Source organism: Mytilus californianus, unplaced genomic scaffold, assembly GCF_021869535.1.
Source record: "Mytilus californianus isolate M0D057914Y unplaced genomic scaffold, xbMytCali1.0.p SCAF_8, whole genome shotgun sequence".
Taxonomy (NCBI): Eukaryota; Metazoa; Mollusca; class Bivalvia; order Mytilida; family Mytilidae; genus Mytilus; species Mytilus californianus.
Window position 1 is genome coordinate 69,390,080 of NW_026262734.1, and position 246,514 is coordinate 69,636,593.

A 246,514-nucleotide genomic window follows, 5' to 3' on the forward strand; every position below is an offset into this window, starting at 1 on the left:
GAGATATAAGCCAAAATCTACATTTTACCCCTATGTTCTATTTTTAGCCATGGCGGCCATCTTGGTTGGTTGGCCGGGTCACCGGACACATTTTTTAAACTAGATACCCCAATGATGATTGTGGCCAAGTTTGGTTAAATTTAGCCAAGTAGTTTCAGAGGAGAAGATTTTTGTAAAAGTTAACGGACGACGGACGACGACGGACGACGGACGCCAAGTGATGAGAAAAGCTCACTTGGCCCTTTGGGCCAGGTGAGCTAAAAAGAGTACTCATAATTACTGAAAGCCAATTACAACTAATAAATAAATACTGCTTTCAAAGACTACAGTATCAACCAGTACACATCCAACGGATTTAATGTAAAGACGTTATAAACAGTTAAAACCAACAACAGACACGAGCATAGCGAGCAGGTTGTGAAATATATTATAACACCGTCAGAAGGGGCTAAAGGAATATACCTGTTATGGTCTCATTAACATTTACCACAATTTCATTCAATTTCAGCACATTGTTTATAAATATATATCCTTTATCAAAAAAAGTTGGTAAACTAACTTTAGATAAAAATACATCCCTGGAAAGAGATGTTGAAACTTAAGATTTGAATCTTAACAATTGAGTCGAGCGAAGCGAGGCGGAAAAAAATGATCTTTCGTGCCAAAAACTTATATTGTTTTATTGCATGGGTAATGGTTTTTTTTTCGAGCCCCACACCCACCCCCACCCCCATCCCCCTCCTATCTGAAGTATTGAAAAATTGGACAGCCCCCTTTTCCAATCCCCAAAATTTTCAAGGCTACCTTATTCCCTCCTTTTTTCAGGTTAAAAATGACCCGTTCCTAGGTGGTAATAAATCTTTTATGAGTGCTTGTGTTTACGCTTTTATTTGAAGAAAAATATAACGAACATGTAAATATGATGAAATGAAGTTCTGGGTATACGTCAACGATACAGCAACCCATCGACGTAAAAAACAAGAATATTTAGAGATCAACATACAGTTTTTAACAATAGACTGGGTCTGTATAAAATGTCGGGCTCGAAATCTTTATCTCGCTAAAAGTCGTAAATCGTTTGTTTCTCCTAAAATTTATCTGTAAATTGTCATTCGCAACAGTACAGGAAAATATTTTCAATTTGACTTCCATCTGAGAACCAATCACAAAGTTTGGCAAGACAGTATATTAAGAAAAATATTATAATCATGATAGACTTGATTTTCACCAAATACAATTATTTTTTTCATTTTTTTCCATCAAATCCTACAACCGTAACTGTGTCAAATTTGATTTTTAAGAACACAATTATGAATTTTGTAATGGGTTTGCAATTGATATACCAACCTTTTTTGTTATAATCAATCAGAATTAAATTTCGGGAAATCTTGCAAGCAGGAAAATTCCGAATACAAAACAAAGAACAAAGTCTAATTCCCGTAATTTTTGCACATACATTGACTTTTAACACCATAAATGTTCAAACAACCAAACTAAAACAGATATGAAGCAAGTTTGTCAACATTTTAGAAGGCGCCAATCCACCCCCTAACCTTGGACAATGGTGCAACGGCACAACACAAGAACAAGATATACAAAACAATAAACGAAAAAATAATACGAGAAACAGTTATAAACGGCAACCACTCAATTACAGGCTCCTGATTTGGGACAGGCACATATAGAATGTGGCGGGGTTCGACATGTTTGATGGCGCCAATCCCCCTTTTTTCCCCTAACCATGCTACCAAATAAAGAACCGTCCATTTATCTTTTGCTGAGACATGTTTTTATTCATAAACAAATTGTTTGATTCTAACTTTCTTGAAAAAAATATTTCAGAAGGGAAGTGAAAAAAATATACTATTTCACCCATGGAATTTTGGTAAAAAAAAATACATAAAACTACATGGACTTTTTTAAAATTCTTGTTTCTAGACAGACGTTCTCCATCGGGTAACCTGTGGTTATACAGGACCAACACCATAATTTATATATACTTCGTCTCAAATTTAGCCGAACAATGTTAGATCTGCAAATTTGCGTTAGCTTTCGTTAGCCGAGTATTTGCCTTTCCTTGTCAGCGTTATCCAGGGTTGTAACTCAGTACATATTGTATAGTGGCAAGTAGATGGTATACCTTGCAGATCCGATGTTGTTTTTGTATGTCGCAAAGGATGATAATTTTACTTACCATGCCGTCACATCAAATTTAAATTTTATTTAATACGTCTTACTATGTGACAGACGTTCTCCATCGGATAACCTGTGGTTATACAGGGCTGACACCATAATTTTATATATACTTCGTGTCAAAGTTAGCCCGACTAAAACAGATATGACGCAAATTTGTGCTTGAAACAATGTCAGCTTTATATAATTTCATTCATTATTAGGATTTAAAATATATTAAAATATTTGCCCTGAATGTTTTGTATTCTTTTTTTGTAAACAATGAGCAAAACCCATACCGCATAGTGGTCAACACACAGTCTGCGAAAAAGTCAAGCCTCGATTTGTAACTCTAAATGCTATGAGTCTAAGAAGTAGACTAAGAGGAGGTATATAAAAGTACACATACAATAAAAACCGGTAAAAATGATTTCTCTATACTACCGGGAAAATAGATAATAAATACAGAAGTACAAACATAACCATAGTTAACTATTAAAGAATGCTCGAAGTTATTGAAAGCAAACTCAAAGTACTTAACCCGCTGATATGAAATAATGCCGTTCTATAATCTAATGTCGGTGGCTGTACGGCGCCGTATATTTTATACAGCAACGTCATAAATGGTGTTTCATCGCCGTAAAAAGTTGTGTGTGAAATACTTTTTATGAAATAATTTAAGTGGAATGATTCTTCCAAAATAAATCTCTGTGAAAATTTTTACCAAAGTTTTGACCTATTTATGGAATATCAAAATCCCTAGTATAAAATATATTTTTAATAATACAAAGTAAAATATGACACGTCACTGCAAAGATGCGCAACTGAGAAATATATATATACTCCTCTCTCGAAGAAAATTGGGAACAAGATCAAGATAATAAAAAAAGAAAAGAGGAAAAAAAACCGGCCTACTTATAAATAATTTTGGTAGGACGATTATCATGAGAAATTATAATGTTCATATCTAAAAACAACATCCGCTCCAACTAACATGGTTGAGTTTGTGATACTTTGTCTTCAGAAGACAAATTGTACTATGCTATACGTGTAGTTCAAAACAAATGTGTATATTACTGTAAATCTGTCCTAAGACTGAAAAAACTGCATTGAATATTTAAGCCAAAACAGAGCTAGGCAAGGTTTCTATACTACATTTATTAAACCCCAAGTCATGTTATATTTTTGTAGATTAATATCCATGATGTTACAAAAAGCGTCTGATTTAAATAAGTTTCATATATATATATATATATATATATCTATAATTATGTTTAATACATTTGGTATATCAGTTTTGCTTTAAATATATGGAGATACGGGATTAGACGCTTCAGATTTGATGTCTATGATCGATAAACAACATAGCAAAGTTATATAGTCCTTTTAGATGACATCGAAACAGGTAATATGCGATGTATATACTTAAAAGGCCTATAATAAACTAAACTACTAGTATTACCCAACTAGTAAGCAGTAATTGTTAAATCAAATAGGAGATCAAGTTCAAATCTCTATCGTCATTTAAACTCATTCAGTTTTGAACATTTTTTAAAAACACAATACTACCGATATTCATTTGAAATAATATCATTTATATAAAATAAGGAGATGTGGTATGATTGCCAATGAGACAACTATCCATCAGAGTCCAAATGATGTGGATTTAAGCAAATATAATAGTTCACCGTACGGCTTTCAACAATGAGAAAACCCCATATCGTATAGTCAGTTATAAAAGGCCCCGCCATGACAAAAAGTGAAACAATTAAAACGAAAAACCCATTGGTTTTGATTACTTTTGGAAAACAATCTAAATCCCAACCTTATCCCGCGTAAAACTCTCAGATTTGGCTAACGATACTAATAAGTTCTGTCTTTAATTATTCAAAGGGTAAAGACATCGTGTCAAAAGTTTCATTTGGCCTTCAGAGGTAATCGCTATCCCATGTCAATGTAGAATAGACATACATTCAACTGTATGTGAACTATTATGATCAGATATGTGATTTTTAATGTTTGTTTAGCATTTGCATATATTTCAATTAAAGTATTTAATTCACAAGATCATTATAAATTATTATGAGTTGATTTCTCTATTTACATCTTGTGACAATGTTGTTATCGATCCTCTTTACTTGGCAGAAAATCTTATCTCAATCACATATCTATAAAAATAAAATTTACCTGAGTAGTTATGTTCTTGCGTTGTCACCAATTCTATGACATTTTCGAAAATTTTTCAATCATCCCATTGTTCAATCTTCGTTTCTATAAATTTTACCCAACCTTACATATACATTGCCATCTAAATATATTTCTACAACGTCTGTGGAAGCGATATGGAGAGTTTTACCTGGAATGAATTAATCAACAGGTGACATAGCCGAAGTGTAATAGATGCCATGCGCTGATAATAAAACGTCACAGCGGTCGCCTTTATACATATGTTCAGATAAACAACCATTGGTTTTAGTAATAATCAAATAAGTAAAATGTGCTTGATTATTGAATGTAGATAAGCAATCAATAAAAGATAAAGATATTTTATTGGTTGAAAATCGAAATTTACAGGATTGTTACCAAATTTGACATTAAACGTTAGCTATCTATAAACATACAAACACATATCTCATCGACATTTATATAAATCTCCTCAAAAAGAAAATATTGTTGTGTGTGTATAATCTGATCTCCGCTGAGTATCAATAATTATATATAAATATAGAGAAAACTGTGATTGGTTTCACATTGCTTATTTACTCTTTTTCCGAATTTTTCTGATTATTGATATAAAATCTGTCGAAACAATGCAAGCAAAGTAATAATAAAAGATTTAACCGGGAAAAATTTAGGATAACAAAATTCGTCTATTTTATTTTATGTTTTTTTTTTAATGGGAATGGAAACGAATTAAAAGACTTTATCACCGAGTGTAATCCAAATTCAAAATGTATTACCTTAATAGTAGTTGCCTTACATAACTTTCAAAGTAAATTTCAGCTTACATTTTTTATACACATATCTTTTATATATCTACTACATGGAATGACAGTTGTTTTTCATTCGTTTGATGTGTTTGAGCTTTTAGTTTTGCCATATGATAAGGGACTTTTAATTATGAATTTTCTCTGGAGTTCGGTATTTTTGTTATTTGACTTTTTACATACTGTAAAGCCCCTACATCGATAATTGATACTTGTATTTGGATGTATTTTTTAACTTATTTTCGCCATTAGTTTTTTATACATGTGTACGTAATCATTACGTCTTTTCCAGGGAACTATAATTGTACAAAATAAAAATTGTGCGAGTAGCATACCAAAGAAGAGATTTAAATATTCCGCCTCGGTTGGACACTTATATAATTTGTGTAAGACAAACTTGGATATAAGATTTCAGGTTTGTCAAAAGAGAATATAAAATAGTTCCAACACATTTATTCTTTATTCTGTAATATTGTATAATCGAACTGTGTTTTGTTAATACTCGACCTATATGGATGAAATAAGCAAATAAAGATATTATTATTAATTCACCCAGTTTAGAAAGTGTATCTGTAATGTAGATGTTCTGAACATCGCGAAACTATTAATGTGTAATATAACTGAAACGACATTTTTTGATGAAATTTTATAAGTAATTGCATATATAACCTGAAGTATCTTCAAAATGAATTAAAATTCCGTCATTGTGTTGAAAATGTTAAAACTTTAGCAATCAGTTTATCATCACAGAAAGGCAAAAAAGGGAAACATAAAAAACGTTGCTTTAGAATACATATTTGATCACATCTGTTGAATTTATTAACATCTTTGTCTAAACTCGAGCGATTTAGAGTTTGTCTATGGTGTGAGCGCTTGTCCATTTCTGACGTCAGTTAACTGAGCTCTATAATTGTCTGGTTTGATTGTCTGCCAGTGGTTGAGTAGCTGTCTTATTGAGGTTTTCAGTTACGTCTCATTTTTTTCAGATTGTTTAATTCAAATCCATTTTATGTTTATATCCTTTAGCATGTTTAGTAATGCGTGTGGTATTTTAGTGAATAATTAGCACAAAATGATTATGTTAGAAGGACAAATGCTAAAAACTAGGCCATCAAATCATCTCTTATACCGTAATTTAAAAAAAACAGACTCTTAGACTGAGTGCCAATTCAGATGTGTGCAAAATTTACATGGAGCACAAAAAAAATTTCAATCATAATTCCTAAAGTGCAAAATAGTTAAACGTTAACGTAAAATTTACACACCTGAAGCCTTAAATAATTCAATACCATTAAGTTTCTTTGTGCTATCCATAAAACCTTTTTTTTATGCCAGTATAAACAGACATAGAATTATTACAATATTGACTTCTCCAATCCAGAAATGATATGCATTCTGAATGATGTTATTAGTTTGACGGTGTGAAACATAAATACATCAAATCCGGTTTGTATGAGGAGGTTAATTCAATACTTTAAAAGGTTCACACTTTCTGGCCGTAAACTAATATGTCAGCATGTAAATAAAACTTTTGGAATATAATGACTGACTAACCATTTGATCGACTTGCCAATATATGGTATTATACATGGTCCAACCAACTTGACCTTTCCCATATATCCTCTTTCTTGACATTTTTTTTTCTGAACGAACATAATTTTATAGTTGAGGACCGATCAGGACCAAAATTGGTGTTTTTTTGTATAAATAATATATATATATATTATATGTAAAAATAAGGATATGTAGTATGATTACCAATGAGACAACTATCCACAAAGTGAAGCGACGTTCAACAATGAGAAAAACCCATATCGTATAGTCGATTATAAAACGCCCCAACATGAAAAATATGAAACAATTCAATTGAGAAAACTAACGGCCTAATTTATCACAAAACAGTTTACGGAAAACAAATATGACAGACATGAACCAACGACAACCACTAAACTACATGGTCCTTACTTCGGACAGGCACATAATGAATGTGGCGGGGTTAAACATGTTTGCTGGTGCCAAACACTCCCCCTAACATGGGACAGTGGTGTAACAGTACAACATAAGAACAAACTATAAAAACAGTTCAAAAGGACTTTACTCATCAGATCGATACAAAGCAGTAAAACATCTAACAAAAACACAGACCGGACGTGACAGGGAATTTATAATCCCTCACAACAATCTAAGGGTATTCGTAGTTACTGACAGTTAGTTCAAAGTCAATAGCAACTAATAAAAAAAAATATATCATGCATCTAAGACTAAAATGTCAATCAGTACACAACCAATGGATTTAGTGTAAAAACGTCATTATCAGTCAGAGAAACTATGACCTTGTGCAATGCCAAAATATAGGTATCTAAATAAATAAATAAATAAATAAATAAATAAATAAATAAAAAAAATAAATAAATAAATAAATAAATAAATAAATAAATAAATAAATAAATAAATAAATAAATAAATAAATAAATAAATAATCTTTATTTCAAGAGGATAATTCCATAAGTTAAAACTAATCTTCCTGAGAGTCCTCAAAATAATAATAACTTATTTATAAAGTACATACAATATTATAATGACAACAAGTCTAAATTGAAAACAACGTTCAAACCTATGATTGCGTTGGATAAAAACTGCAATTTTTATACGTGTGCATGCAAAACTAATCTTTTGGTTGAGGGGTCTAAATACAGCACAAACAACATTTTCCAAAAGACCAAATGAGTGAAAAGGTATATTTTAACAAAACGCATTTGACTAGCAGGTCGAACAACTGATGTTCTTAAACCCTGCTGACTGCCATTGGCGATTGCCAAATAAACGGATCACAAGATGTAACAAAACAGATCTTATTATTAAATTATTACCAACCAGAAAACAATAAACTATTGAAAAGATGGTATACTGCAAACATGAGGTGCAAAAATTTGTACACCATATCCGGATTTTGACAATTAATGTCTCTTCAATGATGTTAGGAATCGAAACGGTATTTGGAAGGCCATATAATTTACCTCAATTTAGGATAGACTCTGGAATTTTGAAAGAGTCGAAATAGGATGAACGGATCATATAAACCCGAAGGCAAATATAATACAATCCCAAACGAAAAAATATAAACAAGTCTAAATTGAAAACAACGTTCAAACCTATGATTGCGTTGGATAAAAACCGCAATTTTTATACGTGTGCATGCAAAACAAATTTCTTGGTAGAGGGGCAAACAACATTTTCCAAAAGACCAAAAAAGTGAAAAAGTATATTTTAACAAAACGCATTGACAATATTATAATGATATATACACACTATATAATTTTATATAGATATTAATGAAAAGCATATTTATTTGCACAATTTATGAAAAATTTGTAATATTTTGGTTTAAAATATACAAGTGTATTACTCATCTTTATTTCATTTGGTAAACTGTTCCATTATTGAGAACCCGAATATATAAATGTTTTCTTCAAAACATTTGTTTTTGGATTCTGAAGATTTAATAGTTTTTCATCAGCTGAACGTAAATTATAATTTTTATCAGTAAAATGAAAGTTTTCTTCGAACCATATTCTTTAATGATTTAAATACAAGTATTGCCCTTTGATATTGAATTCGTTTTTCCACATTTACAGCAGAATGCATTGAGTGTGTAGGTAAAGGTAGAATCTTTGGTTAGCTTGCTTGTTAGCTGAACCGTGAAGTCATTATTAGGTTAGGTATACTACCCTCCTTTCGGAGTAGTAAAGTCCTACAGACGGATAAATTGGTTATCGGTCGGACTAGTCTACTCTTAAAGGAGGGTAGTTTACCTAACCTAATAATGACTTTACGGTTCAGCTAACAAGCAAGCTAACCAAAGATATTACATTTACCTACACACTCAATGCATTCTGCTGTAACCAGTTTTAACTATTAAACAATAAACTGGAGGATTTCATTATGTCAGCTTCTACTATAACCCTAGCAGATTTCTTAAAAACTTATTAAGTTTATTTATTCCACTTTCATAACAACTACCCCATATATTGCAACAATAACCAAACAATGGCATAATATAAACATTAAAATAAATAATACGTATATGCATAGGTAAATACTTTCTTATCTTTTGTAATACTAATAAAATTGGGAATGGAAATGGGGAATGTGTCAAAAAGACAACAACCCGACCATAGAGCAGACAACAGCCGAAGGCCACCAATGGGTCTTCAATGCAGCGAGAAACTCCCGCACCCGGAGGCGTCCTTCAGCTGGACCCAAAACAAATATGTGTACTAGTTCAGTGATAATGGACGTCATACTAAACTCTAAATTATACACAAGAAACTAAAATTAAAAATGATACAAGACTAACAAAGGCCAGAGGCTCCTGACTTGGGACAGGCGCAAAAATGCGGCGGGGTTAAACATGTTTTTTGAGATCTCAACCCTCCCCCTATACCTCTAGCCAATGTAGAAAAAACAAACGTACAACAGTACGCACAGTAAAACTCAGTTTAAGAGAAGTCCGAGTCCGATGTCAGAATAGGAAACAAAAGAAAATAAACAAAATGACAATAATACATAAATAACAACAGACTACTAGCAGTTACTGACATGCCAGCTCCAGACCTCAATTAAACTGATTGAAAGATTATGTCTTCATCATATGAATATCAGGCACAATCCCTCCTGTTAGGGGTTTAGTATTATACCATCATAAAATATACGAGAAGAACATAACCCGTGTCATGCCAACAACTGGTCTTAGAATAAATATGTTTAATTCCGATGCAAAGACCCTGTAAGTGAATCAATATTAAAGCCAAAATATGCAATCTTTAATGACCTGACAACAGTATCGTAACTATATCCCTTCTTAATAAGTCTGTTTAAAGGTTTTGTTAGCTTTTGAGGTGAATACGCGACATTGCTGGTCCGTGACTGAATTAAAGAACCTACGCCTTATTTTTAGCCTGGATTTTTAGAATTCGTTTTGTCATTTGGTAAAGTCACGCTGATTATAACATGTATAAGGTGCACAGTTATTCCCTGTATAATGACGAAGTTCAGGTGTGATTATTATCCGTGTTTACAGCAAATCCTGTATACACCATTTGGTTGTGCGCCTGACAGAGGCGGAATGTACAGATTAGGTAACAGGGATCAGGTAATTTTGTGACATATACTATTGGAATCGGTATCGGATTCGACCCGGAACTTATTAATTATTGGTAATATTATGTAATATTGTGTGGAAAACAAAAGGGCCTGGAATGGTGTAATTTTTAATCTGCACCATTGTCTATATTATTTATATATAAAGTTAAATTCTGCAGGCAGTACGTCGACTGAGCATGCGCGTAAGCGTATAAGACACGGATCGATAACGGTCTCCGAATTTGGATATTTTCTCATAAATTGGCGTTTTCTGTGGAAAAAAGATTGTTTCAAAGACAAATTTAGGAAGTACAAAAAACACTAATATTTATACGTCATATCACAAATATTTCCAACTTTGTATGGAGTTACGGCTCAATGAAATCGGTCTCTTCTTTAGTAGTATAGAAGTTGATTCTATTTGATATTGTACATGACATTTTATCTATTTGCTCATTCCAATTTAGGTTTTTGTTGATATATAAACCAAGAAGTTTTTCACAATCTACATTCTCTATTTGTTCATCTGAAATATTGATATCTAAACTGTTCACAGTTGAATAAAGCCTCTGTTTTGAACCAATAATCATCGATTTACATTTTTTGGCATTTAGTTTCATACAATTTTGCGAACACCAGTTATCGACAGATTGTAGAACCGTGAATGTGCATTTATGTATAACAATAGTTCTAGTATGATTTTAATCTAGTAATAACAAAATTAATATTTATACCAATAAAAACAATATTCAAAGATCTAATTACAGTGTTGAATTGGTAACCTTTAAGAATAAATTTATTTGAATGAATAATAAGTTTTCCCGGGTTTTCAGGGCTCGATTAACAACATCACCGTAAGATTAGAATGTATTTTCCGTTTGAAATAAGTTTTTTACAGGTACAGCAAAACTTCCAAACAAATCTTTGTATCTATGGAAGAATTTTGTAAAGGTCTTAAGTTATTTGTGGTTACAAAATCCCTGACTTAATAATTTACCAGTAATACATAGATTACGCTCATTAAAATCCAAACTTCACTACAGACACGGGCATAGCGAACGTAGCATAGTTTGGTATATAAACACCGTACGACGGTCTCGAAGGGAAAATCACCGATCAACAAAGGAAAATTAACGATAGAGAAGGAAAAATCGTCCTTTTTTTGTAAATTTTTGTGTAGAGTTTATCATGTAAAAAAAACAGAAATATCTATGAAAAGGCAGTTATTGTTGTTAATATTTGATTTATTTAAAGTAAGTTCCCTTTGATAAACTCCGGCAGTATATTTAAAGAATTCTTGATTATTTAACGGAAACATATCATCAAGATAACGGTAAGTGTTGTTAAACTTATCAATTAAATGGAGTTCAAACGGGTTTTTACTGAGTTTGGCCATACACAGTGATTCATAACAGTACAGAAACTGCGATTTTTAACAGTACAGGAACAATTTTGCTATTAGAGTGGCACAATTGGTGCCCATATGAATACCTACAACATGTCGAAACGTACATAAATATTGTTTAGGAGAAAATTTACAGCTTTAATCATCTCATCACACCAACTTTACATTAAGACAAGGTTTGTATTTTCACTTAGAAAGTTTTATGGTCGCCATCATGACTTAGATCATTCACATTAGATGTAATTTCTTGTTTAGATGTTAAATGTGAGTCAAAACAATTAACTAACAAAAATCTAGTGGTATATAGAATTTTCTATTTTTGTCTAAACCCATTTCAGGCTTTCATGAAATAGTTCATAATCATTACTTAACTTGTTCGTTTTCTTACATGTGTAGGACTATGTAATGTTCCAAACCCTATTTGTTTTTGTATTTTTTCACTAATCAGGGTGAATATAATGTCATAGTGTGCTGTTTTTTGTTGTTGTTTTTGCTAAGTAATCTTTGCGAAAATCTGTGTGAAATAATAAACTAATTTGCGATGGCTACCATGAACTCTTTTATCTCGACTGAATTGTTTCGGAAACAATTCGGAGCAATTTTGCGATGTCTAGAAGTTCTCCCAAATCAAAGTTTCGGCCTTAATGCGTCAATTTTGACCTGATGTGGTTGTATTTACATACATGTTCATTAAACACAACAAAATGACAGACAAGAAAATACTTCTTAATGATAATGCATATACCAAATATAGTTTAGCCGTAGCATATGGTAACTAAGACACCAAATAATTGTTTAGCCATGTCATATTGTTGCTTAGACACGAAATAATAGTGTAGTCATTGTATATTGTAGCTCAGACGCCAAATAACTGTTTATCCATGACATATTGTAGCAGAGACACCACCAAATTTTACTCAAAACACGAGTAACTGAGCCATGAATAAGACGTTAAGGTATAAGACGGGCAAGTACACCTACCGATGATTTTTCTAGCAGAATTTAGTTATTATTGTTTTTGTAAGTGCGGCCAATAATTACTACCAGACTGAAACTTTACAACAAAAGTTATATGTATACAGGATAAGAATTAAGAGCGAATATTAAAAAGGGCTTGTTACAACTCAGAACAGAGTGTTACAACTCAGAACAGAGTGTTACAACTTAGAACAGAGTGTTACAACACAGAACAGAGTGTATCAACTCAGAACAGAGCAAGAATCCTTAATAAAACAACAATCAACATTGAAAAAAAACCCTTAAAAAAGCTGAAATTGATACAAGTTGCTCAGGAATGTTGAATAAGTGTCTTTGCTTTTGAAAATAATTAACGAGTAACAACTAAAACCAAAGTCATCAAAAGTAATTACTATTTTCTAGACCTAGGGTAAAACAGACAACATGAAGATACTGCTACTCAAGCGTTCCTTTGAAATCTGAATTATCTCCTAATCACTTTCTTGGCTTTCTCTTTCAATATTTCGTTTGACCAATTTCGAACCATATTAAGACAATGCTGTTTAATTCAAAAATCTATGCTATCAGATAAGTTCTCACTGGACATCGATTACTTATTTAACCTGAGCCACTGGTCCAGCTAAAAAGTCATTCTCTTTATCTTGCACCAACACCGTTCGAAAAGCAGGTGACTGCCAACACAAATGTTTAGGGACCTTTGTTTTACCAATGAATATTGCATTGACTGCTCTTTGGTCGGGTTGTTGTCTCTTTGACATATTCCCCATTTCCATTCTCAATTTTATTGTATACACGCAATCTATTTCAGGTAGGTTTCTATAGTTATTTATTGTTTGTTGCATGCAAATATATCAATACATACACAGTTCACTGTTGAAATGATCGTACAACGAAATGATGGATTTCGTGGAGATCAGAAATCCAATACAGTATGCACTATGTAAACCTAATATTTAAACTGAATTAAAACATGATTTTGTCATTTTCATGAAAGTGTTTCAGAGCTTACATTAGTATTATGCTTCCATTACCAGCCATTATATAAAAATAAGGAGATGTGGTATGATTGCAAATGACGTGGCTATAAGCATTTATCTGTCATCGTACGGCCTTTTACATTGTCCATCATCTTAATTATAGATGTTAGGAACCCAAAACAACTTGATTTAACAACTGAATTAGTAAAATAAAACATACGAAAGCCTACCCTAACGTGTCTTAAAGGAGAAGGTCCGGTAAGGGCTAGTTTTCAGTGGCCTAAAATTCGAAGTACATCTGATGAAAGATTTTTGACATTTTTTAAACACTTACAAAATGTATGTGTCTACTTCAGTCGATTCAATTAGTTTATGTAAAATATTTTAACTGATTTAGTCATTAAAGACGTTCAAATTCAAGCTTAAATATGAAAAATCTATGAAATATACCATAAAACGTCACTTTTCAGATAGTTTTTGTCTAAAATGAAACTGGCCGCATTCGTGTTCAGTCTCAACCTTTATATATATTATGTATTATCATCAAATACAACATATTTTCAAATATTAGGACTGAACACAAATGCGGCCACCTCCATTTTAGACAACCGTCAAAATATCAGCACGAATTCTAAAATTGTGAAAATTTCATAATTTTGCATGAGTTTATGATGCTAGTACCTGATGCAAGTGCATTGTACTGTCAAAAACAGTACAATATTTATGGAACAAAAGTATTTTACTTTCCAATAAATAGCTAAAAGTTTACATTTCAACAAATTTGTAAAAATGCTATATTTTTTGGGGGCCAACAAGGGGTCTTACACGGCCTACTACTTTATATAATTCATAAATAAGGGAGAAAAAAGAAGAAAGAATAAAGAAAGACCAAGGAATCTCATCAAACTTTGTTTTAATAAGTAAATCAGCAAAACTGTATTCCAATCTGGTTTAAGTCTCCAATCTGGTTTAAGTCTCCAATAAAAGTGTCCAAGCTTTTCTGGTAGCCAAACGTGTACTTGCCCTCATTGTTAGTACGTTCAGGACCTTTGTTATACCTTTTCTGTAAAAGATAAAATATGTGTTCAAAAGAAAGACCTCTTAAAACCTATCTATTATTATTTGTTGAAATTTCGCAACGGTAGTTTGGTTTTACATGTAGAATTTTAATCAAAAACGGGATATCACATTCTAATTTTTACGGTAATGTTGATTATAAAATCCGTTACTGCGATCCATATAAACTCGTTAATCTTTTGAAATAAACTCATTCTTAAAGGTTATCAATTTAACGCTGTAGTAAAATCCTTAGATATTGTTTTTATCGGTACTAACACTGATTTTTTGATTTTTTTTTTATAAATTAAAACACAACTAAATATGTATTGATATATAAGTATAGTTATGAGTACTGATGATCCTACATCCTCAGGATACTGTTTACTTATATTTTGGCATTGCACAAAGTCATACGTTTCTCAACCAATAGGGTCCTCCTATCCTCGTGTAATCACCAACTTAACTTTAAATGCAGATATATTGTTGGGACCAGTTCTAATATATCTTTAGAACTGTCAAAATAACCAGTCATAGAACTGTCAAAATCTCTGCTTGGGTAGAAAAGTGCAAAAGCAATCTAGAGTGGAATTAATCTAGGGTATAACTGTCCATTTCTGTTCTATGGTATAACTGCATAACCTGATTTAGGATAGAACAAGTTAAATTGTCACAATCTCTTTTAGGATAGAACTGTCCAAACTTTCTAGGGTAGAACTGTCATATGTTTGCATAATTTGTAAAGGGTAGAACCATTAGAATGTTTTCTTGGTTGGAACTGTCAGAATTTGTTATTGGGCAGTACTGTCCAAAACTGATGAAGGCAAGCTATATAGACCTGTCATAATCTGTTTTCAGATAGAAATGTCACAGTCTTAAATTGTTCTAAGGTAAACCTGTCAAAATATGTTCTAGGGTAAAATATTTCAAACGGTTCTTGGGTAGAACTGTCTAAAACTATTCTAGGGCGTAAATGTCAGAATAATTTTTGGGGTTAAACTGTTAAAAACTGTTCTAGGTAAGAAGGTGTCAAGAAATCTTTTCTAGAGACTGTACTAGAACAGTTCTCATGAAAGTTCCTGAGAGATTGTAAGCGGTTAGAACTGATCCCAGTTGCAGGGGTAGATTATCGTGGAAAGATGGTGACCTTAATCCTGGGCATCAGTTTAACGTTTGACCTTGACACTGAAAAGTAATAGAACATTCCATCATCATGGTAAAATATTCACCAAGTTTAGATAAATTATATAATTTTAGAACAATTTGGTTTGCATCGCATTGACAAGGTTTTGACCTGTTAATTTTAGATGAATTCAATCTCTGGCATTTAATCCTTTTCCAGATGATTCTATGTTCAAGGCTTTCATAAAGTTTTGTTTTGTTTTTTAAATGTCTGTATTGACTATGACCTTTCTCAGGTTTGATTTTTCTAACGCCATCAACAAACTAACAAACAAATAGACAGAGAAACTGACGGCCAATCTCAAAAGACGTGTTGAAGGCCTTACTGTGAGTTTGAGATGAAGAACAGCAATAAAAGCTCTGTTCCTTTAGCTTTTTGTGTGTTTTTGCTGTGCATGTACTGATTTTGTGTCATGGATGGATACCCTATATCCTTAGTTTTTCTATTAGATTTAGTCTTTTGGGATTTTTATTTACTGCTTTTTATTTTCATTGCGACGCTGCAATTCTGTTATCTGCTGTTGTGTTTGCTTTCCTGAACCATGACAGTGTTAATGTCAGATGCTCAAATGATGTTCAGTATACGATAAACAAATCAGTCCTTTTGTCGTCATTTTAAATGCACAGTTCGTGAATATTCGTAGGTAATAGGTCATTTTATAAAGAAACAAATTATGTCAGTCCCCTGAAATGAAAAAAACAAATTCTCGTATTTATTTGATATCCTTATTTGTTAAACCTAGAAAAGGTAACCCCGTACTTGTAAAAAGAATAATTTGCTTATTATAACGCAGATAAAACAACACTACTTTTTCCCTTTGATTTGAGTTACATTCAGTGAATTGTTTTTTTACAACAACAATTACCGTCAACTTATACAACCTTGTTGAAAAACACTAGCGTCAAAACTGCTGCGGAACTAGGAGGAAGTTATGGTAGTGAACTAGATGAACCAATGAGCCTTAATCGCTCACCATGCAAAATTATGCAACATAAAAATCATTGGCAGCAGTGGAAGCCATCTTTCATACGCGAAGTAAGATTGTGACCTAGTTTAATTCAGATCAAATTGGTGATCATTCTTATGAAAATGTTCTCGTTATTTAAGGAAAATAACCAACAAAAAGGAGTCGATTGACGATTTCCATTACTGTATCATTTAGTAAATAGAATTGAGAATGGAAATTGGGAATGTGTTAAAGAGACAACAACCCGACCAAAGAGCAGAAAAGAGTAAAGCTTGTATTGCTGCTGCAAATTATCTCTCTATATATTATATAATTTGTGAGATAATTACCAAAAAAAAAAAAACAACGCTAAAATGGTATAATTATTTTGAGGGCAATAACTTATAGGAAGTCGATCTATCTAATTCGAGTTTGTTTTCCGAATTGTATACGTGTATTCAATATTGCTGATTATTTTTACTGTTAGAAGTTTCTTTGTATTTATTATAGTTTTCAGAATGATAGGGGCCTCGGTGGCCAAATGGTCTAAGTAGTTCTACTAATGTAATCACTAGCCAGTCAACACTGAGGTTGTGAGTTCGAACCCCGCTCGTGCGGGTGCACTCGACTCCAATCTTAATTGACTAGGATTGTCAGTTTTCCTATCGAAGGTCGGTGGTTTTCTCCGGGCACTCCGGCTTCCTCCACCAATAAAAACTGGCCGCCACGAAATAGCCCAAAAGTGTCGCTTAAAAGTGGCGTTAAAACACCAACAATCAAGAATGATAGTTGAACTCGATGAAAAAAACATAGGTACCGTAAAATTATCATTTATGGACAATAACTGCTTCGATGAATTATCGGTCAAGTATATTTATTTGTAAAAAAATGTTTATTAATATTTTGTTATTTAATGATATGTTCTCTATTTCTGTATAGTTTTAAGTTAATTACCATAAGATGTCAAAATGGGTGAATTACTCAATTCTCAATTTCGGTCACGTTTGCTTATTTGTAAATTTTATTTTGATAAACATATTTCCTGCTAACATAATCTCTTTATCTTCCTTAGTTTTCGCCCAAAACACAAAAATGGTAAAATTCATCATTGAAGGAAATTACTCCATTCAGGAATTGCCTGTAGATTTCAATCATCTTGACTTATTCGTAAATCATGCTTATAAGCTAATCATTTCTGAAGGTTTTTCTATCTGAAATAGTTTTCAAGATTATAGCCAATTACACAAAAAAACAACACCGGATAACGGTGTACCATAATAGGTTCCGTAAACGGGCGTATAAAAATATTTCAAGATAATTCTCTTCACTATTTCTATATGCACTTTGTATAAAAGCATACTTTAAGAATTTCGATTAGTCGTCATGTTTTGAGAATGAAAGAAATAAACACGTTATATTTAGATTCTCCATAAAATTGAACATGTCCGATTTACAAGAACTGATAAGTCTTTTGTAGACGAAACGTGCGTATGGCGTACACAATTTTAATTCTGGCAACTATGATGAGTTGAATTATAACGAAATGTTTACATCGTCCATCTTATGTTTCAATAATATGTAACATAACATATTTAAGAGGACAAATTAAGACCATATAACTTACGAATAAACTAAAATAGGCCAGTTGTCACAATATTTCTCGCGAAATAATCATTTGTTTTTTCCTGTAAACATTTAAAAGCGCTTAAATTTACTATCAGTCCATGAGGGTATCATCAGCTCGGTACGACAGTAGTCAGAACTTCGGTACTTCGGTACTGACATACATATTGAATTTTATCAGTTGAAGAAATTATTAAGAAACTAAGGTTTTTAACCACCTCTGCTGGTGGACTATCAGTCCCCGAGGGTATCATCACCCCCAGTAGTCAGTACTTCGGTACTGACATGATTCATAAAAGACTTTTCTAAAATGGTCCGTTACTAGATTTTAAAATTGTTAGAAACTAAGGTTTCATCTCCCTCAGGCAAAGTTAACCTTAGATTGATTTGGCTATTTTGTAGGTCATTTTTGGTTATATAACTCTTCAACTGTTTGGGTTCTTATACATGCTTTCAAATATTCGGCATTGAGCGTTTCTGATGAAGGTAAAACCATAAAAGCTCCTCAGACGCATGACATTTATAACGTGTTGTTTTCATTTTTACCAACTCATTTGATATATATTATATGGATTTGGCTATATTTTAGGTCGTTATTGGTCATATTGCTCCTCAACTGTTTCTGTACAACCCTGGCTTTCAACTGTTCGGTTTTGAGCTCTCCTGGTGAAGGTAAACCTAGAAAAGCCCTTAGGACGCATATAATTGATAAAATGTTGTTTTCATCTTTTATACCAATGAAATAATCGGGGAAACTAAACGGCTAGTTACACACAATATGTCATTCTCGCGAAATCATCATTTAAGTTTTTTCTGTAAATATTTAAAAGCACTAAAGCCTACTATCAGTCCCCGAAGGTTTCATCAGCTCAGTAGTCAGTACTTTGGTACTTCGTTACTGACATGCATTACACCAAATCTTTCTTAAATGTGATAAATCTAGAAATTATTAAGAAACTAAGGTTTCAACTCATTCAGGAAAAGCTGACCTTAAATGGATTTGGCTACTTTTAGGTCCCTTTTGGTCATATCGCTCCTCAACCGTTTCTGTTCTTATACATCCTTGGCTTTCAAGTGTTCGACCTTGAACTTTCCTGATGAAGGTAAATCCAGAAAAGCCCTTCGAACGCATGCAATTTAAGAAGTGTTATTTTCATCTTTTTATATCAATGAAATAATAGGTTAATTATCCTTGATTTATCTCATAAAAAACTATATTCGTACGATGTTAGACAATAATACCCCATGTATTTAAAATAAGGTTATCCATATGAGACTGTAAATTTCATTTATATTCTTTATTCTCAAAACAATGCTTAATAGAGTTAAACATAAAACACGACAAAATATGCTCTTATGGATACACTTTACCTTAGAAAATTTCACTATCTGTTTAACATCTACAGCATTCATTTGTAGAACACACCGCCATGAAACAACAGCAATTGGCTAAGAAAATAGAAAAATAACAAAGTATGGTTAAGAGGTGCCGTTGGTTGATGAAGATTTTTAAATTTGTATGCTGGTTTTCTTTTTGCGTCCCCAGATGCCAATACCTTGGACGTGTTGGACGCATACATCAAATTGACTTTTATCTGGTAGTGATTGTGATTATTTAGAAATCTTGCAAAAATGTGACAATGTATATTTTAGCACTATTCGCCATAGCATTTGAAAATTATGAATTTAATTTCTGATCAAATTTGATTGGAATATGTATACAAAATACATGAAATATTTCACTTACCATGTCTCTGGGTAAGGAATAAGGTGTCATAACATACTTCTTTACTTTGGCTTTCTGTGCTGCTTTTCTCAGTAGTTTAATTTGCCTACTCTCCAGGCATGGATTATACAAGTAAATTATACCTCCGTGCTGAAATGGATCAAACATATATAACATATTAATAAAATTGTCATTTACAAGCGTAAGGAAATCAGTTACATATACATTGATATACAACTAGCAGAGTTAATCAATATTGATTTGTATACATGACACACACATATTTTAAAATTATTGGGAATCACAAATATATCAAAGGAACAGAGTTTTTAACGATATTCTTCATCTTGATAGTTGCTGAAACTACAGTTCAGCGTATGGCCATCAACAATGAACAAAAACAATACCGTACTGTAAGCTATACAAGTTTTGGAAAAACCAAATGAAACAAAAACGGCATGATTTAATTTTTCAATACCGACGCAAGTGTCGCTGCTCCTTCAACAAAGGACACTCTAGATTGTAGACTAGAATAGAATTCATGACAAAATTTCTTTTTCGTTAATCTTGTTTCCTCAAAAAACACAAAAAGGGTAAAACATCGTCGTTTAAAAGGCAATCACTCATATAATGAGTCGAGTATACTAACAATTTCGGCAAAATTTGATTTATTTATAGATCTTGTCTTACTTATCACTTTAACTAATTGATATATCTATCTATCTATTTAAAGTTTTCAAGATAATAGGCTAAAACGCCAAAAAAAAAAGAAGTAAAAATCGTCAATACAGAGCAATAACTCCAACAAGTCGACTGACGATTTTTGCAATGTTGCCTTATTTTTAGGTGTTGTCTTGCTAATCATTTTTGTTATTCTAATTTTTTTTTCATCTATTATAGTTTTAAGATATTTAACAATAACGCAAAAATTGGTAAAAATCGTCATTAAAGTGCGATACATCATATTAGAAGACGTCTGACAGTTTTGATGTAATGAACAGTAGGTAGATCTCATCATTATGAACATTTCTGCAATGTCCGATTTTATCCATTTATAGCGGTTTTCAAGATAACAGACAAAACTTGCATTTTTAACCCTATGTTCTATTTTTAGCCATGTCTGCAATGTTGGTTAGCTAGCTAGGTCATGGGACACAATACCGTACTTTTTAAATTGGATACCCTAATGATGATTGTGGGCAAGTTTGGTTAAGTTTTGCCCTGTAGTTATCAGAGGAGAAGATTTTTGTAAAAGTTAACGGACGATGACAAACAACGACGGACGCAAAGTAATGAAATAAGCTCACTTGGACCTTTGGGCCAGGTGAGCTACAAATGATGTAAAGTCAACCACGGGACTACAGGTTCGTGACTTCGAACAGATACGAAGATAGTGTTTTCTGGTTAAACATGTTTGTTACTGCTCAAACATGTTCAGTTGTGTAACAGCATAACATTTAGACAAACCATAAAAATCATTAGTGAGAGACAATTCATCCGATATACAACTCAATCTCGACCTGTAACTCACCATTATACACAAAGGAATAAAGTAATAATTAAAATATGCACAAGCAAAACGAAAAATGTCTTTACAACTGTTGGATATAGGAAGGATGGAATTGATTAAAACTATATTGGAATATAATCATAAAGATGGTAGGTAATAAAATCAGGTTAATACTATCTTCAGTTAGGACGGACTTGACTCTTTCAGATCGAAATTTTAACAAATTCTAACAAAATGACAAAAACACATCACACCAATCTACGAGTTCTGAGTTACTGAAATCTAGTCTAAAGTATATTTTTGAATGATAAGTTAACAATGTTTTCTCATACTTAAATATCAATCTGTATACATCGAACGGATTAATTAAAAAGACGTCATAAGCAGTCTGGGGAAAGAATGACCTTGTGCAATGACGAAATAAGTATCAAGTACAAACGTCACAATGAGTCTGAGTAAAATATGACTTTATGCAGTGATGAAATAAGTATCGATTACAAGTACATTGCTTTTAGATTTACATGTCGAAGGGCTGTAATTTAGTGAGAGACAATTCATCCGATATACTCAATCTCGACCTTAACTCACCACTATACACAAACGAATAAAGTAATAATTCAATATGCACAAGCAAAACGAAAGATGTCTTTACAACTGTTGGATATAAGAAGGATGGAATTGATTAAAACTATATTGGGATATAATCATAAAGATGGTAGGTAATAAAATCAGGTTAATACTATCTTCAGTTAGGACGGACTTGACTCTTTCAGATCGAAATTTTAACAAATTCTAACAAAATGACAAAAACACATCACACCAATCTACGAGTTCTGAGTTACTGAAATCTAGTCTAAAGTATATTTTTGAATGATAAGTTAACAACGTTTTTTCATACTTAAATATCAATCTGTATACATCGAACGGATTAATTAAAAAGACGTCATAAGCAGTCTGGGGAAAGAATGACCTTGTGCAATGACGAAATAAGTATCAAGTACAAACGTCACAATGAGTCTGAGTAAAATATGACTTTATGCAGTGATGAAATAAGTATCGATTACAAGTACATTGCTTTTAGATTTACATGTCGAAGGGCTGTAATTTAGTGAGAGACAATTCATCCGATATACTCAATCTCGACCTTAACTCACCACTATACACAAACGAATAAAGTAATAATTCAATATGCACAAGCAAAACGAAAGATGTCTTTACAACTGTTGGATATAAGAAGGATGGAATTGATTAAAACTATATTGGGATATAATCATAAAGATGGTAGGTAATAAAATCAGGTTAATACTATCTTCAGTTATCTGTTTACTTCTTTCCCATCACGGTTTCCCCTTCAGACTTCTTATCGATTGTTTTACGAGAGATTACTGCATACGTCAAAGCTATCGGCAAATGTGAGTACGAGAAGACACTAGCAGCTCATTTTTGTTAAATTTGAAGGATCATTAAAATATGTCTTTAAGTAAGTGAATAAAAAGGAATAACCCTTTATCTTTTACCTCAGGGGATCATTTTCTATAAATATTTAACTCTGTTCTAGAATTCCCTTTAACGCTCATGTATGTGCTTAATTTCAAGAAACGACACCTTTAAATAATACATATATGATCACATATTAGTTTGATTATGGACAATATCCAAAATTAATTGCAAAATGATACGAAACAAAAACCAAAATTCTATTAAAAGAAAAACTATGTTATGTGTTAAACGAATTAATTCCTATTGGCTGCAGATTTATCTTTCAAAAATACAGATACAATTCACAAAATGTTTCTCAAATTGCCTTTATTAACAAAAAAAACTCAACATAGATACCAGGATTAAAATTTTGTACGTTAGATGCGAGTTTCGTCTACAAAATACTCATCTGTGCCCCTAGAGCAAAAAGTTAATAAAAAGGCCCAATAAATTACAAAGTTAAAACGCGTTGGGAAAACAGATTTCTAAAAGGTTTTGCCAAACACAGCTAAGGTAATCTATTCCTGTGATAGGAATATTAGGGGATCTTTATCAATTTGATGAATAAATATTCACCAACATGATCTGAGGTGCTCCGAAAGGGTAAGCTGATATTGCTGCACATATTGCACCCATCGTGTTGCATATTCGATGAGTAATCCAGTACGTTGATGTCACAATTGAGGAAAAGAGAACTGGATTGTGGTTGCTATAATTGGAACATATATGTCGTCATCTGTGAAACAGATATTCCATAACGGTCAACCGAATCGTAATGATCGACGTCCGTAAAATTTTCGAAATGATGACAAATGCACATTTCGGTTGTTTATTATTTCAAATGAATGTAAAAAAGGGATACATTTCGATTATTTATCCAACTATTGTATGATTATGTAGATTTACACTCACCTCAGCATTATGTAGCCATCTTTCCGGCGGACAATATGCATATTCCCCATACTTTGCCCATAGAGGACGGTGATTGCCACTGAAATGACAAAAGACACAAAATACGAATGAACATTAGTATTACGAATCTGTCGCACGTCTTTCTATTTACACTAAGCGAAGTACTAACCAACTAAACCTATACAATTAGTACTGGCATGTAAATACGGTTATTGGTTTTTCGTGAAATTTACAAAGATATAACGTAGATATCTTTGAAATAAAGGAATGAACATCCATCGTGCATAACTCTGATACATTTTCGCTGTTAACCTTTAGTCGTTTTCGGTTATATCATTATCAGGTTTTCTAAATGTGTCATAAATTATGGATTTTCAAATTTGTGGCCTCGATCAACAATAAAACAACAGTAAAATTGGTATAGTTAATGTTATTAAACAGTAAAGTGCAGAAAAGAAAGAAACGAATGTCAAAGGATTTCTCTATGTAAGACTACTCCAGTGTTTGATATATTTGCTCTTCTAAATATTCAAGATTTTGATTGGCCTAAAAATATTAAAATTTTTAAAATAAGCAAGAAAAAATTTAAAACAATAAAAAATCATTATTAGCGTTTAAAATTAATTTCAAAATCAAAAATAATGTAATAAAGATAAGAAAAAAGACACTATGTTTTTTATTTGATTTTTAGTCTTTTGTAGACGAAACGACCGTCTGGCGTACACAATTTTATTCCTGGTATCTACGAAGAGTTTATTTACAACCAATGGGTCGATGTCACTGCTGGTGGAAGTTTCCTCCCCGAGGGTATCACCAGCTCAGTAATCAGCACTTCTGTGTTGGCATGAATTATCATTGATATGGTCACAATTATAAATCAGCTGTTTACAAAACTTTGATTTTTTTCAAAATACTAAGGATTTTCTACCCAAGGAGTATTTCGCAAAACCTTTCGGAATTTTGGGTCATCAATGCTCTTCAACTTCATGCTTTAATTGGCCTTGTAACTGTTTTATTAATCTAGCGTCACTGATGAGTCTTTTGTAGACGAAACGCGCGTCAAAATTTTAGTCCTGGTATCTATGAGGCGTTTTTACAACCAATGAATCGATACCCTTACTTGAGGGGTTCTTATCTCCCAAGTGTATAGTATACCAAAAGTAGTTATTGTTTTGTAGTTAATATATTGTTCGTGTCTTGTCATTTAATAATACTCATTTCTTCGAGTGCTTACACCCCATATATCCTTGTGAAATTGAGATTAAGGATTATACCGGAGCTGGATGGTCTGCTTCATATCTTGATATTTTCCTCAATATTGATACAGATGGACGATTTCAAATTAGAATCTTTGACAAACGTGATAATTTTCAATTTTAAATTGTCAACGTCCCATTTCTCAGCAGTAACATACCCTCTGCCACAGTATATGCCACAGAATATGTCGTGTATGTATCTCAGTTGGTACATTACGCTCGTGTATGTTCAAAGTATACGGACTCCATTCACAGACCTAGCGGGTGTGATCTTTACATTAAAACTACAGAGTTATGAGAAAGAACGACTGAAATCGGCACTACAGAAGTTTTCGAATTACATGTAATTGATACGATGTATCGGTGTTTCAAGTCACTAGCGACATATCTTGGATCTTTAGATACGAGTAAAGTCGTCTAATCTGTAATTTACGGATTGTGCCCTATTCACGATTATGACATTTTGTCTGAGTGTAGATTCAGATGGCGGGTGATGCGTGTATAGCAACCTGTCGACGCATCTGGTCTCGCTCTTTTTGGAGTTCATGTGATTCCCTCAGTTTTTGTTTGTTACCTTCATCTGTCTCTTCTTAATCGATTTACGAGATTGCACATCGGTAAACTAATGTTGCCTTAACTTAGCATTAACCATTAGAATTGATTAAATTTTGATAATTTTTGCAATTAATAGATGTTAAAAAAATTTCAAAAACGAAGATAGTAAACTTTTAGGTAACACAAACCTCAGATGGTTTTCGATATTCGTTTATGCTTTTTTAATACATCTTTGGTTACACATGCCATGCAAAACCCAGGAGGAAGAAAAATCTTGGAAGTGTTCTCGACACCTCATAAACGGTATGGTTTTCATCATTGGAAAAACACGACATTTAAGTACGAGAATCGATTTTTTTACGCATATGCACTTTGTGGAGAAGGAATTATGATTTTTTTTAAATGTATATAAACGAATTGTTTATGAGTTATGTTATCGTTGTGAACTAAGTTTTTGATACGATTGTCATTTTTCTATCCTTAGAAAAATGTAACCTTTCTTAGTTTTAGATCTAGGCTTAGAAATGTATTTATCGTTATAACTAGTATCAGATTACAATGTAAAATGGAAGCGTTGACAAAAGATCTGTATTTTAATTAGATTGCGTTAAAATTTTGTCTATGCATTTAATCAGCAAGGCAATAAGGAATCATCTAAAGATGAAACATCAAATGCATCTTGTTGATGAACAGACGTTTCTGGAAATAACAGGATATAGTTAATACAAGTAATGCCAATCATGCTGTATCAGCCAGCCGTGATGATATCAATATCAGTCAAGGTTTTAAAGCCTTTATCAATCCCCTATTCTGAATGACGTCACATCATCGATATCAATCACGGTTACAAAGTCTTTATAAAACCCCCTAATCTGTATTATGTCAAGTCACGTGAAAACATCTACATGAGGTTTACTATAAAGTGTATATGATACGTTTTTTTTCAATATCAAACATCGTATCAAACACTCAACCAATATAATTTCTCGAGGAGAGCTCTTGGGATTATATTGGTGTTTCGGGTTTATACGGATGTAAATTATAAAAAGGAAGGTTTCTTTGTCGTAACGATTGTAATAAAACAGAAAATCATATCCTAGTAACGATAAAAGTGAATACCTAAAATAATTAGAACCAATAGATAGTGTTTGAGTATGACATTCAATGTAATTGCCAAAGATTCAATTACTAAATCATGTAAATCAATGAAAAATAGGCGATTTATTACCTTATCGTCACTATGAAATAACGTACCTGGATGGTATAGTTCTGTTGTAAACAATTCTCTTATCCATGCACATATGCATTGCCTGCAAGATAAAACTGTTCTAATGATGAGAGAAACCAAAGGATTTACTCAAGACTGTGAAACTTTGTAATATTGCAAAGTCAGATTAATTACACAATGCTTTGATTTATTACCATTTCATTTCATACAAGTATTTTTTATTTTCCCATACACTTGCGTGTCGTTTTTAATATGCCTTGTCATTTTCAAGTCTAACTACTTATTTTACTTTTATTACCACACGATTTGAGATCCACTACCAGCTGTATGCAAAATTAAGAACAAATATAGGCAATATTGGATATCATATATAACACATCTAGTGTAAGTGTACTAGTATTTGTCACAACTTTTGGGAATTTCTTCAACTTCGTGTTTTTTATTTGCCCTGCCAACATTGATCGATTACCTCTGGCGCAACAAATTCTAAGCATGGTATAATTGATGAGTTTTGACACATAAAATTGGATAAATTCTTAATTTCAAAATGTTTTACTTATTGAATGCAAGCAAACATATCTAAAAGTGCATAAGTTAAAAATCAAATGCTGGAATTTTTGGTTTAGAACTTTTCCAGGGGTGGTGTTCTCGAAAGTATCCTAAGATTCGTCCTCAGACACATCCTAAGACCAATTTAAGGATGGACTTAGGATCATCTTAAGACACTCTTAAGTTGTGTCTCGAAGCTATCTCAGACGCATTTTATGTTAGGACGTCCCAAACATAACCTAAGTGCGAAATTTTAAATCTTTAAAGTAATTTTTTGATAAAACATTTATTAATGACGAAACCAATTAATAAAATTGTTTACGAATTTTATAATTACATGTATATAATTAAATAGATGTAAGAAGATGTGGTATGAGTGCCAATGAGACAACTCTCAATCCTAGTCAAAATTTATAAAAGTAAACCATTATAGGTCAAAGTACGGTCTTCAACATGGAGCCTTGGCTCACACCGCACAGCAAGCTATAAAGGGTCCCAAAAATTACTAGTGTAAAACCATTCAAACGGGAAAACCAATGGTCTAATCTATATAAAAAAAAAATGCATGATTTCAAATGTAATTATAAAATAATGTCAAAAAGGATTGTAACTTAAACTGGAAAACATTTTTTTTTTAAATGAGAATTGAATTTGTAGTGTCATCGTATCGTGAAACACGAAGTTCAAAGTTTAAAAGCATGCACACTTTCTTTATATACGATTAAATAACCGATGGTGTGTTTCATTTCATGTTCATCTTCACGTACACATCTTGAAACATTCGATCGAGATATGTTATGAACATCACCATTTACAAGCTGAAAACTCCCTGTGGCAAAAAATCGAAGTGCTGCCATTATCTGCAAAGAAACAGGCAGTGCACGGGACCTCATTGTTGGTCTGTGTAAATCATTGTCAAATCTTCTACACAAATCAAGAATCATTTGACTCGACAATCTGTACCTACGTATGATATCAAAGTCATCTAAGTAGTCCAAAGGGTTGTCGTAGTCTCTAAGCAGTCTATTTCTACGAATATTCTGGTGCCTTCTTCTCATGTACACAAAAGCCGCAGCCATATTTGTTTACAAATTATTGTATGAGACGTGCCTTAAAGTTAGGATGAAGATATGATGATCTTAAGACACCTAATTAGGTGTCCTAATGTTAGGACGAAAAATGCGATATATTCTTAGTTAAGATAGCTTAAGAACACCACCCCAGATACTTAATGATTTAACATTCGACTAGTAATTCCAAATTTCCACGGAATCTTTCTTATAATCTATTTAGAATAAAACATTGTTCCTTCCCAAAAGTTATTGCCGTTTATATTTTTGATCGTACCTTTAAAATGTTCACCTAAATTCAAGACTCATATTCGTTTAACACAGTAAATTAATAACCTATTCAAAAGATTATATTCCAAATCAGTCATTTTACCCTATTTGGGTAATTTGTCCTATCCTGAAATGTATCAATTCAGCATTTTTGTCTTGATGTTACACTAACGACAGTTCTATGAAATTTACCCTTTTTCCATATCTTCTCAAAGAACAAAAATAAATAATGAATAAAATGCTAGTTTATATAGATATCAATATCAAACAAAGATAGTTCATATATAAAACACGACAGTATTGTTTCTGTGTTCACAATGTAACTCCTCTGCTACAAAAATATTTTGTAAAATGTCATGAACAGCTGTGATATGTGTGTGTGTTCGATACACTAAACATCCACAGATCGAAAACATATTTATGTGCGAAAACCGTTAGGAAACTTTATTTGAAATGTTCAAAATGCAGAAATGTAAATACTGATTAATGATCTGATAGGTCGAATCTAATTCATTCCGGAAGCGGTTCGCGTGCCTTGTCGAACAGTGTTTACATGAACTATGAGAATTATTTAGATAAATAGACGAAAGCTTTCCTCTTTTTCTTACAAAGTACTCAAATTCAGTAAGAATAGACTCTCACGAAAATAGTCAACCAAGAGTAAACAGAGATATGTCTCGCCTGTCTGCATAAAATTCTGAAAAATACAATCTGATGGACAGCAACATTGCAAATTAATAGAAAGTCGCTTGACCACGAACTAGTGGGCAGTGGCTCGAAATGGCCAACAAACTGAGATTTACAGACAGATTTGTAACTTTATATAAAATATTGGTGTCTATTGTAAGTAGTTCCCATCAAACTAACTTAAGCAGAAAACTGAAACATTGAAAATTGCTAATGAATTCAAAGTCACTGGACCATGACTTAGGGGGAAGGGCTTAAAAAAAGCCGTAAAACTGATATGTACTGATAGTAATGCAACTTCATACAAAATATCATTGATCTATCACAAGTATCTCTTATCAAACTAACTAAAGCATTAAACATTTTTTACGCCTAAATCGTCGTCGTCGTCGCCGGAAAAGCAATACCTATGTCTAGCCTTCCTCGATTTTCGTCGCAGGCGAGACAAAAACCCTAAGCTCATTAATTAGATCAAGCTTTTTTCAAATAAACCACTCACTTAAATTACAACATGGAGCAGATACTTAAACTTTGACAGTCTATATAAGTTTTTATTAATGTTACACGCGCTTCATTCTTCGTTTACAAGAGTGTGCTCCTTACGCAGAAACTGCTCCAACAGAGTTATGAGGAGGAAAGATTAAAAATGACACTCCGTAAATTTTATGGACACCATCACAAATTGGTTGATCTATACGATGTGTCTGTGTCTAAACTAACTAATGACATTTTTACCACGTCTTAGATTGTGGTTTAACATCTATGTCGTCTGTCTGCTAAGTGCCAAACGTGACCTATTCCCGAATATGACTGTTATACCGAGAGTGTATTTACATTGCTATACGACGTTTTTCGGTATTTTGTACATCCAACATTCATGTATTTATTTTTGATGTTTTTGTTATGGTTTCGGTTGAATAATGTGTAATGTCGTATCGTTTGTTGTACAAATAATTATAAAATTGCCTTTCAATACCATCATTGTTATATTCCTGAATATGACTGTTTTACTGAATGTGAATTTGCATTGCTGTGCGGCGTGTCTCGGTGTTTTGTACATCCAACATTAATGGATTTATTTTGATGTTTCTGTTATGGTTTCGCTTGGATAATATGTTATGTCTTATCGTTTGTAGTCCAAATAATTATAAAATTGCCTTTCCATACCATCATTGTCATGAAAATTGTTTGGACGAATATTGTGAAAATAATTGTATAAAGTTCGAGATTGCATGTTTGTTACGTAAGCACGTCACTGTTTTTGATATCCTGTGGTGTTTTTCGTTGATGGAATATGTTCGTTGTTGTTCTGTGGTTTGCATGTTGTGTCGCCAATTATATTATTTGTTTGTGCGTTTCTCTGTTATGAATGTTCTTGCGTGTGTTTGTGCTGTATTTCTGTCAGTAGTGTTTTAGCGAAAATTTTAACATTGTCATAAAGCGGGAGGTTTGGCATGCCATGAAACCAGGTTCAACCCACCATTTGTTCTTAAAATGTCCTGTTCCAAGTCGGGAATATGGCAGTTGTTATCAAATAGTTCGTTTCTATGTGTATTGGCGTTTGTTTTTGTTGCACTTCGGTGTTCCTGTTGTTCCTTTGTTTTCCTCTTATAGTTGATGTGTTCCCTCGGTTTTGGTTTGTAACCCGGATTTGTTTTCTGTCAATCGATTTATGACTTTTAAACACCGGTATACTACTGTTGCCTTTGTTTACCTTTGCTTAGCTTCATTAGAAACATGTTAACTTGTTATTGAATTATGAAAATGAAGTGAATATAAAATTGTTAACTTACTCCATAGTCAGGTTGAGAATAATCACTAATAACTGTATATTTCTAAAATACATAGAATGCTTTATTTTCAAAATGATAAAAAAAATAACATGTACTTCATGTGAAACAGCAGAATTTGATAAGTTCTCTCCATATCATCATTTGTAAAATACCAAATCAACAAAAAGACTGTTAAATTTCACCTTACAAATGGCAATAAAGACATGCACTTTGTGCCTTTTTTTTGTATAGTTTCACATCTTTAATACCATTTAATATATAGATTATAGATATACAAGTGGTACAGGTCAATGAAGAGATATGGAAAAAAGTTAACTCAACACCAAATATGCGTCTCACAATGGTTCTATTTGGTGTCATAATTTTTCCAGACGGGCACATATAATGTTAGTAACGAAAGAAAGTCATGATAGTTTTGTAGAGTCAGCGGTCGGAATTTTTTGAAACGAGATAAAATGAAAAGAGAGAAATGTCATTTTTTATAATTCATATCTATTTATTGTCTTCTATTGTTTTAAATTACACTAAGAAAATAACAGTAAAAACGAGCTTTACTATCGATAAAATGATTTTAAAAACAACAGTTGTTTGCCAAAGGACCTAGATAATTTGACAAATATCATACCCTGCCACATATATATATGCTTGTTCAAAGTTTGAAACCTCGTAAGTGGTTGTTATTAGCTACATCTTAATGTTTTGTCCTGTAAGAAGTTTGATGTTGATGGCAGATCTTTCGTAGTGTCTATCATATAAATTTAACATTTTGTCTAGACACAGAGCTTTACATATGGTAAAGACACGTCTATTGTTTAGGACCGTATGTTGACTCAAGATGTCTCTTGGGTTTTTTTTTTTTTTTGGCGTTGTTTGATCCTCGTCTCATTTGTGTTTATCCATTATCTCATTTGATGCACATAAATCTACCTACACTAGCTCCTTTAATTGGTAGTCCAGAACAAATGAAATCATTACAGTCGATGTCTTTGTAAATATTCCACTGAAAAATACAAACAAAGTCAATGTATTTTCATTATCAAGCAGTCTCCGGTGCATTCTCTTACCTGGAAGAGGAAACGAATTGTCATTACTTATTAACAATATCAAAAGACAAAGAACAATGTCAATGCGGTTCCCAAGTACATTTCCTGTTATTTGAGTTTGAAGATTTTTAATGACACTCATGGGTCCTATTTTTTTGCTGATCTCAGAATATGACGATTGGATAGTTTGGTTTTTTTTTAATTTTCGGTCTTTTTATTTCATCCATTTTGTCTTGTGATAATACATGTATATATATATATACAACTCGTCTATACATCAGCCCAACAATGTTAGATCTGTAAATTTGCTTTCGCAAATTTTTTGTTCTTCCCTCGCCGGGATTCGAACTCATGCTCCTGAGATATTGTGACACCAAATCCCCTGCACTGTATCCGACGCGCTAGACCACTCGACCACCTAGGCTACACAAATAATAAAGCTTTCGGTGGCCGGGTGTTACCTTTCCTCGTCAGTTTTAATCTAGCGTCGTAATACAGTACATGATATATAAGGCATGAAGATGGAATTGTTACAGATCAGCTGAAATATATATATATATATATATAATTCGTCTAAACAACAGCCCAACAATGTTAGATTTGTAAATTTGCGGAAGCAAATTTTTGTTCTTCCCTGGCCGGGATTCGAACTCATATATATATATATATATATATATATATATATACATCGATTATGAATGAAAGTGGACTTGAGACTTTATTCAGCTCGAAAAGTATGGATGGACTTATAGTACCAAGTTTATCAGTAACTTTGCAAAGGACATGTTCATGCAAAAGTACCAGATCACATTGGAAAAAGCCGTAGAAGCTATGCCAAAACTCCGCACGTATAGAGACTTGAACACCACATATAGTGTTCAGCCGTTCCTAAAATCGAACATTTCACGTCAAGAAAGGTCAGCAATCGCAAGACTGAGATGTGGTGTTTTCCCCCTTGAAATCGATAAAGGGCGGTACCGGGGCATCTCGGCCGATAGACGACTTTGTAAAGTTTGCGGAACTGGGACCGTACAAGAAGAAAGACACTTTATATTACATTGCCCTGCTTATTCATTACAGAGAAAGTGTATGTTTATGGACTGTCAACAGAGATATAACTGTAATTTTGATAACATGTCTGATCTGGATAAATTCAAATTTTTACTCAGTGCCGGTGTTAGAATAGTGTCAAAATTTATCACTAACATTTCTAATATTAGAACACAAACATTAATGAGAAAAAATTAACAACATGTTTATTGTACAATTAAATTGATATTTGATATTTAGAACTTTAGAAGTACAGTGCATCATAAGCCTATGAAGGCTGACTGACATTATAAAATATGTTTCATATTTGTATTAATATGTTATATCAGGTTGCACTTTAATAAAAGAATCTATATATATATATATATATATATATATATTATATGGCCTTCCAAATACTTTTCGATTACTAACATCACTGAAGAGACATTAATTGTCGAAATTCGGATATGGTGTACAAATTTTTGCACCTCATCTTTGTGGTTTACCATCTTTGCCGCAAGTTTATTGTTTTCTATTTAGTATTAAATTAATATAAAGATCCACTTTGTTACATCTTGTGATCAACTTATTTGGCAATCGTCAATGGCAGTCAGCAGGGTTTAAGAACATCAGTTGTTCGACCTGTTAGTCAAATACGTTTTGTTAAAATATACTTTTTCACTTTTTTGGTCTTTTGGAAAATGTTGTTTGTGCTATATTCAGACCCCTCTACAACGAAATTTGTTTTACATGCACACGTATAAAAATTACAGTTTTTATCCAACGCAATCATAGGTTTGAACGTTGTTTTCAATTTAGACTTGTTTATATTTATTTCGTTTGGGATTGTATTATATTTTCCCGCCGGTTTATATAATCCGTTCATCCTATTTCTACTCTTTAAAATTCAAGAGTCTATCCTAAATTGTGGTAAATTATATGGCCTTCCAAATACTTTTCGATCCCTTAATATCACTGAAGAGACATTAATTGTCGAAATCCGGATATGGTGTACAAATTTCAGCACCTCATCTTTGTGGTTTACCATCTTTGCCGCAAGTTTATTGTTTTCTATTTGGAATTAAATTAATATAAAGATCCACTTTGTTACATCTTGTGATCAATTTATTGCAGGGTTTAAGAACATCAGTTGTTCGACCTGTTAGTCAAATGCGTTTTGTTAAGATATACTTTTTCACTTTTTTGGTCTTTTGGAAAATGTTGTTTGTGCTGTATTTAGACCCCTCTACAACGAAATTTGTTATACATGCACACGTATAAAAATTGCAGTTTTTATCCAACGCAATCATAGGTTTGAACGTTGTTTTCAATTTAGACTTGTATAAACATGTATATATATATATATTATACATTCGTACTGAACGTAATCATTGCATCACTAGTAAATTACTAAGTCTGGGATTTCGTTACCATAAATTACTTAAAACTTTTACTAAATTCTTTCATAGATACAAAGATTTGATTAGTAAATTTGGCTGTACCTGTAGAAAACTTATTAAAAACGGTATTTCACATCCTAAATTTTATGTACTAAAAGCGCGGAAATCACTATGTGATCCGTGTAAACCCATCGAACCTTTAAACAAACTTTTTAGTAAAGGTTACCTTGCCAATGTTGCAATTAGATCTTTGAATATAGTTTACATTGGCACAAATATCGATTTTGTTATCAGCAAATTAAAACATAACTAAATTTGTATTCTTTTCGAACGTTTTTTGTGGGATGTATAAATACACATCCACGATGATTTTCTATATAGAGATTACTCTATCTATATATATATAACATTACACATATTTATTAAAAGGTTAACTCCTAACTATCTTACTGCCTGTCGATAATTTTATTTTGGCATTGCACAAGTCATGTCTTCTTTGACTGTCCATGACGTTAAAACACTTAATTCCTGGAATGTGTTGTAGTTGATTTTAGTCTCTGATGCATGATTTTTATTATTAATTGTTTTTGGCTTTTAACATGTTTTCAGTAACTGCGAGTACTCTCAAATCGTACTTTCGTGTTAATTTTACCTGTTTATACAACTTGTAATGCATTTTTTTTTATTTAATATTATTTATTTAGTGTTATATCTCGTCTCAGCATTTTTAATCTATATCACCTTCGATAAGTGTTTGGTATGACGATAAATGTTCACTTCTGTTCTCGTACTTTGAACAACAATTTTTTTTATTTTGTATAAAATATTTCCGTACTCCATGTATACCTTGCAACAAAATTATTTTTATTTACCTGTGTACGTTATTTTATTTGGCGGCATTTTGTCGAAGGTTATGGTTGTCTTTTTGATATTGTTTTACAGCTAACCCCCTTGTTTTATTGATTTTGTATTAACATTGTGTCATAGATCAAATTTATTCGTTCAGTGTATGTTCACTTGTTTTTGTTAATATGTCTTTTGATTGCGTTAATCCATTTCAATTGATATTTTATAGTGTGTCTTTCTCTGTTGCGATGTTACACTATTGTTTCAGGTTAGGGTGAAGGTTGGCGCCTATTAAAACATTTAAACCCGCTGCATTTGTTTGCACCTGTCCTAAGTCAGGAACCTGATGTTTAGTGGTTGTCGTTTGTTGGTGTGGTTCATAAGTTTTTCTCGTTTCTCGTTTTTTATATAGATTAGACCGTTGGTTTTCCTGTTTGAATGGTTTTACACTAATCATTTTTGGGCTTGCTGTTCGGTGTGAGCCAAGGCTCCGTGTTGAAGGCTGTACTTTGATCTATAATGGTTTACTTTTACAAATTGTGACTTGGATGGAGAGTTGTCTCATTGGCACTCATACCACATCTTATATCTATATTCTTTATGTCAAATATCAAATATATTACATATTGTAATGACATTGGTCTATTCAGAGCTTGACATAATACACAAACCTTGTCTATTATTCAATATTATATTGTTTATTTTCGTGCTTACTGTATCATTGATGTATACCACACATTCATTTTAGATCATCCTATTGGATTCATGCTAAAGTAACAAACATTAATCTTCATTATATCAAATATATCCCGTTTGTAAATCATCTGTTCTATTCTCTCTTGATAGTTAATTATCTTTGATTTTATATCACGTTGATGAGTGTTTATTGATTGTATTTTTTTTATCTCTTCAGAACTAACACCTGATGTTCATTCTTTATTGTCCTACGTATTTGATCGGGTGCGTCACTTGAAAGAAATATATTTTCCAGGACATTTTTTTCAAATTCTATCAATCCCAAGGTTGACTTGGGTTTTAAATATGGTCACCTATATGTTGGGCAGAAAAATACATGCTGCAAAGGAGTTTTCATGTAGCAGTGTGGGATGTGTAATCACGCAGTCACTTCCAATAGAAATAAGGATGTTTAAATCCGATGCACCGTGTAGGGAGAGTGTCAATCTATCTAAACGTTAAACTCTTTGATCGGTCCGTAAGTGGCCTGTTGCAATCAAATATGTGCCCTATCCCAACAAACTTTTTCCAATGGTATTCTTAACTTTTGCCCTTCATCCTGAATGACTGACTGTGCATATCCTACTGATATGATATATTTTCAAAATTATCAACGTGTTATCAGATATATAAAGCGTATATATAGCATCAAACATTAATGTAAATAATCTTGTATAATATGTACCTTTGCATCATCACATTTCTGATTTGGTTCGCCCATCTTTATCCTCCCTTTACTGTCATGGTTTAGACGCATACTTAAAGCCGATGTTAATGTCATCCATACCAAATACTTGAACATTGTGATCAAGAAGAAGGTTAACAAATCTAAAATGCCAGAAATTCAAAATATGAATATTTGATATTCTGGAGGGGCACACGGATCTTCGAAATGAATATTCTGGCCTGTTAATGACTATTGCGAAAAGTTGCACAATACAGGATATAAAATGCAGGAATGTGCAGGAAATAGTTGTATAGGTAAGTGAAAATAAAAACCCCGTTCTTATAACAACAGGTGAAAATAAATCATACGTCCGAAAACAATATATGCTGTCCCTCCCCCCACTGAAAATCAAATGACCATCATGGCCATTCCCTAAGCTACTTCAGTTGCGACCTCACTATCAGTGCAAGTGAAGTTATCTGAATGGTTTTTGCTTTAATAAAGTGTAATTACAAATTTGATCTCGCACCCTGAAAACCCAGTTGAAACACGATGATTCAATGGAATGGATTCCTTACCCATGTTTTATCAATAGTATCATCGTCATTGAATGAGAAGGTATATGTGAACGTTAGAAAATATACGTAAAATAACTAAGGAACAATAAACTTGTATGTTTTAAAAAAGACAAAACATTACTTGTATCCTATTCCTATTGGGTATAGAACTATCTAATACTTACCTATTTTTACATTATCGAGAAAGTGTATATACCTAATAACATTTTTATTTTACTACACAAACCGTTAGACAGCATTAAGTTTTCAATGTATGCTTTCTTTACCATAATTCCATTATTCATAGTAACAAAATGAAACCAGAAATTTATTGTATTTTTAAGAGCTTACATTGATAGCGGGAATTTTCTTAATGCTATTATTGACGACGCCTTTATTAACAACCAATTCAAAAATTCCTCATTCCACACAGTTTTTTTATAGTAAGTATGACTTTGTGAATGCAACATTTGCTGAAAGGGAAGACAGCTTTTCCAATAGGGTATTAGCAATATAGTTTTACGTCTGGGTGCAGGAGTCGAAAGATTATATTGGACATCAAATTTTCGCCAAGATATAAGTATCATAAAATTATGTAGATTTCTTTTAAGAACCTTTATTAACAAATGCTTTAAAGAATTTATATCAAATGGCTAAAAACATATCATCCGGATCTCAAAAATATGCAGCCACTGTGCTTGTACGACAGAGTATTGAATTGAATAATAGTAAAATTAATTTGAATACATAATGAATATATATAAAGTAAGCAACTAAAAAGCTCACGTGAAAACTTATGGAGTGCAATAGAACTAAGGGCAACAGATAAAAGACAATATGGAAACATAGAGGTTCAAAACAAGGCAAAGTTACACAAATGTTATGAGATAGACAGCACAGAATTCATTGCATAATAAGGCATGATCAGAGTTCGCACAACAAAGGATCAGACAAAGAGGTTTAATTTGACCTAAAAAAGAGGAACCTTTCCATAGACTGTTAACTTAGGAATAAGACACAATGAAACATACATTAACATGATAAACGAAGGTAAGGATACACCATCCTATAGTCAATACTGGGAGACGAAACTAATGAAAAGCTAAGGTCCAAGGACATGTATACACATTTAATAATGTAAAAGTCAAAAACACAACCGGTGAAAAGTGGAGGCAGCAATAACTATAAACAAATATAGAAAAGACAAGACAAGACAAATCATATTGTTCATAGGAATATACACCAGATCTTTTGAGACAAATCTGTGCAGAAATACCCTTATAGCACAGTTTTATGAAAAACGCAATATGAAATTCAAATAAGCAGACACAAATACTTTCATCAATTCACCAGACAAGATAAGATAAGACCAAACAAACAAATAAAATAAAACACAACTGTACAACTAGCAGCATCCGCCATGAACATGGATAGAAAGGGACAACAACCGGTAACTATAAAAAATGGGAAATTCTCGCGTTGCAGCTATTGTAGATATGACAAAATAAATTGAAAAGGACACAAACACTAAAGGTTGTAATTTGACCTCAGCAATGAGAACAAAGAACCAGACAAATGCACAACTGTAAATCGGTGTGACACGAATAGGATAAAACAGGTCCAAACAAAGAATAAAGCAATTACTTTCAAAACCTCACAAGGCAAGAAAAATTCAGAATGAACAAGGACTTCAACAGACATCAATTGACATCAATGGACCTCTAATACGCATATACTGTTTTTAAGCAGAACAGTTATTAAGTCAAAATTCAAGCGACTCTTTTCCATTGTAACTAATGCATTTATACACATTGCATTTCCAAGGATATACATTGGAGGTACGGTTTTGTTACACGACGAGAAAAATTAATAGTTCATACTTATATTCAACGCACACTTCGGATTGCTAAAAACAAAGCAAGGTGTACATGTATGTGCATGCTAAAAAACTAACATTATAATCATACAGAACTTCCTTTCAACCTTTGTCATATATATAATATGATACAATAGATTTATAAAAAATATATATATTTTTGTAATTAATTTCGCTATGCGAACCGTAAAATGATATTAGCCTTACATGGTTTTACAGGTGAAATCAATAATTGTATAGGCATATGTTAAAGTAACAGGTGGTTTGTTCATTTCATTAATGCTGTAAACCAATTCATTTGTAAACATATTTACAATAATTTTACGTCGTTAGATTTGTGTGAGTTCAAACATACGTGTAATCTTTTTTCCGATTATAAGCAAGCAACATGATTGTACATAATGTTCATGTTAATGTAACAGTTTTACGTGATTTTACTTACAAAAAAGGATAAATCAGCTTAAACTCTGTAACTATACTTGTAAATATGAACAAAATCATTAATTTAAAACAGTGATCAGTAATATTATTCATACAAGTATGACTGTAGGAATTGATAATGTACATATTGAATTAAATGTTTGATTTAATATTCAAGCACTTAGTATAGAAAGTAATAGAATATTTCAAGTTAAACATTTATATGTGTAAAACATTTAAAAAACAGTTAATAGGAGTCAAATTATAATTCGAATTCTGTGTTATTTTAGTGGGCTGTAAAATGTTTCCATTGCTTTGTTCTTGTAAAATTTTATAAAAAGTATTTATGTATAAAAAAGCTACTCACGAAAAAAACCGACTGAAAACTAATTCCCAATGGCAACCGTAGACTGGTCCTGTAGTTATATAAGAGGGTCAGGACCGGGTCTTCATTTCTATATTTTTTATCGATTTTTTCTAGATTTTTTCTTTTGCCAATTCTTATCCATTTTTTTTATATTTTAGCACCCCATTAATCTCTATTCTTTATGTTTTGCCAATTTCCTCTAGTCTTCATTTAGGGCCATTTCAGTCCCTCGTATAAGTTCGGACTGAATTTATCCCAGACTTGGAAATGTGTGCGACATTGAATAAAAGACAGATGATAACACATCAACTCTATTGAAAGGGAAATTTAAAAACATTGAAATCCTTATGAGGAAACCACCGATGTAGTGGAGAAGCGTCTCGGGAGGCGAACATTCTTTAGTATGCACTTACCATGAATATGCATTGGATATTCGTCGCTAATAATAGGAGAAAAGTTCACAATTTGGAAACTATATAATCATATAACAATTCTCATATTCTTCAATTCAAAATATCAATAAAAATTGTCTTTTTTGATCGACAATTATCCTAAATCCACTATATCACATAAGAATCAAAATATATTTACCTATCTAGTAAAATATCCTTGTATGTATATCGTCTGACGTTTCTACTTGGACTACTTGACATATTCGAATAAATTATAATACATATGTTGTCTTGTCATTAATTATATTGCATTATTCAGCAAGTTTTAATGAAGATACTAATTATAAAAACAAATTTTAATCTGGTTTAACTAAATGATAATTGAATAGATGCATCACTGATGAAAGAGGGTCTTGGTGGAGTTTACAAAGTAGATTATAATGGACAAAAGCGAAGAATAAAGGGCAAAAGAATAAAGAAAAATAGCAAAAAAATAAAGAATAGAGAATAAAGGGGTGTTAAATATAAAGAAAAGAGAATAATGACCTAAAAATTAAAGAATACATAAATGAAGGTCCCCCATCAAAACCCTCAAATAAGGACACCAAGAATAATAAGCAATTCTGTAACAAAACAATCTAGTAAATCCTTATCTTAATTTGCACATGTTCAGTAGTGCAAATAATCTCGTCATAGATACTATGCTTACAATTTGGTATGCCTTTATTTATAAGCCAAATAAATGAACTTTTTCATTTATATATTGAATAAAAGGAAACTCCGGAAGTAAGGCAAATCATTACCAAAATAAAATAGACCTATTCAAAATTTTGATCTACATATTCTCTCAACGCCAAAGACACTATCCATATAGCGTGGTTTAATTTGTTGTGAGATATATATTACTATTCAACACGTCTTTGTTTTTGAAGTATATTGGATTTTTTCTTTATAGGTAAAACCTGTTTTGAACAGACAAATTTATTCGAATTGAATACAATCATAATAAAAAATTTATTTTCATTATTAAACTTCATCAGGAATGTTTAAACCAAAACATTGAAAGCAAACGATGTTTAACTATGTGATGTTTGAGTAGATAGTGACTAAAAGCGACATAAAACAATAGTCAAATTCAGTTCAGGTCAACTAAACCTGAGGAAGTCGGAACCATAGTTTCTCAACAAAAAATTCAAATATATCAAAGCGGAATTTTAGAAAAAAAAATCAAAAATCATGAAAATACCGAAGCACTGGCGTAATGAGCTTATGCTATGCTCAGGGAACAGCAGTCCATCCGCAGTGGTATCGAGTGTAGGTAAATACAACAATATAGATATTTTAAGGTAAAACCTTTCTAGTTTTTTAGAAACATTTAATTTTATGACTTGTATATGAAAAAAAAATAATGACATTGTCTTGAACTGTGTCATCATAATCATCAATCACACCAAAAACGCGGTGACCAGCTTTCAAATATAAATTCAGTGCCAAACAATCGTCTGATTCAAATGTTTTTCGCTTATTATCATCCAGTGGTAATTGTTTCGTGCGTATATGAAAACTCATGGCGATATCAAATTAAACAATGCATCACAAAGAGGGAGAAGATAGCAAAGTGGCAATAAAAAATCATAACCCCGATCAAACAGACGACATTGATAAAAAGAAAACCATCGAAAAGATAAGACGAGAACAAAACACTGCAAACAAATTTTAAGATTAAGCCACACGAATCCTATAAAAAAACAATGTGATAACTTAGGTGATACAGAATGTTAAACAGGAACTTAGGTGATACAGGAACTTAGGTGATACAGGAACTTAGGTGATACAGAATGTTAAACAGGAACTTAGGTGATACAGAATGTTAAACAGGAACTTAGGTGATACAGGAACTTAGGTGATACATAATGTTAAACAGGAACTTAGGTGATACAGAATGTTAAACAGGAACTTAGGTGATACAGAATGTTAAACAGGAACTTAGGTGATACAGAATGTTAAACAGGAACTTAGGTGATACAGAATGTTAAACAGTTCCTGTTCCGTCGTGTAACCCATTGCAAGTAAAAATACGGCGGTTAGACTCAATCGGTTTTGTGGGTTTTGTGACAATCAAGAAAAAGAGGACGAGTTTGTGGTTACGACAAGTGAACATACCCATGGTCATCTATGTATCATAGCTATTTAATGACGATCAACAAAAGCAAGATGAAGTCTGAGAAACTTGCGATGGGATTGCTAAACCATTTGGAACACTTTATGCAATAGCTTTCTTGTAAGCAGTAACCCTCAATAAAGGAAATCAACATAGAAAACGTAAGCCCTTAAATAACTCTCGCATATATTCTTCAAATGTAGACACAGCTGGACTGTTGCTAAACATAAATAATAAGTTCATAGTGGGAAAATTGAAACTATCTCTTTTGTCGCAAAGGTCTTTTCTCAGCTGATGTGTAGGTAAAGATATAATGCAGGCAGGTTTAACTGTAACTGTGATGTCAATTGTTTCACGTCCATAAAATATGCCGTCAGCATAGTCAAAAACTTTGAATTATTCAGTGAAAGGCTTGATTTATTATTAGTTGCTTAACGTACAGTGGCAAATAACTCATGCATGTTCAGGACGATAACAAATTATCAATAAATAGAAAGGTCCTGTAATAGAGGCCGTCCGAGATGATGGTCGGGGAAATTTAGACTGCCACTGGAAAATAAGCGTATATTGGACAGGTACAGAAATTTTGCCTTGCAAATCTATGGACCCCTCAAAGAGTCGTTGCAAGGGTTTTAAGTGTGCAGAGAGCTTGGCATTCTCTCATTAAAAGGCATTGAATTTAACGTCCCCATTATGAATGGACGTGACTGTGTACTTGTACGTACTGCACAGCCAAATGAATTTCCCACTTTGGCCAGGGTTTAACTTTTACGGGAAAAGACCAAGTGACCATATGTTATTCCTTCGTCGCCCTTGTGATAAAGCATGTCAGTACCAAAGCAATGACTATTGAGCTGATGTTACCGTAGGGGATTAGCAGTCAACCAGCATTTTTTTTGGCTTTGTCTGCGGAGAGTGCTTAGAAACATTTGGGTATTTAAAAATAGATGTAGCACGAGTTTTAATAACCCATAAAGTTGTTTCTCAGTTTGTACCACCGACCTCACAGATACAATCCACACATAACTTGTACAGAGAAGGGGTAGTTTTGTTCGGATGTGATGCATATATAACCAGGAAGATTTGGACAATTGGGAATTATAAATAAATCCAGTTCAGACAATATATTTTAAGTGCTAAAGTTACAATTTGTTAATCCGTTTATCTAACCTTTTACGTTTCTTTGTGTTTAATTAATTCTATTGTTAAATATATGTTTGTCGTGATGGAAATCACTCTGACCATGACAAATTAATCCGTTGGACACTAATCCTTTTCTATAGTAACTGTTTTTTATATATGCTTTTGTATGTTATTTTGTAGTCAGTTTAGGTCGTAGGTCTGGAACTGTCCGGACCTTGCTAATAAAGTTTAAAGTATTGGTATTCCGTCTTTGAATTACTATAACACGGAAAACGCCCGGTTATATATTGGTTGAGGTACCCGCGGCACGATCTTGAGCTAGTTCCCCCAAACTAGTAATGAATACCTCTAGAAGCAACAGAATGGAAGGACCTTGGAATTACCAGCCTTGCAGAAATGGACATCCGTTTCCGATGAGAAAAGCAGATACCTGTTTGGACTTTCTGTGCAAATATTGCGGTAAGACATTGAATGTTTTCACATACCATCGGTGTTATGCAGTTAACGCTTATTGTTACAAGTGCAGACATCATGGACATTTTGCCCGTATGTGTAGTTTTCACATTAAGTCGTGTGAAAACCCAAAACCGAAGAAGAAATCAAAGTCAAAAATTCAAAGAGACAGCGACCGAATGAGAACGTTTATTGAGAAGAAACAAATGTCTCAATTTCCGTTTCAAGGACTTGAGGACAAGGAACTCTCCGTTTTTACGTGCTCCATACAGGACGAATTCGCGAAACAGCACATTAACAAGTTGAAAGTGTCTAACCGAAACTTCATCAAAGAAATCGCTGTGCTGAAGTGTGAAAATTCTAAATTGGATACCGTTATGAAAGAAAACGTGATGTTAAGGAACAGTTTGGACAAATTAAATTCCGATCGTGTACAACATGGCCGGGTAATTCAGAAGATCGAACAGGAGTTAGCTGAGTATACACGTAGAACTCAAAATTTTGAAAAAGAAATAGTGCGGTTGAAAGAGGAAAACCTAAGTTTAACCAACACCAGATACAGCTTAACAATGGATTTGAAAAATGCTGAGATGCAAGACTGTCATTTAATCAAAACACTTAAAGACGAAATTCAGCGACTAAAAGCACAACATTCCGACGATATACGTGAATGTCAAGATTTACTTCATGAACTTTCAGTCGCCGAGAATCAAATTAAAAGTTTACGTTCAAACTATCCCAAAAACTCGCATCAACACCCACAACGAGGAGGTTACCCACGAAGATAACCGAGTCAAATAGTTTCAATTCGGCAAACTCGGAGACCGAGTTTAGGTGGAGTAGTGGCGATTATAACCAGGAAGATTTGGACAATTGGGAATTATAAATAAATCCAGTTCAGACAATATATTTTAAGTGCTAAAGTTACAATTTGTTAATCCGTTTATCTAACCTTTTACGTTTCTTTGTGTTTAATTAATTCTATTGTTAAATATATGTTTGTCGTGATGGAAATCACTCTGACCATGACAAATTAATCCGTTGGACACTAATCCTTTTCTATAGTAACTGTTTTTTATATATGCTTTTGTATGTTATTTTGTAGTCAGTTTTAGGTCTTAGGTCTGGTACTGTCCGGACCTTGCTAATAAAGTTTAAAGTATTGGTATTCCGTCTTTGAATTACTATAACACGGAAAACGCCCGGTTATACATACTCGATCAGCGGTTTTTGTATGAATGCTAGGTCATGTAGAGAGACACCATGAAGAATAGGTGAAGTATAATGACGATGACAATGACTCGGTCTACGCCGAGGGGCAGAGATGAAAATATTCCTCATATTAAGCGTTCTATAGGTTGGACTAGAATAAAATCATCAAGGGTCATAAAATTGAAAAAATGTCACGGAAGGCTGGACTGACCGAGATGAAGGGCAGAAAATTTGGAATACTAGTACTACTATATGCAAATGAAATTACCCGCTATGTTCCCTGTTGTTATAAAAATAAGAAGATGTGGTATAATTGCCAATGAGACAACAACTCTACACCAGAGACCAAAATGACATAGAATTTAACAATTGTTCATATATAAAAAGTTCCAAACGGATAAAAATATACTTGTCGTAAATGTAGTTTCATCAGATTTTTTTTTTCAATCAAAATACAAAATCAAAATGTCCGGAGCTCTTGAAACGAAAACCAGGTGCGTAGCTAGACTTGTAATTAAGTGTAGGCACCATTCGCCGAGCGTAGCGAGGATAAACAATTTTTGACCATTTTATAAAGAAAATAATTTACGATGTGTACGCAACTGAGTTTTTGCGTACGGGTTCCCAATAATAAATCAACGTAATTACCTTGAGCAACTACCATTTTCTTGTGGAAAACTGAAAGTGTGTCACTCAGAAGGCGTACATTTGTAGATCACTCTTTTATTGTATATATAGCATATCAGTGACCGCTAGTAAAGTTCGATAACTAATGCAAGACAAGTAATTAGCCAGTTAAAGGTACGGGGCGTAATTAACACATCGCCCGAAACAGAGATGGCATATCTGAACACAATTATTCTTACCATTGGTTACAATGCATTTCTTTGTAAAAGTCAAATTGAATTAAAAATTTGCACCAGTCCAAACAAGAAATACATTTAACTGTAAATAGACCATTATTATTCTGATAAAATATAATTGTCCCAGGACAAACCATCTGTGCTTTTTTTTCTTTTGAGAGCTCTATTTATTATTTAACATGCCAATGATAGGACTTGAATCTTGAATAAATGATGAAGCTTATTTCTACCCTACTTTCATTCAGGCCAAATCATACTTTCACTTTCAACAATATTTTTCCCACAGGTTTTACTCATTTCAATATATATGCAACTGATTGGACCACTTAAATAGTAAACTTTTCAAAGAAAACAGTAGCCAGAATACTCCGGAAGAAATACCCCATATATGATACTCGGAAACTCTATTCCTAGAACAGAGGGAATTAATTGTGGTCTGGAGCCAGATGCACCATACAATTCTCTTTTAAATCGGTTGCGTTTCCATTCCTTTTAAATATACAATTCCTTGGTTATATGTATTCCCGACATTAAATAAATCTTTAATTATTTATTATTAATTAATTTTGACAGGTATATATGTAGAATATGGCGGGGTTTAACAAGTTTTGTATACGTTAAATAGACTACATGCATACTGTGTGCAGGTCAGATTCTGTGACCAGTCAGTTTAATCAAATATGATGAATGCTTATTGTTGAGAAACAAATGCCCATCAAATTGAAAACCTAGCACCTGTCTTCTGTGTAGAATGTTAAAGTGTTAGATCGGGAACCTCTAATTGAAAAAATTATGTATAGGCACGTACGTGACTAGTAGAGCCTTAGGTAGCAATCTATAGTCGTGACAATCTATGGCTTTTTTTAAGCCATAGATTGTCACGACGGTAGATTTTTCTAGTAAATAGCGTTAAAGGATAATATAAAAGAACGTTAACTTACGGAGAGTATGTTTAATATCACCTTTGCTACATTATTCCATTTTAAACTTAGTGACACAGAATGTAATCAATGACTTTCATACCAAACATTAACGATGGAATAATTTGTGATCATTTGTTATATTGACTAATAAACCATGATAAGGCTGTAACATACGTCAATTTTCAACATTTTCCCAATCATCCACGATACTGGTTTGTGTTGAGATTGTGTCCCTTTGAGAATTGTCTAATAAAATTCTGTGTATTTGTTTATTCATAATTCCTATTTCCTTTAAGTATTAGATTTCAAAGTTGATATTTGTTGAAATGTCATAGTACTAAAATCGTTACAAAAACGTTCTATTTATAACTAAAGTATACATGAGTTTCAGCGTTTTATAGATTAATGATAGTAATTTATACTGCATATGCCATGTAATTGTCAACAATCAGCCATATTTACTGAGAGAGGGTCGTGATCAGTAACCCGAATAATTCAGTCGTTATATTCCACTGCTCTACGATGGCTACATTAACGCGAGTGGGAGAGTCGATCACGGGGAGGGACTGAATTATTCGGGTTACGTGATCAGTAGAATTCAAAAAAGGGTCAATTGGGAATTAGGGGCGATTTCACTGATTCTGTGGGGATAAACAGTTACATGTGACAAGATCTATAGCACCACTGTTTATGATTTTTTTTACTAAATAGGAAAATTATATTTTACGACAGACACGTGCACCCTCCATTGAATAACCTAAGGTTATTTGGGGCTGGCACCACAAACTACACATACTTCGTGTTATATTCAGCCTAACAATGTTAGATCTGCAAATATGTGGTAGGAATTTTTTTTTTCTTTTTCCCTCAGCAGGATTTTAGGTTTATGACCCCTTCTGTAGGTCTGTGTATTACGAAATTTTCAAAGTGCACTAAATCATGACCAAAACAGCAGAAATATTGAATATTATATTAAAAGAGACCTGCCATTTTGTACATTAAGTAAAAGGAAAACGTCGTTCACAGCAATATTTTTTATTGTTCCGTTGCATTTAATACAAAATATGGATTTTGTGGCAAATCATGCCAAGATTTTTAAAGAAATTTCCACAGACTTTATTGTAGAGATGTTCGTAATAATATTTCAAACATAGATAACTCACTTGCTTGTCCATGTTTATTGTTTACAAAAAGTCCTTAACAACCTTTACTACAATAAAAAAAAAAAAACACGAGCTAAGTAACTAAAGTGAAGCGCACACTAGAAGGTGTTCTTCGAAAGGTCCATATTTGTTCTTGTTCTAATATATAATATCTTTATTTAAAAACTTGTTTTTGGTAAATTATTGCTTGCACTGCAATGTATATTAAGTACAGAATTGTCAATATAAGATTACAAAGGGAAAGGCTGTGAATTTTCTATAAAATTTCCATATGTTTAGCATTGTAACAACAAAAGGGTACATGATCTTTAAAGCCATGCTTCTGTGACACAGTGGTCACACTGCCGGCACTGTGTCAGCAACCTAGACCACTCGCCCAACTAGGATCTATAAGAATAAGGCTTGTGTTAGTCGAGTAATGCCTTTTCTTCTCTGTTTTATCTAAAACTGTACATGATGTAATGTTCCGTGTAGACGGACTACTTTGTCGATAAGTTATTCCATCAACTTTATGAACATTTGGTACTTTTAAATGTCTCTGGTCATGGTTTATGTTTCCTTTACTTATTTTCTTTTATTCTTCTATCCTTTTTATCAATATATGGTTGTCTTAACAGACATGCATGAAAGAAAGGCAATACATGTGTGGCTATTGTCTGAACTACAGCCTTAAATGAATATGCAACTTCACATGATTCTACATTGTACAGAACTCGATACGCCGTTTAACTTTGATGTAAACTAAACAGCAGCTTTTCTACATTTTTGTTGATTTTCATTTTATTATTTTCTTTTTTGTGTTTGTGTGCGAGTGTTTTTTTTTTCAAGTTTTTTTCTTTGTGGTTTTTTTTTGTTGGATTTTTTGGGGTGGAGTTGGGAGGGGTGTATCTTTTATTCATCACCATCGTCGTAAACGATTAATATGAACTTTTATAACAAATGGAGTAACAGCATTATTTTCAAATATGTACGTGCAATATAATACAATTCATCTTATCGAATCTTCAAATGACCCTAAACGAAGGTCAACATTGCTTATCGTTGTAAAAGAGGGACGAAAGATACCAGAGGGACAGTCAAACTCATAGATCGAAAACAAACTGACAACGCCATGGCCAAAAATAAAAAGACAAATAATAGTACAGATGTAAGTGTTAGCTAAGAGGGGTCATATTTTATGTCTGTTTGTTTTGCTCATACATTGTTGTCAATATAATGGAATTATTTGAGACTGTCATACAAGTGAGAGGTTTAGCTAGCTCTAAGGATATGCCTGTAGCAAGTCAGGAATATGACATTTGTTTTCCATTCGTTTCATGTGTTTGAGATTTTGATTTTACCATTTGATAAAGGACTTTCCGTTTTGAATATAACTTGGAGTTCGGTATTTTTGTTATTTTACTTTCAAGTTATGTTTCAATTTTTAAGAATATTTGCATTTTTGTAAATGAACATTAATGATTTATATGTCAATATACAAGAATACACAACTATATGTAGTCATTTATTATAATTTTTCAGATGAAAGCCATTGTAACTAACACAGCAGTAATTTGTTGCTATCCCGTTACCATAATTCGGTCACATTTGTCATTGTTCCAATTATTGTCCTTATAGTGAGAGGTTTTGCTGATCACTTTTAAGACACCAAAGACGAATATACGGATGGAACCAAATACATTTTTTCAGGTTGACTATTTTCTTTCATTTGTATTTTTCACTGGTGCAAGATCCGCGTGACCTTAAATAACTCAACTGGTAAATGACCATGTAACAATTTGCCAAGTTTTCAGTCCTACACATACGTTTCAATTAAAAAGTGTGTGTATGTTAGTGTTAAAAAAGCATTATGTAAAACATACATATGTCTTATAAATCCTACAGAATGAGATTTATTTTGTATAGTAAAGGACTAGTTACTATACAAATCTAAGATGCAAAACATTATATAAAGTTGACAAATTTTATCACCGAGGTGGGTGTCCGCTGTACTAGTTTCGTTCTTTTTTAAATGCATATTACCAGAAGTCCATAACACTAGTAATGGACTTCTGATATTTCTGATATTACTCAATTTTAGCAATTAATCATTTATTTAATAGTTCGTTGTGAAAGCCAATCTGAATAGCAAAGTGAACGAAGTGCGCTAGTATGATAAGCTTTAAATGTCGTATATCTTATAAAAAAAGGTGTCGGTAAAGCTTATTACTTTTCCATTTTCCCGCCAATAATGACTAGCTTAAAAGTGGAAAATATATGGGTTTTTTTCTAGTCTACCATATATGGAATTCCATAGAAGTTTGTTCAAATGAATATAAACAAACGTACTAAGCATTACTCAAGTTCCTGCATTTTGTTAACATGGTTAAGCAGAACACGCGTTTTCATCCTAGTTTTTTTTTCTTCAGTTGTAACCAGGCCAAAATATTCATTTTTAAAATCCTCCTGATCCTTGTTGGATTGAGTATATCGTAGTTCTTTTTTGTTAGTGAAACTCATAAAGACAATATTTTAAGAAACAATTACAGCGGCAGAGAAGTAACTGTTTCTTACATTTTCATTTCTTTCGCAATGAAAGAAGAGATGAAATTCATCATCTATATTTGTAATAGTGCAAAAAATACAGATTTTTGAGGTACTGTTTCATGTCGAGCTCAGTGTTCGAGTTCCAGATTATGCCGATCACATATTGCAATTTTCGTAATAAGTTTATGTGTCATGCAATAAAAGTTCCTTTATAACACAAGTTCTAAATTGAAGAAATGTTATGAACTATTATTCCACTAGAAGAAATAATACAGCCTTAATTATTTGTTCTTAACGGAATAAAGTACGGAAACCTTTTAGGGCCATGCTAATTTACCTTTTCCAATTTGATATATATAGATTATAACATGGCATTTTTCATATCAGACCCCTTATCAGCCCTAGGTCATGATATCAGCCCGAGAGCCGACATGTTATGTTCTTTTTATCATATACTTCAGCAGAAGACATACAGACAAGAACTTTTTTTTAAACTTTGAAAAATGCATTAATTTAATTTTTATTGTTTTATTTGTTTTGCATTTTTTAATAATATATTTTCCTGGTTCCTAATATTTTTTTTTTACAACTTAGTTATGTTTTTTCACTAAAAACGTACCATTGAGGTCTATTTTCCGGAATTTGCCGAATGACGTCGAAATGCCATGCGATAACGTTACAGAAAGGCATGCGATAATAACCGGAAGCAGTTGATATAAACCGGAAGCAGTTGATAACAAAAATCACACGGCTAAGACAATTATTCAAATTTAATGAATAAATATATGTACAAATTAGTTTTATCATGGGGTACAATTATACCATTATTTTCTATAAGTATGTGATGAAACAAATTATTAATTTGATATAACAAATTATTATTTTAATATAACAAATTATAAATTTGATCAAGGATATAATCTTACTGTACAAATCCTTGATTTGATATAACAAATTATAAATTTGCTATAACAATTTATGATAATTTGATATAAGAATTCACATCATAATTTGATATAACAAATTATTAATTTGATATAACAATTCATCATAATTTGATATAACAATTCATCATAATTTGATATAACAATTCATCATAATTTGATAGAACAAATTATTAATTTGAAATATCAAATTTTTGATGTCAAGTGCATTTTGGCGATAGTCTCGAAGAAAGCAAGAGGATTAGTTATTGTGTTAGAAGAAATGGAACCCAGGAATAATTTGAATGAAATGTACTATACTCTACGCCTTACTTTCGACGAAATCAAGTTATTTTGGCCAAAAAACATAAGATAATTATTTCCACAAGACAGTTAGGGAGCTACCGTTTGATTTTTATGGGGGGCTAGGATGAAAAATTTTGTCCTGCATTTTTTTTAGTTGTAATCTCTGTCCTGCCTTTTTATTTTTCACTCTATTCGGTCCTGCCTTTTTTTTATTAGTCATCCTGCCTTTTTTTATTTTGCCAAGTTGCTCATCCTGCCTTTTTTTTTACTCAAAACTCCTGTCCTGCCTTTTTTTCAAATTTCATCCTAGCCCCCCACCCCATAAAAATCAAATGGTAACTCCCTTAAAACGAATTGCTGCATCACTAGGATTATACTGACTTGTTTAATGTTACTATATTTATATCTAAAGAGTTAAAGGAATCTGGACAACTGCATGGGTACCGATGGATGTACACTAAATGTTTAGAGAGAGACCTTGATCATGTTGATATAGACATAGATATAATAGACATGGCTATTATATCTATGATATAGACAAAGAATCTGTCCGACTCATAATCAAATGTCTTGACCCACATGGTGCATATGAAATGTCGAAATGCAAGAAAATTGATTAGACGAACATATGTGAATAATGGTCCTAACTACATATGGCACATGGACGAGTATGACAAGCTTAACTGTGAAACTGTTGAATATTCATTCATGAATGAGTATAGCCTATAGAATATTTGTTTCAATTAAAGCATTGTTTAAATTATAACAAAGTTTACAGAGGAACTTCTGTTAGGAGGAGCAAATATACGTTGACATACGAAATTCAAAGTTCGAATCAATGTGATAAGTAAAATTATCTCCTAGTATCAATTTGTTATATTTAGTGTAGAGAAAAAAGTTTATTTTGTTCACATATTATATCTTTGTAGAGAAAATGTTGATTTTGTTCGCACGAGGATAAAAGCTTATGTGAACGGTTACTGCCAGTCACCACTTATAAAAAAAGTAGTGCTGCATATATCTACGCGTATGATCATATACAATTTTATAGGTGCCTGCAGGTCACACCATATTTTATCTGTATCAAATGTGCCTGCAGGTCTCACCAAAAATGTATCTGGACAATAGGTGCCTGCAGATCACATCACTTAAGATCTGTAACATAGCTTATCATTTGAGTCTGCAGGTCAGACTGCTTATTATCTGTACCATAGCCTATTATATATGCCTGCGTGTCACACTTTGATTTATATATCTGTATGGTAGGTGCCTGCAGGGCACATCATTTTAGATTTGCACCATATATATAAAAGGAAGATGTGGTATGATTGCCAATGAGACAACTCTCCACAATAGACGGCCTAATTTAAGTACAAAATAATAAACGAAAAACAAATATGAAACACAGCAACAAAAAGTAAAATCACAAAAATACTGAACTCCGAGGAAAATTCCAAAAACGGAAAGTCCCTAATCAAATTGCAAAATCAAATGCTCAAACATATCAAACGAATGGATAACAACTGTCATATTCCTGACTTGGTACAGACATTTTCTTACGTAGAAAATGGTGGATTGAACCTGGTTTTATAGCTAGCTAAACCTCTCACTTGTATGACAGTCGCATATAATTCCATTATGTTGCCAACGATGCGTAAACAAAACAAACAGACATAATAGGTAAACATGTCAAAAATACAGCAGTCAACATTGTGTTAAAATCTTAATCACTAAAAAAAAACAAACAAATATGTAACAAAGAAGCACAAAATGGCATATAGACCGATCACATTAGCATAAATTAAAGACAAGAATACACAAATTTACCATAGTACAATAACACGATGACGGGATGTATAAGTACAGAGCTACGTCATATATGTAACAAAGAAACATAAAAAGGCATATATATAGACAAAGCACATTAGCAAAAATGAAAGACAATAATACGAGAATAATTGTATCATAAACAATAATGACAGAATGTACAAGTACCACAAGTATCTTAATCACAATAAAAACAAACAAACATTTAACAAAGAAGCACAAAAAAGGCACACATCAAATTTAACAACCTCATTCATTGCTCCCTTATATTTGAATTTTATTTAAGTATGTCAAATCCACCAATTAACGATTGAAAGATCTTAATTACTAGGAGCAAATGGCCAGATTAACACTGACTCTAACGTAGAATCGCGCGTTTGACGTCAGAATGTAAACGTCACACAGGTAGAGATATAAAATAATATTGTCGTTCAAAGTATGAAAATAATATAGTCTATACTTCTTTAGGCATATCCTCTGCAGAATGTAAATTAGAAGTTACCTTTCCTTCTTGCAACTGACAAATGACAACCACTGAATTACCGGTTCCTGAATTGGGACAGGCACTTACAGAATGTGGCGGGGTTAAACTACTTGAAGGCGCCAACCCTCTCATAACATGGTATCGTGGTGTAACAGTAGAACACAATAACAAACTATAAAAACAGTTGAAAAAGGCAGGTCACATCAAATAAATAGAAATAGAAAAACATCTTACAAAACACAAAGTGGACATTGATGGTTACCTGTTCATGCGAATAACAAAAATACACTAAGTACAGATCTGAGAGTACTCGCCTATCACAGGAGCCTGAGGGTCAAACTGCTATGCATTAGTACCATAAATGCATGCAGGTCACATCACCATAGATCAAAGCCTATATTGGGTGTCTGCAGGTTTTACAGCTTTTTGACTGTACCTTAGCCCATCAGAGGTGCCTGAAGGTCACATCACCATAAATCTTCACTATAGTCTAGCATGGGTGACTGCATGTCACATTGCTTATTTATCTGTACCAAAGACTATAATAGGTACATGCAGGTCACATCACCATAGATCTGCACCATAGTCTATAATAGGTGCCTGTCGGTCTCTTCACTACAGATCTGCACTATAGCCTATCATAGGTTCCTGTAGGTCATACGACTGTTCATCTGCACTATAGCCTTTCATAGGTTCCTGTAGGTCATACGACTTTTTATTTGCACTAAAGCCTATCATAGGTTCCTGTATGTCACACGACTTTTATTTGCACTATTGCCTATCATAGGTTCCTATAGGTCACACGACTTTTTATCTGCACTATAGGCTATCATAGGTTCCTGTAGGTCACACGACTTTTTATCTGCACTATAGCCTATCATAGGTTCCTGTAGGTCACACGACTTTTTATCTGCACTATAGCCTATCATAGGTTCCTGTAGGTCACACGACTTTTTATCTGCACTATAGCCTATCATAGGTTCCTGTAGGTCACACGACTTTTTATCTGCACTATAGCCTATCATAGGTTCCTGTAGGTCATACGATTGTTTATCTGCACTATAACCTATCATAGGTTCCTGTAGGTCATACGACTGTTCATCTGCACTATAGCCTATCATAGGTTCCTGTAGGTCACACGACATTTTATCTGCACTTTAGCCTATCATAGGTTCCTGTAGGTCATACGACTGTTCATCTGCACTATAGCCTATCATAGGTTCCAGTAAGTCATACGACTTTTTATTTGCACCATAGCCTATCAAAGGATCCTGTAGGTCACACGACTTTTTATTTGCACTAAAGCCTATCATAGGTTCCTGTAGGTCACACGACTTTTTATCTGCACTATAGCCTATCATAGGTTCCTGTAGGTCACACGACTTTTTATCTGCACTATAGCCTATCATAGGTTCCTGTAGGTCACACGACTTTTTATCTGCCCTATAGTCTATCATAGGTTCCTGTAGATCACACGACTTTTTATCTGCACTATAGCCTATCATAGGTTCCTGTAGGTCACACTGCTATTTAACTGTATCTTATCCTATCATAGGTGCCTGCTGGTCACATCACATATATCTGCACCAAATGCTATCATAGGTGTTGGCAGATCCCATAGCGTTTCATCTGTACCATAGTCTATAGGTGACTGCAGGTCATACAACTTTTTATGTGTACCATAGACTATCATAGATGCCTGCAGTTCATACTGATATCTATCTGTTTATAGTCTTTCTTAGGTGTCTGCAGGTCACATTTCTTTAGATCTGTACCATAGTCTATCATAGTTGCATGCAGGTCAAACCACCATAGACTGCATATAGCCATTCATAGGTGCCTGCAGGCCATACAACATTTTATCTGTACCATACCGTATAGCGGGTTATTTTCGCGGGGTGTAAATTTTCACTTATTTTCGCGGATAGAACAAAATCGCCAAAATAAATTCCGTCTATTTAAAAGTGTACATGCAATTGTATTGATAAAAGTTTTGAATCCGCCAAAATAATACCCGCAAAAATATTTCATATACCTTATTCAATGAAAATCGCGAAATTTTACACCCGCGAAAATAACCCGCTATACGGTAGCCTAACATATGTGCCTTCAGGTCACATAACCACAGATCTGCACCATAGCCAATCATGGGTCTATAATAGGTGATTGTAGGTCACTTCACTATAGATCTGCACCATGCATAGCCAATCATAAGTGCCTACAGGTTACATCACCATATATGTGTACCTAAGCCTTTCATAGTAGCCTGCAGGTCACACTGCTATTTATTTATACCATAACCTATCATAGGTGCATGTAGGTCACACAGCTTTTTCTATCATATTCCATCATAGATGACTGCCAGTTATTATAGGTTCCTGTAGGTCACACGACTTTTTATCTGCACTATAGCCTATCATAGGTTCCTGTAGGTCACACGACTTTTTATCTGCACTATAGCCTATCATAGGTTCCTGTAGGTCATACAGCTTTTTTTTATCATATTCCATCATAGATGACTGCCAGTTATCATAAGTGCCTGTAGGTCACACAGTCTTTTGTATGTACTATATCCAATCATGGGTGCATGTAAGTCACACCACTATTTGTGTACTGTATCCTTTTATAGTGCTTGCAGGTTTATTATAGGTGCATGTAGGTTTCACCGCTTTTTTATGTTCCATATCCTAGCATAGGTGCCTGCAGGTTAAACCAAAAATTATCTGTACCATCATTGCCTTCAGGTCATACTTTTATTCCTATGTAACATTAGCCTTTTGTAACTACCTGCAGGTCACACTGATATGTATCTGTACCAGAGCACATCATATGAGACTGCAGGTCACGTCACATAGATCTGTATCATAGGTGCATGCAGGTCTTATTCTCATAGATCCTTACCAGAGCCCATCATAGGAGCCTGCAGGTCACATGATTGTTATGTAAATGTTACATAGCCTATACTCGGTGTCTGCAGGTCACACAACTTTTATCTTTAACATAGCCTATCATATGTGACTGCAGGTTACACTGATATTTATCTACACTTTTGCATATTACAGGAGCCTTCAGATCCAATCCCAATATAGATCTGTATCATAGGTGCATGAAGGTTGAATCCTATAATACAATATGGATAAATACCATGGTGTCTTACATGCACCTATGATAGGAAAAAGAAAATAACAGAACTATAATATGATGTTGAAATGACATGGTGACCTATAGGCACATATGAAAGAATATGTAAAATAACAGGGTGATTTACAGCCCCCTATATTATGATATTATGGATAAATACCATGGTGATCTACAGGCACCTATGATAGGATATGTAAAATAACAGGGTGACCTACAGACACATGTGATAAGATACTATAAATAACAGCGTGACCTACAGGCACCTGTGATGAGATTTTGTAAATAACATGGTGACCTACAGGCACCTGTGATAAGATTTTGTAATTAACAGGGTGACCTACAGGCACATATAATGTGATATGGAAAATAACGAGGGGACAAACATGCATTTATAATATGACATGGTAAACAACAGGGTGAGGTACAAGTACCGTTGAAATTATTGGCAAAGATCAAAAGCAGTGTGATATACAGGCACCTAGGATATGATATGGTACAGATCAATAACAGGGTGGCCTACAGGCAATTTTGATAATTAAATAGGATATGGTAAAAATTAACAGACATATAATCTTCAGCAACTTTGATAGGATATGAGAGAGACTAAAATAAGATTATCTACAAGCACTTTTCATTGGAAATGGTACTGATCAAAAACAAGGTGACCTACATGCGCTTTTGAAAGGGTATGATACAGACCAATAGCAATGTGACCTCTTGCACCTTTGATATGATATGGTACAGATCAATAGCAAGCTGACCAATAGGCACATTTGAAATAATATGGTACAGATCAATATCAGGGTGACCTACAGGCACCGCAGATGATTATGGTACAGATCAATAGCAGGGTGACCTACAGGCACCTAAGATAACTATGGTACAGATCAATAGCAGCGTGCCCTACACGCACCTCGAATAATTATGGTACATATCAATTACAGGGTGACCTACATGCAATTTTGATAATTAAATAGGATATGGTAAAAATGAACAGACATATAATCTTCAGTAACTTTGATATGATATGGGAGAGACTAAAATAAGATTACATACAAGCACTTTTCTTTGGAAATGGTACAGAACAAAAACAAGGTGACCTACATGCGCTTTTGAAAGGGTATGATACAGATCAATAGCAATGTGACCTCTTGCACTTTTCATATGATATGGTACAGATCAATACAAGGGCCGCCTATGGGCACATTTGAAATAATATGGTACATATCAATATCAGGGTGACCTACAGGCACCGCAGATGCTTTTGGTACAAATCAACAACAGGGTGAACTACATGCACCTCATATAATTATAGTACAGATCAATAGCAGGGTGAACTACAGGCACCGCAGATGATTATGGTACAGATCAATAGCAGGGTGACCTATAGGCACCGCAGATTATAATGGTACAGATCAATAGCAGGGCGACCTACAGGCACCTCAGATGATTATGGGACAGATCAATAGCAAGGTGACTCACAGGCACCGCAGATGATTATAGTTCATATCAATAACAGGGAAACCTCCAGGTACTGCAGATAATTATGGTACAGATCAATAGCAGGGTGTCCTACAGGCACCTCAGATAACTATGGTACAGATCAATATCTGTAAGCAGCGTGTCCTAAACGCACCTCGAATAATTATGGTACATATCAATATTAGGATGGCCTACAGGCACCGCAGATGATTATGGTACAGATCAACAACAGGGTGAACTACATGCACCTCATATAATTATAGTACAAATCAATAGCAGGGTGACCTACAGAAAACTCAGATAATTATAATACTGATCAATAGCAGGGTGACCTAAGGCACCGCAGATGATTATGATACAGATCAATAGCAGAGTGTCCTACAGGCACCGCAGATGATTATGGGACAGGTCAATAGCAGGGTGACCTACAGGCACCGCAGATTATAATGGTACATATCAATAGCAGGGTGACCTACAGGCACCGCAGATTATAATGGTACAGATCAATAGCAGGGTGACCTACAGGCACCGCAGATTATAATGGTACAGATCAATAGCAGGGTGACCTACAGTCACCGCAGATAATTATGTTACAGATCAATAACAGGGTGACCTACAGGCACCGCAGATAATCATGTTACAGATCAATAACAGGGCTACCTACATGCACCTCAAAATTATGGTACATATCTTAGTAAGGTGACCTACAGGCCCTTCAGAAATGGTACAGAACGATAATCAGTAAACTGTCATTTGACGAGCAGAAAGACATCTGCATTTTATGCAATGAAGAAAGTTTTATAGTATTTAGTGTCAACTGCATTATACCTGGACCGATGTTACAAAAGTAAACATGTTCCACATTTATGAAGATGTTGGTACTGCATGTGATGCTGTTATCTGGTTGATTCATCAATGTGCCTGGAAGTAACTCCGGTGGTACATGTTAACCCGACATGTTTACCATTATACAGCTCAGAACAGAACAGTTGTTTGAATCGGGCTATACAAGAGCCTTGATATAATGTAATTATACAAATGCAAATGTAGTTAAAAACATATTGATGTAAAATTGTAGAAAATTAGATTGGCAGAAAAACAAAACCTAATTATAATTATTAATTAAAAATATAAAAGATCTGCCACCTAACCATACTAGTCATGACACGAACAGTTCAATCTTCCGACCGTGGGAGAGCTGTATAGCCAGTCAATGTCGTTTAAAACTTCCATCATCATCATCATCATCATCATCAGTTCAATCAAAACCTTCGTGGACCTCCAATGACACCCATTAGTAGTTAGATATTCAACAAATTAATGTATGACTTGCATGTGCGTGTCGCTAAGACCCCTGCCATGTACGAAAAAGTAAAATAGCAAAAGTCCGGGGAAAATTCTAAACGGAAGGCCCTAAGCAGATGTCAAAATCAAAAGTTCGAACACATCAAACGAACAAAAAACAACTATCATATTCCTGTCAGACTTGATACAGGCATTTCTTAAATAGAAAACGGTGGATTAAACCTGGTTCTATAGCTAGCTAAACCTCTCACGTGTATGACAGTCGCATAAAATTGTATTATATTGAAAACGATGTATGAACAAAACAAACTGACAAAATAGTTACAAATGTCACAAATAGGAGTACAGCAGTCAACATTGTGTTATAACCTTAATCAAATTTCAAACATAATTTATATGTCAACAAAGAAAAACAAAAAGGCATATTGACAAAGCACATAAGCAAAAACGGAAGACAAGAATACAAAAAGTTACCATAGCACACTAACACAATGACGGGATGTATAAGTACCGAGTCACGTCAAATGATTATTACCAAAAATAGATTAAAATGTAAAAGTACTAATTTACAAAGATAAATAAAAGAATACTATTACACGTTATTATTAATAAGATGATAAACAACGCCAGTACCTAGAATCTATATTTCAAAACCATCGTGTATTATTTGTGAAGTTGATACGGAATATTTATTAACAATGTCTTGGTATCTTCCGATGAACATTTTTAGAAAAAGGACGAGACGTTCTTTGACATACCCCCAGTGCGTTCATCAACTTTCTGCTCACACACTGGTGACTTTTAACAAAGTCTGAGTAGCATCTGTGTAATTTGCTCCATGGGATGTTTTCAAAATTGCAACGAAAGAAACTTCTTGTCATGAATAATTATCTACCTGAAACATGTGAAAGAATAATGACGCCACCAATGACTTTCACACCTGAAAACACACGTGTCCCCCTTTTCATTGAAACTACTACGGGTTAGAAAAAGATCTGTAATGTGGAGTAAAACGATCAGAAGTTACATCGAATTCAATTTAAAAGTCCTTTTACACGACGCCACTCTTTGACATCATGGATTACCCTAAAAAAAGGGGGAAAACACTGCAACTTTCAAGGAAGGAAAAGGAAACTAAAAAAACCTTTGAACTCAGTTCACCTGTTGATTTAGTTAACTTAAAAATATGCCCCTGTAGATTTTTTCTGGATTCCAAATTCGGTTGCTGTACAGTAAACAAATACCTATTTTCCCGAAATAAATAAGTACACACATTTGATTTTGTTTATTTTTTTTAACAGTCCACGAGCTTGATTTCGATTTGTCTTGAGTTAATTTTATGACCATCTTATGACTATCATATGATATGTCATAGAATGTAAATCATAGCTGTCAAAAGATAGTCATACCTATGATGCTTTAATGATAGTCAAAAGTGAAAATATGTTACTATGAAAATTATAACTAATACTATTCTTATCTTATACGAATATTTCATATTTTTTCCAGTATAATGAACGCGATGAACATAAAAATTATATATGAATAGGAGTTAAAATCTGAGTTGATAATTTGTTTAAATTTAATGGTTAGAACTTCGTGTTCATGTATTATTATAATGAAGTGTTATCTAATTAGGAATGCTTTTAATATTTGGTATACATAGAATGCCTGTGCAAATACGTCAATGAACTACTATACAAAGAAAAATATCATAAATATTTATTAAAAATAATCATTACAAAGAAAAGGATTCCAAATTGTACGTCGCAGGACATTCAAATTTTAAATGACGAAGTGAAGAAGAAATAAATTTTTACTATTTAGTAGATTAAGCGACAGAATAAACAGTGCCAAAAAGAGAGCAAGAGAGGCTGCATGCAGAAACGGATGTTAAAAGAGAGGTCAGGGCCTCGCCCCCTATGAAGCTACACATATAGTTTATGTATAGACTTTTAGCATATATCACTCCAAACGATGCCTAGTTTGGGCCCCCTTTTTTCACAATCCTAGATCTCATTCTGCATGTTGCATGAGCAAATAAGAAAATGTGTGATGTCGTAACATTTATGACAATCATAAGACCATCATAAGTAATGTCCCGAGGTGTCTTAAGTGTACGATCAAAGTTATGAATATCATGACTTGAGACGCCTTCAGATACATATCTTATGACATGTCCTTAAACCATTGTAAGACATGTCTTAATCATAAGATACTTTTGAAAACCATGCTTCATGGCTTGTTTTTCAATTTCCTCCGTGTCCCTCATATAAATAATTGCAAATTCATGATACCCTACGTGAACAGATCTACAACATTTTAAAAGTTGCAATTGGTGCTATGTAAATGTGACCTACAGTCACTTTTCATTTTGTCTGCTACGACTGTAAATGGTATTTAAATATTTCCAATAAACAGTAATTTTCAAAGTATTACAAAGAGGATAATAAAAAAAACATAGCACTTTTTTATTTTACCGCACATATATGCTCAAATAGTTTTCCTTTTAGATATTTAGATCTATCATTTTTGTTGGGACTACATTAACTTGCGTATACACTTTTCGTAGTGCAACGGTTTTGACGTTGGGTGACTGGCAGTAACCCTTCACATAAGCTTTTATCCTCGTGCATTTTGTTCACGCATGTTTTCAATATTAGTTTTATATAAATTTAATTTTATTATGATTAGAAATTCCTACTTTAATTTTGGGACTATTATATTATATTAGTACAATTATAACAGTCCCAGTTTAATTACATGTTTCCGTCAATCATGACAATCCGGATTGATTGAACATACCGTTATTGTTAGGAACCAAGTCACGTGTGTAAACAAGAAAGAAGATCGAACACGTCTGAGTCGCGTGGCAGTTTCTAACAAAATGGCAGGAATTTCATCAAGTTATAGACTATTTACGTTTTGCAGGATGTTGAATCTACATATGAAACATGGTAAAAATAAATTATGTTTTTTTAATTTCAAACAAAATGTTTAGAATCGTGTTAGCACGCACACGCAAGGTGCTTGAACTGGTTCTTTTCGTATGAAATACCGGTAATTGTAAGTAGGCGACAGGTAACATTCAGAAGTAAACCAGTTCGACAAAAGTTTGACCAGAGCACCGAAAATCTATTGACAGCTATTTTTGAGGAAAGTGTTTCTGAAGGATTAAATAACATACTGATATTAAAGTACTATTTGCACTTGTGTAAAACACCCAAATAAGTTACCTGATTTTTTTTCAGCTGCTACCAAAGACAGCTCTTTTTGTCCACTTTGTCTTTGGCTTGGAAATTTTCTAATATTAAAAAATACAGTATTTTTTAATAGTAGTAAATGTATTCTTAATATTAGAAAATCATTTCTTACAAGGTCAGTGTTTTGTTTCATTTCAATAATAGTTAATGGAAAATAATAAACTTTCCCTGATAATATATTGTTAAACTAGTCCAAATAATTATGACATCTTGGAAGGCTATTTTAAATTTTTGCTTTGACGCCTTCCTGCGATGTAAGGCGTCAAAGAAAAAAATATAATAGCCTTTCAAGATGTCATAATTATTTGGACTAATTGTTAAACTAACATTTGGTACATGAAGATGTCAACTTTCTATACCAATACACAAGACACTTATAACACTAACTGCCTTAATTTTACCTTCCATCTTTCCTGTCAATTGTCTACTATCTCAACATAAAATAGCACTGTAAAAAACATCCAATTAGAAAAGTCATTGTGTGTCTGAATAAAAATAAGTTTTAAAAAAAAAGACTTAAACCTGAGAAGGAAGCATTGCTTTACCTTTTTGCAATCTTGTTAGCAAATTCATATGCCCCAGAACCAAACCCTGGTCCTAGAGCACTAAAATACCCTTGTGGAACTTGCAGTAAGGCAGTCACCTGGAAAACTGCAGGTGTGTGCTGCGATTCTTGGGACAAATATTACTGGTACCACAAAAACTGCTTAGGCATGGACACTCATATCTATCAGGGTCTACAAAATATTAAATGGGAATGTAATCTTTGCGGAATGCCTAATTTCTCATCATGCATCCTTAACTCAACACCATTTGAATGCACAAACACGTATGAACCATTAAGTTACCAAATTTGCACTGACAATCAGTTACATGTAAAACACACAGACAGACCTACAAACGATGAAAGTCCTAAAGTCTCGTCTGACACAAATATAACCATGATAACTGTTAACAAGTTAAACACTAAATCAGTCAAGAAGGTATATTCTAAACCATCAAAATATCCATGTGGATCATGCAATGGAGTAGTTACTTGTAAAACAGACGCTCATGGCAGGGTATTTATACTTCTATCTGACAAATATCTCAGCTCAGAACCACCTGATTTAAAATCTGATGATACTTAAGTGAACACCTGTGGGTCAAGGTGCAAATTATAGGGTCACCTGATTTATACATAGGTAGTTTTTATAAACCTCCAAATAAAACTGATGAGGACTATTTAACACACTTAGGAAAATCTATTTCCAGAATAAGGCATAGTGAAAATTGTCACCTTTGGTAGGTGGTGATTTTAATTTAGGTGGAATCGATTGGAATAATTACTCCATAAAACAAAAGGCATACAATTCAAAACAATGTCAGCAATTAATAGACATGTGCCAAGACAACTATCTAGAACAAGTTGTAACAACACCAACACACTATACAGAAACATCAGAGTCTATACTTGATCTCTTTTTTACTAATAACAGCTCTATAGTAAATAAAACTGAAGTTGTTCCTGGAATATCAGATCACGAAATTATATACATCGAATCCAACTTAAAACCTACAAATGTATAAAAGCGAAAAAACACCTAGAAAAGTATTTCTATACAACAAAGTAAATACTGAGCAAATTAAAGAAAAGATAAATAATATAAATCTTGACAATATTGCAAATATAGAAGAACTTACAATCGATCAACTTTGGGTTTAAATTTCAAAACAATGGTATTGAAAACCATGGAAGAGTCAATTCCAACTAAAATGATAAATAACACAAAACAGAAACTACCATGGGTTAATAAAGAGATAAAATCACTTATTAGAAAAAGGAATAAATTGTTCAAAAAAATGAAAACAGACTCACACAATAAAATTAGTAAACAGTACAGGGAATTCTAATATGACGTCCTTCTTTCGCTTTGGAAACAAAGCCATGTTCTAATTACAATAAAACATGGGCTGCACGTGATTGACGTCACAATTGATATTGCAACGTCAGTTGTATTTTGAACAATGCCAGAGGTCGAAATGGACAGTTTTGTTGGTGTTGCTCGCTAGGAAATTAAATAAAATCATTCTAAAATTAAGTTTACGTATATATATGTTAATTTTTTTATCGTTCAACTGTTGATTTTCTATAACATTTTTGGTTCATCAAATCAAAATTGCTGCCTTTTGAATGTGTACTATATAGGTCCGCTGCGAAGTACAAAAGCTCTAAATATTCTTATCAGCATCGAAATAATTCTATCCTGCCATGCTTTATGCTAATTTTAACATGGGAAGGCATTATCTTTGTCAATATTTAACACCTCGCTAACTCTCGGTATACAGATATTGACAAATATAATGCTTACCCATGCTAAAATGAGCATAAAGCATGGCATAAAAGATTTCTTAAACAAAGAAACTCGCAGATGACTGTATTTTATACAGAACAATTAAAAATCAGCAAGATTGTACCATCCTACAAAATGACTTAGACTGCCTAGCCAAATGGGAACAAACTTAGGGTATGAAATTCCACCGAGAAAAATGCAACTCCCTCACTGTAACAAGATCACAGTCACCATACAATCATAACTATGTACTTAAAGGCCACATTTTAGAATCCGTAAGCACAGCAAAATATCTTGGTATCACCTTATCCAACAAAATGTCATGGGATAAAATTGAGAATGGAAATGGGGAATGTTTCAAAGAGACAACAACCCGACCATAGAGCAGACAACAGCCGAAGGCCACCAATGGGTCTTCAATGCAGCGAGAAACTCCCGCACCCGGAGGCGTCCTTCAGCTGGCCCCTAAACAAATATGTATACTAGTTCAGTGATAATGGACATCATACTAAACTCCAAATTATACACATGAAACTAAAATTAAAAATGATACAAGACTAACAAAGGCCAGAGGCTCCTGACTTGGGACAGGCGCAAAAATGTGGCGGGGTTAAACTTGTTTTTTGAGATCTCAACCCTCCCCATATACCTCTAGCCAATGTAGAAAAAACAGACACACAACAGTACGCACAGTAAAACTCAGTTTAAGAGAAGTCCGAGTCCGATGTCAGAATAGGAAACAAAAGAAAATAAACAAAATGACAATAATATATAAATAACAACAGACTACTAGCAGTTACTGACATGCCAGCTCAAGACCTCAATTAAACTGATTGAAAGATTATGTCTTCATCATATGAATATCAGGCACAATCCCTCCTGTTAGGGGTTTAGTATTATACCGTCATAAAATATATGAGAAGAACATAACCCGTGTCATGCCAACAACTGGTTTTAGAATAAATGTGTTTAATTCTGATGCAAAGACCCTATAAGTGAATCAATAATAAAGCCAAAATATGCAATCTTTAATGACCTGACAACAGTATCGTAACTATATCCCTTCTTAATAAGTCTGTTTAAAGGTTTTGTTAGCTTTTGAGGTGAATACTGACATTTTTGTGCTTTGTAAAGAATATTACCATAAAAGAATGGATGTGAGATACCCGAACGTATAAGATGTCTGCATGTTATATTTAGGAATGATGTCCTTATACCGATGATAAAATTTAGTAAATGTTTTGACTAGTTTATGATATCGAAAAACCCTGGTGTAATAATTTTTCAGTAATACATAAATTTCTCTCGCTAAAATCTAATACGTTGTTACATACACGAGCGAATCGTACAAGTTGAGATATATAAACACCATAAGATGGTGGCAAGGGAACGTCACCATCTAAAAATGGATAATTAACGATAGGAAATGAAAAATTATCTCTTTTATCATAAATTTTTGTATTAAGCTTCCCGTTAATGATATAGATATCAAGATCGAGGAAAGGACAGTGGTCATTGTTAGTATTAGCTTTATTTAAAGTAAGTTCAACAGGATAAATTTCTTTAGTATACATACTGAAGTCGTCATTATTGAGAGCCAACATATCATCCAAATATCTAAAAGTATTGTTAAATTTTTGTATCAGATGTTGTTTCGATGGGTCTTTGCTGATTTTAGTCATAAATTGTAACTCATAACAATACAAAAACAGGTCCGCAATAAGTGGTGCACAGTTAGTCCCCATTGGAATTCCGATAACTTGACGATATACGGAATCTCCAAAGCGAACAAAAATGTTATCAAGTAAAAATTCAAGGGCAGATATAGTTTCAAAGCATGTCCAATTGACATAGTTCTTTTGTTTGTTGCTACTAAAAAATGACCTAAAACTGAGTAAAAGAGTATGAACATATGTATTCGCATTCTGACTTTTTAAATGCCCATTTAATTAGGTGTGTGAATTTTTTCTTAATAAGAATATGAGGCAAAGTGGTATATAGGGTAGAAAAATCAAAATCACCAATATATGCATGCAATTTATCAAGTACTTCCAACGAGTTTTTGAAACTCCAAAAGTAATTAATTCCACTATTTTCAAAGGCCTTATTTGAACAATTTATTATCAGGTTTTTGATTGTACCAAGTGTACTTGTAAGTAGAATAGACAATTTAGTAGTGGAACAATGACTTGAAGACGAAATAAATCTATATTTGTAGGGTGATTTGTGTAGCTTCGGAAGCCAGTACATAGTTGGGACTTTCATTGTATTTGGTTCTGCTTGTAAAGAAGTAGCTACATGTAATACTTTATGTTTGTTACAGATATCGTTTTCTGAAAATGAAGTCAGTTGGAATGTTGGTGAATTAGTGATTTCCTTTTGCAGAACCTCAATGTAAAATTTACGTCAAACTATAATGATATTATTAGCAGCTTTATCAGCCGGGACAAAAACAAATTCCTTGGCTAGTTCTTTTAGTTTATGTTTGATACGAGAAATAGGATTTTTATGGTTGTTGTTAAGAGTAAAATGTTCTTTAAAATGTTGTATACGTATATCAACTATCTTCATTCATGTCATTACTGAATTAAAAAAAGAGTCCATAGATTTTTTGTCAGCTTTTTCCCGTTTTATCCATTTCAAACAGTAAGCACGAAGTGAGTCGTGGATGATATTACGACACTCATTCCAATTAATAATTGACGGGGGGGGGGGGGGGGGATATTTAGATCCTTTACTGAGGAATGATTTTAACTCTTGGTCGTGAACAATGTTAAGGTCTCCTGTTATAACATTGGAAATGGGGCCATAAGTGTATTCGGAATTACTACAATTACATGACGTAGGTGTATTTTCACTGATATTTACATCTTTACAGACTTGGCTGTAATTAAACACAAATTTCCGGGTAGATTTCTTGTAAATATAACAAATAAGAGGGAGTTCAGTATTATCAAAATATCCAGGAATTTGTTCTTTAACAGAATGGTCGTTAAAAATACCTGCAATATTTACAAAATCAAAACCTTTATTGACATACTTTATTTTAATCAAATGTTTTTTATGATCTTCAGGGCGATCAATTTTGGGAAACAGTTTAGAATAACAATATGCCATTATAATTTGAACGATTTCATACTTAGGACTGCAATATGAAATTGTGTTGCAATCCTCTAAAATTTTATTTAATTTATTTATAGGTAAAGAACAGAGCTTGGTTAATAGATAATGTCTGCCGTTGTTTTTTGAAATAGAAATTAGGTCTGAAATATTTGTATGGTTGGTCCGAAATTTTCTTTGATTGCGATTTTTTCTACGCCCATTAGAACGGTTTTCACGAACAGTTTTAGAAACTATATCTAAAATGTTAACAGAATCGGTTCTTGATATATTACCAATTCCCATGATATTATCATTAAGACCGAGAGGATACCCATATTAACAACATCACTGCTAACATGGCTAAAGCAAATAAGATATTAGAAGAAACTTAAAAATAAATCAGGAAGAAACAAAAAGTTTGGCTTACAAATCGATGGTACGATCAAACCTAGAATATTGCTCTTCAGTTTGGTCTAACACCCAAAAACAAAAAAATAATATTGAAAAAGTACAAAGAAGGGCAGCAAGTTACATCACCAACAGGTTCCATAACACCAGTAGTGCCATGATTGACCATCTTAAATGGAAGTCACTAGAAACTCGCAATCACACACTAACTTATAGCAGCAGATCCAAACCTTTACCTTTCACCATAGCCAGTCAAAAACACAAGATTCACCAATTCACTACAATATCAAACATTCAGCACCAGAACAGATTATTTAAGTACAGCTTTTTCCCATTCACAGTTGTACTCTGGAATTCACTTCCACAAAACATCATCAACGTTAACTCTTTGGATTAGTTTAAATACTGATCCAAAGTCAGTATATTTAGGTATCTACCCTGTTTGTAAATATATGTAAATGTGTTTATTTTTAATTTTTGCACAAAATTATTTTTGATTATTGCACTCATAAAATTGTTATCTTTTAATAAGTGTCTGTTTGCGATGCGCCGACGTATAGTCATCAATGTGCTGATGGATCGTTGTATGATGTAGATGTAGAAATAATATTGCATTGATTTCACCCTCCTACACCCATCTCTGGTACCTAGACTGGAGTTTATTTGAGTGTTAAAGTTTTGACCAAAACATATTTTGTATGAAGCTTGGAAGCGCTTCATACTAAAAATTGTGTACACTCCCAACGCTTTTACACATCATAACTTATTTAAAGGTTGTAAAAGAGAGCATGTGCAGTCATAAATGTTGTATTTAAAAGGGAAATACATGTAAGATATATTCAGCAGTTTTAGCTCACAGTTTGTATCATTATGCAGATATCCTCTCACAAATGTAATATTATTACAGAGATTGGAAATGGACAAGTTATCAAGAGGAGCATGTCAAATAAAGTCAAGGTAATGTGTTACAGAACATAGGAGGGCTGGGTGGGGATGGATGATAATATGTAAGTTACAATACTTTGGGTAACAAAGATTTTAGATTTCGAACCTTGCCTTTTATTCTTGAAATAAGGTATGTTGTTATAAACATAACTATACAATGTAGTATGCTGCATCAGAAATCCTTGGGAGAGAAACTTGCTCTCTAAAATAGTCCATTTTTTGTCTGGTGTGGTGAGCCCTGCATGAAATATTTTGTAATTTACACAATTTTCACACCAGAAATACTTAACTCTGAACAATTGAGACACTTTGAAACTGTTTGGGGACATTCATTCCAAGGCAGAAGAACCATTCCATAAGTAAGTAAGTAAGTAAGTAAACTTAATTTATAGAGTCAGACAAGATATGTACAGTTTAACATAGTAGCATGAGCTCTGTCATATCTGTAGGGCTCTTTAACTGATATAATAATGATGAAACACCTTTAATGTTTTCCACTGACAGTAGAATTGATCACCCCTTTGATTTTCAAATGCAATGTTTTACATCAATATTCTATTAATTACCAGATGTTGGAATTTGTATAAACTCTATAAAGTTATTTTCATACTGCATTTTATAATAAACAAAGAAAAACATGAGGGATGTTAAGAGCTTAAATCTGACCTTTCATTTATAATCCAGCTTTCAACTGAAAATTCAGTTTTAGTAAGTCATTTTTTGTAAGTTGACAGTAAGAGTAAGATATATATGCATGCACATAATCTTTCAATCATGTTAATTGAGGCCTGGAGCTGGCATGTCAGTAACTGCTAGTAGTCCTTTGTTAATTTATTTTGATCATTGTCATGTTGCTTATTTTCTTCTGTTACCTATTCTAACATCGAGACTCAGACTTCTTTTAAACGAGTTTTACTGTGTGTATTGCTGCATGTTAGTTTATTCTACATTGGCTAGAGGTATATGGGGAGGGTTGAGATCTCACAAAACATGTTTGGACCCGCCGCATTTTTTCGCCTGTCCCAGGTCAGGAACCTCTTGTCTGTTAGTCTTGCATGTTTTTTTAATTTTGGTTCATTTATATGTTTCGGAGTTGAGTGTGACGTCCATTTTCGCTGAACTAGTATACATTTTTTGTTTAGTGGTCAGCTGAAGCCTGTCCTCGGGTGCTGGATTTTCTCGCTGTGTTGAAGACCCAATGGTGGCCTTGGGCTGTTTTCTGCTCTTTGGTCGGGTTGTTGTCTCTTTGACACATTCCCAATTTCCATTCTCAATTTTACATTAAGTATCCTGGATGCAGAGCACAAGATCAGACAAGGCTATAATGTCTAAATTACCAGCATTGACTTAACCGTCCTTTGCATAGTATGATAGACACTATTGATATAAATCTGTAGAGGGGTAACAGTGACAGGATTTTTATCAAAGTTCAGGACTTACATTATTATCACTTCGCATGTTTCCTGTATCACCAGTTTCCTTAACTACCATTAAGGGGATAATAAAGAAATATTAGGAGAATGATTGAAAAAAGGCTCCCTAGAGTATTTGTAAATAAGGAAAGATTTGTTTTCATTAGCTTCCAGAAGGGTTAAATGCAGTAAAAATAAATGGTTTTTTTCAGCTATCTTAATCATATGATTGCCACCCCCTCAAAACCTGACACTCCATTTTATATTTTGTTACATTTGATTATTACAGCTTCTAAATTAAAACAAAAGCTTCTCCTTTGAAACAGTAATTCAATTGAAACCAAACAAGCTTGATAAATTTGAAGTCACTCACAGTAATTCTAAACTGGATGATTGACAGATGGGCTATATGCATGTACTCTTTTTATCCTTTATTTATCATCCCACTTTGATTTGAAATATAAATCTGAAAATTTTATAGTTTTACTTTTACATGTTCTACATGTTTCCAAACTAAACTTATTAAACATGTTACACTAAATGGAGATTGTTTAAAATTTACATCATTATTAATTTATAGTGATCATGATGATCAGATAAATGAATTCTACACCAACAGTGTAATCATTGATTTTGGACACATGTATAAAATTTGATCTTAAGCTGATAACATAGAATCAATAAATAATGCTGTGGACATATTAGACTAAGTGACTGATGAATAAGTACTTCATCTCACCATGTCAACACAGACATTTCTATACAAAATTTTATGAGATGGATAACATTAAGTTGTATGGATTTATCAATTAAAACTTTCATATCAGTCTTCATTATACAAGTTTTAGGAAATATATATATACATTGAGTAAAAAAAGTATAGCAACATATGTTTTAATTATAGAAATTAGAATTTTAAAATTTTCAAAGTTTAAAATATTCAAATATTCTATGAACAAAGAAATACAGGTTGAATTCAATTTTAGTTGATTTCACTATTATCATAACAAGGGTTATAGGACTTGATTGTCAGGAAAAAATGTGTGATTGCGATTGACAATATTCTGGTCAAATGCAATCTCAGACTGACAAGCAGATATTTTGCTGAAAATTTTGTTCATACTGTAATTCTGCAAATATATGAAGTCATCATGAACATTTGCAAAATGTGTTTGAACAACTGCTATATATATCTTCAAGACTACATGTATCTAAATTTTAGGTACAAAGTAGTATCTGTATGAGGTTCTTGAAATACTCAAATGGTTACAGATAAGGTTTTTAATTTCTTGTTGCATGCTCCAGAAATTGCTGTATATAGGAAACTCAGCCCAATTTGGCAAAGCTGTGTTTTTTTATGTGTTTCTAAATGACCCTATGCCATTTGCATCTCATATGCTTGCAAATGACTACTACATTTAAATTGAATAATATGGAGAGTGTGTCCCAGACTTTCTGGGTTAGGCTAGGTTGTGGAAATTACTTTGAACTATTTACCTTTTTCAATAGAATGCATAACTTTGTCATGTTTGTGGCTATGGGGTTCAGGTTATGCAGATGGATAAAATCAAAAGTTGTAAGTTGAAATATTTTTTCCAGAAAACTACTCAGTTGAAACAGATGCTGAATTCCAAAGATTTAGAATTTATAATGGAGGCTCATAATGGTCTGAGTGCCAGAATAGTTCAGGAAGCAGGTAACTAAAGTGCTATTGATTCATCTAAAATATTTTGCTGCTTAAAACGAAAAAAATAATACTAAAAAACATTGTTTAGACTTTTCAGATGACCATTTAAGATTAAAATTCATTTACTAGTGAAATATGTGATACAGTATATATAGATTTTTAAAAATTAATTTTCTGTGTATATAGAAAAAGAAGATGTTGTATAATTGCCAATGAGAAAACTATCTATAAATGACCAAAGGACATAGATGTTAGCAGCTATAGGTCCCTGTAGGGTATTCTACAATAAGCATTACCCACACTGCATAAGTATTTGCATGATGTAGATTTTTAAATAAACTCATCATAGATACCAGGTTTGAAATCTTATATTTGCACCAGACAGGCGTTTTGTCTACAAAAGACTCATCAGTGACGCTTAAATCAAAAAATGTTAAAAAGGCCAAATTTGAATAACTATATCAAATATGGTGTTCTTGATGTACATATATACAACACTCTTTGTTCAGCAAAAGTTTTTAGCTCACTGGGCCCAAAGGGCCCCATGTGAGCTTATGCCATCACTTGGCATCCGTCGTCGTCTGTTGTTTTCATGGTTGTCGTAAACTATTTCAAGAATCTTTTTCTCTGAAACTGCTGGGCCAAATACCTTCAAATTTTAACTGAATGTTCCTTAGGGTAACTGATTTATAAATTGTATTGAAGTTTTGATTTATTAACAAACTTGGCCGCCATGGCTAAAAATAGAACATAGGGGTCAAATGCAGTTTTTGGCTTTTATCTCAAAAACTATAGCAGTTAGAGCAAAAATATTCAAGATAATGATAAACTGTAAACAGCAAAAATGTTCAGCAAAGTAAGATCTACAAAAAATTATATATGACCAAAATTGTCAATTGAGACCCCTTAAGGAGTTATTGCCCTTTAAGACAATTTTACACTATTTGTTTTAACATGTTTGTTAACATTTAAAAATCTTCTCCTCTGAAACTGCTGGGCCTAATACTTTTAAACTTTAAATGAATGTTCCTTAGGGTAACTGGTTTATAAATTGTATCCGAAGTTTTGATCCATTAACAAACATGGCCGCCATGGCTAAAAATAGAACATGGGGGTCAAATGCAGTTTTTGGCTTTTATCTCAAAAGCTATAGCAGTTAGAGCAAAAATGACATGGAGTTAAAGTGATGAATAAGTCAAGATCTATCTGCTATGAAATTTTCAGACAAATTGGACCACCCATTGTAGGGTTACTGTCCAAAATAATTAATTTTTATTAAATTTTACTGTTTTTGGTTATTTTCTTTAATATTATAATAGATAGAGAGAAAGTATAAATGGCAATAAATATTCAGTAAAAATCAACAAATAAATCAACATGATCAGTATAGTCAATTGACCCCTTGAAGAGTTATTGCCCTTAAAACTTTTTTTTTTTTTACATTTTTTGTGAAAGTCTTATTACTTTTTCAAAAATCTTCCTCTCGGAAACTACTTGGCCAAATACTTAAAAACTTTAATGGAATGTTCCTTAGGGTATCTTGTTGTTTGTATTCGGGGATTTGATTCATTCAAAAATATGGCGGTAGTTTCTAAAAATAGAACATAGAGGTCAAATGAAGTTTTTGGCTTTCATCTCAAAAACTAAAGCAGTAAGAGCAAAACTGACATAGGTGAAAGTGTTAAACAGGTTTAGATCTACCTTTCAAATAATCTTCAGACCAATAGGACAACTTATTGTTGGGTTACTGTCCAGAAATAGTTAATTTTTAGGAAATTTTAGTTTTGGGTTATGTATTATCTATAATATAATTATAGAAAGAGAGAAAGTGTAAATGACAAAATTGTGCAGCAAATTAAGATCTACAAATAAGTCAAATGCCTGAAACTGAAATTACATAAGCGATATCAGGCTCTCATGAACCTCTTGTTTAGATATACTTTCAAGGCTTTGATTTAGAGCGATTGCATATTGTTGATTCATTTATTTTCGTAGGTACTAATTTTCGTGGATTGAAGAAAAAAAAGTATTTTCATGTATATCTGATTTCGTTTTTTGCCAAATTTTGCATACAAGCTTATATAAAAAAAAATTGTTCATTGAACATTTAAATTTGTGGTTCAGGTGTACCCATGAAACCACAGAAAACTGGTATCCCACATATATAACAATAAATCCACAGTACCTACATGACACTAGACAAAAAGTGTAAATTAAATTTAGACATATTTGCTAGTATATAAAATTAAAAATGGAAACAGGGAATGCGTCAAAGAGACAACAACCCGACCAAAGAGCAGAAACAGCCCAAGGCCACCAATGGGTCTTCAACACAGCGAGAAAATCTGCACCCTGATGCATTAACAGGAATCACATTAAATTCCCTGGCTCAATTGTTGTTTGTTCAAGATTTGTATTTACTGTACATATTTAACATTAAATTGATTGGTCTTGTGTCTATTGCAATAAAATTGAAGGACAAGAACTTTTAAACACTTCATCAGATTTACCATAGTTACTGTTGTTCAGTTGTCTTTTGTGTATTAAACATTATTTCTGTGGATATTTCACTAAATTGTACTTTATAGGATTTAAGGGTATTTGGGGAAGTGGATTGTCAGTATCTGCTCAGCTAGGAGTGAGAGATAGTAACGAAGCATCGTGGACACAAGTTGTAGAAGTGTTAGAGTTTATGAGTGATGCTTCAGATGTACCCATCCTGCTGGATGCTGATACTGGATATGGGAATTTCAATAACGCCAGACGACTAGTCAGGAAACTTGAAGACAGAGGAGTAGCAGGTATATTGTTGTGAACTTCAGAAACACAATTAAAAATGCCAGTTCAGGACCAAAGAATAACACTTATTCTTGGTTGAAATAACTTGATAATTTGGTTTATTCTTTAAATGAATTTAAGAAACATAAAACATGTCTACTTTCATAGAAAAGATTAAATTAGGCTGGGATTGATTTGTACAAATTGGCCATGCTGGAAAAATTTGTTGATTTGGCAAATAGAAGACAATGTACATGATATATAAATGTATTGCCCGATATCTTTTTAGTGTTTTTAAATGTAGATTTCAAATGCTAAAAATCTGATTTTGATTGCATTCAGATATTAGTGGCATTCTATTAAGCTTATATTTTAAAAACCTAAAAAGATGAAAATGTATGTGCTGTCTCCATAAGCTTGAAATAATTTATTTTTGAAAATTTGTTGAAGGTGCCTGTTTAGAAGACAAATTGTTCCCTAAAACAAACTCTCTACATGATGGAAGAGCACAACCATTGGCTGATATTGAAGAATTTGCTTTGAAAATCAAGGTAATAAAAATTAATATTTTCATACGGTTTCATTTTAGAAGTGTTGTCATTAGTTAAATTAAAACCTGTGTTGTATCCTATTCTGATCGAAATAATTTTCACTGCAAAAAGATTGTGAACAAGTTCTCTTCTGTTACTTTGTATAAAACAAATTTGATGTAGAATAAGATGTTATAACATAATTTTCAATAATTTAACAGAAATCAGCTAGTTTTCATGTGAAGGATATAAAAATAGTATAAGTTTATTCCTGTTAATGTTTCTCATCATATCACAAAATGGAAATCAATGTGGATGCAGCAAATTTTCTGTTTTCAAATTGTCCCATTTTTCGGAGGTGAAGACAGGAAGCAAACAGCATACAATACTCAAAAGCAAGATTTCTTCTTCAATTGTATGCTTTCATTATCTAAAGCAAACCAAAACTTTCAGCTTATGCTGATTTTAGATATAGGATTCACCAATTGTGTGTCTCTTTCCATAAAAAAAAGGTTTTAAAATATTTAAATTATACTGAGTAAGTAACTGATAAGTTACATATATAAAGGAAATCATCAAAGATTACTTGAAGTGTCTTTTTAGCATGAACAAACAGTACTTTTATATTTTTAGTGGCAGTTTCTATACTACATTTACTAGTAGTGGCATGCCATTTAAAAACACAAGAATATTTTGTTTAGTCACTTCCACAATATTTAGTACCACACTTAATTTCAGGCTTGTAAAGACACACAGACAGATCCTGATTTTTGTATTGTAGCTAGAGTGGAAGCCTTTATAGCAGGCTGGGGTTTGGATGAAGCTCTGAAAAGGGCAGAGGCATACAGAAATGCAGGTAAACAAATCACAGCTGTTATATTTAATATTACAAAAACAACGTGTCTTTAAACATATATGTTAAACTTCAATCAAGCCTTAGTACATTGTGTATACTGAGCACATAGAATATTGATACTTTACTTTAACCAGCTTCAATTTTGACAAATCAGCTATTTTCATCTTGTTGTTTTGAACAAAAAAATGTTATATCCCTGCTCCAAAGGTGGGAGGGTATACTGTTTAACACCCGCCTTATTATGAAAGTCTTGTCCAAAGGAGTGGAGTATACTAGTATACATCTAGATCTGTCCATCCCATGAAGTTTTTATAGCAATTATCTCAGGAAAAACAAATCATAGCTTCCTGAAATTTGGAAGCAAGCTTCATGTGAATACTGTCTACAAAGTGATGCATTTCTGATCTATTGCTTAACAACTTCATGACCAAAAACTTATTATGCTCCCGCCGTAGTCAACGAGGGCATTAAGTGTTAACCTTGACCGTCTGTCTTTCCTTCCGTCCTTCCGTCTGTCCCATTTTCTTTATTGCACTCTAACTTAAGTTTTCCTCATCAAAATTTTATTTTAAAATCAACCAAAACATGCAGATAGAGTTCAAATTAGGGCAGTGAGTTACTTACCGTTCTAAAGTTATGCACCTTTATAACTAGGAAATTGCAATTTTTTACATTTCTGCACTTTAACTTAAGTTTTCCTCATCCAAATTTTATGAAACTCATACACAATGCTAAGACCCATAACTTGCAGAGTTGTTCGAATTTGGGCAGTGAGTCACTTATCGTTCTAGAGTTATGCCCCTTTATGACTTTAAAATTGCAAAGCTGTGTAGGGGCATTGTGTCCTTAGACACATTTTTTTTTTATTTTCCATTTTTAAAAACTCTCACACATAAAAGCCATGTATGAACTTTTGAAAGTTGATGTAAAGCTTCAAGGGATCATATTATACAGTGTGATGCATTTGAACATTCATTACTCATCAACTTCCTGTGAGCATATTAAACAGTATGATACATTTTCTCATTCATCGCTCATCGTCCTCCTGTTCACAGAATACTGATACACATGTATATTCTTACACTTTTAGGCAATGTATGAAAATTTCTGTCACATTTTTCTCAGGAACTACAAATTGGAGTACCCTTAAATTTGGTATTTGGCTTCATGCAAGCATGTTATATTTTGTAATGCTTTTCACAGCCATTGCTCATCAGCTTCCTGTCTACCAAATACAGCATTAGCTCACAGTTCAGTTTTTTGTTCCTATTTTACTTCAACTTTTAGTGATTTTAGAAATGATCTTATTTTTATGAATATCCTCATATCATGCATTAGCAGTACTAGTGCAATAGAAAAAAAAGAATTCTGTTTACCTTATGTGCATACATTGATGTGCTTATTGTAAATTTATGTTCTTCAATTTGATCTTTATTTATAGGTGCAGATGCCATTTTAATGCACAGTAAAAAGGGTGATCCATCTGACATAGAGGCTTTTATGAAGGCTTGGAACAATCAGGTTTGTATTTCGATCTATAAGATTTTCTGTTTTATGAACATATGTTATTGATTTCAGAGGGCTTAATAAATTAATAAATTTTTATAGAGAGGATACTTGGATATTATCTTAACCTGATACCCAAAAATAAAATAAAATTTTTTGTTAAAGCTGGTAGTTATTTCTACCTTTCAGAATACTCTAGAAAGGTATATCTTGATTATTTGTGTCATTAGGTGCTGTCTTTATTTTACAATACCCAACAGCTCCTTTTATCCATCTGTAAATAATAAAATCATTTTTGGAACAAAGAAAAAGAGAAGAATCATATGAGACTTCAAATTTAACTTCTGGAACCTTATTAGTAGTTTTTATGATGGATCTGGAAACTGTCAAATTTGTTGGACATGACCTTAAACTGAAACCTGCTTGACTGAAATGGTAGATTGGGATATAGGTCAAGAACTGTATTTTTTTTACAGAAATAATTTTGGTCATTTCATTGAGATTGGTGTTTTTATCACCAGTTTTCACTAATTTTGTTTTGCAATGCTTTTCTGGTAATAAAATTGCCACTCAGGTATAGTTTGGCCTACTAATTACCTTATTAATGCCTCCAAGAGATACTGACCACTGGAAACTAATTACTTTTTAACCGTGTTCTCATACCTTACAGTAGTGATCAAGCTCAGAACTAATAAAAAGAAATTCTATTCTATGGCAAGTTACTTCATTATCTAATAACTTTTCAGCAAATACAATTACTAAATTTTTAAAATATAATGGTTTCCTGCCATTTTAAAAAAACCAGAAAGAACTGTATTTGGAATCACCCTTAAGGTTGCATTTCTGTAAATATAGACAATGCAATTTCCCATAGGAACTCCCTTTGCGGCTAAAACTGTGCCACTTTTACTATGAAGTTTCGTAAAAAATTATATCCTAGAATGGAAAGCTGATATGCACTGCTATTTTATTCAAAGGTCAAAACCTAGGGCTGTGCGGCATATTTTCAACATTTATATGCCCTGAACTTGTTAGAGTTTAAACTTATACTAAAATTCTGTACTATCCCTACCTCCACTTTTTACCTACTTCAGAATTCAATTTTCACCAAAACAATAGGTTTTTATACTGGTAACAGTCCCAAGTTATGTCTCTATGAGATGAAACATAGAGATCATATCCGGGAACCAGTACGTAAACAAGTCAAGTTATCTATGAATATTATATATCTCCCCAAAAGAGGCGTGGTTTGAGAAACAGCTGTATTTACAAAGTGCAACCTTAATTTATGATTATCTTTAAACTTCTGGTTTTTATTTCATCTCTCAAAATCAAAAGAAGGGGGACTGATTCCTGAGAAATTTAAAGCTTTGAGTCATTTAAATCATTTCAATTTTAAACCGTTGCATATCATTCATATCAAAATGACCAAATTGTGTGAAAAATTTCTTGATCCTTGGTTGTGATTATATTTCATTTGGTTTGTTTGTTTGTTTTGTTGGTACTAACACCACTTTCAATGACTTTGGTTGAATCATAGTGGCCAGTTTTTATTATAACACCTGTGACAAAAGGAATTGGAAGCAGAACACCTGACCGGTTGTTTGTTACCATGGACTATAATACTTACAGATCAATAATTTTTCAGTTTATTGCTTTACTATCAAACTATTCTTGTGTTTCAGGGACCTGTAGTGATTGTACCAACAAAATACTACAAAACACCAACAGACCATTTTCGTGATATGGGTGTTTCTATGGTGATATGGGCCAATCATAACCTTAGAACTTCTGTCAGGGCTATGCAACAAACAACCAAACAGATCTTTGATGACCAATCATTAGTTAATGTAGAAGATAAGGTAATTATTGTTCATTGTGAGATTTTGCTGAAATACATTGTTGGTTTGTAGCTGGATTTATTGATTATTGTTTGCTTAGCATCCATTTTGTTTGCAGCATAAAAGATGAATTTTCATATACTTACAGAGAATGGGCAGTCTTTCAACCATGTTAATATCATATAAGATATGAACTTCTAGACAGACCCACCATATTAAACTTTTTATCTTGTTAGTTCACAAGCTAAAAATCCACAGTACTAAGAAATGTTACCCAAAGTACATATTCAAATTTCAATGACTCAATTTGATGTCTTTGTGCATATTTTATAAGGCTGCTGCTTAGTAAACAAGAAGTTAATACTGATTTAAAGGCTTTGTTCCTGAGTTAAACCCTCACTACAACTTTTCACACTTGAGGTCAGAATGCTTTCTTGAGACTGAGCTGAGGTAGGTTGAGCACAAATGACTTTTCATGTCATAAATGCTTTCTTCATCTAAAGATTTTAGACATATCCACAACCATGACAACTTGTTTAAACTACAGACAGAATAGAGCTTGTCATTTTATATAGACACATGTATATCATTTAAGACTGTGTCTTGACCTCTATGTTTTGTGGTGTCAGGTTGCTGTCTCATTGCTACTTGTCTCTTAAAGTCCCAGCTAAGCCGAAGGGAACTAAATTGATTAAATATTTGGTGTATACCATTAGTTGTGTAGCTATATATATATAGGTTAAAAATATAAATTGCAAAAATGATCAGCAACACAAAGAATAACTAGTACAGTCGAACCTCGTTGTATCGAAAACTGAGATGAGTTGAAGTAATTTCTCGGTCCCCGTAAAATTCCCGTTTGATCAATGCTTTTTTACTTCTGATGAGTCGAACTCAGTTGATTCAAATACTTGGTTAAGTCAAGTAAATTTTATAGTCCCGTCGATGTAAAATTAATGTAAATTGACCCCGATGTCTCGAAGTTCGAAGGATGCAGACTAAATGATAAATTTCAAATCAGATGTATTTCTTATGTAACCTAATCATTTCCTAAAAAAATCACAGCTGTGTAAACATACTTGTTTGTATAGCAGTTAATACGACATGTTTATGGTGACCGGTAATTAACACCTTTGTTGATCGTCCAAGCGGAACTTTATTGTGTTGAACATATACACACATGACATAAAAACGAAATGTATTTAGATGACCCAAGCTGAGATTAAATGAATCGTTAGAATTAATTTGTTTTAATTACAATAAATAAAAGGATAAAGACAATCAATTATTAGTATGACACATTAATTTAAAATGATTGAATGCAAAGCAGACGACCCTCGTCAGAGATTTTTCAGAACTTGTTTCGATCCGTGAGTGATTTCATAATTTATAGTGACTGACCTTTGTAAATATTTGTGTGTGTGTATTGATTTTATTTGTGAATGTTTTGTATCTCTAGTGTACTTGTGTTTAATTATAACAAGGGACCAACAATTATGGAGATTGAAAACACAATCATAAAGTGTCATATCGAAAAAAAGACACACCGTTTAGAATATCTAGTTTACACGCACAAAGCTTATGCAGTATTACGTGCATCCAAAATTTATGACGTCACACTCGACCTCGGATGAGTCGAACCTCAGATAAGTTGAATAGTTTTGACCAGTCCCTTCAACTTCGACATAAAGAGGTTCGACTGCATGTGTGATTAAAGGTTCTCATTAGCAGACTTGTTTTTTTAACCAGGTGAGTCTCTTGTCCTTTGATCATTATGTAAAGTTGTCTCATTGGGAATTAAACCACATTTCATTAAATTTATAATGATAATTCAAGATAAAATATTATTAGCTGTTTGGCAACCTTAAATTTTTGTTTAAAAGTTGCTGAATCTTGAATTTCAATCATAACAGTAGAATTCTGTGTAGTTAATATGACAGTACATTAAAGAAATATTTTCTAATTTTAGATTGTTAGTGTGAAAGAAATATTCAGGTTACAAAGAGATGACGAATTAGTCAAAGCTGAAGACAAATATCTGCCAAAAAATTAAACTTTAAATCATGGTGCTGAAAAAAATGTGTTCTTTAAATATTTCACTTGCAAGTGAATTAGCCTTTAAGGTATTACTAAGCAGCAAAGTATCTGCACCGGTGATTTTTCTGGTATTAATTGTTAATAATCAGTGTACATTCATGTGGTAAATTTTTTATTTTAAACTTCAGTGTTTGTTAGATTTGTTAAAGGGATATATATGGTCTAGAATATACATTTTTTATTACTTGTACTCAAAGCAATATAAGATATTGTAATAATTATAAATAAGGACTTTATATTAGTTTAATGGCTATAATATATGAATAATTGTATATGACAAATTAGGGTTTTCATCCAGAGGTCACAGTTCACTGAATGTTATCGTAATGTAAATCAGGTATAAGGTTTTAGATGAAGTAGTTTACCATGAAGTTATGGTTACATCAACTTTGTAATCATTATAGATGTTTATCATGGTGTGGACTTTTTAAAATTTTGCAAAATTTGGTTTTTGACCCAGATTTCATGCTTTCTCTAAAGATGGAAATTTGATATTACGAGTATATACTAAACTATACTGTATATATATATTACATTTATTGTAAATCAAAGAAACAAATGATTTTATTTTTTTGAAATTTTGATAAGAATGTGATTTTGGTAGACCATATCTATCCTCTTTTAAGTTTTGTGGGATGTTATGTTTATAGTATTAAGATGATTTTATCTTATTAATGATATATAGTTCTTGATATAAATATTGTCAAGAAACCAATTTTTGTGGGGAAATTGTGAAAGTGTAGAATAATTTGTGAAATGGGGATGATTCAGAAATGACTTTGTTAAGGTAAACAATTATACACCTTTACATTTGTTTTGGAAGTTGCTTACAATGTGATCTTGTAGCAAAACAGTTTTTTTTCACCATATAACATTTAGATTTTAACAGGCAAGGCTTCTTATTATGCCATTTTTTGTGAAAGAAGTAAAGGTATTAAATTGTGGGCAATATGTTGTAAAGGAGTAATTTAGAAAAAAAAATAGTTGTTTTGATATGGGATGTATGAAGATAGAATATGAATTATGCATTATGCATTAGGGAAAATTGTAGTGTAGCTGTGAATTGTATTTTTAACTGACACTGATGGGTTATTTGGAAAAAGTTGATAAAAATGTGGTTTTGGTATTTTGGTACCCATATATATTATTAGAATTGTTGTCTGAACGTATTATCAACTGACTGACCAAACTTGTCATTATGACAACAGTGGCTGAGTGGTCTAAGTAGTTCAACTACTGTATCACTAGTTTGTCAACACTGAGGGTGTGAATTTGAACCCTGCATGTGGCAGGTGTGTTTGACTCCAATCTATCTTAATTGTCTGGGATTGTCAGTTTTCCTGTCAAAGTCTGGTGCTTCTCTACAGGCACTTTTGATTCCTCCACCAATAAAAACTGACTGCCACGAAAAGCCAATAGTGCTGAAAGTGGCGTTAAACACCAATCAATCAATCATTATGATCATCTATTGACAATCAAAAATAATTACCATAAAGTCAAAGAAAGTATCTTCTTATAAAGTAATAAACAGTGAAAATGATCAATCTTCCTGATGTATAATTACTTTTTAAAAGAAAAGTAATAGTTGTGCCAATTCTTATAGGTTAAAACGTTTCACCTATAGTTTCAATGAAAACAAAAATCAAATGTTCTATTGTTCTTCTCATTAAAGTTAGAAAGGTTTTTCCAAAGGTAAATGATGAGAGAGAAAACCTTTATTAATTTTTTTTTTATCTCATATGCATAAATTGACTTTGTATGAAGGAAAAACAAGATCTTTTGAAACAGGACAATACATGGAACTTGGTGCAAATAATTAAAACATGATTTTTCTGCTGTAACTTTTTGGAGGCTAGACACAGTAACTTTAAGTTGCATATTTTAAACTATTTTTTAAATGTATTGGGTTTGTTATTCCCTGAAATGTTGGAAAATATATGTTTTGATTTTGATTCCTATAGGTGAGGAAATTTACGTGACTAGAATATTATAAATGCTATGTATTATGAGAAAATTTTCTTGTAATCAATAACTAAATTTTTTGTATTACAATATGTTTAGAATAAAACTCAATGTTTATGATGTATGAGAGTTTTGACCAAGTTTATGGCAGCTTAAAATGTCAGTTTTGAACATTTTCAGAGGGAAACATTGTACATGTTGACCTAGTATCTAATTATAAATGCATTTTCCTATTTTGTTCACCAGTTTTCATTTCATGATCACTTTCCTTTGTGACGTATTATAAGTTCAGTATTTTGTACATGTATGTCTGTATTGAATAACATGTATATGTATGAATGCATTCCTTTTTTACCTTCTTTGATAGACATTTACTGATACAGATTTATTATATATAAAACATGTATTTGGATACTAAGTTGTTTTGGAAAAGTTTAAATTTCATTGCTTTATTTTGCATATATACATATATATATAAAAGTATTAATCTCAGGAAAAGGTGATTTTTGTTCTAACAGAAAGTTGATGGGTTTATGTTTTTATCAAATGAAAACTGAAGCAAAGCAAAGCAAAGCTAACGTATATGGCTATTGGAAGATTATTGAAAAGGCCAATAAACTGCCATTTTACATGAAGTGACATGAACTATTTGTGACATTATACTGAAATGTAAAAGTGTTCAAAGAAAACTAATCATTTAATTTTTAGCTCAACTGTCCCAAAGGGTAAAAATGTTTAAAATTTTTTTTATCGTCTTAAAGAAAGTGTACATTTTATTGTCATGCACCAAAAATTACCGTTAACGTCATTTGGCAAGATTTTTTACCGTTATTCGTCATGAAGGTACCCCCATTACGACCCTCTTAGAAGTTTACAGCTACATAGTCTAACTTTCTATTAAACCTGTATTTTCTCATAATCTGTTGAAAGCTGTATTTAAATTTTTTTAATTGTAATTAGTTTTTTATGTTTAGCTTACTGTTATATTGATTTCATTTAGTTGATATTTTTATTGAAAGATCTGCCCATACTTTAGGTCTGTAAATGTCTACTCATTTCTTTTTCACAATGTCTGTTTTTATAATAAAAACGAGAACAAAATGAAATCTCATAGATTTATATTATACACTGAGTGTATTTTTGGCTTGATTAACAGGTTAATAACTTAGTAAGTATTGTGTGTGAATCTGTTTAAATTATTAAGAACTTTTTCATACATTAATGCTCAAAACATAAAAGATCTGGTTATATTTTTGTTTAAAAGTGGTCAACTTACTTTATATTAAAAATTCTAAGAATTTTATCTATGCAGAATTACTTTTTGGTTGGAATGAATATTATAAGATATTGTGATTGCAATTTTTTTTTATTAGAACCAATGCTGATTCATACAGTTAAATTTACTTCATCAGACACCTCTGTAAAGCAAGTTTCTAATATAGGTCGCAAAGTGAATTTCAATTTGCTGTTATGGAGACTCACACATACACAACTTTACTTTAGCTTTATTCAATTTAATTTATTTCTTTTTGTTTTCTTTGATGCATTTCTATTTTAGATCATTTTAATTCATCTATATTATAAATCCCTGAATCATGATTTTTTTCAATCGTGGTCTTAACTTTTTAAAGTGAATTGATAAAAAATCGCAATAAGTTCCAGTATGTATAAAACAAAAACTAATAAAGACAGTAATTATGCTAGAAATGCATAAATGTAGGTACTGGTATTTACTTAGAACATGTATCTACAAATTGGTTTTCAAAAATGTAATAAATTTAGTACCTTATAAAATTGTAGGTATTAAAGTAGCAAATAGAAGTATTTGCAAGTACAGCTAAATCACAGAAGAATTTTAACAAATAAATGATTTATTTTTGATAGTATAGAGAATGGAAACGGGACGTGTCAAAGAGACAACAATGGGTCTTCAAAGCAGTGAGAAAATCCCGCAACCGAAGGTAGGCTTCAAAAGGCCTAAACAATGATGTTTACTATTTCAGGTAAATAGATGCCTCATTAAACTCTTAAACATACAAATGAACCAAAATTTTAAAAAAACACCCAAAGACTCAGGACTCAGGAACCTCTAGCCTTTGTTAGTCTCGTTTGTAATTTTTAATTTTGGTTCATTTGTATGTTTCAGAGTTTAGTGTGCTGTCTATTTGGTTGAACTAGTATACATTATTGTTTAGGAGCCAATTGAAGCCATCTCAGGGTGTTGGCAGGAAATGATTCTCTCTAGATTTTTCATTCATTTAACATGGGCACCTTTTTCTTTCAAAACCATCTGGGTGCAGGATTGGTGGCCTTGAGCTATTTTCTGCTCTTAATTACCAATGCTTAGAAGTTTACAGCTACATAGTCTAACTTTATGTTCAACCAGTATTTTCTCATAATCTGTTGTCTCTTTGACACATTCCCTGTTTCCAATCTCTATTCTAATCCTTTATCATGGTTTTATTCTGGAAATCTTATTAGTGCATATTATCAGGAGCTTAATTCTTATTTTAAAATTACATAGAAAATGATAGGTAGTTGAAATTATTCATTCTTTCATCTATTTAGAATAATTTTAAAATGTAATTGTGATCAAATATTTAATGAAATCCAAATAAATTGAGGGATAAATAAACAGCAGGTTTAATTTCTTTATTATCGAAACATGTTGTTTTTTGTCACTGTAGTTTCTGTTGGTATTAGTTAATAAGTTCAGAAAGTTCTACTTTGCTAGAAATTTGTGGGTAAGGCCCAGCAGTCCTTGAAGTTATACTTGAGCAACAGTCTGAAGGTATCAAGTAAAGGTATTACATGTTTCTGTTGCCTTCCACTAAAGTTATTTATGGTCAGAGAGATATAAGTATTACTTTTCCAATGGTGTAGCAATGATTAAAGAATTCAAAATAACTTCAAGCTGGTTTGCACATAAGTCATTTAAATATATGCTAAACATCATTTTAAATTAATTGACTGTTATGTTGCACAAAGATTTGTTAAGGAATTTCACTCCTCTTTTTCAAAATAACAAGATTTAAAAAAAAAGACAATTATAAATTGATAGTATATAAATAATGGAACTTAAAAAGTAGAAAAAAAATGACAGGGATGTGTCCTTGTTTTTAAGATACAATCAATTAAAAAGTTGGCGGGAAATGATTCTCTCTTGAGTTTTCATTCATTTAACATAGGCACCTTTTTCTTTCAAAAACTATGAAAAAATAACAATAAGGATTTTATAAAATTTTCAAATATGGCTTTTTAAACTATATGCAATTGAATTATGAAAGTAAAGTAGAGGTTAGCGAGCAACATTTTTATTGGCATTACATGGATAAAACTAGAGGATTCCGAATACATGTATCTGACAAAAAGTCAAAAACATGCCAGAAAAGGAGCTTCGTTCCAGGTATAGATATAGATTTTGGAAGACAGTTCATCTAAAGAATAGCAACTATTGTCCGTAATGACATGATGATTTTAAAAAATTTTTTGTCACTTCTTGGTTATTGCTTCAAAAATTATAGAAGCTAGCTTAATATTGTAAATAGCAAAAATATTCAACAAGGCAAGTTCTACCTACTCGAAAATTTCGGAAAAAAACAACACTATATGGAGTTATTGGCTATGAAATATAAGTTCATACCAATTTCTACAGTTTTGACTGTTATCGTTAAAACTAGGAGCTAGTAGGCAAAAAAGGATAAATTTCAAAAATGATCATCACAACAATATGTATCTGCCCTGATCCAACAACCATTTTTTGAAGTAATTTCCCCTGAAATAACTGATTTTTTTCATTTTTTGGCTTTTGGAATATGACAGGAGCTAGAATAAAAGTTTAAATTATAAAACTGAACAGCAAAGCAAGAAGATATCTAGTTACTCTGAAAATTTCGAAATGAATTTAAAACTGGTTCTGGAGTTACTGCCACTGAAATATCGATTTTTACTGGGATGTTTTGCAGTTTTTGTCTGTTATCTCAAAAAACTGTAAGTGGCCGAGTAGTTGAAGTAGTTCATCTGATACTGTAACACTAGCCAGTCAACATTGAGGTGAGTATGAACCCTTACATGGCAGGTGCGTTTGACTCCAATCTTTGTTGATAATGACCGTTATCCTGCAGGAGGTGGTGGTTCTCTCAGGGCACTACTTTTCCTCCACCAATAAAAACTGGCCGTACGAAATAGCCGATAGTACTGAAAATGGTATTAAACACCAAATATCAATATCAATTAATCATTCAATCAATCAATCAATCAATTCAAATCTGTAGGAGCTAGGTTTAAAGTGTAAAATGTAAAAGTAATCAGCAACACAAAAATAACTAGTACTGGGTATATGCAACTATTTTCAAGCCGAAGAAGTGTCTTCAGAAACAGGTGTGTGTCATAGTAACTATTATAAAAGCCGAAAGTTCCACAATATATTTGGGTGGATTGGTTGCTAAAGCATGCCTGTCTGGCATATGACATTGATCTCATTTCACACACCTGTGTTAAAGTAAGTAGACGTAGATAAAAAATTACGCTATGTCATTCTGCCATTGATTTCAATTTAGTTACTCAAGCAGTCAAAAGAAGTTTTGTATTCTGTAAATATGAATTTTAGGTCAAATATTTTTGTCATGGTGATTGGATTTGAGGGTTCACCCTGCTTGCACATTTTCTGATCTGTCGCTTGTCTAATTTTCCTACTAATTTGCCGAGGTTTCCAACAAAAGCTATGGTGTCATACGAAACACCGCAAAAATTTAAAAAAAATATGAAAATTCTATAACATAATTCTTAAATGCTCGTTTCGTTATTCTCAGTCGTAGATTCCATTTTCCATAGTAAGTAACATTCCATTCTCCATAGTAAGTAACATTGCTCGGACAACTTTTGACAAAGACCGCAAAGAAACTACGACGTAGTGAGTCAATAATAAGAGAGAGGCAGAAGATATCAAACGAATATTCAAACTCACAATTCGAAGACAAACTAACAATGCCATGGCAAAGACCCCAAAAAAACACACCATAGAAAACCAAGGACCGAGCAACTCGAATCCCATCAAAACCGGGGGTGATCTCAGTGCTCCGGAAGGGTATCATTATCTATCTCACAGTTTTTTTGAAGCAGTATACCTTTTAATGTTTGAAGTCATATTTTGGTTCAGTAGAATTATCTTACTTAGACGCGTACGTGGGTGAGGACCTTTTTCGTTTCTATATTCTTTTGATTTGAATATAAACTATTATATTGTGATATCAGTGACTTCATACAAAACAAAAATCCTTCAAAAACAGCAGTTCCCAATTCTTGTAGAATCCCCCCACAAATCTTTTTTATAAGCTTTAACAAATGTTTACAACAGTTGTTTACCTTGCATCATATGACTGTTCTATTAATGTCCTTTTTGGTTATGGTGCTCTCAATATGTATTTACATGTCTTCCTATATTTTGTTCTCAAATCTCGTACATTGAAATGAGTGTTTTTTATTTATATATATATATATATATATATATGTAGGACTCAAATCTATGGTGGGTTCAAGATCTATGGCAGATTTCAAATCTATGGCAAATATGACGTCACAAACACCATACAAATCACAAATCTAGGGCAGTTTTATGTTTTCTCCAAATCTATGGCAGATTTTGAAATTGCGTAATTGTCCATGGAAGAGTTAACTATAGCGTCACAATTTAAATAACGTCACATTACCCGGGACTCACAGAATTTTACAAACAAATACACAGCTAGGGAAACACTTTCCGTTTCCCCTCTTGATGGTTTACAGGAAGATGTGGCATTTTAACCAGAGGAGAGACATTATGTGCTGTACCGTCCTAATCCCGCGATGAATAAAGGCAACACTATTTTTAGAAGCGAATATTTCAGGAAAGAAATTATATAGTTAATAGTTTAGCATCTACGGCTTGCAAAGTACATAAAGTGAAGGATGAAATAACAGGATACCACTTTGACTTAAATTGTTATCAGTTAAAAAAGATTTATTAAAACCAAAATAAATATTATATAAAAAGGCAAATTGTTTAATTCTTTTTATTCAAACTGCATTTTGGTTTGTTAATGGACTTCATTTTGACTAGTTGGTTAAATGACTGGGTAAAACAAGTGCCGTGTACAGAGTAGGGAATGCTTATCTTCCCGGGGCACATCATTTCACTTCTAAAGTTTGTTTCAGTGTATATCACTTCCTCACGTAGGAAATATTATGGTCGCCATCACAATTTGTTTGACCGTTATGGAAGGTCCAATTCACAGAATGAGATGGTTATGAATATGCTCCCGTTGTCGTACTCCTAATCCGTTTTTCTAATACTGACTAATAATTACTAAAGGCTTTTTCGTTACCTTTGGACATTGCGACGGGTGCCGCATTATCATGCTATAGATTTGGAAACTAGAAAATCCACCATAGATTAGGTCACTACAAAATTTCCCATAGATTTGCATTTAAAAAAAAAAATCTGCCATAGATTTGGAATGGCATGACGTCATATTTACCATAGATTGGGAATCTGCCATAGATCTGGAACCCGCCATGGATGTGAGTCCTACATATATACTAGTATGTGATACTCAAATAAAGGCTTATGAGTTGTAGTTTCCTGGCTGACCTTCAATCTTCCTTTTTTTTATTTTGTTGTTGATATGTATAAAAGGGAAACTACAACTTGAAGCAGTATACCTTTTTTAATGTGTGAAGTCATATTTTGGTTCAGTCGAATTTTCTTACTTAGACGCGTACGCTGGTGAGGACCTTTTTCGTTTCTATATTCTTTTGATTTGAATATAAACTATTATATTGTGATATCAGTGACTTCATACAAAACAAAAATCCTTCAAAAACAGCAGTTCCCAATTCTTGTAGAATCCCCCCACAAATCTTTTTTATAAGCTTTAACAAATGTTTACAACAGTTGTTTACCTTACATCATATGACTGTTCTATTAATGTCCTTTTTGGTTATGGTGCTCTCAATATGTATTTACATGTCTTCCTATATTTTGTTCTCAAATCTCGTACATTGAAATGAGTGTTTTTTATTTATATATATATATATATATATATATGTAGGACTCAAATCTATGGTGGGTTCAAGATCTATGGCAGATTTCAAATCTATGGCAAATATGACGTCACAAACACCATACAAATCACAAATCTAGGGCAGTTTTATGTTTTCTCCAAATCTATGGCAGATTTTGAAATTGCGTAATTGTCCATGGAAGAGTTAACTATAGCGTCACAATTTAAATAACGTCACATTTAATACCCGGGACTCACAGAATTTTACAAACAAATACACAGCTAGGGAAACACTTTCCGTTTCCCCTCTTGATGGTTTACAGGAAGATGTGGCATTTTAACCAGAGGAGAGACATTATGTGCTGTACCGTCCTAATCCCGCGATGAATAAAGGCAACACTATTTTTAGAAGCGAATATTTCAGGAAAGAAATTATATAGTTAATAGTTTAGCATCTACGGCTTGCAAAGTACATAAAGTGAAGGATGAAATAACAGGATACCACTTTGACTTAAATTGTTATCAGTTAAAAAAGATTTATTAAAACCAAAATAAATATTATATAAAAAGGCAAATTGTTTAATTCTTTTTATTCAAACTGCATTTTGGTTTGTTAATGGACTTCATTTTGACTAGTTGGTTAAATGACTGGGTAAAACAAGTGCCGTGTACAGAGTAGGGAATGCTTATCTTCCCGGGGCACATCATTTCACTTCTAAAGTTTGTTTCAGTGTATATCACTTCCTCACTTAGGAAATATTATGGTCGCCATCACAATTTGTTTGACCGTTATGGAAGGTCCAATTCACAGAATGAGATGGTTATGAATATGCTCCCGTTGTCGTACTCCTAATCCGTTTTTCTAATACTGACTAATAATTACTAAAGGCTTTTTCGTTACCTTTGGACATTGCGACGGGTGCCGCATTATCATGCTATAGATTTGGAAACTAGAAAATCCACCATAGATTAGGTCACTACAAAATTTCCCATAGATTTGCATTTAAAAAAAAAAATCTGCCATAGATTTGGAATGGCATGACGTCATATTTACCATAGATTGGGAATCTGCCATAGATCTGGAACCCGCCATGGATGTGAGTCCTACATATATACTAGTATGTGATACTCAAATAAAGGCTTATGAGTTGTAGTTTCCTGGCTGACCTTCAATCTTCCTTTTTTTTATTTTGTTGTTGATATGTATAAAAGGGAAACTACAACTTGAAGCAGTATACCTTTTTTAATGTGTGAAGTCATATTTTGGTTCAGTCGAATTTTCTTACTTAGACGCGTACGCTGGTGAGGACCTTTTTCGTTTCTATATTCTTTTGATTCGAATATAAACTATTATATTGCGATATCCGCAGTGACTTCATACAAAACAAAAATCCTTCAAAAACAGTAATTCCCAATAAGGAATATGTGTAATCGTTATCAAACGCTACAGCCTAAAAGTTACTTGTCGGTTTCAGACCTTAAGGTTTATGACCCCTTCTGTGGGCTGTGGTCCTGTGTTTTCAAAGTGCTACAATATCAAAACAGTCAAAATTCAGAAAAAAGTGACATGCCATTTTGTGTGTATACCAAAGGGAAACGTTGCTAAAAGCAATATTGTTAAATGTTTCATTGCATTTAATAGAAAATGGAGATTTAATGGCAAATAAAACCAATACTTTTGAAAAAAAAACACCGACTTTATTACAGATATTTTCGTTATAAAATTTTAAACATTACTCACTTGTTTGTCCATGATGTGGTAGCGTTTATTGTTTACATAAAGTTCTTAACAACCTTTACAATAAAAAAAAATCGTGATAAGTCACTATAAAGTCGAGCGCATCCCAGAAAGTGTACTTGAATAAGTCCTGATATAAGTCCATTTTTATACTTGTTTTAACCAATATCTTTATTTATGTACTTGTTTTAGAGAAATCATTGCTAGCTCTGCATGCTATAATCCTCTATCTATTAAACACCGAATTGTCAAATATAGGAGTACTAAGGGGAAGGCAACGGCCTTTTTTCTTCATAAAATTTCCATATGTTTAGCATTGAAACAATAAAAGGGTACATCATCCTTAATTGTCAGTATACTTATATAAGATCCGATCTCAATTTACAATTTGGTGATAAACCAAGACAAGCCTTTTACAAAAGTAAAACTTGTTTTTATATTAGCGTTCGCACATACAATTTCTATACTATGCAAAATTGAAAAAATGTGAATTGTATATTTCGAAAAATGCCGATTGTATGATAAAATTCGATCTAACCGTTTGATCGTAACGGAAAGTTACGTAAATAATACCAGTAACGTGATGCTTTACACAGTTTCGTATAAAATACTAGTGGTGTTTTCCAGGGTTAAAAATAGAAAAAGCTGGGGGTTCCAACGGTTCTCGTCCGATCACCGAAGTTAAGCAGCGTCGAGCTCGGTTAGTACTTGGATGGGTGACCGCCTGGGAATACCGGGTGTTGTAGACATTCCTTTTTGTAATTATTTAGTCTGTTCATATCTTCTTTCTCCTAAACTTGTCATCCATTTTTTTCTATTTTTTTCTTCGTATTATCTTGTCCTTGTTCGTTTCCCTTGATGAAAACTGTTTTAAAAAGGGCGACAGACGAATTCCTAAGTCACTACAGTTCTTATAACAACTATACCGGTAGATTTATCAAATTAGAAAAAAACACGAATTGTTTATAATCGTTGCGCTTTGACTGCAATATGAGTTAAAAAAGGATGTACGTCCTCTCCATTGTCGAATATTGTCATAGCGACGTTATGCGAAATCGAGAACACAGAAAGCTCGTGGCTGGTTTGGTAAGTCTTTAGAACGTGAGCACAAAACTAATTTCAAATGCTGTTATGTAGCTACAATAACAGCTTTTTTTTCAACGAATCTTTGAGAAAAAGTGCGATTGGGCAGAATATGTTGTAAGGCTAGTAAAAATTGTCTACCTCCGACGGGACTCGAACCCGCAATCCCCGGCTTAGGAGGCCGGTGCCTTATCCATTGGGCCACGGAGGCGTATGTAGTTGTGCATTTTAATACCCATGCAATTCGTGGACGTCGTTTCTGTAAATTCGCACATATCCTTGAAATCAACTTTCTAGTGAACTTGAAAAATAATAATAAGGAGGGCAGAAACTACAAAAAGAAAACTGCATTTTAAGTTTAATTGACTTAGACCACCATAGATCGATCTCATATGAATATAAACTTCAGCAGTTTTTTTTAAGTTTTCTGTATAAAAATCCTATGTCGAAATTATTTCTATTTTCAATATTAAAGCGATAAGTCTCCGGCGTTTCTTAGCTTTATATACCTTTATTTTAGACACAATTGTGTCTACGACCATATCACGCTGAAAACACCGGTTCTCGTCCGATCACCGAAGTTAAGCAGCGTCGAGCTCGGTTAGTACTTGGATGGGTGACCGCCTGGGAATACCGGGTGTTGTAGACATTCCTTTTTGTAATTATTTAGTCTGTTCATATCTTCTTTCTCCTAAACTTGTCATCCATTTTTTTCTATTTTTTTCTTCGTATTATCTTGTCCTTGTTCGTTTCCCTTGATGAAAACTGTTTTAAAAAGGGCGACAGACGAATTCCTAAGTCACTACAGTTCTTATAACAACTATACCGGTAGATTTATCAAATTAGAAAAAAACACGAATTGTTTATAATCGTTGCGCTTTGACTGCAATATGAGTTAAAAAAGGATGTACGTCCTCTCCATTGTCGAATATTGTCATAGCGACGTTATGCGAAATCGAGAACACAGAAAGCTCGTGGCTGGTTTGGTAAGTCTTTAGAACGTGAGCACAAAACTAATTTCAAATGCTGTTATGTAGCTACAATAACAGCTTTTTTTTCAACGAATCTTTGAGAAAAAGTGCGATTGGGCAGAATATGTTGTAAGGCTAGTAAAAATTGTCTACCTCCGACGGGACTCGAACCCGCAATCCCCGGCTTAGGAGGCCGGTGCCTTATCCATTGGGCCACGGAGGCGTATGTAGTTGTGCATTTTAATACCCATGCAATTCGTGGACGTCGTTTCTGTAAATTCGCACATATCCTTGAAATCAACTTTCTAGTGAACTTGAAAAATAATAATAAGGAGGGCAGAAACTACAAAAAGAAAACTGCATTTTAAGTTTAATTGACTTAGACCACCATAGATCGATCTCATATGAATATAAACTTCAGCAGTTTTTTTTAAGTTTTCTGTATAAAAATCCTATGTCGAAATTATTTCTATTTTCAATATTAAAGCGATAAGTCTCCGGCGTTTCTTAGCTTTATATACCTTTATTTTAGACACAATTGTGTCTACGACCATATCACGCTGAAAACACCGGTTCTCGTCCGATCACCGAAGTTAAGCAGCGTCGAGCTCGGTTAGTACTTGGATGGGTGACCGCCTGGGAATACCGGGTGTTGTAGACATTCCTTTTTGTAATTATTTAGTCTGTTCATATCTTCTTTCTCCTAAACTTGTCATCCATTTTTTTCTATTTTTTTCTTCGTATTATCTTGTCCTTGTTCGTTTCCCTTGATGAAAACTGTTTTAAAAAGGGCGACAGACGAATTCCTAAGTCACTACAGTTCTTATAACAACTATACCGGTAGATTTATCAAATTAGAAAAAAACACGAATTGTTTATAATCGTTGCGCTTTGACTGCAATATGAGTTAAAAAAGGATGTACGTCCTCTCCATTGTCGAATATTGTCATAGCGACGTTATGCGAAATCGAGAACACAGAAAGCTCGTGGCTGGTTTGGTAAGTCTTTAGAACGTGAGCACAAAACTAATTTCAAATGCTGTTATGTAGCTACAATAACAGCTTTTTTTTCAACGAATCTTTGAGAAAAAGTGCGATTGGGCAGAATATGTTGTAAGGCTAGTAAAAATTGTCTACCTCCGACGGGACTCGAACCCGCAATCCCCGGCTTAGGAGGCCGGTGCCTTATCCATTGGGCCACGGAGGCGTATGTAGTTGTGCATTTTAATACCCATGCAATTCGTGGACGTCGTTTCTGTAAATTCGCACATATCCTTGAAATCAACTTTCTAGTGAACTTGAAAAATAATAATAAGGAGGGCAGAAACTACAAAAAGAAAACTGCATTTTAAGTTTAATTGACTTAGACCACCATAGATCGATCTCATATGAATATAAACTTCAGCAGTTTTTTTTAAGTTTTCTGTATAAAAATCCTATGTCGAAATTATTTCTATTTTCAATATTAAAGCGATAAGTCTCCGGCGTTTCTTAGCTTTATATACCTTTATTTTAGACACAATTGTGTCTACGACCATATCACGCTGAAAACACCGGTTCTCGTCCGATCACCGAAGTTAAGCAGCGTCGAGCTCGGTTAGTACTTGGATGGGTGACCGCCTGGGAATACCGGGTGTTGTAGACATTCCTTTTTGTAATTATTTAGTCTGTTCATATCTTCTTTCTCCTAAACTTGTCATCCATTTTTTTCTATTTTTTTCTTCGTATTATCTTGTCCTTGTTCGTTTCCCTTGATGAAAACTGTTTTAAAAAGGGCGACAGACGAATTCCTAAGTCACTACAGTTCTTATAACAACTATACCGGTAGATTTATCAAATTAGAAAAAAACACGAATTGTTTATAATCGTTGCGCTTTGACTGCAATATGAGTTAAAAAAGGATGTACGTCCTCTCCATTGTCGAATATTGTCATAGCGACGTTATGCGAAATCGAGAACACAGAAAGCTCGTGGCTGGTTTGGTAAGTCTTTAGAACGTGAGCACAAAACTAATTTCAAATGCTGTTATGTAGCTACAATAACAGCTTTTTTTTCAACGAATCTTTGAGAAAAAGTGCGATTGGGCAGAATATGTTGTAAGGCTAGTAAAAATTGTCTACCTCCGACGGGACTCGAACCCGCAATCCCCGGCTTAGGAGGCCGGTGCCTTATCCATTGGGCCACGGAGGCGTATGTAGTTGTGCATTTTAATACCCATGCAATTCGTGGACGTCGTTTCTGTAAATTCGCACATATCCTTGAAATCAACTTTCTAGTGAACTTGAAAAATAATAATAAGGAGGGCAGAAACTACAAAAAGAAAACTGCATTTTAAGTTTAATTGACTTAGACCACCATAGATCGATCTCATATGAATATAAACTTCAGCAGTTTTTTTTAAGTTTTCTGTATAAAAATCCTATGTCGAAATTATTTCTATTTTCAATATTAAAGCGATAAGTCTCCGGCGTTTCTTAGCTTTATATACCTTTATTTTAGACACAATTGTGTCTACGACCATATCACGCTGAAAACACCGGTTCTCGTCCGATCACCGAAGTTAAGCAGCGTCGAGCTCGGTTAGTACTTGGATGGGTGACCGCCTGGGAATACCGGGTGTTGTAGACATTCCTTTTTGTAATTATTTAGTCTGTTCATATCTTCTTTCTCCTAAACTTGTCATCCATTTTTTTCTATTTTTTTCTTCGTATTATCTTGTCCTTGTTCGTTTCCCTTGATGAAAACTGTTTTAAAAAGGGCGACAGACGAATTCCTAAGTCACTACAGTTCTTATAACAACTATACCGGTAGATTTATCAAATTAGAAAAAAACACGAATTGTTTATAATCGTTGCGCTTTGACTGCAATATGAGTTAAAAAAGGATGTACGTCCTCTCCATTGTCGAATATTGTCATAGCGACGTTATGCGAAATCGAGAACACAGAAAGCTCGTGGCTGGTTTGGTAAGTCTTTAGAACGTGAGCACAAAACTAATTTCAAATGCTGTTATGTAGCTACAATAACAGCTTTTTTTTCAACGAATCTTTGAGAAAAAGTGCGATTGGGCAGAATATGTTGTAAGGCTAGTAAAAATTGTCTACCTCCGACGGGACTCGAACCCGCAATCCCCGGCTTAGGAGGCCGGTGCCTTATCCATTGGGCCACGGAGGCGTATGTAGTTGTGCATTTTAATACCCATGCAATTCGTGGACGTCGTTTCTGTAAATTCGCACATATCCTTGAAATCAACTTTCTAGTGAACTTGAAAAATAATAATAAGGAGGGCAGAAACTACAAAAAGAAAACTGCATTTTAAGTTTAATTGACTTAGACCACCATAGATCGATCTCATATGAATATAAACTTCAGCAGTTTTTTTTAAGTTTTCTGTATAAAAATCCTATGTCGAAATTATTTCTATTTTCAATATTAAAGCGATAAGTCTCCGGCGTTTCTTAGCTTTATATACCTTTATTTTAGACACAATTGTGTCTACGACCATATCACGCTGAAAACACCGGTTCTCGTCCGATCACCGAAGTTAAGCAGCGTCGAGCTCGGTTAGTACTTGGATGGGTGACCGCCTGGGAATACCGGGTGTTGTAGACATTCCTTTTTGTAATTATTTAGTCTGTTCATATCTTCTTTCTCCTAAACTTGTCATCCATTTTTTTCTATTTTTTTCTTCGTATTATCTTGTCCTTGTTCGTTTCCCTTGATGAAAACTGTTTTAAAAAGGGCGACAGACGAATTCCTAAGTCACTACAGTTCTTATAACAACTATACCGGTAGATTTATCAAATTAGAAAAAAACACGAATTGTTTATAATCGTTGCGCTTTGACTGCAATATGAGTTAAAAAAGGATGTACGTCCTCTCCATTGTCGAATATTGTCATAGCGACGTTATGCGAAATCGAGAACACAGAAAGCTCGTGGCTGGTTTGGTAAGTCTTTAGAACGTGAGCACAAAACTAATTTCAAATGCTGTTATGTAGCTACAATAACAGCTTTTTTTTCAACGAATCTTTGAGAAAAAGTGCGATTGGGCAGAATATGTTGTAAGGCTAGTAAAAATTGTCTACCTCCGACGGGACTCGAACCCGCAATCCCCGGCTTAGGAGGCCGGTGCCTTATCCATTGGGCCACGGAGGCGTATGTAGTTGTGCATTTTAATACCCATGCAATTCGTGGACGTCGTTTCTGTAAATTCGCACATATCCTTGAAATCAACTTTCTAGTGAACTTGAAAAATAATAATAAGGAGGGCAGAAACTACAAAAAGAAAACTGCATTTTAAGTTTAATTGACTTAGACCACCATAGATCGATCTCATATGAATATAAACTTCAGCAGTTTTTTTTAAGTTTTCTGTATAAAAATCCTATGTCGAAATTATTTCTATTTTCAATATTAAAGCGATAAGTCTCCGGCGTTTCTTAGCTTTATATACCTTTATTTTAGACACAATTGTGTCTACGACCATATCACGCTGAAAACACCGGTTCTCGTCCGATCACCGAAGTTAAGCAGCGTCGAGCTCGGTTAGTACTTGGATGGGTGACCGCCTGGGAATACCGGGTGTTGTAGACATTCCTTTTTGTAATTATTTAGTCTGTTCATATCTTCTTTCTCCTAAACTTGTCATCCATTTTTTTCTATTTTTTTCTTCGTATTATCTTGTCCTTGTTCGTTTCCCTTGATGAAAACTGTTTTAAAAAGGGCGACAGACGAATTCCTAAGTCACTACAGTTCTTATAACAACTATACCGGTAGATTTATCAAATTAGAAAAAAACACGAATTGTTTATAATCGTTGCGCTTTGACTGCAATATGAGTTAAAAAAGGATGTACGTCCTCTCCATTGTCGAATATTGTCATAGCGACGTTATGCGAAATCGAGAACACAGAAAGCTCGTGGCTGGTTTGGTAAGTCTTTAGAACGTGAGCACAAAACTAATTTCAAATGCTGTTATGTAGCTACAATAACAGCTTTTTTTTCAACGAATCTTTGAGAAAAAGTGCGATTGGGCAGAATATGTTGTAAGGCTAGTAAAAATTGTCTACCTCCGACGGGACTCGAACCCGCAATCCCCGGCTTAGGAGGCCGGTGCCTTATCCATTGGGCCACGGAGGCGTATGTAGTTGTGCATTTTAATACCCATGCAATTCGTGGACGTCGTTTCTGTAAATTCGCACATATCCTTGAAATCAACTTTCTAGTGAACTTGAAAAATAATAATAAGGAGGGCAGAAACTACAAAAAGAAAACTGCATTTTAAGTTTAATTGACTTAGACCACCATAGATCGATCTCATATGAATATAAACTTCAGCAGTTTTTTTTAAGTTTTCTGTATAAAAATCCTATGTCGAAATTATTTCTATTTTCAATATTAAAGCGATAAGTCTCCGGCGTTTCTTAGCTTTATATACCTTTATTTTAGACACAATTGTGTCTACGACCATATCACGCTGAAAACACCGGTTCTCGTCCGATCACCGAAGTTAAGCAGCGTCGAGCTCGGTTAGTACTTGGATGGGTGACCGCCTGGGAATACCGGGTGTTGTAGACATTCCTTTTTGTAATTATTTAGTCTGTTCATATCTTCTTTCTCCTAAACTTGTCATCCATTTTTTTCTATTTTTTTCTTCGTATTATCTTGTCCTTGTTCGTTTCCCTTGATGAAAACTGTTTTAAAAAGGGCGACAGACGAATTCCTAAGTCACTACAGTTCTTATAACAACTATACCGGTAGATTTATCAAATTAGAAAAAAACACGAATTGTTTATAATCGTTGCGCTTTGACTGCAATATGAGTTAAAAAAGGATGTACGTCCTCTCCATTGTCGAATATTGTCATAGCGACGTTATGCGAAATCGAGAACACAGAAAGCTCGTGGCTGGTTTGGTAAGTCTTTAGAACGTGAGCACAAAACTAATTTCAAATGCTGTTATGTAGCTACAATAACAGCTTTTTTTTCAACGAATCTTTGAGAAAAAGTGCGATTGGGCAGAATATGTTGTAAGGCTAGTAAAAATTGTCTACCTCCGACGGGACTCGAACCCGCAATCCCCGGCTTAGGAGGCCGGTGCCTTATCCATTGGGCCACGGAGGCGTATGTAGTTGTGCATTTTAATACCCATGCAATTCGTGGACGTCGTTTCTGTAAATTCGCACATATCCTTGAAATCAACTTTCTAGTGAACTTGAAAAATAATAATAAGGAGGGCAGAAACTACAAAAAGAAAACTGCATTTTAAGTTTAATTGACTTAGACCACCATAGATCGATCTCATATGAATATAAACTTCAGCAGTTTTTTTTAAGTTTTCTGTATAAAAATCCTATGTCGAAATTATTTCTATTTTCAATATTAAAGCGATAAGTCTCCGGCGTTTCTTAGCTTTATATACCTTTATTTTAGACACAATTGTGTCTACGACCATATCACGCTGAAAACACCGGTTCTCGTCCGATCACCGAAGTTAAGCAGCGTCGAGCTCGGTTAGTACTTGGATGGGTGACCGCCTGGGAATACCGGGTGTTGTAGACATTCCTTTTTGTAATTATTTAGTCTGTTCATATCTTCTTTCTCCTAAACTTGTCATCCATTTTTTTCTATTTTTTTCTTCGTATTATCTTGTCCTTGTTCGTTTCCCTTGATGAAAACTGTTTTAAAAAGGGCGACAGACGAATTCCTAAGTCACTACAGTTCTTATAACAACTATACCGGTAGATTTATCAAATTAGAAAAAAACACGAATTGTTTATAATCGTTGCGCTTTGACTGCAATATGAGTTAAAAAAGGATGTACGTCCTCTCCATTGTCGAATATTGTCATAGCGACGTTATGCGAAATCGAGAACACAGAAAGCTCGTGGCTGGTTTGGTAAGTCTTTAGAACGTGAGCACAAAACTAATTTCAAATGCTGTTATGTAGCTACAATAACAGCTTTTTTTTCAACGAATCTTTGAGAAAAAGTGCGATTGGGCAGAATATGTTGTAAGGCTAGTAAAAATTGTCTACCTCCGACGGGACTCGAACCCGCAATCCCCGGCTTAGGAGGCCGGTGCCTTATCCATTGGGCCACGGAGGCGTATGTAGTTGTGCATTTTAATACCCATGCAATTCGTGGACGTCGTTTCTGTAAATTCGCACATATCCTTGAAATCAACTTTCTAGTGAACTTGAAAAATAATAATAAGGAGGGCAGAAACTACAAAAAGAAAACTGCATTTTAAGTTTAATTGACTAAGACCACCATAGATCGATCTCATATGAATATAAACTTCAGCAGTTTTTTTTAAGTTTTCTGTATAAAAATCCTATGTCGAAATTATTTCTATTTTCAATATTAAAGCGATAAGTCTCCGGCGTTTCTTAGCTTTATATACCTTTATTTTAGACACAATTGTGTCTACGACCATATCACGCTGAAAACACCGGTTCTCGTCCGATCACCGAAGTTAAGCAGCGTCGAGCTCGGTTAGTACTTGGATGGGTGACCGCCTGGGAATACCGGGTGTTGTAGACATTCCTTTTTGTAATTATTTAGTCTGTTCATATCTTCTTTCTCCTAAACTTGTCATCCATTTTTTTCTATTTTTTTCTTCGTATTATCTTGTCCTTGTTCGTTTCCCTTGATGAAAACTGTTTTAAAAAGGGCGACAGACGAATTCCTAAGTCACTACAGTTCTTATAACAACTATACCGGTAGATTTATCAAATTAGAAAAAAACACGAATTGTTTATAATCGTTGCGCTTTGACTGCAATATGAGTTAAAAAAGGATGTACGTCCTCTCCATTGTCGAATATTGTCATAGCGACGTTATGCGAAATCGAGAACACAGAAAGCTCGTGGCTGGTTTGGTAAGTCTTTAGAACGTGAGCACAAAACTAATTTCAAATGCTGTTATGTAGCTACAATAACAGCTTTTTTTTCAACGAATCTTTGAGAAAAAGTGCGATTGGGCAGAATATGTTGTAAGGCTAGTAAAAATTGTCTACCTCCGACGGGACTCGAACCCGCAATCCCCGGCTTAGGAGGCCGGTGCCTTATCCATTGGGCCACGGAGGCGTATGTAGTTGTGCATTTTAATACCCATGCAATTCGTGGACGTCGTTTCTGTAAATTCGCACATATCCTTGAAATCAACTTTCTAGTGAACTTGAAAAATAATAATAAGGAGGGCAGAAACTACAAAAAGAAAACTGCATTTTAAGTTTAATTGACTTAGACCACCATAGATCGATCTCATATGAATATAAACTTCAGCAGTTTTTTTTAAGTTTTCTGTATAAAAATCCTATGTCGAAATTATTTCTATTTTCAATATTAAAGCGATAAGTCTCCGGCGTTTCTTAGCTTTATATACCTTTATTTTAGACACAATTGTGTCTACGACCATATCACGCTGAAAACACCGGTTCTCGTCCGATCACCGAAGTTAAGCAGCGTCGAGCTCGGTTAGTACTTGGATGGGTGACCGCCTGGGAATACCGGGTGTTGTAGACATTCCTTTTTGTAATTATTTAGTCTGTTCATATCTTCTTTCTCCTAAACTTGTCATCCATTTTTTTCTATTTTTTTCTTCGTATTATCTTGTCCTTGTTCGTTTCCCTTGATGAAAACTGTTTTAAAAAGGGCGACAGACGAATTCCTAAGTCACTACAGTTCTTATAACAACTATACCGGTAGATTTATCAAATTAGAAAAAAACACGAATTGTTTATAATCGTTGCGCTTTGACTGCAATATGAGTTAAAAAAGGATGTACGTCCTCTCCATTGTCGAATATTGTCATAGCGACGTTATGCGAAATCGAGAACACAGAAAGCTCGTGGCTGGTTTGGTAAGTCTTTAGAACGTGAGCACAAAACTAATTTCAAATGCTGTTATGTAGCTACAATAACAGCTTTTTTTTCAACGAATCTTTGAGAAAAAGTGCGATTGGGCAGAATATGTTGTAAGGCTAGTAAAAATTGTCTACCTCCGACGGGACTCGAACCCGCAATCCCCGGCTTAGGAGGCCGGTGCCTTATCCATTGGGCCACGGAGGCGTATGTAGTTGTGCATTTTAATACCCATGCAATTCGTGGACGTCGTTTCTGTAAATTCGCACATATCCTTGAAATCAACTTTCTAGTGAACTTGAAAAATAATAATAAGGAGGGCAGAAACTACAAAAAGAAAACTGCATTTTAAGTTTAATTGACTTAGACCACCATAGATCGATCTCATATGAATATAAACTTCAGCAGTTTTTTTTAAGTTTTCTGTATAAAAATCCTATGTCGAAATTATTTCTATTTTCAATATTAAAGCGATAAGTCTCCGGCGTTTCTTAGCTTTATATACCTTTATTTTAGACACAATTGTGTCTACGACCATATCACGCTGAAAACACCGGTTCTCGTCCGATCACCGAAGTTAAGCAGCGTCGAGCTCGGTTAGTACTTGGATGGGTGACCGCCTGGGAATACCGGGTGTTGTAGACATTCCTTTTTGTAATTATTTAGTCTGTTCATATCTTCTTTCTCCTAAACTTGTCATCCATTTTTTTCTATTTTTTTCTTCGTATTATCTTGTCCTTGTTCGTTTCCCTTGATGAAAACTGTTTTAAAAAGGGCGACAGACGAATTCCTAAGTCACTACAGTTCTTATAACAACTATACCGGTAGATTTATCAAATTAGAAAAAAACACGAATTGTTTATAATCGTTGCGCTTTGACTGCAATATGAGTTAAAAAAGGATGTACGTCCTCTCCATTGTCGAATATTGTCATAGCGACGTTATGCGAAATCGAGAACACAGAAAGCTCGTGGCTGGTTTGGTAAGTCTTTAGAACGTGAGCACAAAACTAATTTCAAATGCTGTTATGTAGCTACAATAACAGCTTTTTTTTCAACGAATCTTTGAGAAAAAGTGCGATTGGGCAGAATATGTTGTAAGGCTAGTAAAAATTGTCTACCTCCGACGGGACTCGAACCCGCAATCCCCGGCTTAGGAGGCCGGTGCCTTATCCATTGGGCCACGGAGGCGTATGTAGTTGTGCATTTTAATACCCATGCAATTCGTGGACGTCGTTTCTGTAAATTCGCACATATCCTTGAAATCAACTTTCTAGTGAACTTGAAAAATAATAATAAGGAGGGCAGAAACTACAAAAAGAAAACTGCATTTTAAGTTTAATTGACTTAGACCACCATAGATCGATCTCATATGAATATAAACTTCAGCAGTTTTTTTTAAGTTTTCTGTATAAAAATCCTATGTCGAAATTATTTCTATTTTCAATATTAAAGCGATAAGTCTCCGGCGTTTCTTAGCTTTATATACCTTTATTTTAGACACAATTGTGTCTACGACCATATCACGCTGAAAACACCGGTTCTCGTCCGATCACCGAAGTTAAGCAGCGTCGAGCTCGGTTAGTACTTGGATGGGTGACCGCCTGGGAATACCGGGTGTTGTAGACATTCCTTTTTGTAATTATTTAGTCTGTTCATATCTTCTTTCTCCTAAACTTGTCATCCATTTTTTTCTATTTTTTTCTTCGTATTATCTTGTCCTTGTTCGTTTCCCTTGATGAAAACTGTTTTAAAAAGGGCGACAGACGAATTCCTAAGTCACTACAGTTCTTATAACAACTATACCGGTAGATTTATCAAATTAGAAAAAAACACGAATTGTTTATAATCGTTGCGCTTTGACTGCAATATGAGTTAAAAAAGGATGTACGTCCTCTCCATTGTCGAATATTGTCATAGCGACGTTATGCGAAATCGAGAACACAGAAAGCTCGTGGCTGGTTTGGTAAGTCTTTAGAACGTGAGCACAAAACTAATTTCAAATGCTGTTATGTAGCTACAATAACAGCTTTTTTTTCAACGAATCTTTGAGAAAAAGTGCGATTGGGCAGAATATGTTGTAAGGCTAGTAAAAATTGTCTACCTCCGACGGGACTCGAACCCGCAATCCCCGGCTTAGGAGGCCGGTGCCTTATCCATTGGGCCACGGAGGCGTATGTAGTTGTGCATTTTAATACCCATGCAATTCGTGGACGTCGTTTCTGTAAATTCGCACATATCCTTGAAATCAACTTTCTAGTGAACTTGAAAAATAATAATAAGGAGGGCAGAAACTACAAAAAGAAAACTGCATTTTAAGTTTAATTGACTTAGACCACCATAGATCGATCTCATATGAATATAAACTTCAGCAGTTTTTTTTAAGTTTTCTGTATAAAAATCCTATGTCGAAATTATTTCTATTTTCAATATTAAAGCGATAAGTCTCCGGCGTTTCTTAGCTTTATATACCTTTATTTTAGACACAATTGTGTCTACGACCATATCACGCTGAAAACACCGGTTCTCGTCCGATCACCGAAGTTAAGCAGCGTCGAGCTCGGTTAGTACTTGGATGGGTGACCGCCTGGGAATACCGGGTGTTGTAGACATTCCTTTTTGTAATTATTTAGTCTGTTCATATCTTCTTTCTCCTAAACTTGTCATCCATTTTTTTCTATTTTTTTCTTCGTATTATCTTGTCCTTGTTCGTTTCCCTTGATGAAAACTGTTTTAAAAAGGGTGACAGACGAATTCCTAAGTCACTACAGTTCTTATAACAACTATACCGGTAGATTTATCAAATTAGAAAAAAACACGAATTGTTTATAATCGTTGCGCTTTGACTGCAATATGAGTTAAAAAAGGATGTACGTCCTCTCCATTGTCGAATATTGTCATAGCGACGTTATGCGAAATCGAGAACACAGAAAGCTCGTGGCTGGTTTGGTAAGTCTTTAGAACGTGAGCACAAAACTAATTTCAAATGCTGTTATGTAGCTACAATAACAGCTTTTTTTTCAACGAATCTTTGAGAAAAAGTGCGATTGGGCAGAATATGTTGTAAGGCTAGTAAAAATTGTCTACCTCCGACGGGACTCGAACCCGCAATCCCCGGCTTAGGAGGCCGGTGCCTTATCCATTGGGCCACGGAGGCGTATGTAGTTGTGCATTTTAATACCCATGCAATTCGTGGACGTCGTTTCTGTAAATTCGCACATATCCTTGAAATCAACTTTCTAGTGAACTTGAAAAATAATAATAAGGAGGGCAGAAACTACAAAAAGAAAACTGCATTTTAAGTTTAATTGACTTAGACCACCATAGATCGATCTCATATGAATATAAACTTCAGCAGTTTTTTTTAAGTTTTCTGTATAAAAATCCTATGTCGAAATTATTTCTATTTTCAATATTAAAGCGATAAGTCTCCGGCGTTTCTTAGCTTTATATACCTTTATTTTAGACACAATTGTGTCTACGACCATATCACGCTGAAAACACCGGTTCTCGTCCGATCACCGAAGTTAAGCAGCGTCGAGCTCGGTTAGTACTTGGATGGGTGACCGCCTGGGAATACCGGGTGTTGTAGACATTCCTTTTTGTAATTATTTAGTCTGTTCATATCTTCTTTCTCCTAAACTTGTCATCCATTTTTTTCTATTTTTTTCTTCGTATTATCTTGTCCTTGTTCGTTTCCCTTGATGAAAACTGTTTTAAAAAGGGCGACAGACGAATTCCTAAGTCACTACAGTTCTTATAACAACTATACCGGTAGATTTATCAAATTAGAAAAAAACACGAATTGTTTATAATCGTTGCGCTTTGACTGCAATATGAGTTAAAAAAGGATGTACGTCCTCTCCATTGTCGAATATTGTCATAGCGACGTTATGCGAAATCGAGAACACAGAAAGCTCGTGGCTGGTTTGGTAAGTCTTTAGAACGTGAGCACAAAACTAATTTCAAATGCTGTTATGTAGCTACAATAACAGCTTTTTTTTCAACGAATCTTTGAGAAAAAGTGCGATTGGGCAGAATATGTTGTAAGGCTAGTAAAAATTGTCTACCTCCGACGGGACTCGAACCCGCAATCCCCGGCTTAGGAGGCCGGTGCCTTATCCATTGGGCCACGGAGGCGTATGTAGTTGTGCATTTTAATACCCATGCAATTCGTGGACGTCGTTTCTGTAAATTCGCACATATCCTTGAAATCAACTTTCTAGTGAACTTGAAAAATAATAATAAGGAGGGCAGAAACTACAAAAAGAAAACTGCATTTTAAGTTTAATTGACTTAGACCACCATAGATCGATCTCATATGAATATAAACTTCAGCAGTTTTTTTTAAGTTTTCTGTATAAAAATCCTATGTCGAAATTATTTCTATTTTCAATATTAAAGCGATAAGTCTCCGGCGTTTCTTAGCTTTATATACCTTTATTTTAGACACAATTGTGTCTACGACCATATCACGCTGAAAACACCGGTTCTCGTCCGATCACCGAAGTTAAGCAGCGTCGAGCTCGGTTAGTACTTGGATGGGTGACCGCCTGGGAATACCGGGTGTTGTAGACATTCCTTTTTGTAATTATTTAGTCTGTTCATATCTTCTTTCTCCTAAACTTGTCATCCATTTTTTTCTATTTTTTTCTTCGTATTATCTTGTCCTTGTTCGTTTCCCTTGATGAAAACTGTTTTAAAAAGGGCGACAGACGAATTCCTAAGTCACTACAGTTCTTATAACAACTATACCGGTAGATTTATCAAATTAGAAAAAAACACGAATTGTTTATAATCGTTGCGCTTTGACTGCAATATGAGTTAAAAAAGGATGTACGTCCTCTCCATTGTCGAATATTGTCATAGCGACGTTATGCGAAATCGAGAACACAGAAAGCTCGTGGCTGGTTTGGTAAGTCTTTAGAACGTGAGCACAAAACTAATTTCAAATGCTGTTATGTAGCTACAATAACAGCTTTTTTTTCAACGAATCTTTGAGAAAAAGTGCGATTGGGCAGAATATGTTGTAAGGCTAGTAAAAATTGTCTACCTCCGACGGGACTCGAACCCGCAATCCCCGGCTTAGGAGGCCGGTGCCTTATCCATTGGGCCACGGAGGCGTATGTAGTTGTGCATTTTAATACCCATGCAATTCGTGGACGTCGTTTCTGTAAATTCGCACATATCCTTGAAATCAACTTTCTAGTGAACTTGAAAAATAATAATAAGGAGGGCAGAAACTACAAAAAGAAAACTGCATTTTAAGTTTAATTGACTTAGACCACCATAGATCGATCTCATATGAATATAAACTTCAGCAGTTTTTTTTAAGTTTTCTGTATAAAAATCCTATGTCGAAATTATTTCTATTTTCAATATTAAAGCGATAAGTCTCCGGCGTTTCTTAGCTTTATATACCTTTATTTTAGACACAATTGTGTCTACGACCATATCACGCTGAAAACACCGGTTCTCGTCCGATCACCGAAGTTAAGCAGCGTCGAGCTCGGTTAGTACTTGGATGGGTGACCGCCTGGGAATACCGGGTGTTGTAGACATTCCTTTTTGTAATTATTTAGTCTGTTCATATCTTCTTTCTCCTAAACTTGTCATCCATTTTTTTCTATTTTTTTCTTCGTATTATCTTGTCCTTGTTCGTTTCCCTTGATGAAAACTGTTTTAAAAAGGGCGACAGACGAATTCCTAAGTCACTACAGTTCTTATAACAACTATACCGGTAGATTTATCAAATTAGAAAAAAACACGAATTGTTTATAATCGTTGCGCTTTGACTGCAATATGAGTTAAAAAAGGATGTACGTCCTCTCCATTGTCGAATATTGTCATAGCGACGTTATGCGAAATCGAGAACACAGAAAGCTCGTGGCTGGTTTGGTAAGTCTTTAGAACGTGAGCACAAAACTAATTTCAAATGCTGTTATGTAGCTACAATAACAGCTTTTTTTTCAACGAATCTTTGAGAAAAAGTGCGATTGGGCAGAATATGTTGTAAGGCTAGTAAAAATTGTCTACCTCCGACGGGACTCGAACCCGCAATCCCCGGCTTAGGAGGCCGGTGCCTTATCCATTGGGCCACGGAGGCGTATGTAGTTGTGCATTTTAATACCCATGCAATTCGTGGACGTCGTTTCTGTAAATTCGCACATATCCTTGAAATCAACTTTCTAGTGAACTTGAAAAATAATAATAAGGAGGGCAGAAACTACAAAAAGAAAACTGCATTTTAAGTTTAATTGACTTAGACCACCATAGATCGATCTCATATGAATATAAACTTCAGCAGTTTTTTTTAAGTTTTCTGTATAAAAATCCTATGTCGAAATTATTTCTATTTTCAATATTAAAGCGATAAGTCTCCGGCGTTTCTTAGCTTTATATACCTTTATTTTAGACACAATTGTGTCTACGACCATATCACGCTGAAAACACCGGTTCTCGTCCGATCACCGAAGTTAAGCAGCGTCGAGCTCGGTTAGTACTTGGATGGGTGACCGCCTGGGAATACCGGGTGTTGTAGACATTCCTTTTTGTAATTATTTAGTCTGTTCATATCTTCTTTCTCCTAAACTTGTCATCCATTTTTTTCTATTTTTTTCTTCGTATTATCTTGTCCTTGTTCGTTTCCCTTGATGAAAACTGTTTTAAAAAGGGCGACAGACGAATTCCTAAGTCACTACAGTTCTTATAACAACTATACCGGTAGATTTATCAAATTAGAAAAAAACACGAATTGTTTATAATCGTTGCGCTTTGACTGCAATATGAGTTAAAAAAGGATGTACGTCCTCTCCATTGTCGAATATTGTCATAGCGACGTTATGCGAAATCGAGAACACAGAAAGCTCGTGGCTGGTTTGGTAAGTCTTTAGAACGTGAGCACAAAACTAATTTCAAATGCTGTTATGTAGCTACAATAACAGCTTTTTTTTCAACGAATCTTTGAGAAAAAGTGCGATTGGGCAGAATATGTTGTAAGGCTAGTAAAAATTGTCTACCTCCGACGGGACTCGAACCCGCAATCCCCGGCTTAGGAGGCCGGTGCCTTATCCATTGGGCCACGGAGGCGTATGTAGTTGTGCATTTTAATACCCATGCAATTCGTGGACGTCGTTTCTGTAAATTCGCACATATCCTTGAAATCAACTTTCTAGTGAACTTGAAAAATAATAATAAGGAGGGCAGAAACTACAAAAAGAAAACTGCATTTTAAGTTTAATTGACTTAGACCACCATAGATCGATCTCATATGAATATAAACTTCAGCAGTTTTTTTTAAGTTTTCTGTATAAAAATCCTATGTCGAAATTATTTCTATTTTCAATATTAAAGCGATAAGTCTCCGGCGTTTCTTAGCTTTATATACCTTTATTTTAGACACAATTGTGTCTACGACCATATCACGCTGAAAACACCGGTTCTCGTCCGATCACCGAAGTTAAGCAGCGTCGAGCTCGGTTAGTACTTGGATGGGTGACCGCCTGGGAATACCGGGTGTTGTAGACATTCCTTTTTGTAATTATTTAGTCTGTTCATATCTTCTTTCTCCTAAACTTGTCATCCATTTTTTTCTATTTTTTTCTTCGTATTATCTTGTCCTTGTTCGTTTCCCTTGATGAAAACTGTTTTAAAAAGGGCGACAGACGAATTCCTAAGTCACTACAGTTCTTATAACAACTATACCGGTAGATTTATCAAATTAGAAAAAAACACGAATTGTTTATAATCGTTGCGCTTTGACTGCAATATGAGTTAAAAAAGGATGTACGTCCTCTCCATTGTCGAATATTGTCATAGCGACGTTATGCGAAATCGAGAACACAGAAAGCTCGTGGCTGGTTTGGTAAGTCTTTAGAACGTGAGCACAAAACTAATTTCAAATGCTGTTATGTAGCTACAATAACAGCTTTTTTTTCAACGAATCTTTGAGAAAAAGTGCGATTGGGCAGAATATGTTGTAAGGCTAGTAAAAATTGTCTACCTCCGACGGGACTCGAACCCGCAATCCCCGGCTTAGGAGGCCGGTGCCTTATCCATTGGGCCACGGAGGCGTATGTAGTTGTGCATTTTAATACCCATGCAATTCGTGGACGTCGTTTCTGTAAATTCGCACATATCCTTGAAATCAACTTTCTAGTGAACTTGAAAAATAATAATAAGGAGGGCAGAAACTACAAAAAGAAAACTGCATTTTAAGTTTAATTGACTTAGACCACCATAGATCGATCTCATATGAATATAAACTTCAGCAGTTTTTTTTAAGTTTTCTGTATAAAAATCCTATGTCGAAATTATTTCTATTTTCAATATTAAAGCGATAAGTCTCCGGCGTTTCTTAGCTTTATATACCTTTATTTTAGACACAATTGTGTCTACGACCATATCACGCTGAAAACACCGGTTCTCGTCCGATCACCGAAGTTAAGCAGCGTCGAGCTCGGTTAGTACTTGGATGGGTGACCGCCTGGGAATACCGGGTGTTGTAGACATTCCTTTTTGTAATTATTTAGTCTGTTCATATCTTCTTTCTCCTAAACTTGTCATCCATTTTTTTCTATTTTTTTCTTCGTATTATCTTGTCCTTGTTCGTTTCCCTTGATGAAAACTGTTTTAAAAAGGGCGACAGACGAATTCCTAAGTCACTACAGTTCTTATAACAACTATACCGGTAGATTTATCAAATTAGAAAAAAACACGAATTGTTTATAATCGTTGCGCTTTGACTGCAATATGAGTTAAAAAAGGATGTACGTCCTCTCCATTGTCGAATATTGTCATAGCGACGTTATGCGAAATCGAGAACACAGAAAGCTCGTGGCTGGTTTGGTAAGTCTTTAGAACGTGAGCACAAAACTAATTTCAAATGCTGTTATGTAGCTACAATAACAGCTTTTTTTTCAACGAATCTTTGAGAAAAAGTGCGATTGGGCAGAATATGTTGTAAGGCTAGTAAAAATTGTCTACCTCCGACGGGACTCGAACCCGCAATCCCCGGCTTAGGAGGCCGGTGCCTTATCCATTGGGCCACGGAGGCGTATGTAGTTGTGCATTTTAATACCCATGCAATTCGTGGACGTCGTTTCTGTAAATTCGCACATATCCTTGAAATCAACTTTCTAGTGAACTTGAAAAATAATAATAAGGAGGGCAGAAACTATAAAAAGAAAACTGCATTTTAAGTTTAATTGACTTAGACCACCATAGATCGATCTCATATGAATATAAACTTCAGCAGTTTTTTTAAGTTTTCTGTATAAAAATCCTATGTCGAAATTATTTCTATTTTCAATATTAAAGCGATAAGTCTCCGGCGTTTCTTAGCTTTATATACCTTTATTTTAGACACAATTGTGTCTACGACCATATCACGCTGAAAACACCGGTTCTCGTCCGATCACCGAAGTTAAGCAGCGTCGAGCTCGGTTAGTACTTGGATGGGTGACCGCCTGGGAATACCGGGTGTTGTAGACATTCCTTTTTGTAATTATTTAGTCTGTTCATATCTTCTTTCTCCTAAACTTGTCCTTCATTTTTTTCTATTTTTTTCTGCGTATTATCTTGTCCTTGTTCGTTTCCCTTGATGAAAACTGTTTTAAAAAGGGCGACAGACGAATTCCTAAGTCACTACAGTTCTTATAACAACTATACTGGTAGATTTGTCAAATTAGAAAAAAACACGAATTGTTTATAATCGTTGCGCTTTGACTGCAATATGAGTTAAAAAAAGGATGTACGTCCTCTCCATTGTCGAATATTGTCATAGCGACGTTATGCGAAATCGAGAACACAGAAAGCTCGTGGCTGGTTTGGTAAGTCTTTAGAACGTGAGCACAAAACTAATTTCAAATGCTGTTATGTAGCTACAATAACAGCTTTTTTTTCAACGAATCTTTGAGAAAAAGTGCGATTGGGCAGAATATGTTGTAAGGCTAGTAAAAATTGTCTACCTCCGACGGGACTCGAACCCGCAATCCCCGGCTTAGGAGGCCGGTGCCTTATCCATTGGGCCACGGAGGCGTATGTAGTTGTGCATTTTAATACCCATGCAATTCGTGGACGTCGTTTCTGTAAATTCGCACATATCCTTGAAATCAACTTTCTAGTGAACTTGAAAAATAATAATAAGGAGGGCAGAAACTACAAAAAGAAAACTATATTTTAAGTTTAATTGACTTAGACCACCATAGATCGATCTCATATGAATATAAACTTCAGCAGTTTTATAAGTTTTCTGTATAAAAATCCTATGTCGAAATTATTTCTATTTTCAATATTAAAGCGATAAGTCTCCGGCGTTTCTTAGCTTTATATACCTTTATTTTAGACACATTTGTGTCTACGACCATATCACGCTGAAAACACCGGTTCTCGTCCGATCACCGAAGTTAAGCAGCGTCGAGCTCGGTTAGTACTTGGATGGGTGACCGCCTGGGAATACCGGGTGTTGTAGACATTCCTTTTTGTAATTATTTAGTCTGTTCATATCTTCTTTCTCCTAAACTTGTCCTTCATTTTTTTCTATTTTTTTCTGCGTATTATCTTGTCCTTGTTCGTTTCCCTTGATGAAAACTGTTTTAAAAAGGGCGACAGACGAATTCCTAAGTCACTACAGTTCTTATAACAACTATACTGGTAGATTTGTCAAATTAGAAAAAAACACGAATTGTTTATAATCGTTGCGCTTTGACTGCAATATGAGTTAAAAAAAGGATGTACGTCCTCTCCATTGTCGAATATTGTCATAGCGACGTTATGCGAAATCGAGAACACAGAAAGCTCGTGGCTGGTTTGGTAAGTCTTTAGAACGTGAGCACAAAACTAATTTCAAATGCTGTTATGTAGCTACAATAACAGCTTTTTTTTCAACGAATCTTTGAGAAAAAGTGCGATTGGGCAGAATATGTTGTAAGGCTAGTAAAAATTGTCTACCTCCGACGGGACTCGAACCCGCAATCCCCGGCTTAGGAGGCCGGTGCCTTATCCATTGGGCCACGGAGGCGTATGTAGTTGTGCATTTTAATACCCATGCAATTCGTGGACGTCGTTTCTGTAAATTCGCACATATCCTTGAAATCAACTTTCTAGTGAACTTGAAAAATAATAATAAGGAGGGCAGAAACTACAAAAAGAAAACTATATTTTAAGTTTAATTGACTTAGACCACCATAGATCGATCTCATATGAATATAAACTTCAGCAGTTTTATAAGTTTTCTGTATAAAAATCCTATGTCGAAATTATTTCTATTTTCAATATTAAAGCGATAAGTCTCCGGCGTTTCTTAGCTTTATATACCTTTATTTTAGACACATTTGTGTCTACGACCATATCACGCTGAAAACACCGGTTCTCGTCCGATCACCGAAGTTAAGCAGCGTCGAGCTCGGTTAGTACTTGGATGGGTGACCGCCTGGGAATACCGGGTGTTGTAGACATTCCTTTTTGTAATTATTTAGTCTGTTCATATCTTCTTTCTCCTAAACTTGTCCTTCATTTTTTTCTATTTTTTTCTGCGTATTATCTTGTCCTTGTTCGTTTCCCTTGATGAAAACTGTTTTAAAAAGGGCGACAGACGAATTCCTAAGTCACTACAGTTCTTATAACAACTATACCGGTAGATTTGTCAAATTAGAAAAAAACACGAATTGTTTATAATCGTTGCGCTTTGACTGCAATATGAGTTAAAAAAAGGATGTACGTCCTCTCCATTGTCGAATATTGTCATAGCGACGTTATGCGAAATCGAGAACACAGAAAGCTCGTGGCTGGTTTGGTAAGTCTTTAGAACGTGAGCACAAAACTAATTTCAAATGCTGTTATGTAGCTACAATAACAGCTTTTTTTTCAACGAATCTTTGAGAAAAAGTGCGATTGGGCAGAATATGTTGTAAGGCTAGTAAAAATTGTCTACCTCCGACGGGACTCGAACCCGCAATCCCCGGCTTAGGAGGCCGGTGCCTTATCCATTGGGCCACGGAGGCGTATGTAGTTGTGCATTTGAATACCCATGCAATTCGTGGACGTCGTTTCTGTAAATTCGCACATATCCTTGAAATCAACTTTCTAGTGAACTTGAAAAATAATAATAAGGAGGGCAGAAACTACAAAAAGAAAACTATATTTTAAGTTTAATTGACTTAGACCACCATAGATCGATCTCATATGAATATAAACTTCAGCAGTTTTATAAGTTTTCTGTATAAAAATCCTATGTCGAAATTATTTCTATTTTCAATATTAAAGCGATAAGTCTCCGGCGTTTCTTAGCTTTATATACCTTTATTTTAGACACATTTGTGTCTACGACCATATCACGCTGAAAACACCGGTTCTCGTCCGATCACCGAAGTTAAGCAGCGTCGAGCTCGGTTAGTACTTGGATGGGTGACCGCCTGGGAATACCGGGTGTTGTAGACATTCCTTTTTGTAATTATTTAGTCTGTTCATATCTTCTTTCTCCTAAACTTGTCCTTCATTTTTTTCTATTTTTTTCTGCGTATTATCTTGTCCTTGTTCGTTTCCCTTGATGAAAACTGTTTTAAAAAGGGCGACAGACGAATTCCTAAGTCACTACAGTTCTTATAACAACTATACCGGTAGATTTGTCAAATTAGAAAAAAACGCGAATTGTTTATAATCGTTGCGCTTTGACTGCAATATGAGTTAAAAAAAGGATGTACGTCCTCTCCATTGTCGAATATTGTCATAGCGACGTTATGCGAAATCGAGAACACAGAAAGCTCGTGGCTGGTTTGGTAAGTCTTTAGAACGTGAGCACAAAACTAATTTCAAATGCTGTTATGTAGCTACAATAACAGCTTTTTTTTCAACGAATCTTTGAGAAAAAGTGCGATTGGGCAGAATATGTTGTAAGGCTAGTAAAAATTGTCTACCTCCGACGGGACTCGAACCCGCAATCCCCGGCTTAGGAGGCCGGTGCCTTATCCATTGGGACATGGAGGCATATGTAGTTGTGCATTTTCAATGAATACCCATGCAATTCGTGGACGTCGTTTCTGTAAATTCGCACATATCCTTGAAATCAACTTTCTAGTGAACTTGAAAAATAATAATAAGGAGGGCAGAAACTACAAAAAGAAAACTGTATTTTAAGTTTAATTGACTTAGACCACCATAGATCGATCTCATATGAATATAAACTTCAGCAGTTTTTTAAGTTTTCTGTATAAAAATCCTATGTCGAAATTATTTTTATTTTCAATATTAAAGCGATAAGTCTCCGGCGTTTCTTAGCTTTATATACCTTTATTTTAGACACATTTGTGTCTACGACCATATCACGCTGAAAACACCGGTTCTCGTCCGATCACCGAAGTTAAGCAGCGTCGAGCTCGGTTAGTACTTGGATGGGTGGCCGCCTGGGAATACCGGGTGTTGTAGACATTCCTTTTTGTAATTATTTAGTCTGTTCATATCTTCTTTCTCCTAAACTTGTCCTTCATTTTTTTCTATTTTTTTCTTCTTATTATCTTGTCCTTGTTCGTTTCACTTGATGAAAACTGTTTTAAAAAGGACGGAAAACGAATTCCGCAAATGGTCAAAAGATGAAATACGCAGATAGAAATAACAATCAAGAAAACACTAAACAGAAATCAACATTGTTAAAAGATCAAATACTAGTACGCAGACACAAACAACAATTTACAGAACACTAAACAGAAAACAAAATCGTGAAAAGATAAGATGCGCAGATACAAATAACAATCCACAAAATCCTACACAGAAAACAACATTGGCAAACGACAAAATACACAGATACAAAGAACAAGCAAGAGAACACTAAACAGAAAACAACATGGTCAAAGATAAAATACGCAGACAAAAACAACAATCCACAGAACACTACACAGAAAACAAAATGGTGAAACGACAAAATACGCAAACATAAACAACTATTATGCAGACCACAAACAACAATCCAAAGAACACTAAGCAAAAAACAGAATACAAAACGATCAAAAGAGAAAATACGCAGACAAAAACAACAAGCCACAAAACACTAAGCAGAAAACGAAATGGTTAAAAGAGAAAATACGCAGACAAAAACAAAAGCCACAACATGCCAAACAGAAAACAAATAGGCCAAAAGATAAAATAAGCAGACACAAACAACATGCCACAAAACACTAAATAGTAAACGAAATAGTCAAAGTTAAAATACGCAGACGCAAACAAAAGCCGCAAAACACTGAACAGACAACAAATGGTCAAATGATAAGATATGCAGACACAAACAAAAATCTATAGAACACTAAACCGAAAACAACATGTCAAGAGAAAATACGCAGATACGAACAACAATCTAAAGAACACTAATCAGAAAACAGAAAACAAAAAGAGAAAAGGATAAGATACGCAGATACAAACAACAGTCAACAGAACACTAAACACAAAACAAAATGGTCAAACGACAAAATACGCAGATACAAACAACAATCCACAGAGTCAGAACATTTAACAGACAACAACATGGTCAATCGACAAAATACGCAGACACAAACAACAATCCACAAAACACTACACAGAAAACTACATGGTCAATCGACAAAATACGCAGACACAAACAACAATCCACAGAACACTAAACAGAAAACAACATGGTCAAACGACAAAATACGCAGATACAAACATTAATCAACAGAACACTAAACAGAAAACAAAATAGTCAAAGATAAAATACGCAGCCACAAACAACAATCCACAAAACACTACAATAAAAACTAGAAACTGAGCAACACAAACCCCACTTATAATCAACTCTGAAAGGATATGTAGTTCCTGCTTATCATATGGCCTTTAGTCGGAGTATTCATGACATTCAAAACCAGGTGGTATTTGATGACCAATTCTTAAACGAGTTAAGAAGCTCAGTGGGTGGCCACGACAAAGGGAACAATTACGTGATGCAAAAATTCGTTGACAGTCAACCAAGTCATTGTGGCGTCTTTCAATCATTTGAAGATATTACTTCAACTTTACCGTTAAGAATCCAAGGTGTCCTGTCAGCAGCAACCCACATTTTATAGCTGGTCACAGCATTATATGCAGTCGTGAAAGCATTATATGCAGTGATCAAAACGTTATATGCAGCATGGTCACAACATTATATGCAGTGGTCACAACATTATATGTAGTGGTCACAACATTATATGCAGTCGTGACAACATTATATGCAGTTGTCGGAACATTATATGTAGTGGTTACAACTGTGGCAGACAGCATTATTATGTAATTATTATCTCCCTTGTTTAAACTTTAAATTTCATATTTTATTATAAAATAATTTACATGAATAAAATTGAGAATAGAAATTGGGAATGTGTCAAAGAGACAACAACCCGACCATAGAGCAGACAACAGCCGAAGGCCACCAATGGTCTTCAATGCAGCGAGAAACTCCCGCACCCGGAGGCGTCCTTCAGCTGGCCCCTAAACAAATATGTATACTAGTTCAGTGATAATGGACGTCATACTAAACTCCAAATTATACACAAGAAACTAAAATTAAAAATGATACAAGAATAACAAAGGCCAGAGGCTCCTGACTTGGGACAGGCGCAAAAATGCGGCTGGGTTAAACATGTTTTTTGATATCTCAACCCTCCCCCTATACCTCTAGCCAATGTAGAAAAAACAAACGTACAACAGTACGCACAGTAAAACTCAGTTCAAGAGAAGTCCGAGTCCGATGTCAGAATAGGAAACAAAAGAAAATAAACAAAATGACAATAATACATAAATAACAACAGACTACTAGCAGTTACTGACATGCCAGCTCCAGACCTCAATTAAACTGATTGAAAGATTATGTCTTCATCATATGAAGCTTATTAAGTATATATTTGTTAAATTGAATAGCTTTTGCTATTTGAATTCATTGGTTAAAGATATTTATTTACATTCTAAAGTTTAATATTTGCATCGTCGCAGAACCTGTAATTACCTTCTTCGGAAAACTTATATATTTTAGATAATTGATTTGAAATTATTATGTTGAGGGGCTTGAGGACTGACGTTCAGTCCAACCTAGGAAAGCCGTGCTTTCCAACCACCCTTTACAAGGTTAGTGCATCTGCCATATGCCTTCTTAATACGGGTATAATATTGAAGTGATTGACTGCTCCATTACTACTTTGGTTCTACATAATAAAAGTTGTAATTGTTGATTAAATTATATATTGTTTCACTGTTTTTGGTTTTCATTTACATAGATATTATATAGCGCTTTTACATTTGGCATCCATCGTCTCCGTATAAATCAGTTCACAAACTAGAATAAGCTGTGGTCCGCATCCCCGAATCTCCAGCAGAATTGTTCCTACTACACAATATTATATGCAGTGGTCACAGCATTATATGCAGTCGTGGTAACATTATATGCAGTTGTCGGAATATTATATTCAGTGGTCACAACATTATACGTGTTTTGTCGGTGAAGGTGATGATCAGTGATAGTGATGGTAGTGTTTCAAATTCGGAAAACTTCGTAAATTTTTTATCGGAAATTGCCGAATCCAGTCATAATTGATAATGCCCCGCAAACAAAACGAAACAGTCATATAATTTAGGCAATTCGATTGAAATCTTTATCTGAGAAAAAATAACGCCTGCTTACGTATATGATGCAGACTGTGTGTGTCGACCAGAGTAAGTGTCTCCTGTTATGCATGCATCTCATGCCATTCGAATTCAACTCAGTCAAAATGTAACAATCTGGAATAGGACACAAATAAAACACGTACACAATTCAAATTAAGTTTAGTTACTCTGAGACTTATGTTACTATAATGTAATAGTAGTCTCATTGATTTTTTAGCCCCTAAATTACCGCATCGGTTGTCTAGTGATAGTGTGCTCACTGGTTTGATCCCCGGCCTGGTTAAACCAAAAACATGAAAATTGGTATTTGCTGCTAATTAGCTAAGCACTTGGTATTAATGAACAAAGCTTGGTATGAATAATATGTTCAGGTAGAGTGATGTGTCTTCCTGTGGACTGTCACCTCGTGAATTATGATGTGTCTTGAAACATTCGGCTCAGTGTATCGATGTAGTACAAAGAAGTCAGTTCAAATTCATATCGTATTGACATTTTGTAGTCCTGATATGTATATAATATTTGCCAGTTGACGTTAAAAACAAATCTACCCATCCATAAAGTGTATGCAGGAAAAGCATTTTTGGAAATAAGTTTTCCATTTACGACCGATTCCGAATTGTTTGGAATAACATGTAGCATAAAATCATGTTATTTTCCTGTCATTCAACAGTCAAGTTTTAGTAATATCCATTTTGGGATCCCATGACAGAGAACAAAATGACTGCCGATAAAATGTGTCAAAACAGTGGCCATTTCTTCAATAAAACTACAGCAAATATAATCGGAGTATGGAATTTCGTAATTGTATAATTTGAGTCCCTAATAATTCTTTAAGCAAAGCTAGACTAATAAATCTCATGCTCGATCTGTTACTTTGCTTATATAACAAATTTACATGCCAAAACATGCATCTTATATATCTGCTAAGGACAGTGAAAAAACACAAATCTGACAGTTCTTTTTTGATATATCTAATAAGTCCATTAATCAACAGTAAGACAAAACTGCAACACTTTTCCATGTTGAATATTCATATATTAATTCATTTGAAAGCAATTGAAAAAAAGGATGCAAGAAGGAAAAGCTGAAAATGGTCAAATCTACATGGGTTTATCTTAATCCAGACCCTTTTCAGAAGGTCCTTTAACTTTTTAAAATTTACAGTATTTCAACTTCATTGGTTTCTTTGGGGTTGTAGGGACATTACGTCGTTTTTTTCTAAACATGAAATTACAAACGCTTAAAGATTTAAATTTTGGAAAATTAGAGCAAAGTTTTGAGTTTAAAAAAAAATAAGGACATCAATTCTTAACAAAAACCAAAATTCAACAGCAGTATAATAGGCATGTATTGTCTTTCAGATGCAAATTAATTTACTCTTAACTCTTGGGTTTTTGATCCCGGTGTAAAAAGTCAAGGTAATTCGGCCCTTAGGCTAGATCTTTTAACCTTTAGAGCAAGAAAATTGGTACCGTTATGTTATTAAATAAGAATTCCGCTGCAGATGCACATCGCTGATTCCGAATTCCGAGTTAAATTATATTGCCATTTTGATTTTTCAATACACTGGCTCTGCTATATTTTGTCTATGTATTATTTTTTCTGGCATAGTTGTTCGATTCTATAAAATTGCATCTGAATTTTGCGTTACAAGGCATATTATTAGGAAATTTTCTATGCACGTTGAATCTGTTGAACAATGTTTGCTTATCGGCGGATATAGTTTTAACTGAGTACATATCTTCGACACCGATATTCTTTGACCCGCTCTCCTGAAAAACGATATCCAACCAATGTAGTTAGTGGAGAAACAAATCCGGGAACTCAATATTTCTGTATAGCTTTTACAATTAGTATGAACAGAAGTTCATTACTGGGAACATAGACTCCTGGTATGCATTATACGACCAGCTGCAGGTCTGCTGCATCAGGTTGAAACTGTTTAAAAATTTATAAAGGTGAATATCACCCTTTTTTTTGTATAATATTTCTTACCGGAGCAGTGCCTCGGTTGATTCAATGGAAGCTACAACTTGCTCTCAGGATCAAACATGTTTAACGTCCGTCACATATTCTTTCTGTGCCTATCCCAAGTAATACAACAGAGTGGTTAGGTGATTGGTGGTTTCTGTCGGCAACATTTGTTTATCATTTACACCTTTTTGAAACAATTTGACTGTTGGTTTTCTCATTTGACTTGTTTTAAATTTTGTCATGCTGGGGACTTTTTGCAAAACTTAACCATCGCTGAAAGCCGTACGTTGGTCTATATATAGTTGTAAACTTCCTCGACCTTAGTCTATTGGGGGATGGTTGTCTCATTCATTTGTGTCAGTGGTAATCATACCACGTCTCCTTATTTTTATGTTTTATCATAAATACATAATTTCTTTACATTTCGGAAAAATTGTTATAACAGTCATTCTAAACGCGGAATGTGGTTAACCTGAGACTATTATAATAGAATAGAATAGAATATATAATAGAATATTTTTATTTCCCAAATTACAGGGCCCATGAAGGGCATAAAATCAGTTACAATTGATTGACATAATTGATAATTACAACAATAAACATCCCAGTGTACATGTAAATGTATATTAGCATTGGTCAGAATCAGAGCCAACAACAATATATATATATTGTGAATAAAAGAATAAAATTACATTATATGCATTCATTCTCAAATTGTTTACTAGACTTAGTGTCAATATTCATACCTGATCTCCTTAATTCAAAACAGTCTCCAATATAACAACCCATTTTTTCCATAAGAGATACATTTTCTTGGGTCAAGAGCCATAAAAATGTGGAAGATTTATATTTTTTTTTTAAATTATAACAAATGTTAGAAATGTATTAAAAAAAATTCTCTTTTGATATCATAAAGAGGGCATTCTAATAAAAAATGAAGCTCATCCTCAACTTTACCAAGTGAGCAATTTAAACAAAGACGCTCAGATCTATCTATATGTTGTTTTGAATATCTTTCTGTCTCAATTTTTAAAGAGTGAGCGCTTATTCTTAATTTACAAATTGACTGTCTTTTTCAAAAATCCTGTTGTTCTGAATATTTTCTTTTTTAAAACAATCTTTTATAGAAAAATAAGTACCAAGCTTCCCTTTTTCTGAGTTAATTGTTTGATACTTCAGTCTATTCCAAAATGTTAAATAACTTTCACATAGTTTGTTTTTAACATACTTACATAAAGAACCAATTGATTGGTCAAAATTTGGTAATTTAATCTCTCTCTGAATATAATCTATACTAGAGTACCATGTATTAACATTAGAAATATGTAATTGTTTACAACACATATGGATGCATCAAATAATAATCCTTCTGTCAAACCTTCCAGTCTATGACAATATTTTAACATTGATAAAATTATAGTAAAATAAATAGGAAATCTACCAAGCTCTGACATCACAGCTATGTTACTGGACTTTCTGTTTACACCAAGAATTTATTTCGTAAATTTATTATGAGCTTTTTCAGAAGAATCCTGACCAAGAACTTTTTCTAATATAGAATCATTATTTTTTTTACATGCAGCTGAATCAGTACGAAACATTTCCCATATTTCACTGCCATATAATGTTTATTTTGAAGAATGTTTGATTTGTAACAGTATATATGTTGTGTTTGTCACAGATCATGTTTTTGATTTATATGGCAATAAAGTATTTGATTTGAATAATATGGGTTTAATTCATAAAGATGTAAAAATGTGGCAATAACTATATTAGTATAATAGTCCCAGGGTTAACCAACCCGAATACATACATTTCATCAGACCGATGGGTAATTTTTTTCAGTAAATGATAAGAAAAGACACGTAAGCTTTACATATTTTTGTGAAAAATAGGAAGAGTTATTGTTCTTATGTTAACGCAACGTGTAGCGTGTGTCATTTTCTCTGGTTAACCAACGATAAACTTTTGTCACAAACTTAACCAATTCAAAAATCAATATTTTGAAACAATGTATATTCAAATGTATGTGTCTTTATCTCAACACCTTTCTTAGCTTGGCGGGGAAATGTTTTAGAGGTATAATTGGAAAATCAAAATTTATATCGTGATGCTACCTATTTAAGCCAAGTACTAATAAATGATTTTCAAAATTTCGACCATTTTTTTCTGTGTTGAACTAGTTCCAGACTGAAACTGTATATGTCCTGAACCAGCTTTTAGTAAATGACAGCATTATTTCATACCTATTGTATTGCCGTTTATTATTTTTCAGTTTAATGTTTACTTGTAGATGTGTTTTTATCTGCCATAGCATCTAAATTAATTAGAAACGAAGCACCACGAACTAAGCTCACGAAACGGTACTCCATCCATTCATTATATATGCATATAAGAAAGCATTTAAAAAAACATTATATATAATGCTATGTTTTTTTATTAAAAGCAAATAGGTGTAAACCAGCTATATGGGTAAAGCTATATGGGTAAGATTGTGAGAAAATTTCAATAGATTGTAGTAAAGGTTTTAGGAGGCTGAGTTGTGGATACATCATGTTATCCCAAAGAAAACCCCATAAATTATTCAGATGAAGAATGAAATAAGAAATGCAAAAGCAAAAGCAAAAGCAAAAGCAAGTACATCGATATCATGAGATTGAGATTCTGTGAAAACTTTTGAATTCTGTCTTGCGGCGCAGGAGCAATTGTGGATACACAAGTTGGACAGAAGGACCCTCGGATCATACGGACTATCACTTTATATATATATCGTTCGCCTAAAAATTGGGATATAATATTAATTAGGTTTTTTTCATGAATTGATGAAAATTTTTGGTTTCTTCTGTATATTATTCCACTTATCAATAACGAAGTATAAATGTGCTCGTCCCTGCTAAATTACATCATTTTGTGAGTATTGGATGTAAGCTTCTCAGGGCAGAAGATATGAGACGATTACATCTGATTTGCATAGAAGTAATAAATAAATATGTAATCTTTTCTCTTGTTCTAAAAAGAGCAATTAGTTTTGATAAAACAGGAAAAGTGTCTTTATCTCAAATTTTCCAGATGCAGTAACGCTTTCAGAAGATGATTTGTAGTTATGGATTTCAATGAAATCTTATTTGCGTCTATTTTTCTGTCATCAAATTGATACCTTATCACTGCTTTTGTGTGGTAATATGAATCGCTGTTCGTCTTGTCTTTTACTGGTTTTATTGCCAAAATCTGAACTTTTTGCTGATAAATGATAACACTTCTATGTAAGTATTAGATACACCTTGAGGGCGTTAGCCCGAATGGGTGTATTTAATTTACACCAAGATAGTATTGTCAATGCAGAATGATAGTTTTCAATAATTTAGGAGGGGGTCTTTCATCGGTTTGACCATATATTATCGAAAAGCATGATAAATCAGGCCCGTATCCAAGAATTTTCAAAAGGGGGGGTTACATAGACTCGAGACAAACAAAATCTCAATTTTATTAGTCATAATTCAAACAGAACGTATACTTGAATTGAGTTGCACCCCACCTTTTTTTTACAATCAATGTATTTGAATGGGGACATATAGTTGCCCCCCCCCCTTTTTTATAAATGGCTGGATCCGCCCCTGAGGCCAATTTCATTTAACGACATCTGTAAATAGGGATCATGTCCTTATACCACGGTATTTTGAAAAAAATCAACCTTTTAAATCAGTGGTATTAATCAGCGTAATGTGTGCAAGGATTTGTATAGTAAGTACTCGCAGAGAAAGCACTATACAACTCCTTGATGTGTGCACTGTCATCAGTAACAATGCTTAACTAAAGAAACAAATATATGTATACAAGTTTAATAACTTCAGGAAAATTTGAGATATAAATAGTATAGCACAAACGGAGGGTGACCTTTGACACATTTGCCGTCATAAATATCAGCCAATCAAACATCACCACATCTGGTTTCGGTCATTTATAAACAGTGGAATATTCCATTACAGTCATATTTTTTAATCATAATTTGCATAAAAGAACCAATGCAAAAATATAAAAATCAAATTAATAAATTTGTATTGGTTTAGATATTGGAAAGTATACAAAAAAATACATATTCACTCCGAAAAATGTTTACGCAGTTAACTCCCCCTTTTTGATGACGTAGATTCTTCCTTTACCTAACACGGCAGCGATTCTGCGATACCAGTTGTACGGTGCTCCACTGTTCTACATCGAAAACTCAAGCCAGAAATTATAAAATTTCTCGCTTGAATTTTCAATAAGCTTCCATAACACTAAGACTGCGTCAAAGGGTACACCAAAGTAACAAATTCTATGATTTGAAAGGATTTTCGTGAATGTTCTGACTTGTCTTTCGTAAAAACTGATTTACATTTCACCGAAGTATGGAAGCTTCTCATACAAAATCCGTGGAGGAAGTGTTGGATTATTTTAATGTTGGGGAAGAAACTGGATATACAGATGACCAAGTGAAAGCTGGAATTGAAAAATATGGCCCAAACGGTAAGTATTTAGTGAGACGTCATTCACATGTGTTTGTAAAAATTCTCCATTATTCGAGTCCAAAGTAAATACACGAGTTTTTTATGACACGTTGTCGTGAATACTATTTAAATATGTTCATGTTTTTTACGGGTTAGATTTTCATATTTAACAAAATGAATTTTAATTTCTCTTTCAGAATTACCAGCAGAGGAAGGTATGTATTGTCATATGTTATCTTTTAGTTTGTGTTGAAATAAATCAACTTCCTATTTATTAAATTGTGTGTCAACATTTCAGTGCACATGTTCACAACTATATGTCCTGTAGCTTGGGAGTAAAAAGTAGATTATTAGTGTAGTTTTCCCTATTGTAAACTATCAAAACTGGCATGAAATTCAAGTTAAGATGTAATAAACTTATCTAAAGTGTTCTTGCTGTTGTATGTAGAGGGGGCTTGCTTTTAAATGCACAAGATAGGACTAAAAATATGGAGAGGGTACACAGATTTTGTGTATACAGAAAAAAATGTTTTTTTCATGATATTTGTTTGTTTTTGTTTTAACAAAATTTAACAAAAAATTGCATACAAGTCTGTGTATTTTGATATGTTCACCAAGGGGTTAACCCAAGAAATCTGTGAAAATAGGTAATTAATACCCCCATGAATAATTATGAATCCACATATTTTGAATTGTAGAAATTTGTTGCTTCACTGAATCAAATAATGTACCAAACACAGTACTACTATTATGAAATATTTTATGTGAATGAAATGAGAAGGTATACATGTACTTGATTTTATTACATTTATTATAATTTACACAACCAAATTATATGTACATTGTACATTCAAATTGTGAAAACTGTTTACCTAAAAGAAGTTTGATACATGCACAAACCCAGCTGCTTCCTTACATCTTTAAACTGGAATGAACGTCAATAAGATATTTAGAATAATTACCTTTGCTTTAGAGTACCTTGAAATGGCTCATTCATCAAGATAAATTTATGTAATGTCTTTTGCAGGTAAACCTCTATGGGAATTAATTCTAGAACAGTTTGATGATTTATTAGTCAAAATTCTTTTATTAGCAGCTGTAATATCTTTTGTAAGTATATCTTGTTAATTAAGCTAGAACAGGAATCAGCATTTCCAAAACTAAGTCTGTTAACCGTTCGGCCAAACTCAAACAAAATGTTGCGTGTCTGGTGATACAATTCTTTATCTGAATAGACTGGTAGGTACATTGTAGGAACCTCAATGGTAACTGGGGAAAAGAAATATGGTCACTTTAGTGTTCTGACTGGCATTAAAACCCTCCCAAAGTTGGGTATCTGTTGGGCTGTGAGGGATGTATAAGTACACAGCCACGTCTGGAAAAATAGGGACGTTAAATCTGATGCATTGTGTAAAGAGAGTGCAACACACACTGCATGTTAAGGGCACATTTCAACAACTCTTTTAAGTGGTCTGTAGGTGGCCTGTTGTAAGTCTGAATTTCTGTCCCTATCAAATGTACTCTCATTGACAGTCTAAATTTCCTGCCTTTCAGCCTTGTTGTCCCCTAATTCAGGACCTAACCATTGTATGTATTGTATATTTGTTCATGTCCTGAACATGCACAAAATATTTGCCACTGGAGGATAAGCAATCACCATTGTAGGACCATTATTAGAATTTCAGTATCCATTGTTAATAACTTAGTCCCTAGATTAGTTGCAATAACATTGTTATTTTCAAGGTCATTCATTTTTATTATTTTTCTACTTTTCTACTTTTTTGGAAGCAGTGTACCATGTGTACATAAGCCCACCATAAAGTTTCACATTTTATTATTGGCAATGGCAACATTACAATGCAATTCAGATTACTATCATATGAGGATTCCTTGAAAAGATGGTTTTTTGCCATGGTATGTCTGACAGAAATCATACTAACTATTATAATATAAAAGATCAATGGTTTAATAAAAAGAAATGGAGTAGTCATAAATGACAGCTGATCCCGATGGTCATTATTATTATTTATTTATTCAAATCAGTAACTGTGGCTTAATTTTGTTGTAGACCTTTGTCACTGAACACGAGGCATCAACTGAGAAAAGATCATTGCTCTATGATTTTAAGTTGCTTAGATCTGAATTTTAAGGCTAAACTTACATGTTGGATGAAGAGTAAACACTACATTGTATTATGTTTTTAACTGCCTTAGACAAGGGGATAATTATGTCTATTAATGGTAAAAACAGAGCAACGACGAGGGGGGGTTTTAGCAACCTTGACTTCCCATAAGGGTCTTGCACGGTCAATTACTAGCAAGAATGAAGTATTTATTATTAATTTTTATTATGAAATGGCCACAGTGGTTAAATATTCAAACACAATTTATACAAAAAAATGAAAAAAGAATGCATAGATAGAGGTTGAAGTAAACTTTCTAATATTTCAGGTATTAGCTTGGTTTGAAGAAAGTGAGGAACAAGTAACAGCATTCGTAGAACCATTTGTGATATTGACAATTTTAATTTGTAATGCTGTAGTAGGAGTTTGGCAGGTATGAGAAATCTTTAATCATATACATGTTTTCTATTCCTAAAGTGGTGCATGTGCACGTTTTGCTTCTGTTCACCCCCTGTTAATTTGTTTAACAACTCTGGTAAAACCCTTAACAATGAGAGGGAATAGCATTAAGATGTCTGACACATGCTTGCTCCATGGAGTTGAAAGAAATTTTGTGAATAAAAAAATTGCCACATTGCTCATTCCTACAATGGGGGGGGGGGGGGGGGGGATTAAAATTTAATAAAAAAGATGCAACCTAGAACACATTTGGGAAGATAGAATTTTGCATAAATGACATATCAGTGTCACTGACAAGTCATTCTGTTGGAGGACTCTGTATATCAATCCATTCTTTTCAAGGAAGTTCTTAAGTTGCATAGAAGAGCTTTCATGAAAAATGAAAAGTAAAAAAGTTGACATTTGATATTTTGATTTGGTTATACATTTGATATTATGATTTGGTTAGAACAATAAAAGTCTATCTGTCAGAGAATAAACAACATTTACTGAAAGGAGCTATATACATGTACATGTATGTATAGACAGAGGTACAGTCTTCCACAGTGAACAAGTCTTCCTTGTGGCAAGCTGTGAAATGCATTTAGTCTAGAATGTTATGATTGATTACAGGGTTCTTTTTAAAAATCAGTTCAACAATATCATAAGGTGCTTGCTGTGGAATATGCACGTAAACATTTAGTGGAGAGTTAAACTTGTTAAGCAACTATTTACAGTGCACACAAGGTGTTCACTTACAAATCACTTGCCTTTTTCCTTCATGCAAAGCTTTGATTCCTTGTCTGGTTTTGGCTATATTCTGGGTTTTTTGGTTTGATCAGCTCTAACAGATCCCAGGTTAGGCGGGGGGGGGGTTGACTCGCCTTCAAACTTGTTTAACCGCGCCACATTCTGTATGTGCCCGTCCCAAGTCAGGAGCCTGTAATTCAGTGGTTGTCATTTGTTGCTGTATATCATATTTGTTTTTCGTTCATTATTTTGTACATAAATCATGCCGTTAGTTTTCTTCTTTGAATTGTTTTACATTTGTCATTACGGGGCCTTTTATAACTGACTATGCTGTATGGGTTTTACTCATTGTTGAAGGCCGTACATTGACCTATAGTTGTTAATTTCTGTGTCATTTGGTCTCTTGTGGAATGTTGTCTCATTGGCAATCATACCACATCTTATTATTATATTTTATTGTTAAAATGTGCATCTTTTGAAGTAAAATTGGTACCATCTATATTATTGCTGGTTTTGAATGAACCACTGTGTAGTGGATTGTACCCATTTTCACCAGCTTTCACTCTTTCAAGATTTCATTTCTACCAAGCCATTTTGAAACCCTCATTTCTCCTTCTTGCTTACTAGAAGAACAAATGATATATCCGGTGAAAAACAGAATGTAACTTAAATTAGAAATGAACTTGTTGACATTGATACAGGGATCTCCTTGACCTGTTTTATGATTGCGCACTGTCATCGTTAAATTATCTTCTGCCATGTTCAAATGATCCCCGTCATTGTTAAATAACTGCACTGTGATTGAAAGGTTTAGTCAAAATCTGTTTTTGTTTTGCTACCTGCCACCATTTGTTAGCAATTACAAAAAATGTAATACATCGCGGTAAGAACAATACCACCACGGTAAAAAAATATACATCGCGGGCCCACGGTCCTTTAAGGCCCTGTGGAGAACACTGCTGAATGAAAAATAGTATTTTAGCGGAGTCACACACAGTGTGTTAATTCATTACATTGATATATATATATACATGTATATAAAAATAAAAGACCAAAGGATTTAACATTATAAGACATAATGGATAAATGTATCATTTGTGTGTTGTGTTTGTGATGTACTTAGCCAAATAGATTAAAAGGACATTATGTAAACTTGTTAACTTTATAAATGACATTAACATAAGAAGTCGTGTGAAAACTTTTTTATTGGTGTTTTTTATGAATATTCCAGAAAAATTATGCCAATAGATTTGATAACCTATTGTTGTTAAATGTCAATTTAAATTTCAACACATGTATATTCTTATGTCTTTTGGAGATTTATATCTACTAGTGTAACATGCATTGTATTAAAGGGTTCAACAAAATAATGAACAGCAGTTTGAAAAGAATTTAAATTATTGTCAAAATAACATAGTTTTATTATCCAAAAGCTTTGATGTATTTTGTTTATACATGTATATATTTTAACAATAAGGTTATTGTTCAACACTGAAAAAGTATTATTTATATTTATGGTTTATAATTATTTACAAAATGAGTGTTTACCAAAAATGACAAAGAAACTAGTACATTTTAGTTAATTAAATTTAATTATCTTAGAAGTGTATACAATTTTATGCAAAAGTTATAAGAAAATACATGTACATGTACATCAGACTGATTAAAATGAAATAATTGAAAGAGACCAGGCAATGTCATCATTCAATTTGTGCCTCTTTCTACTAGTAGTTTGGTCAGGTTTTCACTGTAAAGGCATGGCTTTTCCTTAATTCCTATACACGCATGATTTAAATTTGGTAATTATTTTTTTTTTTTTGTAATTGATGTCTCGTGATTAGTGATAAATTTATTGTAAAGAATCCTTTTCCTTTTCCCCCTTTTGCAAATAAATAATTGGAAATCATTACAACCCAACAGTAACAGACAGAAATTGAAATATGTAATTTATCCACAATTACCCTGCAGTATAGAGATTTTTCACATTAAAAATCCTATTTTCAGTTTACATATATAGGTTTATGTACATGTACAGTTAAACAGGCACATTGTAGATATATTGTCTTGAATGTCTTCAATAGTTTTAAATACCAAGATAAATAAGTGTTGTATTTACAATCTTTAAGTTGTAACAATATTTTGTGTTTATTTTGTGATTTAAAAAAAGGATAAAACATTCATGTTTATACATGTATACACAAAAATGCAGCCTGTATGTCTTTCTTAACCTAGTTCCTGAGGCTACACAAGTTGTACAAAAATATTAATTATAAATAAGTGAATTAACAAATTTATATCTACAAATGTACACAATTTGTTTTTAAGAATTTGTTCAGACATTTTTGTTGTTTTAAATAACAAAATCAGAAAAAGTGCTGAGCAATTGCAGCAAATTTTCTTCTGAGGTTTATGCTTCTTTCCTTATCTTCTTCAAGAAGATGGAAAGTTCATTAGGGGGACAAATACAAATGTATATGTGCTTACACATGACCAGGATGGTATCATAGCAACCTAAATCTAAACAACATTTTTCTCACCTAACCAATTGGCAAAGTTAATTTGCTCATCACTTACAATTGCAAACAATGCACCAGAAAGAATATGGAGCAAGGATCATAGAATAACAGACGACAAAAGTCTGGGAAAGTCATTTGATTATAAAGCAAGATGGAATTAATGGAGTAATGATTGTATGCCACATACAGATTTTGAGTCATAATTAATTTGTAAATTTTAAGCTGGACTTTTCTTATTTTCTTATGATTTTAATAGTTTTCCTATCACCAGATGATTATGTTGTGTAGTTTTGAAAAAGGTACAACTACCTTGTGATTAAGCTAAATAGCTAGTTTGCCAGTAGCTTTTGAAATCCCCACAAGAAGACATGAATGTTACACAAAATGCTAGTAGACCCCTTGTTAGTGTTTTAACATCATCATTTCTGCGTAGAGCTTATGTTGAAAAGTAAGAAAGAAGTAATGTATATTCACCACACCCATTGAAATGTACACAAATCTGATCAATTCAAAATGTATTTGTGAGCTCAATGATCACTTAGCAACAATCAATTTTGGCAAGTAGGGCCAGTTGAAATGAATATTTTCAGGTCCTCCTAAAATTATCCTGCTGCTCTAAATGGAAATCTGCAAAATATTATCCTAAGTTTCCTGGTCCATATATTTGGCCAGTCAGAAATTCCTTTTACTGGCCCACCTTAGATTTCAATGGCCTAGTGCCAGTGTTTACGTCCAACCCTGATCAACTATGCTTTATCAAAAGTTACAAACATAAGGGAAACTTGCAATCTAAATGTATTACATCATAACAGATATTTGGATGCTAATACAGTCTTTTGAAAATGTGCAGACTTCAGAAAGTGAACTTTACATGTGTTACTTGTTACATAAATAAACATTTTCTGACAGATAGTTATAGACAGTATAACAGATGTTCATTATGACTTCATATTAATGAGTTTGATAAATAGGACTAATGGATAACGATATAGATGTTCAATATATCATGTATATTGGGTGGATTTTCCCTTCTCACTTTTTCACAGTTTGGGCCCCAATGTTATCTGCATTACCGTTACTAAAAGCTCCTCACATTTTTAGGTATTTATACATCCTTGGTTCCAAATTTTGGGTTTGAGCTTCTTGATGAATATAATTCCAGAAAAGCGCATCAGGAACACAATTCATAAAGTGCTATTTCCATTTATTTGTACATTAGGATTACATATAAACTTTTTGTATCTTAATGATGCCATGTGTTTTTAGTTAAAACCATCAGTGTCCCTTGTTGAATAACAACCTGCACATTCCTGTGTTTCTTGCTCTTTTGACTTGATGCATGGTGCAACATTCATTAAAACTAGATTTGGAAATTAAAATCATTATGAAAAGGATACCAATGTTTATTCAATGCTCTATTTGTGTGCATTTCAAAACTTTGAGACATCTTTTTCATCAGTGGGCTTTAAACCCAACATAAATATAAGAAAGCTCAAAGTAGGTATAACTATAGAAACATGAACCTAAAAATTTCAACAAAAAGAGTTGCTAGAACCAGGGAAGGGTCATTGAATAAAAACAATATTACTTTTTTTATTACCTGAAAATTTCTCAATTATCATAATCAATTTATTAATATGATGTACCTGTGAGTATAAATCAGTTGGTAAACAACCGTCTGGTACTCTTAAGGAACTTGCAGTCCAGCAGCAGAGGTATAGACCCAGTGTTTACAGGGTTTTCATTGGCTGCACCTAATTATACATGGCTCGGAACATGGTGCATCAGAAGATTAAATGTTTAATCAATGGACATGTACAGAAATGTTTGAAGCCAATTATCTTTGATAATATCAATTTTATCTTTTATCCAGCTGAGACAAACTTCTGTGGATAATTGAATGACTAGATATTATCAGATTATTGGTCTTTTATTGATGAGTTAAGGTCATCTTAGAAAGAAGTATTAGACATTATTCTTTACCAACAAGTTAAAAAAAATATGTAAAGTACCTTTATCCAAGAGAATGAAAATGACAGTTCTACACTTTACTAAATTTACTGTGTTTGAAGCCATTTAAGGTCATGTTGGACAAAGTCTAAAAGCAGCTAATTACAGAAATGTGATTGGCAGACAGGGAAAGTGGGTACTTTATTTGTGTACAACTCCTACAGTTTTTAAACCAGATCCCAGAAACTTCACTGGGAGATGTTTCACATACATGTATTTTGAAATTGGCACCTGCTATTATGGAATTGTTTGAGGATTTTTTTCTCTCATTTTTCCAGACTTGGAAACTTTGTCATTTTTCTACATTGTTTAGTCACTCACAAATATTGCAAGGCCAGCAATTTGAGGCTTTAGCCCATTTTCCGGATTTATCTGCATCAGGAACACTTAAAGGATGAAGGGATGAATTTGGTTTGATTTGGTTATTTTTTTAGGAGAGAAATGTAATTGGTTTAATGAATGAAATTTGAATTGAAAGACAAATAAAAAGTAATTATTTTTAGGTTGTTCACTACTATTTAGGCTAATTATTTCAAATATATACAGGTGCTGTTGAGTTTTGACTCCTGAGCGATATTTTCAGACACTAAAGAAATATATTTTGATACATTTTTGATGGTATTTCTGATTGACTTTGAAATGAACCATCAAGGTTGCAGAAATTATTGCTGATTACATGTGCTTTCTCTGTATGTTTTTCATGCTTTTGTATGATGCGTTTTCTGACATTTCAAGGTGATCAGAATACATCAGTATACACACAAGCCACTGTTACAGAAATAGTACACCTGATAAGATTACTGTCTTAATTTGTTGCATTCTTTGCTGTGCAATTTGACGTCATTGTTCTTAGTGTAATTGATAAAGATATAAGAAATTATGACCCAAGCAGGGAAATTTTTACAATTTTGACGTCAACTCTGTTAAGTATAGTCATAAATATTCATGAATTGTATTTGTTTAAAACCTATATAGTTAAGATTATCCTGTGCAGGGATTTAATTTTATACCCTGTTGTTTATTTTCATCAATAGTTTTTATTTATTAGTCTATTCATCTTTATTTATAGTACATAATTACATGCTCTAAATGTAGGCTGCAGTCATCCTGAACTTTAAAGTCAGGTCTTCAATTAGTGGGTGTGGTCATTTAAACATGTTTAATATTCAATTTTGTATTGCTGATCTGTTGAACCATTAATTATTTTGGTACATTTCTAGTTAATTCATATTAGTAAATTGTACATGAATAACCTAGATTAAGCTTTAAAAAAAAGTATATACATTGTACAAGTTATTGGGACTTATCTCCAAGTTGTACAAGTATTTGGATAACAATGTTATAGTCCGTCTGTTCGTCCTTCTGTCTTTAGTCTACCTCATGCAAATTTTATGAAACTCATACACAATGCCAAGAACCACATGTACAACTCACAGACTCGAATTTGGGTTGTGAGTCATTTACTGTTCTAGAGTTATGCCCCTTTTTAACTTGGGAAAATTGCAAAGCTTGAACGGGGCATTCGTGTCCTCAGACACATGGATCTTTTATTTTCTGAAAATCAGAAAAATTGGGTAGGCGGATCTGTAAACCAAAAAACTCCTACTGTTCAAAAGCTAGAACTATTTTTTCACAAATGACAGAATCTTGATCTTAATCATTTTTAGTAAAAATTATACATGCAGGATGCATTGTTGCTCTGGCACTGTTCTGGCTAAATCATCCTACAGTATTTAAGCTATTGCTTTAGATAATGCATGGTATTATAACATATATTTAGAGAGTTTATATTATTAAGATTTTGATTTTCTTTAAATTGTGCACTAATGACAGAATGCTTAACCTTTTTTTTGGCAGGGGCTGCAAATGTGTTTTTAAGATGCAACTATTTCCTTTAAATTGTACTTCAACATGACTGTTTACTAAACCTGATGTTTGTGGCACTAGATTTATGCATGCAACAGGGGCAATATTTTTGTCTAGTTCTGCAGCGCCTTGCATCTTATTGGAAACCATTTTGTTTCAATATTTTCCCCACTTTCAAAGTAATTAAAATATTTCAGAAAAATCAAATGAATGTTTAACATTTTTGTCATCCCAGATTTGTATGACTGTTTAATACTAACGAACATATATTTTATTATACCCCGGCTTTAAAAAAGTGGGGGTATACTGTTTTACCTCTGTCTGTCCGTCAGTCCGTCCATCCCATGAATATTTTTCGTCGCATCTTTCTCAGGAACTACAATACAATTGCAAGGATTTCTGAAATTTGGTTTCAGTGTTTATATAAGTCAGCTATACCGTGTGATGAGTTTTCAGATTCATCACTCAACAACTTCCTGTTTGCCGTCAAGTATTTGGGCTGGGGGTACCATCAGTGAGCAGTAGCTCACAGTTTCACTTGTTTTGGTCTAATTATAATGATGATTAGCATGAACAGTTTATATTCTCATCAGATATATAATTGTTGGCAGCAGTATATATTGGCCAGGTTATTACTGTCCAGTAATATATTGTCTAAACATACAAAAGTTTACTTTATTTATCCAGGGCATTGTAATTTGTTCAAACACATTGACCTACAATGTAAAATGTGTATAGCATAATTGTAAAGATTAGACTTGCATTTATATTTTTTTGTTTCAAAACAGAGGAAAATCTGTCATGATTTATATTATCGGGTCTTTTCTTCAAGTTCAATTAAGCTGTACAGAGCAAATTTCCAATACGCCAGTTCCAAGATACGGTAGTTAGTTGAATCTGTCATGTGACTTCCATCACCACATGTAAAAATGTAGGCATCATCACTTCCAACACATGTTGAGCATGCGGGTGAAAAACTCCGATGCAATACTTTCTACATAGATTCTATCTGGTAAATGAGGTCATAAGGGCGTGCGTAATTGACGATCTTTTGCTGGTGAAAGACATGATTGGATTCGAGAAATTTCCAATTTTATATAAAACTCTTCTGAATTGTTTCATATGAAATTTATACCTCTGAATGACATATAAGATGACTACTGCAGATAACAGGCAGATTTCTGCTTTGTTAAAATGTCAACTCATCAAAATATTGATTATTATTATTAATAAGAAAAATGTAGCCACTGTAGAGAAGATGTGCTGTCATGTCAGAACTCCTGAAAATCATTACTTTTATTCACATTGTTGCATTAAGTATCTCTAATTGAATGTCAAATTAATGTCTTTATCATTTTATGCCTTAAAATATTCTTTATACATACTTAAAGTATTGTTGTATTGGTTGCCAAGGTGAAACAGCTCTAGTGTGTGCACACTGAACATATGTAAATAATGTATAAATAACTACTTTTTCCCCCTGAAAATGACTTGATTGGAAGTCAAAAACTTTATGAAGCCTGATCATTACTTTTCTATTTTGAAATTTTGGGAAATGTTGCTTTTTCATTGGGAACAAAACTAGAAATTAGCAACAGTTCAAATAGCAGGAAAAGCAGCCTATATAGCTATCTCTTAAACTGGGTGATAGGGAAAATTCTCCATGTTTATCTCTCCATTTCAGAACCTAAAAAAAATTATCTTCAGTTACATGTAATTTGTCTTATCCCAAATAAAGCAGTAATTTTAGCGGACTTATGAAAGAGGCAATCTTTGGTGACATTCTTTTAATGTTAATTAATCTAAAATTCCTAAGTTGAACTGTATAGTATGACCATTCTTTTCCATCCTCCAGAGAATGCAGTACAATATGTAAGATATGTCACTTGAAAGTTGAAAAAATGCATCCTCTGTGGTTTATCATGCTCATCATTTTTTGCAGCAATCAAAACAATAGTACATGTGACCTTCATCTCATTGGCTAAGAATCTGGAAATGGAAATCCATCTTATTGCATGTGTTAATTTTTTTTCAAGATCTGAAATTAGATATTGGCATTTGCATCATATATTTTTCATAGGATTAATGTAAATACTTTTAGTTTAACATGTCAAATGTTGAAAAAAGTAATGTTGTCTAGTTTAAATGATTTGAATTGACTGCCGGTTGTCTTTTGTTTTTCATAAAATCTATTATTATTCAAATGAAATTAACATTGTAATGATTAGTAGAACTTTAAAACTCCATTCATAATGCAGTTAAATGTTTGAGATTGATACACTTGAGTTAATTTAATTTAACTTTTTGAATATTTTCATCTGGCATTAAATTCTCTTATATAAACTGAATCCTGGCATTGAGGGTATTGTATACATTGCAGTGTTCCAGCTTGAATCTCAGGGCAGAAGGGTGCTAGTTGTCTGAAAGGGCACTTTAGCGTTATAACCCAGATTTTAAGGGCAATGTTGGACAGTGTATAAATTACCTTGAATATTGCTAGGCTCAGCTGGAGAACATTAGTTGTATTTAAACCATATTCAGAAATTAATGTGTTCTTGATGTTGGTTCCAGTAAGAATTTTTTTTCATCAAATTATCATACCATGAAGCAAAGCAAATCATTTTGATGTTAAAGGGAAAATTCGCGATTTTTTACTTATCATCTATTTATGTTCATAATACCATTAAAAACATATTCACCAAGTTTTATCTGGATATGAAAACTAATAAAGAAGAAAATTGGGAATTATTAATTCTATTTATTCAAACTTCCTGACTTATGTGACGTAGTTTAAGTCTTTTTGCATGCCGGGAGTGGATTAATCTCATTTAAAGTCTTTTTCGTTAATCATCTAATAACGCGATTTAAAGCACATCAACGACTTTTGGTGTAGCTATTAACCAACTAACAATTGAGAAAGAAAAGTGATCAGCCGTGCATTTTTTTAAATTAAAATTTACGATTTATATTTTAAGGATTTCTGATATGATTATAGTAATAAAAGCAAATCATACAATAGAATTTTTTTATGATTTTTTTTCGACGGATATTTTGAACAACATATATAACTGATAGTATAATAGAAATTCACGTTTGTATTCCCCCCTATTACTTCAGTCGAGGATTTGTCTTACTATATATATCCTTGCTTCAGTCTAGTACTGTGTAAATACAATGCATGTGTATTATGCTGACACCACCTGGTAAAGGCGTGGTTAAATTCACAGTAATTAAAAGATTAGCATTATATAATTTTAATCCTTTGATCTTCACTAGAGTGGTGTTTGTCCTCAAGGGTTCACCGTTGCAGGTATGAGACAGATTTTTTTTAATTATTAAGGGAGGAATATGGTGGCAAAATACCTTAATCGCCGTTATATATATATATTTTTTTAACATTTTGCATTTGCTCAGTTTTTAAATAAATAGGTGAGTATTTTGTTGTAACATCGAAATTCTGAATCACTTTTAATAAAATAATTATATAAATATTATAAATGGCCCACGAAAACGAGCGTATAAATCAAAACAGTACTATTTTAAATTATCATCGGTAACCTTGAATATTTAAATGTGCAGAGAAAATTATCAGTTACAAAAATATAGTTTTGTCGTCCAAAGCAATCTTCATTTACCTAATCAGAAAGCCCTTATTAAAATATTATAAATCTCACAACGTATTTATATAATTCTTAAGCTATTTGACCAACGATGTTTAAAAAAAAAAGAATTGTTACAAAAAAGTATTTTTAAGTGCACACCAAAGTGCTCCTCAGTAAGGAGTTTTATAAATATAACAGGTGAGACAGGAGATGATCATATTTTATATTGATGCAATAATATATTGCAGAAGGTATAAACAGTTACTTTTTTCACAAATTATTGTTAAAAATAAATTTGTTGAGTGCTCCTATGTCAGGAGGATTATAAAATACAAGAAGTACTAAAAACAGGAAGTGAATCTTGTTTGTGTTCAAAGTACAAATTTCTTTGATTCCTCTTTAAATTTCATACTCATGGTTATGAAACAAAACATTTTTTACCAATTAAGTCAAAACTATGTATGCCATTAAAAGTGTTAAAGATTTTATTTTTTATGTTATGCCTACTGAAATAATTTTTTTCAGGTGTACATGCTATACATAAACATTACAAATGGATAACATGTGGACATTTCATTCTGTATTAAATATCTAGTATTTGTTCAATTATCTTAAATCCACTAATTAGCAGTAAACAATCATTAACAAAGGTGATAAAACTGCCAAAACACTAGGTATTTAACTTAATCCCATTGTCAGTTAATTAGTGTTACACAATCAGGTAACAATTTTACTGGAAACGCTGGTAGGCATGAAATTTGGAAATTTTATTTTTTTGAAAAGGCAGAGGGGTACATTCTTTTACTTTGGAGGGCAGAAGGGTGGGGGTAAGGGCACCAAGGGCGGGCCGCCCTTCTATTTAGGGCAGGCGGGAACACTGCATTGCAAGAAAAACTATAGATCTGATATCCTTTGATAAGGTGAAGGGAGAATATTTTTTTTACAAGTTTAATTAGTATTTTTGATTGAGGTGGTTCTTACTGAAAGTTTGTGAAGACAAACAAATATAGAAATAAGAAGATGTGGTATGATTGACAAGAGACCACTTGACACAGAAATTAACAACTAAAGGTCACTACGGCCTTCAACAATGAGCACAACCCATACCGCACAGTCAGCTTTAAAAGGCCCCGAAATGACAAATGTAAAACAATTCAAATGAGAAAACTAACGACCAAATTTATGTACCAAATAATGAACGAAAAACGAATACACAGCAAATGACAACCACTGAATTACAGGCTTGTGGCTGGGTTAAACTAGTTTGAAGGCGCTAACCCTCCCCTTACCTTTGGAAAGTGGTGTAACAGTACAACAAAAGAAATGCTCTCAACTATAAGTAGTAAAAACTAGAAAATAAACAAAATTATCACATTTTTCTTCCTTTCTTTAATTTCTCATGAGTTAGCAATAATTTTTGTGACACTTAATCTTTTCTTTTTGTCCCTGATTCTCAAGTTAATCTGGGTATTTATATCTTTTGTAAATATAAAAATGGAGAAAATGACAGAATGATGTTGATAAGGAAAGTAAGAGTAAACTTACACCTGTTGTTGTTTTTTTATTCTGTTCTGTAAACCAGTACTGATTATTTTCGATATTGATTTTATACATATTTGCTTTAAAGTTCATAAAGGATGCCTTAAAATGGTTTTATGTCATGATGTTTAATGATGTTCCCTCACTGGGCTATTCATGACATTATGAGCTGCACATTTGGTAAGAAAAGATAGAGTCTTTTAAAGGACTATTTCAGTGTTTCTTATATTTGCATCTTATTGAATTCTAGCTTGAAGCAATATATTCAATGATCATTAGCAAGTCAATGATTTTTTTCCACTAGGTTTAAACATTGATTTATATGATTGAGTATCCAGATAATTTTATACCAAGCTGAAGTTTGTACTACACTGAAATAATGCAATAAATTAATTGTTTCTAGTAGGTGGTGCAATTGTTGAATTTTCTACTTATCTATCCTACATAGTCCTTGTTTGTTTGTAGGTTTTCAAGGTCCTTGATATAAATAAATTATAGTTGTAATATAACTTTGTAAATTGTCTTGTTCTGAATGAAAATTTCTATCTCGAGTATTATTGACCATATGAGCACATATTATACATGATAAAACTAATTTTCAATTGAAAAAGTTGTTTGCATAGATTTCTAAATATAAATGGTAAAACCTATGAAATAGATTAGGTTCCCGCCCAACCAGTTATACTGGTGAATTATTTATGAATTATTTTCAAGCCACAGGTCTATGTCAACAGATTTCCATCAAATTTTATAAGGATAAACAATAAAGATTGAAAGTATTCTATAGAAAAATATTGTGTTGGGTAAGTGTTATTAAATTCTGACCAGTCATTGTCAGCAATAAGGCTCATACCATTGTGAGTGAATTACAACTCTTTGTGGCAACAAGGCCATTGTTGGATAGAGGAAAAGACCAACTAGGTCTAGCACAAATTTTGGATAAAGCATTGTTTATGAGTCTCTGAATAATCAAGCCACCCTTTTCCTGGGATCTTTCAATATTTACAAATGCAATGTATAAATGTTTTTGAACCTCTCTGTTCATTCCAGATATCACTTATTCCACAGTTTGTGTGAATTGTCTTATCTTACACTTAGCATATTTATTTTCATCCTTTGTGCTGGTTTAAAAATACATTTTTTGCACAGAAAAACAAATGTTCAAACCGGTTTTGTACAGATAAGCATATGTTAAAACTGGTATTAGTGTTTATTATAAAATGTAAGACTCTGACCTTTCATTCAAATCTATATACAGGTGTGACAACAATCTTTACAAAACAAGTAGGTGACATTGATTTTCAGTTCCAAGAAATAAGATCTAATGTATATTATCAGTAGGGGTATCATTATTAACAACGTATATATCGATGTTAGAACTTATTTGGCAGAAACTTATCCAAATGAAGTGAAAATTAATATTGTTCACATGACTTAAATTTGCACTAATATTGAACAGCAACAAAAGGTTGCAAGTGCATTCATTTTGTCAAAGCTAAATTTAAGAGTTTACAATGGATGTTTAAGAGTTTACAATGGAAATTTAAGAGTTTACCTGTATTAATGAAAGACTTCAAAAGTAGTCATTTTCTTTTCTTTGTGATCCACAACCTGTATTTTAAAATCTCTACCTATCAGATGTCTTTTTCATGTAAAACCTGTAATTTGTGTTTAAATTATGTTTTTAATATCCAGTTTTATACAAAATATTTCATATCCAGTTTGATACAGAGTATATTTTGTAAACAAGTTAAATGACCAATAGATAAAGTTGTTAAAATACATTTTAAATCAAGTTGAAATACAACAAATTTGCGGTGTTGGAAGTGTTTTTCAATGCGGATTGCTCAGAAACAAAAAAAATATCTAAAATATAAGGATGCTTTAGATGCATCACTACTTCATGTATATAAATATTATAAAATTTGGATTTCTAAAACAGTAACCATATACTACACCATTGTTTTTTAAGTGTGATTCTTATACTGTGTAAATCATTTGAACTAGAACTGATTTCAATGGATTGATGGGTATAGGGTGGAGGAATCATTGCTAAATTATACATGTACATGTATATTCATAAGGGATTACTGAATTTCTAGATGCAATCAAACACAGTAATCAATCTGATTATCATTTATTTGTACATGTTACATGAATCAGTTATCTTATGGCATTACACAGTTATTGCCTCATTCAATGCAATACTGTTTAATGTTATTTTTATTTATCATATACTAATTAGCATTAATATGACAGATTTTGCATATGTGTAACAAGCAGAAGTAAACTAGCCATAAATTCACACCCAGGCTGATAACCAATAGCATTGGCATCGGAAGTATATGATAAAAAGATTAATACATGTCCTTTTCCATAATGGCCTGGGTACAATCCCTTTACCCGTATCAGCCCTCAACTAACATCTTGTGCTGATATGGGGGTCTGGGGGTGATACCTGGGCCGATATGGAAAAGGCCATGTATTAATCTGTGTGTAATCATATATGAAATAGGTATATAAATATTCATGAGATGTGCATTGCAATTGTATGAAATGGTACATGTACTTTGTTATATCTCATTAATACAGTATTGGGGACTAGCACTTGTACATTTGCAAAAATCTGGTCCAGGAAGTAAGAATCACTTCTCTGACAAAGCTTGTCTTGTAATTATATATAAGAGCCAGAAAAAGTTGTATCTAGAGGTGTCTTGAGATTTTCCAGTAAATGTACTCTGGATTCATTTATTTTTGTGGGAACCAATTTTTGTGGATTGAGGAACAATTGTTTTTGGTGGAACTTGATTTTGGGGTTTTGCCAAAGTCTGCATACAAAGCTATAGAAAATTTGTTTTATGTTGAACATTCAAATTTGTGGTCACTATACCCACGAAATCCATGAAAATTGGTATCCCACGAAAATATTAATGAATCCACCGTATTGGACACTTCTAAATGTTATATAATGTTTTCAATGTCCAGGTGTATCAAACAAAACTTTAAAGAAAAAAAATATTGAACAGGACTAAGGGTTTGTATGCCTGTCTCAGACAGTTGTTTGGTCCAGACAGGAATATCTTATTCCATAGCAACCACATGATAATTACATAAATATAGGCTGAGAAATATGTGTTACATGTATAAGGTTACTGGGTAAATTTATTTCCATGATCATCTACAATAGTTAGTGATTTTACATGTGCATGCTGCATCAATTGTGAGTGCAATGTAATCTATCATCATGTTTATTTTTGTCTACAAGTTATTCACATTTTATTGACAGAGATCAACATCTACAATATTATGTTTGTAAGATGACGGAGAGAAAAGTTTCTTCTTTGAAGAGCAAATTAACAAATGACGTCAGGAGTGTCTTAAATTTCTGCTTACAACATTATGTTGTTTGATATTTAAATAAAGATAATAGAAAAGTAGCCAAGAGTACCATTAGATAATACTGAAAGAAAATATACAGTTTCTTTGTCTTTTTTCAGGAAAAAAATGCAGAAAGTGCCATTGAAGCATTAAAAGAATATGAACCAGAAATAGCTAAAGTAGTTAGAAAAAGTCATAGAGGAATCCAGAGAATACGAGCTAGTAACTTAGTCCCTGGAGATATTGTAGAAGTCTCTGGTAGGTGATTAGAGTAGAGGATAGCAAATACTTATATATTATTCTAACACATACAGGCCATTTATAAAATTTTTCGACACATTTTTTCTAGAGAACTACAAATAAGACCTTCCTGAATTTTGTTATTTGGCTTCATGTCAACATGCTATACTGTGTAATGTGATTGCAGAATAATTTTTCTTCAACTTCCTATTATAACGAATATTTAATGTGGGGTCTCATTATTGAGCAATAGCTCACAGTTCTACATATTCATTCTGTATATCAAGAATAATGGACAGAAAAAGAAGAACACAATGTTTTGTTGTCAAATTCTTAACAGTTCTATAATTAGTTATATAACAGCCAAAAACATACTTTGAATATTTTGGTTTCATTAAGAGTATGTTTTTAGAAATTATTAGTCCCCTACCGACAAAGTCGAAGGGGACTTTAGATTTGCACTCTGTTCGTCTGTCTGTCCATCCGTCAGTCCAGCAAATCAGTTTTCCACACTTTTTGTCTTCGTGCTTGAAGATATTGATTTTATATTTGGTGTATTGTTTTATCATGACAAGTTACAGATCAAGTTCTAATTTTGTTCTGGTCTGATGATTTTGTGCAGAGTTATGGTCCTTGGACTTAGAAAATTCACTCAAATAATCAGTTTTACGCACTTTTTTTTCGTCATGCTTGCAGATATTGACTTGATATTTGTTATATAGTTTACACCATGACAAGGTATAGACCAAGTTAGCATATTGTTCCAGTACAATGAATTTTTAACTGGTAAGGGACTATGTATTGCCATGCAATACTCTCAGAATGCTTGTTCTGAATGGATATCATTTTAATCTAAATCGATGAACATTAAGATGTCCCCATCTCCTAGTGAAAGAAATAGGATCAATGTATGAAAAGGGAACATAAGAAAATGTATTTTACAATGCAATGTATAAAAACATATCACAATACATGTGACCTCATCTATGCCAGTATATACTTGCACTTCAGATCCTCAAAATAACTCTTTCAATATTTCATAAGGTTAAACAAATACCCTAAAACATACTAACATATATATTATATGGAGCTGAGTCCTTGTAGATGAGTTCTATGATTCTACAATTTGTGCAGGAAAGTTTTATTTGTATAATGGTAAAAAAAGAAATGGCTATTTTCAAATGTCTCAAATTTGTTCAGAGAATCTTTCTAGAGCAGATAGTTTGATTATGACTGATTAACAGAAAAGATTGAATTGATAAAATTTAAGTAACATTTTATATTTCTATTTAGCTTCATGTTTGATTCAAAGTTATCTTGTTTTTTTCAGTGGGAGATAAAGTACCTGCAGATATCAGAATTAGCACAATTCATTCCACTACTCTTAGAATAGATCAGTCCATTCTCACAGGTAAGACTCCTCATAAAAAGATTAAGAAGTCCATTTTACACTGACATTTGTAAGACTTCTCATATAAAGATTAAGAAGTCCATTTTACACTGACATTTGTAAGACTTCTCATAAAAAGATTAAGAATTCCTTTTTCATTGACATTTGTAAGACTCATCATAAAAAGATTAAGAAGTCCATTTTACACTGACATTTGTAAGACTTCTCATAAAAAGATTGAGAAGTCCATTTTACACTGACATTTGTAAGACTCCTCATAAAAAGATTGAGAAGTCCATTTTACACTGACATTTGTAAGACTCCTCATAAAAAGATTAAGAAGTCCATTTTACGCTGACATTTGTAAGACTCCTCTTAAAAAGATTAAGAAGTCCATTTTACGCTGACATTTGTAAGACTTCTCATAAAAAGATTGAGAAGTCCATTTTACACTAACATTTGTAAGACTCATCATAAAAAGATTGAGAAGTCCATTTTACACTAACATTTTTAAGACTCCTCATAAAAAGATTGAGAAGTCCATTTTACACTGACATTTGTAAGACTCCTCATAAAAAGATTAAGAAGTCCATTTTACACTGACATTTGTAAGACTTCTCATAAAAAGATTGAGAAGTCCATTTTACACTAACATTTGTAAGACTCCTCATAAAAAGATTGAGAAGTCCATTTTACACTGACATTTGTAAGACTCCTCATAAAAAGATTGAGAAGTCCATTTTACACTGACATTTGTAAGACTCCTCATAAAAAGATTAAGAAGTCCATTTTACACTGACATTTGTAAGACTTCTCATAAAAAGATTAAGAAGTCCATTTTACACTGACATTTGTAAGACTCCTCATAAAAAGATTAAGAAGTCCATTTTACACTGACATTTGTAAGACTCCTCATAAAAAGATTAAGAAGTCCATTTTACGCTGACATTTGTAAGACTCCTCATAAAAAGATTAAGAAGTCCATTTTACGCTGACATTTGTAAGACTCCTCATAAAAAGATTAAGAAGTCCATTTTACGCTGACATTTGTAAGACTCCTCATAAAAAGATTGAGAAGTCCATTTTACACTGACATTTGTAAGACTTCTTACTGTAGAATATAATCTCCTAATGGTAATGGCTTGGATGATTATTGTTACTGAGGAGAAATCAGTTCTAAAAAAGAAAACAATATTTTTCAGAACATAGCAGCTACTGATGATTATGATACTCCTATACATAGATATAATAAAGCTTTGTACAAAAGTTATTTCACACAGCACTAAAAGTGTATAACAAAATAAGAATAGAAAGTAGGCTTCTTTTCTGAAACTGCACATCTTATTTATTTTTATGCCCCCACTGTCAACAGGGGGCATTAAGTGTTTCCCTTGTCCATCCGTATGTCCCAAAATTGGTTTCTGTTCTCTAACTTTAGTTTACCTTAAACAAATGTGAAACTTATTGACACAAAACACAGATCAAGTTTGAATTTGGGTGGCATCACTTGTACCGTTCTAGAGTCTTAGAGTTTACCTTTACAAATGAAATTTATTTTTCACAATATCCTATTCTTTTTAATGAAAAGTTGTATGTGAACTGATTTCTGACCTAGAAATAGCCATTCTGTTCAATACATTTAAAACAATAATCTGTAAACAATTTTTCATCTAGGATGTCCAGGCATTATATCCACAATATAGATTTAATACTTTTGATGGAGTTAAAGTTATACACTTGTATATATATTCATTTTAAGATGCTTTTTTTTTCACACAGCTCTATGTTCAGGACTACTTTCTGTATAATCATTGAAGTTTTCAGGAATATATTGTATCATTACAGACTTGTCAAATTGTTGTCAGATCATTGCAATAAACTTTCTTTCAAGAGGTTCTAAAGTGATTTTGATATTTTCCAACAGCAAGAGGATTAAAATCTTACTATCTAAGCTCAAAATATCTTATCAAACTTATTTTTTGTTGTATGTATTTTAGACAAGTGTTCAATTATATGTTTCAAAGTCTAATAAATCTTGTTTTTTATGCCAACATATCATGTAAATATTTTAATGATGCTATTTTTTGTTACTTATAAATTGAGAATGGATTGTGAAATAAAAGGCCAAGTAAGCTTTTCTCATATGTGGAGTCTGTCGTCAGTCATGGTTGTCTGTAAACTTTTACAAAAATCTTCTCCTCATAACTGTTAGGTCAAATTTAATTAAACTTGGCCACAATAATCATTGGGATATCTAGTTTAAAAATGTTTCTGATGACTCTGCCTGTCAATCAACATGGCCTACATGACTAAAAGTAGAGCATGGTGGTAAAATGCAGGTTTTGAGAGAAAATCTGATGGGGCAGAAATGATCAGAATGTTTATTGCTCTTTAATGACGATTTTTATGTTGTTGGTTATTATCTTGACCACTACTATAGATAGAAAGACACTTATTATCTTGACCACTACTATAGATAGAAAGACACTTATTATCTTGACCACTACTATAGATAGAAAGACACTTATTATCTTGACCACTACTATAGATAGAAAGACACTTATTATCTTGACCACTACTATAGATAGAAAGACACTTGAAATAGCAAAATTAATCAGCAAGACACGATCTACAGATAAATAAAAAAAAGCCAAAATCGTCTGTCAACTCTTTTTTTTAGTTATGATGATTAAATGATGATTTTTACCAATTTTTTGCAATTTGGGGTTTTATTTTCAAACTTTTAAAGAAAGACACTTATCAACATAAAAAATGATCTACAAATTTGTCAATATTGCTAAAAATCATTGGTGAACTCTTCATAGGAGTCAGTGTCCTTAAATGACAACTTGTACCATTTTATGCGTTTTTGTCTATTATCTTGAAAACTATAATAGATAGAAACTTTAAAAAGCAAAAATGATGAGCAAGACAAGATCTGCAAATAGGTTAGCATAGATGAAATTGTAAGTTGTCTTCTTATAGAAGTTATCCTTAAATGATGTAAACAGAAAAATTATCAGCTGTACAAGATCAACAAAAAAGAGAATTTTTTTCATGAATTATTTAGTTTAAAATGTTGCAGAGTGTCCATTGTTGAAGATGCACATAGACCTAGGAGATTGACACATGCTCTTTAGAGCCTCTTGTTATTAAAAATTTCTGATTCATTGTTGTCTTTTCAGGAGAAAGTGTAAGTGTAATCAAGCACACAGATCCTATACCAGATCCAAGAGCCGTCAATCAAGACAAGAAGAATATTCTGTTTTCTGTAAGTTAACTTGTTCAAATAGGTCTACTTAAAAGTATAGATAAGTGTGTACTATGTAATATTTATCGGTCGTCCAACTATCTGTATCACTCTGCTCAGCTCTTAATAAAATTGCATATCATGGCCTTTTGACCCGGCCTCAATAACTTTGACCCGGACATATTACTGATGTCACTGATGTTGATAAGTTTGACCTGAACTAATCAAGTCATCTTACGGTGTGCTGGTGAAACAAAGAAAACACTTGCTTATATCATGAAAAATACGCAAATACAACCCGATAAAACTCAACACAATATGAAGTCTTTTTGAATTCTTTGGCTGCACTCTCTCGACAAAAAGCTTCATATTGTGACTCACAGCTGATATTTTACAATATCAATATGCAGACAACCTGATAATCAGTACATATCATACTATGCATGGACAGATAAAAAAAAAATTTATAAGACACAAGACAGGATAAATGATTGGCCATGTGAAAATACAGTCTCATAAAAATTCAACTGGAAAAAGAAAAAAGTTATTTTCAGTTGCAAATATTTATGGAAATCAACATCACAATAAATCATTTAACTCAATAGACAAATTCATTCAAGGCATGATTTGATTATATTTCTGTAAAAAAATCTGCTGTATTGATGGAGTGTTATGCTTTAATGTTAGCCTTTACTTCAATTAGTCAAATATTCCTGAATTTTATTTAAATGAAATATAGATTTGTCTAGACATTTGAATGACACCTTATTTGTATTTCTATGTTTTAATCATTACAGGGAACAAATATCGCAGCAGGAAAATGCAGAGGAATTGTAATTGGTACCGGACTCAATACGGAAATCGGTAGGTAGTATAATGCAACATGAAATGAATTTTTAGAATTGAGCATTGTTACAGGTGTTTTTTTTTAAAGAGATCGTTGTAAATCTGGTGACCGACTTCTGTATATTTACTTGTCTTGTCCAAGCATAGTTTGAAATACCACATGTATTGTACCAGAACTTGTAGTTGACAATAGAAATCGTTTGAAAGAGATCCCCCAAAACATTGGATAGGTTTTGTTTTAATTTTGCGAACATGAAAGTTGTGTGAAATGATGTTAAGGACCAATATTTAAAAACTGTAGAAAGATTGACTATTTAATTACACAACTAGATTATAAGTATCCTACATAAAACCTCCAGGAGAGTTTTGCATATGTTAAAAGCTAGCAAAATCCTAGCACTAAATGGACTTTGCAATAAAGTGCACAACTTATTGCTGTAGCATTTAACTTAGAGATTATAAAATGGTTAATATGTTTGTAGAATATTTATTCTCTATTGTCAGTCAGAGCATTATTTGTCAAGTAGTTATTGCTTGCTTGATAAAGGGTCCCTAATGTAACTACTCTTGTAGTCTGGTAAGACTTGAGTAAGCACTACCATATTGATAACATTTTAAAGTAAGAACTTATTACTTTTGTGTCAGTTGAAAATAAAAGGATAGGATTTATTTTTACCTAAATTAAATGATGAGGATTAATTTATCACCTTGATTAATTGAAAAATACCATGATTTAATCAGGTATTTGATTGATTTTTTACCTAAATTAATGCAATCAAAACTGGCTTTAATTTTACCAATAAATCATGTTTGAAATTAATTCTAAGAGATTAATAAATAGCTATATTATATTTTGAACAGTGAAAGCACCCACAAAAAGAGAAATATTTTCTTTTATGTCCTGATAATGATTAGATAATATTGAACAATTGATTGTTATTTTTTGTGAAACACATGGCTACAATTATAAACCAGGTGGTCTACTTGCGTCATTGTTGCAAAAATTATTGCCATAGGTGCCCTTGGTGTAATCAAGATGTCTAAATATTGCAAGGAGCTTTCTTCCCTTGATGCATTTGGTTACAAGGCAAATTTATTGAAAGATTGAATATGTCTTCTGCATGTTTTATTTGATGTTTATGTTAGGTTCCTTTGAAGTAGCTGATAAGTGTAAACGAAAAAGAAGATTAAAATATGCCTCTTCAGAAAGTGCAAATAGTTATGTAGTCTTTTGGTTGGTAGTTGCAGCAGAAGTTAGAATGACTGTCAATGAAACATTGATCCATTTAGTGAAGACAGGGGAAGCAGATTGGAGTAAGGACAGTTTGCAATCATTTAATAGTAAGATGCTATATGTCAACTAGGAAATCTTGCTGGTTTTGCTTTCATTCCTTATTAGTCCCCTACCGACAAAGTCGAAGGGGACTTTAGGTTTGCATTCCATCCGTCTGTCAGTCTGTCTATCCATTCGTCAGTCTGGCAAATCAGTTTTCCACACTTTTTTTCTTCGTGCTTGAAGATGTTGATTTGGTATTTGGTGTATTGTTTTATCATGACAAGTTACAGATCAAGGTTGAATTTTGTTCCTGTCTAATGATTTTGTGCAGAGTTATGGTCCTTGGGCTTAGAAAATTCACTTAAATAATCAGTTTTCAACACTTTTTTTCGTCATGCTTGAAGATATTGACTTGATATTTGTTATATAGTTTACACCATGACAAGTTATAGATCAAGTTAGCATTTTGTTCCAATACAATGAATTTTTAACTGGTAGGGCACTCTGTATTGCCATGCAATGCTCTCAGAATGCTTGTTTACCTTATTACACCTACTCTATCTTGCTTCAATATGTATTCATCTGAACAGTCGACTGACAAAAGCACAGGGTTGTTCCAATGAAAAATGTGTAAGCGGTTGGGAGTCTCTTTTTATTAACCTTTGATCAACCAAAATTTAAAATTTTCATAAATGTTATATTAACTATAAATAATTTCTTATTGAAAATACAAGCCCCACTATTATCTATTTCCGTTGCCCCAACTCCAATGTTTCTAGGACAACATCTTTTATTGTAAAATATGTCAGTTGTTTCAATGTAGGAAACAATATATTTGAAAATGTTACAAGCAAATATAAATAAGTGATTATCTCATCGTGATGAGGTGAATTTTTTTATCAAATGTTCAGTTCATTACAACTATTCACATTTCATAATCAAAAGACAAAAGTGTTCTTTCTTGAAAGGTTTGTTGGCTTTAATGAAGGCTTAACAAGATTTATTCACAGATTTTATAGCAAGATATTAATCATATTTGATTAATTTCCAAAGCAAGTGAGAAAATGCCAATGTGTCTATAGCTATTACGTAACAAAATACCTCTTTATCCATAAATATAATTCATCTCCTGGTGAAATAAATGATAGGAATGTTTTAATGTTTTCAGGATATTTATATTCATTGATTCCTATAATGCATAACATATTTTAAAGTCCCATAAGAAATGTATACTGAAATAATTTTCCTCAAGCACACTCCTGGTCTGAAGTCAAGAAAGCTGAAAAATTTAAACTGTTTTGTTGCTATAGCATGAAAAAAAAAGCAAGTGCAAAATAAAAATGACTTATTACCACAAATCACTCTTTTGTTTTATGACTCATATTGTCATGGACCCATGGGCTTTAAGTTTGACCATGTTTATAAGCTTTTAATATCCAATCGGAGACTTAATTGAAGTTCTTTGTTTATAGGATTGTGTTATTCTTAATGTTGTGTTAATTTGTTGAGAGAAAGTGAGCAAATTATTTAAAATAAGGAGATGTGGTATGATTGAGTCTGAATGACATGGATTAAAGCAATTATAGGTCACAGTAAGGTCAACTACAATGAGCAAAACCCATTCTCCATAGTCAGCTACAAAGGCCTTAACATGGCAAAATTAAAAAAAAATTAAACCAAAAAAACATGCCTTATTGATCAGGACAAAATAATAAACCAAAATAACTGATATAACAGACAGCAACCAACGACAACAAATAAGCATTGTTAATTGACCCCCCAGATTGAAATGGAAATGTTTCCAAAAGCTAAAGTAAAATCAAGTTTTATTATGGCAGATTATGTTGTTTTGTTAAAAAAGATTCTGCTGTTTTTCTTGAAGAATTGAAATGTTCATACATTGTACCTCAGCTGACAGCCTGTTATCCCCTGAAGGTTTCAAATCTTAAATGTATTCTTGAATTATGCTGACTTACACCAGATTACAGGAGATCTCATTAAGATTTCTGATGATGCAAAAACTTGTTGCTTTTGTTGACAGACTTGGTTCAGTCAGGTAACAGATACATCCTTCAGATTGATGTGAAGAATCCATGCAAATCTTCTGTAGTAATAATTGCTTGAATTTCTCTATTTTTTATTTGTGTACACTTAGTGAATGGATATGGGGCCTTAGAAAATCCTTGGAAAAACTTCAAGTTAGCAGATCTTACTACAGAGTCCAAAAAGTTTATTCAGAATTTACTGAAAATTTTCATACCCTGTAAATTGTAACTTGCTAATCCATGTACATGTTGATATTAAAGCCCTGTCTAGAAAAAATAGTCCTGTGTTTAAAAAGTGTTTGTTTTATCTTCCAAAACCATAACATTTTTTGGATAGAAGTAAACAGTAAAATAATTCATGTCTGGGTAGATGTAAACAGTAAAATAATCATGTCTGGTGCAGATGGATCATCTTTCACAGATTTCTGGTGGATTGTTAGAATTTTTAAGGAAAGGTCAGAGAATTTTCTAACTACACTCAATAATGATCCACTTCAGGTCATGTGTATTCTGTCATTTCCAGCTGTCCACAGTGGACAGCCTACTTCTTCCAACTTCAATTTGACCATAGATTTATCTACAAATATTGAATTCAAAATATTGATTTATTCAATTCTTATGATAAAAGAAAAAAAATGGCATGTACAGTTTAAGGGTCAGCAGTCTCTAGATGTTTTGCCCACTCAGTGCAAACTCCCACCATTGAACAAAATCCACTTGGCCTGTTTTAATTTGTAGATCAAAACTTGGTGTACAAAAAAATTGTAGGAAATACAATCTGAAATTCAAAACAAGTGTCTGAAGAAAATTTGATGCATGCTATCAGATATTACAGAAAAGCTTTCTGTTGTCAGATATTAAATCATCAATTAAGTTGCAATATTGTTTGACCTTGAAGGAAATCAATAGACATATATATGTAGTATGTGTCTTGAAAAGTAGTTTATATTGATTGTAGGTAACTATGGAATCTTACAGAACATTTCTAGCTCTTTTTTTAATTCTATGAATGTTCGCAAAGCTCAACAGATTTGATCATGTGTTTTGATTTTTGTAGTCAAATCCTTTCTCTTTAAAGACACGTCACTGTCTCCTCCTAAGCATTTCAGGTGAATTAAGGTGTTTTTATTATGCTTTAAGGATTTCTTGTTGTGAATATCAGTCTTATAATATAAATCCACATACATCAAAAGAAATCTAAGGAATTATAGTAGGATCAGTGATGGATTAGTTAATAGAATACTTTGTCTTATCTTTACATATAAAAATATCTCTTTATATTTATGTTGATGGGGAGGGCAAACTATTTTAAGAATTTTTATTATCCAAATAAAAAGCTGTCAAAACATAAAATGGTAGATGGACAGATATAGTGTTTTGCTTTAAAATTAATACCTTTTCAAAAGTCTGGCAACTGTTTTGATAACATGAATAGTTCATACTCATAAACTATTTGTGTTAAAATTTTGTTTTCATGGTTTCATTTCCTGAAACTGTTCATCTTAAGTATGCCTTAAAACTACTTGATTCCCTGTTTCAAGTGTGTTTGAATGTAATTCTAATGGCTGTATTGATAATGAGACTCGTCAAATTTTTACTTGCCATGACCAAGACAATGGGTGCCACATACCCTTTAGGTGGATCTGAGTTCAGCCCAATATTTGGGGAGGTTAGTCTTGCTCAATCTACTGTATAATTAGTGTTTTATGGATTTTTCATCATTTTCATTGGCCATGGTGTTTTTTCCTTGACTTGTTTGTGGTTTAAGAATAGTTTCTTTTCATCATATCAGTAATGTGTGTTGTTCTTTGCTATTTTAGGTTTGTTATTTGAGAAATTGAGTATAGAACATGTGGCATTTTTTTTTAGTTCTGAGAGAAAGATGCTGCAAGTAGAAGTTTCCCTTGCAAATGTGTGCATGGCCTATTAAAGAGGAATTGATTTATAGTTGTAGATTGTCTTCTTTGTATAATGAATGGAGAAACAAGTGAGAAGTAATTTCTCTGCAATTCTCTTGAAAGAGAGATTCCTTGTATACCATGTTGTGTCTTATTAGAAATATATTTTATTATTTCACCTCTAGCTCTTTTTGTAACGAAAAGAACTAGGAAAACATTTATTTTGGTGATAAATCTTCGAGGTTAAGGGATTTTTCCAATTAAAAAATGCCTATTTAGAATTGCGAGCAGTTATTAAAATCACTACCAAATTATTATTAGAGGTTTTAGCAGATTAAGGAAAATTAGAAATTATCTTGATTTTATGTTGGCTATTGCCAAAGGCTTGTATAAAATAATTTCTGATGAAAATTATTGGATTGTAATTGTATTCCTTGCCAGTTTTAAGCTGATATATAAATTCATGAAATAAAAATGATTGCTTTTAATTCATTGATATTTAAGGCAATGGTTTAGTTGTTTATAAAGACATAAAATGATAAACGATTACAATTTGTGAGAATTCCTATAGAGAAAGTAGATGTTTTATAACATAGTTATTTTCATTAGTTATTGTTACGCTAGGAGACTAGTTGTTACATGTAACTGTTTTTTAGATAGAAACAGAAGTTTGCACATTTAAAAAAAAGAATAAAACGCAAATAGCAGAAGTAACAAGCCAACCATTGAATTAAGATTTGTCAAGCTATTACAACTAAATCCTTTGGTACTATAGTATTTATTTTAGTTCAAGAAATTAAGTTTTAAGTAAACTGGAATGCAGAATTGGTTGTTCTATGTAAAGTAGAATTGAAAATGTAAATTCAATCATAAGATCAGGACACTTGTGGCATAGAAATAAATTAGATTTTTCGATGTAGAACAAACATGTTGGAGCAAATAAGTGTCATAAAGTTTTAGACAGCAAAATTGAATTGAAGATAAAACTTGTCAAAATGTTTTGGAGCCATTTATTGAAGAGACAAAATTCTTTATTACTCTACAGAGACATGTCAAACTTGAGAGATTTGTCACATAAGAAATCTGAACCTAACATGAATATTTTTCATTATTTATATGATTAGAAAGCAATATGTGCAAAACATCCAGACATTTTATAGCAAGACTTGTTCAGGGATTCAAACACATATGATTCATTGTCATAAAAGACTATTTCTAGGGTAAAAAATACATTAAGATTTTTCTATGAAACATTTGTATTAAGGGAACATTTTGAGAGATGACATAAATCATATCCTTTGTTATCAGAGATGACATAAAATCATACCCCAGGGTATCAGAGATGACATGAAATCTTATCCCAGGGTATCTGAGATGACATGAAATCTTATCCCAGGGTTTCTGAGATGACATGAAATCTTATCCCAGGGTATCTGAGATGACATGAAATCTTATCCCAGGGTTTCTGAGATGACATGAAATCTTATCCCAAGGTTTCTGAGATGACATGAAATCTTATCCAAGGGTTTCTGAGATGACATGAAACTTATCCCAGGGTATCTGAGATGACATGAAATCTTATCCCAGGGTATCGGAGATGACATGAAATCTTATCCCAGGGTATCTGAGATGACATGAAATCTTATCCCAGGGTTTCTGAGGTGACATGAAATCTTATCCCAGGATATCTGAGATGACATGAAATCTTATCCCAGGATATCTGAGATGACATGAAATCTTATCCCAGGGTATCTGAGATGACTAGAAATCTTATCCCAGGATATCTGAGATGACTTGAAATCTTATCCCAGGGTATCTGAGATGACATGAAATCTTATCCCAGGATATCTGAGATGACTTGAAATCTTATCCCAGGATATCTGAGATGACTTGAAATCGTATCCCAGGGTATCTGAGATGACTAGAAATCTTATCCCAGGATATCCCAGGATATCTGAGATGACATTAAATCTTATCCCAAGGTATCTCAGATGACATGAAATCTTATCCCAGGATATCTGAGATGACATGCAATCTTATCCCAGGATATCTGAGATGACATGAAATCTTATCCCAGAATATCTGAGATGACATGAAATCTTATCCCAGGATATCTGAGATGACATGAAATCTTTCCCCAGGGTATCTCATGTGGAGAGTTGTCTCATTGGCAATCATACCACATTTTCTTTTTTATATGAGTTATCTAAAGCAAGCTTGGAGAACTCTAACTTAGGCTTTTTTGTATTCTAATAATTGGCTGACATACTTCTATAGATTGCAGAATGCAGAAGTACATGTCATTGTGCAATGTCCAGGTACATTCATCTTCTACTACAGATGAGTACCATTCTGCTAACCCAAAATAACAGTGGTAATAAAATCTTCAACATAAAAACAAGAGTACCGGTAGTTATAAACAAAAAATAATTTATGTTTGAGTTAAACATCAAGGTTATTTCAGCCTCAGTGGAGAGATGGTAAAATTAGATACTGTTAATGATTTGCAATTAGTAAAAGGTGGAATAGTACTCAACAGAACTGTTGGAAGTGTAAAACACATCACTAAGAGACATTCACTACCTGGAACCAGAAGTGATGAAATTGGCAAGTGTTTTGGTTTAATGAAGGAAGAGCCAGAGGATTAATGTTGCTGTATAACATGTTACTGAAAGAGAGCAATATCTATCTAATTTGATGAAGATTTAATTAAAGTAATCTTGTAATCTTTTCTCTGCAGAGAGGAAATATGTCTTTTGGTAATGATTATAGCATAATTTGTTACAAAATAACAAGGTAAAATTTTGGGTAGAGCTGAAATTTGAAGGTTGTTTTAATGGGGGTTCTGACTTTTGTTAATAATTTGTCAGATATTTGTAAAAATTCCATGGAAAAAATGAAATGTCAAAAGTCATTCCCGATTTCTTCCTTTACCCAAGATTCTTCTCTTTTCATGGTTTTACAAGATATATTTTTTTTAAACAGATACATTCTCAACTGGCAAATTTGTTCTTTTTAATTAATTTATTCTTTAAGTCAAGATATAAGTATGTGGACATAGGAACTGTTGACAGGCATGGACTCAAAATTTTGGATTGGTGGACATGTCCCCTGAACTGAATGATAAGCAGAGCAATTTGATTTTTATGCCCCCGTCGTAGCAGAGGGGGCATTAAGTTTTACCCTTGTTTTTAATGAAAACATATGTTTTAAATGTTCTAAATGTTTTAAATGTTCTAAATGTTTTAAATGTAATATTTTCATTTTCTTCCGATTTAGGGGGAAGTTGAACGTTGGATGGAAACTCCCTTTTCTGTTAGAAACTCCTGACAAATGAATGTCAGTGCTCTGAATTTTGTATAACCAGGTGGTCCTTACTGAAAATATATATCTCACATCTCTGGTGTTTTTCTGGTCAATGGTCAATAAAATGATTCATGTTCTACAATAGTTTTGTAAAGGCTATTATTTATATATTTCTAAGAGACCAATTGTCTATCACTGTGAAAAGTTATAGATTAGCACACTGAACTTCAATATAAAGTTCAATTAAATCTTGAAACTGCAAGTTATGAACTTTTGTAAGACATTTGACCAACATGTGAAAATAGATAAAATCTGGATCACTATTAGAAGTCATCAGCATGGTTACTTGAATACAAGCTATTGATAGATGGATAAAATATGAACAGATATATATTGTAAAAAAGACTTAGTGTGTAAAAGGAGTGGGAGGGATAATGATTGTCACAGATGTTTATACCTATGTATATACATGTAAATGTACATCTAAATGACTATGATATATCCATTTGTTACTATTTCTTTCCAATATATACTATAGTTGTAGCTCAGTTTTCAAAATTTCCTAAAATGTAACACTTTATTTATTTACTTTGATATATTTTCCTAGGAGAATAGTCACATTATGTTCATGCTAGGTTTTTATTCCTTCAAAATGAAGCATTCCAAGAGAGCTTCTGGATATGTCTTCTGTGTTGCTCATTGACATATCATAGAGAAAACCGTTTATTAAAACTAGTTGAATGAATACCCAAACGTTTAAAGTGGATTCATAAGACATAACAAAAATAAATAAATCAAAGTTCAAGATTTAATGACTTGCTTAAAACAAAATTGTTTACATGATAGCAGGTTATATTGAGTAGTTTGTTAATAACAGCATCATCTAATAGATTTTTGATTTATCAGGATTTAAATGTCAGCAAACTGATCTTCCTTATCCACAACTGTCAGTGAGATTTGTAGGCAGACATCTGGGCAACATGTGGTCAATATAATCTTTAGTAATTGTTGAAGAACCTGTTTATAATTCACCCTTAAAACCTGCAATTTCATCTTACAATTAGAAAGCAACAAGAATCTGAGTTGACAGTGTATATTTTTGGGCATATGCAAAAGTAGATCCAAGTCTGACATAATTGCAACTATTTATATCACATTATTTTTCTATTCGTGAGTAAATAAATTTCCCATGAAAAAATAAGTTGGTTTACAGTATGCTTTTAACTTTGGTGGCAGATAAATAATGAGTAAAATATTGAAATATACAGCACAGTTTTCATATTCTTATTTTTATCCCCCCCCCCCCCCGCTGTAGCGGAGGGGGCATTAAGTTTTACCCTTGTCCATCCGTCCGTACGTCCCAATGTTGGTTTCCGTTCTCTAACTTAAGTTTGCCTCAACCAAATTTTATGAAACTTATGCCCAATGCTTATTAGGGCCCCGCCGAATGGCGGACACCCTATAGTGATCAGTCTGTCCGTCCGTCCGTAACAAATTGTGTGTGCTCTATATCTAGAGAACCGTTATGATTTCAAAGTTTATACTTGACATGTATATTAACCAACACCAGAGGGTGTGTCATAATGTATGTACAACTTCGTAGGTCAAACGTCAAGGTCAAAAACTTTGGTTTTAGTTGACAACCGCATGTCCTATGGTAAAGATCGTGTCCGCTCTATATCTTGAGAACCGTTATGATTTCAAAGTTTATACTTGAAATGTAGATAAACCAACACCAGAGGGTGTGTCATAATGTATGTACAACTTCCTAGGTCAAAGGTCAAGGTCAAAAACTTTGGTTTTAGTTGACAACCCCATCTCCTATGGTAAAGAACGTGTCCGCTCTATATCTTGAGAACTGTTATGATTTCAAAGTTTATACTTGACATGTATATAAACCAACACCAGAGGGTGTGTCATAATTTATGTACAACTTCCTAGGTCAAAGGTCAAGGTCATAAACTTTGGTTTCAGTTGACAACCCCATGTTCAATGAAAAAGATACAAATTTTTTACCACCCATTATTCACAGCGGGCCCACTGATATCTAGTTACCACAAAACACAGATCAAGTTTGAATTTTGGTGGCGTCACTTTAACTGTTCTAGAGTTATGCTCCTTTACAAATGGAAAAATTGCTGAACTTTTCGTATGCGTTCTCTAACTTTAGTTTGCCTTAACCAATTGTTATGAAACTTATACACAATGCTAACTACCAAAAAAAAAACAGATCAAGTTTGAATTTTGGTGGCGTCACTTTAACCGTTCTAGAGTTATGTTCCTTTACAAATGGAAAAATTGCTGAATTTTTCGTTTCCGTTCTCTAACTTTAGTTTGCCGTAACCAATTGTTATGAAACTTATACAAAATGCTTACTACCAAAAAATACAGATCAAGTTTGAATTTTGGTGGTGTCACTTTTACCGTTCTAAAATTATGCCCCTTTACAAATAGAAAAATTGCTGAATTTTTCGTTTCTGTTCTCTAAATTAAGTTTGCCTCAACCAAATATTATGAAACTTATACAGAATACTTATTACCACAAAACTCAGATCAAGTACAAATTTGGGTAGCGTCACTTTTACCGTTCTTCAGTTATGTCCCTTTATAACTTTATATGATATGCAAGCGGGTGCATCATCTGTGTCCCATGGACACATTCCCCATTTATTTCTTATTTATCAGGATACAAATCTGACTGCTTTGCATGTATATTCCATTGACTAATTTCTCTTACATCCAGATCCAGGAAATGGGCACATTCTTAATCTTTGTTAAGAAAAAACCTTTGATCTGAACTGATCTGACACAACTGGCTATATAGCTACTTCACTTTGTTGTTTTGCTCTATGAAAAGACTGGTGATAAATTGCTGTAGTAAAAAAGCATTTAAAAGAACTTCTGAAAGAAAGGAATTTGACAAGGGGAACATGTACAAAGTGCTTATTCTGGAAAACAATCAAACTTGAATGAAATTAGGATACCATTGATGGAAGCAGGGTTAAACATATTTTATAAGAAAGGCCACTTTTAATGTGGAAATCGAGAAAAATATATCAACCTAAAATTAGTAGTTTGCTACAGAACTTTGTTGTTTATTGAACTTTGAAGTGTAGTTGAAAATTTGCAATGAGATATAAACTGGTAAATTGTTTCAGATGTCACATTTCAGACTTTGTTAATTTGTTATCATGCCAGAAAGACAGACTTGGAACCTGCTGTACATATCAATATGTACTAACTGCATGTGCAGTTCTTTACAAGGTCGCTGAGATAATGGAGAAACCTTGCATATTACAATAAGCTTCAGTCATCAGTATTAGTGTTTCAATTGCATATCATTCTCAGATGAAACAAATATTCAGATTATTCTATAAGAGATACAAAACATGAAATGGAGAACCTTCAGGTCAAGTTTGGCTTTAAAGTTATGTGATTTCTAATGAAAGCAGTATAGACCTGAAATTAAACTTTACGAAAGTCATTTTAATACATAAGAAATAACATTTAAGTGGTTAAAAATATTTTGTTTTTAATTAGAATTAATTTGGTAATGAGATGTTGGCTAACATTTTAGGATCGGAAAATGATTTTTGGGCTTTTTTAAGTCGTGTAATTTTGGAGAAATTTAAGTTTTCCTAAATCAGATTTAAGTCTTAAATAGCTTTCATTTGTAATATAATGCACATTTGTTTCATAGGGCATGCATTTTTACCTTAAAATTGAATACTTATGTAAAAAAAATTAAAGCAATGCATGTTTTAAACAGTAATTTTGTTAATGCAGTATTCATGAATAACCAGGGCTGTTTATTGGGAAAAGCAACCCTTAGATGTGTGATATATTTTTTTCATGGAAAAGGTTAAAATTACATTTGGCAAACAAAATTTGTTACATATCTTTCTTTAAATAAAATGCATTATTGTGATGACGATATATTTTGAAAAATAGTTGTTGATTAGGCAGCTGTAATCAACTTACTTATACATTATCATGATGAAGTATTCATATCACATTATGTATTTATAAGTGCCAAGATCATTTATTCTGATTAGCCATTTTAAATCACTTGGCTCAGCAAAGAGGATTTTTCTTTTCTTTGTACCTGTATCAACAAGAATAGTTAATAAACTTTTAGATGCATTTTATCAATATTAAAAATTTTATAGGTTATTTGTGAAAACTAGTGAAATTGAAAAATGTTTAAGTGTTTTTGAAAGAGAAATCTGTTCATTCGGTGGAAAACTTTCATTATATGAATTGAAACAAATATTAATTGTCGTCTAGGGAAGTGGGAGAATAGTAGAACTTCTTTGTGATAGAAAGTAAATACTTTTTTCTGCTAGTGTGACAGTGTTGGTTTGAAATATCCAACCGAAGGGCTAAATTAATATTTATATGTTATGCCTTATCTTTCTAAGATTTCAATGAGACAATGAGAGAAACATGAATAACATACATTATTTCTTTGAAATCGTTATCTACCAATGAACCATTATTTCAAAAATAATGAATCTAAAATTATAAGTATGACTTATGTAAACTGTAAAGTTTTTTCATTGCAGTTTGCAGTCCTTGATTTATTTTATATTTCACTTAAGATGTTCCACATTCAGCATGTAAATGTCTTTATTACAGATAAATCTGTTTTATTCTGATAAAAAATATTTTTTTTAACAAAATTGCATGTAAACTCTCCATGAACCTTACAGAAATGATGCAGTTGCTGTCTGATTTATCAGCAAATTATTGTCTTAATGTTAAATGTAATAAATATATTTTAAGTAATGAAAAGAAGATTGGAAAGTAATTCACAACATTTTTTTTTGTATTTCAATAATCAGAACTGCTGTTTTATTGGTAGATTTAGTTACCTAAATATCAAAATTTGTTTTTTTCAAAGAAACCAAAAAATCTCTTAACTATAAAATGTGATTTTTACTTTCACCCCATCATATTTAGGACTGATGATTTTGGTTATAATGGGTTTCATCTAGGGAACCACTTCAATGATTCACAAAGTACTATTTTTGATTGAGCATATCACAACACATATGTTAGGTGGAAGAGGAAGATCTTTAAAGAGTAATTTTTATGCGGTGGTATATTGGTATGACGTTGGCGTCTGCGTCGTCGTCGTCCAAAGACACATTAGTTTTCACACTCTAACTTAAGTTTAAGTGAATGGATCTCTATGAAATTTGACCATAAGGTTCAATACCACAAAAGGAAGGTTGGGATTGATTTTGGGGGTTATGGTACCAACAGTTAAGGAATTAGGGACCGAAAAGGGGCCAAAAATAAGCATTTTTGTAACTTCCAGACATAACTTGTGTGTTAGTGTATGGATCTCTCTGACATTGTACCACAAGGTTCCATATCACAAAGGAAATGCTTGGATTGATTTTGGGGGTAATTGCCTCAAAGTTTGAGGAATTAGGGGCCAAAAAACAAGCATTTTTCTAGTTTCATGACAATAACTTGTGTGTAAGTCTATGGATCTTTCTGAAATTGTACTACAAGGTTCCATATCACATAGGAAAAGCTGGAATTGAGTTTGGGGGTAATTGCCCAAAACGTTTAGGAATAAGGGGCCAAAAATAAGCATTTTTCTAGTTTCTAGACAATAACTTTTGTTCAAGTGTATGGATCTCTCTGAAATTGTACTGCAAGGTTCCATATTATAAAGGGAATGCTTGGAATGATTTTGGGGGTAATTGCCTCAAAATTTTAGGAATTAGGGGCCAAAAAAGGGGCAAAAAACTAGCATTTTTCTAGTTTCATGACAATAACTTGTGTGTAAGTCTATGGATCTTTCTGAAATTGTACTACAAGGTTCCATATCACAAAGGGAAAGCTGGAATTGAGTTTGGGGTAATTGCCTGAAACGTTTAGGAATAAGGGGCCAAAAATAAGCATTTTTCTAGTTTCTAGACAATAACTTTTGTTCAAGTGTATGGATCTCTCTGAAATTGTACTGCAAGGTTCCATATCACAAAGGGAATGCTTGGATTGATTTTGGGGGTAATTGCCTCAAAATTTTAGGAATTAGGGGCCAAAAAAGGGGCAAAAAACTAGCATTTTTCTAGTTTCATGACAATAACTTGTGTGTAAGTCTATGGATCTTTCTGAAATTGTACTACAAGGTTCCATATCACAAAGGGAAAGCTGGGTTTGAGTTTGGGGGTAATTGCCTTAAAAGTTTAGGAATTTGGGGCCAAAGAGGGGCCAAAAAACAAGCATATTTCTAGTTTCCAGACAATAACTTGTGTTCAAGTGTATGGATCTCTCTGAAATTGTACTGCAAGGTACCATACCACAAAGGGAAGGCTGGGATTGAGTTCAGGGGTGATGAATCATAAGGGGGTTCAAAAAATTTGGGGGGGATTTTTTTTTCCTTTTTTTTTCTTTAAAATTTTCCATTTTAAATTGGTTATTTCTGATTTATATATAAAAGCAAATAATAATGATATGGTTTGAATAGGTAAATTAAAATTTTTTAAGTTCTTAGACCACATTCATTCTGTGTCAGAAACCTATGCTGTGTCAAATATTTAATCACAATCCAAATTCAGTGCTGTATCAAGCTTGAATGTTGTGTCCATACTTGCCCCAACTGTTCAGGATTCGACCTCTGCGGTCGTATCAAGCTGCGCCCAGCGGAGCATTTTATTGTATTTGTATGATCAGCAGTTATGACCATACAACCTTGCGAATGACAGGTGTTATAGTCAGTTAATTAGCAATTATCTGGACAGTATATCTTATCTATATGCCAAGACTCTTTGGATTATTTTCTATAATAATATTTTATAACCCATATTATTACTTTCAGAATGTTAGGAATTATTACATGGTCTTCATATATAATGAGGAGGAAATGACCTTCCTTTGACCTCAGTGCATGCTTATGCATTTGCTGTCATGCTGATGCAACATTATGCTCTTTTCCATATTTTAACTACACATGAACTAAAAACTCTTGAACTCTTCTGAAAGCATTCTCCATATGTTTCTGTCAGATAAGAACAAAGAACATGATAACCATTAAGAAGTGACTTAGGGTGAAAAAAAAGACCACAACCCAACTACCTTAAAAAACAATAGATATCTATCAATAAGAAAGATCAGCGTGTATTTTTCTAAAGGATAGGCAAATGTTCAAACTGTAGGTAAAATGATCTGCATTTAGACTTAATATACATTATAATACTGATTGTATATGGTTAAAGTTTCTTTTTTTTATTATATAGCAAAAAGTATTTAAACATGTTTTGACAACTAAAAATCAAGTGTAAAAACTATAGGAATGACCACAGAATAAATTTAAACAAGTGCAGTTTTTTAGTGAAAAATAAGTAAATACCATAAATCCAAGGTATCAGACAAAAGGATTGTGTTTTTGAAGTGTATTTTGTTTTGCAAGTTTTCTCATTTCTGCAAATCTTTATTTGTTGATTATTATATATTTGTATTAACATGTATACCATGAACTCAAATATTGCCTTTCTTCTTGGTGTATTGGTTTGGTTTGTGGAGAAATATGAAGTAAAGGATTTATTGTGATATTGTAACCTTTTTTTAAGCCATGTTTTATTGACAATAATCCTTCCATTTATTCCACGAAGTTGGAAAACAAATAGTTGCTTTTCATTGCTGCAATTAGTAGCTACTGTTCCTATTAAATTGTGATTAAAAGATTTGTAAAGACATTATTACTTCCAGTAATTGCAAAGCTTTTAAGCTTGTAGAGCAAACAGAATCAAAGGATTATGTTGTACAACATGACTTGCTATCTGGTACATTCAGGTCCATAGTATGAGAATCTTAAACCATATTTTTTTAAAAGCTACCCACCCCACTAGACTTGCTTGAGAATTGGGAACCTCAGGGAATTACAAACTGTTTATGCTGCATTGAAACTGACTTGCAAAAGTGAACTAGATAGTTGATCCCAAATATTTTTAATAGTTAAAATGCTGATTATGTACCTTTCTCTCATTCTGGCCACTCAAATCCTTTACTTATCTTATATTATGTTCAGGTTGACATCTCTTATAAAATATACCTCATCACTTATAGAAAAAAGTAAATGGAAAGCTGTTAACAAAATTTCCTGACAAAAAGTATTTTAGATTAACATACAGTTTGTTTTTACTGTGAGACACAAAACAACTAGGAAAAAACAGGAATAATATTTCATGACAAAATTATTATTCCTTAAATAATTTATTTTATTTTGTGATTTTATCTTTATCAGATCAGTCTTGTGACAATTTTAAAGTTTGTTGGTAAGCTTATTGTTTTGTCCTCTATGGCAATAATATTGTCACTTTTGTAGCCTTAAGGTCATTGACATGCTTGTGTCCTTGATTTAGCACATATTTGATATGTCAGCCTTGCTATTCAGATCCCTATATAACAGATTGTTATGAAGAACTGCCAACAGTTCTCAATGATATCAGTTAAATTGCCAATTAGACTTCTAGAAATCGAGCACATAGTAATTTTCCCCTGTTGAATACCCCAAATTGTGATGGCATTGAATTCTTCTTTTTGCAGAAAGGTAATAAGCTGTGAAATAGGTAGAGGTTACCTAAGGATAACATTCCACAAAACATTATTTTAGTTTATATAATCATGTTGATTTAATTAGCAAACCTTGCAGCATGCATTGGGCATCTTTCTCTCACAACATTGCCACCTCTGGCTAGGAAAACATATGTTTTATATATACTATTCTAATTTGTTGTGTCAGAAACTGTTCGTTTTCTTCAACAGATGTATTATGTATCTGTGTACATCATTTCTCCATATTTAGATGTGACGTAGATGACTCTTGTGGTTTATTGGGTACTCAATTTTTTTCTTTCTCATAATTGTTTTGATAAACTGTCCAGATTCAATAGAGTATTTTAGAAGCACCATCTGACTGTGTATATAGTGTCTCCATTCAGTTCATTACAAAGATTTTTTATGGGTTTTCTATATGCCTAGGGGTCTCATAAACTTTTAAGGTGTCGTACTTATTAGATAACCTCTTCAATAAAAATTTCTTTTCCAAGAGTAAAGAAAACTATGCTTACAGGACATTTCTTGGAGCTAAGAAAGAAAAAAAAATGATGGAATATGATATATATAATTTTAGAATAATATAATACAGATGATAGTGAAATGAACAGCATACCTCATTAACAGTTGTATTTGAAATGGAACATAGCACCGATTCTGTATTGCTCATTTATTCTACATTTACTATACAGTAATGGAGAAATCAAGGTCAACTTAATTGTTTATCATGTATAATTGATTTGGATCTGAAGTAAATAGTTTGATTGTTGATTGTGTCGTATCACAATTGCAAGCTGTATGTGTCTGTTAGAAAAAAGGAAATTTTTTGAAATTCTTAGAAAGAATTGAAAAGACATTGTGCTGATTTAGAATACAAATCTGTTTTACCATTTGTTATCACAATTTACATGTATATATGTATCTGGAATATATAGTACTATTTTATTTCATAGGTCCACCAAAAAAGTAGACGAATTTAATATGAATCTATGTGTCTTAACACTGCAAATATCACCATGGTATTCTTGATTTACTCTGTTGAAATATGTACCTTCTTGTCCATTTTTTTTTTTGTCTTGTTCAATCATACCACATCATCTTACATTTATACATTTCTAGTGACAATACTGAAATTTAAATGTAATTGGCATAAATTGGCAGTAATTTGTGGAAGGTTTATCTTGGCCTTGTTTATTTGGGTACAAAACCTATGGCAAACATCCCTGATTGGTTGTAAACAGATATAAACCATTGTTTGATAGGTCCCATCTGGTAACAGGTGAGATTCAATGATTCCCACCTGTAATCAACTAAAAAGGTATATCTTTCCTGTACAGATTGTTACTGAGATATGATTGCTATATTATTGGGTATTAAGCAGTGGGGAATACCTGTATTTAGATTGATTTTAGAAATGTGCTGAATCTGTCTTTTGAAAAAATTCTTTATAAAAATGTAGCCAAGTTTATTATTTTTTTATGCCCCACCTATGATAGTAGAGGGGCATTATGTTTTTCGGTCTGTGCGTCTGTTCGTTCGTCCATTCATTCGTCCCTCTGTCCCGCTTCAGGTTAAAGTTTTTGATGAAGTTGAAGTCCAATCAACTTGAAACATAGTACACATGTTCCCTATCATATGATCTTTCTAATTTTAATGCCAAATTAGAGTTTTGACCCCAATTTCATGGTCCACTGCACATAGAAAATGATAGTGTTAGTGGGGCATCCGTGTACTATGGACACATTCTTGTTATAGACTAATGTCATACCAGTATTAGATAGCCCTGTATATTTAGGATTTTTCTGAATTTAAGAATTCTCAGTTTAGAATGTTTACATCATTTACTTTAAAATAAATGCTTTATCTTGGTTTGATTCAGTCCATGTTGGAGGTAACTGCTTCTTGATTTAACAAAAAAGTTGAAAGATTTAGGTGACATTGAAAAACTTTGGCAAGCAGTTGGGGCCCTGTTTTAACAGATCATACTGTTTCAGCTGTTAAAATAGACAGACATCAACAAAAGCTTGTTAACAACAGGAGTTGTAGAAATTAAGTTGGAAAACTTGTGTAATGATTTGATTAAGATAATCTATACCAGAACATCCCATAGTTAATGTGTGGTAAAAATGTCAAAGTTGATTATAGACAATTAGCAATTTAAACTTGAGTAATCAGTAAGGCATTTAGCAGGAGATACCTGTGGTGTTAAGATGGAAAATTACATCACTGATTATTTAGACATTTACATGTATTTTTTTTTTTTTAGCTCTGGAAGACTTTGATACCGAGAAAAATAATTTCATGGTCTGAAATTTGCTTCTGCAATTTCTACTGTCACTGCCAGTGAATCCAATTATTTTGTTAAAGATGATTACTTCTGATTTTTGTGTGGTCAAAGAGAGATAACCTCAGTTTCTTATTCAGAAATACAAGCTGTTTAGCGTTAGTTAGTTGCTTGTTCAAGGTCCAACAATGGGCATATGTTAAAGCTAGAAAACTCATTGCTAAACTACAAAAATGATTAAAAGTAAATATTCAAAATTCTTTGTAGGAAAAATCAGAGACGAAATGATGGATACAGAAACAGAGAAGACACCATTGCAACAGAAATTAGATGAATTTGGACAGCAATTGTCTAAGGTATTTCTCACAGAAAATACGCAAATTTCTAAGACTAGACCATCAAATTGTGGCATACAATACATGGTCACACCTTGATTAGCAGTTTGGATTAATGACTGCTAGTTTCCTGTTGGGATAATGTTTATCTACTGTTCTGATTAGCTGATTGACGAGAATGATATAAAAATACATAACCCATGTGTGAAAAAACAATCTGTATCTCATGTGGTGTAATTAGTTCAGTAAATAATTGTCTGGTCTGTTTCATAGCTGATCTTCTCAACAGTTTGATCTGCAAGCTAAATAGGACGAAATTAGAGGCTACAAGGTTATGTCCTTCGATGTGAAGATCTACCATACAGTAAAAGTTGAATGTCCTGAGTACCATGCTGCCTAATAATAACCTCTAATCTTTTTTTTCTGTCTTATTGATTTGATTAATACTTGAAATTACAGAATAGATTTTAATACAGCATAATGACAGAATAAAGATGTGAATAGGTTCCCGCTAATTACCAATACACCTTGGAAGTTTGCCCTACCTGCAAAAAATGTTTGCCTTTTCAAGAGATTTTTTTCTTCATAATCATTTAAATTCTAATCATGAAAAATAGAATATGATTTGTTTCTCCCTAATTACCTATCTGCAATGTACCTTAGACGTTTTCCCCACTTGCACAAATTATTTGCCTATTTACGATATTTTCTTTCATAATTAATAAGTTAAAGAAAATGCATTGAAATTATGATTATACGAGTATGTATTGGTGTTAAAAATTACTTCCATACCTGACATAGCAGTTGATTATGCTCTAAGATCACTGTAAGAATCATTAGTACTACACAGGTCAAAATATGTTTCTATTCACTGATAAAATGTGGTCTGTAAGCATATTGTGGTGGTTTGTGCATGGTCACTGAAAAAGTTCTTATGAAGAGGAACACCAGCGGGTCAACAGAAATGGGTAGCTTGTATTTGTTAATCAGTTTAAGATAAGTTGGAAACTGCTTTTCTTTTGTTGAATGACCTATAAATGAACCTTTAGAATATCGGAAAATTACATGAGGTACATTAAAATTAAGAAGAAAAATAAACAAATCAATTTCAAACAAACTGGTTTGTATAATGTTTTGCTGATTGTTTTAAGATTTTGACCCCACTGAACATAAACATATTTAAAATCAATCTGAATCTAATGAGCAGAAGTTCTTCGTTAATCACAAATCAAGTAAAGATAGGATTGGTATTGTTTTCTGGTTAGTTATGTGGTCGACACAGAGGTAAATGTTATTGATTTAAAAGTTATTGTTCACTAACTATGTGTAAGTTATTTAGTTAAAGGAACTTCAAATTTTACATGCTATCCTTGGAGAAGATGTTGACTGCTGACTGAATATCTCCATTTTCCTGTCTTTGAATGGCTCTGTTTTCTCAGAAGTACCTTACATTCCATCAGTAATTTTATTGATTTCAACAATGTCTCGGTGATGTCTTAATTGAAGGAAGGATTGTGTTAAAAATCCTTTTTATCAAACTCTTTTGTATGTCTAAGTCTGCAGATTTTGAAATTAATTGTTTTTTTCAAAATTGAGAAAAGATAAACCTAAGAGATGTGTGTTACAAATGCAAGAGATGAGCAATGAGTCGAGGAAGTCCACCAACAAATTTGTGTCCATTCTTGGTAAACAGGCATCTGGACATCTCTCTTCTCACTAAAATAATCTACTGAGCAAGTAACATAGATTTAAATATTATTCCAATATAGCCTTCACTTTCATTTGAATAGGGACAGGAAAATTAGGGGTATGAAATTAATCTTTCAGAAACATAATTTTTGGATTGAATTCCTGCTCATTCATATCACATATTTTTTCATTAGTCTATTGAAATATTCTACAAAAAAATGGTTAGAAATTAAAAAACTTGGTGCAATCCAATATTTGACAAATTATAGCTACTAGTTAATTAAAGAAAACACGTTTTATAAAAAGAAGATGTGGTAAAGACTTTAAAAATTGGTATTTGCTGCATCTCAGCTAAGCACGTGGCATTAAGGAGTAATAGCAAAGACTGGCCAGCCTGGAGTCAGAATAATGTGTGTCGGGTAAGGGGATTTGTCTTCTTGTGGACTGTTACCTTGTGAACCAGCACGTTAAAAATCCGGCTCAGCATGTCAGTCTAGTACAAAGTAGGGTTGATATCCATATTACATTAACATCTTTTCGTCCTGATTATGCATATTAATTTGCCACTGGACGTCAAGCAGCCATCCATCATCATCATCATCAAATGAAGTAGATGTAAACAATTATAGGCAACCGTACGGCCTTCAACAGTGAGAAAAACCCATACCTATAGTTGGCAATAAAAGGCCCTGAGGCCTGACATGAAAAATATGAAACAATTCAAATGAGAAAACTAACAACATTTTCAGCACAAAAACAGAAAAAAATAACCTGTGTAATGTAATATAACTGTGACCTGTTGGATAGAACATTTATTAAAGCAAGAATAAATTATATTAACCACAGCCAATGGTGTTGGTAATTGTATTATATTTTTGGGTTAATAAATCTTATATCCACCCATTTGTGGACAATATCTATACAGATATTTCTTTCAGTTACAATCTATATGGTGCTTGTAATCACTAGTGACCAATCCAGTGTAGATAATATAATTCACAAACTATCAATACAAAGGGGAAACAGAATTTCAGAAATCAATTATAAATAGTTTGATTGGATTTGAAGTATTAGACTTGGATTCTGTTATATATTGATCTGAAATAAACATATATACAAAAGTATATAATCTTCATATTCCTGGGTTTACTTACAACTCCCGTTATCGCCATGTGTCGCATAGGGCGCGAATGGAAGCCTTCCATCTGAGTCTGTCTGCTGCTTCTTGTTGTGCTTCTCCCCATGTCCTCCATCCAAATGCTGTTCTTTCTTTGTCTACCATTCGTCTCCAAGTTTCCTTTGGTCTTCCTACATTTCTCTTTCATGGTGGTGTCCACGTCAAGGCGATTGGGTTTACCAGAATATTATTCAAGTGTATAAATTTTTAGTTTGTCTGTTTGCATGCTACATGTACATGTAATTAAACTTTTAGGTAGAACTGGCACCAGACTAGATATTACAAAATTTGTATGTAAGAATTTAATGAAATGTGAAAATGAAAAAGACAGATTGTTTGACTTGTTAAATGAATATTGTTGTGGTTTAATAAATAACTCAGTTTGAAGGACAAGTAAGTTCAGACAATGTTTTGACAAATCATACACAAAGTACATTTTATACTGCGGCAGGTACATTTGTAGCTGCCAACAGTTACCATTCAATAACTTCTTATATCTACATGTATATATATTATTAGAGAATGGCACTTTATGTCTTTTTTGTTCAATAACTTGTGAACCTTTCCTCCAATGCTTTTCAAATTTTGATATGCTGTTACTGATGACAAAATGGAGGTCTTGTTTGATATTGGCGATTTACTCTTTAGTAGTTATAGTCCTTGATAGATTGGAAAATAGACACAAAATATGGCAAGTCAAACAAGCACGAAAGTGCCGTCTAAATACAGAAAACACTGTTTGCTGTCAATTTGACAGCTTATTTCTTGTTAGCTTTTTTATACGACCGCAAAAATTAAAAAATTTTTGGTCGTATATTGGTATGACGTTGGCGTCGTCGTCGTCCGAAGACACATTGGTTTTCGCACTCTAACTTTAGTTTAAGTGAATGGATCTCCATGAACTTTTACCATAAGGTTCAATACCACAAAAGGAAGGTTGGGATTGATTTTGGGGGTTATGGTACCAACAGTTAAGGAATTTGGGGCCAAAAAGGGGCAAAAAATAAGCATTTTTGTAACTTCCAGACATAACTTGTGTGTAAGTGTATGGATCTCTCTGACATTGTACCACAAGGTTCCATATCACAAAGGAAATGCTGGGATTGATTTTGGGGGTAATTGCCTCAAAATTTTAGGAATTAGGGGCCAAAAAAGGGGCAAAAAACAAGCATTTTTCTAGTTTCATGATAATAACTTGTGTGTAAGTGTATGGATCTTTCTGAAATTGAACTACAAGGTTCCATATCACAAAGGGAAAGCTGGAATTGAGTTTGGGGGTAATTGCCTGAAACGTTTAGGAATAAGGGGCCAAAAATAGCATTTTTCTAGTTTCCAGACATTAACTTGTGTTCAAGTGTATGGATCTCTCTGACATTGTACCACAAGGTACCATATCACAAAGGGAATGCTGGGATTGATTATGGGGGTAATTGCCTCAAAATTTAAGGAGTAGGGGCCAAAAAGGGGCAAAAAACAAGCATTTTTCTAGTTTCAGGACAATAACTTGTGTGTAAGTGTATGGATCTTTCTGAAATTGAACTTCAAGGTTCCATATCACAAAGGGAAAGCTGGAATTGAGTTTGGAGGTAATTGCCTTAAACGTTTAGGAATAAGTGGCCAAAAATAGCATTTTTCTAGTTTCAAGACAATAACTTGTGTTCAAGTGTATGGATCTCTCTGAAATTGTACTGCAAGGTACCATACCACAAAGGGAAGGCTGGGATTGATTTTGGGGGTAATTGCCTCAAAATTTTAGGAGTAGGGGCCAAAAAGGGGCAAAAAACTAGCATTTTTCTAGTTTCAGGACAATAACTTGTGTGTAAGTGTATGGATCTTTATGAAATTGTACTACAAGGTTCCATATCTCAAAAGGAAAGCTGGGTTTGAGTTTGGGGGTAATTGCCCTAAACGTTTAGGAATTTGGGGCCAAAAGGGGCCTAAAAACAAGCATTTTTCTAGTTTCCAGACAATAACTTGTGTTCAAGTGTATGGATCTCTCTGAAATTGTACTGCAAGGTACCATACTACAAAGGGAAGGCTGGGATTGAGTTTGGGGTGATGAATCATAAGTGGGTTCTAAAAATTTAGGGGAGGTATTTTTTTTTTCTTTAAAATTTTCCATTTTAAATTGGTTATTTCTGATTTATATATAAAAGCAAACAATAATGATATGGGTTGAATGGGTAAATTAAAAAATTTTAAGTTCTTAGACCACATTCATTCTGTGTCAGAAACCTATATTGTGTCAAATATTTAATCACAATCCAAATTCAGTGCTGTATCAAGCTTGAATGTTGTGTCCATACTTGCCCCAACTGTTCAGGGTTTGACCTCTGCGGTCGTATCAAGCTGCGCCCAGCGGAGCATTTATTATGACATATTTTTATCTATTTTGGTCAGTGGTCAATATTTATTTTCTTCAGTCATGAATATTCATGAAATATTTGCTGCTGGACATCAGACAAACAGCAGAAAATCAATTAATTTCTGTTGGCTGGTCAATGTTAAAAAAAAAATGTCTTGGTGAGAAAAACAATTTTCACATTTTATTTAACTCCTCCAGTCCCATTGGTTAACACTAGTTCAAATAATCTAGTATTAAACATTATTCTTTTGCTCGTCGATTGCAAGAAGGTTTTGCATCTTTTGCAATCACCTCACATGAACAGTTAATGCAATTTTCTTCCTTTTGGGAAGGGTCCTTTGAAGATGATTAAAGCATAATAAACAAATACATGTATCTTTGTTTCTTCATAATTTTAAACCTTTCAGTAAATTTTCAGAAAATCTTTTATTCAAATTAATATAAAATCTTCTTTGATCTTGTTGATATCCATTAAATTTTATTTATTAGAAGTCATAGTTTCATCTACATCAAATATGATGATCTTTAATAACCCAAATTTTCTTTGAAATCATACACATGGATTATGGGCAGTACATCATTGAGATTGGTTTGTTTCTTTTATATAAAGAGCAAGATTTTTTTTTTTAATGTTATGAGGAAACTTTAATGAGATATGAAGAGATATCTTGTCTGAACATTTATTACCAAGATTGTATGACTGTAGCAATGATAACTCTTGGCTGTTGTCTATAGCATTTATTAGTTTCTATGGTAAATAATTGCAGCTGAAGTTTTGTAATGACAGTTATGTTTTGCATCTGCATTCCTCTTGTAAATCTTCATTTATATTTTTGAAGTCTTTGATTATGTAAATTCAAACACTTTGTCAGTGCTTTGCTTTATCAAGGATATATGTTGAGCCCCTGAATTAACTCTACGATTTTAGTTGGTTTCGTGTTGATCAGTCTATAGTTTTAGATGTGGTGTAAAAAGTAAAATTACAAAAATACAGAACTCCAAGGAAAATTCAAATTGGAAAGTCCCTTATCAAATAACATATTTGTTGTTTTTCTTTAGGCAAGTATTGTCTGTTGACTGATGATTTTTGAATAACCCTTAGGTATCTTTTTTTTCAAACAAATGTAAATCACTTTAGCTATATGCACTTTTTTCATGATCAAGTTAAGTTTATGTCTTCATTGATAAGTAAACTAAGATTAATTGATTTTAGATAGACATATTTGGGTTGAACATCCTTATGAATTCCACAGATATAAAGAAATAAAGTTGTCTACTCATGGGCTATCAGCCATTTCTCATTAGAAAAGTAAATCACTGTCTCAAATGCCTGGTTCTTTGAACAATAGGATATTGAAACACTTGTCTACCTGTTGTCAGAACGATAGCCCCTTGAACATTGGGATAGTCAAACACTTGTCTACCTGTTGTCAGATAGTAATGATATTCAAACACCTGCCTACCCTTGAACATTGGGATAGTCAAACACTTGTCTACCTGTTGTCAGATAGTAATGATAGTCAAACACTTGTCTACCTGTTGTCAGATAGTAATGATAGTCAAACACTTGTCTACCTGTTGTCAGATAGTAATGATAGTCAAACACCTGTCTACCCTTGAACATTGGGATAGTCAAACACTTGTCTTCCCTTGGTTAGTAGGGTAGTCAAACACATCTCTACCTTTGAACATTAGAATAGGAAAATTCTTGTCTACTGTTTTTGTCAAATAGAAAAACTCTGGATTTGGCAGTTGGATATAGTCAAACACATTTCTACCTTTGAACATTAGGATAGGGAAACACTTGTCTACCTTTGGTTAGTTGGATAGTTCAACATTACTATTGATGGCCAGATATATAGCTAAACACTTGTATTATTGTATATTTTTAGAACTTTTTTGAAAAAATGATTTTCATAAGTGTATCCACCTGTTTCTGAATCAATTAAATTTATTTAATATGTATTTCAAATAGTACTGTGATTTCATTTTTTCAACAGATTTTTGCCTGAGCACTTTTTTTTCCCATAAAGCGACAATATTTCTCAGAATTGACTTTTAAAAGTGTTTGTTGCATCTGCTGTAGCTGTGCTTCATTATTAAATGATATGTTTACTATTTGGCTTTTTTCAGGTGATTACTATTATTTGTATTGCTGTATGGGCCATCAACATCGGACATTTCAATGATCCAGCTCATGGTGGATCATGGGTCAAGGTAAGCTTTTTAATGATACCATGTAGGATTAATTTGTAAATAATAACACAATTATAGGCAAAGAGGTAAATCAGATCATTGTTATAGCATGGACACAATACTGTAAATTCAGAAATTATTGCGTGCATTTATTATTGCGATTTTGTTATTTTAAACTAAAATGCGATTTTAATTTTTGCCATATTGAGAAAAATCCTGTTTAATTCATATAAAAAAGTTCAAAATGCGAGTTTAAATTATTGCGATTATTACCCTGTCGCATTTTTCGCAATAATAAAAACATCGCAATAATTTCTGAATTTACAGTATCCATTTATCTGACTTTAATCAAAACGGTCTGAAAACAGATGATATCTACATATAAGAAAACTCCCCCAATGGTAATAATACATGTAGCTTTAGTTCTGATATTGAAATTTATCATTATCATAGAAAAACACTTTCATTGAGTTTATTTTGCAGATGAGGGACAATTAATATTGCTACTAAGGGTGTAACATGTGTAATATAGAATACTAAATTAGGATAGTATGCATGTAACATTTAGTTGTTTCCAAAAAAATGCTTTTTTCTGAAGGTATTAAAACTATTTTGATTTGATGGATTAGAAAGAGAATGTTGATTTCCGGGAAATTACATATATGTCTGAAGTACTTTAGCCTTGTTAATAGTTTTAAATGATCAATAAGCAGTGTACTGACTAAAAATCTGAAACCAAAAATGTGAAGATTTATTGGCTTGTGGCAGACTAAATAAACAAATATTGTGACATTGGATATTGTCCATGTTAAGTGTTCAGTCATATATATTGATATATTGCAAAGTTTCATTTTCATCCCAGCTAAAGGATGACATTATTGCTAAAGTGATAAGTTCCAGAATCTGACTCCAAGCCATAATTCTGTTTTAAACAGGAAGTTAATGTATGTTAGGTTACACTCTCTGGGGAACATTTTTGCATTAAAGGGTCAATATTCCAATATATACTGACCATAAAAAGATAGTTTTATTAGATGTTTGCATGTAATAGATGTATATATATAGGTAATAGATGTTATTGGTTTGGATATTTGTGAAACTTAAAAGACTCATTATGAATAATTAATCAGGAAGTCAGGCAAAGATTTACTTGAATATTCATTGATTGCAATATTTATATATTTTTAGGGAGCTATCTATTATTTCAAGATTGCGGTTGCTTTGGCTGTGGCTGCTATCCCAGAAGGTTTACCAGCTGTCATTACAACTTGTCTTGCTTTAGGTTTGTATGTGAATTCCACTGGTCCTTCCTTTCCTCAACTATTCCCTTTCTTAGAACAATCACATATATCCTTCTTAATATCATTACAATTTTAACTGGTCTCTGGTTGGCTGGAATACGTGTCATCCTATCCTATAGCCCACACAATTTAACTTATACTGCTTACTAAGTCTTTCCCAAATCTATATATGCAATACAAATTTTTTGCAACTTTCTTAAAGTTATGTTTAGAGAATGTCAATGATATTAGATAGTTCTGGTCTCCTCTACTGATAGAAACCCTCATGATAGTAAGCTAAACATTGATATAGTGCTGATTCCAGACTCTGAACATGGTAGCACAACCAAAAAATAATGTAGGAACACTTAACAAAAAAGACAAGACTGACAGAATAGCCATTATTCTTTTACTTGTGATGGGCACAAAATTTGGACATAGTTAAAGAACCTTTACAAAAGACCATTTATGTTCAAGTATTTGGATAAAATAAAAAAAAAGAAATGAAAATAAATACATAGCAAAATTGAAAATGTTTCATTAATGCTGTCTTTCTATTGCAAGATTAAGTAAGACATACAATCCCTTATAAGTCTATCCCTATGCTTCACAAAAGGTCATACAACTTTTTCAAATAGATTACAAATTATAAGTACTACTGCAGTAGTGGTCAATCCTAGCAGGTTAGCTAAATGCTGCCTTGGACAGCTCTTAGCATTGTAGATAACTTCAAAATGTCTAAAAAAAAAACACTTTTCAAAGGACCTTGTGAACCCATTAATATATACTGTGAATTCATTTGTAGTTGTGGGTACCAATTTTTGTGGATTGAGGAAAAAATGTATTTTCGTGGATACTTGATTTTGTGGTTTTGCCAAAGTTTGCATACAAGCTGAAATTTTGTAGTTCAATAACACTTAAATTTGTGGTTAGCCTACACCAAGGAAACAGTGAAAATTGGTTTCGCACAAATGATGATGAATCCATGAGAATAAAAAGACAAACTTAAAAATTGCCAATACATACTAGTAATTTCTTATTTTTTTTTATATTTCAGGTACACGAAGAATGGCCAAGAAAAATGCTATTGTGAGAAGTTTACCCTCAGTAGAAACTCTTGGTTGTACTTCAGTAATCTGTTCTGATAAAACTGGTACCCTGACAACCAATCAGATGTCTGTTTGTAGAGTATGTAGATTTGTACCATTCATCTAGCAAAATACACAAATTCTGGCCCCATTCAAGAAAAACTTTTAATCACTTTAGGAAAAGGTGACTAAAAATTACCAGCAGGTTGCAAAAAAAACCCAAACATCTGAGAATTTGGTCAGTTTTGCCAAAGTAATGAATTATTTACAACTTGTGCATTTGGTTATATGTTGCTTGAGGTTTGGGTGTTTTGGTTCTAGATCAGACTGATTAATGAGATTACATAAGATGAAATAAGTTGTTAGTACATATGTACACTAGTGCCAGGAATGTTGTAACATTAATTATTTAATGTTTCCTATTTTCATCACTACACATGGTACCAATTAGTTTACAGTAGATAATGAGCAGTAATAAATTAGTGTTTGTGTAATTGTCAAAACATCACTAGTCCATTTTTTGTATCACTTAGATTGCAAATGACATTCTATTTTTGTCTCATGATGATGGCAATTATTTGCATCTATTCTTAATATAAACTTAAGTAACTAACAAAATATTAAACACACAAAGTTCAATATCAAATTACCTAATTTTTGTTCAGTGAAGAATTATCTATTTCAAAATGAAACATTTAAATCTGTTCAACTGTGTTTGAAGCCCTTTCTCTGACTTTCTTTCCCTAAATTTTGACCCTAGGAATTAGACAACAAGTTGGGTCACATATCTTATCTTGACACTATTTAAATTCAAAGCTATAAATGTTTTTGTTGTTAATGTAAAAATCAGTACAAATTTTGTATATGCTTATTTTAGATGTTCACATTTGCCAAAATAGAAGGAAATGATGTTAAGACAGATCAGTTTGAAATCACAGGATCTACATATGCCCCTGAAGGTGACATGTAAGTACTCCCAACAAAACACATTATACAATCAATACAAGGTTATAGTAAAACTTAATTTAGATTTTCTAAACAGGCATATTATGAAGTTGATTCTTTCTAGCTAGTGGTACTGCACCTGCCATATCTATGTGTCATATTTAAAGCTTTGGAATTCACTTATTTATTCATCAGTAGAAAACAGTGTTTTCATTACAAAATGATAAGATTGACACAACTTTTGTTTTATTCTGGTTGTCAAACTTGAATAAAAGAAAAGTTAGATATTTTGAATGGTGACATTACCTTATTACGGATGAATTTCAACCACCTTTCATTTATGTCAAAGTAAGAATCCAAAATTTAAGTCTGATCTAGATGCTGATCTTACAGAAATAAATGCAATGTTTCTATGATGTAAGGTTAGTTTAAAGTTTTTTTATGGGATGGGTGCCACATCTATAGCTACTAATATCCTTCCATGACATTGCTATCACCACCATTATCTTATATTTGGCATTTGTTATTTCAGTTACTTAGGTGGAAAGAAAGTAAAGACTGGTGATTATCCTGGGTTAGAAGAACTAGCTACAGTGTGTGTAATGTGTAATGATTCTAGTGTTGATTACAATGATGTAAGTGTTAGATTAGAAAAACAAACTTATTCAAAGTCAGACGTACAGAGTTCTTAATTTTCATCATGAATGCTGTAAAAAAAGAAATTACAACCATTAATGTGTAAATACATTTGGACAAATTATTAATAAATAGTAAAAAAAAAAGACTAGCCAAAATCATTTAAGAGGAACTTTGTCAAAAATACATTGTACAGAACTTTAAAAGAAATAAGGGCTATTCCATTAAAATGTATGTGGGAGGGTTGGAAGGGAAGTGTAATTATTGAATGTGGGTCATGGGTCTTTTTTCAGTATGCGTCTATTACCATTATGCAAAATTATCTAAAAAATGGTTCTTGGTTGTAGGGATATTTTGAAAGTCCCTTCCTACCCTCCCACATACATTTTAATGGAATAGCCCTAAAATAATGAACTGAAAATTTATCACTTTATGTAATATATCAATCAGTCTGTGCTTAACAATTTTATTGAATGAAAACCTTGGGGACTAGCAGTCCACCAGCAGTGGTATTGGCCCATTTTCAAAATTTAGTTGGAATAGCATATGGGATTTGTTTAAAAAAAAAAAAAAAAAAAAAAAAAACTCTCACATTTAGCCAGATCTTTTATTCGAAGGGAAATAGAGAGATTTAGTATGGATGTACTTAGATTATCTCCCTTTACCCATTGTAGCTCCATTCTTTGGTAAATGTGTAAGGTTATTTTTTGCATTCTGATAGTTACACAGAATTTTTCTGTTTAATAATAATGATAAAAAACTTGGAAAAGAAAACTACCACAAAGAAATCACATCTGTTAACAAAGTTGGTCAACCATATTCAGTAAAAATGTTCATTACAAAAGACAATCAAGGCACCATTACTTTAGTATTTTTTAGGAGCATTGAAAATTAGAATTTAATTGTAAAGCATAAGTCAGCTTTAAGTAAAGTGTGATCTTATTTTATTTAAAGACAAAGGAAGTGTATGAAAAGGTTGGTGAAGCGACAGAAACTGCTTTGACTGTGTTAGTAGAGAAAATGGACTATTATAATACAGACAAAACAGGATTGAACAAACGAGAAAAGGGTACAGCTTGCAATCATGTCATTTCTCAAATGTGGAAAAAGGAATTTACATTGGAGTTTTCCCGTGACAGGAAATCTATGAGTGTGTATTGTTCACCTAACAAACCCACCAGGACTGCTCAAGGATGTAAAATGTTTGCAAAGGTATGTATGTCATTCATCAAAAAAAATGAGATTGATTCCATAATGAAAATTTGAAAAAAGGCATACATGTTAAATATGTGTTTGTACATTGTCTGAAAAAAAGTTGAAAAAGGTCTTGAAGAGTAATTTTCTTGAAGCAACAGATGACCTGAAAAAGCTTGCAATGTTTAGTAAGAGGTTTCATATACAGCGTTGTCATTACTTATATTTATGAATGTCATTATAAAAAGCATAATGGATCAAAATATTGATTTTTAGGGAGCACCAGAAGGAATATTAGACAGATGTACCCATGTCCGAGTTGGTAGTACTAAAGTACCCATGTCTCCAGCCATTAAAAATGAAATCATGAAACATGTAGCAGCATATGGAACAGGTAAGTGAACTGTAACTCGTGTATCATTTAGAAATAGTAGCTAGTTTACTTTATGTTATTAAAGGGAAACAAATAAGATTGAGGCATGTCGGAATTATTTTCATTTTCATTACAAAGCTTAGGTTTTAAACTTTGATACCTGTATTGGAAGTTCATATACATGTGTATGTTTGTCTGATAGAGGAGTGCAACTGGTGGTTTGACTCTGAATAATCAGATATTTCAGGCTGACGTGTATAAATGGTGATATTATTTTTACTCTTACAGAACTGATGCTTCATTTATTATGGGATATGATACTGATCTAGAACACATAATGATTTTAAATCATTTTAGGGACCTGTGTAATCAAAGACTTTGATGCCCCAGCCGCGACAGAGGGGGGATTAAGTTTTACCCTTGTCCGTCTGTACATCAAAAATTAGTTTCTGTTCTCCAACTTTAGTTTGCCTCAACCAAATGGTATGAAGCTTATTACCACCATACACAGATCAAGTTCAAATTTGGGTGGCGTCACTTTCACTGTTCTCAAGTGTCCCTTTATAAATGTGAAAATTGTTAAATTTGCTGTTTCCTCACTCTTTCTGTAGTTTGCCTCAACCAAATGTTATGAAACTTGTACACAATGCATATTACCACCCAACACAGATCAAGTTTGAAATATGGGTGGCATCACACTGATCATTCTAGAGTTATGTTCCTTTGGAAATGGAAAAATTGCTTAATTTGCCATTTCCACACTCTTAACTTTAGTTTGCCTCAACCAAATGTTATGAAACTCTTTACACAATGCTTATTACCTCCAAACACAGATCTAATTTGAATTTGGTGGCGTCACTTTCACCATTCTCAAGTTATGTCCCATTTGTAAATGAAAAATTTCTGAATTTGACGTATTTACAAGCGTGGGCATCTGTGTCCACTGGACACATTCGTTATTTATCTAATATCATGTAACTAGTATCTATAAAATTAAATTTTTAGTCACAATTTAAAATAACAACTTAATATTTTAGGACGTGACACCCTACGATGCTTGGCATTAGCCACCATTGATAACCCACCACGTAGAGAAGATATGGACTTGGAAGATTCTAGGAAGTTTATTGAGTATGAGGTATGTTTTTTTTTTTAGATTTTAGAATGGTACAAAGCACATTAATAATCTTGCTCAAAAATGTTTAACAAAAAGAAAGATTTTGACTACATACGTACAGCAGCCTTAGGAAATAAAAAATCAAGTTCAGAATTCTGAAATTTCCATAAAGAAAATATGCATCTTTCCGTTGTGGGTCAAAATTTCATGTTGTTGAAACACAAAATAGTTTTAAAAGAGGGACGAAAGATACCAGAGGGACAGTCAAACTCATAGATCGAAAACAAACTGACAACGCCATGGCCAAAAATAAAAAGACAAACAGACAAATAATAGTACAAATGACACAACATAGAAAACCAAAGACTAAGCAACACGAACCCCACCAAAAACTGGGGGTGACATTTTTAAATGTTACAAAGCAATTTGGTAACCACCATTTAAAACTACTTCTAAATCAGTCTTAACATTTGTCGGTCCTGAATTGAAGACCTACCTTTTCACTTTGGGAGATCTAAGATGGATTAGAATAGGAAGATTATGTCCAGATTTACAGTAAATGAAAAAAATGTGGCCTTGCTAATAATTTCTGAGATTTTATACATAAGTGAGGTGTACTGAAATCAAAGACTGAAATATTTTTTATAGTTTTAAGGTACTAAAAGTTCAAACTGGTATTCATCTCTGTTCATGAATGTATTTGTACAAAGTGTCATACAATAAAAAATTGTAAAAGTAGTAATTGTTTGATCCTTTTATACAGACAAATATGACCTTTGTTGGTGTTGTTGGAATGTTGGACCCTCCACGTACAGAAGTAATGGACTCCATTAAAAGGTGCCGTGATGCTGGAATCAGAGTCATTGTCATCACTGGTGATAACAAGGTACTTCACTTAACATATATCTTTTAAAAAATAAAAATTTTGGCCTCTTTGGCACTATTTTCATCTGTTTAAAATTTGCCTTGTTTAAATTATTTAAATCAGCTCCAAACTTCCCAAATTTTCTAAATCATAAGCAATTGTATAAAGTTTGGATACCATTTATCTTTTTCTTTTTTGGTACATGTGGGTTGCTGTCATTGATATGTTCTCAACTTTTACTCATATAGATATATATTTGTAGATGGATAATGAGAAAGAGAATGTCTGCCCTCCTTGAATATCTGAATTTTGAAGTTGACTTGAGTAGCTAAAAATGATATTTAGAATGGCTATCTTTTTTTAATGCTTGCTAAATACTCCTTTATATGTATCTTGACTTTGCAAAAGTAAAATGCCATTTTATTCCTCACTTACGATAGAAAGGAGCATTATGTTATTCAGTCTGTGTCCGTCCATCTGTCTCATTTCAGGTTAAATATTTGTTACAGGTTATTTACAATGAAGTTGTGGTTACTTCAACTTGAAACTTACCAAGCATGTTGATGTGAATTTAAAAAAAAAAAATATGCCGAATTAGGGTATTGATTCACTGAACAAACATGGAAATAAGATGATGTGAGTGGGGCATGCAGTCCTATTTACCTTTCTTCTTCTTCTTCCAAATACTGCCCACATTCAACATGATGAATATTCTGGCAAGTTTATTCTTTATTCTTGTTTTGTCAAGAAATCCCAAATAACATACCTTATCTAATACAGAGAGAGAGCAACAATTAGTTCTGCATGGAAGACTAGCAATAATTTATAAGTGGATGGTATATATTTTTGTCTCTCTTTTTATTTTTTTGGAGAAGAAATAACCAATGTTTGCTATTTATTTATAGACTCCATTCTTTTTAACTGTAGGCTACTGCTGAGGCAATCTGCAGAAGAATTGGGGTATTTGGTGAAAATGAATCAACAGAAGGCTTGTCATTTACTGGACGAGAGTTTGATGACCTGTCTATGGAAGAGCAAAGAAGGGCTGTTATGAAGGCTCGTCTATTTGCACGTGTAGAACCAACTCACAAAAGTAAAATTATTGAATATCTACAGGGAGAAGGAGAAGTCTCAGCTATGGTAAGTGTTGTTAAATATATGTTACAAAGAATGGGGAATTGGGTTTAACAAATGACTTATCTTTTAACTAGTAAATTCCTTTTCTTTGAAAGATATGTGTTTACATTAAATTATGATGAATTTTACACGAGTTTAGAATGTGATTAAAACCGTGGCAGATGAATGGGCTTCATTCTTTAAATCTGACGAAGAAAGTGAAGAATTTGAATGATTTACTCAATCAGATTTTGACAAAAGGGATGTTTTCCGGATTGGGAGTCTTCCCAGGATGAAGAAGCAAATAATTTGAATAAACCCTAGTCACGACATTTCATGTCTGTCTAGGGCAGCTTTCCAGCTTGAAAAAGAAAAGAAAGAAATTGATTTTTTAAAATTACTATTTAATTGAACATTTAATTAAGAGTCCTCATAACACAGCTGAAAAAATTCTCTCACTACAAATTATCTCAAGGATTTAACAAGTTAACCTACATATCAGCTACAGTAGCTATCTAATCAGTGAACTGTAAAGGTGCCTGCGGTAGATAAGAAGTTAAACATTTGAAATCTTTTAGAAATAAATTACCATTCAACATAGGGTCACTAACTACATGGAAATTTCACACTTTTGACTTGAATGTTTAAAGTTTTATATTAAAGGGAAACAAAGCCTAACTTGTCAATACAAAAAAATGAGCTGACAATATTTCTCTTTATTTGTACTTCCATTTATCAGATAATGATTAAAACATTATTTTGCATTATTTTGAAAATAATTTGAGAATATGATTTATCTTTAGACAGGTGATGGTGTAAATGATGCCCCTGCTCTGAAGAAAGCTGAGATTGGAATTGCTATGGGTTCTGGTACTGCTGTGGCAAAGACCGCTTCTGATATCCTTTATTACATGTTGAATAATTATTTTGTAAAATCATATTTGTAGCATGATATAATTTTGCTAGCATTGACTAGAAGTAATATTGATTTAAAAGAAAATACAAGAGGAAAAAAACTACTGATGAGAGTATTTTTATGCCCCCGCTGTAGCAGAGGGGGCATTTAGTTTTACCCTTTTCAGTCTGTACGCCTGTCCGTCCGTCCGTACATCCCAAAATTGGTTTCCGTTCTCTAACTTTAGTTTGCCTCAACTAAATGTTATGAAACTTATACACTATGCTTATTACCACAAAACACATCAGGTTTGAATTTTGGTGGCGTCACTTTTTATACGACCGCAAAAATTAAAAATTTTTTGGTCGTATATTGGTATGACGTTGGCGTCGACGTCGTCGTCGTCTGGCGTCGTCCAGTGTCGTCCGAAGACACATTGGTTTTCGCACTCTAACTTTAGTTTAAGTGAATGGATCTCTATGAAATTTTACCACAAGGTTCAATACCACAAAAGGAAGGTTGGGATTGATTTTGGGGGTTATGGTACCAACAGTTAAGGAATTAGGGGCCAAAAAGGGGCCAAAAATAAGCATTTTTGTAACTTCCAGACATAACTTGTGTGTTAGTGTATGGATATCTCTGACATTGTACCACAAGGTTCCATATCACAAAAGGAATGCTGGGATTGATTTTGGGGGTAATTGTCTCAAAATTTTAGGAATTAGGGGCCAAAAAAGGGGCAAAAAACAAGCATTTTTCTAGTTTCAGGACAATAACTTGTGTGTAAGTGTTTGGATATTTCTGAAATTGTACTACAAGGTTCCATATCACAAAGGGAAAGCTGGAATTGAGTTTGGGGGTAATTGCCCGAAACGTTTAGGAATTGGGGGCCAAAAAGGGGCCAAAAATAAGCATTTTTCTAGTTTCCAGACAATAACTTGTGTTCAAGTGTATGGATCTCTCTGAAATTGTACTGCAAGGTACCATACCACAAAGGGAAGGCTGGGATTGAGTTTGGGGGTGATGAATCATAAGGGGGTTCAAAAAATTTGGGGGGGGGATTTTATTTTTTTTTTATTTTTTTTTATTTTTTTCCTTTTTTTTTCTTTTAAAATTTTCCATTTTAAGTTGGTTATTACTGATTTATATTTAAAAGCAAAAATAATGATATGATAGGAGATACACACCAAACAGGATGTGTAAGTTATTATATAATAAGTATTGTGCAATAGCAAGAAATTTTCAATTGCACAGTATTGCACAATAGCAAGAAATCTTCAATTGCACAGTATTGCGCAATAGCAAGAAATCTTCAATTGCACAGTATTGCGCAAAAGCAAGAAATATCCAATAGCACAATATTGCGCAATAGCAAGAAATTGTCAATTGTACAGTATTGTACAATAGCAAGAAATATTCAATTGCACAGTATTGTGCAAAAGAAGATACTTCGTATAAATTGCTTATAACTTGATCAATTTCAATGGGTTTTTTTTTCTTGAATTCTTGGGGTTCTTTAATATGCTGAATCTAACCGTGTATTAAGTTTTTGGATTTTGGGCCCCGTTTTTAAATTGGTCCACATTGAGGTCCAAAGGGTCCAAAATTTAACTTTGTTTGATTTCGTCAAAAATTGAATTATTGGGGTTCTTTGATATGCCGAATCTAACCGTGTATTTAGATTCTTAATTTTTGGTTCCGTTTTCAAATTGGTCTACATTAAGGTCCAAAGGGTCCAAAATTAAACTTAGTTTGATTTTAACAAAAATTGAATTTTTAGGGTTCTTTGATATGCTGAATCTAAACATGTATTTAGATTTTTGATTATGGGCCCAGTTTTCAAGTTGGTCCAAATCGGGGTCCAAAATTAAACTTTTTTTTGTTTGATTTCAACAAAAATTGAATATATGGGGTTCTTTGATATGCTGAATCTAACCATGTATTTAGATTTTTGATTTTTGGGCCCCGTTATCAACTTTGTCCACATTGAGGTCAAAAGGGTCCAAAATTAAACTTTGTTTGATTTCATCAAAAATTGAATTCTTAGGGTTCTTTGATATGCTGAATCTAACCATGTATTTAGATTTTGGATATTGGACCATAATAGGTGAATGTCCAATTTAAAATTTTTAAGTTCTTAGACCACATTCATTCTGTGTAAGAAACCTATGCTGTGTCCAATATTTAATCACAATCCAAATTCAGAGCTGTATCAAGCTTGAATGTTGTGTCCATACTTGCCCCAACTGTTCAGGGTTCGACCTCTGCGGTCATATCAAGCTGCGCCCTGCGGAGCATTTTATTCCGTTCTAGAGTTATGCCCCTTTACAAATGGAAAAATTGCTTGTTTCCGTTCTCTAACTTTAGTTTGCCTCAACCAAATGTTATGAAACTTATACACCATGCTCATTACCACAAAACACAGATCCAGTTTGATTTTTGGTGGCGTCACTTTTGCCGTACTAGCTATAGAGTTATGCCCCTTTACAAATGGAAAAATTGCTGAATTTTTCGTATCCGTTCTCTAAAGTTTGCCTCAACTAAATGTTATGAAACGTATACACAATGCTTATTACCACAAAACTCAGATCAAGTACAACCTTGGGTAGCATCACTTTTACAGTTCTTGAGTTTTGTCCCTTTATAACGTTATATGCAAGCGGGGGCATCATCTGTCCCATGGACACATTCCCCATTTATTTCAGAATTAGATAACAGCATAAAAAATAGTAAAAAATATGTTTTGTGATAACTTCGGGGTAAATGAATGAATGTATATTCAAGCTTTGAATAAGAACTAAATAACACTAGCAAGTTGGTGACCATTGTAAGCCTTGATCTAAATGGCCCTGTTGACTTTGCATTTTGGATTTTTTCTTTCAAATCCTTCATCCAGCAAATTTTTCCTCCTGATTCTTAGAATTACATTTGAATATGAATCCTTGACAGCTGTTTACAGATGGTATTGGCAGATGACAACTTTGCTTCCATTGTAGCTGCAGTAGAAGAAGGCAGAGCCATCTACAATAACATGAAACAATTTATTCGCTACCTGATCTCATCAAACATTGGAGAAGTTGTTTGGTATGTATTATTTTACTTGTTGTGGATGATATTGACAAGTTTATAGATATTTATACTGTTTATGGCATAAGCCAGGCATGTGTGGACCAATTTACTTGCAATTTATCAAATTCTGTTTAGATTTATACTCCAGGGTTTTAGCTGACCTGACCTTAAAGATTATGTGAGCTTTTCTCATTTTACTTTCAGCCTAAGTTAACATGCTAAAATTGCATAAATATCTAAAAATTACTTTGTCAACTGGGAACAGACTTCTAACTCATTCATTCTTAGGGTTCTACTGTTAATTCTTATATTTACCCTACTGATCAAGTAATGATATGGCTTCTTTTACTAAAACAGAACATACCCGTTTTCATGGCTATCCTTGGCAAAAGATGATAGAGGTCAGGTTAGTTTTGTGCCAGCTGACCTAATTCTACTCTATTATTTTGATAATTAAGACAGAATTGCATACATTTATATTAAAAGTATGAGTTTCTTTCTGGTTGACACATTTATGACCGAATTGTGTCCATTTATGATGATATTGACCAGCATGGTATTTGATATATAATCAGATGATAAAGAGTAAATGAATGTTTTGTATCTTATATGAAGCATGTAAGACATAATATTTGCCTGTTTCTGTTAACAGTATTTTCCTGACAGCTGCCCTTGGTATCCCAGAAGCTTTAATTCCAGTACAGTTGTTATGGGTTAACTTGGTAACGGATGGTTTACCAGCCACAGCTCTAGGATTTAATCCACCAGATCTTGACATAATGAAGAAACAACCAAGAAGTGCCAAAGACAGTCTCATCTCAGGATGGTTGTTCTTCAGATATATGGCTATTGGAAGTAAGTTGTTAATATATCTTCTTAGAATTTTTACCTACAGATTTAAGAATTTTCAAAAATTAAATTTTTGAGAGAATTGGAAGATGTTTAAATTAATTTCAAAGTTATGTTTACAGTTGGTCATCTTAAATGAAATACAGTGAAATGAAGTAAATAAAACTTTTTCCAAGATAAATTGTTTGATAAACTCCTGGAAGAAAGTGAGTCATTAAAAAAGGAAGAATTAGACCCAGGAAAAGAACCATTGGATTGTTGTTATTCTAGAAAATTCCCCAAATATTTCATTTCACTTTGTAAAATTATTTACATGACAAATAGGCCTTTAAATGTGAGGAAGTACAGAGGTCAGAAATTAGGATACTGATACTGTCATTACCATTAGTTTTCTTGGTCTATTTCCAAGTTCTATGAGTTTTTGTTGTGATATTTATTCCTGTAAGATTACTACAAGATTTAGTAAAAAAAACGTACTATAAATGTGTGTTTTCCTTTCAGTCTATGTTGGTTGTGCCACAGTTGGAGCAGCAGCTTGGTGGTTTATGGTCTATGATCATGGACCCAAACTTAACTATTACCAACTTGTAAGTATCAGTGGTACAAAGAAGCTTTTTACATATAGTATGTAGTGAACGCTAAGTTAATAATGATGACTAATCAGTCGCACATATATATACTGATTTAAAGGAGATGTGTAGCCATCAATAAGACAGCAACTCAACAACACAAAAAAAACCCAAAAGACAATCTAACAGGTTAACATATGGTCTTCAACAGTAAAGAAATTGTCAATACAATACTGTGGATTCTTGGATTTTCGTGGATATTTGATTTCATGGTTTTACCAAAGTCTACATACAAACTTTTAGAAAAATTGTACTTTGTTGAACATTTAAATTTGTGGTTCACCTGTACTTACAAGATCCATGATAATTGTATCCAACCAATAATAATGAATCCACAGTATGTCACATGGAAAAGTTTGGAATAAATTTTACAAAGACCATCAGAGATCTGCCATCTATACCAAATTCCTAAAATTACAAAAAAAAAAACAGTGAACAACCACTGATGAGGTTCCTTACTGGCTGCTGACTTTATTAAGTTACTCTGTTATTTTTATGGAGAAATTGTAATAATAAAAAAAAAACTATATTTCAAGTGTAAGACTAATAAATTTAATTTCTAAACTTATTATGTGAAAAATCTTTTTCACAAGCAATAAGATGCTTGGATGTGTCTTTATAAACCTGTGTCAAATTACCAAGTAATACAAAAATATACACTCCTCAATTTTAAAATAGAAAATTATTATCTAAAAACATGACAGCTTTTTAAGGATATATTTCTTAACATAGAATGAGTACACATAATCATCTTATTAAAGTATACTGAGAACCAGTAATAGAGTAAAACCTACCATTACAATAAGCAATTTTTATTCCGATTTATTAACTGAAATTATAAAAGATTGAAGTACTATTTTGATTTTCATTGCATTTACAGAAAAAGGACATTCATCAAAACTAAATTTACAAGCTTTACTTTTCTTTTAAAATAAACATTTCTCTATAAGATATGTAGTGGAAGTAAGTAACTTTCTATTAAGAATAGTATTGTGAATTAAACATGAAAATAGCTGGGTCACTCAGTTTATGATAAAAGAGGAATAAGCATCCACGTGACTGAGCTTTGTGAAAAGATTTGACTATTTACTGACTATATTACAGACCCACCATATGCAATGTCCAGCTGAGCCAGGAATGTTCAAAGATGTTAGTTGTCATATATTTAATGATCCTCATCCAATGACAATGGCCCTGTCTGTACTGGTCACTATCGAAATGCTCAATGCATTAAACAGGTAACCAGGGCACAATTTTCAAGTACAAGGTGTTGGTTTTATATCTGTTCTATATAGACACTTATGATAAATACATGTTTGAAATCATTATTACATAAAATTTGGCTCATAGAATTCAAACAATTTGAAAAGAAATATTTCTGATACTAACCTAAAAATATTTCGGCATAGAAAAAAAAGTTGAATATTTTACTAGATATTATTAAGACAATGGATAAACAGTGGTATATTTCACAAGTGTCTATATTATCCTAATATTAATGTATCAAGAAACTACGGCATTATCATTCAAATTGAAATTGTTAACAATATTTTAATGAAGAAAATGATTACAAAAATTCTGAGAATTCCATTACAGTATTCCATAGTTTCTTGCTTGCATTTTATTTTATCTCCTTACAGGCTATCCGGACTCCTGGTGCTGGTCCTACCAGCATACAACATATTTTCTATTTCATAGCAGAATATTCACATAGATGTTTGAATTACCAAAAATCAATGAAAAACGCCAAATATATCAGCCTCTATAAATTTAAGTGACATGCACTGTAACTTGAAACAGTCTTTGTGACATGTTTACATTTAATATTGAATGAAGTCATATGTTGCTTAAGAGGCTTTGAACTAAATTTTGCTTGTTTTGTTCTTTGAATGAGAACCTTCTTAATTAATAATTTGGTGCTATATTACTTCTAACTAGTCTAGTTAGTTTTATATTTTCTTTGCCTGATATCAGGAGAATGCTTAGTTTATATTCTGCTATAAAAAGTCTTGTTTTACTCTCATCCTTTTATTTTAAATCATTACTATGTTATTCCTTACACTTTCTCCTTAGACCCACCATTCCCAGTGTTTGGCCCAGGAAGAAATGTTTAAAGGCATCAACTGTAATATCTTTGACAGTCCCCATCCAATGACCATGGCTTTGTCCGTGCTGGTTGTCATTGAAATGTTGAATGCTTTGAACAGGTAAGGAGCTGCAGGCATAGCAACAGGAATGTACACTGAATCACAAAGGGCAGCATATTAGTTCCCACTCCTGTCAAATGTTGCATGACTGATGCAGATAAGCCTGTACTACATACGGGATTCTGGACTCTTCTCTTACAAAATATTTGTCTTTTTACATCAGTAATACTTTTTGAATATCCATGTTCATGAATTCCTATTTTTACTTTTCATTTATCTGATAGATTTGTCAGACTAAAAGCTGTATATCAGAATTGATAACAATTATGACACAAATATACTTAATCAATTCCTTCTTTACAATTTTGAATCGCGAATTAAGTATTCTTTGCATGTTAATCTGCATCTGGATGCATTTAAGTCCAGGCTATATATCCCTTTGTGGTACAGGGTTACAGCAAACATAGGATAAGTGTATACCATTCTTCTGACCAACAGAAGGCTTTAAAGAAACTGAAAGCTGTTGAAATTAAGATGGACAGGTGACATCATGTTGGTTAACTAATTGTGCACTAATAGTGCATTGCATTTTGTGATTTCAACAGCTGTCAATTGTTTAAATGCCTTGTGTTAAAGGCTAAATTCCTTTGACCAGTTTCATGGTACACACTTCTCTGATTTTTGCTGTTCTTATTATTCCAGACATTCTGGAGTAATAACTTAAAATTCCTGCATGCTATATATCTGTATGCTTCTTATCTTGTTTAAGAATCAGAATAGTTTGCTTAAATACGGTATCATGATTTATTTCAGTTCAAATATTATTTTGCTATTTAATTTTAAATTGAGTTTAATATCTTATGGATTACATTTTCATTCAGTTTAACAATTATGAAGTTGGTATTTGTTATTAAGATGAATAAAGAATCAGCTTCAATTCCCAGCACTCCTGCTATTCTTGACCTTGGCTTGTTGCCTCCACCAGCAGACAGTATGTTTACTTTATGCAAATTTTAAAATGTTGATAACAGTTCGCAGAATAATGCTGAGGACTTAATTTGTATATAAAATTTATCAAGTTAATGAATCACACAAAGTGTGATGTGTAATTTTGTTTAATTGAAGTTATACTAAGTGCTTATAGAAATGCAACACATCATATGCCAAGGTAAGTCCTTTTTTCAATGGCAATACAGAATAGTTCTTTTTAGACATACCAGGAAAATTAGTAAAAAATAGGGAATATGTGAACATTTGGATCTCAAAATTAGAAAGCTCTGAACAGTTAGAAAAGTTCTGTTATGGAAATCTGCAAAATCTTACTACAATTGGTTAACTTCTAACAAAAACTTTTATTAAATGGAAAAAATTGGGTGTTGCCTTTCTATTGACACTCAGTAATTATATACACAACAATATGTTCATTACATGAAATTGGGTTAAATGAAGTAATAATGAAAAGTAAAGGAAGATGAATAGCTAGATTTTTTTTCCTGAAAAAAAGTATTTAGTCTTTATGGCTTCAGCTGTATAATTTAGGTATTTGTGGTACAAAAGGATGGAAATTTTTTTCATAGTGCATTAAAAATCATTGACAATTATTCACAGCAGAAAATTTTTATGACATTAAAGAGACTAGAAATTTGTTGATCCATTTCCCCCTTAACTACATTTAAATGAAAAGGACTACAGCTTACTAGAAATATTTTTTTAGGCATGTTTTATTCCAGACATTTTCAGTGAAGGAATTTGCTCAAACTCCACTTAAAGATTGATATATTTAAAATATGTATTTTTCTTAGTCGATTTAGATACAATTGTTGTACTTGTAATGATTATGTTTGATATTAACTTGAAAGTTTTAGTAGTCAGTTTAGTGTAGATAGTACCAATCATCATATTTGTAGTGCTAATATGTACTAAATAAAGTTGTTATTGTATGCTTTTATAGAAATAACAAACTTATATTTTACTATGTGTGGATGATATTTGTTAGTTATTACCTATCAATCATAATTGGTAAACATAGGCTCTTTGCATATCTAAGGCAATTCCATCACATTTGTGAATGTGGGATAACATTTATGGAAGTCTTAACTTTTAATCCCAGTTTTATTTACTGTATATTCATTTATTTTTGTGGATACCAATTTTTGTTGATTGAGAACAAATTGTATATTTGTTATTTGATTTCATTGTTTTGCCAAAGATTGTATACAAGCATATAGACAAAATTGTACTCTGTTGCACATTTACATTTGAGGTTTACCTTTTCTCCAATAAATCCACGAAAATTGGTGTCCCATGAATAAAAATGAATACATGGTATAAGGAATATTCAATGTCAAATATGTGTCCTGTCAATTTTGTCCCTAAATGTTGTTGATGATCACCAGATCACTACATTAACTTGTATTCAGTTCACTTGAATGAAAACTTTACTCTAAATTTTGTGTCCATTGTTTTGGGAATTAAACCTCTAAAAATTTTCTCATGTTTAAAAAACGCACCATTTAAAATCAACATGTCTACAATCATTGCATTAACATTTTACATTAATACCATTTCCTCTGCAACTAGCTGACCAATTATAACCAATATCAGCAGAAATAACTCATGGAAAGTCTTTTTAAATAAAAATCTTTGTTTTATTCTAGTTAGAATAATTTTAGTCAAAATAGTTTATTGCTTTGATTAGACAAATTTATCAAAAATCAAATGCTAAATTCTGAAAATAAAGCAAAGAACAGTTACTACAAGGTGACTGATTAATCTTCATTGGGATGAAAAGGGCCGTTCTTGACATAGAGCATAGATACCAGGCAAGGTATATATGTTCTTTGGAGCTTGTAGTTTCTCAAAGGCAGCTGCAAAGCCCAATTTTATGGAACTAGGAAACACATAGTGATGTGTTGAATCCTTTTCTAAAGCAATATTTGCCTCATCTTTAGATTCAGTAATTAATAACAGATGGTTCATTTCATGTAATCCTCATTTCATTCAAGTGAGATGAAAATAACATAAATAATGAAAGTAGAATAGAAGGCCCTCTGTATGACCATCAAGCAATGAGATATGGGTAGTTAAGAATTTTTTTCATCATACAGTTTAGTAATTTTTGGAGTCTGACCTAAACATGTTTTTTTTTTGTTCAAATTTTATACCAGAAGTGTATTGGGAAATTAAATAGATATAGAGGTCAAATTTTGAGCATTCTTTGTAAGGAAGGGTGGAAGATACCAATGTAAACATTTCTTTTACCATTTAATGTGATAAAGTTTGTATAGAAATATTAAACGGATGTTCATAAACAGTTGACTCCAATTTGCTAAAGCAGCAAATATAACATATACATGTATGCTGCTGTCATTTAGGTGCTTAAAGCCCAAAATAAAATACCCTTTTCTTGTACCTACACCATGATATGTATTCCTACTATTAGCATATCTATGGAAATTTGTTAATGGAGTGTTTAAAAGACACTAGAATTACATTCACTGTATATTTTATGTAAAAATGTTGATGTTTTCCGAGTAGCTTTAGTCGGGATTTTTCCTCAATTCTTGGAACATCTGTAGCTATTGAGTCATATGGTAGTCATTTTGTAACTGTTTTTATACGACCGCAAAAATTGAAAATTTTTTGGTCGTATATTGGTATGACGTTGGCGTCGTCGTCGTCGTCGTCGTCGTCGTCGTCGTCGTCGTCGTCGTCGTCGTCCGGCGTCGTCTGGCGTCGTCCGAAGACACATTGGTTTTCGCACTCTAACTTTAGTTTAAGTGAATGGATCTCCATGAAATTTTACCATAAGGTTCAATACCATGAAAGGAAGGTTGGGATTGATTTTGGGGGTTATGGTACCAACAGTTAAGGAATTAGGGGCCAAAAAGGGGCCAACAATAAGCATTTTTGTAACTTCCAGACAATAACTTGTGTGTAAGTGTATGGATCTCTCTGACATTGTACCACAAGGTTCCATATCACAAAGGGAAGGCTGTAATTGATTTTGGGGGTAATTGCCTCAAAATGTTAGGAATTAGGGGCCAAAAAAGGGGCAAAAAACAAGCATTTTTCTAGTTTCATGACAATAACTTGTGTGTAAGTGTTTGGATATTTCTGAAATTGTACTACAAGGTTCCATATCACAAAGGGAAAGCTGGAATTGAGTTTGGGGGTAATTGCCCGAAACGTTTAGGAATTGGGGGCCAAAAAGGGGCCAAAAATAAGCATTTTTCTAGTTTCCAGACAATAACTTGTGTTCAAGTGTATGGATCTCTCTGAAATTGTACTGCAAGGTACCATACCACAAAGGGAAGGCTGAGATTGAGTTTGGGGGTGATGAATCATAAGGGGGTTCAAAAAATTTTGGGGGGGGATTTTTTTTTTTCTTTTTTTTTTCTTTTTTTCCTTTTTTTTTTCTTTTAAAATTTTCCATTTTAAGTTGGTTATTTCTGATTTATATTTAAAAGCAAATAATAATGATATGGTAGGAGATACACACCAAACAGGATGTGTAAATTATTATATAATAAGTATTGTGCAATAGCAAGAAATTTTCAATTGCACAGTATTGCACAATAGCAAGAAATCTTCAATTGCACAGTATTGCGCAATAGCAAGAAATCTTCAATTGCACAGTATTGCGCAATACCAAGAAATATCCAATAGCACAATATTGCGCAATAGCAAGAAATTGTCAATTGTACAGTATTGCGCAATAGCAAGAAATAATCAATTGCACAGTATTGTGCAAAAGAAGATACTTCGTATAAATTGCTTATTTCTTGATCAATTTCAATGGGGTTTTATTCTTGAATTCTTGGGGTTCTTTAATATGCTGAATCTAACCATGTATTAAGTTTTTGGATTTTGGGCCCCGTTTTTAAATTGGTCCACATTGAGGTCCAAAGGGTCCAAAATTTAACTTTGTTTGATTTCATCAAAAATTGAATTATTGGGGTTCTTTGATATGCCGAATCTAACCGTGTATTTAGATTCTTAATTTTTGGTTCTGTTTTCAAATTGGTCTACATAAAGGTCCAAAGGGTCCAAAATTAAACTTAGTTTGATTTCAACAAAAATTGAATATATGGGGTTCTTTGATATGCTGAATCTAACCATGTATTTAGATTTTTGATTATGGGCCCAGTTTTCGAGTTGGTCCAAATCGGGGTCCAAAATTAAACTTTGTTTGATTTCAACAAAAATTGAATATATGGGGTTCTTTGATATGCTGAATCTAACCATGTATTTAGATTTTTGATTATGGGCCCAGTTTTCAAGTTGGTCCAAATCAGGGTCCAAAATTAAACTTTGTTTGATTTCAACAAAAATTGAATATATGGGGTTCTTTGATATGCTGAATCTAACCATGTATTTAGATTTTTTATTATGGGCCCAGTTTTCAAGTTGGTCCAAATCGGGGTCCAAAATTAAACTTTGTTTGATTTCAACAAAAATTGAATATATGGGGTTCTGTAATATGCTGAATCTAACCGTGTATTAAGTTTTTGGATTTTGGGCCCCGTTTTTAAATTGGTCCACATTGAAGTCCAAAGGGTCCAAAATTTAACTTTGTTTGATTTCATCAAAAATTGAATTATTGGGGTTCTTTGATATGCCGAATCTAACCGTGTATTTAGATTCTTAATTTTTGGTTCCGTTTTCAAATTGGTCTACATAAAGGTCCAAAGGGTCCAAAATTAAACTTAGTTTGATTTTAACAAAAATTGAATTTTTAGGGTTCTTTGATATGCTGAATCTAAACATGTATTTAGATTTTTGATTATGGGCCCAGTTTTCAAGTTGGTCCAAATCGGGGTCCAAAATTAAACTTTGTTTGATTTCTACAAAAATTGAATATATGGGGTTCTTTGATATGCTGAATCTAACCATGTATTTAGATTTTTGATTTTTGGGCCCTGTTATCATTTTTGTCCACATTGAGATCAAAAGGGTCCAAAATTAAACTTTGTTTGATTTCATAAAAAATTGAATTCTTGGGGTTCTTTGATATGCTGAATCTAACCATGTATTTAGATTTTGGATATTGGACCATAATAGGTGAATGTCCAATTTAAAATTTTTAAGTTCTTAGACCACATTCATTCTGTGTCAGAAACCTATGCTGTGTCAAATATTTAATCACAATCCAAATTCAGAGCTGTATCAAGCTTGAATGTTGTGTCCATACTTGCCCCAACTGTTCAGGGTTCGACCTCTGCGGTCGTATCAAGCTGCGCCCTGCGGAGCATTTTATTGTATGTATTTTTTAGCCAAAGAAGATGGATTACTTGTTTTAGCCTTTAAATAAAAAAAATTATATAACTGAAATATTTAAAGAAGAAAAAAACCTGCATTATATGTAAACATACTAAGTCTAAAGAAAACATGCTATGACTTTTTTGAAGTCAAAGAAAGACGATTCTAGCTGCATTTTGATTTTGTGCATGTTATAATTTGTAACATTGATTTTACTTCCAGTTTGAGTGAGAACCAGTCATTGATAGCTATGCCTCCATGGTCCAACCCTTGGTTGTTGGGTGCCATTGCTCTCTCCATGTCTCTTCATTTCCTTATTTTGTACACAGAAGTAATGTCTGTAAGTATTATACTTATTAAGATGATGATATTTCATGTAATTCAGTTGAAAATTACTGTTAGGTTTGTCACATGTCACTTTTTTCCTTTTGGGTGTTTTCATAAGTAATTATTTGTTCGCCCTGTACAAGGATTAAGTTTTGGTTTAAGGCAATTATTATAAGATGGGTTCTAGTTAATATGTACAAGTTGTATCATAAAACGGTATATGTTTTTTTCAAATCCTGTTAAAGAACAATTTTGCCTGCTTTTTCTTTAAAATGTGCCAGAAAAATTACAAATACACTAGTCTATTGGAACCTGGTCCGACCTCTTTTCTTTCATGTAAACTCTTGTGAAATGATTTTATTGATATGCATTTCTCTAACCTTTCTGTCCGACAACTACTGAACAAAGACATGTTTATGTTATATACACTCAATTGTGCAACTGGAACCTGAAAATCTTGATGTGCTATTTAACAAACGTTGAAACTCGGCAAATGGGAACAAAATGGTTAAAATCAAAACAAAAAAAACAAAAAAAACAGTGTTATAAGACCATATGTTTACTCTATAGCTGTACTTCTTGTTACATGTATGCATCATTGGATTACTGTATTGTTAGCGTAAATCCAAATTTATTATAATTATATGTTTGTAGAAATGCAAACACCATACACATTAAAAATACTTCAGAGTAATTTTCAATATACATACACACGCTATAGATACCTTGAATTAAAATCACAGAATTGGTGATTTAATTTCTTAATTATTTGTGGAGAAGAATTTATAAAATGCGTACTATAACGATTGACGCTTGAGAATAGATAAGTCAATACAAGTTTAAAGTGAAGGAAATTATTATTATATTATAATCTGAGTGATGCATCTGGCTCACGAATTTTCAGTTTTGGTTTTTTTCTTGACAGTGTTTATTTGTTGTTGGATTGTTGACGTATACCCCTCATCTCCTCTTATTCATATAAAATAGAAGGCATATTCCATCAACATGGAACATAAATACCTTCTCCAGGGTATTTGTTTGTTTGCTTTAATGTAATTTCCTCTCTTTTTCTTTCTATTTTTATGCCCCCGCTGTAGCGGAGGGGGCATTAAGTTTTACCCTTGTTTTTTAATGCAAAAAAGGAGATGTGGTATAATTGCCAATAAGACACTAAAGTTCAAATGAAGTGGATGTAAGCAATTATAGGCAATCGTACGACCTTCAACAGTAGAAAAAACCTGTACCATATAGTCGGCTATAAAAGGCCCCGACATGAAAAATATGAAACAATTCAATTGAGAAAACTAATGGCCTAATTTATAACAAAACAATTCATGAAAAACAAATATGACAGACATGAATCAAGTACAACCACTGAACAACAGGCCCCTGACTTGGGACAGGCACATAAAAAATGTGACGGGATCAAACATGTCTGTGAGCACTCAACCCTACCCCCAACCCGGGACATTATACTTATTTTTTATACACATATTTTTATGTTTCTTAAATTGTTTTGTTATGTTCTTCCTTGAAAAAGAAAGCAAGCAAAACTTTTTTTTTTCAATTTAGGAACACATCAATAATCTTGAGGACAATTTCATTTTCTTCTCGGCAAACCGACCTTGCTAAACAATTGTTATTCTCCTTCATCGGATCAAAGAGGAATAACTCTTATAAACGTTTCCAGTTGGTGGAAACCTTGACGTCACAAACTGTTGAAGACATAATACTGCTGTGCTTGTATGTGTGCATAAACAATAGAGGGATTTGTCTTTAAAATCTGAAAAAGAAATTTCATTCATCAATACAAAATATGGGGATATAAATGACACTTCTGTTTACATGGCTGGTATGATTTTGTTACATATGTATATTCATATTGTTTGATTATTTTGCAGACAATTTTCCAGATCACCCCATTGAACTTGGCAGAATGGTCAGCAGTGTTAAAGATATCAATCCCAGTCATCATACTGGACGAAACATTGAAGTTCGTCGCCAGAAAGTTTACTGATGGTAAAAAAAATATTTTACTAGGTTCAGTAACAATGTTCCTCGTCTGGGTTGTGTACATTGGACTGGCATATTTATCTCCTATATGATGATTGTTCCCATTAGTTTTTAAACATTTTCCTACCTTGTCATGCATCTCGTCAACAACCATTGTTTTCCTGCCCCAGAATAACCTGATTACCACAGAAATAGCATTGACTTAATCTCATTAATATCAGGAAATTATGGTTTCCATTTGTTAATTGTTGTGATATTGTCTAGAAACATTTTGAAAAAAGGGAATTGTTTTATTTATAAAAGTTCTTAATATAGAATAGTATTGATTTTTCAGTTGGTTTTATTCTTTGAGTGAAACATCAATTTCAATCTTATTAATAGAACTCTTCTGTTTTAAATCATCAAGTTTTAATTTTGCAATATTAATAATGGATGGATGGCCTTTAAGTTAGAAAGTAACTTTCACCAAATTACTGTGGTATTAATTCAAATTGGTGATAATACTCTAACAATAATCCAAAAATCTGAACTATTTTATTTATTTTAAGTTGCCATGCTATGATTTGTTTCCCCATTTCTTACTTTATGTGATAAAGTATTTCCAAGAATTTCATCATAATGTGTGAGTGTGTGTTGTTATATTTCATTTTGTCATAAACATTGTATCTGTAAACTCATTGTCCGAAATAATATATTGTATTTATTTAGAGAGGGCAACTACTAAAACCAAGCAGAGTTCAATTAATTTAAAATGTCTATCATAAGAATCTATTTAAATTTCATTCACATTAAATTTTAATGATTTTATAAAATGAAACTAACTATCTAAGTTATATATTCTGACTAAAATGAAGTGCTTATTTGAGCTCCATTTCTAAAGTGAATTTTAGTTAGATTTTTTTTTGTGAATGTTGTAAAAGTGACAGTAAGATATAAGGTGTTCAACATATATAGTCCATTCTTTGAATGCCATCTTTGTTTTTGTTTTTGTTTTCATGCATGTCTTTGTCATCTTTTTTTTTCTTGGTGATGTGTGATTGTATGGTGAGGTTTTGCTTTTAAACTAGTTCATATGAGCATATGCTGTAATCACTCGTCGTTTGCACTTTGATGCAGGTCAAATTACATTGAAAACTTACATAATTAGATAGCAAAATGGTGTTAGAGAAATAATACCTTTTGGACATATAGCATTTGCAATGCATATAAGATTACATGCAAAATTTTAATTCAATATTTGGAAAGAAAAAAATTGGGGAGGGGGTTAAAATTGAAGAAATTATAGTATATGTTCATAAGCAAACTCCTGAAACTATACCTTAGAATCCTGCTTGGTATTAGTAGTGACAACAGTTATTTCTATCAACAGTTAAGACAGAAGTTTTTATTAGTGTTTTTATTTATTTAAACATAGATTGTCTATTGCAGATTTTAACTTGTGACTACATTAACATTGAATACTGAATCTTTTCACTGTCCATTCTAACTACACTACACATGTGTCTTGTAACATGACACCTTATTTCGTCACCAAATACTAACAGAAAACCAAAACTTAGACATCAAATTCACACAAATTCCTCAAGCATAATATTAATAGATGTAAAAAGGGCTTTATTTGGAATACATTATTGTTCCAAGACCATTTAAATAAATAACACAAAATCAAGGACGTGTTAATGTGCAATACAATATTTAAATCTACAAACATGAGTAATGAACGTTTTTAGATGGACAGTGAAAATAAGTCATGAACCATTCATGTGATTTTGTGTAAACATTTAAGGTTGCTTATTTCACATTCAATCTTGTGCAGCAGTAATGCTTATCAAAGACAAGGTAAAGGTGATTGTAGCCACATGCTTACAACTTGTACATGTAACTTGAATAAAGTTAACATTATTTTTATGATACCTCTATGATAAGTGCTTAATGCATTGCTGAGTCAAGTTCATAATGTCATTTTATAATATCCAGATTGTTTATATAGTTTAAGACAAATTTTTCAGTGGACTAAAACTTAACTGGTTTACACAGCAAATTGACAACAAAATGGTAACAATAATAATTGTATATATGCCTTTCTAGTGATCTCTACATTTTTCTGCTTTAAGAAATCCAGTCAAAACAAATTTTTACCTGAAGTGTGACAGGTTTTTCGAAATAGTTTGTCAATTTGAAATTTAACTGTAGTGATCACAAGTTATCTTGCATGATAAAAGTAATAAGCTTCTCTTGCTATATTCAACTTTCTTATGTAGTTAATCTGTGTGCAGCTGTATAAAACATATCTGCAAATCTTTAGCGTACCTTCTAATATATGATCGACAATATTAAATCTTTCAAGAAATATTATCTTGAACACATCAACATTAATATAAATTTAAGTCATAACCATTTGGCTTTTTTCTAATAAAAATATTGTAAAATTGTAGCAGATTCTTTTCACACCAAATTCTTCGATCCAAAATTAAAATGCATTGTTGCATTCTACATGAAGATGTTTATGGGTCTATTTTCAAAAGATGTAAAAGTTAGTATTCAATCTTCCTTTTTCTTTTCAAACAAATTTCAGTAATGCAGAATTTTCTTTAGAAATGAAGCTAAGTGAGAAAATTTACCACCAAAATTTGTTGCATAGGAATTCATTATAAAAGCTGCAAACCACTTTTGAAACCCTGGCATTATATGTCATGTGTATAATTTGAGTATTTAATTGTTTTAATTAGAAAACTTATTACAATAAATTGCTCATAATTTCATTTTTTGTTTGAATTTACCATTATTATATGTTACTGTTGCTGGACAACTCCCACAATATTTCATTTGATATTTTCTTGGATTGAATTATTCTCATTTATTTTTTCATTAATTATTTTTTTTGTCCATGGATTATGTCACCAATGAAGGACATGAACACAATTCATTTAAATATTGGCAGTATGAAAATGAAAGGTTGTGGTAGGTGTCCAAACCATTCACAAAGTGTGTGCTGTCCAAGTTACATTCCATATTGTCTACATGATGAAATTGTATTGAGGGTACTTTTTGCAATAATTAAATGATAGAATATATTATTGTGAAAAATCTTTTATAAATTAAAGTATACAAAAATTGCATGGTGTGTTTTGCCTTCTCCTTTTCTGCCAGGTAGACTACATGTTAGCAGTAATATAAACATATCTTGTTGATGTGTGGCTTGCCACTGTATATAGTCATTACTAATATGTATTCCAAAACCCCAAATTAACTCGAAAGTAGCAGTTACAAATACACATCTTCCATAACAGTTCACAAAAAATGTGTATCTAATTACTTGGGACCTGAACTCACGTTATTCGTGTATTGCATGGATTTAATTTTATTGTGCATGCTTATGTGTTTGTTTTTAAATTGTTCTATATATGTTGAACATTAATATATGTATAAAGGAATATATATATATGCTTTCCTATTTTACAAAGTGTCTTCTATATTTCATATTTGAAACTGAATTATATAACATGATAGACAGATAAAAAAAAAAGATAAGTATTGTCAATTTAAACTGTCCCTTTTACAGAATTTTATATATACAGAAGTAAGGAAGATTATATTATTATTAAATCACCATAATTTTAATGTTTTGGTGAAATGTTTTCATTTGGCACCTAATGTCCATGATTTGAACTTTGATTCTAAGGACATTGTGACAAAATTGTTATAAGATTTTGAAATTTGTTCCAGAAAAACCTTTTATTTAAAAAGTAGATTTGTTTTTAATTCTTTAAACCAAATGTACTGTCATGACAGGTCTTCAATAAAAATGCATAGGAATGATAAACACAATAAGTATTACTATTCTTTTCTTTTTATTCTAAAATAAATTATTTTAATCACTATAGTTTAATACATACTTTTGTCAAGTAAAGATTTTATATATTATGTTACATATTTTGATTTTGAATCATGCATGAGATTGAAGTCAATGCTATAAAAAAGAATATGTGGTTAATTAGGTTTACGCAAATGGAAGAATTTTAATATGGGGGAAAGAATGTTTGTATGCAACTTACAAATTTAATTAAATAAACATAAATATTTATTTATTAAACATAAACTCTATGAAATACTCTTAAGCTTTATGATAGAAGCAAAACAAACGGTTGTCACAGTTGAGAAATGAGAATTGGTGTATTTGATTAAATATAAAATATTCACACGCTTATTCCGAAATACAAAAAAAAAAACAAACAAGAAGCCGTTTTATATTATATGTACAGAAGACTTGAAAAATTATTCAAATACATGTTACAAGTGAGATACAAGCATACGTTTCAGATTGAAGTATGACTTTTACATAAAAATTACAGTTATTAGATATGTCGTTTAAAATATATATACAAAAAAGAAAACACCAGTCTGCTTTTATCACTTACAGGATGGGGTTAACTTTTGTATTCTTATTGTATTTGCATGTTACACCATGAAGATAATATCTCTTTGTTGCATTTGATTTTGCATGGAATGTTGAAGAATGAGCTTAAAATTTAATTTTTGCACCTGTATACATGTATTTTAAATACAGTAATTTTCTTTTAGCCTTGGTGCTTTACTAATATATTCTCATGAGCAAAACCATAATTTATCATCCAGTTTGTCAAGCTTTTCCCCTATCTAACTATCTACGAGTTTGGAAAGACTGTCCTTTCATCCCTTACCAGTAACTTCTCTTTTATGAAATGCTGGCCTTTTTACCTGTCATCTTTTCCCTATTACCTTGCACTTTGGAAGAGCTAGCCTTTTTTGTCTATCATTCCTTCCCAGTATTTTGCAATTTGAAAATAATTATCTGTTCATGTCTGCTATTCCTACCTAGTCTCTGATTTATTAGCCTCACCTGTTTTTCACGTGTAGAAAAGTTGATTCCATTCTTGTAAGTGTTCTTCTATTTGTCTAATTGACAAAAATTATAGTTCAGTTATGATGCAGTAACAAAAGTTGTCACAAGACCTGTAACTTGAACATATTGTGAAATGCAAACAGCATTTGTATTTGTGTTGAAGCTATTTGGAGTTTGAAAGTTTTGATGCTCGCAAACTTTTCATGTATTGATTTTCTAAACTTTTGGTGTCGAGCTTTCATTATAATTGTTAATCCAGAAACATGTTTCTTTGGCTTTAAAATTGGTATCATTTGTTTATGAGAACATATAAAGGGGAGAGTTTTGGGAGTGGGACTCTTTTTTTAAGATGAAAATAACTAAGGAGCACAGGAAGTTTTTGTTATTTAATGCATAGTGTTTTAATAACAAAAAGTAGACCAAGGTTTGGTGATTTACATATATGGTAGATAAAAAATAAACTTGTAAGTAGCAAATAAATCATCATAGATATCAGGCATACTAAGAGAAATTTAGATGCTATAAAAAAATATCTGAAGAATATGACCCAAACTTTCCTTTCACATCAAGAGTTACTATTAAGCTAGGGTTGTGCTCTATTTGATAAAATATTTCAACTTGCAATTGTTAAGTTCAACTATCTGAAACAGCTCTTGTTCAAATTGTAAAAAATTAAGGGAAAAACATTCCTGATAAGAATGTAGAACATGAATTGAGAACTGAATTTGTTCATGTATTAAGTGCAATATTAACAAAAAAGTACAAGTAAAAAAGAAAGAAAAAATGATTTACACTCAAATACTTTCATGTGCACACGGCCTAGAAATAGCCTTATACTATACATTGAATTCCTTGTTTAACTGTCTTCAGTATTTCAACAATTTAAGCTTAACATATAATAAAGTCTTTGAAAAAACATTTATATTTTTCAGCAATTTTTTTTATCTTTATCATAATGTATGACTTGATTTTCTAGTCAGATTTTAATCGTTGAAATGTGTTATAAGAGTTACCTGTTGATAAAAAACAAATCCCACTTATTTTTAATGAATTGCAAAATATCCAATTCTAGTGGGTTTTTAATGGCATTTCTCTGTTAAATCAGGGGACACTTTAAATGCATAACATTATGAGTTATTTCTATTTGATTGTATTTGATTATCCTTTAAATACATCTTTAGAAAAAAAATCCATAACTTGTCAAAAAGGACAATGAAGAATATGCTGCACACAGTGTAGAATGATGAATTATGTATATAACTTTGATTGAATTTCTTATTTAGAAAATCCATTTGCAACAACACTTCCCAACATTCCACTTGATTTTAGGTAGGTCTTATGATAAAGGGCTCTACAGAAGCTTTTTCCATAGTTGTGTTCGAAATACAGTCATGTTTCATTTGTTTTCCCCAATTTAAGTAAGGATAGCATCGAAATTTAAATGAATTGCTCCACAACTCATATAGTTTCAATACAACTCGTCTTTTGCGCTTAAGATTTGCTTGCCGAAAAAATCGCTTTTGGCCAAGTTAGTGCACAAAATAGAACAAACATGGCATGATTAATGTCAAAATAGCAGCTTGATAGATTGCTATTGGAAGGAAAATGAGCTTTCATAAATGTATTATCTTAAACAACACAATAATTGTTTTGGTTTCTGTTACTTTCGATAAATGCTTATTTTATGTGCAGGTGCAGAGATAGTGTCATGTTTAGGAAGCATGTACTGTCAACACACCTAGCTAACTTAAGAGTACTAACAAATTACTCAACGAATGCTTAATGTGTTCGTGATATTTTCAGACTACCCAAACTTCTTCTGAAAAGATTGGACGAAAAAGATGAATCCAAGATGTTACCTGCGAAGGACATGTATAAAAGCTCCGTCCAATTTTGTCATCCCTAAATATGAGTCCTTTGGAATGGATTAAAATGGCGATTACCTATATTTCTTGGAATTTGGAATTTAAATGCTCTTTATTTATGCAAAGCTCATGTTGCTGTATCTACTTGGAAGAGCTCATGTTTTTTTTAACATTTTTTTTGTTTAATTTATTTTCGTATAATATATATGTATTTGTGTGTGCTTGCTATAGTTCAGATTGTGGTTATTGTAGAACATAGAATATTGCATAAATTATATATTATACGTTGATGATTAGCTGCTAAAAAGTTGATGAATGCTTCTTTTCATGCGGAGTTGACTTATTTGCATGTGATGTACAAAACATGCAGAACGTTGATCGCTTCCTTCAACGTCTAGCTGATCTACTGTTAAATAACTCGTCATATTATTTACAGTTCCGCCAAACTCAGGATACGACCCATATAGATAAGGAATATAGGTAAACAGTTCCATCGCCATTTTAGTAGCTATATAATTGACTGTTGTATAATACAAGGACTACCGGAAGTGTGCAACTACCCATTACCGTTCCGGCAGAATATTTCGCATTATCCAATTGTTTTCGAAAAAAGTGCGGACTATCTGTTCCTGTTGTCGAGTTGAATCACTGTGTAGTTGTCCGATAGAAATTGTGTGTCAATCTTCAAGAAATCCTGTTTGTTACGCGCTATGTGCTATCTATTTTATGTGTGAATTTTTAGAATAGTCTTCGGATGTCGATTATGCAAATTACATGCATCACGAGAAATTAATGTCAGGTCATTTTGTACTTTGTTCATTCATTCGAGTGTGAGATGTATATAGATGAAATGATTGTATGTTTTTTGTGAGTCCTACCTTTTGAAACGGTCATTTGATCTAATGAGGCCCAGGTCATTTGACCGTTTCATCCATTATACTGTGGCATTGAGACATTGCTCCATTGACCCCTAGGGGAGTTATTTTGTATATAAATCGTCAATTACGTAGGAATTGTAGATATTTATTGAGGTGTTAGCATTCATTATTACTATTTAAGAGTTTATTTAGTATATTTATAAATATTGGTAAACAAAGAAATCATTGGTGAATCTTCCGATACTTTAATTCAATTAAAAAATAAGTTTTAAAGACAAAACGTTTAACATTAAAATTCTAGTTTAAAAAAAAATATCTGCACTGAAAGTTACTTCAAAAAGCATTTCACTAGCATGCCACAGTATTTTAAGCCATTTCATTATGGTCAGTTGACTTTGCCAAAATTAAAGTTCCTAGTGTCCAAAATAAACATATCAAATTCGGCATTCATGACATTACATTCATAAAAGTTTGTTATTGAACCTTTTTGTTTTACGATTTGAAGAACCCACCCTATTGTACCTCAATTTTTGCCATTTCATCGGGCAGATTAAACTGTTTTAATGTGAAATATTGTTGGTGTATTGAGAAATATTTATTTTTCCAAAATATCTATTTATACAATTGTTTCTATGACAAACTTGGCAGTTCATATGATATCAAACAGCATTTGATAATTGTCGGTCTAAACACAAGATTATTTAAAATTTCCATATCATATGGTAGATTATGCAAGCTGCTTAACAGAGATTCATAACAGCCTTTGTTGCAAAGGAGATAAAGACCAAAGTCAATTATAATATGTTGTTGATGAATTTTTAGTATTGTTTAGTCAGCAAGCTGTATAGTTGTGTCAATGATTTTATCAGATAGGTGTTGTGAAAAAGCGATTTGTTAGGTAGCAAAGTTTTCTGCTCGATGATTAGGCACAACATTAACTGTTATTGTGTTTGAGCAAATTATTTGTGTTAACAACAATTTTTGCTCGATGATAAGGCACAACGACGATTAACTGCCAGGTTTTTATACATTTCCTATAGAAATAAAATATTTTGTTTGTAATTATAGTCTTTCATTGGCCCGTTTCACATATTTACAGGGAGACGAAAAAACAACCAAAACGGTCCTAAATTAATAAATACATGTAAATAAAAGTAAAAGATCAAAGACAAGCACCAAAACAATAAAACTAGATACGAATCGATTAATATGACTAATTTCAGAGTTGTTTGTTGCAGACGCTTACACAAAAGCTACACCGTGGTGCATATAGAATCAAAAGACTGATAAATGTTTCAGATATGACCAAAACGATAATCAATGTACAGAAAATGCGAAACGAGATTTGGTTGATTGGTACATGCGAACCAATAAAAGGGAGCACAGATCTACCAATATATGGTTCACCAAGATCAAAACAAGAAATCAAACCAATCGTTTTATTGGTTCCTATACACCAATCAACCATTTCTCAGTTTGCGATATCATCAATTGCTCTTGTTCATTTACTATTTATTTCATTTGAATAATTGTATAAGAGAATCAATATACTATCTGCTTGGATTTAATATTATTGAAATCTTTCTTGTACTTAACCTGTCAGTAAATATTGTAAAATAGTTTTTCAGCAAGAACAAAATCCCTCACCGAAAAAAGTAATGAAACAATATCGAAGAAACAATTGATCTTATAGCACATCCATGGAAGGTTATCAGGTTAAGGTTCATCATAACCTTTTAACAAATATGACCGTATTTACACCACAAATTTCACTCTTGGCACAGACAAACCTGTGCATCTTGCAAAGTTTTAGAGCATGACTGTAACTAGATTTATAAAATTCAAATACATTTTAAGTTTCAGAATATTAAAAACTTAACTGGAATTTGCTATTCATTTTTTATTTTCATTCCTTCAGAAGGTGCCAAAATAAACTAAGTTGGCAAAGAGATTTGAGAAGCTCCCTTCATACAATAAATCTTGTGAGTTGTATCGATTTAAATGGACATTATGGACAATAGACATCTGCAAACATTAGGTGATTTAAAATGTGTAACTGAGTGGATCGTATCAAATGAAACTCAAGTGTTTGTTTATTTTGCTATCTTCTGCAGACTGGAAAAAAAATGCACATCAAAATCCAAGTAAGTTTTTAATTTTCTGGAAATTAAACTACATATGAATTTTATATATCTAGGTCCAGTGATGCCTTAAAAATTTCCTAGATGCATCGGTTTGTCTACTCGGAGTAGATTTTGTGCTGTAAACACTGCCATATTTTTCAATTCCTTTTGATGAACCTTAATGGCTATAATGGAAATTCCTTTCTTGCAATATCAGATCTATATGTACAATACTTTTGAAAATCATTGTACTTCATTATGACGTCTACGTATAAGTTTATTTGAAATCATATCTGCTGTTATTATCGAAATCACGATAGGTGCCAAAAGAGTTTAGGTCGTATGAGGTTTTCTCATTTTGAACAGGCTGGGAACAAACCCTCTATATGGTGTTTATACCTGTATAGAGGGATAAAAGTATCCCTCTATAGAGGGATATATTTATTTAGACTGGATTTAAAGCAGGAAGATGGCAAAATGGCATTTTCAAGTTATATTGGCTATAGTCTATTGCATTATATAGATATAAGAAGATGTGGTATGAGTGCCAATGAGACAACTCTCCATCCAAGTCAAAATTTATAAAAGTAAACCATTATAGGTCAAAGTACGGTCTTCAACACGGAGCCTTGGCTCACACCGAACAGCATGTATCAATTATTGCAATTTACTAAAAATTAGAATGCCCAGTTTTCTGCAAAAGTGACAGAACTTGCAATCTATTGTGTACCTATCTGAACACCTGATCAACAACAGTAGGGACAGTTGACCTTTGAATTTTATGTTAAATCTAACAATAGAAATATGTTCATTGAGGCATAACTGAGTGGAATTTACCTGATCATCACAGCTTTCAATTATGATGAACAATAGATTTTATATTCAGTCAGTTTAGCAGTAAACTAGACATGTGCATATTAAATTAAGTACATCAATTGGTGCACCAAATGTTGCAGGTTACTGCCATAATCAGTGAAAAATGCGCATTTGCCATGTTCTGCTTTAAATCCAGTCTACACAAATACATCCCTCTACAGAGGAATAATTTTATTCCTCTATACAGGTATAAACACCATATAGAGGGTTTGTTCCCAACTTGTTGAAGGCCATACGGTGACCTTTAATTGGTTACATCCACGTCACTTTAACTCTGGTGGAAAGTTGTCTCATTAAAAATCATAACATCTTATTTTCATGTTGATGTAAATGTTCAGTTTTTTTTCCACCAATAGTTTAAACTTCTAACTTAAAATTCTATTAGAAATTGAATGCAGCTAGTGAAAAGTATAACATAGATACCGAACCTCAAGGTTAATTTAAGAAAGGTGAAGTTAAAACAAAACTGACAAAATCAAACCCTGTCAATCAACAGGAACAAGTTAAAACAACTCATATTCCTCACTTGGTACAGGCACTTGTATGACAGTTGTTTATAGTTCCGTTATATAAACAAAATTGCGTGAGCAACCCAAAACGACAATAGGTTAATGTGACAATGATTGGGATCCAGCAGTCAAAACTGTAAACATACATTTTCTCCACTATACAGATTGATCAGTATAATTTGTGATGTAGCTCTTTTCCGTCCTTTTAAACCAGTAACGAAAAGAGGAAATTCCTTCCAGTTCAGTTTACTAATAAAGGAATTGATGCTATCAACATCAGCAACGTTCTTCATCACAAAGAGGTAACATCTAAAATTCCACTTTATTTTCAAAATCAGTCTGTTCCTATTGTAACCTACAGTTACACCAAAACTACTGCACCTAAAGTATTTAACTATAAGCAATCATTACAGGACCTTGATTTAGAAGAATGCCTAAAAAGCCCTATGACGTGAAGGTTCCCACTCGCTATATATTTACAGCCCCTCTGGCCATGTTTGGGGATCTAAACATAATTCAACATGACTATCTCCGAAAGTTGATATCTCATGGTCCTAAGTTCAGAGAACCCCAATACATAACTTGGAACCATAACTCCATAATAATTATTGATTCCATTGAAGACTACGCCAGAGCATGAGCTAAATGAGAAGAAGCTGGAGTTGACACTTTGTCAGAATGGGTTAAAACAATCAGGTTTCTCATAAAACGTCGAATTCATAAGTTGAAAAACCGTGTGAATGATCGATCAAAGAAGCTGTGAAATGTCTGTCATCTCTTCACGATAAATATGCTGTTGTTCCTGCGGACAAAGCTTCAAATAATATTGTCGTTGTGTGTAAATCGTACTACTACAAGTGTTTTGTAAAGAATTAGGAATAAATGAGCATTCAGGTAATCCCACATACAAAAACATATCATTTGACAAGGATGAGATTTTGGCGAATCAAGTCCTTCATGGCTTCTATGAACATTACATTGAACAGCAAATCTGATGACTAACCTTGATTGTATTGGATACCTAAGCTTCACAAAATTTCGTACAAACAACTTTACATTGCCGGCTCATCTGCATGTTCTACAAAGGAATTGTAGATTGACAAAAAATATGTCCCCAGTGAAAGAGGGTCTTCAGAAATACCGCAAAAATGTTTACTCGCGTAGTGGTATTAACCATATGTGGATTCTAAAAAGCTCTAAAGAACTTCTTGATAATTTTAAATCTTGAGTTTTCTCTGAAATTAATTCTATCAAAACTTTTGATTTTTCAACTCTGTATACCACCATTTCCCATGTGAAATTGAAAAATCGTCTAAAAGAAATAATTCACAATGCTTTTCAATATAAAAATGGTAACATACGCTATAAATTTATTGCTTTGGGATACCATACAGCATATTTTGTTAATAGTGAACAAAAAGGTAAAACATGCTCACAGAGGAATAAGTGATCAGTATACTGGAGTTTCTTATTGACAACATATTTGTTGAATTTGGAGGTTCCTTCAGACACATAATTTCACATTAAGATATATTGATGATATTCTTTCCATCAACAATCCAAACTTTTCTGATTTGGTTCCATTAATATATCCTCCAGAAATAGAAATTAAAGAAACAACAGACACGGCTTCCTCTGTCTCATTTTTAGCTTATAGCTCGAATGTAAAATACACAGTCATCTCAGTACCAGAATCTATAAATTTCCCCCAACTTAGCAGCAATATACCAAATTCACCTGCATTTGGGATATATATTTTCCAACTCATTCGGTATTCAAGAGCTCAAGACTTTATAAAACGTCACCAGTGTCTTAGCAGGGAGTTGTCGTCAACTCAGTAGTCAGTACTTTGGTACTGACATGATTTATAACAAACCTTTCTGAAATTGTCCGTTAATAAATTTTGAAATTATTAGAAACTAATTAAGGTTTCAACTCCCTCTGGCAAAGTTGACCATAGATGGATTTGGCTTTTTTTTTCAGTCCTTTTTGGTAATATAGCTCTTCGACTGTTTAGGTCCTTATACCTCCTTGGCTTTCAAATATTCGACTTTGAGCGTTCCTGATGAAGGTAAATACAGAAAAGCTCTTCGGACGCATGAAATTTATAACGTGTTGTTATCAATTTTTACAGCACTTGGTCGATACCTCTACCGGTCATCTTCGCTAGCCAAGGATTACGATCGAGGGGACTGGACATGATTTATAACAATAGATATAAGAAGATATGGTATGAGTGCCAATGAGACAACTCTCCATCCAAGTCAAAATTTATAAAAGTAAACCATCATAGGTCAAAGTACGGTCTTCAACACGGAGCATTGGCTCACACCGAACAGCAAGCTATAAAGGGCCCCAAAAATTACTAGTGTAAAACCATTCAAACGGGAAAACCAACGGTCTAATCTATATAAAAAACGAGAAAATAGAAACACTTATGAACCACATCAACAAACGACAACTACTGAACATCAGATTCCTGACTTAGGACAGGTGCAAACAATTGCAGCGGGTTTAGACGTTTTAATGGTACCAAACATTCACCCTTTTTCTGAAACAATAGTGGAACATCACAACATAGAAAGACACACTATAAAATATCAACTGAAATGGCTTAACTCAATTAAAGTATCAACACCATTGAACATACACTGAACAAATACATTTGACATATGATACAAAGTAAATACAAAATAAATAAACTAAGGGAAGAATAATAAAAGTAACATGTTATACCGCTATGAAATGTTAAACAATTTAAGAAAAACAATATGCTCGAACAAAAATATCAGCCATTTGCAATTAATTTAAACACAGGTAAATGAAAATATTTTTGTTGTTAGGTATACGTGTACAGTTCAAATAGAGAAAGGAAATATTTTTACAAAATAAATAATTTTAATGTTCATAGTACGAAGTGAAATTTTATAGTAATACCAAACACTTATCAAAGCTTTCAATCAGTTTAATTGAGGTCTGGAGCTGGCATGTCAGTAACTGCTAGTAGTCTGTTGTTATTTATGTATTATTGTCATTTTGTTTATTTTCTTTTGTTTCCTATTCTGACATCGGATTCGGACTTCTCTTAAACTGAGTTTTACTGTGCGTACTGTTGTGCGTTTGTTTTTTCTACATTGGCTAGAGGTATAGGGGGAGGGTTGAGATCTCAAAAAAAATGTTTAACCCCGCCTCATTTTTGCGCCTGTCCCAAGTCAGGAGCCTCTGGCCTTTTTTAGTCTTGTATCATTTTTAATTTTAGCTTCTTGTGTATAATTTGGAGTTTAGTATGACGTCCATTATCACTGAACTAGCATACATATTTATTTAGGGGCCAGCTGAAGGACGCCTCCGGGTGCGGGAGTTTCTCGCTGCATTGAAGACCCATTGGTGACCTTCGGCTGTTGTCTGCTCTATGGTCGGGTTGTTGTCTCTTTGACACATTCCCCATTTCCATTCTCAATTTTATATAGACCAGATATAACCCTGAATAACAGTAAATAACAAAAAAGCATTACAATTAGTATCAACAGGTCAAATAAACAAGAAAGTACGATTTGAGAGTACTCGCAGTTACTGACAGCTAGTTAAAAGCCAAAAACAATTAATAATAAAAAATCATGCATCAGAGACTAAAATCAACTAAAACACATCCCAGGGATTTAGTATTTTAACGTCATGGACAGTCAAAGAAGACATGACTTGTGCAATGCCAAAAATAAATGTATCGACAGGCAGTAGGATAGTTAGGAGTTTAACCTCTTTATAGATCAAAATGAACGTGGGTGTGTCTTTATACATCCCGTTTGAAAAGAATACAAACCTTTCTGAAATTGTCCGTTAATAAATTTTGAAATTATTAGAAACTAAGGTTTCAACTCCCTCTGGCAAAGTTGACCTTAGATGGATTTGGTTATTTTTTAGGTCCTTTTTGGTTATATCATCTTAATTACGTGTTATAGTGTTCTTTTTATTTGTCCTTGTACATTTTTAATCTTTACTAATTTAGTCCATTTTTGGTAATATACTTTTGGCGTGGTTCGGTACTTATACATCCCGCCATTGTGTTATTGTGCTATGGTCAATTTTGTATTCGTGTCTTTCATTTTTGCTTATGTACTTTGTCTATAGAGTGTCTATATGCCATTTTGTTTTTTCTTTGTTGAAATAGTTATTTGTATTTATGGTGGTTAAACCTATTATGTCTGTTTTTTTCGGTGTTCTTTTTTTTGCTCACACATTGTTGTCAATATAATGGATTTCTATGCGACTGTCATACAAGTGAGAGGTTTAGCTAGCTATGAAACCAGGTTTAATCCACCATTTTCTACATAAGGAAATGAGCGCATTGCATTTGCGCCAATTTATTTGCGAAATCCAATCTTTCATTTGCCCCACAAGGTTATATTTCATTTGCCCAAAAAATAAAAACTACATTTTGCGCCATTTCACACGTGACAGGTAACATATAATGGAAAAGTTTTAATAATCATTGATAAATCGTGAATATGAATATTTTTAGAGTATTCTTCCTGGGTCAGAAGGGAACGTCACCATCTAAAAATGGATAATTAACAATAGGAAATGAAAAATCATCTCTTTTATCGTAAGTTTTGGTATTAAGCTTCCCGTTAAAGATATAGATATCAAGATTCAGAAAAGGGCAGTGTTCGTTGTCAGTATTAGCTATATTTAAAGCCAGTTTAGCAGGATAAATCTCTTTAGTGTACATACTGAAGTCGTCATTATTGAGAGCCAATACACCTAAAATTGTTATTAAATTTTTGTATCTGATGTTGTTTGATGGTTCTTTGCTGATTTTAGTCATTTCTAACACCAAACTGAAAGTCACTTAGGTTATAAAGTGTTCACATGTTTGAGGTGTCAAGATGGACATGTCAATTCGAAGATAAACAGAGGAAATGATTCTGTATTTTTTTTCATGACCACACATATAGGTTATCTAATGTTCTAAAAATTGAGACAAGTCGTTTAGATAAACAAAAACAAAAAACTTGCAAAAAGCTAGAATCACAACAGATGTGGACAACAAAACAATTATAAAACTTTAGTTTTCTATATTGTGTTTTGTGTAGAGTTGTTTGTCTTTCGTAGTTTTCGATTTTTAGTTTTACTTCAGTGTATAGTACAAAGACTAGACTTACAGTGTACAGTGCTCTCATCATGGTTTTATGGTGACTGATTTCTGATGAATACGTTTTATTATGCAAACAAAAACTGTGTTTTATAGTTATTATTAAAAGTCTCTTTTGAATAAATCTACTATTTACCTGTATTATTGGCGTAAATCATGGTTTATTTTTGGCGGAAATGAAATATGTTTTGTGGCGCAAACGAAACGCCAATTAGCACAAAAGCAAAGCACCGAAGGAAATACCTGTACTAAGTTGGGAATATGACAGTTTTTTTCCATTCGTTTGATGTGTTTGAGCTTTTGATTTTGCCATTTTATAAAGGACTTTCCGTTTTGAATTTTCCTTGGAATTCGGTATTTTTGTTATTTTACATTTCATAGATATACGAGGGTAGGAATGCCCTTTATCGTCAGGCGTCAAACGGCCAATTTCGGCTACCGTTAGCGTCAAATTGGTTAAAATTTTACCGTGATTCGTCAAAATATCCTTATCGTGATTCGTCAGAGGTCTCAAAGAATACACCTTATCGCTATTTGTCCGCCATTACTGGACATCACACTGGTTCCCGTAAAATGTTGACGTCATAATACAAAATATCTGACACCACAATGGAAAAATGATTGTTGTATGACGTCAATAGTTCAAGCGGGACAGATTCTCGGGTCAGCCGGGAATAGCGATAAGGTGTATTATCGTTACCGTTATTTTTGGAAAAAATTTAGCGTGATTCGTCAAAATCAGTCGATTTTTTTAACGTCTAAAAGAAAGTGTACATTTTATCGTCATGCAACAAAATTACCGTTAACGTCATTTGGCAAGAATTTTTACCGTTATTCGTCATGAAGGTACCCCCATTACGACCCTCATATACAATACAACTGACTAAAAAATCAAACAAACATACAGATTAATCTAACAAAGAAACCAACAAAAAGGTGTAGTAAATATATAGTAATAACTCATCATAGATGCCAAGACCCATATTTATGACTCCAGACTCGAGTTTCGTCTACAAATGACTCGTCACTGACGTAAATTAGACAATGACGTCACTAACAAAAAAAGAGGTTTTTTCATTGATAGTACATACCGTATAAAGTATATACTTTCTCGATAAAGTAAAAATTAAGTAAATAGAAACAACACTGTAAAAACCCTTTTCATACGACCGGAAAATTTTTGCAGTCGTATTATGGTATATCGCCGTTGTCGTCGTCCGAAGACATTTGGTTTCCAGACAATAACTTGAGTATGAGTGTATGGATCTGAATGAAATTGTACCACAAGGTTCCATACCCAAAAAGGAAGGTTGGGATTGATTTAAGGGGTTATGGCCCTAACCGTTTAAGTAACAGGAGCCCAAAACAATACTTTTCTAATATTTTGTATAAATTGCTTATTTCTTGACCAATTTCAATAGGGTTTAATTCTTGAAAGTCTTGAATTTTTGGGGTTCTTCAATATGCCAAATCTAACCGTTTATTCAGATTCTGGATTTTTGGGCCACGTTTTTAATTTGGTCCACACTGAAGTCCTAAGGTCCAACATTAAAACTTTGAAGAAAAAAAATGAATTATTGGGGTTCTTTGATATGCTGAATCAAACCGTGTAGTTGGACTTCTAATTCTATGCCCCGTTATCAAATTGGCTCACATTGAGGTCCAAAATTAAAATTTGTTTGATTTCATAAAAAATCAACTTGGGGTTCTTTTATATGCGGAATCTAACCATGCATATAGATTTTTGATATTGGACCATAATAGGTTAATGTCCAATTTCAAATTTTGAAGTTCTTGGACCACATTCATTCTTTGTCAGAAAACTATGGTGTTTCTCACATTTAATCACAATCCGAATTCAGTGCTGTTTCAACCTTGAATGCTGTGTCCATACTTGACCCAACTGTTCAGGGTTTGAACTTTGCGCCCTGTGAAGCATTTTATTAATTATGATATATATATATATATACATTTTCACTTTAATTCATAAATAGTTATACATTATAAATTTTGATTTAGAAAGGAACTACCAGTATTTGAAGTGCATACCGAAAAATTAGAAGCTGTTCGACCTCACTTCTCTTAATTCAAGGGCAAATAACATTGTAGTAGATGATTAAAATGGCTATAAATTTTCTGTAAGTCATAAAACACATGATTAGATTCATGATATGTCTTCAACTCAGAATTCTGCACCATCTTATAAGATGAAGTGATCTTATAGATCCAGCATGGCTGGATCAATCATGACAAAAGGGACCACTATTTATATAAAAATTAAGGAGGTGCGGTTAGATTGCCAAGGAGACAACTATTCACTTTAGAGCATTGGATGTAAACAACACTACCTCGATATTAAATGAAAAATAATTATGGCAGCAAATACCATAACCAACGACGACCGCTGTGCTTCGGACTCCTGGCTTTGGAGAGACACATACATAATGAGGAGGGTTAAACATGTTTGTGGGTGCCCAATCCCCGTTTTAACCTGAAACAGTTTTATAACTGTATAACATATATTAGGACAAACAAAACAATCAGTTGAATGAAGCTTGATTAATCAGATCAGTGAAAGCATACAAAAATCATAATGACTTAGGAAACAAAGAAACCAACCTAAGAGTACCTGCATTTACTGAAAGCGTGTTCTTTAAAGCCAAATTTCAATTAACAAATGGACAATATTGTCAATGTGCTGATCTTTATTTAATTTTTAAAATAAGGTTGATTGGAAGATGTGGTATTATTGCCAAAGAGACAACTCTCCATCCGAGATCAAATGACGTAGAAGCCACTAACTATAAGTTACCGTATGGCCTTCAATCCATACTGCATAGCAAGCTATAATAGTCTCCGACATGACAAATGTAAAACACTTTAAACGAGAAATTAACGGCCTGATTAATGTACAAAACAAAGTTTACAAACTTGATTTGGACACATCGCATGCATGTTCATTTGTTCTGCTTGTTCATGTTTTAACATTGCTGTATAAAATCTACTTGACAATAAAGCGGTCAAAATTAGAGCGTATATAACATGGTATGCTATCTATATCAGCCAAATAATTACTCCGAGTTAGCTTTTAGTAGTTCTGGGAGTTCTTTGAAGGGGTGATATTAAACAGTTGGTGTTTTAATGTACTACAGTCTACATTACTGATTTAAGCACTTTTAAAAAACTAATATTATTTTGCATTCTTGACTATAATTATTTTGTTAAATATACCAGACTGGAATAACAAGAATGGACAAGTTGAAATGTTTCGCCTGCTTGATTGATAATTCGTGAATACTATTTTGACGCCATGTAACAATAAAACCTAACGAAAATCATTGAACTATGAAAATGAGTTCAAGATCAGGAGATCCCTGTCAGATGACATGTGCACCTTACAATGATTCTATAGACCAAACATAGTCGGGTTATTACTAAAAGTAACTTTTGATTTGTCTACTCTCTACACTACTATTCCCGAAGCTCAACTGAAAAATCGACTATATCGTTTCATAAAAATTAACAAAATTGGAATCGTATTTGCAAATTCCTTGTTTTAGACAATTACAAATCTTACTTTGTTAAAATCTCATTGATTCCAACAACAGTACCCCGGAAATGATATGATACAAAAAAATGGTCGTTTGATCGACAACACATTTGTTGAGCTTCGATGATTAATTTTTCAAGAGAGAGGCGGAAGATACTAAAGAAACATTAAAACTCATAAGTCGAAAACGAAAAAAGACAAATAACTCAATTAAAACGTTACACTCGGGCATGTTCACATAACACGGATGTCCTCATTAACACAAACACTACTCCAACAGAGTAATGAGGAAAAGACTGAAATTGATACTACATAAATATTACGGTATAAAATAAGAGATTCCATCACGAATGTTTGACCGATACGATATGGCAGTGTCTCAACGAAGCAAAAGAGGCTCTGCCTGTTGACGAACCCGGTCTCCGAAAGATAAAAGCGATTCCCCAGTTTTTTTTTATGTTTTAACCTTGATTTGTATCTTCTTAATGGATTTATGAGATTTGAACATTGGTTAAATACTGGTGCCTCTAATTTAAGTCCATGATGTGAAAAGATATTAGACGTTAAGCAACCAACAATCAATCATTAAAATGATACTTAAAGAATTGAAATGATTAAGAAACGAATCCTTTAATTCTGTGATAATTGCTGTTGATGCCTTTCTCCAAATATCATAATGGATATTGTAAATTCGACGTTTGAAATATTACCTTCCTAGGTTAATTAAGGGTAGGCCATGCCTAATCCTTTTGAAGGATGTTTCCTACGATCAACACAAATGTTTGCAGGCTTTTAATTAAATCGTTTATCTCAGAAACTTAAAAGAGCATGATGAAAAAAATCTAACCTGATGGAACCAGATGTTTTAGATTTGTTAATATATTTGATGATCCCCGGCTGACTTTAATAACCATAGTTATCATAGATTGAAGCTAAGAGTTAAACCTTTTAAATGACCATGTAGATGATAATTTCTCACCCGTCTAAAGGTAAACAGAAATCAATAAAGATTCCAGACTTTAATACGATAGATGTACGTTACGTCAACATAAGATTCATCAGTGGCGATCAAATCAAAACAACGAAACGAGTCAATATGGCTAAGGCTATCTATGCATGGATGTAGATAAGCATTATATCTTTATATCATGGGTGTAGATAAATACTATATCTTCGTCATTTGAACTCTGTGGATAGTTGTTTCATTGACAATCATACACATCTCTTTATTTCTATATTATTGTTTCAAATTATTTTGAAATTTCACAAACAGTAAATTTACAGAAAATGACCGCATCAGTGACATTCCATGTCAGCACAGGAAACGTTAAAGACCAACGGCATCGACATAGTGGTTGTACAACTCATCAAAGATACCAGCTATATAATAAATGTATCATTCGATAATTCCTGTTAATACAAAACCTTGGTTCTTCAAAGCATTTTAACGGTTTATTATGCAACAGGTAACAATGTCCCTAGAACCAATCAGGATTCTTCTTCGTCAAAATTATCTTCCCATTACGCCAGCTAATTTTTACAACCGTAAAAATGGAAGCCATTGTAGGGATGACGCGCTGCCAATTTAGCTCTTAAAACCAATAAATTTATCCACATAGCACCATTACGATCCTTATATGCCAGTTGTATTTTTTAAAGACAAATGTATCTACTTGCTATTGAGCATCATTTAATGTACTTTTCTGCATTTAGTCAACTTAAAACTACTGTCTGATCGGTTGTCGGGTGGAATTTTCGAAAGTTAAAAAAAGACTGAAATCGATACTACATAAATATTACTGTATAAAATTAAATTAAAAACAATTCTAATTAACTATTTCGTGGAAGGGCAGACTAAACATTTTCAGAGGTTAAAGACTAATAACCCTAGATAAATAAAGGCAACAGCAGTATACCGCTGTATAACACACACAAAAAATGAAGTTTTTTGAAGTTATGTAAGATCCACTTGTAAAGTCTGTCAAGTACTTTTAATAAAACATTTGTTAATCGGACACACCTACTCTGTTGTTATGACTCATTAAAAAGGTATTTCACTTGACCCATATATTTCACTTTCTAGTACTATGAATTTTTAATGTTATTAAATCAACCTGTATTCTAAATATATAAAAGTAATAGAATCTGAAGCGAGATGATGTATCAAATATTTTTGCTTTATACGTTTTCAAGACATAAAAGTTAACCCAAACACGCCCGAACATAAAAAGGTGCACTCGACTTTCTCTTTTCGATGAAATTATTGCCCATTTTTAGGATTTTTTCCAAAAAACTGTCGCCGAGGGCTGAGATGCAAATTAAGGCTTAAAAAGATCAATCTATTATTTTTCTATGGAATTTTTTTCGGCGGAATTTATGCTTATGCGCAAAAAAAGATCCACTTGTATTTGTACCTACCACAAGCGACTATTTTATGAAAATTTGTCTAAAATTTAAAAGTTAACAAATATCTCGAAGCTTCAAACTATAATTTAAGCAAAAACACGTATATAAGATGCATAGAATCCTAAATTATGCACCTTTATTAAACTTTTAAAGCCCATAGAAACAGATGTTAACAATTCAAATATACCAATTTGGCTTCTTTACCTTCTCTAACAAAGAGCTCCATTTCTTTTGTTTAATATTTCAACTGGGTATCCGCCTGGAAACGATTAATAAATGATTGGTTTTACCAATGACCTGTAAATACTTTGCTAAGCTCCGAAACGCAACTAGTATTGTTGTACGTGCTTTGGTTTTCGACATTCGTGTTATGTCAGGTTTCCAATACAGTATTATTCTGCATGAAACCTTTAAATACTAGTACTAAATTTCTATCAGAAAGGCTCAACGTTTGCTGTTTAATTAATTAATGGTTTATATCATAATTTTTTTAAAATCATTGAATTTGAAAAATGTAAAATATTAGATGAATGAATAGATAAACTGCAATATGTTTTTACTCAAATTCTAAATCTTCCAGATAATATGTTAAACGTACGTGCTATTAATAAAAGGATTGGTCATTCGGATCTGTCAGTCATATACATACATACAGCATCACGCATTGGTCGACCGATACGATGTGTCGGTAGTCCAACTTACTGGTTACATTTTTTCGCGGTCTTCAGATCTGTTGTTATATTACCGATTGTGCCCTCGTCCCAATTATGACATTTTGACTGAGTGTGAATTCGCATGGTGAGTGATGCATGCATAGCAGGAGACGCTTACCCTGTCGACACTCCCGGTATCGTTCCTTTTCGAATTCATGCGATTCCTTCATTTTTTGTTTTGTTACCTCAATGTGTCTCTTCCTAATCACTGTACGAGATTTTAACATCGGTAAACTTCTGTCGCAATATTTTACACTTATATATCGAATGAAAGTTCAAATATTGAGTATGCATTATAAATATTTCTCTATAAATTGATTATATAGATATAAGAAGATGTGGTATGAGTGCCAATGAGACAACTCTCCATCCAAGTCAAAATTTATAAAAGTAAACCATTATAGGTCACAGTACGGTCTTCAACACGGAGCCTTGGCTCACACCGAACAGTAAGCTATAAAGGGCCCCAAAAAATTACTAGTGTAAAACCATTCAAACGGGAAAACCAACGGTCTAATCTATATAAAAAACGAGAAACGAGAAACACTTATGAACCACAACAACAAACGACAACTACTGAACATCAGATTCCTGACTTAGGACAGGTGCAAACAAATGCAGCGGTTTTAAACGTTTTAATGGTACCAAACCTTCACCCTTTTTCTGAAACAATAGTGTAACATCACAATATAGAAAGACACACTATAAAATATCAACTGAAATAGCTTAACTCAATCAAAGGACATATTAACACCATTGAACATACACTGAACAAATAAATTTGACCTATGACACAATGTAAATACAAAATAAATAAACTAAGGGAAGAATAATAAAAGTAACATGTTATATCGGTAAGAAATGTTAAACAATTAAAGAAAAACAATATGCTCGAACAAAAATACCATCCATTTGCAATAACTTTAAACACATGGTTCATTCTGCATGAAGTTTGATCCTTCTGTGACTATGCGAATATTAGATTTTTTTCAATGCTCTCCAGTAGTTTCCAAAATAACTGGTATAAGATACTGAATCAACGAATCTCAAAGAGGAATCCAGTCCTCTTAAGACATGACACGAATACTCAGATATTCATATAAACTTAATAATCTAACTCTGAGCGGACATTCATTGCTCATATTTATAAATGCTGTTTGTTTGGTGGATATGGTACACATACCTATTTTTTGAGTCTTTGCATTCTTACTTTGTTGCATGTATTATTGTGTTATTGCCACAATTTCCTTAAGTTTTGACAAGTATTTTTAATGTGAATCCATTTTGAAAAATGGCAAAAGAAAACAGTTTAATATCCCAATATCTTTTTTCCATGAGATGGTTATGCAGAGTCCCTCCATCTAGTGTGTGAACACAGATTCGATGTAGACTTCTTGTCTGTGATATAAGGGTCCAATTTCATCAAAATGTCATGTTTTGTTGATTTTTGTTCTGGTTGTTAGGTTTTTTAAGTGAATTCCCTCAAAGAAAATCATTTTATATTGTACATCATACCTTCTCCTTTTATCCTGAAATTGCTGAGATTCACAACTTTTCTTCTTACATTTACCCCTTGATGAACTTGCCTTATCATTTGACACCACATGTAAAGGCAGCGTTTGTAACGCATACGGGTTTGTATGCCGTATGAATATTTTAGGCGAATAATATTTCAGCTACATAAAGGCATTTTGGGGATATTTTAATTGAAAACATGCATAACTAGAAGATCTTCACACCTGATTGAGACTCGCTTTTTGTACCTACATAATACATGAAATAGATTCAAATTAAATTGCATTATAGTTGCCGCTGGATTGAAATGGAATTAAAATGCTGTCATACCTTGATATGCTACTAATGTTAGCATCATTTCTCAAAAGCAAATGTAACCACAATGATTATTCTAATAAGGAAACGAAATATCAACCCACCGGTGCACTCCACATTGGTTTATGTGTCATCTCTTTGACGAATGAAAGAAGACTGAGTTAAAGATGATGAGACGAGAACATGGAATTTTAGCTTGTTATACTTTACAGTGTTTATTCCTTTCGTTAAATGCTTATCCATTTCATCTTCATTCATGTTACAAACAGTAAGTGGATTGTTATTACTAGAATTAGGAAAATGTGTAATATATATACCATTAGGACAATTGGTCCTTAAATGTTAATGTGTTATTAGAGTCTTCAACAATAGACAGGCATATGTACCAAACGTCAAGTTATTGATCACCTCGAGTCTATGAAATGTGTGAATCAATTGTACAGAAACAACTAAAAGAGCTGTCATCAACATGAACTTCTCCAAATAGCATAAAACATTTGGATGTGACATCAAATCACTGATGAGATTACTGCCTAAGGACAGGCGCATGAAGATGTGGTGTATCCGATAAACTAGTTGCATGGAAACCGTAACAGCTACAACAAACTTGATTGAAAAAGGAAGATAGTTATTATCATGAAGAATTCACAACAAATATTAACACAATAAAACCCATGAAAATAAACCCAAATTGATTCCTTTATATCGCAGACAACGAAAATGCTTCATCAAAAAGTAAAAAAAAAGCGAATTACTCTCAATCAACATCTGATAAAGCTGTACTTCATAACAAGTGAACATTCTCCTTTTGGAACTCTTCACTATTTACAGAATATTTTTTGGTGATCATTTTTACCTTATTCAAACTTAGTGTTCAAATAATGTTTTTACAAAAGTCAATTCATATATTTCTGGCACGTTTGATCCCAGATTCGTGAGAAAAGATGAAATTTAGATTTCCTATATGATTGAATAGGACTTATACCATATATACCATCCAATCTGCAGGAAATTTAGAAATTTGAGAATGCAGTTTCAGATGAAAGACAATTTCAAAATTCAACTATCAAAAACATGAATATCCTCTGGAAGCAAGGTGTTTGGCCAATTGATACAAAATAAAAGATATATATAAATGACCTTCTATATATATTACCTAATGCAACCATCGGGTCCATACCACTACTGGTACTGGTGGACTTTTTGTCCCCGAGCCCAAGTAGTCAATTCTCCGGACACGAAACTCTCATTTCCTGGTAATTTATTGGTTAATTTTTTTTATCTAATTATTTGAAATACTGTGTTTTAGTAACAAAAGATGGTACAAATGCTTTGCATTTATGTGTTTCAATGGTCTTCAATTTCGTACTCGATTTGGCCTTCCAACTGTTTTTGTTTCGTGTACCATTAATCAGTCTTATATAATCGAAACGCGCAACTGGTGTTATATAATATTACCATTGTATCGTTGATAACCTTATATAACTACTGCTGGTAGATGTTTCATCCTCCATGGTATCACCAGCCAAATGGTCAGAACACCTGTGATGACATGAAATGTCGTTTTCTGTACATTTACTGTTTTAAAGTTTGAAAAGCTTTCGATATACATTGTTTTCTATACTCCAGGCAAAGATGGCGTTTACCAGGTTTTGTAATACTATGTGAATGGTTGGCGTTCCAGTTGTTTTGATTCGAGCGCCACTGACATGTTTTAATCAGGCGAAACGTAATAACTTCATAAATAGCCTGGTATTTTTTATGATCATGGTCAGATTGAAAAATGGAATTTACAGAAAAACAAAATTCTGTGTCCATAGGACACCATGTCCCTATCGCACTGTATAACTAGGTTGAATGAACTATAAAATCGGATTAAAGTCCCTTATTGTACATATGATTTCCCATCGCAATATACATCAGAGTTTCAAAATGTCTAGTTGATGTGACCATTTCTTCATTGTAAACTACCTACACCAAAAATTATAACCTGACAATGTACTGGTTTCACACTATCACACTATTACTGAAACATGTATTCATGGTCATAAACCTTTATCTGGAATATCATTTTTTAAACAGATTATAATGAACATTTGTAGTAAGTGTCATGTTGATGCGACCATAACTTAATTTTAAACTACCTTAACCAAAAAAAAAGACTCGTTTCACTTTATTTTATTTCTATGTTCAGTAAACCTAGATATAATTCAAATACTTCCCACCATGATGAACATGTGAATAGAAAGTTTTCGATTGACCTAATTTGAAAAAAGAGTCATTTCCCTGAAGTCGCCAATGTTGGAAGTCAACGTGCACAAGTTGCGTCATAAATAAATCAAATTCAACTTGTTATACTGACCTCTATCTAGACTTAAAAAAAAAAGGGTTTTAAAAAAAAAAATGATTTCTTTAAACCTTGCTCAAGTCATCACTTCGATCCAGTAAGGATGTTTAAACAGACTTGCTGGCACCAAAAGTTTTAATTTGGTTAGTCTAATAAGAAAATTAACCAACCATTTACACCTCCAACATGGCGACCAATGGTAATAATTCAAACTCAAATTATGTCATATAGAAATTTATCTTTTAATTTTTATGTTGAGATGATCACAGTTGCATATTAAACTGCCTTCACAAAATAACGTTAAACTATATAGGACTGACGCCCGGACGCCCGGAGTAAAAGACAGAATAACGTGCTGACGTATACTGGGAACAAAAATCTTGTTGGCATGTACGGTCAACGCGGATCAGTTCAAAATGAGTCGAAAGATCTCTGATCAAATCGAAATGATTTTTTTTAAATGATCATCCATTTTTATCATTTCTGTTAAGTTTGGATCAGATATTTAAGACACAAAATATGACAATGTTATTTACCACAGCATGTTTAGGAATCTCTTTGTTGCATTATTACTGCCATGTATGCCGCCGACCTATCTGAGTGCGAAATGATGACTCATAAATAAAGTTTTCAATCATCAGTAAAAAAGGCAAGGCAAAGAAGATGCTGCCCCTTATAAAAGAAAATGTTCGTTTGAATGAATTGTTATGGAACGGTGTGGACGCCCATGCTTCTTCTTCTTTAGTGTGTATTATTCACCACTATATTGGTGCACCTCAAAGTAGGTAAACGTTCATGAGTAAAAATGTTTAGTCACAGGAGGGGATAAAAGATGGACGAAAGATACCAGAGAACAGTCAAACTCACAGATCGTAAACAAACTGACAACGCCATGGCCAAAAATAAAAAGACAAACAGACAAATAAAAGTACAGAACGAGATAATCTTATCATTAAATATCTACATAAAAATTAACGATAAAATCTAAATTCTAGGCCTAGGAAATCATGAACACACTTGATGTCTACAATGCAGGGAGAAGCACAATTTTCGTCAGCAGTCCTCTAATTTTGTTAGAATATTGTCACTGCATGATAATATATTCTATATTATCAAAACACTTGGGTCCAGAATCAATTGTGGTAATTGACAATAATTCCTGGCTGGTTTCTTCCATGAACACGTATTCGAATTACTTATGCTGTTTATTATTGATTTTAATTCCTCTATATATGTCTTTCTGTATTTAAATATAGAGCGTTGCATTTCAAAATAAAATGTACAATGTCTTCATCTTCATATTGACAAAGTGAAAAGACATCGCGGACTTCAGGTTGATTGAATTTACTGCTGTTGGAATGGAGTATATATGTACCTGTGATTAGACGAACTTTCATACCACCATGGAGGACATCTTTTATATTGCTTTCAATTGAGGACCATAGCGTGTGGACAGTTCCGATTTCAAACTTGACAGATCGCAGTATGAGAGGGTTGATTTATTTTGATAGTCAAATGATAACTTTTGTGTCCAAATTTGTCAATTGTTAATTTCACATTTTTTTCCCAAGACAACTAGGGGCCTCGGTGGCCGAGTGGTCTAAGTAGTCGAACTACCGTATTACTAGCCTGTCAACAGTACGGTTGTGAGCTCAAAATTGACTAGGATTGTCAGTTTTCCTACCGAAGGTCGGTGGTTCTCTCCGGGGGCTCCGACTTCCTCGGCCAATATAACTTACCGCCACAAAATAGCACAAAAGTGCTGAAAGTGGCGTTAAACACCAATCAATCAATCAATCCAAGACAACTAACACGGCGTTTTTTTTTATCATTTCTGCAATGCTAGGAAGCTGATATTGTACTAGAAGCTTATCTATGTAAGTAAATCAACTGTCTGAAATTTCTGATCTGTTTACATCTATCTATGAAGTAGTTGATTTAAAATTAAGTTTTCATTTCTAATGATACTGCCTACAAGGTTCAGTTGTCTTATATGGAGCTCGGCAGTGACTGGTCTGACACCAAGAAACAGATAAGTAATACTTTTAACTGATTTATTGGGTACACACTGAATTTTTTGAAGAAAATTAAGCCAAAACTTTTCCACAGCATCAAAGTTATATTGCTTTAAAACAAATGTCTCTAATCCATAGAGAAGTCTTGGAAGTATAAACAGTTTCATACATGTGGTCGGTGGTTACCCATTAGTTCCATGAAAACCAATACCAATAAGACAATAAAGAGTTTTTTCTACCACAAGTGACATGAAATGCGATCTTCTATGTTGACTGTCGTCTCATATTTTATGCATCTAATTATACCAAGATGGTTGGTAGTTTTTGACACAAAGACTTCTTTGTCACCTAATTTCCAGTCCGAAGTTGAGATACACGATCGTTAAGGTGGTATTTTCATAAGAATTACATTCTTTTCTGGGTGAATTACATATTTTTAAGGTTTGAATATGAACTAGTTACATTCAACATCAATTGAAGACCAGATGCAGATTTGGCTAGAGCAACATCATCAGCAACGGAAGACATCCAAAATAGGTTGTTCCAATATGTGTTCCCAGTTTATTACGTTGTAGAGTTTTGAGAAGATCATTTATGTATGTTATGTATAATCCTGTAGATAAAATGCCACCTTGACGAACTCCATGCTTGGTATGAAAATGTTCACTAAGACAACCACACCACTTTACCTTCTTCTTGCATGGTACACGAAACAGTAATGCCTCTGTAAAATTTCCAAAATCAGCAGCATTTTACCTTTTTAAACTGGTATTATGATTCCAGATAGAAATAGTAACGGTATATGACAATGTTCAATTATCGCATTAAGTATGACAAACAGTACACTCAAAATAGTATGACTTGCAAGTTTAAGATTCTCATCGTAAATTTCAAAGCCATCACTTGATTTATTGTTATTGAGCTTCAGAATAGCGGATTCAATTTCAGCGGTCATAATAGGTGAAAAGGCATCACCACTTTCTTGAACTATTTGACGGATAAAGTCTGTATGAAGAGGAGTGTTTTCCTGATAGTCACAATCGAATTGTTTAAGTTGTTTTGGAACAGCAAGGTCTCAAATCCTTTACCTTGTTTGTCAAGATAAAAAATAAGTTGGCCTTCATTCATGAAGCATGCAACAATAGATACAATAAATGTGGATAGTGTCCACATGTGGACACAGATGATGCCCCCGCTTGCATATCATATAGTTATAAAGGGACATAACTGAAGAACGGTAAAAGTGACACTACCCAAATTTGAACTTGATCTGAGTTTTGTGGTAATAAGCATTGTGTGTAAGTCTCATAACATTTGGTTGAGGCTAACTTAAGAAGAGAACAGAAACTAAAAATTCAGCAATTTTTCAATTTGTAAACACGCATAACTCTAGAACGGTTGTGTATAAGTTTTATAACATTTGGTTGAGACAAACTTAAGTTAGAGAACGGAAACGAAAAATACAGCAATTTTTATGTTTATGAAGGGACATGACTCAAGAATGGTAAAAGTGTTGCCACCAAATTTCGTACTTAATCTGTATTATGTAGTAATAAGCATTGTGTATAAGTTTCATAACATTTGGTTGAGGCAAACTAAAGTTAGAAAACGGAAACAAAAAATTTGTGCTTGATCTTAGTTTTGTCAAATATTGTGTATAGGTTTCATAATGTTTGGTTGGGGCAAACTCAAGTTACAGAATGGAAACTAAAAATTTTGCAACCTTTCGATTTTTAAAGGGGCATAACTCAATAATGGTTAAAGTGACACTACCCAAATTCAACTTGATCTGTGTTTTAGTCAGTGGAAGTCAAAATTAAACATTGCATTGTATAAAGCATTGATTGTAGTTGATTCAACTATAATCATGGAAAAAGAAAGATAACTCCAATTTTAAAAATAACTAGATGGAGAGTTGTCTCATTGGCACTCATACCACATCTTCTTATATCTATTTAGAAGAAAATAAAAATTTAGCAATTTTTCCATTTCTAAAGGGGCATAACTCTAGAACGGTTAAAGTGACGCCACCAAAATTCAAACTTGATCTGTGTTTTGTGATAATAAGCATTGTGTATAAGTTTCATAACATTTGGTTGAGGAAAACTAAAGTTAGAGATCGGAAACGAAAAATTCAGCAATTTTTCCATTTGTAAAGGGGCATAACTCTAGAACGGTAATAGTGACGCCACCAAAATTCAAACTCGATCTGTGTTTTGTGGTAATAAGTATTGTGAATAAGTTTCATAACATTTGGTTGAGGCAAACTAAAGTTAGAGAACGGAAACGATAAATTCAGCAATTTTTCCATTTGTAAAGGGGCATAACTCTAGAACGGTAATAGTGACGCCACCAAAATTCAAACTTGATCTGTGTTTTGTGGTAATAAGCATTGTGAATAAGTTTCATAACATTTGGTTGAAGCAAACTAAAGTTAGAGAACGGAAACGATAAATTCAGCAATTTTCCATTTGTAAAGGGGCATAACTCTAGAACGGTAAAAGTGACGCCACCAAAATTCAAACTTAATCTGTGTTTTGTGGTAATGAGCATTGTGCATAAGTTTCATAAAATTTGGTTGAGACAAACTAAAGTTAGAGAACGGAAACCAATTTTGGGACGTATTTTCGTTAGTACGTACGTACAGACGGACAAGGGTAAAACTTAATGCCCCCTTCGCTACGGCGGGGGCATAAAAATCGGTATCATTGTTTTTGAATTTTGTCCTACATATTTATAAACAGCCTTCAAGCACTTTGTATTTAAGGAAAAACTGTAAAAAGGAGGCAGAAGATACCAATGGAATAATCAAAACTCATTAGTTAGAGACTGACAGAATCATGGGAAACCACGAAAAACGTGATCTCATATGCTCCCGAAGGGAAGGCAGATCCTGCTCTACGTGTGTTACCTATCTTGTTGATCATGGTACAAATTGGGTTTTAAGTCTCATTCTGTGATGTCACAATCAAGGAAGAGGACGAGTGTGTGGCTAAGACAATTGGAACATATTCATGGTCATCATATTCCATCACAGCAAGGAATTGTATATACAATTCCTTGATCACAGTAAAACAACTCACGATGATGTCCATAAAACTGCCAAACAGCCGCATAACATATGAATAACTGCATTACCCTAAACAATATTTTGCTAAAAGATGTCTTATACAAAAGTGATGCAAGTAAAACTTTTTTATGACTTGTGGTTAGATTGTTCAGAGAAAACAAGAATTTGAGGTTAGGCTCATATTCAAATTTGCTAAAATCTATATTCAATATGACCATTTAAGGACATGAATGGTAGTTGACAACTGACATGTCTACACTAGAGATCAGATTAAATCATCCTATTCATCTGAAATATTTTAAATGAACTAAATGAATTAAAAATTGCCCTTTTGGACAGGTGAACTGATAAAAGACAATTCAAAACATTTTCTTGATTATTAATTTTTAAAAGTAAAAATACTTCAAATATTTTTTAACAAATGCTTATTGTTTTATAAAGTTTCATTAAGATTTTAAGATATCAAGGTAATATTAAACTAAAACTGAGCGCAGCTGGATACGCCCGCAGAGGTCCAACCCTGAACAGTTGGGGCAAAAATGGACTCAATATTCAAGCTTGATACCGGTCTGAATTTGGATTGTAATTAAATATTTGATATATTATAGGTGTAAATAAATAAATGTAGTCAAAGAACTTGAAATTGGTTATATGAAAGATTTCTTGCTGTTGTGCAATACACTGTGCTGTTGCGTAATACTTAGTAAATCTGTTGTCAGACTATAAACAAATAAAATCTTTAACTCGGAAACATAAAATCGAAAATTTATAAAAAACCAAAGGGAGCTTACAAAAATAGATATAAACAATTTACCAAAGTTTCATAAAAAATGATGAAAGCATTTTTGAGTTATTGTCCGAAAACTGGAAAATCCCCCTTTTTGTAATGAATAAAACCCCATAAATCGGAAACGTATAGTCTGACATTTATAAAAATCAAAAGGGAGCTCATGTCCATAGAAATGAACAATTCACCAAAGTTTCGTGCAAATTGGTGAAATTGTTTTTGAGTTATTGTCTGAAAACTGGAAAATCCCCCCTTTTTTAATGAATAAAACCACAGAACTCGGAAACGATAAATCCAAAATGTATAAAAAACGAAAGGGAGCTCACGTCAATAGATATGAACAATTCACAAAAGTTTCATGCAAATTGGTGAAATTGTTTTTGAGTTATGTCCAAAAACTGGAAAATCCCCTCTTTTTTAATGAATAAAACCCCAAAACTCGGAAACGGTAAATCCTAAATTTATAAAAAACGAAAGGGAGCTCACGTCAATAGATATGAACATTTCACAAAAGTTTCATGCAAATTGGTGAAATTATTTTTGAGTTATTGTCCGAAAAATGGAAAATCCCCCCTTTTTTAATGCCCGAATAAAACCCCAAAACTCGGAAACGATAAATCTGAAAATTATAAAAAATGAAAGGAGCTCAGGTCAATAGATATAAACAATTCACCAAAGTTTCATGCATATTGGTTAAAGCTTTTTTGAGTTAATGTCCGACATGTTGACGACGGACGGACGGACAGACGGACGGACGGACAGACGGTCAACGGTATACCATAATACGTCCCGTAAACGGGCGTCTAAAAAGGAAATTTCAAATATATTACCAGGGACACAACCCTGGAGAGATAAATGTATTCAAAGCAAACCAACCCGACTTATGATTAATGAATTGTGGCTTTGAAATATTAAGTGAAACAATTAAGATATTGATTGTAAAGAAACCTTTTAGAACACCAAGATGTTCTGAGATGTACTGATAAGGATAAAACATAACAATACAGAATAAATTGCTTCGCCGGGCGCAACTGGATACGACCGCAGAGGTCCAACCCTGAACAGTTGGGGCAAAAATGGACACAATATTCGCGCTTGATACAGGTCTGAATTTGGATTGTATTTAAATATTTGACACATAATAGGTTTCTGACACAGAATAACTGTAGTCAAAGAACTTAGAATTGGTTATATGATTTGAATTTATATTCAATTTTTTGAGTTTGCAACCATAATTACAAATTTAAATACATCATAAAAGTCTTAAATAGATAATTTAAAAGCAGTGTAAGGGAGGTAATCCAACATTGTACAATTTTGTTTTTGGATTACCTCTCTTACACTGCTTTTAAATTTTCCATTAACCAGGAAACCCTTGTTTTTCCCCCTTTTTTGTCCCTAATTCCTAAACGGTTTGAGCCATAACCCCCAAAAGCCAATCCTAACCATCCCTTTGTGGTATGGAAACTTGTGGTATAATTTCAGAGAGATCCATACACTTAAACACAAGTTATTGTCTGGAAGTTACAAAAATGCTTATTTTTGGCCCCTTTTTCCTTAACTATTGGTACCATAACCCCCAAAATCAATCCCAACCTTCCTTTTGTGGTATTGAACCTTATGGTAAAATTTCATAGAGATCCATTTCCTTAAACTAAAGTTATTGTGCGAAAACCAATGTGTCTTCGGACGACGACGACATCGCCAACGTCATACCAATATACGACCGCAAAAATTTTTTGAGGTCGTATAAAAAGTAAGTTGATTGATCAGCACCAAAGTAGCACTCTCTGTATGTACACCATAAGAAATTTTTTTGTTGTATTTACTATTAGAATTTAGAAATGTTCAGAAATCTGCTTGAAAATGTTTTTGTATAAATATCATTTAGCTAAAAGTTTAAACTCAGACCATCCTGCAGAATTGTTATTTGTCTAACTGGCATCAAGTATGCAACACTGTATAAACATGATTAGCTTTAATGTAAACCTAGTCCCCTACTGTTAGCCATATTAATTGTCACACAGAACCAAAGTTACAATACTTTATAACTACCTCACAAGGTACGTTATAGATACCGGTAATGCATATTTTACGGTCGGCCTTTAATTGATCCACCCTGACACCCCTCTGTGTGTTATACAAGTTAAACTTTAAAATATGCATTATCTGACTTGTATACTGTCAAAAAATATTATCTTCTGCAAAGATTTGCAGGATTTGCATCCGACCAAACTAAAGTGGGATATTCTTTTCTGATGCTTTCAGGTTTTAATATGCCCTACGGCTCATTTATAATGTGAAATATAACTTACTAATCAATCTAGATATACACTTTAGAAATCCTTATCCAGTTACAATAAAAATACTACTATTTCAGTCTAATAAACGGAGGAAAGGATTGTTTCTGCCTTAAACCTATCAAAGATGGAAAATTAAAAAGTAAAACCACAAAACCACAATTGGAAACAACACACAATAACTATTAAATGAATTAAATGTTAAAAGTAAACAAGCATTCAGAGAGTATTGCATGACAATACATAATCCCCTACTGGTTAAAAATTTATTTTACTGGAACAAAATGCTAAATTGATTTGTAACTTGTCATGGTGTAAACTATATAACAAATATCAAATCAATATCTTCACGCATGACGAAAAAATAGTGTGGAAAACTGATTATTTGTGTGAATTTTCTAAGTCCGAGGACCATAACTCTGCACAATAATCATCCAAACAAAACAAATTTGAACTGTATCTGTAACTTGTCATGGTAAAACTATATACCAAATATCAAATCAATATTTTAACTCACAACAAAAAAAAGAGGGTAAAACTGATTATTTGGACGAATTTTCGAGGTCCAAGGACCATAATTCTGCACAAAATCATCAGACCTGAACTAAATTCATACTTGACCTGTAACTGGTAATGGTAAAACTATATACATGTACTAAATATCAAATCAATATCTTTAAGCAAGCTGGAAAAAATGCAGAAAACTGATTACTTGCCTGAATTTTTTAAGTCCAAAGACCATAACTCTGCACGAAATCATAAGACCGGAACAAAATTCGAACTTGAACTGAACCTTGTCATGGTAAATCTATATATCAAATATCAAATCAAAATCTTTAAGAATGATGAAAAAAAGTGCAGACAACTGATTACTTGCATGAATTTTCAAAGTTCAAGGACCATAACTCTGCACAAAATCATCAGACCAGAACAAAATTCAAACTTAATCTATGACTGGTAAAATGATAAAACTATATACCAAATATCAAATCAACATCTTTATGCATGAAGAAATAAAATGCTCCGCTGGGGCGCAGCTTGATACGACCGCAGAGGTCGAACCCTGAACAGTTGGGGCAAGTATGGACACAACATTCAAGCTTGATACAGCACTGAATTTGGATTGTAATTAAATATTTGACACAGCATAGGTTTCTGACACAGAATGAAAGTGGTCTAAGAACTTAAAAAATTTTAATTTACCTATTCAAACCATATCATTTTTATTTGCTTTTATACATAAATCAGAAATAACCAATTTAAAATGGAAAATTTTAAAGAAAACAAAGGGAAACCCCCCCCCCCCCCCCCAAATTTTTTGAACCCCCTTATGATTCATCACCCCCAAACTCAATCCCAGCCTTCCCTTTGTGGTATGGTACCTTGCAGTACAATTTCAGAGATCCATACACTTGAACACAAGTTATTGTCTGGAAACTAGAAAAATACTTGTTTTTTGGCCCCTTTTTGGCCCCAAATTCCTAAACGTTTAGGGCGATTACCCCAAAACTCAAACCCAGCTTTCCCTTTGTGATATGGAACCTTGCAGTACAATTTCATAAAGATCCATACACTCACACACAAGTTATTGTCTTGAAACTAGAAAAATGCTTTTTTTTTTGCCCTTTTATGGCCCCTAATTCCTAAAATTTTAAGGCAATTACCCCCAAAATCAATCCCAGCATTCCCTTTGTGATTTGGAACCTTGTGGTACAATGTCAGAGAGATCCATACACTAACACACAAGTTATGTCTGGAAGTTACAAAAATGCTTATTTTTGGCCCCTAATTCCTTTACTGTTGGTACCATAACCCCCAAAATCAATCCCAACCTTCCTTTTGTGGTATTGAACCTTGTGGTAAAATTTCATAGAGATCCATTCACTTAAGGTAACACGATACCGAATGACGTTACGCCACAAGTTATCGTTCCTGATGTTGTCGACATCTTTGAAATTGACGTCAAACGTATAAAACTTAGAACGAATCAAACAAACAGTTTGCCTCAGTCTGGTATAAAATAGTTGAAAGATAAATGTTTCTTTATTTCAAATTTGCAAATATATATGATTATATATTAAAAATACGCTTTCTATAGTATCATATTCAATCACAAAACAAAAAACTTTGCATAATTACGATTCAAATAAAAGTACAAAAATAAAAGAAAAAAAAACACACTTAGGTGAAATATGAATAGTAAATTAATCTTTTATTTTTATTATTATTATTCATAGTAACTTTGCATAGATGCAGAATGTCGAGGGATTTGATGCAATACGTTATATATTTGACATTGATTGCTTCGGCGTCTTCCTCCCATTCCTCTTCTTATTCTTCACATTTAAATATATACTTTTTAGATAAGTAAGCACTTGTACGATTTATCTATATATGTTCTTATGCATAACAGACTGAGCTTTTTATTCTGGGTTGGGTTTTTTTTTCAATACATTCTTATTAAGGATGCACGACGTTTCCCGATGAAATTTTTTTTTTAAAGTAGAATACCAAATTATAGAAACGCATGATAATGTATGAAAATACGGGGAATTGTACGACAATTAATGCAATTCCGCTAAGAAGCCCATTCGTTTTTCAATGGTCACCGAAAAACGTCGCTAGCAAAATAGAAAAAGGAAATTTATTTGGAAAAGAATACTGATAGATTTTTTCCGAAAAAAGCACCATACAAGCAGACGTACAAACTCAGATAGAAACTGGTTAATTGGCATGGAATGAACAAAGAAGAGTAGATTAAATTGGCTGTTTGGCCGAACAACTTTTCCTATGTTTCAAGTGTAAACAGTCTTTGAAATTTATTGGACTGTACAGAAGAAATCTGATATGGTTTCGAAAGCTTGTTTAAAAAAAATAACTAGCATTGTAATCTAATAGTCACAGTCTAAACAGGACAGCCACATCGGAATAAGCAGAAAGTTAACAAATGCTTAAACATATGGGATGTCAACACTAAATGTGCACTCGGTTAGGTCGAAATTCAATTTAATCATTCAGATCCTGTTACATCTTTTCTTTCAATTCCGTTTTGAAATAAATTATTTTCTCGAAATTTACAATCAAACGATTAATTAAAAACCTGTGGCCCCACAATGAATGAATAATCGGTGCTTCGATGAAGGTAAATCCAGAGTAGCACTTCGAACGGAAACAAGATATTTTCATTAACCTATTTTATTCAAACGGCAAAAACAAACTGATTAAAAGAACAGTTCCAATGCCCCCCACCCCCACCCCTCCCGCGTTGTACATATTGTATCTGTCAACGGCTATTATAACTTTAACAAAAATTGTTTGTTCTTTGATTTTTTTTTTTCTTTTTATAAATATCGTTAATAGAGAAATGCAGATTTGAGAGCAAATGCAATGCAATTTTCGATATAATTATTATTTCCAAGGGGCATCACTCTTTTAAAAATACCTGATCAGCACTGACCTTCGAAATTATCCAAGACAATGCTGATATAAACCTTTAATATAAATTATTTAAAGATCTGGCAAAAAATTGTACACGTGAGAGTGCTTTTAAATGCAATTTTCCATATACTAATTAATATAACCAAGGGGCATGACTCTTTTAAAAATAATTGATCTGCATTGATTTTCAAACTTGTCAGCGAACATGCTGATATAAACCTAATATATAAGTTTTATAAAAATCAGGCAAGAATTGTACACGTCATACAGCTAATAAGACCGGACAGACAAACGGACGGACGGAAGGACGGACGCCCGGTATTTGTATGTCCACCACAACGCGTCGCGCGGAAGAAAAAAATCCAATGAGATCTTAAAATCAATTTTATTTTAGATTCATTTTAATTTGCATTTTGTCTTCGGGAAGGGGTGTGGTTTTGGATTTTTGAGTTGGACATAATGTACAGGTAACACTTTTCACAAAGTGGGGAGACAAAACGACTCACAGACGATTAGCAAAGGTGCATTTTGGGGGAAGGGCATATTGCTCACATAGTCGCAGTCTTAAATGGAGTTTTTACAACAAGTATACAAGTGTTTATGTAAATTAAAAGGGTTGTTTTTTCTTTGTGCGCATAAATGGAAATGTGGGATATACAATAAAACAGAAAATGGCCAATGAACGACACTAAAAACCAAAAACATCTATATAACACGCGACTAATGCAGGATGGACGAGTATTTTTTTACTGCTAATTTGTAGTTTTAGTAAAGATTCGTTGGTCCCTTGAATTGGAAAGTTAATAAGTATATTTATTATGGCAAGTATCAAACCTATCAAATTATAACATCACATGTTCACAACAAAAGTCAGATTTTAACTATAACAGCAACATATTTCAGTCTCCTAGTACGTATTTGTTCGTCTTTAAATTTTTTGTATTTCAGGAGAAAACTCAATCGCTTATGAAATAAGGAGATGTGGTATGATTGCCAATTAGAGAACTTTCCATCAAAGACCAAATGACGTAGACGTTAGCTTGATTACGTTGCTACATTTGAGATCTCCATATTACCATTCCACTATGAACTGCTTATTCAAAAAGATATTTTGTCACCAAATGATTTATAAAATAGAAAATAATCATATATGCTAATATATATTTTGCTCCCTTGACAAAATGCTGGGAGCATATTGTTTTACCCGTGTCCTTCGACAGTCCGTCCCTTACTTGGTATATAGGGTTTATACGGCTGATTTTTTTAGGATTACAGTTTTGAAGCTTTAACTTTTAAATTATGTACTTGGTGTTAGTACATAAACAATACGCGCATCTTGTCAGATTTTTATTTTTTTATGACAGGTTGCTGAATTTGGCATTTTGATAATAAATTGCACCAAGTCTTTTTTTACCTATATTGAGGGTGCAGGTATATTCTCAGGATCACTTTTTTTTAATAATTTTCCACGAATGACAGAATATTGAACTTTGTCTATTCAAGTGAATTTTGCATACAGTTTGGAGGTTTGTCCGACTAATAACGCACACAACCTACACGTTTACATCGTACAAAGTATACTATATTTATAGAATACGTATTTTATCAGGATGTTGATTTTCTTTATATTATTCACAACTAACAGAATGTGTAACCTTTTTTGACGGCTGCATCAAATGAGTCTTTTAGACATAACTTTTCAAATTGTATTGTATCGTCCTGAAAATCCATGAAATATTTGCCACTGGATGTCAAGCAACCATCAATCAATCAATTCAAATTGTACTTCGACATCACTGTTTACCAAATCAAATTTTTGAAGCACTTTATTTTATTCATGCATAGATACATCGGTGTCATCAGCATTGTCTAGTTTGGTAGGGTTAAGTTGAAGATTCAGTTTTGAAAGCTAAAAGTGCACACAGTTAGGACGAAATAAAATTAACTCAGTCAAATGTTATACTGAATTATTAGGAAATTTCCGACAGGGGGAATGAAAATAAAATAACAAACACCATTCAGATCCCGTTACATATATTTTTTTTCAATCCCTCTGAATAAAAATAACGTTATTCTGTATTCCGTAACGTCACAAATTTTTGTCAATTACTAAGCGTATCGGTCATCTTTGAAGCGATTTATCTAAAAAACAAGGATGGTGACATATGTTTTTTTATACATGTATGGATTTGGTATACACTCCTGAATATTATGTTAGTTTTAAGTCTTTCTCCGTATATGAGAAAATAGCCATCCGTTGAAAAATCTAGAAAAGTAAGTCGAAAAAATGGCATTTTCCCTATATATCTATGTATGGTGCCAAAATTGACATTTACTTATCAAAATTACAAAAAAACAAGAATGGTGACCCCCATTTTTTATTTCATATTCCGATGTAACTCGAATTAAAGAACAAGTGTGCCAAAAAGTTTAGAAATCAGGAGATATGCCATTCGGTATCGTGTTACCTTAAACTAAAGTTAGAGTGCGAAAACCAATGTGTCTTCGGACGACGCCGGACGACGAGGTTGCCAACGTCATACCAATATACGACCACAAAAATTTTTTTGCGGTCGTATAAAAATGCTTATTTTTGGCCCCTTTTTGGCCCCTTATTCCTAAACATTTTGGGCAATTACCCCCAAACTCAATTCCAGCTTTCCCTTTGTGATATGGAACCTTGTAGTACAATTTCATAAAGATCCATACACTTACACACAAGTTATTGTCATGAAACTAGAAAATGCTTGTTTTTTGCCCCTTTTTGGCCCCTAATTCCTAAAATTTGGAGGCAATTACCCCCAAAATCAATCCCAGCATTCCCTTTGTGAAATGGAACCTTGTGATACAATGTCAGAGAAATCCATACACTTACACACAAGTTATTGTCATGAAACTAGAAAAACGCTTGTTTTTTGCCCTTTTTTGGCCCCTAATTCCTAAAATTTGGAGGCAATTACCCCCAAAATCAATCCCAGCATTCCCTTTGTGATATGGAACCTTGTGGTACAATGTCAGAGAGATCCATACACTTACACACAAGTTATGTCTGGAAGTTACAAAAATACTTATTTTTGGCCCCTAATTCCTTAACTGTTGGTACCATAACCCCCAAAATCAATCCCCACCTTCCTTTTGTGGTATTGAACCTTATGGTAAAATTTCATAGAGATCCATTCACTTAAACTAAAGTTAGAGTGCGAAAACTAATGTGTCTTCGGACGACGACGACGCAAACGTTTTTTTTTGCGGTCGTATAAAAAAATGTGGAAAACTGATTTGCTGGACTGATGGATGGACAGACAGACAGACAGGCGGAGTGCAAACCTAAAACCCCCTTTGACTTCGTTGGTAGGGGACTAATTATAGTTTGCATTTTAATCAGGGAAAATAATGACCTTATACAGGTTATTATTTTATGCCTTGTAGCAATTTTCATTGAAACTTGGTATCGTCTGGGTTGATTCTTCAAAGAAAGACCTATCGTTCTGAAAGAAATAACTCCATATAGGTATATAAAGTTTTGTTATTCTCAGTTTCAGGTTGTTCTAAAAAATACATTTTTCAACACATTCCTATTGGCTATGATGTATAACTAAGTTCCTTGTTGGTA

At 33.0% G+C, this 246,514-nt stretch overlaps 3 protein-coding genes and 47 non-coding genes across 59 annotated transcripts; 26 read left to right on the forward strand and 24 right to left on the reverse strand.

Annotated features, from left to right (window-relative positions):
• Positions 1-14,557: 14,557 nt before the first annotated feature.
• On the reverse strand, positions 14,558-47,967 carry LOC127712178 (uncharacterized). Of its 5 annotated transcripts, none has more exons than XM_052218477.1 (9): positions 47,769-47,967; positions 37,246-37,388; positions 32,436-32,504; positions 31,505-31,546; positions 27,162-27,217; positions 24,097-24,175; positions 20,217-20,345; positions 19,841-19,918; positions 14,558-14,724 (listed from the first exon to the last, which is right to left on the reverse strand). In XM_052218477.1, exons 2-9 carry the CDS (start codon positions 37,360-37,362, stop codon positions 14,587-14,589), a joined length of 708 nt encoding a protein of 235 aa, XP_052074437.1. In that variant the 5' UTR covers positions 37,363-37,388; positions 47,769-47,967; the 3' UTR covers positions 14,558-14,586. The 5 variants fall into 5 exon arrangements, with proteins under 5 accessions (XP_052074437.1, XP_052074438.1, XP_052074436.1 ...); XM_052218478.1 differs by lacking the exon at positions 47,769-47,967 and adding an exon at positions 47,613-47,760; XM_052218476.1 differs by lacking the exon at positions 47,769-47,967 and adding an exon at positions 41,039-41,090.
• Positions 47,968-63,577: 15,610 nt separating this feature from the next.
• LOC127712173 (phosphoenolpyruvate phosphomutase) lies at positions 63,578-88,129 on the forward strand. The gene is made up of 9 exons (XM_052218468.1): positions 63,578-63,708; positions 70,765-70,814; positions 73,814-73,910; positions 76,490-76,702; positions 77,130-77,230; positions 77,948-78,065; positions 79,507-79,586; positions 81,257-81,433; positions 83,382-88,129. Exons 1-9 carry the CDS (start codon positions 63,639-63,641, stop codon positions 83,463-83,465), a joined length of 990 nt encoding a protein of 329 aa, XP_052074428.1. The 5' UTR covers positions 63,578-63,638; the 3' UTR covers positions 83,466-88,129.
• Positions 88,130-95,470: 7,341 nt separating this feature from the next.
• Positions 95,471-95,543, reverse strand: Trnar-ccu (transfer RNA arginine (anticodon CCU)). The gene has a single exon. It is a non-coding gene; the product is annotated as a tRNA-Arg (tRNA).
• A 319-nt stretch (positions 95,544-95,862) lies between these two features.
• LOC127713123 (5S ribosomal RNA) lies at positions 95,863-95,981 on the forward strand. Its single transcript, XR_007987465.1, has one exon. It is a non-coding gene; the product is annotated as a 5S ribosomal RNA (ribosomal RNA).
• A 472-nt stretch (positions 95,982-96,453) lies between these two features.
• Trnar-ccu (transfer RNA arginine (anticodon CCU)) lies at positions 96,454-96,526 on the reverse strand. Its single transcript has one exon. It is a non-coding gene; the product is annotated as a tRNA-Arg (tRNA).
• A 319-nt stretch (positions 96,527-96,845) lies between these two features.
• On the forward strand, positions 96,846-96,964 carry LOC127713134 (5S ribosomal RNA). The gene has a single exon (XR_007987476.1). It is a non-coding gene; the product is annotated as a 5S ribosomal RNA (ribosomal RNA).
• A 472-nt stretch (positions 96,965-97,436) lies between these two features.
• Trnar-ccu (transfer RNA arginine (anticodon CCU)) lies at positions 97,437-97,509 on the reverse strand. The gene has a single exon. It is a non-coding gene; the product is annotated as a tRNA-Arg (tRNA).
• Positions 97,510-97,828: 319 nt separating this feature from the next.
• On the forward strand, positions 97,829-97,947 carry LOC127713145 (5S ribosomal RNA). Its single transcript, XR_007987486.1, has one exon. It is a non-coding gene; the product is annotated as a 5S ribosomal RNA (ribosomal RNA).
• Positions 97,948-98,419: 472 nt separating this feature from the next.
• Trnar-ccu (transfer RNA arginine (anticodon CCU)) lies at positions 98,420-98,492 on the reverse strand. Its single transcript has one exon. It is a non-coding gene; the product is annotated as a tRNA-Arg (tRNA).
• A 319-nt stretch (positions 98,493-98,811) lies between these two features.
• Positions 98,812-98,930, forward strand: LOC127713152 (5S ribosomal RNA). Its single transcript, XR_007987493.1, has one exon. It is a non-coding gene; the product is annotated as a 5S ribosomal RNA (ribosomal RNA).
• Positions 98,931-99,402: 472 nt separating this feature from the next.
• Positions 99,403-99,475, reverse strand: Trnar-ccu (transfer RNA arginine (anticodon CCU)). Its single transcript has one exon. It is a non-coding gene; the product is annotated as a tRNA-Arg (tRNA).
• A 319-nt stretch (positions 99,476-99,794) lies between these two features.
• LOC127713153 (5S ribosomal RNA) lies at positions 99,795-99,913 on the forward strand. Its single transcript, XR_007987494.1, has one exon. It is a non-coding gene; the product is annotated as a 5S ribosomal RNA (ribosomal RNA).
• A 472-nt stretch (positions 99,914-100,385) lies between these two features.
• Positions 100,386-100,458, reverse strand: Trnar-ccu (transfer RNA arginine (anticodon CCU)). The gene has a single exon. It is a non-coding gene; the product is annotated as a tRNA-Arg (tRNA).
• Positions 100,459-100,777: 319 nt separating this feature from the next.
• LOC127713124 (5S ribosomal RNA) lies at positions 100,778-100,896 on the forward strand. The gene has a single exon (XR_007987466.1). It is a non-coding gene; the product is annotated as a 5S ribosomal RNA (ribosomal RNA).
• Positions 100,897-101,368: 472 nt separating this feature from the next.
• Trnar-ccu (transfer RNA arginine (anticodon CCU)) lies at positions 101,369-101,441 on the reverse strand. Its single transcript has one exon. It is a non-coding gene; the product is annotated as a tRNA-Arg (tRNA).
• A 319-nt stretch (positions 101,442-101,760) lies between these two features.
• On the forward strand, positions 101,761-101,879 carry LOC127713125 (5S ribosomal RNA). Its single transcript, XR_007987467.1, has one exon. It is a non-coding gene; the product is annotated as a 5S ribosomal RNA (ribosomal RNA).
• A 472-nt stretch (positions 101,880-102,351) lies between these two features.
• Trnar-ccu (transfer RNA arginine (anticodon CCU)) lies at positions 102,352-102,424 on the reverse strand. The gene has a single exon. It is a non-coding gene; the product is annotated as a tRNA-Arg (tRNA).
• Positions 102,425-102,743: 319 nt separating this feature from the next.
• On the forward strand, positions 102,744-102,862 carry LOC127713126 (5S ribosomal RNA). Its single transcript, XR_007987468.1, has one exon. It is a non-coding gene; the product is annotated as a 5S ribosomal RNA (ribosomal RNA).
• A 472-nt stretch (positions 102,863-103,334) lies between these two features.
• Positions 103,335-103,407, reverse strand: Trnar-ccu (transfer RNA arginine (anticodon CCU)). Its single transcript has one exon. It is a non-coding gene; the product is annotated as a tRNA-Arg (tRNA).
• Positions 103,408-103,726: 319 nt separating this feature from the next.
• Positions 103,727-103,845, forward strand: LOC127713127 (5S ribosomal RNA). The gene has a single exon (XR_007987469.1). It is a non-coding gene; the product is annotated as a 5S ribosomal RNA (ribosomal RNA).
• A 472-nt stretch (positions 103,846-104,317) lies between these two features.
• Trnar-ccu (transfer RNA arginine (anticodon CCU)) lies at positions 104,318-104,390 on the reverse strand. The gene has a single exon. It is a non-coding gene; the product is annotated as a tRNA-Arg (tRNA).
• A 319-nt stretch (positions 104,391-104,709) lies between these two features.
• On the forward strand, positions 104,710-104,828 carry LOC127713128 (5S ribosomal RNA). The gene has a single exon (XR_007987470.1). It is a non-coding gene; the product is annotated as a 5S ribosomal RNA (ribosomal RNA).
• A 472-nt stretch (positions 104,829-105,300) lies between these two features.
• Trnar-ccu (transfer RNA arginine (anticodon CCU)) lies at positions 105,301-105,373 on the reverse strand. Its single transcript has one exon. It is a non-coding gene; the product is annotated as a tRNA-Arg (tRNA).
• Positions 105,374-105,692: 319 nt separating this feature from the next.
• On the forward strand, positions 105,693-105,811 carry LOC127713129 (5S ribosomal RNA). Its single transcript, XR_007987471.1, has one exon. It is a non-coding gene; the product is annotated as a 5S ribosomal RNA (ribosomal RNA).
• Positions 105,812-106,283: 472 nt separating this feature from the next.
• Positions 106,284-106,356, reverse strand: Trnar-ccu (transfer RNA arginine (anticodon CCU)). The gene has a single exon. It is a non-coding gene; the product is annotated as a tRNA-Arg (tRNA).
• A 319-nt stretch (positions 106,357-106,675) lies between these two features.
• Positions 106,676-106,794, forward strand: LOC127713130 (5S ribosomal RNA). The gene has a single exon (XR_007987472.1). It is a non-coding gene; the product is annotated as a 5S ribosomal RNA (ribosomal RNA).
• A 472-nt stretch (positions 106,795-107,266) lies between these two features.
• On the reverse strand, positions 107,267-107,339 carry Trnar-ccu (transfer RNA arginine (anticodon CCU)). The gene has a single exon. It is a non-coding gene; the product is annotated as a tRNA-Arg (tRNA).
• Positions 107,340-107,658: 319 nt separating this feature from the next.
• LOC127713131 (5S ribosomal RNA) lies at positions 107,659-107,777 on the forward strand. Its single transcript, XR_007987473.1, has one exon. It is a non-coding gene; the product is annotated as a 5S ribosomal RNA (ribosomal RNA).
• Positions 107,778-108,249: 472 nt separating this feature from the next.
• Trnar-ccu (transfer RNA arginine (anticodon CCU)) lies at positions 108,250-108,322 on the reverse strand. The gene has a single exon. It is a non-coding gene; the product is annotated as a tRNA-Arg (tRNA).
• A 319-nt stretch (positions 108,323-108,641) lies between these two features.
• On the forward strand, positions 108,642-108,760 carry LOC127713132 (5S ribosomal RNA). The gene has a single exon (XR_007987474.1). It is a non-coding gene; the product is annotated as a 5S ribosomal RNA (ribosomal RNA).
• Positions 108,761-109,232: 472 nt separating this feature from the next.
• Positions 109,233-109,305, reverse strand: Trnar-ccu (transfer RNA arginine (anticodon CCU)). The gene has a single exon. It is a non-coding gene; the product is annotated as a tRNA-Arg (tRNA).
• A 319-nt stretch (positions 109,306-109,624) lies between these two features.
• Positions 109,625-109,743, forward strand: LOC127713133 (5S ribosomal RNA). Its single transcript, XR_007987475.1, has one exon. It is a non-coding gene; the product is annotated as a 5S ribosomal RNA (ribosomal RNA).
• A 472-nt stretch (positions 109,744-110,215) lies between these two features.
• On the reverse strand, positions 110,216-110,288 carry Trnar-ccu (transfer RNA arginine (anticodon CCU)). The gene has a single exon. It is a non-coding gene; the product is annotated as a tRNA-Arg (tRNA).
• A 319-nt stretch (positions 110,289-110,607) lies between these two features.
• Positions 110,608-110,726, forward strand: LOC127713135 (5S ribosomal RNA). The gene has a single exon (XR_007987477.1). It is a non-coding gene; the product is annotated as a 5S ribosomal RNA (ribosomal RNA).
• A 472-nt stretch (positions 110,727-111,198) lies between these two features.
• Positions 111,199-111,271, reverse strand: Trnar-ccu (transfer RNA arginine (anticodon CCU)). The gene has a single exon. It is a non-coding gene; the product is annotated as a tRNA-Arg (tRNA).
• A 319-nt stretch (positions 111,272-111,590) lies between these two features.
• Positions 111,591-111,709, forward strand: LOC127713136 (5S ribosomal RNA). The gene has a single exon (XR_007987478.1). It is a non-coding gene; the product is annotated as a 5S ribosomal RNA (ribosomal RNA).
• Positions 111,710-112,181: 472 nt separating this feature from the next.
• On the reverse strand, positions 112,182-112,254 carry Trnar-ccu (transfer RNA arginine (anticodon CCU)). Its single transcript has one exon. It is a non-coding gene; the product is annotated as a tRNA-Arg (tRNA).
• Positions 112,255-112,573: 319 nt separating this feature from the next.
• Positions 112,574-112,692, forward strand: LOC127713137 (5S ribosomal RNA). The gene has a single exon (XR_007987479.1). It is a non-coding gene; the product is annotated as a 5S ribosomal RNA (ribosomal RNA).
• A 472-nt stretch (positions 112,693-113,164) lies between these two features.
• Positions 113,165-113,237, reverse strand: Trnar-ccu (transfer RNA arginine (anticodon CCU)). The gene has a single exon. It is a non-coding gene; the product is annotated as a tRNA-Arg (tRNA).
• A 319-nt stretch (positions 113,238-113,556) lies between these two features.
• Positions 113,557-113,675, forward strand: LOC127713139 (5S ribosomal RNA). The gene has a single exon (XR_007987480.1). It is a non-coding gene; the product is annotated as a 5S ribosomal RNA (ribosomal RNA).
• Positions 113,676-114,147: 472 nt separating this feature from the next.
• Positions 114,148-114,220, reverse strand: Trnar-ccu (transfer RNA arginine (anticodon CCU)). Its single transcript has one exon. It is a non-coding gene; the product is annotated as a tRNA-Arg (tRNA).
• Positions 114,221-114,538: 318 nt separating this feature from the next.
• LOC127713140 (5S ribosomal RNA) lies at positions 114,539-114,657 on the forward strand. The gene has a single exon (XR_007987481.1). It is a non-coding gene; the product is annotated as a 5S ribosomal RNA (ribosomal RNA).
• A 473-nt stretch (positions 114,658-115,130) lies between these two features.
• Trnar-ccu (transfer RNA arginine (anticodon CCU)) lies at positions 115,131-115,203 on the reverse strand. Its single transcript has one exon. It is a non-coding gene; the product is annotated as a tRNA-Arg (tRNA).
• Positions 115,204-115,520: 317 nt separating this feature from the next.
• On the forward strand, positions 115,521-115,639 carry LOC127713141 (5S ribosomal RNA). The gene has a single exon (XR_007987482.1). It is a non-coding gene; the product is annotated as a 5S ribosomal RNA (ribosomal RNA).
• Positions 115,640-116,112: 473 nt separating this feature from the next.
• Positions 116,113-116,185, reverse strand: Trnar-ccu (transfer RNA arginine (anticodon CCU)). The gene has a single exon. It is a non-coding gene; the product is annotated as a tRNA-Arg (tRNA).
• Positions 116,186-116,502: 317 nt separating this feature from the next.
• LOC127713142 (5S ribosomal RNA) lies at positions 116,503-116,621 on the forward strand. Its single transcript, XR_007987483.1, has one exon. It is a non-coding gene; the product is annotated as a 5S ribosomal RNA (ribosomal RNA).
• A 473-nt stretch (positions 116,622-117,094) lies between these two features.
• On the reverse strand, positions 117,095-117,167 carry Trnar-ccu (transfer RNA arginine (anticodon CCU)). Its single transcript has one exon. It is a non-coding gene; the product is annotated as a tRNA-Arg (tRNA).
• A 317-nt stretch (positions 117,168-117,484) lies between these two features.
• LOC127713143 (5S ribosomal RNA) lies at positions 117,485-117,603 on the forward strand. Its single transcript, XR_007987484.1, has one exon. It is a non-coding gene; the product is annotated as a 5S ribosomal RNA (ribosomal RNA).
• An 868-nt stretch (positions 117,604-118,471) lies between these two features.
• Positions 118,472-118,590, forward strand: LOC127713144 (5S ribosomal RNA). The gene has a single exon (XR_007987485.1). It is a non-coding gene; the product is annotated as a 5S ribosomal RNA (ribosomal RNA).
• Positions 118,591-127,787: 9,197 nt separating this feature from the next.
• Positions 127,788-212,847, forward strand: LOC127712158 (calcium-transporting ATPase sarcoplasmic/endoplasmic reticulum type-like). 6 transcript variants are annotated; one of them, XM_052218441.1, is made up of 28 exons: positions 127,790-128,286; positions 128,465-128,482; positions 129,295-129,377; positions 130,718-130,822; positions 146,608-146,746; positions 148,059-148,139; positions 151,304-151,389; positions 152,166-152,232; positions 171,862-171,950; positions 179,294-179,377; positions 180,545-180,638; positions 181,694-181,824; positions 182,602-182,690; positions 183,202-183,304; positions 184,260-184,517; positions 184,776-184,893; positions 185,910-186,010; positions 186,753-186,875; positions 187,782-187,994; positions 188,774-188,867; positions 191,823-191,949; positions 192,587-192,789; positions 193,285-193,370; positions 194,517-194,650; positions 202,043-202,160; positions 204,049-204,166; positions 206,170-206,215; positions 210,846-212,847. In XM_052218441.1, exons 1-27 carry the CDS (start codon positions 128,169-128,171, stop codon positions 206,175-206,177), a joined length of 2,988 nt encoding a protein of 995 aa, XP_052074401.1. In that variant the 5' UTR covers positions 127,790-128,168; the 3' UTR covers positions 206,178-206,215; positions 210,846-212,847. The 6 variants fall into 6 exon arrangements, 5 of the variants coding, with proteins under 5 accessions (XP_052074397.1, XP_052074401.1, XP_052074399.1 ...); XR_007986974.1 differs by having other exon boundaries at positions 204,049-206,215; XM_052218439.1 differs by lacking the exon at positions 210,846-212,847 and having other exon boundaries at positions 206,170-207,277.
• Positions 212,848-246,514: the final 33,667 nt, after the last annotated feature.

Excerpts from the sequence above, each read along its gene's own strand:
- LOC127712178 (XM_052218477.1), bottom strand. The coding sequence starts at position 37,362 with ATGTTCAAGTATTTGGTATGGATGACATTAACATCGGCTTTAAGTATG. Across the intron at positions 24,176-27,161 it reads AACAGAACTATACCATCCAG|TGGCAATCACCGTCCTCTAT; the intron begins GTACGTTATTTC and ends TTGTCATTTCAG. Across the intron at positions 19,919-20,216 it reads ATTCCTTACCCAGAGACATG|CCAATTGCTGTTGTTTCATG; the intron begins GTAAGTGAAATA and ends CTATTTTCTTAG.
- LOC127712173 (XM_052218468.1), top strand. The coding sequence starts at position 63,639 with ATGGCAGGAATTTCATCAAGTTATAGACTATTTACGTTTTGCAGGATG. Across the intron at positions 73,911-76,489 it reads CAGAATAGTTCAGGAAGCAG|GATTTAAGGGTATTTGGGGA; the intron begins GTAACTAAAGTG and ends TGTACTTTATAG. Across the intron at positions 81,434-83,381 it reads TAGTTAATGTAGAAGATAAG|ATTGTTAGTGTGAAAGAAAT; the intron begins GTAATTATTGTT and ends TTCTAATTTTAG.
- LOC127712158 (XM_052218437.1), top strand. The coding sequence starts at position 128,169 with ATGGAAGCTTCTCATACAAAATCCGTGGAGGAAGTGTTGGATTATTTT. Across the intron at positions 184,518-184,775 it reads GATGTAAAATGTTTGCAAAG|GGAGCACCAGAAGGAATATT; the intron begins GTATGTATGTCA and ends ATTGATTTTTAG. Across the intron at positions 202,161-204,048 it reads TGTACACAGAAGTAATGTCT|ACAATTTTCCAGATCACCCC; the intron begins GTAAGTATTATA and ends ATTATTTTGCAG.